Source organism: Coregonus clupeaformis, chromosome 30 (assembly GCF_020615455.1).
Source record: "Coregonus clupeaformis isolate EN_2021a chromosome 30, ASM2061545v1, whole genome shotgun sequence".
Taxonomy (NCBI): Eukaryota; Metazoa; Chordata; class Actinopteri; order Salmoniformes; family Salmonidae; genus Coregonus; species Coregonus clupeaformis.
The window spans coordinates 36360604-36648961 of NC_059221.1; the positions used below are offsets into that span (position 1 = coordinate 36360604).

General features: G+C 44.9%; 3 protein-coding genes across 4 annotated transcripts in view; 2 read left to right on the forward strand and 1 right to left on the reverse strand.

Moving 5' to 3' along the window:
* The first annotated feature begins 8314 nt into the window (after positions 1-8314).
* On the forward strand, positions 8315-40988 carry LOC121546524. The gene is made up of 8 exons (XM_041857778.1): positions 8315-8494; positions 9634-9691; positions 10063-10150; positions 10272-10663; positions 10862-11038; positions 11143-11310; positions 17318-17449; positions 40244-40988. The coding sequence occupies exons 1-8, from the start codon at positions 8379-8381 to the stop codon at positions 40841-40843; spliced, it is 1731 nt and encodes a 576-aa protein (XP_041713712.1). The 5' UTR covers positions 8315-8378; the 3' UTR covers positions 40844-40988.
* A 25821-nt stretch (positions 40989-66809) lies between these two features.
* LOC121545322 (zinc finger protein 704) lies at positions 66810-166674 on the forward strand. 2 transcript variants are annotated; one of them, XM_041855739.2, is made up of 9 exons: positions 66810-67300; positions 72986-73218; positions 147970-148064; positions 151616-151860; positions 160508-160608; positions 161687-161972; positions 163810-163932; positions 164849-164976; positions 165089-166674. In XM_041855739.2, exons 1-9 carry the CDS (start codon positions 67010-67012, stop codon positions 165198-165200), a joined length of 1614 nt encoding a protein of 537 aa, XP_041711673.1. In that variant the 5' UTR covers positions 66810-67009; the 3' UTR covers positions 165201-166674. The 2 variants fall into 2 exon arrangements, with proteins under 2 accessions (XP_041711673.1, XP_041711674.1); XM_041855740.2 differs by lacking the exon at positions 163810-163932 and having other exon boundaries at positions 66812-67300.
* A 10891-nt stretch (positions 166675-177565) lies between these two features.
* Positions 177566-288358, reverse strand: part of LOC121545321 (zinc finger and BTB domain-containing protein 46) — a 113137-nt gene continuing 2344 nt past the window's right edge. Inside the window, exons 2-6 of the mRNA XM_041855738.2 lie at positions 255500-255725; positions 254403-255237; positions 206775-207059; positions 180104-180279; positions 177566-178203 (exon numbers count right to left, since the gene is read on the reverse strand). Of these exons, the coding sequence (XP_041711672.1) occupies positions 177769-178203; positions 180104-180279; positions 206775-207059; positions 254403-255237; positions 255500-255688 (1920 nt within the window). The 5' untranslated portion in view covers positions 255689-255725 and the 3' untranslated portion in view covers positions 177566-177768. The remainder of the gene's footprint in view (positions 178204-180103; positions 180280-206774; positions 207060-254402; positions 255238-255499; positions 255726-288358) is intronic.

Below are 288358 nucleotides of genomic sequence, written 5' to 3' on the forward strand. Positions count from 1 at the left end.
GGTCACATCACTTTCACTGACTGTGTGTGTGAGTGTATGGGTTTGTGTGCGTGCGTATATTTGCTGAAAACAGTGTAAGTTATCAACATGAAACAGGCAAGCGGATTGTCCAGCTTTGCGTGGGTTTTAACTTCATTGGGGAAATAGGGCAATACTGCTACAACACCCTGGCCAAGGAGTATCAGGATTACCATACAGATGAAGTTTGGCTTTTTCACCAGAAATAGAGCTTTACAGAAGATGTGTGTAGTGTAGTGTGTGTGTAGTGTGTGTGTGTGCGTGCGTGTGTATCATAAATAAGTGATTGATTAAATGTGTTAGACTTGTCAGGATGTACACTACCGTTCAAAAGTTTGGGGTCACTTAGAAATGTCCTTGTTTTCGAAAGAAAAGCAATTTTTTTGTCCATTAAAATAACATCAAATTGATCAGAAATACAGTGTAGACATTGTTAATGTTGTAAATGGCTATTGTAGCTGGAAACGGCAGATTTTTAATGGAATATTTACATAGGCGTACAGAGGCCCATTATCAGCAACCATCAGTCCTGTGTTCCAATGGCACGTTGTGTTTGCTAATCCAAATGTATCATTTTAAAAGGCTAATTGATCATTAGAAAACCCTTTTGCAATTATGTTAGCACAGCTGAAAACTGTTGTGCTGATTAAAGAAGCAATAAAACTGGCCTTCTTGAGACTAGTTGAGTATCTGGAGCATCAGCAATTGTGGGTTCGATTACAGGCTCAAAATGGCCAGAAACAAATAACTTTCTTCTGAAACTCGTCAGTCTATTCTTGTTCTGAGAAATGAAGGCTATTCCATGCGAGAAATTGCCAAGAAACTGAAGATCTCGTACAACGCTGTGTACTACTCCCTTCACAGAACAGCGCAAACTGGCTCTAACCAGAATAGAAAGAGGAGTGGGAGCACAACTGAGCAAGAGGACAAATACATTAGAGTGTCTAGTTTGAGAAGCAGATGCCTCACAGGTCCTCAACTGGCAGCTTCATTAAATAGTACCCGCAAAACACCACTCTCAACGTCAACAGTGAAGAGGCGACTCCGGGATGCTGACCTTTTAGGCAGAGTTGCAAAGAAAAAGCCAAGATTGGAAAAAAGGGTTATGGACAGACAAATAAAAGTTTGAGGTGTTCAGATCACAAAGAAGAACATTTGTGAGATGCAGACCAAATGAAAAGATGCTGGAGGAGTTCTTGATGCCATCTGTCAAGCATGGTGGAGGCAATGTGATGGTCTGGGGGTGCTTTGGTGGTGGTAAAGTGGGAGATTTGTACAGGGTAAAAGGGATCTTGAAGAAGGAAGGCTATCACGCCATGCCATACCCTGTGGACGGCACTTGATTGGAGCCAATTTCCTTCTACAACAGGACAATGACCCAAATCACAGCTCCAAACAATGCAATAACTATTTAGGGAAGATATTCTGTTTATAATGGAGTGGCCAGCACAGGCACCGGATCTCAACCCTATTGAGCTGTTGTGGGAGCAGCTTGACCGTATGGTACGTAAGAAGTGCCCATCAAGCCAATCCAACTTGTGGGAGGTGCTTCAGGAAGCATGGGGTGAAATCTCTTCAGATTACCTCAACAAATTGACAACTAGAATGCCAAAGGTCTGCAGGGCTGTAATTGCTGCAAATGGAGGATTCTTTGACGAAAGCAAAGTTTGAAGGACACAATTATTATTTCTATGAAAAATAATTATTTCTAACCTTGTCAATGACTACATTTCCTATTCATTTTGCTATATTTCCTATTCAAACTCATTTCATGTATGTTTTCATGGAAAACAAGGACATTTCTAAGTGACCCCAAACTTTTGAACGGTAGTGTAGGCCACTACATCAACACATTTCAAAGCAATCACTCTACTTATTATTGAGAAAGAAAACAAACATATTGTGCCAGCAAATGAAACAAAGCACACTGATGGCCAGAAATATTTGTTTTGTGGTATCAACTGGACAATAAGACTATTTGGGGATTCATCTTGTGTATTTTGTTAAACTTATACGAGAAATTCACTCACTACATGAGAATACAATGACTAGTATGAGAAAACATTCAGTAACATGGATGAAATCCTACACGTATCTGTGGGATGGTAGCTGGCTTAATGTATGTGCTTTGGATTATGAAGAGAGGGAGTGTAGTGTAGGTGAAAAGATGTCATCTCCTGTCCATCAATTATTTTTTTGGCATTCTAGCTATACAGTGAGGGAAAAAAGTATTTGATCCCCTGCTGATTTTTTACGTGTCACGTTCGTTGTGTAAAGGATCGGACCAAGGTGCAGCGTGGTATACGTACATAGTAGTTTATTTAATAAACACCGACAAAATAACAAAATCCAACAGAACGTGAAGTTCAAGAGGCTAAACATCAAACAGAAACAAGATCCCACAACATAGGTAGGCAAAATGGCTGCCTAAGTATGATCCCAATCAGAGACAACGATCAACAGCTGCCTCTGATTGGGAACCACACCCGGCCAACATAGAAATACACAATCGCAACCTCCCCGTTGCACACCCGGTCCGGTCTAGACCCCGGCGCAACGCTTCCCCTCTCAGTCCTCCCACGATGCACCAAGCCCTGTCCAGACCCTGGTGTGGGAGCCCTCGACCCTGGAGAGGGGCCGACATCTGGTTCTGGCTCGGCAGTCTTCCCGCGATTCACCAAGCCCTGTCTGGACCCTGGTGTGGGAGACCCCAACCCTGGAGAGGGGTTGACGTCTGGCTCCGGCTCAACCCTAGTGGAGCAGATGACTCCGGCATGGGGGAAGAGCAGATAACCGGAGCTGGACTAGACACCGGTGGAGCGGACTGCTCCAGCACAGGAGTGGAGCCACTGACCGGAGCTGGACTAGGCACCGGTGGAGCGGACTGCTCTGGCACTGGAGTGGAGCAGATAACCGGAGCTGGACTAGGCACTGGTGGAGCGGACTGCTCTGGCACTGGAGTGGAGCAGCTGACCGGAGCTGAACTTGGCACCGGTGGAGTGGACTGCTCTGGCACTGGAGTGGAGCAGCTGACCGGAGCTGGACTAGGCACCGGTGGAGCGGACTGCTCTGGCACTGGAGTGGAGCAGAGGACCCTCGCTGGAGGTCAGGTGCGTGGCGCTGGAACGGGCCGTACCGGACTGGGGACACGCACAACGGGTTTGGTGCGAGGAGCAGGAACGGGCCATACCGGACTGGATACACGCATCACTGGTTTGGTGCGAGGAGCAGGAACGGGCCGTACCGGACTCGAGACACGCACCACTGCTTTGGTGCGAGGAGCAGGAACGGGCCTTACCAGGCTGGAGACACGCATCACTGGTTTGGTGCGAGGAGAAGGAATGGGCCATACCGAACTGGATACACGCACCACTGGTTTGGTGCGAGGAGCAGGAACGGGCCGTACCGGACTGGAGACACGCACCACTGGTCTGGTGCGAGGAGCAGGCATGGGCCGCACCGGACTGGAGACACGCACCACTGGTTTGGTGAGAGGAGCAGGCACGGAGCGCACCGGGCTGGAGACACGCACCACTGGTTTGGTGCGAGGAGCAGGCACGGGCCGTACCGGTCTGTGAAGGCGCACTGGCGGCACAGTGCGTAAAGCCGGCACATAGCCTGGTGCCTGCACGGTCACACGCTCCTCAAAGCGAGTGTGGGGATTTGGCTCTGCTAAACCTGGCTCCGCCAGCCTCTGCTCTATGGCCCGAACTCTCTGCTGCTGGAGGGTTAACTCCTCTCTCAGCTCCTCCTGTTGCCTGGCCAGCTCCTCTCTCCGTGCATCCACTGACTCCTTCTCCCTGTGGGCCTCCTGCAGCACCTCCCTCTGAAGGAGAGCTCCTGCTCCCTCTTCGCTATCAGCCCCCGTAAGGCGGTGGTCTCCTCTCTCAGAGTGCTGAGCTGCAGGTCTTGGAGGGCATCTATCATAGCGACTTCTTCTATCGCTATCTCCCTCTCCACAATCAGCCCTTCCAGGGCCTCCTGATGCGTCGCCAACCACCCCGTGTGCCCCCCCAAAAATTTTTCTTGGGGCTGTCTCTTGGGCTTCCTTCGTCGTCGCCGTTTATCCTTTCCTGCCTGGGCTTCTTCCTTCGCCCAGGGTCCCTTACCGCACAATATCTCCTCCCATGTCCAGAATGTCTTCCCCACCTGTGTCCAGCATGTTTGCTCCGCCTGGCCACGCTGCTTGGTCTGTTGGTGGTGGGATCTTCTGTCACGTTCGTTGTGTAAAGGATCGGACCAAGGTGCAGCGTGGTATGCGTACGTAGTCGTTTATTTAATAAACACAGACAAAATACCAAAATCCGATCAACAGCTGCCTCTGATTGGGAACCACACCCGGCCAACATAGAAATACACAATCGCAACCTCCCCGTTGCACACCCGGTCCGGTCTAGACCCCGGCGCAACGCTTCCCCTCTCAGTCCTCCCACGATGCACCAAGCCCTGTCCAGACCCTGGTGTGGGAGCCCTCGACCCTGGAGAGGGGCCGACATCTGGTTCTGGCTCGGCAGTCTTCCCGCGATTCACCAAGCCCTGTCTGGACCCTGGTGTGGGAGACCCCAACCCTGGAGAGGGGTTGACGTCTGGCTCCGGCTCAACCCTAGTGGAGCAGATGACTCCGGCATGGGGGAAGAGCAGATAACCGGAGCTGGACTAGACACCGGTGGAGCGGACTGCTCCAGCACAGGAGTGGAGCCACTGACTGGAGCTGGACTAGGCACCGGTGGAGCGGACTGCTCTGGCACTGGAGTGGAGCAGATAACCGGAGCTGGACTAGGCACTGGTGGAGCGGACTGCTCTGGCACTGGAGGGAGCAGCTGACCGGAGCTGAACTTGGCACCGGTGGAGTGGACTGCTCTGGCACTGGAGTGGAGCAGCTGACCGGAGCTGGACTAGGCACCGGTGGAGCGGACTGCTCTGGCACTGGAGTGGAGCAGAGGACCCTCGCTGGAGGTCAGGTGCGTGGCGCTTGGAACGGGCCGCACGACTGGGGACACGCACAACGGGTTTGGTGCGAGGAGCAGGAACGGGCCATACCGACTGGATACACGATCACTGGTTTGGTGCGAGGAGCAGGAACGGGCCGTACCGACTTCGAGACACGCACCACTGCTTTGGTGCGAGGAGCAGGAACGGGCCTTACCAGGCTGGAGACACGCATCACTGGTTTGGTGCGAGGAGAAGGAATGGGCCATACCGACTGGATACACGCACCACTGGTTTGGTGCGAGGAGCAGGAACGGGCCGCACCGACTGGAGACACGCACCACTGGTCTGGTGCGAGGAGCAGGCATGGGCCGCACCGGACTGGAGACACGCACCACTGGTTTGGTGAGAGGAGCAGGCACGGAGCGCACCGGGCTGGAGACACGCACCACTGGTTTGGTGCGAGGAGCAGGCACGGGCCGTCGGTCTGTGAAGGCGCACTGGCGGCACAGTGCGTAAAGCCGGCACATAGCCTGGTGCCTGCACGGTCACACGCTCCTCAAAGCGAGTGTGGGGATTTGGCTCTGCTAAACCTGGCTCCGCCAGCCTCTGCTCTATGGCCCGAACTCTCTGCTGCTGGAGGGTTAACTCCTCTCTCAGCTCCTCCTGTTGCCTGGCCAGCTCCTCTCTCCGTGCATCCACTGACTCCTTCTCCCTGTGGGCCTCCTGCAGCACCTCCCTCTGAAGGAGAGCTCCTGCTCCTCTTCGCTATCAGCCCCCGTAAGGCGGTGGTCTCCTCTCTCAGAGTGCTGAGCTGCAGGTCTTGGAGGGCATCTATCATAGCGACTTCTTCTATCGCTATCTCCCTCTCCACAATCAGCCCTTCCAGGGCCTCCTGATGCGTCGCCAACCACCCCGTGTGCCCCCCCAAAAAATTTTCTTGGGGCTGTCTCTTGGGCTTCCTTCGTCGTCGCCGTTTATCCTTTCCTGCCTGGGCTTCTTCCTTCGCCCAGGGTCCCTTACCGCACAATATCTCCTCCCATGTCCAGAATGTCTTCCCCACCTGTGTCCAGCATGTTTGCTCCGCCTGGCCACGCTGCTTGGTCTGTTGGTGGTGGGATCTTCTGTCACGTTCGTTGTGTAAAGGATCGGACCAAGGTGCAGCGTGGTATGCGTACGTAGTCGTTTATTTAATAAACACAGACAAAATACCAAAATCCAACAGAACGTGAAGTTCAAGAGGCTAAACATCAAACAGAAACAAGATCCCACAACATAGGTAGGCAAAATGGCTGCCTAAGTATGATCCCCAATCAGAGACAACGATCAACAGCTGCCTCTGATTGGGAACCACACCCGGCCAACATAGAAATACACAATCTAAAATTCACACCCTGACCAACCCAACTAGAGAAAACAGGGCTCTCAAGGTCAGGGCGTGACAGTACGTTTGCCCACTGACAAAGAAATTATCAGTCTATAATTTTAATGGTAAGTTTATTTGAACAGTGAGAGACAGAATAACAACAACAAAAATCCAGAAAAACGCATGTCAAAAATGTTATAAATTGATTTGCATTTTAATGAGGGAAATAAGTATTTGACCTCCTCTCAATCAGAAAGATTTCTGGTTTCCCAGGTGTCTTTATACAGGTAACGAGCTGAGATTAGGAGCACACTCTTAAAGGGAGTGCTCCTAATCTCAGCTTGTTACCTGTATAAAAGACACCTGTCCACAGAAGCAATCAATCAATCAGATTCCAAACTCTCCACCATGGCCAAGACCAAAGAGCTCTCAAGGCTGGAATGGGCTAGAAGACCATCGCCAAGCAGCTTGGTGAGAAGGTGACAACAGTTGGTGCGATTATTCGCAAATGGAAGAAACACAAAATAACTGTTAATCTCCCTCGGCCTGGGGCACCATGCAAGATTTCACCTCGTGGAGTTGCAATGAACATGAGAACGGTGAGGAATCAGCCCAGAACTACACGGGAGGATCTTGTCAATGATCTCAAGGCAGCTGGGACCATAGTCACCAAGAAAACAATTGGTAACACACTACGCCGTGAAGGACTGAAATCCTGCAGCGCCCGCAAGGTCCCCCTGCTCAAGAAAGCACATATACAGGCCCGTCTGAAGTTTGCAAATGAACATCTGAATGATTCAGAGGAGAACTGGGTGAAAGTGTTGTGGTCAGATGAGACCAAAATTGAGCTCTTTGGCATCAACTCAACTCACCGTGGAGGAGGAGGAATGCTGCCTATGACCCCAAGAACACCATCCCCACCGTCAAACATGGAGGTGGAAACATTATGCTTTGGGGGTGTTTTTCTGCTAAGGGGACAGGACAACTTCACCGCATCAAAGGGACGATTGTGGGGGCCATATACCTTCAAATATTGGGTGAGAACCTCCTTCCCTCAGCCAGGGCATTGAAAATGGGTCGTGGATAGGTATTCCAGCATGACAATGACCCAAAACACACGGCCAAGGCAACAAAGGAGTGGCTCAAGAAGGAGCACATTAAGGTCCTGGAGTGGCCTAGCCAGTCTCCAGACCTTAATCCCATAGAAAATCTGTGGAGGGAGCTGAAGGTTCGAGTTGCCAAACGTCAGCCTCGAAACCTTAATGACTTGGAGAAGATCTGCAAAGAGGAGTGGAACAAAATCCCTCCTGAGATGTGTGCAAACCTGGTGGCCAACTACAAGAAACGTCTGACCTCTGTGATTGCCAACAAAGGTTTTGCCACCAAGTACTAAGTCATGTTTTGCAGAGGTGTCAAATACTTATTTCCTCATTAAAATGCAAATCAATATATAACATTTTTTGACATGCGTTTTCTGGATTTTTTTGTTGTTATTCTGTCTCTCACTGTTCAAATAAACCTACCATTAAAATTATAGACTGATCATTTCTTTGTCAGTGGGCAAACGTACAAAATCAGCAGGGGATCAAATACTTTTTTCCCTCACTGTATGTAGAGTACAACGCATCATGTTTCTCCGTTTTCTATTTGTGCTATGTGCACTTGTGGTAGCGAGCCCAAAATAGAAACCGGAATCACAGACAGATGCTCAAGCTCAAGCACACATACCCCTCTGCTCACCTAGCTCTTTGCAACACTCTCTCTGTTTCCGTTCACCACTGTAGATACATTATCTGTCTCATCCTCTGAAACTCTCTTACTCTGTCACATATTTCCAGTGTTGTAATCTTATCACATTTTCAAAAACCTCCTCATATCAAAAACACATACTTTATTTAAGAGGAAATATATGAGGCCTGTCAAAAATAAAAATGGTGAAAACAAAGTAGATCCTAAACATATTTGTTCTTTCTTTTCCCAACCCCTCCTCTGCAGGTTTTCCTGAGCACCCTCTGTCTGTGTGAGTGTGTCTGAGTGTGTGTGTGTGTTTCTGAGTGTGTGTGTTATGGCCTCTGTGACGGACGAGCCATACCGTAAGATGCTATTGCTAGGAGCCATCGCCGCGGCGTCAGCCTTCGTGGTCACCATCTTCGTCGTTGTGGTCTGTGTCGGCTGTCAGAGGTGAGAGGTCACAGCCGACACATTTGACATACCTGACATATTTCTCTCTCTCTCTCTCTCTCACTTTCTCCCAATAGCTTTTTCTCTCTCTCTCTTATCCTTCTCTCTACCTCTTCCTAATCTCCCCTTTTGTTTATGTCTCCCTCCCTCCTTTCTCATTTCTTCCCTTGCCCCATTTTATTTCCCTCTCTCTTTTCCTTAATTTCCCCCCTGCCCCATCTCACGCTCTGTCTGTCCCTCCTCCCTCCTTTTCCTCCTTCTCACCCATCCCACCCTCTGCCCCCGTCCTGAGAAGAGAGTGTGTGATGAATGTTAATGGCGTGTATTGTCAGATCAGATTAAATGTTCTTCCTAGGACGGTAGAGAGGGTAGGGCACATCCACAGTCTAGGGAACAGGGCTCCCTCTCAATAGACTATAGCAATGGAACACGCTGTGGGTTACAGATCAGGATTCTCACTAGACAAAAGCGATGGAACACAGTACGCTGTGGTTCTTACAGAACCCTCAGGGGACTAATCAGAGTCAACCCTCAGTGGCTTTGTTGCCAGGGGATTTGCACTGTGACCAGACATAGAGATGTACTGTAGCTCAATGTAAAGCTTAATGTTAAGGAATCTGTAAATGTAACAACAACAAAAAATACATTGATGTTGCGACAAACTGTATGGAAAAAAGGCTCCTCTTTACTCTTTTAAGTTTGGTAAACCATTACTTTGTCTTGTGCCGAATTCCTGCCTCCAATGTGTTGTTATGGTGTGACAGTCCTGTGGGATGTGGATGCTTAGACACCTTCCCATGGCTCCCAGGGGTAGACAGAGCTGAGAGGTGTCTAGAGAGGGGTGATATGTCGTGGGCTGAAGAGAGAGACCCCTGAGTCCCTGGGGCATCTCAATGGTACTAAGTGGACTCTGTACGTGTGTACTGTAGGTGCACATGTGCATCTCCTCTCCTTCATCTTCACTGAACTGAAATCAACAGTCCCCCATGGTTACACAACGTTCCCAAAGCACCCATAGTGACGTGTGGAAATGTGATCAACCATGGAGGAATGTTTACTTCTCAGCTCTGAGTGAAACTCAGCAGAGACAGGGTTAATAATAACATAGTAGTAATCACTGTTACTTCATGTGTCCGAAGGAAAAACAAGACCAAGCATCCTCCGGCCAATGGAGAGAAGGGCACCTCAGTAGACATGGTGAGTTATTTTCATTTCCCCTTCTCTTTTCCTTACCCCTCCTAGATACTCATTTCATTGTATGTTTTATGTTGTGTATTTCAGACCTAGCATCCATTGCGCCCCATCCACAATCCCTTCACCGTTATTTGTTATCGACCCTCGCAATAAATTGCTTTCCTACTTCCTGTCACATGACTTTGAGTGCTCACTCCACCACCCAGCATAAAAGTTAAAATATCTTTCACCCACATTTTTTGCAGAAGGTGGGAACCAAACAACAGGCATATCAAACACATCTAGAACCACCCGTCTCTATGTACCTCTGTTATCTCTCTCTCTCTCTCTCTCTCTCTCTCTCTCTCTCTCTCTCTCTCTCTCTCTCTGTGCAGGGTGCTCTCCGTCAGCCCAAGAACAGCTCCATGAGTAAATCTGACACCAGGCTGCATGAGATCAACCGCCTGCCCTGCAACGGCAACAGTGAGTAACAATACTAACAACCAGCGGCCAATAATATGAAAACTAGCGGTACATAGCGGAGATGGAAACTATGTAACAATGACCCGATAGTAAAGGTCCCCCTCCTTCTCACTCGCTCTAGGTGGGGGTAAGAACCGTCCAGCCAGTATGGATCTTCTCCTCCTCCACAGCCGTCGCTCCACATCTGACCTCCGGCCCCCCCTGGTCCGCCTACTCCCCCAGATCCCCACCAGCCCAGTGGGGGAAGGAGACCCCGAGGGGGGAGACATTCGGGGGGGAGGAGGAGACGGGGTCAGAGACCACACCTACACTGAGGTGGGAATCCGGAACTCACCCGTCCGTTGCCTTGATGATGGGCTGTATGAGGTTGTAGGGGTTCGAGAGGCGGATACGGTGCTTCCCGCTCCCCCTCCCACGTCGGCCAACACCCCGGCAACACTGAGGGCCTCACAGAGCCCCAATGGGACCCACACCAATGTGGTACACAACGGGAACGGGAATGGAAATGGGAATGTGCGTATTTATGCTATGAAAACTACACAATAGAAGTGTTGACATAAAGTCATCATCGGAGACACTTGACATTGTGAATGCCTGCCTGTAAAAATGACTGTCAGTTTTGCTATTTAGCTTTTCTTTGGTTGGTCCAGTGGAATGACCAGGACCTTTCACCTCTGTGTGTTTGTGTGTGTATCTGTATGTATCTGACAGGGGAAGGGCAGAGGAGCTGTTAATGGCAGTAGCACTCTTGGTAGAGGAGGAGGGAAGGGGCCCAACGGTGCTAACGGTGTTAACGGATCTAGCGGCTCGCTCCTGTCCTCCCTTCCCTCCCTGTCCATCCAGGACCCAGTAATGGCAGAATACGCCTCCATCCGGAAGGTCAAGAAGGTAAACAGTGTTTTTACAACTGCTTTCCAATGGAGCTCTGGAACAACATTATATGAATTTGATATGAATTTGTACTCATTTCTAATTAAATAAAATGTATTAAGGTGAACAAGGCAATGAAGAACGAGATAGGGAACACAGAGTCAGATGACCAATCAAGTGTCCAATCAAGTGTGGGAGAGTCACCCTCTGCCCCACCCGCTCTGCTGTCCTGCAGCCAGGAGTTTCCACGGAAACAGCTGGAGCCATTCCACCTGCACGTCTTCCCGAAGGTACATCCCCTGTAGGGCACTTATGGACAGAGATTCAGTATATATGGTGTAATTCTTCACCAGCTTGTGCAGATGCTGAATGGCAGCGATATTACCTGTCAATTCCACCATTTAACCACCAGAGGGAACTATGTCCTACAGATTGTTCTTCTTTCTTCTCTGTACCCAGTGTTTAAGCTCAGAGGGAGAGTATAATGTTTACTGTTAATTTTTGATTGTTTATTTCACTTTTGTTTGTTATTTATTTCACTTCCTTTGGCAATGTAAACATACAGTATGTTTTCCATGCCAATAAAACCCTAACGCTCCAGGTTGAAGTTGCCCCTAACCACAAGTTTAGGATCAGATCACCCTAACCCCAATCCTAATCTTAACCATTGGGAGGAAAAATGTGAAACTGGCCTTAGATCAGCGTGTAAGGAGCAGTTCCGGCCTGATCTTAATCACTATTTCCAGCCACATGGGCACAGCCTCTAATGGCCTTATCTCTCAACATTACTAAAAGTCAGATCTTCACAGATTATGTCTAAAGGGAAAGAAGCTAAATTGATAAAGGGATGACAAACTCTTCATCTTTCATTCTTTAGTTGTTAGACTATGTCCCACAAACATGATTCAATCTCATTGTTAAGTGTGCCCCGGGCCTGATATCATTCTCTACCCAGATAAGCCTGTTGGAAATAGTGTTTATAAACAGTCAAGGCCAATTTGGGGGCTGCACTGAAGGAGGGAAATGGAGGGACAATGATTGGTTAAAGATCAAACTTTCTTGGCAGACCTACCTGTTTTTTCTTACTGTGTGTGTGTGTGTGTATGTGTGTGCATGCGTGAGTGTGTGTGTGTGTGTGTGTGTGTGTTCATGCATGCATGCGTGAATGTGTGAATGAACAGGGTGAATGTAATTTGCTCCGTCACAGGTTTGGAGAGATTGACAGAACTGTGAACACCATGTTATTTGAGCAGTGGGTCTGTGTTGTTGTAATATGCTCTACTTATTGTCCCCCACGACGAAATTAGGGAGGGGAGTGTGGATCTGTCTCCATCCATCCGTCAGTTCGTACGTTAGTCTCACACGATATCTCAGACAGCACTGGACGGATTTTTACGAAACTTGGGTGAATGATGTGTCTTGCCATAGAGAGCCGGTATTTACAAAATTACACTTGTTGGCCCAAGGTGGCGGGGGCTATGGTAATTAACTGAAATGTGTTAGTCACACGTGATATCTCAATTGGCCCAAGGTGGCGGGGGCACCGCATCATTCGTGGGGGACGACATGTTTACTGTTGCCTTGTTTTCTACTGTATTTATGTGTTAGTATGTACACTGTATATCAATAGAATGTTTAATAAGAAGTGTGTGTGGAATGTGAGCATGTGTACAGTATCTGTGTGAATGAATCAAAATCTAATTTTATTTGTCACATGCACCCAATACAATGGGTGTAGACTTTACTGTGAAATGCTTGCTTACGAGCCCTTCCCAATGATGCAGAGTAAAACAATTATAATAAGAATAAACATTTTAACACAAGAGGAATAAAATACACAAGAATGGAGCTAAATACAGGGAGTACCAGTACCAGGTCAATGTGCAGAGGTACTTGAGGTAGATATGTACATGAAGGCAGGGTAAAGTGACTAGGCATCAGGATAGATAACAATAAGAATCAAATGAAGAACAGTGTAGCACAAGCAAATGATGAGTGTAAAAGTGTGTTGTAGTGGACAGTGCATTCGGAAAGTATTCAGACCGCTTCCCTTTTCCACATTTTGTTATGTTACAGTCTTGTTCTAAAATGTATTAAATAAAAAAATGTCCTCATTCATCTACACACACTACCCCATAATGACAAAGAGAAAACAGGTTTTTAGAAATGTGTGCAAATGTGTAAAAAAAAAAAAAAAAACATAAATACTTTATTTACATAAGTATTCAGACCCTTTGCTATGAGACTCGAAATTGAGCTCAGGTGCATCCTGTTTCCATTGATCATCCTTGAGATGTTTCTACAACTTGACTGGAGTCCACCTGTGGTAAATTCAATTGATTGGACATTTAATTTTTTTATTTAACTAGGCAAGCCAGTTAAGAACAAATTCTTATGTACAATGACAGCCTACACCGGCCAAACCCAGACGACGCTGGGCCAATTGGGCGCTGCCCTATGGGACTCCCAATTACGGCCGGTTGTGATACAGCCTGGAATCGAACCAGGGGTCTGTAGTGACGCCTCAAGCACTGAGATGCAGTGCCTTAGACCGCTGCGCCACTCGGGAGCCCACTTGGGAGGACATGATTTGGAAAGGTGACCAGGAACCCAATGGTCACTCTGACAGAGCTCCAGAGTTCCTCTGTGGAGATGGGAGAACCTTCCAGAAGGACAACCATCTCTGCAGCACTCCACCAATTAGGCCTTTATGGTAGAGTGGCCAGACGGAAGCCATTCCTCAGTAAAAGGCACATGACAGCCAGTTTGCCAAAAGGCACCTAAAGGACTCTCAGACCATGAGAAACAAGATTCTCTGGTCAGATGAAACCAAGATTGAACTCTTTGGCCTGAATGCCAAGCGTCACTTCTGGAGGAAACCTGGCATCATCCCTACGGTGAAGCATGGTGTGGCAGCATCATGCTGTGGTGATGTTTTTCAGCTGCAGGGACTGGGAGACTAGTCAGGATCGAGGGAAAGAGGAATGGAGCAAAGTACAGAGATCCTTGATGAAAACCTGCTCCAGAGCGCTCAGGACCTCAGACTGGGGCAAAGGTTCACCTTCCAACAGGACAACGACCCTAAGCACACAGCCAAGACAATGCAGGAGTGGCTTCGGGACAAGTCTCTGAATGTCCTTGAGTGGCCCAGCCAGAGCCCGGACTTGAACCTGATCGAACATCTCTGGAGAGACCTGAAAATAGCTGTGCAGCGATGCTCCCCATCCAACCCGACAAGGCTTGAGAGGATCTGCAGAGAAGAATGGGAGAAACTTCCCAAATACAGGTGTGCCAAGCTTGTAGCATCATACCCAAGAAGACTCAAGGCTGTAATCGCTGCCAAAGGTGCTTCAACTGTAAAGGGTCTGAATACTTATGTAAATTTGATATTTTAGTTTAAATGTTTTATAAATTTTTTTGCTTTGTCATTATGGGGTATTGTGTGTAGATTGATGAGGGAAAAAACTATTTAATTCATTTTAGAATAAGGCTGTAACGTAACAAAATGTGGAAAAAGTCAAGGGGTCTGAATACTTTCCAAATGCACTGTATGTGAATGTGTGTGGGTTTTGTGTTTCAGTGTAGTGTGTGTGAGTTGGTACACTACATTACCTTCCACAAACTGTTGCCACAAAGTTGGAAGCACAGAATCGTCTAGAATGTCATTGTATGCTGTAGCGTTAAGATTTCCCTATTACGAACCATGAAAACAGCCCCAGACCATTATTCCTCCTCCACCAAACTTTACAGTTGGCACTATGCATTCGGGCAGGTAGCGTTCTCCTGGCATCCGCCAAACCCAGATTCATCTGTCGGACTGCCAGATGGTGAAGCGTGATTCATCACTCCAGAGAACGCGTTTCCAATGCTCCAGAGACCAATGGCAGCGAGCTTTAGACCACTCCGGTCGACGCTTGGCGTTGCGCATGGTGATTTTAGGCATATGTGTGGCTGCTAGGCCATGGAAACCCATTTCATGAATCTCCCAACGAACAGTTCTTGTGCTGACGTTGCTTCCAGAGGCAGTTTGGAACTTGGTAGTGAGTGTTGCAACCGAGGACAGACGGTTTTTACGCGCTACACACTTCAGCACATGGCAGTCCCGTTATGTGAGCTCGTGTGGCCTACCACTTCGCGGCTGAGCCGTTGTTGCTCCTAGACGTTTCCACTTCACAATAACAGCACTTACAGTTGACGGGGCAGCTCTAGCAGGGCAGAAATTTGACGAACTGACTTGTTGGAAAGGTGGCATCCTATGACGGTGCCACATTGAAAGTCACTAAGCTCATCAGTAAGGCCATTCTACTGCCAATGTTTGTCTATGGAGATTGCATGGCTGTGTGCTTGATTTTATACACCTGTCAGCAACGGGTGTGGCTGAAATAGCCAAATCCACTCATTTGAAGGGGTGTCCACATACCTTTGTATATATAGTGTATATAGTGTGTATATAGAATAAAACTATATAAAAAATAAATACAACTGTGTGTACATATTATGTGTCATCTCACTCTCTCTAGTATGTCCTTGAGAGAGAGCTTGTTTTTGTCTATTTAGTGTGTGTGTGTTTTAGAGAAAGCCAGTGAGCGTGCTCTCTTGTTTGTGGTCATGTTTATGCCTGTGTACTATGTGTGGATGTGCTCCATAGCGTGTGTGTGTGTGTGTGTGTGTTTGTGAGTGTGTGTTGTGTGTGTTTGTTTGAGAGTGTGTGTTGTGTGTGTGTGTGTGTTTGTGAGCCTGCGACCCAGCCCTTCTCCTGCTTTGTGGAGCACATGTTGTGTGACTGGCCAGCGAAGCAGAGGGGCCGATTATGCAAGAGCCTGCCTGGCTGCCAAGTCGTGTGTATTCTTGTGCATGCAATCGTTTTTAGAATATAAATTAAACCTGCAACTATGAGATTGTATTAACAAGCACAATTGACAAACTTTTCAGGAACTTGAATTGTGTTTACTAATGTTGCTGATTAAAACATTCATGGTGATTCTTTCAGCTAAATAAAGATGTCCCTTTTTTATTACCATCACTTGAGACTGAGAAACCTCTGACTGATCGGCCAAGAGTTAAAAAATATCCACTGTTGAAGAAGAAAATCTGATTTGATGGCAGCATCTGATTGTGGTTATGATTGATGTCTGGACAGCTGTGTGGGCTGTCTTCTGAGACACACACACACACACACACACACACAGACACACACACACAGACACACACATACAAACACACACACACACACACACACACACACATACACAGACACACACACACACACACACACACACACACAGACACACACGCAAACACACGTGGGCAGCATCTTTGATCTGGGGGCCATGGGTATATGAAACACACAATTCATAAATCATCTCAATTTCCTCAAACATTTTGCTCTCTCTCTATCTGACTCTTTTGTTGTGATCAGTTATATTTATATGAAAAATGCCAACCAGAAGGACCAGAGACGGAGTAGTATGGTGGAGGGGAGACTTAAAGTAAACCTGATGGCATAGTCAAGTTGCATAGAGATTGTATGCTGTAAATGGGGAGACATTTGCTAGTACTCTAAATGTCCACTTACAAATGTGTGAACAGAGATGATTTGATGCCAGAACATAATTTAATTCATATGCACAACCCAAACCATTTCAACAACCATGTCATTCCTCTTTACAAACACAGTCCCTCACCGTTCTCCTATAAGACCAGTGGTGGGACGGATGTGTGTAGACAGTCACATGAGATCCACCTGTTTGTGGACTAAAACACACAAACACAAACACTCCTCCCACTCCTTGCAGTTCAGTGTGGACTGTGTTTACCTGTCCGACAAGCGTACCACTTCCTACTCCCACAAGCCTCTGGATAAACATTTACAAGAGAACACACACACACTCAGTGTTTGTTTTACATGGGCGTCCTGTTTCGTCTGTCCATGTATCTGCAGGCCGGACATAAAGCTGAGGTTACCTACCAGAGATAATCTACTGCGTGTGTGTTATTATGCTTGTCTCTGTGTATGCAAAACGTCTGTCTCTTTGAGTTATTTTGCTGGGATTTATACCGGATGTTGTTAATTACAAAGCCTATACTCAACTATAAAGGAGTTGGTCAAAGCCATAACCGATCTGGGCCCTGGGCCCATATTCAAAAAGCGTCTCAAGAGTACGAGTGCTGATCTAGGATCAGGTCCATATAATCATGTTCATTATGATCTGCCGTTTAGGCTCTAATAGTGAATATGGGCCTTGGCGACAAGGCTGCCAGCTGAGCCCTCACCTCTGTTCTTTGTGTGTCCACCAGGAGACGGTGTTCATGGGGAATGGGGAACAGTACATCTGGAAGCCCCCTGAGGACAGTGACATCATCACCCTGCACCCAGCGCCTGCACCCCCGGGGGAGAATGGACAGGGATACACACCTACAGCCATGGAGGTTAGGGATGTGACTGTGTGTGTGTGTGTGTGTGTGGGTGTGTGTGTGTGTGTGTGTCAGGGAGAGAATTGTGTGTGTGCATTGATTAGGTAATATACAGTGAGGGAAAAAAGTATTTGATCCCCTGCTGATTTTGTACGTTTGCCCACTGACAAAGAAATTATCAGTCTATAATTTTAATGGTAGGTTTATTTGAACAGTGAGAGACAGAATAACAAACAAAAAATCCAGAAAAACGCATGTCAAAAATGTTATAAATTGATTTGCATTTTAATGAGGGAAATAAGTATTTGACCCATCTGCAAAACATGACTTAGTACTTGGTGGCAAAACCCTTGTTGGCAATCACAGAGGTCAGACGTTTCTTGTAGTTGGCCACCAGGTTTGCACACATCTCAGGAGGAATTTTGTCCCTCTCTTCTCCAAGTCATTAAGGTTTCGAGGCTGACGTTTGGCAACTCGAACCTTCAGCTCCCTCTCTTCTATGGGATTAAGGTCTGGAGACTGGCTAGGCCACTCCAGGACCTTAATGTCCTTCTTCTTGAGCCACTCCTTTGTTGCCTTGGCCGTGTGTTTTGGGTCATTGTCATGCTGGAATACCCATCCACGACCCATTTCCAATGCCCTGACTGAGGGAAGGGTACAGATTTGACGGTATATGGCCCCCACAATCATCCCTTTGATGCGGTGAAGTTGTCCTGTCCCCTTAGCAGAAAAACACCCCCAAAGCATAATATTTCCACCTCCGTGTTTGACGGTGGGGATGGTGTTCTTGGGGTCATAGGCAGCATTCCTCCTCCTCCAAACACGGCGAGTTGAGTTGATGCCAAAGAGCTCCATTTTGGTCTCATCTGACCACAACACTTTCACCCAGTTCTCCTCTGGATCATTCAGATGTTCATTGGCAAACTTCAGACGGCATGTATATGTGCTTTCTTGAGCAGGGGGACCTAGCGGGCGCTGCAGGATTTCAGTCCTTCATGGCGTAGTGTGTTACCAATAGTTTTCTTGGTGACTATGGTCCCAGCTGCCTTGAGATCATTGACAAGATCCTCCTGTGTAGTTCTGGGCTGATTCCTCACCGTTCTCATGATCATTGCAACTCCACGAGGTGAGATCTTGCATGGAGCCCCAGGCCGAGGGAGATTGACAGTTCTTTTGTGTTTCTTCCATTTGCGAATAATCGCACCAACTGTTGTCACCTTCTCACCAAGCTGCTTGGCGATGGTCTTGTAGCCCATTCCAGCCTTTTGTAGGTCTACAATCTTGTCCCTGACATCCTTGGAGAGCTCTTTGGTCTTGGCCATGGTGGAGAGTTTGGAATCTGATTGATTGCTTCTGTGGACAGGTCTTTTATACAGGTAACAAGCTGAGATTAGGAGCACTCCCTTTAAGAGTGTGCTCCTAATCTCAGCTCGTTACCTGTATAAAAGACACCTGGGAGCCAGAAATCTTTCTGATTGAGAGGAGGTCAAATACTTATTTCCCTCATTAAAATGCAAATCAATTTATAACATTTTTGACATGCGTTTTTCTGGATGTTTTTTTTGTTATTCTGTCTCTCACTGTTCAAATATACCTGCCATTAAAATTATAGACTGATCATTTCTTTGTCAGTGGGCAAACGTACAAAATCAGCAGGGGATCAAATACTTTTTTCCCTCACTGTATGGTTTGTGTACAGCAAATGTGTGTTAGCTTCAGACCTGGGGTCAAATACTATTTCAGGTATTTCAATTACTTTTCCGAATAAATTTCAAAACATGTATTCAGATAACCTTTCTTTGAAAAAAAACAAGTTGTTGAATATTGGAATGTATTTGGAAACACTAAAATACACTAAGTAAAATACACTCCCATGCATTTCAATCAAACTTTATGTATGTAGCACATTGCTTACAGAGGATGCATTTCAAAGTGCTGAAACAAATAAAAGAATAAAGGCAAGGAAGATAAAAACACTTGAATGCACAGAGATACCGTGACGAGATCCTGAGGCCCATTGTGAGGCCCATTTTTTTAAGGTGTCTGTGACAAACAGATGCATATCTGTATTCCCAGTCATGTGAAATCCATAGATTAGGGCCTAATTAATTTATTTCAATTGACTGATTTCCTTACATGAACTGTAACTCAGTAAAATCTTTAAAATTGTTGCATGTTGTGTGTATACTTTTGTTCAGTATAGTTAGTGTCACGCCCTGACTTATGGAACTACGACTGTCTCCGTCCTTTACACTCCGCGCCCCGTCCTCCTCCAGTGAGGACTCCTCCTTGAGCCCCCACGAGTGCAGTGGTCGGGGCTTCTCTCTGTCGATCCCCGACCACCCTTTTAGCCCCCCCCCAAAAAAAAATATTGGGGCAGTCTCTCCTTCTCCACCCTGATCCCTTTCAGGGCCTCCATCTGCTTGGCCAGATCCTCTCTTATCTCCCTCCAAGTCCATACTCTCTGCTCCTCCTGGGCACGCTGCTTGGTCCATTGGTGGTGGGATCTTCTGTCACGGTCGTTGAAGAACGGGTCAGACCAAGGCGCAGCGTGAAATGCATACATGTTTATTATTATAAACTAAACACACGAACAAAACAACGTAACGTGAAGTGAAGTCCTCATGCTAAACACACAATACAAGCCTATACACGGATCAAGATCCCACAACTAATGATTGCAAACAGGCTACTTAAGTATGATCCCCAATCAGAGACAACGAGCGACAGCTGCCTCTGATTGGGAATCACACCCGGCCAAACATAGAAACACAATACCTAGAATGTAAACATAGAAATAATAACATAGATCTCCACACCCTGACTCAACATACAAGAGTTCCATAAGTCAGGGCGTGACACTAACTATACTGAACAAAAGTATACACACAACATGCAACAATTTTAAAGATTTTACTGAGTTACAGTTCATGTAAGGAAATCAGTCAATTGAAATAAATTAATTAGGCCCTAATCTATGGATTTCACATGACTGGGAATACAGATATGCATCTGTTTGTCACAGACACCTTAAAAAAATGGGCCTCACAATGGGCCTCAGGATCTCGTCACGGTATCTCTGTGCATTCAAATTGCCATCGATAAAATGCAATTGTGTTTGTTGCTTATGCTTGCCCATACCATAACCCCACCACAACCATGGGGCACTCTGTTCACAGCGTTGACATCAGCACAAGGTGCACCTGTGTAATGATCATGCTGTTTAATCAGCTTCTTGATATGCCACACAAGTCATATGGATAGATTATCTTGGCAAAGGAGAAATGCTCACTAACAGGGATGTAAACAAATGTGTGCACAAAATATGAGAGAAATAATATTTTTGTGCATATGGAACATTTCTGTGATCTTTTATTTCAGCTCATGAAACATGGGGCCAACACATTACATATTGAGTTTATATTTTTGTTCAGTGTAAAAGCACCTTAAGATCTGTCTTAAGGTCTTTCTTAAAAATGCCTACAGTTTCTGAGGCCCTCAGATTCTCTGGCAGGCTGTTCCAAAGGCCAAGACGATAGTGACTGACCAAACGTTTTGGCCTTTGGAACCACTAAAAGACCAGAGGGACACACACACACAATATCTGAGAGACCGACCGGGCACATATCTTAAAAGCATGTCAGACATGTATTCGGGTGTAAGGCCACGTAGTGCTTAAAAAATCAATAAAGCAATTTTAAAATCAACTCTAAAACTAACAGGCAACCAATGCAGGGACTTTAAAATAGGTGTTATGTGTGCTCTCCCCCTAGTCTTGGTTAGCACATGTGCTGCTGCATTTAGAATTAATTGAAGCTGGCCAGGTATTTGAAAATAGCATTTGAAATAAGTATTTGAATTTTTTAAATTTTTAATATCCATTAAAATACTCAAAGAAAAGTACTTGTTTTGGAATATGTATTTTAAAGTACTCAAATACACAGACAAAAAGTATTTAAATAACAAATACTCAAATACACATGTATTTGAAACCAGGTCTGGTTAGCTTTATGTGTGAATTGTGGCAGAGGGGGTCATGTTTACTAAGAGAGCTCTCCTCTTTGATTGGCTGTGCCGTCATAACACAGACAACCTTTAACATCCATGTCTTCCTGAGTCAAACTGGGTCAGGGGCCTGGTCTCTGGTTAAACTGCAGGGTCGGGTTACAGCCATGTGGAACCCCAATGTGGGGGTCGACCCATAACCCATAACCTCTACACCCTGACCCTTAGCTCTAACACATCAGTCAAACTATAGGACCAAGTGACACCCCATTCCTCATGTAGTGCAGTACTTTTGGCTCGGTTCCAGACCAGAAGTGATTGGAATGATTGACATGAGGAATTATGGGATACTTTAGAGGGTCTCTTGGAATGAGACAGTCAGGAGTCAGGAGGGTAAAGCAACCCCTCCCTCCCCATCTCTCTCTCTCTCTCTCTCTCTCTCAATTCAATTCAATTCAATTTCAATTCAAAGGGCTTTGAATTGACATGGGAAACGTATGTTTACATTGCCAAAGCAAGTGAAATAGATCAAACAAAAGTGAAATAAACAATCAAAAATGAGCAGTAAACATTACACTCACAAAAGTTTCAAAGGAATAGAGACATTTCAAATGTCATATTATGGCCATATACAGTGTTGTAACGATGTGCAAATAGTTAAAGTACAAAAGGGAAAATAAATAAAAATAAATATGGGTTGTATTTACAATGGTGTTTGTTCTTCACTAGTTGCCCTTTTCTTGTGGCAACCGGTCACAAATCTTGCTGCTGTGATGGCACACTGTGGTATTTCACCGAATAGATATGGAAGTTTATCAAAATTGGATTTGTTTTCGAATTCTTTGTGGCTCTGTGTAATCTGAGGGAAATATGTGTCTCTGATATAGTCATACATTTGGCAGGTCGTTAGGAAGTGCAGCTCAGTTTCCACCTCATTTTACATTTTAGTCATTTAGCAGACGCTCTTATCCAGAGCGACTTACAGTTAGTGAGTGCATACATTTTCATACTGGCCCCCCATGGGAATCGAACCCACAACCCTGGCGTTGCAAGCGCCATGCTCTACCAACTGAGCTACACGGGGAGTGTGCACATAGCCTGTCTTCTCTTGAGAGCCATGTCTGCCTGTGGTGGCCTCTCTCAATAGCAAGGCTATGCTCACTGAGTCTGTACATAGTCAAAGCTTTCCTTAATTTTGGGTCAGTCACAGTGGTCAGCTATTCTGCCACTGTGTACTCTCTATTTAGGGCCAAATAGCATTCTAGTTTGCTCTGTTTTTTTGTTAATTCTTTCCAATGTGTCAAGTAATTCTCTTTTTATTTTCTCATGATTTGGTTCTCTCTCTCTCTTTCTCTCTCTTTCTCTCTCTCTTCTCTCTCTCTCTCTCTCTCTCTCTCTCTCTCTCTCTTATGGAAGTTTAGAACTCTTACATTTATAATACTACAGAAAACCTTCCCCAGGTTACCGTTCACACAAATGCCTCTGGAATTGTTAGGATAACATTTGTTTCCGTTCTTAAAGATCTGGGTTATGAGTCCTTTGTTCCAGATGTCAGGGAAATAACCTACACTCAGTATCAAATTAAACCATTTTAATATAGCCAATTTAAAGGTTTCACTAGTGAATTTGAGCATCTCATTTAGGATACCATCAGATCCTCATGCTTTTTTGTTATAGAAGTTTGGTAATTCCAATAATTGGGAAGTCCAACGGATTTAGATTTTCCTTTATAGCTTTTTCCAATCCATTCAACTTCTCATGAATGTGGCATTGTTCTGCATTTGCATACATTTTGTTTTAAAATGGGTTGTCCATATATCACCAAATTATTATTATTATTTTCCCCCAATTTTGCCAGAAGTTGTTTGTGTTTATGAACTCCTCAATTAGTATCAGTTGCTTGCTGTTATACTGGGCTTTTTTGGTTCTGAGTGTATGTTTATAGAGTTTTAAAGTATCACAGTAATGAAGGTGTAATTCACCATTATTTGGGTCTTTGTGCTTTCGGTTTGATAGTGTTCTGAGTTTTTACCTGATATTTTTACAATCTGTATAAAACCAGTTGTCATCTGTATTTTATTTTTATTTTATTTTTTTATAAATCAATTTCAGTTGTGCTTCCTTTGCTGTTTGCCTGAATATATTGTTGATGTTTTTTACTGCTAGATTGATGCCTTCTTTACTGTAAGTGTATGTGGTATCCAGAAAGTTATCTATATAAATATATCTAATATAGTTTTAGGTTTTCTGGTTGCTTTCTGGTATTCTTCAGTGCTGTTTTGGGCCCATCTGTATGAATTTCTGATGTTGTACAGCTTACTGGGCTGTGAATGTGTCTCTCTCTCTCCACACACACCGCATCGAATGTTGATTTGCCGTTCGTCTGCCGTTCGTCTGCCGTTCGTCTGCCGTTTGTCTGCCGTTCGTTCGCCGTGGTGTGTTTTAGGGATCACCCACTACATTTAGAATCGGTTTGCACAAGGTTTGCAAATTGCGGCTGGCACTCTGTTCAGAGGTCATATGTAATCTCGGCCAGCAAACGCTGCCGGTGTGTCCGTGCCTTAAGGGAGTGACCAGTGGTCTGGGGATTGTTAGTTTGTGTTTACTGTTTTAGCTTCAGGGTGGGGTGCAGGATTAAACTCGGAGGGCCACGTTCTTCTGATGTTCACCTAAATAGACATGTTCTCACTTGACTTAAACCCTTTTTCTGAATGGGTAGCATAGGTCATCTACAAATGTCCCCCAGGGGACTCCGTATTGGGTGTTTTTCCATTTATTTCCAGATCGTTTTCATTTCCTTCCTTTAGGTTTCCACATATATAGACTTTATTGACATTTTATATCCGCTTGCCTCTGTTAAACTGAATGTAACAGGAAGACACTGAGTCATCCTCTGTCCATACATAGAGTACAGGATGTTATGAGAAAAGTGCAGCAGGAGCAAGCTGCTTATGACCAAGCTGTAGTTTAGCTCCAGAGTCAGGAAGAAGCAGCTGATGAGCTGGTTAACTCTTAGTCTCAGGGTATAAGACAGGTTTGAGCCACTGGCTCCTTTTGCTGTGTGGCTGTGAGCAGAGTTTAAGGGGTTAAGTCTCTGCTGTTTGCCCTCATGAGTTAAACTCCTCATGTAGAATGTAGAGGGATCAGACTACTGCACAATGCAATATGCAGGCTCTCTCTCTTTTTCTCTCTCTTTCTCTCCCGCTTTCTCCCTCAATCACTAAGTATTTCACGCTCTGTCTCGTACTGTTTGTCTCAGTCTTTCCCTTTCTCTCCTCTTCCCCCTTAATCCCTCTTTCATTGTAATTTTTTTCTTATGTAGATTTTAATATATTAGCTATAAAATCATCTATGAAACAAAATACATAGTTATTAATCCCTCTTTCTCTTTATAATAGTCTTGTTCTCTTTTTCGGACTTCTCTCTGTCGTTCAGACACGCCCTAGTATACCCTGGAGTGTGTCAGTTGAATCTCCACCACTACCCTCCACTCCTCCTTCTCCTCCTCCTCCATCCCTCTCTCGCTCCTCCACTCCTCTACTTGCCTTTGGTAGGCACTGGCCTGCTCTCAACCAATCAGATCTCCCAAACCGGGACTTACCCACTAACATACATAATGCACACAAAACATTCTGAAACTCACTACTTATTTTCTGATATCCACAAAATAACAGAAATACGATATTTATTAAGATATCTCAAAATGAGTTTTGGTGCCAAGTTAATAATTCTGTCACACACAGAGCACAAATACGAACAGTATCTTAGAGGAGACGAGGAGGATAAAAAAAGAAAAAAAATTAAATACCGTACAGGCTTCCTCAACAACTAAAGTTCTGAAACCCCCATCATCTTGTGACTTCCTTCCTCTGCTGAAAACTGCTGCATAGCGCACACACAGGCGCATGCACACATTCACACACACATGCATGCACGCACACACACACACACACACACATACACACACACACACACAAATACACACACAGGCACACCCACACAAACATACACACACACAGAATGACTGCATAGAGCCCACACACAGCGCATGGTAGGGTCTTTGTTTATCAAAAGAGATCACCACAGATTTGTGGGGGCAGGATACAGTTGAAGTCGGAAGTTCAAATACACCTTATCCAAATACATTTAAACTCAGTTTTTCACAATTTCTGACATTTAATCCTAGTAAAAATTCCCTGTCTTAGGTCAGTTAGGATCACCACTTTATTTTACGAATGTGAAATGTCAGAATAATAATAGAGAGAATTATTTATTTCAGCTTTTATTTCTTTCATCACATGCCCAGTGGGTCAGAAGTTTACATACACTCAATTAGTATTTGGTAGCATTGCCTTTAAATTGTTTAACTTGGGTCAAATGTTTCGGGTAGCCTTCCACAAGCTTCCCACAATAAGTTAGGTGAATTTTGGCCCATTCCTCCTGACAGAGATGGTGTAACTGAGTCAGATTTGTAGGCCTCCTTGCTCGCACACGCTTTTTCAGTTCTGCCCACACATTTTCTATAGGATTGAGGTCAGGGCTTTGTGATGGCCACTTCAGTACCTTGACTTTGTTGTCCTTAAGCCATTTTGCCACAACTTTGGAAGTATGCTTGGGGTCATTGTCCATTTGGAAGACCCATTTGCGACCAAGCTTTAACTTCCTGACTGATGTCTTGAGATGTTGCTTCAATATATCCACATCATTTTCCTTCCTCATGATGCCATCTATTTTGTGAAGTGCACCAGTCCCTCCTGCAGCAAAGCACCCCCACAGCATGATGCTGCCACCCGTGCTTCACGGTTGGGATGGTGTTCTTCAGCTTGCAAGCCACCCCCTTTTTCCTCCAAACATAACGATGGTCATTATGGCCAAACAGTTCTATTTTTGTTTCATCAGACCAGAGGACATTTCTCCAAAAAGTACGATCTTCGTCCCCATGTGCAGTTGCAAACCATAGTCTGGCTTTTTTATGGCGGTTTTGGAGCAGTGGCGTCTTCCTTGCTGAGCGGCCTTTCAGGTTATGTCGATATAGGACTTGTTTTACTGTGGATATAGACACTTTTTTACCAGTTTCCTCCAGCATCTTCACAAGTTCCTTTGCTGTTGTTCTGGGATTGATTTGCACTTTTCGCACCAAAGTACGTTCATCTCTAGGAGACAGAACGCATCTCCTTCCTGAGCGGTATGACGGCTGCATGGTCCCATGGTGTTTATACTTGCATACTATTGTTTGTACAGATGAATGTGGTACCTTCAGGCATTTGGAGATTTTGATTTTCCCATGATGTCAAGCAAAGTTTGAAGGTAGGCCTTGAAATACATCCACAGGTACACCTTCAATTGACTCAAATGATGTCAATTAGCCTATCAGAAGCTTCTAAAGCCATGACATCATTTTCTGGAATTTTCCAAGCTGTTTAAAGGCACAGTCAACTTAGTGTATGTAAACTTCTGACCCACTGGAATTGTGATACAGTGAATTATAAGTGAAATAATCTGTCTGTAAACAATTGTTGGAAAAATTACTTGTGTCATGCACAAAGTAGATGTCCTAACCGACTTGCCAAAACTATAGTTTGTTAACGAGAAATTTGTGGAGTGGTTGAAAAACGAGTTTTAATTACTCCAACCTAAGTGTATGTAAACTTCCGACTTCAACTGTATATAAATATTAGGATGAACAATGTCGGAGTGGCATTGACAAAATACAGTTGAATAGAATGCAGTATATACATATGAGATGAGTAAAGCAGTATGTAAGCATTATTAAAGTGACTAGTGTTCCATTATTAAAGTGTGTATATATGTATATAGGGCAGCAGCCTCTAAGGTGCAGGGTTGAGTAGCTGGGTGGTAGTTGGCTAGTCTGATGGCCTTGAGATAGAAGCTGTTTTTCAGTTTCTCGGTCCCAGCTTTGATGCACCTCTACTGACCTCGCCTTCTGGATGAAAGTGGGGTGAACAGGCCGTGGCTCGGGTGGTTGATGTCCTTGATGATCTTTTTGGCCTTCCTGTGACATCGGGTGCTGTAGGTGTCCTGGAGGGCAGGCAGTGTGCCCCTGGTGATGCGTTGGGCAGATCGTACCACCCTCTGGAGAGCCCTGTGGTTGCGGTTAGTGCAGTTGCCATACCAGGCGGTGATACAGCCCGACAGGATGCTCTCAATTGTGCATCTGTAGAGGTTTCTGAGGGTCTTAGGGGCGAAGCCAAATTTCTTCAGCCTCCTGAGGTTGAAGAGGCACTGTTGCGCCTTCTTCACCACACTGTCTGTGTGGGTGGACCATTTCAGATTGTCAGTGATGTGTGATGAACTTGAAGCTTTCCACCTTGTCCACTGTGGTCCCGTCGATGTTTCCTGATGTCCATGATCAGCTCCTTCATTTTGTTGACGTTGAGAGAGAGGTTGTTTTCCTGGCCCCACTCTGCCAGAGCCCTCACCTCCTCCATGTAGGCTGTCTCGTCATTATTGGTAATCAGGCCTACTACTGTTGTGTCGTCTGCAAACTTGATGATTGAGTTGGAGGTGTGCGTGGCCACACAGTCATGGGCGAACAACGAGTACAGGAGGGGGCTGAGCACGCATCCTTGTGGGGCCCCTGTGTTGAGGATCAGCGAAGTGGAGGTGTTGTTTCCTAACTTCACCACCTGGGGGCGGCCCGTCAGGAAGTCCAGGACCCAGTTGCACAGGGCGGGGTTCAGACCAAGGGCCCCAAGCTTAATGATGAGCATGGAGGGTACTATGGTGTTGAAGGCTGAGCTATAGTCAATGAACAGCATTCTGACGTAGGTATTCCTCTTGTCCAGATGGGATAGGGCATTGTGCAGTGCGGTGGCGATTGCATCGTCTGTGGATCTATTGGGGCGGTAAGAAAATTGTAGTGGATCTAGTGTGTCAGGTAAGGTAGAGGTGATATGATACTTAACTAGCCTCACAAAGCACTTCATGATGATAGAAGTGAGTGCTACGGGGCGATAGTCATTTAGTTCAGTTACCTTTGCTTTCTTGGGTACAGTAACAATGGTGGACATCTTGAAGCAAGTGTCCGTAAACACTCCAGCCAGCTGGTCTGCGCATGCTCTGAGGATGTGGCTAGGGATGCCGTCTGGGCCGGCAGCCTTGCGAGGGTTAACACGCTTAAATGTCTTACTCACGTCGGCCACGGAGAACGAGAGCCCACAGTCCTTGGGAGCGGGCCGCATCGGTGGCACTGTTATCCTCAAAGCGGGCGAAGAAGGTGTTTAGCTTGTCTAGGAGCAAGACGTCGGTGTCCGCGACGTGGCTGGTTTTCCCTTTGTAATCCGTGATTGTCTGTAGATCCTGCCACATATGTCTTGTGTCTGAGCCGTTGAATTGCGACTCCACTTTGTCTCTGTACTGATGTTTTGCCTGTTTGATTGTCTTACGGAGGGAATAACTACACTGTTTGTATTCGACTGCATTCCCAATCACCTTGCCATGGTTAAATGTGGTGGTTCGCGCTTTCAGTTTTGCGCGGTTTCTGCCATCTATCCACGGTTTCTGGTTTGGGTAGGTTTTAATAGTCACCGTGGGAACAACATCCCCTATACACTTCCTGATGGACTCAGTCACTGTGTCTGTGTAAGCGTCAATGTTATTCGCAGAGGCTACCCGGAACATATCCCAGTCCGCGTGATCAAACAATCTTGAAGCATGGATTCCGATTGGTCAGACCAGCGTTGAATAGACCTTAGCATGGGTACTTCCTGTTTGAGTTTCTGCCTATAGGAAGGGAGGAGCAAAATGGAGTCGGGATCTGATTTGCGGATAGGGCCTAGCAGGCATCTCGAAAAGGCGAGTAGCAGTGATCTAGTGTTTTCCCTAAGCGAGTACTACAGTCAATGTGTTGATAGAACTTCAGTAGCGTTTTCCTCAAATTTTCTTTGTTAAAATCTCCAGCTTCAATAAATGCAACCTCTGGATATGTGGTTTCCAGTTTGCATAAAATGCAGTGTAGTTCCTTGAGGACTGTCGTGGTATCGGCTTGAGGGGAAATATACACGGCTGTGACTATAACCGAAGAGAATTATCTTGGGAGGTAATACGGTCGGCATCTGATTGTGAGGCATTCTAGGTCGGGTGAACAAAAGGACTTGAGTTTCTGTATATTATCACAATCACACCATGAGTAGTTAATCATGAAGCATACACCTACGCCTTTCTTCTTCCCGGAGAGTTCTTTATTCCTGTCTGCGCGATGAACTGAGAACCCAGCTTGCTGTATGAACAGGGACAGTATTTCCAGAGAGAGCCATGATTCCGTAAAACAGAGTATGTTACAGTCCCTGATGTCTCTCTGGAAGGAGATCCTCGCTCTGAGCTCGTCTACTTTATTGTCCAGAGACTGAACATTAGCAATATACTCGGAAGTGGTGGATGGTGTGCCCACCTCCTGAGTCGGACTAGAAGTCCACTCCGAATACCTCTTCTCCACCGGCGGCGACTTGGAGCAGCCTCTGGGATAAGTTAAATTGCCCTGGGGGGTACGAACAAAGGATTCAATTCGGGAAAGTCATATTCCTGGTCGTAATGCTGGTGAGTTACTGCCTCTATGATATCCAAACGTTATTTCCGGCTGTATGTAATAACACAAAAAAACGTTCTGGGCTAGTAATGTAAGAAATAACACACAAAAACACTAAATACTGCAAAGTTGCTTAGGAGCTAGAAGCAGAGCTGCCGTCTGTTGGCGCCATCTTGTGGTGTATTTAAGAATGATGGAGGCCACTGTGTTCTTCGGGACCTTCAATGCTGCAGAAAGTTTGTGATACCCTTCCCCAGATCTCAAATCAAATCAAATAGTTTTTGCCACATGCGCCGAATACAACAGGGGTAGACCTTACAGTGAAATGCTTACTTACATGCCCATAATCAACAATGCAGTTTATAAGAACATTTAAAAAAAAAGTTAAATAAAAAATAGCAAATAATTCAAAAGCAGCAGTAAAATAAAATAACAGTAGGGAGGCTATATACAGGGGTACCAGTACAGAGTCAATGTGCGGGGGCACCGGTTAGTCGAGGTAATTGAGGTAATATGATATCTCCATCTCTTTCTCATGCAAATGACAGGGATTTGGGCCTTGTCGGGTGTCTGTAGAATATCCTTCGCGTCCGACTCGTTGAAGAAAAAATCTTAGCTATTTTTGGTCATAAGAGACGGTGCCAGAAACATTATGTACAAAATACAACACAATCCTGTCTCGGTGCTCTACGGACAATTCCTTCGACCTCATGACTTGGTTTTTGCTCTGACATGCACTGTCCACTGTGGGACCTTATATAGACAGGTGTGTGCCTTTCCAAATAATGTCCAGTCAATTGAATTTACCACAGGTGGACTCCAATCAAGTTGTAGAAACATCTCAAGGATGATCAATGGAAACAGGGTGCACCCTACCATTGTGTCGCTGAGTTGTCATAATGCTTCAGCAAATGTACATTATCCTAGGTGCGTTAGAAGACACAATGTAAGTAACCTAATTTATGTCCCTCTTACTGCCCTGATTGCCTCTGCTGATCCTATAGCTATTGTATGCAGTAATCATATGCCTATGAACCAGAGTAATACTGTTAGCACTGAGGTGGTGTGCCCTAGCAGGAAGTCCACTGTGTGCAGCTCACCCTGCACTAATAAAAATAACTTGAGCATGTCTACCTCTGCCAAGCTTCCCAGGAAAGTGTTAAAAATAGCCCACGTTAACATATGTAGCTTAAGAAACAAGGTTCATGAAATTAATAGTTTGCTAGTAACAGATGACATTCATATTCTGACAATCTCTGAAACTCACTTAGATAATACCTTTGATGATACAGTGGTAGCAATACATGGTTATAAGATCTACAGAAAGACAGAAATGCCAAAGGTGGAGGTGTGGCAACTTATATTCAAAACCACATTCCTGTAAAACTTAGAGAGGATCTCATGTTAAATACTGTTGAAGTAATATGGCTACAGCTTCATCTGCCTCACCTTCATCTGCTATAGACCACAAAGTGCTAACAGTCAGTATCTGGATAACGTGTGAAATGCTTGATAATGTATGTGATATCAATAGAGAGGTATATTTTCTGGGTGATTTAAATATTGACTGGCTCTCATCAGGCTGCCCACTCAAGAGAAAGCTTCAAACTGTAACTAGTGCCTGCAACCTGGTTCAGGTTATCAATCAACCTACCTGGGTAGTTACAAACAGCACAGGAATGAAATCATCAACATGTATTGATCATATCATTACTAATGCTGCAGAAATTTGTTTGAAAGCAGTATCAAAATCGGATGTGGTGACTACGGTATAGTAGCCATATCTAGGAAAACCAAAGTTCCAAAGGCTGTGGACCTAATATAGTGTATAAGAGGTCATACAATACGTTTTGTAGGGATTCCTATGTTTTTGATGTAAAGAATATATGTTGGTCTGTGGTGTGTAATGACGAGCAACCAGACGCTACACTTGACACATTTATGAAATTGCTTATCCCAGTTACTAATAAGCATGCACCCATTAAGAAAATGATTGTAAAAACTGTTAAATCCCTGTGGATTGATGAGGAATTGAAAAATGGTATGGTTGAAAGGGATGAGGCAAAAGAGATGGCAAATAAGTCTGGCTGTACAACCGATTGGCAAACGTACTGCAAATTGAGAAATCATGTGACTAAACTGAATAAAAAGATTAAGAAACTACACTATGAAAATGACATAAAGAATGACAGTAAAAAGCTTTGGAGCACCTTAAATGAAACTTTGGGCAAAAAGGCTAACTCCGCTCCATCATTCATTGAATCAGATGGCTCATTCATCACATTCCCACTGATATTGGCAACTACTTTAATTATTTTTTAATTGGCAAGATTAGCAAACTTAGGCACGACATGCTAGCAACAAACACTGACACTACACATCCAAGTATATCTGACCAAATTATGAAAGACAAGCATTGTAATTTTGAATTCTGTAAAGTAAGTGTGGAAGAGGTGAAAAAAATTATTGTTGTCTATCAACAATGACAAGCCACCGGGGTCTGACAACTTGGAAGGAAAATTACTGAGGATAATAGCGGACAATATTGCCACTCCTATTTGCCATATCTTCAATTTAAGCCTCCTAGAAAGTGTGTGCCCTCAGGCCTGGAGGGAAGCAAAAGTTATTCCCCTACCTAAGAATAGTAAAGCGCCCTTTACTGGCTCAAATAGCCGACCAATCAGCCTGTTACCAACCCTTAGTAAACTTTTTGGGAAAATGTTGTTTGACCAGATACAATGCTATTTTACAGTAAACAAATTGACAACAGACTTTCAGCTCACTTATAGGGAAGGACATTCAACAAGCACTTACACAAATGACTGATGATTGGCTGAGAGAAATTGATGATAAAATATTGTGGGGGCTGTTTTGTTAGACTTCAGTGCAGCTTTTTACATTATCAATCAGAGTATGCTGCTGGATAAAAGTACGTGTCATGGCTTTACACCCCTGCTATATTGTGGATAAAGAGTTACCTGTCTAACAGAACACAGAGGGTGTTCTTTAATGGAAGCCTCTCCAACAAAATCCAGGTAGAATCAGGAATTCCTCACGGCAGCTGTCTAGGCCCCTTACCTTTTTCAATCTTTACTAACGGCATGCCACTGGCTTTGAGTAACACTATACACGTCAGTTACTACAGCGACTGAAATGACTGCAACACTTAACAAAGAGCTGCAGTTAGTTTCAGAATGGGTTAGTCCTAAATATATATCTATGTATGCGGATGACTCTACACTATACACGTCAGCTACCACAGCGACTGAAATGACAGCAACATTTAACAAAGAGCTGCAGTTAGTTTCAGAATGGGTGTCAAGGAATAAGTTAGTCCTAAATATTTCAAAAACTAAAAGCATTGTATTTAGGACAAATCATTCACTAAACCCTAAACCTCAACTAAATATTGTAATGAATCATGTGGAAATTGAGCAAGTTGAGGAGACTAAACTACCAATGTGTAAGTCGCTCTGGATAAGAGCATCTGCTAAATGACTTAAATGTAAATGTACATGTAAACTGCTTGGAGTAACCCTGGATTGTAAACTGTCATGGTCAAAATATATTGATACAACAGTAGCTAGGATGGGGAGAAGTCTGTCTAATAAAGCGCTGCTCTGCATTCTTAACAGCACTATCAACAAGGCAGATCCTACAGGCCCTAGTTTTGTCGCACCTAGACTACTGTTCAGTCGTGTGGTCAAGTGCCACAAAGAGGGACTTAGGAAAATTGCAATTGGCTCAGAACAGGGCAGCACGGCTGGCCCTTTCATGTACACAGAGAGCTAACATTAATAATATGCATGTCAATCTCTCCTGGCTCAAAGTGGAAGAGAGATTGACTTCATCACTACTTGTATTTGTGAGAGGTATTGACATGTTGAATGCATACCCCACAAGACATGCCACCAGAGGTCTCTTCACAGTCCCCAAGTCCAGAACAGACTATGGGAGGCGCACAGTACTACATAGAGCCATGACTACATGGAACTCTATTCCACATCAAGTAACTCATGCAAGCAGTAAAATGTGATTTAAAAAACAGATAGAAATACACCTTATGGAACAGTGGGGACTGTGAAGCAACACAAACATAGACACATGCATACAAACACACGATAGCATACGCACTATACACACACGTACACATGGATTTTGTGTTATAGATATGTGGTAGTAGAGTAGGGGCCTGAGGGAACACACTTAATATGTTGTGAAATCTGTTTTGAATGTATTGTAATGTTTTTTAAATATATACAGTGGGGAGAACAAGTATTTGATACACTGCCGATTTTGCAGGTTTTCCTACTTACAAAGCATGTAGAGGTCTGTAATTTTTATCATAGGTACACTTCAACTGTGAGAGACGGAATCTAAAACAAAAATCCAGAAAATCACATTGTATGATTTTTAAGTAATTAATTTGCATTTTATTGCATGACATAAGTATTTGATACATCAGAAAAGCAGAACTTAATATTTGGTACAAAAACCTTTGTTTGCAATTACAGAGATCATACGTTTCCTGTAGGTCTTGACCAGGTTTGCACAGGGATTTTGGCCCACTCCTCCATACAGACCTTCTCCAGATCCTTCAGGTTTCGGGGCTGTCGCTGGGCAATACGGACTTTCATCTCCCTCCAAAGATTTTCTATTGGGTTCAGGTCTGGAGACTGGCTAGGCCACTCCAGGACCTTGAGATGCTTCTTACGGAGCCACTCCTTAGTTGCCCTGGCTGTGTGTTTCGGGTCGTTGTCATGCTGGAAGACCCAGCCACGACCCATCTTCAATACTCTTACTGAGGGAAGGAGGTTGTTGGCCAAGATCTCGCGATACATGGCCCCATCCATCCTCCCCTCAATACGGTGCAGTCGTCCTGTCCCCTTTGCAGAAAACCATCCCCAAAGAATGATGTTTCCACCTCCATGCTTCACGGTTGGGATGGTGTTCTTGGGGTTGTACTCATCCTTCTTCTTCCTCCAAACACGGCGAGTGGCGTTTAGACCAAAAAGCTCTATTTTTGTCTCATCACACCACATTACCTTCTCCCATTCCTCCTCTGGATCATCCAGATGGTCATTGGCAAACTTCAGATGGGCCTGGACATGCACTGGCTTGAGCAGGGGGACCTTGCATGCGCTGCAGGATTTTAATCCTTGACGGCGTAGTGTGTTACTAATGGTTTTCTTTGAGACTGTGGTCCCAGCTCTCTTCAGGTCATTGACCAGGTCCTGCCGTGTAGTTCTGGCTGATCCCTCACCTTCCTCATGATCATTGATGCCCCAACGAGGTGAGATCTTGCATGGAGCCCCAGACCGAGGGTGATTGACCGTCATCTTGAACTTCTTCCATTTTCTAATAATTGCGCCAACAGTTGTTGCCTTCTCACCAAGCTGCTTGCCTATTGTCCTGTAGCCCATCCCAGCCTTGTGCAGGTCTACAATTTTATCCCTGATGTCCTTACACAGCTCTCTGGTCTTGGCCATTGTGGAGAGGTTGGAGTCTGTTTGATTGAGTGTGTGGACAGGTGTCTTTTATACAGGTAACGAGTTCAAACAGGTGCAGTTAATACAGGTAATGAGTGGAGAACAGGAGGGCTTCTTAAAGAAAAACTAACAGGTCTGTGAGAGCCGGAATTCTTACTGGTTGGTAGGTGATCAAATACTTATGTCATGCAATAAAATGCAAATTAATTACTTAAAAATCATACAATGTGATTTTCTGGATTTTTGTTTTAGATTCCGCCTCTCACAGTTGAAGTGTACCTATGATAAAAATTACAGACCTCTACATGCTTTGTAAGTAGGAAAACTTGCAAAATCGGCAGGGTATCAAATACTTGTTCTCCCCACTGTAACTGCCCAGGAATGGGGATCCATAATAAATACAAATACAAATGTCTGATCTAAATTTAAAGTCTCATAGCAAAGGGTCTGAATACTTATGTAAATAAGGTATTTCTGTTCTTTATTTTTAAAACATTTGCAAAAATTTATAAAAACCTGTTTTTGCTTTGTCATTATGGGGTATTGTGTGTAGATTGATGAGGGGAAAATATAATATCATCCGTTTTCGAATAAGGCTGTAACGTAACAAAATGTGTAAAAAGTGAAGGGGTCTGAATACTTTCCCGAATGCACTGTACTCTGTAGACAGGCCCGTAAAAATTTTTTTAAACTGTATGAAAATCCCTTGGGGTCTGAGAGAGATAGAGAAAGAGAGAGATATGGACAACGATAGGTAAAGAGAGAGAGAGAGCTGTTTGCTCAGCAAGCGTTTCTCAGGAGCAGTAGAGCAGAGGTGCCAGTCTGGGTGTGAACATGGAAGACACCCATGACCGTGTCCCAAAATCATTTGGGACACCTCTCTCCTAATAGAACTATGACACAGACATGTCATGGAGGTCACAATGTCAGTTAAATGAAATGCCTCTGCAAGGTTCTACACATGCCATTCGGTTGTGAGTAGTAAACGTTAAAGACTTAAGAGCTCCAGCAGTTACACACACTCACTCACACACTCACTCACTCACTCACTCACTCACTCACTCACTCACTCACTCACTCACTCACTCACTCACTCACTCACACACTCACACACACACTCACACAGCTCTAGCAGTGCACACAAACACACACAGATAAACACTAACACGCACATGGTCCATTCATACATACAGTGCCTTGCAAAAGTATTCACCCCTTGGCGTTTTTCCTATTTTGTTGCATTACAACCTGTAATTTAAATGGATTTTATTTGGATTTCATGTAATGGACATACACAAAATAGTCTAAATTGTTTAAGTGAAATTATAAAAAATAACTTGTTTAAAGAAAATCAAAAAAATTAATAACTGAAAAGTGGTGTGTGCATATGTATTCACCCCCTTTGCTATGAAGCCCCTAAATAAGATCTGGTGCTACCAACTACCTTCAGAAGTCACATAATTAGTTAAATAAAGTCCACCTGTGTGCAATCTAAGTGTCACATGATCTCAGTATATATACACCTGTTCTGAAAGGCCCCAGAGTCTGCAACACCACTAAGCAAGGGGCACCACCAAGCAAACGGCACCATGAAGACCAAGGAGCTCTCCAGACAGGTCAGGGACAAAGTTGTGGAGAAGTACAGATTAGGGTTGGGTTATAAAAAAATATCTGAAACTTTTAACATCCCACGGAGCACCATTAAACCCATTATTATGAATATGGCACCACAACAAACCTGCCAAGAGAGGGCTGCCCACCAAAACTCACGGACCAGGCAAGGAGGGCATTAACCAGAGAGGCAACAAAGAGACCAAAGATAACACTGAAGGAGCTGCAAAGCACCACAGCGGAGATTGGAGTATCTGTCCATAGGACCACTTTAAGCCGTACACTCCACAGAGCTAGGTTTTACGGAAGAGTGGCCAGAAAGAAGCCATTGCTTAAAGAAAAAAATAAGCAAACACGTTTGGTGTTCGCCAAAATGCACGTGAGAGACTCCCCAAACATATGGAAGAAGGTAATCTGGTCAGATGAGACTAAAATTGAGCTTTTTGGCTATCAAGGAAAACGCTATGTCTGGCGCAAACCCAACACCTCTCATCACCCTGAGAACACCATCCCCACAGTGAAGCATGGTGGTGGCAGCATCATGCTGTGGGGATGTTTTTCATCGGCAGGGACTGGGAAACTGGTCATAATTGAAGGAATGATGGATGGCGCCAAATACAGTGAAATTCTTGAGGGAAACCTGTTTCAGTCTTCCAGAGATTTGAGACAGGGATGGATGTTCACCTTCCAGCAGGACAATGACCCTAAGCATACTGCTAAAGCAAGACTTGAGTGGTTTAAGGGGAAACATTTAAATGTCTTGGAATGGCCTAGTCAAAGCCCAGACCTCAATCCAATTGAGAATCTGTGGTATGACTTAAAGATTGCTGTACACCAGCGGAACCCATCCAACTTGAAGGAGGGGGGTTAATACTTGCCAAAGGGGGTGAGTACTTTCGCAAGCCACTGTACCATGTGAAAGCATTATTTACACAATTATTCTGTAATGAATAACCAATGTAACTCATTGAGAATAATGTTTTAGTGTTTTGGCTGGCATCCAGATCCCTGACACACACCATTCTATTTCCTCCACTACTTGTCCAGGCTGACTGTGGTGAAATGTAACTGGTTTATCCTGTGGTTAGGTAACTCTACCACTCAACCCAGCCACAGCACACAGCAAGCTGATAACACAGTTTACTCTGGCTTATCCTGCCTGGGCAAAATGGGTCAGGTTACTGCACTGTACAAGTAGTGTCAACATACACACACACAGGCCTTGCATACTTTATGTGCAGGCTGACACACAGACAGACAGTCTGCACACAGTTATACAGTCATGAGGGCAATAAAAACCTCACCATATCATCAAAGGCACCAGGCTGTACGTTTCATATACCACCCTGTAGAATAAAAGTGTTGAATTGAGCATACAGTGCATTCAGAAAGTATTCAGACCTCTTTACTTTTTCCACATTTTTGTTACATTACAGCCTTATTCTAAAATGGATTAAGTACATTTCTTTCCTCATCAATCTACACACAATACCCCATAATGACAAAGCAAAAACAGGTTTTTAGAAATGTTTGCAAATGTGTAAAAACAACAAAAACAGAAATACCTTATTTACATATGTATTCAAACCCTTTGCTATGAGACTAGAAATTGAGCTCTGGTGCATCCTGTTTCCATTGATCATCCTTGAGATGTTTCTACAACTTGATTGGAGTCCACCTGTGGTAAAATTCAATTGATTGGACATAATTTGGAAAGGCACACACCTGTCTATATAAGGTCTCACAGTTGACAGTGCATGTCAGAGCTAAAACCAAGCCATGACGTCAAAGGAATTGTCCGTAGAGCTCCGAGACAGGATTGTATCAAGGCACAGATCTGGGGAAGGGTACCAAAACATTTATGTAGCATTGAAGGTCCCCAAGAACACAGTGGCCTCCATCATTCTTAAATGGAAGAAGTTTGGAACCACCAAGACTCTTCCTAGAGCTGGCCACTCGGCCAAACTGAGCAATCGGGGGAGAAGGGCCTTGGTCTGGGAGGTGACCAAGAACCCCATGGTCACTCTGACAGAGCTCCAGAGTTCCTCTGTGGAGATGGGAGAACCTTTCAGAAGGACAACCATCTCAGCAGCACTCCACCAATCAGGCCTTTATGGTAGAGTGGCAAACGGAAGCCACTGGAGTTTGCCAAAAGGCACCTAAAGGACTCTCAGACCATGAAAAATGTGATTCTCTGGTCTGATGAAACCAAGACTGAACTCTTTGGCCTGAATGCCAAGCGTCACGTCTGGAGGAAACCTGGCACCATCCCTACAGTGAAGCATGGTGGTGGCAGCATCATGCTGTGGGGATGTTTTGCAGAGGCAGGGACTGGGAGACTAGTCAGGAACGAGGGAAAGATGAACGGAGCAAAGTACAGAGAGATCCTTGATGAAAACCTTCTACGGAGAGCTCAGGACCTCAGACTGGGGTGAAAGTTCACCTTCCAACAGGACAAGGACCCTAAGCACACAGCCAAGACAACGCAGGAGTGGCTTTGGGACAAGTCTCTGAATGTCTTTGAGTGGCCCAGCCAGAGCCCGGACTTGAACCCGATCGAACATCTCTGGATACACCTGAAAATAGCTGTGCAGCGACGCTCTCCATCCAACCTGACAGAGCTTGAGAGAAGCTGCAGAGAAGAATGGGAGAAACTCCCCAAAAACAGGTGTACCAAGCTTGTAGCGTCATACCCAAGGAGACTCGAGGCTGCCAAAGGTGCTTCAACGAAGTACTGAGTAAAGGATCTGAATACTTATGTAAATGTATATTAACGTTTTATGTATTTTTTTAATACAAAAAAATTGCTTTGTCATTATGGGGTATTGTGTGTAGATTGAGGAAAATAACAATTTAATCAATTTTAGAATAAGGCTGTAACGTAACAAAATGTAGAGCGGTCTGAATACTTTCCGAATGCACTGTATGTATAATAAAAAATACAATTTAGGGCAATAAATTACTAAACTTCTTTAGTAAATCATTGTGGTCAATCATATTGTCCTTTATTTCCATGTGCTGTAAGTGAGACTGTATAAACTGTGTTATAGCATTCTCCCCGTTGAACAAGTCTTGTGTAAGATGTTTGTAACCACAATTTCAACAGTTGTACTCATTGTGATAGCTAAGTGTTTCTCCCTCTCTCTGTCTCATCTTCAGATCGCAGACACGTACTCCACCGTGTGTAAACCACAGAAGAAGAAACCTTCCCCGTACAACAGTGGAGCCAATACCCTCCCCCGCAACCACTGCTCTGGGGAGAAGAATGGAGGAGGTAGGGGAGGAGGAGCAGGAGGGAATGAGGGAGGGAACAGGGCGTGGGGTGGTCCCGGTGAAGGGGCGAGAGGTGGCGGTCGGGGGATCCAGGGTGGCCAGGCCAGATCCCACGAGGAGCCCTGCTACGAGCCCGTCGGTGACAGGTCCTGGCCCGGCTGCGTGGTGGCCGAGTCAGACCCGGCGTATGCCACTATCGACTCCCACCGGAAACGTGAGTGGGCAGGAACCAATAACGGTGCGCTGGGGGCGAACGCAACACTGAAGCCCAGGAAGAAGCCTCCTCAGCAGGGAGCGTCGTCTCCAGAGGCCCCGTGCCCCCAGGGACCTCCAGCATGCCCCCCGGCCCCTCCGTCCAGGGCCTTGCCTGGGGGGGAGAACTTCTATGAGACCATCAGCGATGTGAAACAGGGGGCCAACAGCGCCAGCACCACCACCATCTTCACCTTCAACGACGGGATGGAGATGTACGTCACTGGCCTGTAGCTGAGAGATACTGGCTCACACACAGACACACACTGGGCTGGGTTCGGACCTGTTTGGGTTCTTCTGACCCTGTCTACACCTGATATACCCTATGAAAGTGACTGGAAGCAATGTACATAAAGCCCCACAGTGGCGGTGTCGTAATACACATAAAACCTAGCAGTCAAACAGGGAAATGGTTCCAATCGTTTTTCCACCATTAATTTTTCCCATAGGGGATTTTAGAAACACTTAAAATAAGGTCTGTGTTTCGTGTAGGCTTACCCTGGTGTGACGTGTAAATGTAAATCTCAATATATTTGTCTCTATTTACTCTCAGATTCGAAAATGCTAATTAGCGTCAAAGTAGACATCATGCAAAACTACAAATCCATGCAAACTCCTGCAAAACTATAAATCCATGCAAGCTCCTGCACATCATCTCTAGCTGACACCTTTGCTAACAGGTATTGTGTCAATTTAAAACTTGCACGAGACAGTTCACAGAATTGTCCATTTAAAGCAATTTAGCCAATTTATTAATTACTACATTTAGCTAACATTAGATAGTACATTTTGTAGTTCTTAATGATAGCCAGATTAGCAGCTAATTAGCATTTCATTTTTGGGGGTAAATACAAATGAATATATTGGTAAAAGTCACCTTGTCCTAAAGAGATTTACACGCTTATCAAAACGTCACGGCAGGGTAAGCCTACATGAAACACAGCCCTTGTTTTAAGGGTTTCTAAAATCCACTATGGGAAAAATGAATGGTGGAAAAACGATTGGAACCATTTCCCTGTTTGACCGCTAGGTTTTATGGGTATTATGACTCATACTGTGGTACTCTATAGCAAGGTTTCCCAAACTCGTTCCTGGGGCCCCCCTGGGTGCACGTTTTGGTTTTTGCCCTAGCGTACACAACTGATTCAAATAACCAACTCATCATCAAGCTTTGATTATTTGAATCAGCTGTGTAGTGCTACGGCAAAAAACAAAACTCACACCTGGGGGGGGGGGGGGGGGGGGCAGGACTGACTTTGGGAAACCCTGCTCTATAGCAACAAGACCTAGTGGTGAAATCAAGCAGCAAATGTCACTATCATGGTATAATACAATGTCTCCTGTGATTGGATTATGGCCATATCCAGTGACAGAAGACCACATTTGGTGGTGGATGCATTCTAACACCAGGTTTAAACAGTGTCTCAGACCTAACCAGTGGTGGAAATGGACTTGGTTCACTGACTTGGGAAACCCAGATAGGGGATTCTAGGCCAGTTAAATCGTCGATAGGAACCAAGTTTCAGGGGTTACATTTGACTTTTAAGTCATTTAGCAGATGCACTTGTACAGAGCAGAGCAACTTACAGCAGTGAGTGCATATATTTTCATACTGGTCCCCCGTGGGAATCAAACTCACAACCTAGGCATTGCAAACGCCATGCTCTACCAACTGAGCCACACAGGACAACACAAGGGGTTCCCCCTCATTTCCACCACTGGACCCAACAGAACCAGAAGTACCCTACATCTCTGAGCTTTACCACAGAGCCAGTCTGGCTGACCCAGTTTGGATTGCACCCTCTCAGCCAGACTCAAACAGGCCCAACCAGACCAGACTGAGCATCATGTTATGAACTGAATGACAGTGCCACTATTCACCTTACCTTACCATTTGTGTGACATTTTACATATATATTTATTTTTGTACAAATATAGTACCCTTAATAAAGCATGGCTTGTGTACAGAGCAACACACAACCCCCCAAAATAACATGATAACACACAATCACAGATACACGTGCACACACACACACTGTACTCAAACATTGTTGTGCATGAAAACTCACACATTCTCACAAAGATGACAGAGGGAAGAAGTGTGTAGACTCCAGGATGGCTTCACACTCCAAGTTCCAACCCCCTAATGACATTACCGATGGCGTCACTGGTGGCATAACTGAAAAGGGTACTGCTTGACTATATTACTGATATTAATCAGTTTAAATCAAAGCCTCAGAGACTCATGGAAGGACTAAACACAAGCACACACACATACACAAACCTTCTTGTGCTGGGACTTATGTAATAGAAGCAGATGGGAGTCTGGGAGATTGGCTGTGCTTAGCTCTCCCTAAGCAAACATATCAAACAGGTTCTCTCTCTGTTGCCGGGCCGGGCAGATATGTTTTGACTTTGAGCGACAAATCTGACATGTAGCCTAGGTCTATACGTGTACGTTAACATACTCTGACCTGGAGGAGGCGCTCTTGGCTCCAACCCAACACTCTCCTGTACACTCTTTACTCCTTGGGGTTCAAGGTAGAAGTTGCCCCTAACCACAGATCTACAGACATACATACCATGAAGATCTCTTGTAACTGTAAGGGTCTTTGGATGAAAGCATTATGGTACGTTATGGTAGCAATCATTCACTATAAATCTGAAATACATAAATCAGAGTTATATGCAGGGAGATCTTGACCAACTTAATGACTCTGATATTCATCTTGTAGAGTTTTATTGAGCTCAGCCGGTTGATGGGTAAAATGGCCGCCGTTGTTCTTGTTGTCAGGGGTGACACAATTCAAGCGAAGTGGTGGTCCGCCTCAGGTTGCCTCACACTGTCAATTACATCCATAACCACTGAGCTTTGACCACAGTGACTGACCACAGAGCAGCAACTGACATACTTATAGGGATAGCTCAACCCGACACCTAAGTCTTCCCTTTTCACATCGTAAAAGTGGTCTAATGTCGAGTTGAATCCATATAACACAGTAAAAGAGAAATTGGCAGGACTTAGTCTCAAATGAATGGGGATGATTGGCACAATCTAAGTAGATTTTTGGGGTGAGCTGTCCCAAAGAGTGCTGATTTGGCTATACTTTAGTCAGATTTAATTTATTGTAGATTGTTATTCAAGTTCTTTGTTTTCAAAACTCCTGGAGCTTAAAATAATGTTATTTGCATGGCAAAACACACACACACACACTCTCTTGGCAGAGATACACAGGGCAAAGCCAACAGGTCAGGGACACAGCGTGGGCTGGGTAGATTCTTCTCTGAAGGAGAAAGGCAACCGATTTCACAATCTCTACCCAGGACCTTTAATCAGCCTATCCCTGAGAGACAGATAGAAAGAAGGAAAGAAAGAAAGAAAGTAAAACATCTGTATTAACTAGGGATGCTTCAGCATTGGCAGTTAATTTGTAATTTCTATTGGGCGTTGGTAACATTTAATTTTATGGCCAAGGTAATGGAGTCTTGGAGAGTTGCAGGGCTATTGGCGGTTTCGTGCAGTTAGTGCAATGAAGGGCGTTTGTGTAGCAGGGCCCTGATTCGCTTCACTGGCTGATGTCAATGCCAGGACTCTACTGTTGCACTCTGGGTCTGTCTGGCTGTCGGTTGGAACAGCCATGGAGGGGTTGGAATCCAAATAAAATAAAGTGTTGGGCATAAAATTACCAGTGAGTGTCTTTTGGAAGCCCCAACCCCCCCCTCTCTAGCCTGTGCTGAAAGTTTTCTTCTATTGTGAACAAGCTCTGTCCCATGTAGCTCTTGGGGGAAATGTGATGTAGGAACTTAGAAAGAAAAATAGTGACATTAGGGGTTTAATAAAGGGGCGTTTTCAAGTCAAAAGGTAAAGAGAGAGAGGTATATGAGGGATGAATAACAGCAGTATGTATTAGGCCCTCTAACGTTAGGAGAGTGTGTGGAAAATGGAGTTCTATAAGGGGAAAACGTTATGCTATCGTGTATAGGTTTACTATGAAATACATCTTATGAAATGCACTCTGTATTTTCTTAATGCACTGTTTATGTTGCGTTTTATTTTTACCTATTGTGTTTAAATAGCTTATGCCACTGCCATGAAGATGTTACTTGTACTTTGTTTAATGCTGTTGGTGCAATTTTCCTGCTTGAAACATAATGCATGTTTTTTACCAAATGAAAATGAAAAAAGAAAATATTGTGGTACCTTATTTATTTCCTGATGTTTGTTTTTTGTTTTCCTGTTTTGTCATGGGAGAAAAAGTAACATTCGAGAGAGAGAGAGAGAGAGAGAGAGAGAGAGAGAGAGAGAGAGAGAGAGAGAGAGAGAGAGAGAGAGAGAGAGAGAGAGAGAGAGAGAGAGAGAGAGAGAGAGAGAGAGAGAGAGAGAGAGAGAGAGACTCCTCTCTCCATACACCAAATTATGAGGAGCCGGGAGGTTGCTAGTAGGAGGGAGGAAGCACACTCGGCTTCTACTCCCTATATTATCCTCCCTCTCTTATCTCCCCTCTCTTTTCCCTCTCTTCTCTCCTCTCCTCTCTGTGCTGGTGGAGATGGGCCTTTGATGTTGCTTCTTCTGAGGGACCCAGGGAGAGATATGGGGGTGGAGGGGAATAGGGGCTGCCTGGGGGTCATGCTGACCCTGCATGCTTTCAACGTCAATAGTGCAGTTTTATTGGTGTGTGTGATATGACCAATGACTAACAGCTGAAATGATTTAAGCAGCTTTGGGAACAGATATTTAGTCATCTAGCACTGCCACTGCTAGTCTCCTGAGGAAATTCACTAAGTTTTCATTAAACCCGTTCAGCACAGACTAAATCGACAAAGACATGGCCGGACCAGGACCAAATAAAAGCTAAACAGTACTTTAAAATATATTTAGTAAATGCATATATTGGCAAATAATGTATTGTGCATCAATTTATTTAATTTTGCCTCTCAGTTTAGCACAAACATAACTGACAAAGACACGCTCACATAAATAGCATACATTTTGAGGCAAATGGTATAATGTGAAATATTGTTTTGATGTTATACAGAACTATTTCAGTTGTTATTGGTTTTATGCTGAAAGACTTGATGTTAGTATAAATATTGATGGTCATCACAAATGTTGTGGTTTTTACGTTGGAGCAAAGATAAGCTAGCCTACTTTTCAAGAATCGCAGAGGTTCAATTCTCGATGGCTGACGCGCTTGTTCAATCTATCTTGTGAATTGAAATAATGAGAAATCAAGTTGATTTTGGTTGTTTTCTATGTAGCAGATAGAACGTCACAATGACGTCACATTGATGGTGATGCGTGTAGTGTAGTGTTATCCCCTAAATACTTTCAAATAATTGGTTTATGGGCCTGTGAAGGCCCAATGGCTTGTGAGTGGCAGCTCTGTGGATATGTTGTATTTTGGTTTTAAGATGACACAGGTTTTAACGTGGAAAAAAATATATCAGAACATAATGTGAAAATGTGCAAAAGATTGTAAATGTTTTATAATCATTCATAAAATATCAAAGTCTGAAGTTTTTACTTTTGTAATAAAGTAGCACCTTAAAACGTGTCTGTGTGTGCATGACCAAGTTGTCTTTAAATATGTTTTATATTTGTTCTTTTTTTACCTCAAATAGGCATTTTCTGGGTTGGTCGTCTACAACAAAGGGAACGCTGCCTGCAGCTAAACGTGGTCCGAGTCAGGCATGTTAGCCTAATGCTGCTTTCATAACCAAGTGGCATGGCCGGCCCTAGCTTGTTGAGACCCAAAGCAAGATTTGGTTTGGGGGCCCACCACCTCACAGGTAAAACATTTTGTGGTCTCCCTCTTGACGGCGGAGAGAACAAATTGAAGTCTTACATTTAATTTCCTGTAATTCTACACATTTTGCCATGGGGCATAGGGAAAATGTTGTGGTTTTAAAGCACATTTTGTGCAAGTCTACACAAAATAATAATTTGGTTGGAGCCCCCCTAGCGACCGCTTATGTCGAGGGCCGGCCCTGCTAAGTGGGAAGGTGGTACTTACATTTTAGTTATTTAGCAGACGCTCTTATCCAGAGCAACTTACAGGCGCAATTAGGGTTAAGTGCCTTGCTCAAGGGCACATCGACAGATTTTTCACCTTGTCGGCTCGGGGATTAGAACCAGCAACCTTTCGGTTACTGGCACAACACTCTTACCCACTAAGCTACTTACCATTTGTGAAGTTATAAATACCAGTTGGATGCATTCAAGTGCTTTAAACTCGTTGAGAAACACAGATTGGCTAATGGCAAACAAGCTGCGTCAACCATATCTAAAAGTACAGCTATCATGCTTGTAAACACATTAAAGTGTTCAAAAACCATAATAATAGATATATTTTTATAAATAATGTTTTGTTGCATTTAACTGCAGAAAATGCTGTTATAGAGTTAATTCACTTAGTAGGGTACGTCAGAGGTCAGCATGTGGGAGAAGTCGGCGCTCAGGGATGATAGACGACTTTTCCACTAGTAATCACCAGTTGGAGGGCGTTCAACCTTCCCACTTGGTTATGAATGCAACATAAGCAAAGTGAAAAATGTATGCACTCACTAACTGTAAGTCGCTCTGGATAAGAGCGTCTGCTAAATGACTAAAATGTAAAAAATGTAAGTGGGAGGAGTGGAGTTTTGAAAAAGCTAAGGCTACCTGGTCCATGTAACGCTTATCAGTCTTATGATCTAATACACTCATTCAAATTGAATAATATAATATTTTAATTTCTCATTTTTCTACCCTTTAAAATGTAGATTTATATATAGTTTTTCAAAGTTTTTATATATAGTTGAAATTATGGTGTGGCTGGGAAAACCAAGTCATTTCAAAGTCTGATTGGCGATGCCTAGGCTACACTATACACTATAAAGTAGTAAATGAATGTGGTCCTTGGAGGCGAAATCACACACACACCAGAGCAGACAGGACAGCGGGTAAAGGCAAGTGCTGTGAGTCACGGACTGTGGTCCTTTGCAGGCAAGGTTTGGCACGCCTATAACAGGCGTTACTGTGCACGCGCGCATACACACACACACACACACACACACACATACACGCACACACACACCAAGGTTCCCTCTCGCAACTTTAGCAATGTCAGAGTCCAGAATATAAATATATATATAGAAATATCAGAACGAGCAATGTCAGAGTCCAGAATATATATACAGTGCAATCGAAAAGTATTCAGACCCCTTGACTTTTTCCACATTTTGTTACCTTACAGCCTTATTCTAAAATGAATTAAATAATTTTTCTTCTTCATCAATCTACACACAATTCCCCATAATGACAAAGCAAAAACGGGTTTTTAGAAATGTTTGCAAATTTAGTAAAAATAGAAAACAAAATATTACATTTACATTAGTATTCAGACCATTTATTCAGTACTTTGCTGAAGCACCTTTGGCAGCGATTACCCTACGGTGAAGCATGTTGGTGGCAGCATCATTCTGTGGCAATGTTTTTCAGTAGCAGGGACTGAGAGTCTAGTCAGGATCGAGGGAAAGATGAACGGAGCAAAGTACAGAGATCCTTGATGAAAACCTGCTCCAGAGCGCTCAGGACCTCAGACTGGGGCGACGGTTCACCTTCTAACAGGACAACGCAGGACTGGCTTCGGGACAAGTCTGTGAATGCCCATGAGGGGCACAGCCAGAGCCCGGACATGAACCCAATCAAAAATCTCTGGTCGAGACCTGAAAATAGTTGTGCAGCAACGCTCCCCATCCAACCTGACAGAGCTTGAGAGGATCTGCAGAGAACAATGGGAGAAACTCCCCAAATACAGGTGTGCCAAGCTTGTAGCTTCATACCCAAGAAGACTTGAGGCTGTAATCGCTGCCAAAGGTGCTTCAACAAGGTACTGAGTAAAGGGTCTGAATACTTATGTAAATGTAATATTTACGTTTGTTAATTTTAATACATTTGCAACATTTTCTCAAAAACAGTTTTTGCTTTGACATTATGGGTTATTGTGCGTACATTGATGAGGGAACAAAAACAATTTATTCCATTTTAGAATAAGACTGTAACGTAACAACATGTGGAAAAAGTCAATACTTTCCGAATGCACTGTACACAGGGCAGCAGTCTCTCAAATTCAGGGTAGTGTACCTAGTAGTAGCCGGCTAGTAACAGTGACTAAGTTCAGGGGTATTATCATGGTGCTTTATGACTAACAGAAGTATTTCTCCCCTTATGGCAACTATCCTTCTAATGACTGTAGTAAGCCTATGTGAGCACATCAAATTTAAATGAATTATCTTGGGATCCTTGAGACCGGGGGCTATGTGTGTGTTTGAGTCCCATGTCGAGCAGCCCTCTAAACTTGCTACAACACCGCTATTTTGCGGCCCATGATTAACCTACAGTGGCCCAATAGATTGAATACCCTAACTGGTCATAGTAGGTTACAGTGGTTAAGTGAAAGTACATTAGACGATGGCCTGTCGGTAATATAGGCATGTAGGCCTATCCAACGGCTGCGGGATGAGTAAAGGAGGGATCTTTACGCAAACGTGTCTGTGGGAGTCCTGTGCAAAGCAGCTAATCTTAGGAAAACTATTTTCTATTATTCAATTTGAACGAGTGAAATTGAAACTTGGTTCTCTGATAATATGAGTGAGATGTATCTCATTGGGATCCACTCTGCGAATCACTACTCGGGGAAGAACCAATCACACAGCGTCTGTCGGAGACAGAGCCCCTCCCTTCTTTATAAGGCGCGACTCGGCCGTCCTCTGGTCATTCTCGAGCATGCCTCTCTTCCTTGTGCTCTTGCGAGCAGGGAAATCAGTGCCAACACTTTTTTTTATACTTGATTCTATGTATCACATTGGGATATGGCCACACTCTCCGAAGCCAGTTTAGTTCCAACATTAGCATCCCTCAGAGGATCCTGAAATTGAGAACAGTATGTGCCAACGAAAGTGACATCCAGTAGGTAGAACCTCATAACTGTATGAGGGGAGGCCCAACATGCCGCATCGCAAATCTCTTGTAAGGAGATGCCCAAGACGTAGCCATACCTCTGGTAGAGTGAGCCCTCAGGCCTTCCAGGGGATGTAAACCCTTTCTGTTTCGTTAGCACGGAGTGGAATATGTTCCGGGATTCATCAGATGGCATTGAGGAGTTTACCACTTCAGTCACCGGCTTCATTAATAAGAGCATCAACGACGTCCCCACAGTGACCATTCATACATATCCTAACCAGAAGCCATGGATTAGAGGCAACATCCGCACTGAGCTAAAGGCTAGAGCTGACGCTTTCAAGGAGAGGGACACAAATCCGGAAGCTTAAAAGAAACCCTGATATGCCCTCTGACGAACCATCAAACAGGCAAAGCGTCAATACAGGACTAAGATTGAATCCTACTACACCGGCTCTGATGCTCGTCCGATGTGTCAGGGCTTGCAAAGTATCACGGATTACAAAGGGAAACCCAGCTGCGAGTTGCCCAGTGATGCAAGCCTACCAGATGAGCTAAATGCCTTCTATGCTTGCGTCGAGGCAAGCAACACTGAACCATGCATGAGAGCACCAGCTGTGTGATCTCGCTCTCCATAGCCGATGTGAATAAGACCTTAAAACAGGTTAACGTTCATATGCGGCAGGTAGCTTAGTGGTTAAGAGCGTTGTGCCAGTAACCGAAAGGTTGCTGGTTCTAATCCCCGAGCCGACTAGGTGAAAAATCTGCTGATGTGCCCTTGAGCAAGGCACTTAACCCTAATTGCTCATGTAAGTTGCTCTGGATAAGAGCGTCTGCTAAATGACTAAAATGTAAAATATGGCTGCAGGCCCAGATGGATTATCAGGATGCATACTCAGAGCATGTGCTGACCAGCTAGCAAGTTTCTTCACTGACATTTTCAACCTCTCCCTTGTTCTCATTTCACGTCACTTCCCGTTGAACACTTCCTGTTGAACGCAGAAAGAGGGAGAGCTCGGTTTGTTGTTTTGGAAAGTTTGTTGTTTTGATAGTGTATTGGAAAGTTTTTTAGTAGCTAGCTAACTTTTTATTTTGGATCCTGCAACGCATTTGGCATCAGTTGCTGGGACTGCTACTCTCTTCCCAGTGATCCTGCCGACCAAGGCCGGGTCTGAGGAGTTATTTGGCGTAGCAGCTAGCCTAGCTGCTAGCTGCCTATCAAGTTAGCTGGGTTTTTTGAGGGCTTGAATGCAGCCCGCGACGCGGTTAACCATTGTGGCGGACTGCGGATTATCCCGGGTTTGTGGCTGTCTAGATCCCTGCTGTTTGTTGTGTTCAATCTTCCCTGTGACCTGCCCTGTCTGGAACTGTGAGGAGTAACAGTGTAACCTACGTTGCTACCATGACAAAGACCAAAGCCGGCGGGAGTACCGTTGAGGACAGTGGTGTCTCTCTATCACAGGTGAAGTATCTTGTAAATGAACAAAAAGAGTTCTACAAGCAGTTGTTACAACAACAAGAAAATAGATTCAAGTGTTTTGTCCAAATACTTGTCTATTCAACTAATAAAATAATGGACAACCTGACCAGCGATGTCCAGGACCTGAAGAACAGTTTGCAGTTCTCCCAGGGTCAGCTCGATGAGGTGAAACAGGAGAACCGCAAGATGACAGCAATCTATAAGTCATTGAGAGAGGACATCAATTCTGTGTGTGAATCCATGATAACAATGATGGATAAATCAGTCTCGAGGACAATCAAGGTGGAACAACATGGTTGTGGGGGAAATGCAGAATCTCCACATGAGACCTGGACGGAGTCTGAGGACAAAGTAAGTGATATGATCTCTGAGAAATTGAAGATGGACCACCAGAAGATTGACCCATCACCGGCCCAGGTGACAGGCCCAGTCCGATAGTGGTCAAGTTCCTGAGGTCAAAGGACAAGGTAGCTGTTCTGGAAAGAGCCAAGAACTTGAGAGGAATGTATATCTTCCTCAACGAGGACTATCCTGAAGCTGTGCGCCAGAAGAGGAAAGAACTTATCCCAGCCATGAAAGCTGCCAGAGCGCGTGGGGACATTACTTACATCCGCTATGACAGGTTCATTGTCCACCCTCCCTCTCAGAAGCCTGGAAGGGATGAGAGAGCCAAGCCTATGGGTTCGTAGCTTCAACCCCGCAGCACACACACACACACACCAATTGATTAATGGACTGCTGAATGTATATTTTTTTCTCTTGCTTTGTTTGCTCTTTTCCATATTATGTCTATCTCTGATAAGCTACCTAGGAAAGGGCTGAAAATAGCCCATATTAATATAGCCTTAGAAATAACGTTCATCAAATCAATAACTTGCTAACATCAGATAACATTCATATAGTAGCCATTCCTGACTCTCACTTAGATAATTAATTTGATGATACAGCAGTAGCAATACAAGGATATAACATCTATAGAAGAGACAGAAATACTTATGGGGGAGGTGTTGTTGTATATATTCAGAGCCATATCCCTGAAATGCTTAGAGACGATATTATGTCAAATGTTATTGAAGTGTTGTGGTTGCAGGTTCACTTGGCACATTTAAGCCTTTTCTTTTGGGGTGTTGCTATAGGCCAACAAGTGCTAATAGTCAGTATCTAAATAATATGTGTGAAATGCATGATAGTGTATGTGATGTAAACAGAGAGGTCTACTTTCTTCGGGACCTGAATATTCACTGGTTTTCATCAAGCTGTCCACTCAAGAGGAAGCTTCTCACTGTAACCAGTGCCTGTAATCTGGTTCAGGTTATTAATCAACCTACCAGAGTGTTTACAAACACTACAGGAACAAGTCATCCACATTAATCGATCACATTTTTACTAATACTGTTGAACTTTGTTCTAAAGGTGTGTCCGTACCCATTGGATGCAGTGATCACAATATTGTGGCAATATCCAGGAAAGCCAAAGTTACAAAAGCTAAAATAGTGTATAAGAGATCATACAAAAGATTTTGCTGTGACTCTTATGTGGATGATGTTAAAAATATTTGTTGGTCTGGTGTGATTAATAAGGAGCGGCCAGATGCTGCACTTGATGAATTTATTAAATTGCTTCTTCGAATTGATGATAAACATGCACCTGTTAGGAAACTGACTGATAGAACTGTTAAGGCTCCATGGATTGATGAGGAATTTAAAAACTGTATGGTTGAAAGAGATGGGTCAAAAGGAGTGGCTAATAAGTCTGGCTGCACATCTGACTGGCTGATTTACTGCAAATTGAGAAATTATGTGACTAAACTCAACAACAAAAAAGAAGAAACTGTATTATGAAGCCAAGATCAATGATATAAAGAATGATGGAAAAAAAACTTTGGAGTACTTTAAATAAAATTATGGGCAGAAAGACAAATTTAACTCCATCTTTTATCGAATCAGATGGCTTATTCATCACAAAACCATTTGATGTTGGCAATTATTTAAATGATTACATCATTGGCAAAGTGGGCAGCAAGGAAGAAGCCACTGCTCCAAAACCGATATAAAAAAGCCAGACTACGGTTTGCAACTGCACATGGAGACAAAGATCTGTCACGCCCTGACCTTAGAGATCACCTGTATTCTCTGTTTGGTTAGGTCAGGGTGTGGTTTGGATAGAATCTAGTGTATTCTATTTCTATCTTGGCCGGGTGTGGTTCCCAATCAAAGGCAGCTGTCCATCGTTGTCTCTGATTGGAGGAGGAGACTGTGGAGGAGCTGTCAGGCTCCTGACTGTGGAGGAGGAGTAGGCCGCTATTATAGAGGCCCTCCAAGACATGCAGCTCAGCACTCTGAGAGAGGAGATAACTACCTTAAGGGGGCTGTTAGCTAAGAGAGAGCAGGAGAGCTCCCTTCAGAGGGAGGCGCTGCAGGAGGCCCACAGGGAGAAGGAGTCAGTGGATGCACGGAGAGAGGAGCTGGCCAGACAACAGGAGGAGCTGAGAGAGGAGTTAACCCTACAGCAAAATAGAACGCAGTCCTTAGAGCAGAGGCTGGCGGAGACAGGTTTCAGAGTAGAGCCAACTCCCCGCATTCGCGTTAAGGAGCGTGGGACCATACAGGCACCCTGTTATGCTGTGATATGCACTGTATCTCCAGTGCGCATTCACAGCCCGGTGTGCTTGGTGCCCGCGCCCCGTTCAGCCAGGACGGGTTGTGCCTGCTCCTCGCACCAAACCAGTGGTGCGTGTCTCCAGTCCGGTACGGCCCATTCCTGCTCCTCGCACCAAACCAGTGGTGCGTGTCTCCAGTCCTGTACGGCCCGTACCTGCTCCTCGCACCAAACCAGTGGTGCGTGTCGCCAGTCCTGTACAGAGCCACCAGTGATGATCCATGGCACGAAGCCTCCAGTGATGATCCATGGCCCGAAGAGTCCAGCTCCGGTCAGCTACTCCACTCCAGAGCCAGAGCAGTCCACTCCACCGGTGCCTAGTCCAGCTCTGGTCTGCTGCTCCACTCCTGTGCCAGAGCAGTCCGCTCCACCGGTGCCTAGTCCAGCTCCGGTCAGCCGCTCTACTCCAGTGCCAGAGCAGTCCGCTCCACCGGTGCCTAGTCCAGCTCCGGTCAGCTGCTTCACTCCAGTGCCAGAGCAGTCCACTTCACCGGTGCCCAGTCCGGGTCCGGTCATCTACTCTTCCCCCATGCCGGAGCCATCCGCTCCACCGGGGTCCGAGCCGGAGCCAGACGTCAACCCCTCTCCAGGGTCGGGGGCTCCTACACCAGGGTCCAGACAGGACTTGGTGCATCGCGGGAGGACTGCTGGGCCGGGACCAGACGTCAGCCCCTCTCCAGGGTGGAGGGCTCCCACACCAGGGTCCAGACAGGGCTTGGTGCATCGTGGGAGGACTGAGAAGGGGAGCATCGCGCCGGGGTCCAGACCGGACCGGGCGTGCAATGGGGAGGCAGGATGGGAGAGGAGTTTACTGCCTCAGTCACGTCTGAAAGCCAGAGCCGCCACCGAGGCTGGAAGCCCACCCGGACCCTCCCCTAATGAGTCTGGTTTTTGTGGCCGGAGTCCGCACCTTTGGGGGGGGGGGGGTACTGTCACACCCTGACCTTAGAGATCACCTGTATTCTCTGTTTGGATAGGTCAGGGTGTGATTTGGATATAATCTAGTTTATTCTGTTTCTATGTTGGCCGGGTGTGGTTACCAATCAGAGGCCATCGTTGTCTCTGATTGGGGATCATACTTAGGCAGCCATTTTGCCTACCTTTAGTTGTGGGATCTTGTTTCTGTTTCTTGTTGCTGTTAGCCTATAGAACTTCACATTCAGTTGCTTTTGTTATTTTGTCAAGTGTTTATTTAATAAATTAAACATGTACGCATACCACGCTGCACCTTGGTCCAATCCTTTATACAACGAACGTGACAAGATCATACATTTTGGAGAAATGTCCTCTGGTCTGATGAAACAAACATAGAACTGTTTGGCCATAATGACCATCATTATGTTTGGAGGAAAAAGGGGGGTGCCTTGCAAGCCGAAGAACACCATCCCAACCGTGAAGCACGGGGGTGGCAGCATCATGCTGTGGGGGTGCTTTGCTGCAGGAGGGACTGGTGCACTTCACAAAATAGATGGCATCATGAGGAAGGAAAATTATGTGGATATATTGAAGCAACATCTCAAGACATCAGTCAGGAAGTTAAAGCTTGGTCGCAAATGGGTCTTCCAAATGGACAATGACCCCAAGCATACTTCCAAAGTTGTGGCAAAATGGCTTAAGGACAACAAAGTCAAGGTATTGGAGTGGCCATCACAAAGCCCTGACCTCAATCCTATAGAAAATGTGTGGGCAGAACTGAAAAAGCGTGTGCGAGCATGGAGGCCTACAATCCTGACTCAGTTACACCAGCTCTGTCAGGAGGAATGGGCCAAAATTCACCCAACTTATTGTTGGAAGCTTGTGGAAGGCTACCCGAAACGTTTGACCCAAGTTAAACAATTTAAAGACAATGCTACCAAATACTAATTGAGTGTATGTAAACTTCTGACCCACTGGGAATGTGATGAAAGAAATCAAAGCTGAAATAAATAATTCTCTCTACTATTATTCTGACATTTCACATTCTTAAAATAAAGTGGGGATCCTAACTGACCTAAAACCAGGGAATTTTTACTAGGATTAAATGTCAGGAATTGTGAAAAACTGAGTTTAAATGTATTTGGCTAAGGTGTATGTAAACTTCCGACTTTAACTGTAGATTCAATGGTTGTAAAGATGGGGAGAGGTCTGTCCGTAATAAAGAGATACTCTTTTTTTTTGACACCACATTCCAAAAAGCAAGTCCTGCAGGCTCTAGTTTTGTCTTTACTTGATTATTGTCCAGTCGTGTGGTCGAGTGCTGCAAGGAAAGACCTAGTTAAGCTGCAGCTGGCCCAGAACAGAGCGGCACGTCCTGCTCTTCATTGTAATCAGAGGGCTGATACACACTACCAGTCAAAAGTTTGGACACACGTACTCATTCAATGGTTTTTATTTATTTTAAAAAAAAAATTACATTGTAAAATAATAGTGAAGACATCAAAACTATGAAATAACACATATGGAATCATGTAGTAACCAAAAAAGTGTTAAACAAATCAAAATATATTTTATATTTGGAATTCTTCAAATAGCCACCGTTTGCCTTGATGTCAGCTTTGCACACTCTTGGCATCTCTCAACCAGCTTCATGAGGTAGTCACCTGGAATGCATTTCAATTAACAGGTGTGCCTTGTTAAAAGTTCATTTGTGTAATTTATTTTCTTCTTAATGTGTTTGAGCCAATCAGTTGTGTTGTGACAAGGTGGGGGGGGGGTCAGTCAATACTGAACATTTCAAGAACTTTGAAAGTGTCTTCAAGTGCAGTCGCAAAAACCATCAAGCGCTATGATGAAACTGGCTCTCATGAGGACCGCCACAAGAATGGAAGACCCAGAATTACTTCTGCTGCAGAGGATAAGTTCATTTGAGTTACCAGCCTCAGAAATTGCAGCCCAAATAAATGCTTCACAGAGTTCAAGTAACAGACACATCTCAACATCAACTGTTCAGAGGGGACTGTGTGAATCAGGCCTTCATGGTCGAATTGCTGCAAAGAAACCACTACTAAAGGACACCAATAAGAAGAAGAGACTTGCTTGGGCCAAGAAACACAAGCAATGGACATTAGACCGGTGGAAATGTGTCCTTTGGTCTGGAGTCCAAATTTGAGATTTTTGGCTCCAACCGCCGTGTCTTTGTGAGATGCGGTGTGGGTGAACGGATGATCTCCGCATGTGTTGTTCCCACCGTAAAGCATGGAGGAGGAGGTGTTATGGTGTGGGGGTGCTTTGCTGGTGCCACTGTCTGTGATTTATTTAGAATTCAAGGCACACTTAACCAGCATGGCTACCACAGCATTATGCAGCGATACGCCATCCCATCTGGTTTGGGCTTAGTGGGACTATCATTTGTTTTTCAACAGGACAATGACCCAACACACCTCCAGGCTGTGTAAGAAGGAGAAGGAGAGTGATGGAGTGCTGCATCAGATGACCTGGCATCCACAATCCCCCGACCTCAACCCAATTGAGATGGTTTGGGATGAGTCGGACAGCAGAGTGAAGGAAAAGCAGCCAACAAGTGCTCAACAAATGTGGGTACTCCTTCAAGACTGTTGGAAAAGCATTCCAGGTGAAGCTGGTTGAGAGAATGCCAAGAGTGTGCAAAGCTGTCTTCAAGGCAAAGGGTGGCTATTTGAAGAATCTCAAATATTTGTTTAACACTTTTTTGGTTACTACATTATTCCATATGTGTTATTTCATAGTTTTGATGTCTTCACTATTATTCTACAATGTAGAAAATAGTAAAAATAAAGAAAAACCCTTGAACGAGTAGGTGTGTCCAAACTTTCGACTGGTACTGTAAATACTATGCATGCCAGTCTCTCTTGGCTAAGAGTTGAGGAGAGACTCACTGCATCACTTCTTATTTTTATAAGAAACATTAATGTGTTGAAAATCTCAAATAGTTTGCTTAGTCAACTTACACACAGCTCTAACATACACACTTACACTACCAGATATGCCACCAGGCGTCTTTTCACAGTCCCCAAATCCAGAACAAATTCAAGAAAGTGTACAGTATTTATATAGAGCCATTATTGGATGGAACTCCGTTCCATCTCATATTGCGCAAATGAACAGCAAACCTGGTTTAAAAAAAAAAAAAGATAAAGCAACACCTCACGGCACAACACCTCTCCCCTATTTGACCTAGATAGTTTGTGTGTATGTATTGGTATTGATATGTAGGCTACGTGTGCCTCATTGGTGTAGTTCTGTCCTTGAGCTGTTCTTTTCTATTAATGTTCTGTATTATGTCATGTTTCATGTTTTGTGTGGACCCCAGGAAGGGTAGCTGCTGTTTTTGCAACAACTAATGGGGATCCTAATTAAATACCAAATACCAAATACTCCCTGACCAAGTCTGTAATACCCACATGTTTCAAGCAGAATCACCATAGTCCCCGTGCCCAAGAACGCCAAGGTAACCTGTCTAAATGACTATCGGCCCAGAGCACTCACATCTGTAGCCATGAAATGCTTTGAAAGGCTGGTCATGGCTCACATCAACACCATCATCCCAGACACCCTGGACCCACTCCAATTCACATACCGCCCCAACAGATCCACATATGATGCAATCTCTATTGCACTCCACACTGCCCTTTCCCACCTGGACAAAAGGAACACCTATATGAGAATGCTGTTCATTGACTACAGCTCAGCGTTCAACACCATAGTGCCCTCCAAGCTCATCACTAAGCTAAGGACCCTGGGATTTAACACCTCCCTCTGCAAATGGATGCTGGACATTCTGACGGGCCGCCCCCAGGTGGTGACGGTAGGCAACAACACATGCTCCACACTGACCCTCAACACGAGGGCCCCTCAGGGGTGCGTGCTTAGCCCCCTTCTGTACTCCCTGTTCACTCACGACTGTGTGGCCGCACACGGCTCCAACACCATCATTATGTTTGCTGACGACATAACAGTGGTAGGCCTGATCACCGACGACAATGAGACAGCCTACAGGGAGGAGGTCAGAGACCTGGCAGTGTGGTGCCAGGACAACAACCTCTCCTTCAACGTGAGCAAGACAAAGGAACTGATCGTGGACTACAGGAAACGGCGGGCCGAGCACGCCACCATTCACATCTACAGGACTGTAGTGGAGACGGTCGAGAGCTTCAAGTTCCTTGGTGTCCATATCACTGAGGACCTGTCATGGTCCAAACACACCAACACAGTTGTGAAGAGAGCACAACAACGCCTGTTCCCCCTCAGGAGGCTGAAAAGATTTGGGCATGGGCCCTCAGATCATCAAAAAGTTCTACAGCTGCACCATTGAGAGCATCTTGACTGGCTGCATTACTGCTTGGTATGGCAACTGTTCGGCATCCGACCGCAAGGCGCTACAGAGGGTAGTGCATACGGCCCAATACATCACTGGGGCCGAGCTCCCTGTCATCCAGGACCTCTATACCAGGTGGTATCAGAGGAAGGCCCTAAAAATTGTCAAAGACTCCAGCCACCCAAGTCACATTCTATTCTCTCGGCAAGCGGTACCAGAGCGCCAAGTCTGGGACCAAAAGGCTCCAGAATGGCTTCTACCCCAAAGCAATAACACTGCTGAAAAGTTAATTAAACAGCTTCCCGGATTTCTGCTTTTTACCCCTACCTACATGTACACAGTACTTCAATCAATCACCTAACAAAATATACATGTATATTATCACGTTTCAGGAGAAGACCCAGATGCAGACAGTGTCGAAGTAACAAAAGTTTATACAAAAACAGGGGGCAGGCAAACGACAGGTCAAGGGCAGGCAGAGGTCAATAATCCAGGGTGGTCTGACAAGGTACAGAACGGCAGGCAGGCTCAGGGCCAGGGCAGGCAGAATGGTCAAAACAGGGAAAACTAGAAAACAGGAACTTGAAAAAGACAGGAGCAAGGGGAAAATGCTGGAGACAAAGGGCTGTGAGACATTGGTTTGATCTTAGACACATGAAAAGTGGGATGTATACGGAGGGTACGGGGCAACAGAAGACGAACAGCAGAGGGGCTAATTATCTTGGAGATGGGGACTCCACCCGGAGGGGCAGATCTCAGGTGGACAGCCATACTTTCTGCTCGAGACGATACCGGGGAGCCGGGGTCCGGTGGCGGTCCGCTTGTCGTTGAAACCTGGAGGTGGTCTTGAGAAGAGCCGACCGGGTTCTCCTCCAGGTACGACGACAGCGGCAGACAAACATCTTGGCCGAGGGTATGCCGACCTCTTCCTCTTGCTCCTGGAAGAGTGGGGGCTGATAACCCAGGGAACACTCAAAGGGCGAAAGACCCGTGGCAGAGCAGGGAAGGGTGTTGCGGGCGTATTAGACCCACACTAGTTGCTTGCTCCAGGTGGTGGGTTGGCGGAGACCAGGCAGCGCAGAGTCATCTCCAGGTCTTGGTTGGCTCGCTCCGACTGGCCATTGGACTGAGAGGGGAAACCGGAGGACAGGCTGGCCGACGACCCAATAAGTGTGCAGAACGCCATCCAGAACCGGGACGAGAACTGAGGATCCCGGATCCGGGAGACGTGCTGCACCATGAGCTGGGCCGTCTCTTTGGCGGAGGGTAGCTTGGGGAGAGGAATGAAGTGGGCGGCTTTGAAAAACCAGTCCACAACTGTCAGGATGGCGGTGTTGCCATCAGACGGGGGAAAACCCTTGACAGTCCATGGATATGTGAGACCAGGGACGGTGAGGAACAGGCAGAGGTTGGAGGAGACCAGCCAGATCGTGCAGGTGGCGACGAACGCGTAGACGTCAGGAACCATGGTAGGCCACCAAAAGCGTTGTCGCACAAAGGCCAGGGTCCGACGGGAGCCCGGGTGGCAGGCAAGCCTGGAGGAGTGGGCCCACTCCAGGACCAAGGAGCGGACAGCGTCAGGAACAAACATCCGTTTATCTGGGGCCTCCCCGGGGTTCAGCTGGGAATGCAGCGCCTCCCGGACCCTATGACCCAACTGAGTACTATCGCCAAGCACGAGGTGTGAAGGATGGTCTCGGATTCACGGGATGTAGCCGCGGGGCTATATCTGGCTTGACATTCTTGGATCCCGGTCGGTATTAAAGGGAGAAGTTGAACCAGGTGAAAAGCAGGGCCCACCTAGCTTGCCTGGAATTGAGACGCTGGGGGTTGTGTTGCTGGAGCCAAGATAAACCCAATACCACAGGAACCTGAGGAGACTTAATTAGCAGGAATTAAATAATCTCGCTGTGGTTTCCTGATACTCGTAGGTTGATGGGGGTGGTATTGTGGGTGACCCGGCCTATAGAGCGCCCGTCCAGCGCTCTAACGTCCATGGGAATGGAGAGGGGCTGAGTGGGGATGCCCAGCTCGGACGCCAGGGTAGCGTCCATAAAGCTCTCATCGGCCCCAGAGTCGATGAGTACCCGGAAAGATTTCGACTGGTTACCCAACAGCAAGATGGCATGAAAGGGGGTGCGAGTAAAGGGAGAGTTATCCGTATGGCCCACCAGAGTACTCGCTCCTACCGGTGAGCCTGGTCTTTTAGTGGACAGGTGGACACAAAATGACCAGTAGTCCCGCAATACAGGCAACTCTTCGTGTGAAACCTGTATTGCCGTTCGGCTGGAGACAGCCTAGCTCTGCCTAGGTGCATCGGCTCGGGAAGAGGTGAATCGGCAGACTTCGGAGACTCTCGGGGGAACTCAGGTAGCCTTGTGTTCTCTCGGCAACGCAGTCGTCGGGGACTTCCGGGATGCCTCGGAGGCGAGGTGGAATCCTTCCTCTCCTTCCTTCATTCCCGTAGTCGCCCATTGATCCGAATGGTCAAGGCGATGAGTGAGTCCAGATCCGTTGGTAGTTCCCGGGCTGCAAGCTCATCCTTTACTTCCTCCGATACTCCATGCAGGAACGTGTCGAACAGCGCTTCCGGGTTCCAGGCACACTCAGCTGCCAACGTGCGGAAATCCACTGCATAGTCTGCCACACTGCGGGATTCTTGCCGAAGCTGGAGTAATTTCCGGGCAGCCTCTCTCCCGGACAATGGAGCATTGAAAATCTTCTTTACCTTTTGCATGAACTCCTCCAGACTGAAGCATACGGCCAACTGTTGTTCCCACACTGCCATAGCCCAGGCGAGAGCCCTCCCGGACATCAGCGTGATGAGGTACGCTATCTTAGAGTGGTCCGAGGTGAAGGAGGAGGGCTGCAGCTCGATGATGAGCGATAACTGAGCGAGAAATGCCAGACAGGTTCCCAACTCTCCAGCGAAGCGTTCCGGGGGAGGTAAGCGGGGTTCTCGGAAACCCGGAGTGACCGGGGAGGCCGCGCTGCTAACAGCTGGGTTACTGAGGGGCTGGGAGGTGACCATCGTGGTAGGCTGCCTAACAGACAACCCGCGGAATTGCTCCAGCAATGTGTTAAACGCTCAGGCATGGCGTTCGGTGAATGTCTGGAACCCTTCCATGAGACTACGAAGCAACTCTGCATGCCTTCCAATGGTGGCTCCTTGGGAGGAGATGGCATTGCGGACCTGGTCCGAGTCTGCTGGGTCAGTCATGGCCAGTTTGTACTATCACATTTCAGAAGACCCATATGCAGACAGTTTCGAAGTAACAAAAGTTTATACAAAAACGGGGCAGGTAAACGACAGGTCAAGGGCAGGCAGAGGTCAACAGTATATATTACCTCAGTCAATCACCCCAACTACCTCTTACCCCAGTGCACTGACTTGGTACCGGTACTCCTTGTTATTGTTATTTTATTGTGTTATTTTGTTGTGTTACTATTTTATTTTGATCTATTTGTTAATTTTCTTACCTATTAACTGCATTGTTGGGAAAGGGCTTGTAAGTAAGTATTTCACAGTAAAGTCTACACTTTACTCAGTGCATGTGACAAATAAAATTTGATTTGATTTATTATAAGACAATATAATAGCCTCCACTATCCAATGGGATAGTTGTTGACGAGAGAGAGGCCTACCCTTGCAGGGAGACGCCCAGGAAATGAAGAGTTGGTCACTCTTGTGTAAAACACTCATTCTAGCCAAGTAGATGCGCAATGCGCGTACTGGACATAAATGGTGGAGAAGCTCTTCTTCCACAGCGGGTGGAAAGCGATAAGATCTAGGCATAAAGGCAGGGTTATGCAACAAGGTTACCTTGGATAACCCCGGGGCAAACTGTAGGCACGATTCTTGGGCTGACAGTGCGTGCAGCTTACTCGCTTTGCGGAGGTAAGGGCAACTAGTAAAGCAGTTTTGAAGGAGAGATAATTCATCTCCAGGCTTTCCAGTGGCTCAAAAGGCTGCTTTAAAATAGCCTCAAGCACAATAGACAGGTACGAAGACAGGGCTAAAGGCTTGGAGACTGAGTGTAAGCGACGCGCTCCCTTCATGAAATGACATAAGAGGGTGTTTCCCTACTGTATTATTGTCAAAGCCTATAGAACCCCATAGTGGAGGTGTCATAATACCCAGCGGTCAAACATATCAATATATTCGGCTCTATTTACTCTCAGATTTGAAAATGCTAATTAGCATCAAAGTAGACATCATGCAAAACTACAAGCTCCTGCAAGTCATCTCTAGCTGATACCTTTGCTAATAGGTATTGTGTCAATTTAAAACGTGCACAAGACAGTTCACAGAATTGTCCATTTAAAGAAATGTAGCTTATTTATTCATTACTACATTTAGCTAATATTAGATACCTGTAGTTTATCCAGAGATTCTTACCTTTCCCTTTATTCGGCAGTCTCATCCAGAGAAGCCTACACGAAACACAGCCCTTATTTTAAGGGTTTCGAAAATCCCCTATGGAAAAAAATGAATGATGGAAAGGTGATTGGAACCATTTCCCTTTTTGACCTCTAGGTTTTATGGGTATTATGACTCATACTGTGGTACTCTGTATGGCAGGCCGAGATAGCAGCTAAATATGGATAAAGCCTTCCTTCTGTCCAAAAGGTCCTGCAAGAAACATAACACCTCAGAAACTGTAATGAGTGATTTGAAGGACTCAGGCACAGGAGGGTAAATCACAGAATACAGAGTTTATTCCAGAATACAGAGTTATGCAGAATAGCGTCAAACAGTCCAGTGCACAAAACAGGCGCACTGGAACAAAACAGGCACACTGGGAAAAATATACCCCGGCAATACAAAATACACGGCGCTCAACCGAGCTACTCTCCTCACGTGAAACAATCACCCACAAGGACAAGGGGGCAGAGGGAACACTTATACAAGTACTAATGAGGGGATATGAACCAGGTGTGTGTAATAGACAAGACAAAACAAATGGAATGATGAGATGAGATGTGGCTAGTGGCTAGAAGGCCGGTGACGAAGAACGCCGAAGTCTGCCCGAACAAGGAGAGGAGGCAGCTTCGGAGGAAGTCATGACAGATACAGAGCATTGGTAAGGAATAATCTGTTTTCGGTCACACCACTTCTCAAAAACACACAACTTGTTTCCATACAGTGAGCATGTAGAAGTGGCCCTGGCACTCTGGAAAGTCTCAATTACTCTGAGTGGCAAGCCTGTCGCATTCAGATTCATCCTCTCATGTAGGTTGAACTAAACGAGAGAAGGGAGCTAGCAATACTACCGTCTGGGCAGGTAGGAAGGCTAGTATGGTTAGCTGGCTTTGTAGCTAGCTAGCCAGGTTAGGGCTAATAGACTAGCTAGTTAGCACAATGCTAGCTGGAGAAAGTGTGTGCTTTCTTTGTCTCTCGACGAACAAAGCGTGCCTTTCGACAGACAAACTGTGAAGCTAGGACGGTCAGTATAGTCAACACGGCACGAGGGGACGTGGTTTGAGCTAAATGAGAGAGGAGAGATAGCAATTCTACTTTTCCAGGTAGAAAAGCTAGTTTGCGGCCAGCTAGCCAAGTCTCAGTAGCTAGCCTTGTGACTCTAGCTCCCACCGGAGACTTTGTGAGCAGAAAAAGCAAAACACAAAGGACAAAGCAAAAACATTCCTTTCGGTCAGTTGGTCAACACAAAGGACGAGAGAGGTCTTGCGTTCAGCAGTGTTAACCCTGTGGTTCACCTGAGAACAGGTAGCCCTTTCCTGCAGTCAAATGACCTAGTGGCCTCGCGTGGAATGTTATTCATATTTTTCATAATTTCATAATTAATACACATTATTATTATTTTTAAACACAGAAAATCTGGTGTTTCTATGTCAAACAGTTGTGTTATAATTCAGTCTTCTGTGATGTATATAAAGTGTAATATTGGGATGCAAACTCAAAATGTAATACATTTCAACTCTATATCTGACATGGTACAAGTGTCTTCTTTTTTAAAAGCCCATAACCATGTGTGTGTGGTTTATACTTTTGTTTCAAAGTAGATTTGTTTAAGACTACCAAGAAACACTCTGTGACCCTGATTTATCGCACTGCAGTAAAAGGTTATTAAGTAGGAAGACCGGGATTAAATCGTGATGAGGAGAGCTTCAAAAGAGTTGTGGTCTTCGCAAGGAAGAGAGGGGAGAATGACCAGAGGACAGGCGAGTGGCGCCTTATAAAGAGGGGAGGGGCTCACCTCATTTGCAACTCAACCTGTTGTCTCCGACAGACACTGTGTGATTGGTTCTTCCCCGAGTAGTGATTCCCAGAGTGAATCTCAATGTGATACATCGAAATTAGTATTTGAAAGAGAACTGTAATAGTGTATTAGATCATTAGATTGATAAGCGTTACATGGACCCTATTTGAAGTAAACATTAAAAGTAGGGGAGACCAGGGCAAAGTAACACTTTCAGTCTTTTGCTTGTTCATGAAAAGATCATTTGAGTTAGATTAATACTATTTTTATACAAACAACATACATATGTCAGCTACCATTACACACTGTAACTATGTTTCTAGGACATACCAGTCGTTTAACGCCGTAGGCGGGATTAATTGTAACAGGCTGTGGGGTTAAATGTAACAGTGTCTTCAATGGTAAAAATGAGGGGTAATTGAAAAAATGTATGATTTGAAACTGATATCTGGATGAAAATACACTAAATTGACAAAAAATATTTTCATTTAATGTTTTAGGCATGTCATATTGACCAAAAACTAAGTACCCAAAAATATACTTTTAGCATTTGAAAGTATGACCTTAGTTGTACTGGCAAACTTGATGTAAAGAAGTGACATTTTATATCATTATGTGAATGTGATTAAATACCATACCATATAACATACCATGGACTTTTAGGTAAGGGGTTAATTGTAACAAATGTTACAATAATTATTGTCATCAACTATACCAATCAAAAGACCACTTCTTACTGATATAAATTATATATGATTAGATACATGTGGAATGTCCCACATGTCAATAAAACAAAAAAGAATGTATAGATTTATGCAAAAATTCCTAGGCATGTATAGACACTAACCAAGCGTTAGCACATTGAATAACAGCTTTCTAGGTGGTTTTTAATTTGAGTTATTTAGTTTTTACATTAGTGCCCCATGTTACTTTGTGCCCCGGTCTCCACTGTAGGCCTAGGCTATATGATTATCACTGATCTCCCCAATAGGCCTAGGCTGTATGATTATCTTGCTGCAAGATAAATGCAATTGTTACATTGTAATAACATTGTAATAAGACTGCAACATTGTAGCAGCTTCAAGTCAGGAAACCATGTAGCAGGCCTAACCGAACGTTCAACAACAGTCGTTGTAACCACGACCACTATGTCTTCTGAAACGCTGATAAAATGGCATCTCCGGAAACACTGATAAAATGTCATAGGCAAACGGATATGGTAAAAAAAAACAAATGGCATGGTAAAAATGGTAGTTGCACAAACATATCAATTTATTAATGTTGTGCTTTGGAATATTCTGTAGCCTGAAGAAGTTAGGCTAAATGCATAGGCTACACTCTGCACAGACATAGGCCTACTGCTTCGACTTTAGCTGTGCATAGGTCTAGGCCTAGGCTACTTGTTGTTTTCATTTCTCCCTTTTCACCGGCCGGTCGGCAAAATGGAGCGACACACCCCCACAATCTTCGCACACATTAAGTGAGTGACACAGTCCAAACTACCCATTGGCTTCTGGCTTGCGATGGCCGCCGACCAATAGCAGTGAATTGAAGGCGGTACCCTGTGAATCTCGCCTGGCTGCACGAGCAGGGGAGTGGGGGCGTGGCATTTTTGGGAGGAAAAAAAGCTAAACAATCTTTAATCTTTCCAACTGACTGTGTCGGCTTTTTTGAGTTGTCTCGGTTGGTGGAGAAGTCCAAACCTTAGAATAGCGGTAACACACGGGGATCCACTCAAGACAATCCTGAATGTATTTTACTCTAGATTTCTGGACTAAAAGGTATAGAAAGCGGGTAATCTTTCTTTAGTCACCACTCCGGTCCTACGATGAATTCGAAACGTCTGCTTGACATGTCTCCGGCTGAAATACTGGTCGGGGGCGCTTCGAAACAAGCCGGTATTGACCAGCATGCAGAGGGTTCCAAGGGAAGAGAAATGAGTGTCACCGCCACTGACAGCGGTGTCATTCTGGCGTGCAAGAGCGGGCCCGCAACAGGAGCAGTTTTCTACACATTCGTGCTAGACGATGGCTCTTTGAGAGAATGTACAAACCAGGACATCATCCTCAATGGGAATGACCTGTCGTCAAGGAGAGAAAAATACCCGCACCTGAATATAGTAGGTGCTATTACACTGTTATATCCATTGCATGCTGGACTTTATATTTGTTTATTTGCAGCGAGTTGGTTAGATAAAAAAATAGGTGTAATATGTTATTAATCTCCCCCCTATTCAATTTTGTATCAATCGAGTTTTCACATGAGCAAAATTTTTGCCTAAAAGCCTACTGTTGCATGCACTGGGGAAACAAACAACATAACCAGCCGCTCTGACTTTTCTGATGATATGAATCGGTTACTTTTTAAAGTGAAAATATAGGTCAGGCAGGCTTTGCGACAAACCCAAGTTAATTATAGCCTAAATGCAACTAGTATGTATGACGAATATAATCTGTTAAAATGGCGGCTCATTGCATGTTCAAAGTTTAAAGGAAAAAGGGCTGTGACTCCAAACTAATTCCCCCTCCCCCATAGCGACCGGTTTGCCTGCCAGAATTTCAGCAGGGAGGTATCGAGAGCAATGATTCAGAAATACACTAGATGACTTGTTGGGGGCGCTGTGTTGAATCCACCGTGCCTCCATCTTAGCACTCCCCAACATTTCAGTCGTTTAGCAGATGCTCTTATCCAGAGTGCATACATTTTCATACCCCACTATTGTAACAAATATTTTGGAAGATATAGAATTGCATTTATTAATGTCTACATTAGTTTTTGCCATATTTATTCTTTTACAGAAACCTTAATGTGTATATAAAAAAATATATAAAAACATTTTCCTTAAAGTATCATTTTTAGATCTTACGAATGTTACTGTCCCCTCTATAACCCCAGCCCGAAAATACCTCTACATTTTCTTCTTGAAACGTTTAATTGCAATAATATAGAATGCCATTCATTCCTATGGAGGACTGCTCCTACTGGGGAATGGCAATATTGCCGACCCTTCAAAGCCTCTTAATGACCAATACATATCATTAGCAATCCAGGGTTTATATACATCATTGACGAAGACCCTGCTTTGAGGGGAAGAAAAACAAGTGTTGCTTAAGAAAAAATAAATACAAAATCTATGCATGTCAGATATGTTGTATTGTCCCAAGACATTCACACACACAAATATAGTTTAAATTAGAGTGGACAATGTCCTACCAGTGAATGTCTAGTTTATGTTATATGCCTAAATATTTGGTTTAGTTTCCCTGGCACTGTTTCCACATGCTAACATTTTAGTGTTTGTGGCACAAATCCCATTCAAGTCATGGGACTGATATTATAATTTTTCTTGTTACTTTTTTGAGCTTCACAATCAATTTGAGATACTTTTAGATGATTTGGACATGATTAAGTCAGCCAAATTACCGCGGTCACTGTTATAATAATTTCATATAAGCATTTCACTGTACTGTTTTACACATGCTGTATCCTGTGCATCATAGGTGAAATTGCCACGGGGGATGGGGGGACATGTCCCTCCCAATATTCCGTACAGGTCGATTCTTCCCCCCCAATAGGCTAATATCTTTCAAATCGAAAAAATATACAGTACCAGTCAAAAGTTTGGACACACCTACTCATTCAAGGGTTTTTCTTTATTTTTACTATTTTCTACATTGTAGCATAATAGTGAAGACATCAAAACTATGAAATAACACATATGGAATCATGTTGTAACCAAAAAAGTGTTAAACAAATCAAAATATATTTTAGATTCTTCAAAGTAGCGACCCTTTGCATTGATGACAGCTTTGCACAGTCTTGGCATTATCCATAATAATCTCATCATAGAGACTAGCCTACCAGCACAGCTTCTCGCACTGTATCTGCGAGCTGTTGGTTAGAGTGCACGTGCCAAGACCAGAGTAGGCACATTTTCTATTTAACGCAACAGTTTTTGTGACAAAACTATTGGTAGAGTTGAAAATGTGATGGAAACGCATTGAACTTGAGATTTTTATTCGGTACATGAAAACTTAAGTGAGTACATTTTTATCCCCAAACAAGTCAGTTGTGTGGAAACACATCACTAGTGGGAAGATGTGCACATTGTCTTTATGCAGATTTTTGAATATTCGCATGAAAATCTGTCGCCAATTGGATGGAAACCTAGTTATTATGAGTGAAATAGTTTCCCTTCCAAAATATTTTAAATAAGTATGTTAAAAAGCAGCTTTTCTGTGTTGGAATAAATGCGGTAAAGAGGTCAGTGGAACACAGACCATAGGGGATAGAAGAAGGATGCTGGAGTGGCGCACATTCAACAAATCCGATCTAACAAAGTGGATATTCGTAAAATCCGTCATGATTGATGTATTGTAACAGACCCACAATGTGGTTACTAAAGTCTGATTGAAATATATTTGACTATTTTCACTGCATAACATTTAGAAGTAGTCCATTTTCAGGTTGTGAAGAAGTGACTGGACTTCTAAATGCTAACTCCCGTTTGTATATCTGGTAACATAGCTAGCATAGAGAAATTGGTGGTGGTATTCAAAGTAAATTTTTACTGTAATCCAGTTGATTGGTGACAATGACATGAACATGTATTGGGGTTGACATCCATACAAGCAATATAAGATTTTTACCTCAACATAGTGTAAAATAGTGCAAATGTTCTCTCATCCTCATGGCAAGATGTGAAGAATAGTATGAGATGAGCTATAAAACAGCACATTTCTCTCTCTACCCCATGGCAAAATGTTTAGAATTCCAGGATATTAGCTTTAAAACTTCCCCCCCAAAAATCAGACTCATTACAAAATGTGTAAAATAGCATTATAAAACTGCAAATTTTTATCTCTGCCCCATGACAAAATGTGTTGAAATGCAGAAAGTTAGTGGTGGTTGGGAGGCCTTCCACTTATACTGTGTTTTTAAAATACCCCTCCATATACCCCTCAAGAGAGGCATGATAAGTCAAACTGTGTACATTTACATTTACATTTTAGTCATTTAGCAGACGCTCTTATCCAGAGCGACTTACAGTTAGTGAATACATATATATATTTTTTTATACTGGCCCCCCGTGGGAATCGAACCCACAACCCTGGCGTTGCAAACACCATGCTCTATCAACTGAGCTACATCCCTGCCGGCCATTCCCTCCCCTACCCTGGACAACGCTGGGCCAATTGTGCGCCGCCCATGAGTCTCCCGGTCGCGGCCGGCTGCGACAGAGCCTGGATTCGAACCAGGATCTCTAGTGGCACAGTTAGCACTGCGATGCAATGCCTTAGACCACTGCGCCACTCAGGAGTGTAGAATTGCAGTTAATGCAGAGTACCCCTCGGACAGCCCGTCTACTGTCCCCCCTAATATCTACACCCCTTGCCGTGCATTTGACTATAAAACTAAAAAAATCTTTGAATAAAAAAAAATTCTGACCTATACAGTGAGGGAAAAAAGTATTTGATCCCCTGCTGATTTTGTACATTTGCCCACTGACAAATAAATTATTAGTCTATAATTTTAATGGTAGGTTTATTTGAACAGTGAGAGACAGAATAACAACAAAAAGATCCAGAAAAACGCATGTCAAAAATGTTATAAATTGATTAGCATTTTAATGAGGGAAATAAGTATTTGACCCCCTCTCAATTAGAAAGATTTCTGGCTCCCAGGTGTCTTTTATACAGGTAATGAGCTGAGATTAGGAGCACTCTCTTAAAGGGAGTGCTCCTAATCTCAGCTTGTTACCTGTATAAAAGACACCTGTCCACAGAAGCAATCAATCAATCAGATTCCAAACTCTCCACCATGGCCAAGAACAAAGAGCTCTCCAAGGATGTCAGGGACAAGATTGTAGACCTACACAAGGCTGGAATGGGCTACAAGACCATCGCCAAGCAGCTTGGTGAGAAGGTGACAACAGTTGGTGCGATTATTCGCAAATGGAAAAAACACAAAATAACTGTCAATCTCCCTCGGCTTGGGGCTCCATGCAAGATCTCACTTCGTGGAGTTGCAATGATCATGAGAACAGTGAGGAAGCCCAGAACTACACGGGAGGATCTTGTCAATGATCTCAAGGCAGCTGGGACCATAGTCACCAAGAAAACAATTGGTAACACACTATGCCGTGAAGGACTGAAATCCTGCAGCGCCCGCAAGATCCCCCTGCTCAAGAAAGCACATATACAGGGAAGTCTGAAGTTTGCCAATGAACATCTGAATGATTCAGAGGAGAACTGGGTGAAAGTGTTGTGGTCAGATGAGACCAAAATGGAGCTCTTTGGCATCAACTCAACTCGCCGTGTTTGGAGGAGGAGGAATGCTGCCTATGACCCCAAGAACACCATCCCCAACGTCAAACATGGAGGTGGAAACATTATGCTTTGGGGGTGTTTTTCTGCTAAGGGGACAGGACAACTTCACCGCATCAAAGGGACGATGGACGGGGCCATGTACCGTCAAATCTTGGGTGAGAACCTCCTTCCCTCAGCCAGGGCATTGAAAATGGGTTGTGGAAGGGTATTCCAGCATGACAATGACCCAAAACACATGGCCAAGGCAACAAAGGAGTGGCTCAAGAAGAAGCACATTAAGGTCCTGGAGTGGCCTAGATGTCCCAAGGATCCCGGATAGCACACACCAAGATCCTACCCCTCCTGCCACTCACAACAACAAAGATGAAAGATCACTTCTTCCTCTCTGACAACAAGCGGTTTCAAATCACGATTTGCATTTGAGGTTTGGTCCAACAGAATCGGTCATACGGACACTGAAACTCATTGAGACATTATTTTACTGTAATAGACGGGAACCTAACTTTTCTAACAATACCCTTTTTATGTCTCAATTCCTCAAATTGCGCGAAGAGCAGACCCTATTCAAACTTGAGTATCAATGAACATTGATTCTGCAAAATGAATGCTCAGTTTCTGTCGCGAGCGGGTACCGCTAGAAGCATTTTAGCCACAGACTGTTATACTAGCTGTGTAGTCTGTGTTTTATAAATGTGCAATGAGCATAAAACACAATTATATAAGGAATTAACAGCTCATTCTCAATCTGAGAAATTAAGGTAGGCCACTTGATTTCAACATCTGAACAAAGTGGACAGGCTAGCATGCTTTTTAACAGTTGGAGACGGTCAGAAGGGTGTGTTCATAACAATTCAACTGTTCTACCTCGTTAGCTAGCAAATAGATCCAAGTTGACTTTAATTATAAAGATTAGCTGGCTACTCACTAGCACGTGGGCTTGTGCTTGAGAGATTGTTTATGAGACCTGTGTTCATTTTATATAATGCCTGCTGCAAGACGTTGGTCATTATTAGTGAATGCTACAAGAAGTTGGTCATTATTAGTGAATGCTACAAGAAGTTGGTCATTATTAGTGAATGCTACAAGACGTTGGTCATTATTAGTGAATGCTACAAGACGTTGGTCATTATTTATTTATTTACTTTTGCTCAGAAAACTTGGGGGGGCAAATAAAATCACCCGCGGCCGCCAGTTGGGGAACCCTAATTTAAACAGTAGGCTATAGATTCTAGTTGTCAGTGCCTCCTAATGGTTGGACAGATTTAGTGAAACTGACACAGCTTCTATTTTTTGGGACATAAAATCACCAACCAACGTCCCTTTCCCAAAAGTGTACCAAAATAAAGTGTGGACTATGTAATTAACCTTCTATTATCTATTTTTACTACAAGCCTTGGAAGCAAAAAGCACCAATATAACAGTTCTGAGACTGCAACCATTTCTCTGCTGTGTGTGAATTGTTCTTTATCCTTCAGATGGGTTGTGGTGGCGAGGCAGATGAGAGGAACAGCGGTCTAACTGGGGTCCTTACTAACGGCAGTCCCACTCACTGCCTGATCCTGAACGAGCAGAAGCCGGACAGACACATGCACTCGAAAGCGAGGACCCCGCTGGTGCCCGGTGGTTGCCAGGAAACAAACAGACATCAAGTTCCACCTGAGGAAAGAAACCCCCACCCCTCCTCCCACATACCTGTCCCCCGATGCAGGTAGGGACCACATGGCTATTAACATAGTAGTGTTGTCACGATACCAGAATTCTGACTTCGATACCGATACCAGGTTTAGTATCACAATACTCAATACCATCATGATACTTAATACCAAAACGATACCAAAAATGATACCACAAAAAAAGTCACAAAATGGCACTTGATCCAGACAGATAAACTCAGCTACTACTCTGTTCAATCGTTGGGCATCTTTGAGTTCAATATAACGAACGTTACATTTGAAAACATTTGTAATTGTTTTTGAGACAGCCATGTATGTATGCATTAATTGAATCAATTACCAATCTAACTACAAAACAACATAATGGTAATAATGTATTTGAATGGTACATCAATTGATAAACTGGGTAAATCAAGATGTAGCCTAGGTCTATACACAATACAGGTAAATGCATATTATTCAATAGGAGTGTGTGCATTCATTTAGTTATTGAGCTTGTTTTAGCTGATTTCATGGGGCTACAGATGACAAACAATCCCTTCCATTTAAGACTTATTTTATTGGAAACTGCTAAGAGAACATATTGTATTATTTTATTGTACTTATTAACAACATTTGCATGGAAGAAGCAATCTCTTCTTTTCGAAAAATTTGCACTGTCTCTAAGAAATGAGACGTAATTTGCTTCATTTGTAAGGCAGAATGTGGCTGTGGAATCTGAGTTTGTGGCTTTGGAATCTAGTGGAAACCAGACGGGAGGCAAAGGTAGACGAAGAAATGAATGAGGTTTTGGTGGCATGGGAGACAAAGTGAATTAATAACGTTTTTGGTGCCAGTCAGCTTTGAAATCAGCATATTTTGTGTTATGGTTTGCATATTATCACAAACAAAGTACCAAAATAGTGAATTCAGCTGTAAGCTAGCAAGGAAAGTTAACCTACAATTAAATCTGGAAGCTACCAGTTTCATCTTGCATTGTAAAAGTGTTCTAGCCTATATTGACGTTGTTTTGTGAACAGTAATGAACAGTTTCAACATTTCTACATGCCGTGTTGCATTATTCAGGTGTGTAAACTTCTGTGCAGCATGAGTGGGGACTGGGGAGCTAATGCAACTCACACAGCTCTAGCAATTAATGAGTAGGTGGAGCAGGTACTTTGCTCTTTGCGCTATAAAGGGACTATGCTGACACAGACTTGATCCTCTCAATCACGTAAGACACATTTGACAGAAGTACCGAACGTAACAAAAATTCTAGGACCGAAATGTACATATTTTTTTGTATCGAAAAGGTACAGAAGTTTCGGTATACCGTGCAACACTATAACATAGTTATTACCAAGTACTACATGGATAACAATATGGTTATTACCTGTGGCATGGTTGCTGCTTCACCCAGAGTTGGGTCAATGCCAGTCCTGGTCCAGATGAAATGGGGCATAGAATGGGGGATAGAATTTCTGAAATTGAAAATAGCTCTAAGAATTGGGTGTTTCCACCTCAAATCCAAACCCAATTTCTGAATAAACTGGAGTTGAAATGGAATTGACTCTAACCTTGTGGTGGTTCAAACTATCCCGTGGTTTGGGCATAAATGTCGTGGGGAGGCTTGGTCAGATGACCGCTGTTGGATTATTAGAAAGCATTCCAGTGTTCCAGAATCAGAATAGTTCTGGAAAATTCTCAAGACGTAAAATAAATTTCTCAGAGGGTTGAAGTTTTAGAATAAGGTCAAGATTGCCCAATCATGTGAGTGAGAATGGAAGATATGATGGTCATGTTGCTGTTGACTGATAAACCTAAACAAATACTGCTCTCACTGATAGTGAGACCAATAGCTTATGAACCAATCACTATATTAATCCATGCACAAATCAATGTACATGATATCAATTACCTGTATCACTGCCTTGCTCACCATGGCCAACCACACTAAATGTGGTCTTTACCTTAACATTGAGATCCAAGCAGTTCACTCATTCAATGCTACAAAAAATTACCCATGTTTCACTTTGTTGAGCGTGTGATCTTTCATACTAGAGGATATTGTGTTCATAAAGATTGGTTCCTTGGATCTGAAGCATCTGTCATGGATTGGACATAAAAGGTTATGGAATTATCGACTCCCTCAGACCCCCACCCCCCTTATAAACTGAAAGTCAGTATAATGTCCAGGTGAAATTGACTACTGCGACATAATCCATGTCTCAGATTCAGATAAAAGGGTTTACTTTTAATTTTTATAATATCTATTTTCTCAGTTTCAACCTGGTATCAGTAAGCCAGGCATGCGCTCTGAGTGGCTAGACAGACCAGTGTGTGTATGTTGATATGTTTTTCTCTCAGTAGTTTGTACTGTTGTGTGTGACTCAGTGGCTAGCAGAGCGAGAGGGGCTCAAGGCTGTTTTCTCTGTTGCTGTGACACACACACACACACACACACACACACAGCGGTCCAAACACAGGCAGCAGTCAGAGAGAGAGCTGTGTCTGTCCAGGGACATGACCCGTCAGCGCTCTGATAGATAACACTATTACATAACAGATGAGGTCTGGGAAGGACGCTTTTTAAGAGCCTTTTTATTCAAAATGTTTTATAGATAGGTTGGAGCAGCTGTCTATGTGGGGGAGGGGTGCTCTCTCTCTCTATGTGTGTGTCTTCATAGTAAGTGTAGGGCATTGGCCTGGTTTCTCCTCTTCCACCTCCCCTACCAGCTGTCACACTTGGGTTTTTCTGTTAGGGCAGTGTGTCGAGCACAGTTGTGTAAAAGTGTTCAGTTCAGTTCATGGTTGTATCACTGGGTTACTGTGTCCTGCAAACAAGCCCAAACAAGCCTCTCTGCACAGAGGAAAGGAAGGACTCAGGAGGTGCACACACACACACACAGACAGACAGACTAACACAGCTGATAAAAATAAGTAAAGAACGTGTGAATGAACAAAAATAAGTCCAGTGGAACGGTTGGGGCAGATCTTTGGCTGGTTCGTTGTGAAATGCTTTGTTTTCTTATCTCTGGTCGTGCAGTTATTGACTCTGATGTAGTTGTTTAAGTGAATGGAAATAGTGTCCCTTGTACTCCTGAGTGGCGCAGTGGTCTAAGGCACTGCATCGCAGTGCTAACTGTGCCACTAGAGATCCTGGTTCGAATCCAGGCTCTGTCGCCGCCGGCCGCGACCGGGAGACTCATGGGGTGGTGCACAATTGGCCCAGCGTCGTCCAGGGTAGGGGAGGGAATGGCCGGCAGGGATGTAGCTCAGTTGATAGAGCATGGCGTTTGCAACGCCAGGGTTGTGGGTTCGATTCCCACGGGGGGCCAGTATAAAAAAAAAATGTATTCACTAACTGTAAGTCGCTCTGGATAAGAGCGTCTGCTAAATGACTAAAATGTAAATATGTGAATGTAGTTTATTTATGTCAACGCTGTGACATATTGCCACTAGGGCCGTGACGGTCATGGAATTTTAGATGGCAGTTATTGGTCTTCCAAAATACGCACATTTTCTCCTCTCCTCCACCCCGACTGCGTGTGCTGCTGCTGCAGGAAGGGGGGCATTTCCTAGGCAACCAAAGACTCATTTGCTACAACACCTTGTTTTTTTTCAGCAAGAAGCAACAAAGTTTCATCATGTTGTGAAGAGTCCATGTTACCATGGAAATGGACTCAACCGCACTAATGCTCGGCCATCCCATCTTAAATCAGTTGTTCGTTCTACAAAAAAATAATACAAATAATAATAGTACAACAACGGTTATGACGGTTATTTATTTTCATGACAGTTTATCCATAATCGTCGGTGGTAATCAGAAGCATGGTGGTTATGGAGGCAGGATGAAGCACATGTTACACACAAAGTTGTTACTTTCGCCACTAGGGGATAGTCAGACAATTTCCGGGGGTCTATTTAGCAAGCTTGCCCTCCCGAAGTTGTTGACTTGTGCTAGAATCTTGTTTTTTACATTTTACAGCGTAACCCTATTATTAGCCATGATTAGGGCCTTGGCTCTTCCCTGACCTTGTGACCTGACTAGGGGGGAAAAAACTACCCAGCCCTGAGAGAGAGAGAGAGAGAGACAGACCAATGATCCCTCTAAGCTGTGTGCGTGCAGTTCCTGGTGCAGTAACATACAGAAAGATTGCCAGCCCACGCAGAGACACACAAGATTGAACTTCACTAAAATGTTTCCTTGTGTGATGCGTGATTTGAAGGAGTCAGGCGCAGGAGGGTAAATCACAGTACACAGAGTTTATTCTGTAATCCAGCGTAACCAGTCTAGTGCGCAAAACAGGCGCACTGGAACAAACATGCACACTGGGAAAATACCCCAGCAAAACAAAATACTTAGCTCAACCGAGCTACTAATCCTCACAATGAACAATCACCCACAAGGACAAGGGTGGCAGAGGGGACACTTAAACACGTACTAATGAGGGGAATATGAACCAGGTGTGTGTAATTGACAAGACAAGACAAATGGAATGATGAGATATGGAGCGGCAGTGGCTAGAAGGCCAGTGACGACGAACGCCGAAGCCTGCCCGAACAAGGAGGGGAGGCAGCTTCGGAGGAAGTCGTGACACCTTGCTTTAAACACAGAAACATTTCTCTCTACTGTGGAAATTGGCATTAATCCCTTTCAAAGCAACAAACCAAACCAAATCCAACTTCAAGACAGAGTTGGTGATTTTGTTGTAGGCTGGGGTGAAAGTAGATTTAATTTCATACCGTTACGGGACACCCAAGTGCGAGCACGCATTTTTTTTTATACTTAAAAAATTGACAAACAGATCAATAAAAACAATGTTGTCTAATCCATATAATCGGCCTACGAAAAGGGGAGACACAAATACAATATGACGTCCTGTCACGTTCGTCTAATGACGGGTCAGACCAAGGCGCAGCGTGATATACGTACATGTTTATTTACACTGAATAAACACACGACTAAACAACAAACAAACGTGAAGTCCTAAGGTTGTACATACAACGAACCTTACCCGGAACAAGATCCCACAACCCACTAGTGCCAATAGGCTGCCTAAGTATGATCCCCAATCAGAGACAACGAGCTACAGCTGCCTCTGATTGGGAACCACACCGGCCAACATAGATCTACACATACTAGATCGAAACATAGAAAACACACAACAAAGAATATACACACCCTGACTCAACATTTAAGCGTCCCCTGAGTCAGGGCGTGACACGTCCATCTAACCTGGAGGAGGAAATGATTGTCCCAAAACAAACAAAAGTGGCACTGACCCAATGATAAAGACATTGAATATGCATACTCACCGGGGATATGGCCGATGTTCTCCGCTGGGGCCAATAAAATAGGCTACTGTTCGCTCAATTAAGTTAAGAATTTTGATAACTAAAAGATAGATTGGGGTCTTTTCATTGTCATCTCTTTACAGCAATAGCCATTTGCTTTCCAAACAGTTTTTCCACAATTTGTATCTTTAAATATTGCGATATGCCTGGCTAGGTCTCTCTGCTTTGAAATGAAATTCTGCGATTGTCAGCGTGCCTTGGTCTCGGCCACTCATCTCCGCCTTGACAAAATGTAAGTGTTCTCCTCAAACCACAACGCAATTTGGAGCGTATACCACCCAGTTTCCAGTCAATTCGCAAATGTTTAATGCGGCTGACATGCAGTGAAGTTAAATAATGGTGTAATAGCCTATAGTTTTTTGGGCATGTTGGATTCATTGTGATAGGTTCACATTTTACCGGACAATACCACCTTACTTTCACTCCTGGGCTTAGGAGCGCATCTTTCCATCACCTGCAGTTGGAGAGTAGTCTAGATGCACATTTGAGATCACAGAGCAGAGCCACTTGTAGCCGCGTGTGCACATTTGTTGATATTATTTGCTAGTTAGTGAGTTACTAGGCCAGTTATAGCAAATTTTGGTTAGCAATGCGGGAGTGATTTGCTTCCTACAAGGTCACAAAATGTGATATCTAACTGTATTTGAAAAGCGAGTCCGGTAAAGAGCTTTTTTTGTCTTAAAGGGGAACAACAGCACATTTTGGACATTCTCTGACTCAGTGTTGCACCTCAGGGAGAGCGAGCTTTATCACAAGGTTATACGCCCCTCCCCCTGCTGCAGCGCTACTATGAGCTAAATACACAGTGCCTTCGGAAAGGATTCAAACCCCTTGACTTTTTCCACATTTTGTTACATTACGGCCTTATTCTAAAATTGATTAAATAGTTTTTTCCCCTCATCAATCTACACACAATACCCCATAATGACAAAGCAAAAACTGGTTTTTAGAAATTTTTGCAAATGTATTAAAAATGACATTTACATAAGTACTCAGACCCTTTACTCAGTACTTTGTTGAGGCAAGTTTGTCAGCGATTATAGCATCGAGTCTTCTTGGGTATGATGCTACAAGCTTGGCACACCTGTATTTGGGGAGTTTCAACCATTGTTCTCTGCAGATCCTCTCAAGCGCTGTCAGATTGGATGGGGAGCGTTGCTCCACAGCTATTTTCAGGTCTCTCCAGAGATGTTTGATCGGGTTCAAGTCTGGGCTCTGGCTGGGCCACTCAAGGACATTCAGAGACTTGTCCCGAAGCCAATACTGTGTTGTCTTGGCTGTGTGCTTAGGGTCATTGTCCTGTTGGAAGGTGAACCTTCGCCCCAGTCTGAGGTCCTGAGCGCTCTGGAGCAGGTTTTCATCAAGGATCTCTCTGTATTTTGCTCCATTCATCTTTGCCTCGATCCTGACTAGTCTCCCAGTCCCTGCCGCTGAAAAACATCCCCACAGCATGATGCTGCCACCACCATGCTTCACCGTAGGGATGGTGCCAGGTTTCGTCCAGACGTGACACTTGGCATTCAGGCCAAAGAGTTCAATCTTGGTTTCATCAGACCAGAGAATCTTGTTTCTCATGGTCTGAGTCTTTAGGTGCCTTTTGGCAAACTCCAAGCGGGCTGTCATGTGCCTTTTACTGAGGAGTGGCTTCCGTCTGGCCACTCTACCATAAAGGCCTGAGGTGAGTACTCAAACAGTGAAATAATTTTAAATGCCCTAGTAGCGTCTTACATGCCTACTGGAGAGACCGTTTGCATCAGTGTAAATGATAGACAACAGTGGATCGATGTGAATATTTTATAGTCAATTCATTGACATCGACCATTATGTTACTATCAGTATAGTCTAGCGTGACTACTATCATTATAACTACTATCATTATAACTGTCCCTCGTCTGTTCATAGAAATAAATCCTGTTTTATATCAATGCATCTACCTATCAGGCAGTGGAGTCCACTCTCTGACATCCCGTCCATTGTGAGCTATCAAGTTTTGATTTCCAGCGAGGGGAAACAATACTTGATAGTTTTTTTTCTCTCTCTCTCTCATTGATCCACGCAATATAAGTTTGAATAATTGTCACTTTTTGGCCCAAGTGGGGGTGCTGCGTCATTCGTGGGGGATGACATGTTTACTGTTGCCTTGTTTTGTGTCTGTCTCTAAAGTCTCTGTGTCTGTTTAATTTTTTTGGTCTTATTGCTGTTGCTTATAAACTTGTTTCAGTATGAAGTGATCTAAACTATTAGTTATGTGAAAGGTTCACAACAGAAGAAAGAACAAGAAGGACAGAAAGAGCGTTGTTTGGCTGATATAGAAATATATTTCCTTGTGTAAATAAAACTAAATGAAATCCATGGAAGACGAGGCCTTCGGACACACTCAACACCCCCCTCTGGCAATGGCCATTCACTCAATATCGCCCTAGAGAATGGGAACTTTCTCTCTCTCTCTCTCTCTCTCTCTCTCTCTCTCTCTCTCTCTCTCTCTCTCTCTCTCTCTCTCTCTCTCTCTCTCTCTCTCTCTCTCTCTCTCTCTCTCTCTCTCTCTCTCTCTCTCTCTCTCTCTCTCTCTCTCTCTCTCTCTCGTAAGTCATGGCAGTCCCCTGATGATGACAGGCGGTGAGATTCAGCCGGCAAAAGACCAGATGTCAGGGAGTCAACAGAGCTGTCTGACTAACACTTATAACACTGCACACCAAAGAGCTGTATGTGATTTAACACTCCAATATCAACTATTTCTGAACAGCGTTGGTTGGAGTTTTCACTTGATAACGGCTTGACAAAGTTGGTTTGTGTTTCCACTAGTTTCCCAGTGCAACGCTTAGCTGGTCGTCCCATTTTACAGTGATATGTGTCTCCTGTGTAGTTTTGCACAAAGCAGAGTCAGTTTCCCCTGACCTTTGACCGCTCCCCTCCCCACTAACTCCACCCTCCAGGTCACAGACCACAGCTGACTGGTGGCTCGACTGGTTTCACACAGGTGCTGATTTCAATATCCTGTCACAGCACTTTTCACAGTGCACACACGCACAAACACACACACACACACACACACACACACACACACACACACATATATACATACACACAGAGGAGGCATCCGTCTTTTGCAGTGAAGTGTGCTCTGTATGGGTGAAGGTCAAAGGAACAGCCCCCCTGCCTGCCCTCCGTCTCAGTCTGGATCTCAATGAGACTGGAAGGTGGTGAACCCTCAAACCCCGTCCCCCAACCCTCTCTCTCCCCCAACCTTCTCTCTCCCCCAACCTTCTCTCTCCCCCAACCTTCTCTCTCCCCCAACCTTCTCTCTCCCCCAACCCTCTCTCTCCCCCAACCTTCTCTCTCCCCCAACCTTCTCTCTCCCCAACCTTCTCTCTCCCCGAAACCCTCTCTCTCCCCCAACCCTCTCTCTCCCCCAACCCTCTCTCTCCCCGAACCCTCTCTCTCCCCGAACCCTCTCTCTCCCCCAACCCTCTCTCTCCCCTCCAACCCTCTGCCCCTAGTCCTATACACAGGCCCTATGATTACCCTCTGTAAGGTGTGTGTTCGTAAAGGGTTAACTCTCCTACTCAAACACCAATAGGTCCAAGGTCATTCTAGATTAATGGCAACAGGGGAGAGGGGGTGGTGTAGCCCAGCCTGCTAGCACTCTGCATCTCGCATGTCTAGCATTTCAACTCCAGTATCTGGGCTATGTGTAACCTAACGTAGCCTGAACAGCGTTTCTTTCTTTCTGGACCTGACTAGAAGAAAAAAAACAGTTGGGGGAGGTTCTCTTCTGTACTGTTGATCCATTCCAGTAAATGTGGAGGAGGAGTTAAGATGGAGTATAGCCTTTTTAACGTCCAAAAGCGGGGAGTCGCGACACAGGCTCTCTTTCCATTTCCCCTGAAAACCAGATGCATCCGGTTTGTGCCGTATCCACAGAGGGTGGGCTATGTGTAAACTGGACCCTTTCTAACCAGATTTTGCACCATGACAGAGGCAGGCTACATCTCCCCTGGTCTGTCTGACTCATCAGCCCTGTCCTGCTCCATACAATCCAATAAAAGCAAGTGTGGTTACTTGTTGGTGTGTCATTGGTGGTTACAGGTTTTCTTTCTCTGCTATTAGATTGCATCACTGTGGTTGACCCTGAATCATTCTTTGATTTCATCAAAAGCCAATATAAACATGGTGAAAGGGTGTGTGTGTGTGTGTGTGTTATGCTTCGATGACACATGAATCATCTGTTGGTTTGAGCTGAAGATGAGAAGTGTAATCAGTTTCATAACAGGGGAGTGAGTGAGTGGGAGGAATGCTTTGTGGATGCATACAGTGGGATGATCCTCTGTTGCAACCAGAAAGTAAACAGCTCAGCATTTATTCCTGCTTATTAGCTAGGGCTGGGTGAAATGGCATGAATATCATATCACTGTATTTTTTAAATATTTGATGTTTCTGAATAAACTTCTAAATATGCTTTATCGGTAATGCATGGCAACAAATGAATTGTAAGTGGTGTTAATCTCCATTCTGATTGCTGTTCAACCAAACGTCAACTAAAAATATTAGGAGGACAAAACTGACAGTGAAGTAGTCCTATTTGTAGAACATTGCATAGTAATCAAAATCCTCTTTTGTAGCCTCACTCTGGTACTCAACCAATGGTTTCTATTTGCATAGTTATTTTTTCAATTCCAGCATTAACTTCCAGCATTTTCACAAATTTCTTTATTTTCTTACAAACTGTGTCACATTTATTTTGTCTTAGTATGCCTCTATTTCGTTTAAAAGAAAATGTCCTTTGTGAGAATAATCATTTCCCTCTTCGACTGTATATTTTCTGCTTCAATTGCAGTTCTTACTTTCACCACTAGGGGTAGTCCGCTGATTTACTGGGGTCTATTTGGCAACTTGCCCTCCCGAAGTTGTTGACTTGTTGTGCTAGAAAGTTACCTAGCAGTTCTCAGCTGTTAGCAGTTTCTTACTGGCGATGAAAATGGATGATTGCCATAGTTTTTTTGAGTCATTACTGAATTATTTAATGTAACATTAAAACATTAAAATTCCGTTGTTGAAGGTGAAATAAAAATCCAAACCGGTCCGTGAATGTATACCGGTATATCGTTTTTTACGGTTTACCGCCCAGCTCTATTATTAGCCATGATTCCCTGACTTTATGACCTGACCAGCAAGAAAACTACCCAGCCTTGATAGAGAGAAGGATAGAAAGACAACGTAAAACACAAACAGACCCCACAGAGCCACAGGACAGCAATACAATTAGACCCAATCAAATCATGAGAAAACAAAAGGATCATTACTTGACACATTGGAAAGAACTTACCAAAGAACTAAGCAAACTGGAATGCTATTTGGCCCTAAACAGAGATTACACAGTGTCAGAATACCTGAATACCGCTTTAGGCAGTCCTGGCTCTCGAGAGAAGACCGGCTATGTGCCCACTGCCCATAAAATGAGGTGGAAACTGAGCTGCACTTCCTAACCTCCTGCCAAATGTATGACCATATTAGAGATACATATTTCCCTCAGATTACACAGACCCACAAAGAATTTGATAACAAATCCAATTTTGATAAACTCCCATATCTATTAGGTGAAATACCCCAGTGTGCCATCACAGCAGCAAGATGTGTGACCTGTTGCCACAAGGAAAGAACAAACACCACTGTAAATACAACCCATGTTTATTTCCCTTTTGTACTTTAACTATTTACACATTGTTACAACACTGTACATAGCCATAATATGACACTTGAAATGTCTCTATTCTTTTGAAACCTTTTTGAGTGTAATGTTTACTGTTAATTTCTGATTGTTTATTTCACTTTTTTAAAATAATTTATTCCACTTGCTTTGGCAATGTAAACATGTTTCCCATGCCAATTAGGCTCATTGAATTGAGAGAGCGCGACATAGGGAGCGAGTTAGAGAGCGAGTTAGAGAGCGAGTTAGGGAGCGAGTTAGGGAGCGAGTTAGAGAGGGAGCGAGAGAGCGAGCGAGTTAGAGCGAGCGAGTTAGAGAGCGAGTTAGAGAGCGAGTTAGAGAGCGAGCGAGTTAGAGAGGGAGATGGAGAGCGAGCGAGTTGGAGAGCGAGCGAGTTAGAGAGGGAGTTGGAGAGCGAGCGAGTTAGAGAGGGAGTTGGAGAGCGAGCGAGTTAGAGAGGGAGTTGGAGAGCGAGGGAGTTGGAGAGGGAGTTGGAGAGGGAGTTGGAGAGGGAGTTGGAGAGGGAGTTGGAGAGGGAGTTGGAGAGGGAGTGAGTTAGAGAGGGAGCGAGTTAGAGAGGGAGCGAGTTAGAGAGGGAGCGAGTTAGAGAGGGAGCGAGTTAGAGAGGGAGCGAGTTAGAGAGGGAGCGAGTTAGAGAGGGAGTTGGAGAGCGAGCGAGTTAGAGAGGGAGTTGGAGAGGGAGTTGGAGAGGGAGTTGGAGAGGGAGTTGGAGAGGGAGTTGGAGAGGGAGTTGGAGAGGAGAGGAAGAGCAGAGAGGTTAGAGCAGAGAGGGAGCACTAGAGAGAGATTGTGAGAAGCGACCAGAGAACACCAGAGAGCGTGAGCACAGAGAAGCGAAGCGGAGAGCGAGCCAAGAGCAGAATTGTTTGAGCAGAAATTGAAGAGCCGCAGTTAAGCGAGCTGAAGCTAGAGAGAGAGGAGAGCGACGAAGTTAGGAGAGGGAGTGGAGAGCGAGCGTAGAGGAGCTGAGGAGATAAGAGAGGAGGGAGAGGGAGTTGAGAGGGAGCGAGAGGGAGTTGAGAGGAGGAGGGAGTTGGAGGGAGTTGGAGAGGGTAGAGGGAGGAGTTGGAGAGGGAGATAGAGAGATTAGGAGCAGGAGTAGAGAAGCAGGAGAGGAGTTAGAGAGCGGAGTTAGTAGAGCCGAGATGCAGTATAGAGCGAGCAGAGAGGCGCCGTTTGGTTAGAGAGAGAGAGGATCACAGGAGAGCAGAAGCGAGCCAGAGAATGCAAAGAGAGAAGGAAGAGTTGAAGGAGAGACATAGGGGAGAGTGAGTGGAGAGCATGTGACGAAATATAGAAGTTGAAAAGAAGAGGAGAGAGGGAGCGAGGAGGAGGTGGAGAGGAGTAGAGAGGAGATAAGAGGATGGAGTAGAGAGGAGACTAGTTAGAGAGGATGGAGAGGAAAAGAGAGGGAGCTGAGAGAGGGCTGAGAGAGGGAGCTGAGAGGAGCTGGAGAGGGAGCTGGAGAGGGAGTTAGAGAGGGAATTGGGAGTGCAAGAGGGAAAAAAAGAGAAAGGAGAGAAATAAGAGAGGAGTGATTGAGAGAAGCCAGAGAAGAAAGTAGAGTGTTAGCCACGGAGAGGAGAGATATTCAGAGAGCAGCTAGAGAGCAAGAGGAGGTGTGCCAGAGAGGAGCGGGGGCGACGAAAGTATACGACCGGAGAGAGAGCTAAGATTTGGTTGTCGCCAGAGAGTTAAATTCTGAAAAGGGATAAGGATGTTGAGAGGAGATGAAGGAAGAGAAGAGAGGAGAATAGAGAGGGATGGACAGAGAGGGAGCGAGTTAGAGTACAGAGAGATAGTAGAGAAAGAGAGAGTGAGTTAGAGCTGGACTAGAGACGAAAGTGAGAGAGAGGGAGCTGAGAGCGCGAAATGTTAGAGAGGGAGCTGGAGGAAAGGGAGTTGAGAGGGAGCGAGTGAAGAGGGAGTTGGGAGGGATTAGAGGAGGAGAGTTGAGAGGGAGTTGAGAGGGAGAGAGAGAGGGAGAAGAGAGGGAGAGAGAGAGTTAGTAGAGAGGGAGCCGAGCTAGAGAGGGAGCGAGTTAGAGAGGGAGCCAAGAGAGAGGGAGCTGGAGAGGAGGTAGAGAGGGAGCTGGAGAGTTGACCGAGTAGAGAGGGAGTGGAAAGGAGTGAGAGGGGGGAGGAGTGGAGAGGAGGAGAGAGATTGTTAAGAGAAAGATGAGTTGAGAGGAAAAGAAGAAAGAAGTTGATTAAAGTGGGAGCAAAAAACAGTGAGGAGAGGAGTGAGGAGGAGTGGATGGAAGGAGTGAGAGATGAGAGGAGGGTTAGAGGAGAGTAGCTAGAGAGGAGTTAGAGACAGCTGAAATAGAGATTTGAGCCAGTTATAGGAGCCTAGCCAGAGAGTTGTTTGACAGAGAGGAGCTAGAGCGTGTTTGGTGCCAGAGACGAGCCAGAGATTTGCCAGAGAGCCTGTTTGTGCCAGGAGATTTGTGCCAGGAGACGAGCTTGTGCCAGAGAGCCTAAGTTTGTGCTTAGAGACGAGCTAGAGAGCCAAATGAATAGAGCTTATTTTTCAGATGGTATTTGTTACAAGATCTGTTTCAGCCATATATCTGCCTGTTTATTTCAGCAGTATATACCTGCTCAGCAGATATTGCATATCTGCCTAAGGAGCAGAGATTTGTGTTACATATCTGTTTGCATATTTCCAGCCAGAGATGGTTTACATTTTGTTTGATTGGTTTCAGACATTTTTGCTTTTTCACAGGATATTCTGAAAATGTTTCATATTGTTCGCGTCATGATATTGTTGCTTCACATATTCGCTCGCGCCGCGACATTTACCTGCCGCACATTTTAATCGTTTCGACATTTTAGGATATTCGCCCAGCCAGAGACATCGATTATTCGCTCTTTGCATATTTTTGTGATATTGCTGTGGGAATTTGTGATATTATATGGATGAGGTGGAGCTGAGAGGGAGCTGAGAGGAGCTGGAGAGGGAGGAGTTAGAGAGGAGCGAGCTAGGAGAGGGAGCGAGTTAGAGAGGAGCGAGCTAGAGAGGGAGCTGGAGAGCCAGCCAGCTAGAGAGGAGTTGGAGAGCGAGCTTAGAGAGGGAGCTGGAGAGGGAGCTGGAGAGGAGCTGAGAGGAGCAGAGAGGGAGTTGTTAGACATATTTCACAGAGTGCATGTGCCAGAGAGTGACAGCCAGGAGTATTTGTTTGTTTGAGCCAGGCTGATGAGCTGCTTAGCTTGAGATATATTGTATTTGTTTGTTATATGGTTTGTGCCAGGAGGTTTGTACAGAGATTTAAATAGAGTATTTGTGCCAGAGATTTCCACCAGCCAGAGGCATTCTGAAAACAGCCAGAGATGGAGCCGACATTTGTTTGCGCCAGAGAGTTTGAGCTTCGGAGCATATTTGGTGCCAGGACGCAGCCAGGTATTTCAGCCAGAGAGGTTTGATATCGTGCAGCCAGTATTTGCCACAGGAGTATTTCAGCAGATATTTCAGCCAGATATTCTGTTTAAAAGCTGTATATCTGTTTCAGCCAGAGAGTGACATTTCTATATTCTGTTTGAGCCGGGAGATTTTGTCGTTGTGATGGCTTGATATTCAGCACGAGTTAGAGAGGGAGCTGGAGAGCTAGTGGTGCCAGGAGAGAGGAGCTGGGAGAGTTTGAGCGAGCTAGAGAGGGTTTGTGCCAGGAGGGAGCGAGCTAGAGAGGAGTGGAGCCAGAGAGGGAGCGAGTTAGAGGAGCCAGTTAGAGAGGGAGTTTATTAGAGCGAGCCAGAGAGCCAGCCAGAGAGCGAGCGAGCTAGAGAGCTTGAAATGAATAGAGAGTAGCTTGTTAGAGAGCGAGCTAAAAGTAGAGGAGGAGCTGGAGAGTTTGAGCTTAGTTAGGAGAGGAGCTGAGAGGTTTGTGGTTAGAGAGGGAGTTGGAGAGCGCAGGGTTGAGAGGAGTTGGAGAGGGATTGGAGAGGAGCTGGAGAGGAGCTGAGAGGGAGCGAGAGGGAGTGAGTTAGAGAGGGAGTTTAGTTAGAGAGGAGCAGTTAGAGAGGGAGTTTGTTAGAGAGTGATTTGTGTTAGAGAGGGAAATGAAGCTAGAGAGGGAGCCTAGTAGTTAGAGAGGAGCTGGAGAGCCAGCTTAGCTAGAGAGGAGCTGAGATTTGTTTGTTATAGAGGGAGCTGGAAAGGAGCTGGAGAGGAGCTGGAGAGGAGCTGGAGAGGAGCTAGAGGGAGATAGTAGAGAGGAGCCAGATAGAGAGTGGATTTGTTAGAGAGGAGCCAGTTAGAGATTGTCTGCCTACATGGTTTGCGCCAAGATATTTGAGCCGCCCATATATGCTCTGCAGCCAGATATTTCCAGCCAGGAGCATGCCTGCGCAGCAGAGTGATCTGAGCCAGCCAGATATTGTTTAGCAGAGAGGAGCCGGACATATCGTTTGTTGCATATCTGCGCCGATGCTATTTGCCTGTTGCAGACATCGTTTGCGCCAGAAGGAGTCTGCTCGCGCCGATATCGAGCAGTTAGAGAGGGAGCTGGAGAGCGAGGGAGTTGGAGAGCGAGCGAGTTAGAGAGGAGTTGGAGAGGGAGTTGGAGAGGAGGTTGGAGGAGCTGAGAGGATGAAAAGTAGAGAGAGAGGGAGTTAGAGAGGAGTTAGAGAGCTATTTTGTTAGAGCAGCTTAGTTATAGAGCGAGAGTTAGAGATTTGAGTTTGAGTTGTAGAGGGTATGATTGTTTCAGCCAGATATTGTTGCATATTGTTTCAAACAGATACCTGCGCCAGGAGCATACCTGCTTGCATATTGTTTGTTGCATATCTGCCGCATATTTGCCCAGCCAGAGCATGGCTTCATATTTGGTAGCCATATATTCAATGTTACATATTCGTCAAACAGAGCATTCGTTGCATATTTGTTAACTAGAGATGGAGCCAGGAGAGCCAGGCCAGCTAGAGAGCGCAAGCTTGTGCCAGGAGAGCCAGAGCGCCTTGTTTGTGCCAGATGGAGCTAGGAGAGGGAGCCAGAGATTTGTTTGAGCCAGAGAGCCAGCCAGCCAGAGAGCCACAGAGATGGTTTGTGCCAGAGATGGTTTGTGCCAGGAGTGAGCCAGCCAGAGAGGAGCTGAGAGCGAGCGAGCTAGAGAGGAGGTTGGAGAGCCGAGCGAGTTAGAGAGGGATGAGAGCGCAGAGGAGTTGAGAGGGAGTTGGAGAGGAGCTGAGAGGAGTTGGAGAGGAGCTGGAGAGGAGTGAGTTAGGAGAGGAGCTATTAGAGAGGGAGCTAGTTGAGAGAGGGAGCGAAGAGAGAGGAGCTGAGAGCTGAGCTTGCATGAGAGGAGTTGAGATTTGGTGCTGGTTAGAGAGGAGTTGGAGAGGAGCTGGGAGGGAGCTGGAGAGGAGCCAGAGAGGATGAAGCAGAGAGGGAGCCATAGAGATGGGAACAGCTAGAGCCACAGAAGGATAAATGAGAAATGATGGCCAGAGAGGACCAGCCAGAGAGAGAGCAGAGCTTGTTTGTTAGAGAGCCGAGCTAGAGACGGCCAGAGATTTGTGCTGAGATATTTGTGCCAGAGAACAGGAGGGACGGGAGAGAGATTTGGCCAGAGACCCAGCCGATATTTGCTCAGCCAGAGAGCCCAGCCGAGAATGTGCAAGGCTCTGTTTCCACAGAGGAGCCGATGTTTGGCAGCCAGAGACCCGTTTCAGCTAGGAGAGCGAGCGAGCTGGAGATGTTGTTAGAGAGGAGTTGGAGATGAGCGAGTTAGAGGAGCTGGAGAGCCGAAATGAAAGTTAGAGAGGAGCTGAGAGGGAGTTGGAGAGGGAGCTGGAGAGGAGATTGAGAGGAGCTGAGGAGGAGCTGGAGAGGAGCCGAAGCAGAGGGAGTCCAGTTAGAGAGGGAGCAGTTAGAGAGGGAGCACAGAGAGCCTGAGCCAGTATATTTGAGCCTATATTTGCGAGCCAGAGAGCCAATGCAGCTAGAGAGAGACCCCAGGTATTTGAATGTTAGAGATTTCAGGCCAGGAGAATCACAGAGACCACAGGTTTGCTGAAGCCAGAGATTTGAGCCAGCCAGAGACATTTTTATATTTGTTTTTGCCAGAGAATGCCGGGAGTTATTTCCAGCTAAAAGCCAGAGAACCAGGCCAGCTAGAGGGAGCTGAGAGAGCAGATGAGAGGGTGTTTAAATAGAGAGCTAGGCTGCCGGAGAGCGAGCGAGTTAAGAGAGGAGTTAAGAGGGGAGGAGCTTAGGATGAGAGGGAGCTGAGAGGGAGCTGAGAGGGAGCTGAGAGGAGCTGAGAGGAACAGAGAGAGAGGAGTGAGCTAGGAGAGGAGCGAGCTAGAGAGTGTGTATTTGGTGCCAGAGAGTGATTTGTGCTAGAGAGGGAGCGCAAGCCAGGAGAGCCTGTTGTTAGAGAGCCATGAAAGAGAGACACGAGCCAGAGTTTGTTTGTGCCAGAGACGCAGTTTGACAGAGATTGAAATGAGCCAGAGACTTGAGTCAAGTTTGAGGAGATTTGAGCCAGCTCGCATATAATTTGCATATTCGTTGAAATTTCGGCACATTCCGGATATTTAGATATTTTTATCGTTTCATATCGCGTAGCATATCTGCTCCGCCGCATATCTGCGCGGATATTTTACTACCAGCATATTGTTTGGATTATCTGCTCGTTTGCATATCTGTTTCATATTCGTTGCGCCGCATATTCGCATGAAACAGATGTCGACGAGATGGAGAGGAGGAGCCAGGAGAGGAGAGTTATTTGAGTACAGATTGCCTGAGCCAGGAGAGTTTGTCTTGCTTGCATATTTGCTTGCCAGAGCACTGGCTTGCTTCAGAGATCTGCTCTGTGCCAGAGAGACAGACATCTGCTCATGGGAGATGGCTTTAGACATTTCTGTTTCAGCCAGAGACCTGTTTGCCTGCAGGAGTTTCAGCCAGAGTTGTTTGCATATTCAGCCAGAGGATGGTTAGATATTTGTCAGTATATTATTCACATACTCGTGGTCATATATTCGCTCAGCCAGGATATTCGCTGTTATATAGATATTTGCACAGGAGATGAACTGTTGCAGAGTACTCGCGCCAGATTTTGTCTGTTGCATATTCTTACCTAGCTTGTATATTCGCCTGTTACATTGTTTAGTATAATTTGTTATGCTAGAGAGGAGTTAGAGCGAGCGAGTTAGAGAGCGAGTGCTAGAGAGCTTGTTGAAATAGAGAGTTTGTTAGAGAGTTTGTGTGCTAGAGAGCCTGAGCTTAGCTAGAGAGCGAGTAAGAATTAGAGGGAGTTAGAGAGGGAGCTGAGTTATATATTTGAGGAGTTATATTTTTGCTTGTGCCAGAGAGCGAGCCAACAGAGAGTTGTTTAGTTAGAGAGAGGAGCTAGAGAGCCGAGTTTGAGCTAGAGACGAGCGAGCCAGAGAGCGCAGCCAGAGAGCCACAGAGATTTGTGCCAGAGAGGACAGAGAGGAGCCAGGAGGAGCCAGGAGATGGAGCCAGAGAGCCTGTTTGAAGTATATTTGTTTGAGCTGAGAGCCTGAAACAGCTAGAGAGCCGTTTGCTTATATAGTTTGTGCCAGAGAGGAGCCAGCCAGATGGTTTGTGCCAGAGATTTTTATTTAGCTAGAGAGGAGCTGGAGAGCCAAGTTAGAGGGAGCTGAGAGCGAGCTTAAAGTAGAGGAGGGAGCTGAGAGCAGCTTGAAATAGAGAGCCACAGAGAGCGAGCGAGCTGAGAGAGGGCTAGGAGAGGGAGCCAGTTATAGAGCGAGTTGTTAGGAGAGCCGAGCTGTTGCAGATAACCCAGCCAGAGAGCCAGCCAGGCTAGAGAGAGCAGGAGAGCCAGGCCAGCAGAGATGGAGCTGGAGAGGGAGCTGGAGAGGAGCTGGAGAGGAGCAGAGAGTTGGCTTCACAGAGATTTATTTCCAGCCAGATATTTCAGCCAGAGAGTGTATTTGCACAGATATATCTGTTTGCATATTTGCCCAGCCAGATATCTGTTTCAGCCAGACATTCTGCTCAGTTTATATAAGATATCATATTGTTTGAGCCAGATATTTCGAAAACAGATATCTGCTTGCATATTCTAAGTTTTATATTTCGCCAGATGAGCCCAGTTAGAGAGCCAGCTGAAAGCAGAGAGCCTGTTTGTGCCAGAGAGTGAGCCAGAGAGCTGAAACAGCCAGAGCCCAGCCGGGAGAGCCTACTTGAAGCCAGAGTATTTGAAATGATATTTGTTTGGCTGATATTTTGTTTGTGCAGAGAGGTTTGAGTATTTGAAACAGCCAGAGATTTGTTGCTTGAGATATTTGTCGCTTGGGAAGATTTGAGTTTAGCTAGAGAGGAGCTGGAGATTTGTTTGTTAGAAGAGTGGAGCTGACATTTGTTATGCTAGAGAGGGAGCTGGAGAGGGAGTTGATGAGGAGCTGGAGAGGAGCTGAGAGGGAGTTGAGAGGGAGCTGAGAGGACAGAAGGAGAGGGATGAGTTAGAGGATGAAATAGAGAGGGAGTTTGAAGTAGATATTTGCTTAGAGAGCTAAGGGAGCTAGTATCTGCCGCAGCCAGGAGAGCATATAACTTATTCGCTCGTTACATATCGTATAGCGGTCTGCTCTGCCGAGATATCAATCGCGCCGGCATATTGTAGTTTAGATATTGTTTAGCCAGAGATGGTTTATATTCGCTCGCCATACGCCCGATATACCGTCGCTTCATATTCGTACCAGCCAGACATGATCAAGATGTTATTGTTATTGCATATTGTAGTCAGAGGAGCTTGAGCGAGTTGGAGAGCGAGCGAAATATAGAGAGCCGAGCTGGCTGGAGAGCGAGCGAGTTAGAGAGGGTTGGAGAGCGAGCGCAGTTAGAGAGGAGTTTGGAGAGGGACAGAGAGGAGTTGAGAGGAGCTGGAGAGGGAGCTGAGAGGAAAGCTGAGAGGGAGTGATAGAGGAGGAGTGAGTTAGAGAGGGAAGCTTAGTTAGAGAGGATGCGTAGATATTGGCCATTGCGGTTTTTGCGCCGTATTGAATGTGGGGCCGTTTAGCCAGAGAGCCTGCTCGCGCCGCATATTGCTGTTGGATATTGTTGCGCAGATATTAAGATATTTTGTTGCATATTGTTTGGAGCCACATATTCGTTTGCGCCATACTGTTATTTGTCGTTGCGAGATGATGGCCTGGCTGCATATGCCCAGCCAGCCAGGAGAGTCTGCTCTGTAACAGAGATGTGGCTTATTTCTGCTTGTTGTGCATATTCAGCCAGGAGAGCCAGCATATTCTGTTTATATCCAGCCTGTGCCAGAGCCTAAGCTGCATATTCTGCTAGCTTAGACATTCTGCTTGTTTGCATATTTACCTAGAGAGTGAGCAGAGAGGAGTAGAGATGTATTTAGCCACATTTGTTTCCAGCCAGGAGATGACAGCCAGGAGATTGTGTTTGGCCAGAGAGCCTGAGCTGCAGCCAGATGGTTTGCTCAGCCAGAGAGAGGCTTGCATATTTGTCAGCTGAGAGACAGAGCATTTGTGCACAGAGGTTTGTTTAGCCAGTATATCTGCTCGCATGGTTTGCACAGAGATCTAAGCTCGCATGCCTGCTTATTTATTGAGATATTGTGAGATTTGGCTTACAGAGTGAGCAGGATTCAATGAAACAGGAGACTGTTTGTTAGAGGTATTTGTTAGAGATGATTTGTGCCAGAGACAGGAGCCAGAGGCCAGATGGATGCTGCTTGTGATATTGTTTCAGCCAGGATATTTGCTAGCATATATCTGTTGCATGCCTAAGTTTCAGCCAGAGATGGTTGCATTTTGTTGAGCAGATATTATGTCATATTCGCCTGCTCGCATATTCCGTAGCATATTCAGCCGTATCGCGTATATATATTCTCGTCATAAGTGTTTGCGAATATTATATATTGTACATATCTGCTGCGCCATTATCTGCTCAGCCGGTATCTGCTATGCCGCATATTGCCTGCCGCACATATCGCATATTCGTGTTAGACGATTTATTTCGCATATCTAAGCGCGCTTAGAGAGTTCAGCCGAGCTAGAGACCCAGCCAGAGCCTAATAGATATTTGTGCAGAGAGTGGACAGAGAGGGATAGAGGAGGGTTTGTAGTTTGTTTGTGCCAGGAGGAGCCTGTTTGCCAGAGATGCCTGTTTGTTAGAGAGCCAGCTTAAACAGAGATATTTGAGCCAGAGATGGATGCACAGAGATATTCTGTTAGAGAGGAGCGCATAGAGATATTTGTTAGAGAGGAGCGGAGAGCCTGTTTGTGCCAGAGAGGAGCTGAGTAGTTTGCGCTTGTTAGAGAGTGGTTGAGCAGGGAGCTGAGAGGAGCTGGAGAGGTATTGAGATGATGAGTGAGAGCATGCAGCTAGAGAGGTTTGAGCTAGAGATGGTTTGTTAGAGAGAGTCGAAGCAGGAGGAGCTGGAGAGCGAAATGAGTTAGAGAGGAGCTGAGAGTTGTTTGTGCTAGAGAGGAGCTGGGAGAGGAATCTGGAGAGGGAGCTGAGAGGAGCTGTAGAGGAGCCAGAGAGGAGCAGCTAGAGTGGAGTTTGAGTTAGAGACTGGTATTTGTTTGTTTGGTATATTTGTTTATGGTTTGTTTGTGCCAGGAGACGAGCAGCAGGAGATATGTCATATTCGCCTGCTTGCGTATTATTCGCCGCATATTGCCATATTGTTAGATGATTCGTTACATATTGTTCAAGTCACATATTTTTGTCGCATTATTCCGCCCGCTTCTTCGCATATTCGTGGTCGTGCTTGCATATTGTTAGTCACATACATTTGCCTGTTTCATATTTGTCGCATATTCACCGTTGCATATTCGCCTGCCGGCAAGTATGTTTGTTTGTTGGAGAGCGAGGAGTTAGAGAGGGAGCTGGAGGATTGAGCGAGTTAGAGAGGAGCTGGAGGAGCCATTGTTAGAGAGGAGCTGAGAGGGAGCTGAGGGAGTGGAGAGGAGTGAGAGGGAGCTGGAGAGGGAGCAGGGAGCTAGAGGAGGAGTTTGAGTTAGAGAGGGAGCTGAGCACAGAGATTTATTTGTGCCAGAGATATTTGTTGTAGAGAGGAGCCAGCCAGAGCCGAAACAGAGATCAATGAGATATTTGAAACAGCCAGAGGAGTTTGCTTCCAGCTAGAGAGACCTAGAGCAGCCAGAAAGAGAGTTTGTTTGAGTTAGAGATTTGTTAGAGAGCCAGTTAGAGAGCCAGTTTAATATTTGCCAGCTAGAGAGCCTGTTTGTGCCAGAGATTGTTTGCACAGAGCATATTTATATTCGTTTGCCGCATACGCCGGTGTTATCTAAGTCGGCGCCGAGATATTCCGTTTCAGCCAGAGCAAAGGTGGTGTTTGCTGCTTCGCGATATGATATTCGCCTAGCAGAGATGGTGATACTCGTTTGCCAACAGAGAGGGATGGTTAGAGAGGAGGAGAGGGAGCTGGGAGAGGAGAGGGAGGAGGAGGGCTTAGCTAGGAGAGGAGAAGAGGACAGTAAACAGAGGAGAGCGAGCTTAATAGATAGAAAACAGACGTGAAGCCAGAGAGAACTCAGGTTTGAGCCTCCAGTATATATTCAGCCAGACCACAGACAATGTTTGAAACAGATATTGTTTTCAGCCAGAGCAGATATACAGAGATTTATCGGGACACGCGATATGGCGATATCTTCGGTTCATAATCTGCTCTGTTGCATAAATGAGTTGAGAGTTGAGCCAGAGAGCCGAGCTTGTGCCAGAGAGCGAGCACTGGAGAGAGAGAGGTGAGGAGGAGTTGGAGAGCAAAGAGCTAGAGAGGGAGTTGGAGAGGAGCTGAGAGGGAGTTGGAGAGGGAGTGACAGAGAGGGAGGAGTTAGAGAGGAGTGAGTTAGAGAGAGCAGCTGAGAGTGTGGTTTGCTTACATAATGCTCATATTCGCTGTTTGCGCCAGCATATTGCTGCACAGATATTGTTTGTTTGCATATTCGGCGTTAGCATATCTGCTCGTTTGGTCTACATTTTTTACCAGATATTTATTTCACATATTTCAGACATGGTCACCGCATACTCCGCTGTGCATGGCCTGTTCGCCGGCATATTGTTGTTACATATTCGCCCAGCCGATGGTCATATTCGTTTGCCGCGCGCCTGCGCCGGCATATTGTGCATATTCGCCCGTTTGCATATCTGCCAGCATATTCGCTAAGTTGGTATTGTTTGCCGCATACTCCACCTAAGAGACGGTTTGCATATTTGGTAGATATTTGCCTGTCATTATTCTGTTTGCCGGCATATTTATTTGCACAGATATTCGCTGTAGCATATCTGTTTAACAGGAGGAGACTGCCCAGCCAGATGACAGATATTCTGTTTAGCCAGAGACAGGAGCCAGTAGACACCTGCCTGCCAGACATCTGCCTGCTTCAGAGCAGCCTGTTCGTGACATTCCAGCCAGAGCATTCAAACAGATACCCAGCCAGAGATGAGCCAGAGACATTTTCAGATATTTATTGAGATGGACAGACAAGCCGAATAGCTAGAGCCGAGCTGAGTTAGAGAGGTGATGGCTAGAGAGGATGAAGCAGAGTGGATGAAAGTAGAGGAGGGAGCGAGTTAGAGAGGATGATAGAGAGGAGCGAGCGAGCTGTTTGTTAGAGAGGAGCAGAGAGGCTGGAGGGAGTGGGAGAGGGAGCTGAGAGGAGCTGAGAGGAGCTGGAGAGGGTTGTTGATATTGAGTTGTATATTTATTTTAAGTTTATGGTTTGTTGGTATATATTTGTGCAGAGATGGTTTGGCCAGAGAGTGGACGTTTATATTTGTCGGTTATTTGTTTACAGAGCTGCCTGCTTGCATATTTGTTTGTGCCAGAGCATATATCCTGTATTTGTTTGCCAGATGCTTTCAGCCATATGGTTTCCAAGTTGGGTATATTCTGTGCCAGAGAGCTGTTTAGCCAGGAGCCGCAGCCGAGCCAGAGAGAGAGCCAGGTTTGAGCCACAGAGAGGAGCAGAGAGCCAGCCAGCCAGATATTTCAGCTAGAGAGCCAGCCAGAGTATTTCAGCAGCCATGGTTTGCGCCAGAGATTTAGCCACAGAGAGTGGTTTAGAGATGGAGCCAGAGAGGACAGATATTTTGTACTAGCCAGGAGACTCTGTTTGAAACAGAGATTTCAGTTTTGCCAGGAGGAGCCAAGCCAGAGAGTGGTTTGTTACATGGTTTGTGCCAGAGGACGGCCATAAGATTTAGCTGCTCAGATATTTCTGCAAGCCAGAGTGCCCGTTGTAGAGATATTTGATTTCGTGTTATTTAGATAGACATGAGGTTTGTTGTATATTTGTTTGTTGGCATTTGCTTAGATAATGCTTTAGACATTTGCCAGACATGTGTCTGCATTATTATTTTATGTATGAGTTAGTGCAAACGATATATCGTTGTTGCATGATTTATTATTAATATATCAACAGTTGAGATGTATTTATTTGTTTGTTATGAGATATTGCATTTGCTTTGTTTACATAATTTTACTTAACACATTTGTCAGATAGTTCAGAAACATGATCAGCGCTGTTTATATATCAACCAGAGATGGTTTATATTTATATATTAGTATCGTGTTTGGAACACAGAACGTCATATGCTTCCAAGCCGCAGATATAATAATGTTAAGACATCGTTACATATTCAGCCGGTATAGATATCGACACAACAAACAAGAGAGAGTGTTGGTTTTATATTGTCGTTATGATGGTTTCCACATTTTTTTATGGTGATGATGGTCGGTATGGCTTCGGTGATATTGTTTATACTTTTCATGTAATGTTTGCAGATATCAAACAGAGATATTGTTTATATATAATGTTAGATATGGTTTTAGGTTGCCTGTTTGAGATAGGGATGGTATCATGGTCTTCGCTCGCCGATATATCATATGCATCGGAGATGGTGAGATGATTTGGTATATGAACATGGATATCGCCGAGAGCGCACTTGAGCCAGAGTGGTTAGTAAAGATGACGCCTGAGATTTAATTATGTTTCGGTGACAATGTTACAGTATACTTATCGTTGCTGTTATTTGGTGCCAGAGTATCGCGCCATGATATTTAACAGATATGTATATTGTTTGCACAGAGACCCGTTTGCCGCAGAGATGGTTTATTGTTTGCCTGCCGGCATATATTCAGCCTGCATATTGCTCAGCACATATTCCGTGGATATTCTTGCCTGGCGCCTGCATAATTCTGCTCGGTTTGCACATGGCTCGCATATTGTTGTTTAGCATATTCTGCCTGCTTTAGCATATCTGCCTGTCGAGACATCACCAGCCAAGAGGGAGCTTTAGAGTGAAAGCAGTTAGAGAGGAGCTGGAGAGCTGGTTGTGCTAGAGAGGAGCTGGAGAGGGAGTTGGAGAGGAGCTGGAGAGGGAAAGGAGGAGGAGCTGGAGAGGAGTGAGCGAGGAGCAAAGGTTGTAGGAGCCAGGGGGGTAGAGGAGCCAGCCAGAGAGCCAGCTTATATATGTTTGACAGAGAGCCAGCTGAAAGAGACAGACCCCAGAGCCAGTAGAGAGCCAGTTAGAGACGAAGCAGAGGACGAAATAGAGAGCCACAGAAGAGACGAGACGACTAGCAGAGAGTTTGCACACAGAGAGGGACAATTTTGTTTGCACACAGAGATTTGAGCGCAGTTAGAGAGGGAGCCGAGAGCCTAGCTGTGCCAGAGAGCCAGCTTGTGCCAGAGATGCAGCGAGCCGGGAGAGCCGAATGACTAGAGGAGGAGCTGAGATTTGAGCTTGAGCTAGAGAGGGAGCTGAGAGCCAGCTTGGTGCTAGAGAGGAGCTGTAGAGGAGCTGGAGAGGGAGCTGGAGAGGATGAGAGAGTTGGAGAGGAGTTGGAGAGGGAGTGAGCTAGAGAGGAGTGAGCTAGAGATGGTTTGTTAGAGAGGAGCCTGTGCTAGGAGATAATTTTGAAACAGAGAGGGACGAGCTAGGAGAGCCTGTTTGTGCCAGACCCGTTTCAGCCAGAGATTTGCCTGTTTGCACATTCAAACAGCTTGGCATATTGTTTAAGCCGCATATTCGCTATTTATTTATTATTTTTCCGCATATTTGCATATTTTTGGTTTGTGACATGGTCGAGAGACTTATTTGAGATGGTCAGCCACATATTCGCTGTAGTATATTTGCCCAGCCAGACATTTGCCTGTTTGCATATTTGCCCAGCTTCAGAGATGGCTCATTCTGCCTTGTTTGCATATTGCCAGCATATATCGTTTGCATATTCGTTCTGTCTGGATATTCAGCTCAGATATTCGCTCTGTGAGATATCTGCTGCTTCGCATATTCGTTCGTTTCAGCATATTCCAATTCCATATTTTTACTGTACATGCACGTTGCGTCATACATTCGTTAAGTAGATATTTATTCGGCATATTCGTGTCATATAATTGCCCACAGAGAGAGAGGCCAGAGAGCCTGTTTAGCCAGAGGATGGATTAGAGAGCTGAAATGCAGCTAGGAGAGCCTATTTAGCCAGAGTATTTGCACAGAGAGCTGTTTATTTGCCAGAGCCAGCCAGAGAGGAGTTGAGAGGAGCAGAGAGGAGCAGAGGAGGGAGTTAGAGATTTGAAACACAGAGAGCCTAATGAAACATATTTGTTTAGCTGTGAGGAGGAGTTTTGTTAGAGAGCAGCTTGTTAGAGAGGAGACATTTGGTGCCAGAGGGAGCAGCTAGAGAGCCCAGCCAGCCAGAGAGCCCAGCAAGTTTAGGAGAGGTTTGTTAGATATTTGTTTGTTAGAGTGGAGAGTTAGAGAGTTTGAGCCAGCCAGGAGAGGAGCCAGAGAGGAGCTGAGGAGTGGGAGCTGGAGAGGAGCTAAGAGTGATGGAGAGGAGCTGAGATATTCTAGTTAGAGAATTGTCTGTTTCGGCATATTTTTACCTGCCGCATATTGTCTGTCAGAGATGGTATTTGCTCATTTTGCCTACATATCTGTCTGGCATATTCGCCTGTCGTGGCATATCTGTTTGGGTATATTCGTCATATATCTGAGCCTCGCATATCTAAACAGACATCTTGAGCCAGAGAGCCCTGTCAGATATTGTTCTGTTGCATATTCGCCCAGTCATATATTTGTCTGTTTATTTGGTCTTATTATGTGTAGATATTGTGAATATTCGCCATTCGGCATATTGTGTAGATGCATTTCGGCATCGTTGCGCCACATATTGCTGCCGCATATGGTTCGGTTGCTGAAACAGATGATATGTATATTCGTCGCACAGATATTTTTATTTCGCATATCTGCCTGCGCCGCATATTCGCTCGCGCCCATATCTGCCTGCTTCGGCGGGCTTCAGAGGACAGAGATGGTAGACATGGAGCAGACATTTGACAGAGGAGTGAGCCAGATATTTATCAGCCAGATATTTGCTTGTTATAATGCTTGTGCCAGAGACACAGCCAGGAGACACTGAGCCAGATGAGGTTTTTGTATTTGCTTGTGCCAGAGATCCCAGCCAGAGACACTGTTGGTATTGTTTGCTTTGGCATATTCTTGCACTAGAGAGTTTGAATGAAATAGAGAGCCCAGCGATTTAGAGAGGAGCAGAGAGGGAGTTAGAGAGGGAGTTAGAGAGGGAGTTAGAGAGGAGCCTAGTGCTATAGAGTTTGTTTGTGCTAGAGAGCGAAATGTTAGAGACGAAATGTGAATAGAGAGAGAGCTAGAGAGGGAGCAGAGAGGGATAGAGAGGGAGCCAGAGAGCCAGCGTGCCAGAGAGAGGGTTTGTTAGAGAGGGTTTGAAGTTAGTAGGAGGGAGCGAGCCAGAGAGGGAGCCGGCCAGAGGGATTGAGCAGATTTGCGCCAGCTAGAGAGCTGAGCTTGGCTAGAGAGCTGAGCTGAGCTAGAGAGCCAATTTGTGTTAGGAGAGCCTAATAAGCCAGGGAGAATGAAAGATAGAGATTTGTTAGCTAGATATTTGTTGAGTTAGAGATGGGAGCTGGAGAGGGAGCTGGAGAGGAGTGGAGAGGAGCGGAGAGCTGGGAGAGGGAGTGAGTTAGAGAGGGGGGAGGAGTTAGAGAGGGAGCTGTTGAGAGCCTGAGCGAGAGAGCCGAGTTTGGTGATATTGCTTGTTAGAGAGCGCAGCGAGTTAGAGAGAGACTTAGAGTTGAGCTTGTATAGAGAGATGGAAGTAGAGAGCCAGTTAGAGAGCTTGAAATAGAGAGCCATGATAGAGAGCCGCAGCTTGAATAGATATTGCTGCCTGGCATATTCCGTTGTCGATATTTTTAACGACGCCCGCACCCGTGATATCGCTCGATTGGCTCCGTCGCTTGGCATATTCCTGCCTGCTCGCATACCGATCGATATCGTTGCTAGATATCTGCCTGTTTCGCATATTCGCCTGCTCTGCTATTCGCTCAGCCATATTTTTATCGATATTGTTCGCGCTTAGATATTTATTTCCAATATTTATTTCACATATTTGTCAGCATATTTACTTGTCAGACATTACTTATTTCGCATTTATTCGTCAAGAGATGCATTGTTTCGCACATTGTCCATATCTGCCTGTCATATTATCTTTTTCCGTCGCATATCTGCCCGCCGCATATCTGCCCGTTTCGCGGCTATTCGCCCGCCAGAGGAGCCTGTTTGTTAGAGAGCCAGAGTGGAGCAGAGAGGAGCTAGAGTGAGGACAGAGATGGTTTGAGCCAGAGAGCCAATGCAGCTAGACATTTGTTTGTGCCAGATGGTTTGTTTGTACAGAGACAAAATATTGTATATTTTTATTATTTGTTTGGTGTCAGAGAGCTCTGAAAGCCAGGATATTTGAAATAGAGAGCCGAAACAGCCAGAGATTTTTAGCCAGATATTGTGTCATATATTTGCCCAGCCAGGATATTACCCAGCATGCGAGCCAGAGAGCCAGAGACACCTGTCATTATTCTGCCCGCCGATATTATTCAGCCATATTATTCGTTTGCCGCATATCTTTGTTCGCGTTTGCATATTCGCCGTCACACATTTTATTTCAGATACCTGCCCGCGCTTCAGAGATGGCTTGCATATTCGCCTGAGCCAGTATATTTCAGCCTGTGCCAGAGAGCCAAACAGAGACCCAGCCAGGTTTGTTTGCACATTTTTCCACAGAGAGGAGCCAGAGGCGTGACAGAGATGGAGCCAGAGGATGGTTGATATTTGAAACAGCCAGAGGAGCCCATTGTGCCAGAGATGGTTTGAGCTCAGAGATGGACGCTTGAGAGGATTTATTTGCTTGCATATTTGTTTGTTAGAGATGTAGATTTGAGTCAATTTGTTTGAAATGCAGCCAGGAGACGCAGCCTGCAGCCAGAGAGCCTGAGCTTGTGCTAGAGAGCCAGTTAGCTAGGGAGAGGAGCCAGCAGAGAGAGCAGCTAGAGAGCTGAGCGAATAGAGAGGGAGCTAGAGAGGAGCTGGAGAGGAGTTGGAGAGGAGCTGAGAGGGAGCTGGAGAGGAGCTGGAGAGGGAGACAGGAGGAGGAGCCAGCAGAGAGGAGCTTGTGCCAGAGAGGGTTTGCACTAGAGAGGGAGCGAAATAGAGAGGAGCCAGAAGTTAGAGAGCCTGAGCTAGGAGAGAGAGAGCGAGCGATAGGGAGGAGCGAAAGAAAATAGAGAGAGACCTATAGAGCCATTAGACTAGGAGGAGTTTGAAGTTAGAGGAGCGAAAGCAGAGAGTTGTTTTGCAGTAGAGAGTTAGCGCAGGGCTAGAGAGAGAAAGCTAGGAGATTGTGTTGTGTTAGAGAGGAGTGTAGAGGAGCCTTGTGCCAGAGATATTTGTGCCATTAGAGAGCGAAATGAGAGCCAGTTAGAGAGCGAAAACAGAGAGCCAGCTAGGAGAGGGAGTTAGAGGAGGAGCTAGAGGAGGGAACAGGAGAGAGCGTTAATGGTCAGAGAGCCATTTGAAGAGAGAGGTTACAGATAGCCAGAGACATGTTTGTGTGCATTTTTATTCGGATTATTGTTTGCATATGGGTATTTGAGCCGCACATGGCCTGCCGCATATCTGCCTGGCCAGACATTCGCCGGTGGTGTGCGCCATGCATTATTCGTTTGCACAGATATTCGCTTCGATTCATGATTCGTTTGCCGTGTTGGCATATCTGCCGAGCCTGCGGATAACACTGCAATATTGCCCAGCCAGATGATCAGCCATACATTCCGCCTGTCAGATATCTGCCTGTGCATGCAGTTAATCTGCGCCTGCACAGACAATCTGCCTGCTTCAGAGCATATTTCAGACATTTCGCCCAGCCAGACAGAGCCAGACATTGTTCAGCCAGATATTGAAAATGGTAGTTAGAGAGCGAGCTAGAGAGAGTTGAAGTTAGAGGAGTTTGTTAGTTAGAGAGCTTGTTAGAGAGGGGAGTTGAGAGGAGTTAGAGAGAGGGAGTTAGAGAGTTTGAGCTGAGTTAGAGACGAGCGAAATAGAGAGCGAAAGAGATTAGGAGAGGAGCGAAGAGGGAGGAAGGAGGGAGTAGTTAGAGAGGGAGTGGAGAGCCAGTTTGTGCTAGGAGAGGAGCTGAGGAGCGAGCTTAGTTAGAGAGGGAGCTGAGAGAGCGCAGGAGTTGGAGGAGGAGCTGGAGAGGGAGCTGGAGAGGGAGTGAGCTAGAGAGGAGCCGCAGTTGTGAGAGGAGCGAGTTAGAGAGGGAGCAGTTAGGAGAGGGAGAAGAGAGGATGTTGTTAGAGAGGGAGTTGAGAGTGAGTTGAGAGGGAGTTGAGAGCGAGTTATTAGAGAGGAGTGAGAGGAGTGAGATAGAGCCGAGGAGGAGCTGGAGAGAGCTAGAGAGATTTTTCAGTTAGAGAGGATAATTTGTTAGGAGAGGGAGTTTGAAAGCAGATATTGTTTGAGAGAGCCGCAGTTGTGCTAGAGATTGAGAGAAGTTGTTTAAATAGTTAGAGACTGTGTACAGATTTGAGCTGATATTTTGGTGGCCAGAGAAGCTCGCCTGTTTCATTGTCTGCTCAAGTATATTTGTATTCATATTGGTCTGCCCGTTGCATATTCAGTGACATTCGCCGCATATCTGTGATATTCGTTCCCGTCAATATTATTCGCCCGCGCTTCATTTACCTCGACATCTTCGCCCGTGCCGCATATTCGCCTGCGCCGCATGGTCTGCCCGTTTCTATTATCCGTACCACAGAGATGAGCCTCCGGTTATTGTTTAGCCAGAGGGAGGGGATATTGTGAGCAGATGATGATGATGATCGATATGTGTGGAGATTTGTGAGAGGAGCCGGGAGAGTGCATGAGCCAGAGATATTTCAGCCAGCATATTTTTTTATTTCAGCCAGGAGATGTATTCTGTTTTGCATATTTGCTCAAGTATTCTGTTTGTTTGCTGGCCAGAGAGCCTAATTTGTGCAGGAGAGAGACCTAGAGCCAGTTGACAGAGGATTTGTGCCAGATATCAGTCAGGAGACCCAGCCAGGAGAGCCTATGCCAGAGATTTGGAAATGGCCAGAGAGCCTGTTTGTGCCAGAGAGGAGCCAGATGATTTGAGTTTGTGCCAGGAGAGTTTGTTGAAATAGAGAGGACAGAGATTTGAAATGAAAGCTGTATTATTTCAATGAGCCAGGATATTTGCTTGCTTGGAGAGCGAGCGAGTTAGAGAGGGAGTTGAGAGCGAAAATGTTAGAGAGGGAGCTGGAGATGAACAGTTAGAGAGGGGGAGCTGGAGAGGAGTTGGAGAGGGAGTTGAGAGGAGCTGGAGAGGGAGTTGAGAGAGTTGAGAGGGAGGAGCAGAGAAGGAGTGAGTTAGAGAGGGATGAGTTAGAGAGGGAGCAGAAGCTAGAGAGGAGCCAGTCAGAGAGGAGCCAGGCCAGGAGCTGAGGCGCGGAGCTAGAGATGCCGCAGCGAGTTAGAGAGCAGCGAGCGAGCTAGAGAGCCGAGCAGCTAGGGGAGAGCTAAATGAGTTAGGAGAGCAGAGGGAGCATAGAGAGGGAGCAGGAGGAGGAGCAGAGAGGAGTTAGAGGAGGACTGAGAGGACGAAAGAGCAGAGCAGTTAGAGAGTTGGGTTGTAGAGAGCAAGTTTGAGCCAGAGAGGACATGATTGTTTCAGCCAGGAGACGAGCCAGAGAGCCCAGCCAGAGAGCCCAGTTTGTGCCAGGGAGCATTTGTTGTATAGTTTGTCAGCCAGAGATGCGCCACAGATATTTTACCTAGAGATGAAGCTCAGAGATGAAAGGAAATCTAGATGTTTGTGCCAGAGAGTGATTGAGTTGCATATTCTGCTCTGTCGGCATATTCGCCTGCTTCGCATGGCCCGTTAGCGAGCCAGCATATATATTTCATATGCTCAGTCAGATGGCTTTGCATATTCGTCGCTGCATATTCGTTTGCCAGAACATGCTGGCATATTCAGTCATAATTCGCTCGCATATTCCAGCCAGAGCATGGCTTCAGAGAATGGTCGGTGAATATTTTTATTGCACAATTTTTATTGAAGTTAGAGAGGGAGTTAGAGAGCGAGCGAGTTAGAGAGCGAGCGAGTTGGAGAGCGAGCGAGTTAGAGAGGGAATGAGTTAGGAGATAGCTTGAGTTAGAGAGGAAGCAAGTTAGAGAGGGAGCTAAAGTGAGAGGGAGCAGTTAGAGAGCGAGTGAATAGAGAGCTTGAAGCAGTTAGAGAGGAGCGAGTTAGGAGAGGAGCAGAGAGCTGTGAGTTGCTTAGAGAGGGAGTTGGAGAGGGAGTTGGAGAGGGAGTTGGAGAGGGAGCTGAGAGGAGCTGAGAGGGAGCTGAGAGGGAGCCAGTTAGGAGAGGGAGCGAGTTAGAGAGGAGGTTTAGTTAGAGAGGAGCCGCAGTTAGAGAGGAGCGAGCAGAGAGCGAGCGAGAGAGCCACGCAGAGAGCGAGCTTAAATAGAGAGTCAAAGTAGCATATTCGTAGCCAGACATCTGCCGCATATTCGTTTCTCGCATATTCGGGTGCGCATATTGGTTCGCGCCGCATATTCCGCCTGCCGCATATTCGCCTGCACGGCACATTTACCTGCATCTGCTCGCCGCATACCCGCACCGAATAATCACTGCCGCATATTCGCCTGCTTCACATATTTATTTCCCGATATTCACGCCTGTTTGCCTTCCGTTCGTCATCGAGTTCTGCTCTGCTTCAGAGAGGAGCTGGAGAGCTATGACGAGCCAGAGCAGGAGCCAGAGAGTGTTTGTTAGAAGCAGAGAGCCAGCGAGCCAGAGAGCCAGAGGATAGAGGAGGAGCCAGGAGGAGGGAGCTAGAGGAGGAGCCAGAGGTGATGTTGTGCGCAGGTTTGTTGTGCCAGAGGGTTTGTTTCTGTGCAGAGAGCCTGTTTGTGCCAGAATGGCTGGCCAGAGAGGAGCCAGATTTGTTTGTGCCAGAGAGCCCAGCTAGAGAGCCCAACAGCTAGAGAGCCTAGTTAGAGAGCCTACGAACAGAGATTTGTTACCTAGAGAGGAGCAGAGAGGAGCTAGAGGAGGACAGAGATATTTGTTACAGATTTGCGCCAGCTATATATTTTAAGTTTGTGTATATATTTTGCCTGTTGCATATTTTAATGCAGCAGATATACCTGCGCCAGAGACAGATGGAGTTGCATATTTTTGGTTGCATATATTTTCGTATATTTGTTTGCGCCAGAGATTTATTTGCACAGAGAGTGTATTTGCCAGAGAGTATTTGTTGTGATATTTATTTGGCACAGAGATGATTTGAAACAGATATTTGCTCTGTTGCATATTAGCCTGTGGGATATTTGCAGCAGATATTTGTTTCAGCCAGAGGAGCCCGTTTGAGCCAGAGACTGTTTGAGCCAGTATATACCTGTTGAGAGCCAGAGTATTTGTTTGTTACAGAGATTTATTTCGGAGAGGAGCCGAGAGGAGCCGGGAGATGGGTTTATAAGGATGGAGTTAGAGAGGAGCGAGCTAGAGGAGGGAGCCAGGTTAGAGGGAGCCAGCTAGAGAGGTGGTTTGAAGATATTTGTTTATATATTTATTTGTTTGAGTTAGCTAGAGAGCGCAGATTATATAGTGAGAGACCCAGAGCTTGAAAGTAGTTATATATTTGAGTTATATATTTGTAGCTAGACATTCTGCACAGAGTTAGCTCAGCATATTCGTATACATATTCAGCCAGAAAATGCTCCAGCCAGACATACCTGGTTTCCAGCCAGGAAGATGGCTTGCATATCTGTTTGAGCCGAAAGAAGACCCAAACAGCCCATATTTTCGGGAATGGTATGCCCAGCCAGAGTTATCTGCTCGTGAGATTGAGTTAGAGAGGGAGTTAGAGAGGGAGTTAGAGAGGGAGTTAGAGAGCGAGCGAGTTAGAGAGCGAGCGAGTTAGAGAGCGAGCGAGTTAGAGAGCGAGCGAGTTAGAGAGCGAGCGAGTTAGAGAGGGAGCGAGTTAGAGAGGGAGCGAGTTAGAGAGGGAGTTGGAGAGGGAGTTGGAGAGGGAGTTGGAGAGGGAGTTGGAGAGGGAGTTGAGAGGGAGCGGGAGGAGGAGAGTTAGAGAGGAAGGAAGATAGAGAGGGATGAGAGTTAGAGAGGAGGAGTTAGAGAGGGAGCAGTTAGAGAGAAAGGAGGGTCGAGATAGAGAGCGAGAGAGAGAGAGGTATGCAGAGAGCGAGAGAGTTAGTGAGAGACTTAGAGAGAAGTGAGTTAGAGAGTTTGAGTTAGAGAGCGAGATAGAGAGCGAAAGTTAGAGAACGAGTTAGAGAGCGTAGCGAGTTAGAGAGCTGGAGATGAGTTAGAGAGAGAGTTAGGAGAGCTCGAGCTTGTGCACTAGAGAGGGGAGTAGAGAGAAGATAGTTAGAGAGCGAGCTGAGAGTAGAGAGTTTGAACTAGAGAGCCGAGCTAGAGGAAAGACGAGCCAGAGGAGCGGAAGTTAGGAGAGGGAGCAGAGAGGCAGAGTTGAGAGAGAGGCGAGTAAAGAGACACAAGATGAATTGCTGTAGATGTTTTGGATATGAAAATTCCAGAGAGAAGGTTCGGAGCAGAGAAGGTTAGCAGAGAGAGACGAAGGGCGACATATTGGGCCATTGAACAAATTATATGGGTGAAGGGGAAGTGAGGTCATGTTTGAAAAGTTCGAGTATTCGTCAGAGGAGCAACTGCGGCACGAGAGAGCAGAATAAGAAAGAGAGAGCAGAGAGGCAGTAGAGAGGGAGTTAGAGAGCGAAGAATAGAGAGAGGAGAAGCAGGAAGAAGGAAGAGAGAGAGGGAGTTAGAGAGGGAGTTAGAGAGGGAGTTAGAGAGGGAGTTAGAGAGGGAGTTAGAGAGCGAGCGAGTTAGAGAGCGAGCGAGTTAGAGAGGGAGCGAGTTAGAGAGGGAGCGAGTTAGAGAGGGAGCGAGTTAGAGAGGGAGCGAGTTAGAGAGCGAGCGAGTTAGAGAGGGAGTTGGGTGTGGAGCCAGCGACAGCAAGGGTTCAAACTGTAGAACCCAGTTCCTACGTTTGAATATAAAAATGGATTTTATCAAACAAAACTATGCTACATTTTATCTCTGGGACCCTTAGGATGACAAATCAGAGCAAGATTACTGAATGTAAGTACATTACCTTCAGAGGTCAATGTATCAAACCAGTTGCTGTGATACGTTTTTGTTGTTGTGCACTCTCCTCAAACGATAGCATGGTATTGTTTAACTGTAATATCTACTGTAAATTGGACAGTTCAGTTAGATTAACAAGAATATAAGCTTTCTGCCCATATAAGACATGTCTAGGTCCTGGAAAGTTTGCTGTTACTTACAACAGTCATGCTAATCACATTAGCGCACGTTAGCTCAACCGTCCTGTATACGGGACACCGATCCCATAGAGGTTAATGCCAGTGGCAGGTTATTGGTAAAAATAGAAAAGAGTAAAGGGCCTAGAGAGCTGCCTTGCGGTACACCACACTTTACATGTTTGACATTAGGGAAGCTTCCATTAAAGAAAACCCTTTGAGTTCTATTAGATTGATTGCTCTGAATCCACAATATGGCAGAGGTTGAAAAGCCATAACACATACACTACCAGTCAAAAGTTTGGACACACCTACTCATGCAAGGGTTTTTCTTTATTTGTACAATTTTTTACATTGTAGAATAATTGTGAAGACATCAAAACTATGAAATAACACATTGAATCATGTAGTAACCAAAAAAGTGTTAAGCAAAAATATATTTTATATTTTAGATTCTTCAAATAGCCACCCTTTGCCTTGATGACAGCTTTGCACACTCTTGGCATTCTCTCAACCAGCTTCATGAGGTAGTCACCTGGAAATCATTTCAATTAACAGGGGTGCCTTCTTTTAACCCTTTACATTTTATCGACACTCTTATCCAGAGCCACTTACAGTAGCAATTAGGATTAATTTCCTTGCTCAAGGGTACATTGACAAATGTTTCACCTTGTCGGTTCGGGGATTCAAACCAGCAACCTTTCGGTTACTGGCCCAACAGGCTCTTAACCACTAGGCTAACTGCTGCACACAAACTATTGCTTGCTCTAGTGGTTACCCTCAATAGCTCAGGGAACCTGGGCAGCTGGAACAGGCATTTCATTTGTCTGAAAAGACCCGGCGGACCAGGAGATCTGTGGCTAAATCGAGTGTGCCTACTGCGCTGGCCAATTGGATAGCACAAATCACTGTGCCTACAGAGCTTCCACGACCCCGTACACAGCAAAGTTTGATACTAGCCTACATAAGACTGAATAACTTTTAAAACCATGACCAAAGAGACTGCAATGAATGAGTAGCCAAGTGTATCAATAGCCCTGCATTTGTATTATTATTAACGTCGTGTCTATTTTAATATTGAAGAATATTTCACTTTTTCTGGTCATAGGAGCAACATGAATTTGTGCATGAGGCTGATGCGGTGCGACTTGAGTTTCTCCATCAGGTGGAAGGGTGTCCCCTCTCTATGGTCAGTCTCACCGGAGGAAAGGAAGGAGAGAACAGGAAACATGAGAGGCGGACCCCCTGCTGCTCTCTCCCTCCCTCCGCTGAGACATGTGTTCAAAATAACTGGCAACTCGGAAATCTCCAACTTCCGACTTCAGTGCATTCAAGACAACTGGAAACACGGACTTGGAAAAATAGTTTTGAACGGTCATCCAACTGGGAAGTCGGTAACTCGGGCATCTTTCTAGATAGAGCTCCGACTTTCCTACCTGAAGATCCCATTTTACAGGGTTGTGCCTCCTGTGTAGTTTTGCACAAAGCAGTATCAGTTTCCCCTGACCTTTGACCTCTCCCTTCCCCACTATCCCTTCCCCCTCCCTCCAGGTCACAGACCACAGCTGATTGGGGAACTGGTTGGATTGGCTCGACTGGTTTCACCCTGCCACAGCATTTTTCACAGTAAACACTCCCACGTACGCATGCACACGCATGCAGTCGCACTCACACACAGCAGCATGCCACCCTGCATCCCACTGCTGGTTTGCCTCTGAAGTTAAGCAGGGTTTGTCCTGTTTGATCCCTGGATGAGAGACCAGATGCTGCTGGAAGTGGTGTTGGAAGGCCAGTAGGAGGCACTCTTTCCTCTTGTCTAAAAAAAAATATTGTATCCCAAAGCCCCAGGGCAGTGATTGGGGACATTGCCCTGTGTAGGGTGCCCTCAAGTGGACGGGACGTTAAATGGGTGTCCTGACTCTCTGTGGTCACTAAAGATCCCATGATACTTATCGTAAGAGTAGGGGTGTTAACCCAGGTGTCCTGGGAAAATTTCCAATCTGGCCCTCATACCATCATGGCCACCTACCTAATCATCCCCAGCCTTCCAATTGGCTCCTTCAAAATACCCAATGCTTGTATTCTGGCCTTCATTTAGTCAGAGTGAATCATTGATTGACAGTGTTGACTCTCCCCCTCCACTGATTAGTGACAGAATTACTCATCCACTGGCTTTCACTGATTGGTTACACCCACGAGAGCCACAATCTGATTGGATTAGTAAAAACATTATGCTAATCCAATCATGACGGTTACTTAATTAACATTAGTCTGTTATAAGGGAATCATGTACTGGCGCTATACAGTATGGATCTCTGTATAGTCTCTCTCTCTCGTTCTCCCCACAACTCCTCCTATAAGGGAACATAGTGAAGCTACATTTAACATGTAGATGTCAAGATGTATCTTCTTCTCTCACCCCCCGTTAAGCAACATTTGCTGAGGAATTTACTAGCACTACTACTTTCCTAGTCTATTTCAAAGATATCGCTAAAAATGTTTTTGACATTGAGAGAGAGGGGCAATTTTTAAAAATATATTTTAGCTTGTTATACATCCTATACTGTGTTTACTCAGCCATTATCTTGGCTTCTGTGGATTGAGTGAGAGAGCGAGAGATCGAGAGAGATCGAGAGAGAGGGAGAGAAAGGGAGGGTTCTGACCACAGAATGTAAAGGTAAAAAAAGGGGTTTAAGTATTTTAGGAGCTGAGGGGGTCATTCTGTGGGCTCACTCCTGCCAAGTTAACATGGAGCTTTCCGGCAGGAGGGTCACAACGTTGTGGTGCTTAAGCTCAGCTCCGCTGGTGTGTTCCAGTATCAACGCGCCAGAGCAAGTCACAAAGACCTCAGTGTGTGTGACTGTCAGTCAGGCAGAGAGAGAGGACTGAGCTATCCTATCAATGCCCTGTCAACCTCTCACTACTCTACATGCATAGCACCATGGCAATACTTGAACATGAAACTGCCCCTAGATGTCTTTAGATGTTGTACACATGAAATGTATCTCCATTTTGTGTGACTCAAGACAACATTTTCCATGTAGGCATGCGCAGGCTAGCCTAAAAGGAGAAATATCACAGCTGGATAGGGGAAACCGCTAAAGTCACTCAAAATGGAATATAACGTTGTGGATAAAGTTAGGAATTACACAATTTCATGTGTACAACAACTGAAGACCTGCATCACTATACTGAGAGTGTTGCCGTTTCTAAAAGGACGTATTTGGGGTGTTTTTATTTGTGATCAAATCTTTATTCATTTCGTTATAGGCACAATACACAAATTAATCTAACTTCATAGTTCGATCTGCCACTCAACAAGAAGAAGATTATATATTTTTAAAGTACACAAATACAAAGCATTGATCACCATGATCATAACACAGAGCCAAAAATACAATAAATGTATTATGTAAAGGGGAAGAAAATACAAAATAAGTGAGCCTCCACCCCGAACCTCCCACCCACCCCAACCATCCAACATCTCTCCATCCAACTACCCACCTCCCGCCACCCCCACCTGGAAACCATGTTTTCCACCCCTTCCCACCCTCCCCTAGCAACTAGGGTTGCTTGTCAGTCACATAACACCATTCCCCGTGGGCCTGAAAGCAAAGGAAGTAAAACATATGAAAGTAGGGACATACAGTGCATTTAGAACATATTCACACCCCTTGACTTTTTACACATTTTGTTACGATACAGACTTGTTCTAAAATTGATAAAATAAAATAAAAATCCTCATCAATCTACACACAACACCCCATAATGACAAAGCGAAAACAGATTTTCAGACCCTTTGCTATGAGACTCAAAATTGAGCTCAGGTGCATCCTGTTTCCATTTATCATCCTTGAGATGTTTCAACTTGATTGTACAACTTGATTGGAGTCCACCTGTGGTCAATTAAATTGATTGGACATGATTTGGAAAGGCACACACCTGTCTATATACGGTCCCACAGTTGACAGTGCATGTCAGAGCAAAAACCAAGCCATGAGGTCGAAGGAATTGTCCGTAGAGCTCCGAGACAGGATTGTGTTGAGGCACAAACTGAGCAATCGGGGGAGAAGGGCCTTGGTCAGGGAGGTGACCTAGAACCCGATAGTCACTCTGACAGAGCTCCAGAGTTCCTCTGTGGAGATGGGAGAACCTTCCAGAAGGATAACCATCTCTGCAGAAGGAAGCCATTCCTCAGTAAAAAGCACATGACAGCCCGCTTGGAGTTTGCCAAAAGGCACCTAAAGGACTCTCAGACCATGAGAAACAAGATTATCTGGTCTGATGAAACCAAGATTGAACTCTTTGGCCTGAATGCCAAGCGTCACGTCTGGAGGAAACCTGGCACCATCCCTACGGTGGTGGCAGCATGATGTGGGGATGTTTTTCAGCAGCAGGGACTGGGAGACTAGTCAGGATTGAGGGAAAGATGAACGGAGCAAAGTACAGAGAGATCCTTGATGAAAACCTGCTCAGGAGCGCTCAGGACCTCAGACTGGGGCGAAGGTTCACCTTCCAACAGGACAGCAACCCTAAGCACACAGCCAAGACAATGCAGGGTGGCTTCGGGACAAGTCTCTGAATGTCCTTGAGTGGCCCAGCCAGAGCCCGGACTTGAACCCGATCAAACATCTGTGGAGAGACCTGAAAATAGCTGTGCAGCGACGCTCCCCATCCAACCTGACAGTGCTTGAGAGGATCTGCAGAGAAGAATGGGAGAAACTCCCCAAATACAGGGGTGCCAAGCTTGTAGCGTCATACCCAAGAAGACTTGAGGCTGTAATCGCTGCCAAAGATGCTTCAATAAAGTACTGAGTAAAGGGGACAGGTGTGTGCCTTTCCAAATCATGTCCAATCAATTGAATTGACCACAGGTGGACTCCAATCAAGTTGTAGAAACATCTGAAGAATGATCAACGGAAACAGGATGCACCTGAGCTCAATTTCGAGTGTCATAGCAAAGGGTCTGAATACTTATGGAAATAAGGTATTTCTGTTTTTTTTCACTTGGTCAATATGGGGTATTGTGTGTAGATTGATGAGGAAAACCATTAATTTAATCAATTTTAGAATAAGGCTGTATCGTAATTTCTTTTTGAAAAAGTCAAGGGGTCTGAATACTTTCCGAATGCACTGTATGTATATATAGTTTGTATGGTTGGGCTTTATAGATTGTTTATTTGTAGATTATTCTTTACAGAGTCAAATGTATTTGTCCAGGCCTGTCGATAATTCTGTTATAACTTCTAATAGTAACTGTATCCACTGGTGAATTGGGAGAGAGTGAGGTGATTGCCATCTAAGAGCCAAGATAATTTTTGCGGCAGTGCTGCCTGCCAGCAGTAATTGTCTCTGATTTATTACATTTTAGTCATTTAGCAGACGCTCTTATCCAGAGCGACTTACAGTTAGTGAGTGCATACATTTTTCATATTATTGAGAGATTCAAGGAGCTATCATCATTAAGTAACATAGTAGATGCAAAGCATTGAATATTTACATTCATGTACTTTTAAATGAATTTTGTAACTTTGTCCCAGAAGCATTTAACTGCACATCATATGAAGCGATGTGCCTACCTGATTTAGGGGACACTGAATATTTTGGGTGTTTTTGTAGCTTTTGTTCATGTTTAATCTAAGCCCTGGCACTGCAGAACGAGCATGAGGAAGTGTATCCCTGGTTGGGGTAAGTTTCTCAAAACCAAGTGAAATCTCAAAAAAAGTGTCTGGACTCTTCTATAACATGACATTTACATCTAAAATAAAAATATATAAAAAAATTCAGTTAAGGAAGAGACATCCATAAGAAAAAAACACGAACTGGAAAACAGTATGTTCAAGTTTGTCCACTGTTCACGTTCACTGTGTTCTGCTCTCCAAAAAGTATTTGGTAACACTTGATTTGAAACAACTTCATATTATGTGTTATATTGCCTTATAAACATAAGCATTCAATGTGTGTGTGTGTGTGCGTGCGTGTGTGTGCTTGCGTGTGCGTGTGTGCCTGTGTGGTGTGTGTGTGCGTGCGTTAGTGCTGAGTGATTAGTGCTTTTTGTGGTCTATTCGATTATTTAATTTCGGTTTCGACATTTTGGGTTGAACGCTGTAACAACACAGAATAAAACAATTAATACAATTCCCATGTTGGTAGTGACTGCTCATTACTGCTTATCACTTATTTACCATCATTTATTCACATTACTTTACTTTAATAAAATATTTCAGTTGTTGGGTATTACATTTGTTTTATTTGATGACTTTATTATTTCATTCCAAGTCATCATCTCATCTCTATAGAGCTGCTGCCTATGCTGTCTGACAAAATCACTATTTTAGTAGTTCTTCAAGTATATAATGCATACTTTTATGACTGCTAAATACCAACTATCAATCACTTAGATCATGTATTTTCATACCTCGCAAAGCAACAGCTGCTCTCTATATCCCCTCACGATCGCGCATTCTTCTGCCTCTTCCGTAGCAGGCATAAAATAAACATAGACCGGACAAGTAGATGCGCAATGGATTATGGTCATTGTAGTTAATTACCATGTTTTATGCAAGTAGATGCGCAATGGATTATGGTCATTGTAGTTAATTACCATGTTTTATGCCCTAAACTATGTTGAATATTATTGACCTGTTGGAAACTACAACTCCCTACTACATCGCGCAGTTCATGCTGCATCTGTTTTATCTCTAGAGAAACTGTGCAATGTGCGCATTGAGCTCACAGAAAAAACCCTAACGAAATTGAATTCAAATAATTGAACCGACATAGGTCAATGAATTGTTTAAAAAAATGAAAAATAACCGAAATGTCTGTGAATCGCTCAGCACTAGTGTGTGTGCAGCTATGGAGCAGTTGGTGTTTTCCTTCTTTACAGGCAGGTTACCAGCTGACACTTTCTCTGGTTTCACTTCAGTTTGTGATAGAGGTCTGATTTACTGGGCCTCTGTGTTATCCCCTCTTCAGTTTGTGATAGAGGTCTGATTTACTGGGCCTCTGTGTTAACCCCTCTTCAGTTTGTGATAGAGGTCTGATTTACTGGGCCTCTGTGTTATCCCCTCTTCAGTTTGTGATAGAGGTCTGATTTACTGGGCCTCTGTGTTATCCCCTCTTCAGTTTGTGATAGAGGTCTGATTTACTGGGCCTCTGTGTTATCCCCTCTTCAGTTTGTGATAGAGGTCTGATTTACTGGGCCTCTGTGTTATCCCCTCTTCAGTTTGTGATAGAGGTCTGATTTACTGGGCCTCTGTGTTATCCCCTCTTCAGTTTGTGATAGAGGTCTGATTTACTGGGCCTCTGTGTTATCCCCTCTCTATGTTCCTTAGATTTACAGCACAACATCAGCTCTAACGCTCTTATCAAACTATAGTTCAGGGCCATAGTGTGTGTCTGTGTGTGTGGTATGATTTTAATGTGTGCATGTCATAGATATTTATAATCCTTTTTCTATGGTGCACGTGCGCTGAGATGTGACTGTGGAGAGGGCTGTGGTTTCATCCTCCATCTCTGAAGGCTTACCACCTCATTAACACACAGATGAAACCTGTGTGTGTGTCCAAACATGCTTCCCAAAAGAACTTAGAGTATGTATGAGCACACGTTTCATCAGCTTGGCTAGAACACACACATTAGCAGTCAGACGTATGTGTGTGTATATCTATGCCAGTGTCACGCCCTCTCTGAATGAGGAGAGCACTCATGTTGATATCCATGTTGTTTCGACTGTTTTGTTTTGGTAGTATTTTTTAAATCAGCTGCTGATGTTTCTTTTTATTTATTTTTTCGATGCTGTAATCACTAATTTAAATCTGTGGCGGTTTCTGAATCGTGTGTGTGTGTGTGTTGAGAGGGTTTAGAGTCTCAGTGAAGGGTCTTGGCTCCGAGGAGGGCGTCAGTAGAAAGGGCTGTCTGTGGGACAGAGTGACTCTTCAGAGACACAGGACTGTCTTTATTTCAGTCCCTCTTATCCCCCTTTCACTCAAACTGTTCGCTCTCTGACTCACTCTTTCTCGCCCTCTCTCTCTCTCTCCCCTTCTCTCTCTCTCTGTCTCTCTGTCTCTCTCTCTCTCTCCCCTTCTCTCTCTCTCTCTGTCTCTCTCTCTTCCTCCCCTTCTCTCTCTCCCCTTCTCTCTCTCCCCTTCTCTCTCCCCTTCTCTCTCTCTCTCTGTCTCTCTGTCTCTCTCTCCCCTTCTCTCTGTCTCTGTCTCTCTCTCTCTCCCCCCTTCTCTCTCTCTCTCTGTCTCTCTGTCTCTCTCTCTCTGTCTCTCTCTCTCCCCTTCTCTCTCTGTCGCGCTCTCTCTGTCTCGCGCTCTCTCTGTCTGTCTCTCTCCCCTTCTCTCTCTCTCTCTTCCCTTCTCTCTCTCTCTGTCTCTCTGTCTCTCTCTCTCTGTCTCTCTCTCTCTCTCGCTCTCTCTCTACTGATGGCCTGTTTGTTTGATTGGTTCAGCTGTTTCACGTCACATGTTTTCATCACTATTTATTTCTGCTGTGTGTTTACACCATGGGGCTCTATGCTGGAACCTACTAATACACACACACACTCGTACACTCCGCACACACACACACACACACACACACACACACACACACACACACACACACACACACACACACACACACACACACACACACACACTGGCTCATGCCCTGGTAGTCTGTGTGTTGTTGCGAGAGAGAGAGAGACTCACATGTAAAAAATACTACAGTTTATTATAGAATAGTATAATACTTACTATAGGTTGTTATCAATAAAACGTCACGAAACGGTGCAGACCGTTCAATTTGACTGCTGCGGGGCAAGGAGACCCCCCAGCTCTGCTAAAACCATTGACAACTGCATGCCATTTTCAACGGTTGGTTAAATAAATGTTATAACTATTTGTCTTTAATATCATCCCCTCTTGAAGAGCATAGTCAGAACTACACATTTGACATGTAGCTAGCTAGCTAAGCCAACAACAAGTGTCATTTAGCTAGCTTCATCAGAGATTAGGCTTTTTGAAAGAGCTTGACATCGGCAAGTCCTCGCCCTGGTAAAGTTGTCAGTCGGAATACTGACATCACCACTATAGATGGCAAGAACCTGTTCTCAACTGGCTTACCTGGTTAAATAAAGGTGAAATAAAAAAAAAAAAAAGCAAATCTAGCCATCTAGTTTATCCCCTGAAAGTTAGCTTGTTAACTAGCCATATTGACGTGATCCGTTATTAGCTAACTAGCCAATTTGACGTGGTCCATCGATCAATGTAGCCTATCATGTCTTTCAGCCGCAATTGTGATTGAACACTTAAAAACAATGTTCCATCAATCAATCACATTTTTATTTGTCACATGCGCCGAATACAGCAGGTGTAGACCTTACCGTGAAATGCTTACTTACAAGGCCTTAACCAACAATACAGTTTTAAGAATTAAGATTTGTTTCTAAACTAAATAACCTAAAGTTAAAAAAAATCAAAAAGCAACAATAAAATAACAATAACGAGGCTATATACAGGGGGTACCGGCAGTGCTTAATTTGAGCCGGATCGTGCCGGAACAGGATCCGGCACCTCTCAGATTTGACTTTGTTTGTTCCGGCACCTATTTGCCTGAATCGGGTACCTCTCGCGGCATGATTTATTAATTGTTTCACTGTTCTCACTGTAGACATTCTAATGAAAGCGATCAGTGTTAAATCAAGTTGCCTCCTCGTTATTTCTCCCGCCCCCCAGAAAGACCATCATGTAAAAGCGCGGTGATCCTTCTGTGTAATCATGCTATCCTGCCACACTGATTCCAGACTTGCTATCTTATTTGTACATAGAGGTTATGGGGAGGGACAGTGGGGTATGTAACCGATCTTGACACAGGTCTTGGTAGTGGTGGTCAGCTAGTGGCCTAGGCTAGTCGTCTCACTACTGAATTTGAATCATGGGAAAGCCAAATAAAAAATGGATAAGAAAAAGCAATCGGGTTTGAAGACATTTTTCAAGTTCAAAGATCCTGAGAAAGATGGTGAATGGAACCCAGAATGAGCCAGAGAACTGTCAGTGCCGGAGGAGAGGAGTGAGGGGCAAACTGTTCCTGATAGTGATGCCTTAGCTAGCAGCGCTGCTATTAATCCCACCAGTTCAGCATCTCCACCGGCACCTCCACTAGCTGGTAGCCCTACTAGCGAGTCAGACTCAGCTGGAGAGGGAGACGGGGAGCTGGGGTGGAGGGGGGCAGTGCATCCATTGACGAAGTGCTCGGAGCAGGTGTAATTTGCAGTTCAAGAACAAGCAAACGTATAACCCCTGGCTTGTCATGCAGAATTCAAAGTTGGACTGTACAACATGAAAAAAGGTAGGGAGCTTGGGTCTAGAAACGACTGGAGGGATTAAACTAGCAAAAGAGTGGGTGGAATGTACAGTAAGTTAACATCCTATGTATCAGATCAAAAAAAAAAAAGCCTTGTAGACAAAGCTAAAGAGGACACCCAGGTTATAGTTAACACTCAAAATGAAAAACTGAAATACCTTATTTACATAAGTATTCAGACCCTTCGCTATGAGAATCGAAATTGAGCTCAGGTGCATCCTGTTTCCATTGATCATCCTTGAGATGTTTCTACAACTTGATTGGAGTCCACCTGTGGTAAATTAAATTGATTGGACATGATTTGGAAAGGCACACACCTGTCTAGATAAGGTCCCACAGTTGACAGTTGTCGTGACGTGACTTTAACATCTCTAATTAAGTAACTATGTTTAATTGTTACCCGATTTAAATTAATAATGTAACAATTAACTCATTAGGATTTGGGGCACCACGACAGCAGTTCTTAAAGAGTTACCATCTCCCGAAAAAACTCTTTACCGATCACATCTATAAACAGTCAACTTATTAATCATAACCTCGTATCATCATTCTGAACGTCGTAACCTCCTTGCATCTACAAAAACCTGAGCCTTAATTATGATTCAGTACTACACAAATTGGTTTAATTATTTATTTACTAGACAATTAAATGGGAACACAGGATAAACATACACACTATGCACCGGTTATTGACTGGAGAAAACAGGTCCCTAGTGGAATGACAACAACATGGCTTGTTAAAGAAGAGAGGAAGAGGGAGAGAGCGGGACAGAGACACTTAACCTTGACACATTGAGAAACTACTCCCACCTACAGTAATTACATACTTGGCACATGACCCGCCGCCCGCTTAGAGTAAGAAATCATGAATGTATTCACGTGAAATGTCTTAGTTCCTCTGGGATCTCTCGGTGAACCGTGCCGCCCTGGAAAGGGAGTTGGGCCTTATCGTGGCACGCTTGTAAGGCACGCTTCCAACAAGTCTTCTACTGTTGTTCTCTTCTTCGTAGTTGTCTGGTCTCCGATGACTTGTCATGTAGTCCTGAACATAACTACAGAATTGATTTTCCTTCCCGTCGCTCTGGAAGTTGGTTCTTTTGAAGATAGACTAGCCAGCCGTATCGATGGTTCCCCAGTGGGGTGATGAGCGTAGCGTAACAGGATAGCTTGAGCAGAGTAATAGGATGGTTCTACTTAAATTCGCTTTCGAAGATCCTTTACTTAGGACAGCTAACCAGCCGTACCAGTGATCGTCCGGGAGCGGAGTTTATTATCTCCTCCTCATGTTGAGATTCAAAGTTCCAACCATTTTAAATGTGTAGCTGCAGCTTTCATGTTTTCTGGTCTGATATGTTCATTCTTAACCCATCCTATTATACACTCTGTTGGAAAGGGGGTAGTTCCGTCAGCTGACACGCTCTCTGACCTCACTCAGGGGCGTGACTTGTCACTGTGCAAAGTTTATATAAAACAATGATCTCTTATGGCTCCTAAAATCACATCCCTCTCTTAACAAAAATACTTTCATCATTTTTCATATTACATGCACAACGCATCGTATGGAAATATAGGGGGTATACTTTCCAAGTTACAGTATTTCCTTTATAACATTTTTATCACAAAATAACAGAATGACCTTAGTGTCCAATAAATCACCTCTGACCATTCCCCACGTTCTACGTTAGGAATATTATTCCAGTATTCGCTTTTGAACGTGTTAAAGTTTAAGCGCGAAAAGGTATCGTTGAAACAAAGACATTCCTTTGGGGGATCTTGAGAGGGAGAGCCCAGGCCTTCTCCCTTGATTTAAGACAGGGCATGAGCTGTTAATCCCCCTCTACGGGTGAAAGGGGGTCTGATTGAAGTTATTCATTGCAAACCTGATCTGACCTATTTGGATTCTCGTGGACAGTCAAGACACAGTGCTTGTCAGAGCAAAAACCAAGCCATGAGATCGAAGGAATTGTCCGTAGAGCTACGAAAGAGGATTGTGTCGAGGCACAGATCTGGGGAAGGGTACCAAAAAATTTCTGCAGCATTGAAGGTCCCCAAGAACACAGTGGCCTCCATCATTCTTACATGGAAGATGTTTGGAACCACCAAGACTCTTCCTAGAGCTGGCCGCCTGGCCAAACTGAGCAATTGGGGTAGAATGACCTCTTTAAGGAATACCTGGAATAGTATAACAGTAATCCTTCTACCCCCACCCCCCCATACATTTTTTTTAAAAAGGTGGTTGTCCCACTGGCTATCCTAAGTTAAATGCACCAATTTGTAAGTTGCTCTGCATAAGAGTGTCTGCTAAATGACTTAAATGTAAATGTCAGGGAGGTTACCAAGAAACACTCTGACAGAGCTCCAGAGTTCCTCTGTGGAGATGGGAGAAACTTCCAGAAGGATAACCATCTCTGCAGCACTCCACCAATCAGGCCTTTATGGTAGAGTGGGCCAGACGGAAGCCACTTCTCAGTAAAAGGCATGACAACCCGCTTGGAGTTTGCCAAAGGGCACCTAAAGGACTCTCAGACCATGAGAAACAAGATTCTCTGGTCTGATGAAACCAAGATTGAACTCTTTGGCCTGAATGCCAAGCGTCACGTCTGGAGGAAAACTGGCACCATCCCTAAGGTGAAGCATGGTGGTGGCAGCATCATGCTGTGGGGATGTTTTTCAGTGGCAGGGACTGGGAGACTAGTCAGGATCAAGGGAAAGATGAACGGAGCAAAGTACAGAGAGATCCTTGATGAAAACCTGCACCAGAGCATTCAGGACCTCAGACTGGGGCAAAGGTTCACCTTCCAACAGGACAATGACCCTAAGCACACAGCCAATACAAATCAGGAGTGGCTTCGAGACAAGTCTCTGAATGTCCTTGAGTGGCCCAGCCAGAGCCCGGACTTGAACCCGATCGAACATCTCTGGAGAGACCTGAAAATAGCTGTGCAGAGCTTGAGAGGATCTGCAGAGAAGAATGGGAGAAACTCCCCAAATACAGGTGTGCCAAGCTTGTAGTGTCATACCCAAGAAGACTCAAGGCTGTAATCGCTGCCAAAGGTGCTTCAACAAAGTACTGAGTAAAGGGTCTGAATACCTATGTATATGGGATATTTCCGTTTTTTATTTTGAATACATTAGCAAATATTTCTAAAAATCTGTTTTGGCTTTGTCATTATGGGGTTTTGTGTGTAGATTGATGAGGGGGAAAAAACAATTTAATCAATTTTGGAATAAGGCTGTAACAAAATGTGTATGAAATGTGGGTCTTGTAAGCCCCACAGCTGAATATGTGTGCATATGCATATGACGGGTGTTCTGCAGTGTCGTCTAATGTTGCTGTACATTGATGTCTAGAAAATTAGGCTATAAGAAATTGGGACTTGTGTAAGCCCCGCAGCTATACTCAAGTATGTGGGCATACTGCAGTGACGTCTAAAATGCTTAGAATGAATCAGCACCTTGGAGAGTGCTGTCCGTTTCACCACCATAGATAGTAGGCTACTTGGCTGTTTACTCTGTCTGCTGCGCTGAAACATTGTGTTTGACACTTTTTTCTCAATGTGTTCCGGACGGTACCTCAGAGGCCCCCGGATAACCCCCCTCACGCTCACTATGTGTTCCAGTACCTCCCGATTTACAAATTAAGCACTGGGTACCGGTACCGAGTCAATGTGCGGGGGTACAGGTTAGTCGAGGTAATTGGGGTAATACAGTGAGGGAAAAAAGTATTTGATCCCCTGCTGATTTATACGTTTGTCCACTGACAAAGACATGATCAGTCTATAATTTTAATGGTAGGTTTATTTGAACAGTGAGAGACAGAATAACAACAAAAAAATGCAGAAAATCGCATGTCAAAAATGTTATAAATTGATTTGCATTTTAATGAGGGAAATAAGTATTTGATCCCCTCTCAATCAGAAAGATTTCTGGCTCCCAGGTGTCTTTTATACAGGTAACGAGCTGAGATTAGGAGCACACTTTTAAAGGGAGTGCTCCTAATCTCAGTTTGTTACCTGTATAAAAGACACCTGTCCACAGAAGCAATCAATCAATCAGATTCCAAACTCTCCACCATGGCCAAGACCAAAGAGCTCTCCAAGGATGTCAGGGACAAGATTGTTGACCTACACAAGGCTGGAATGGGCCACAAGACCATCGCCAAGCAGCTTGGTGAGAAGGTGACAACAGTTGGTGTGATTATTCGCAAATGGAAGAAACACAAAATAACTGTCAATCTCCCTCGGCCTGGGGCTCCATGCAAGATCTCACCTCGTGGAGTTGCAATGATCATGAACGGTGAGGAATCAGCCCAGAACTACACGGGAGGATCTTGTCAATGATCTCAAGGCAGCTGGGACCATAGTCACCAAGAAAACAATTGGTAACACACTACGCTGTGAAGGACTGAAATCCTGCAGCGCCCACAAGGTCCCCCTGCTCAAGAAAGCACATATACAGGGCCGTCTGAAGTTTGCCAATGAACATCTGAATGATTCAGAGAAGAACTGGGTGAAAGTGTTGTGCTCAGATGAGACCAAAATCGCGCTCTTTGGCATCAACTCAACTCGCCATGTTTGGAGGAGGAGGAATGCTGCCTATGACCCCAAGAACACCATCCCCACCGTCAAACATGGAGGTGGAAACATTATGCTCTGGGGGTGTTTTTCTGCTAAGGGGACAGGACAACTTCACCGCATCAAAGGGACGATGGACGGGGCCATGTACCATGAAATCTTGGGTGAGAACCTCCTTCCCTCAGCCAGGGCATTGAAAATGGGTCGTGGATGGGTATTCCAGCATGACAATGACCCAAAACACACGGCCAAGGCAACAAAGGAGTGGCTCAAGAATAAGCACATTAAGGTCCTGGAGTGGCCTAGCCAGTCTCCAGACCTTAATCCCATAGAAAATCTGTGGAAGTAGCTGAAGGTTCGAGTTGCCAAACGTCAGCCTCAAAACCTTAATGACTTGGAGAAGATCTGCAAAGAGGAGTGGAACAAAATCCCTCCTGAGATGTGTGCAAACCTGGTGGCCAACTACAAGAAACGTCTGATCTCTGTGATTGCCAATAAGGGTTTTGCCACCAAGTACTAAGTCATGTTTTGCAGAGGGGTCAAATACTTATTTCCCTCATTAAAATGCAAATCAATTTATAACATTTTTGACATGCGTTTTTCTGGATTTTTTTGTTGTTATTCTGTCTCTCACTGTTCAAATAAACCTACCATTAAAATTATAGACTGATCATGTCTTTGTCAGTGGGCAAACGTACAAAATCAGCAGGCGATCAAGTACTTTTTTCCCTCACTGTATGTACATGTAGGTAAAGGTAAAGTGAGTATGCATAGATAAGCAGCAGCGTAATAAAGGGGAGGGGGGTCAATGCAAATAGTCCGGGTATAGCCATTTGATTAGCTGTTCAGCAGTTTTATAGCTTGGGGGTAGAAGCTGTTAAGAAGTCTTTTGGACCTAGACTTGGCGCTCTGGTACCGCTTGCCGTGCGGTAGCAGAGAGAACAGTCTATGAATAGGGTGGCTGGAGTCTTTGGCAATTTTTAGGGCCTTCCTCTAATACCGCCTGGTATAGAGGTCCTGTATGGCAGGAAGCTTGGCCCAAATGATGTACTGGGCCGTACGCACTACCTTCTGTAGCGCCTTGCGGTCGGAGGCCGAGCAGTTGCCATACCAGGCGGTGATGCAACCAGTCAGCTGTATAACTTTTTGAGGATCTGAGGACCCATGCCAAATCTTTTCAGTCTCCTGAGGGGGAATTGGCGTTGTTGTGCCCTCTTCACGACTGTCTTGGTGTGTTTGGACCATGCTAGTTTGTTGCTGATGTGGACACCAAGGAACTTGAAGCTCTCAACCTACTCCACTACAGCCCTGTCAATGAGAATGGGGGCGTGCTCGGCCCTCCTTTTCCTGTAGTCCACGATCATCTCCTTTATCTTGCTCACGTTGAGGGAGAGATTGTTGTCCTGGCACCACACTGCCAGGTCTCTGATCTCCTCCCTATAGGCTGTCTCATCGTTGTCGGCGATCAGGCCTACCACCGTTGTGTCGTCAGCAAATGTAATGATGGTGTTGGAGTCCCTGGCCACACAGTCATGGGTGAACAGGGAGTATAGGAGGGGACAAGCATGCACCCCTGAGGGGCCCCCGTGTTAAGGATCATGTGTTGTTGCCTACCCTTACCACCTGGGGGCGGCCCGTCAGGAAGTATAGGATCCAGTTGCAGAGGGAGGTGTTTAGTCCCAGGGTCCTTAGCTTAGTGATGAGCTTTGAGGGCACTATTGTGTTGAACGCTGAGCTGGAGTCAATGCATATCATTCTCAAGTCGGTGTTCCTTTTGTCCAGGTGGGAAAGGGCAGGTTGGAGTGCAATAGAGATTGCGTCATCTGTGATTCTGTTGGGGCGGTATGCAAATTGGAGTGTGTTTATAGTTTCTGGGATGATGGTGTTGATGTGAGCCATGACCAGCCTTTCAAAGCAATTCAATGCTACAGACGTGAGTGCTACGGGTCGGTAGTCATTTAGGCAGGTTACCTTGGTGTTCTTGGGCACAGGGACTATGGTGGTCTGCTTGAAACAGGTAGGTATTACAGACTCGGTCAGGGACAGGTTGATAGCTTCGAAAAATGTGACCAAACTGCTCGATTCGGTCTTATGTAGCGAAATTTGAAATGGTGTTTTTTTTACATTGGATAAAGGTAGAGGCTTAGAGCTAGAAAATGGTATATCACACACTACAGTTGAGGAACAATGGGAAAGTAATTCTGCTTTGAAAGTTGATAAACTTGTAACCTCACGTTTGAGAATATTGCCCTTGATTGTTTTGGTACACCTACTGGAGAGCTCTTCTTTGTCTACACCCATTCAGCATCGTTCACACGCTCTTAAGCTTTAGCCCCACCATCTCTTTAAGGATTCACATGTGAGGCCATGTACTGGTTTATACTACGGGTGTGTTCATGAATTTAATCTGGAGTGCCAGAGTGTGCTCTGGGTGTTCGTAAACTCAGAGCGTTGTCAGATGATCAGTTCGTAAATTCAGAGTGTTTTGCTTTCGGAGCGTTCAGAGCGAACACTGGACGCTCTGGCCGAGGAGTAGGGTTGATCCGAGCATTCTGACCTAACAACCGCAGTCAAGCACCCAAGCTAACTGGCTAATGTTCGCTAGCTTGCTAGCTACTTCCAGACACAAATGAGAGAACAGCTCACTCTGACCATTGTACTTGCCCTAGCAAAGCTTGTTAGGCTGTTTTTTTTATGTTATCCAGAGCGTTGGTGACTGCAACTGTGCTGCTGGCAACAATTGAATTACGCCAACGTTTACTGACACCGGCCATATTCAATGGATGTTGAGCGTTCGTAAATTTGTCAGTTATTCTGCACTCTGGCACACTCAGACGAGAGTGCTCTGAAGTGAGAGTAGATAGTCAGAGCAAATTTACCAGCTACGTCTATCAACAGTTGTTGCATTGACATCATGAACATTCTATTGAAATGGTTACTTGCATAGTGGAGTCTTTTGTTTAGACATGTAGCTAGCTAGCTAAACAATTAACCATAATCCCAACTCATAACGTTACTACCCTGCATTAGTCTACAGGTAGCTAACCAACCAGGTTCAATGTTAGCTAGCTAACATTAGGCTATAACTAGCAATGCAAATGGCTCTTAGATACGAATAATATTACTACACAGATCATACACGTAACGTTAGCTAGCGAGCCAGCCAGCTAACGTTAGCTCGCTAGCTAACAGTACATTTTAACTTGAAATGAAAATGACTTTCTGGCAAAATTAGAAACGTGTAATATCTGAAAATTTAGCTAGCTAGACTATCTTACCCATATACATGGATGGACACTTCTCACTCTCTGTCACAGATTCCATGGTTGCCCTTAGTTTGAAGATGTAATCCGGAGACAGGTGTTTTATACAACAGCCTTCTGTGTGTTCTCTTTTCGACTCCATCTGCATATTTGCAATCAAATGCCATAATTTTCTCCATCTCCTTAGCTATCATACTCTAATTCCACTGATTTCAAAACTCAGTCCTCCAGAAAGTGGAGATCAACACTTATGCAGTTCTACTACGTGATATCTTTCAAAAAAGCTGCATTAGAAAGGATTACCTACACATCAAATCACATTTAATTGGTCATATACACGTGTTTAGCAGATGTTATTGCGGGTGTAGTGACATGCTTGTGCTTCTAGCTCAGACAGTGCAGTAATATCTAACAAGTAATATCTAACAATTTCACAACATATATCCAATACACACAAATCTAAGTAAGGAATTAATTAAGAATATATATATATATGGACATGCAATGTTAGAGCGGCATGGACTAAGATACAATAGAGTAGTATAGAATACAGTATATACATATGAGATGAGTAATGCAAGATATGTAAACATTATTAAAGTGGCTAGTGTTCCATTTCTTTAAAGTGGCCAGTGATTTCTAGTCTATGTCTATACGCAGCAGCCTCTAATGTGCTAGTGATGGCTGTTTAACAGTCTGATAGCCGTGAGATAGAAGCTGTTTTTCAGTCTCAGTCCCAGCTTTGATGCACCTGTACTGACCTCGCCTTCTGGATGATAGCGGGGTGAACAGGCAGTGGATCGTGTGGTTGATGTCCTTGATGATATTTTGGGCCTTCCTGTGACATCGGGTGCTGTAGGTGTCCTGGAGGGCAGGTAGTTTGCCCCCGGTAATGCATTGGGCAGACCGCACCACCCTCTGGAGAGCCCTGCGGTTGTGGGCGGTGCAGTTGCTATACCAGGCAGTGATACAGCCAGACAGGATGCTGTCAATTGTGCATCTGTAAAAGTTTGTGAGGGTTTTAGGTGCCAAGCCAAATTTCTTTAGCCTCCTAAGGTTGAAGAGGCTCTGTTGCGCCTTCTTCACCACACTGTTATGATGGCGCGGAGGGGATGGCTGCCGTTTTATGGACTCTTAACCAACCGTGCTATTTTGTGTGTTTTTTGGCATTGTTTGTAACTTATTTTGTACATAATGTTGCTGCTACCATCTCATATGACCGAAAAGAGCTTCTGGACATCAGAACAATGATTGCTCACCTTGAACTGGACAAAGAATTGTTCTTTAATGAGTCGGACGAGATGGATTTGCTCCAGACACCCGACAGGGCCCTCATCCCCGTCATACACAGTAGAAAGAAAAATCTGACCATAACTCTATCCTCCTGATTCCTGCTTATAAGCAAAAACTAAAGCAGGAAGCACCAGTGACTCGGTTAATAAAAAAGTGGTCAGATGACGCAGATGCTAAGCTACAGGACTGTTTTGCTAGCACAGACTGGAACATGTTCCGGGATTCTTCAGATGGCATTGAGGAGTACTCCACATCAGTCACTGGCTTCATCAATAAGTGCATCGATGACATCGTCCCCACAGTGACTGTACGTACATACCCCAACCAGAAGCCATGGATTACAGGCAACATCCGCACTGAGCTAAAGGGTAGAGCTGCCGCTTTCAAGGAGCGGGACTCTAACCCAGACGCTTATAAGAAATCCCGCTATGCCCTCCGACGAACCATCAAACAGGCAAAGAGTCAATACAAGACTAAGATTGAATCGTACTACACCGGCTCTGACGCTCGTCAGATGTGGCAGGGCTTGAAAACTATTAGACTACAAAGGGAAGCACATGCGCGAGCTGCCCAGTGACGCAAGACTTCCAGATGAGCTAAACCATTTCTATGCTCGCTTCGAGGCAAGCAACACTGAAGCATGCATGAGAGCACCAGCTGTTCCGGATGACTATGTGATCACGCTCTCCGTAGCCAATGTGAGTAAGACTTTTAAGCAGGTCAACATTCACAAGGCCGCAGGGCCAGACGGATTACCAGGATGTGTACTCCGAGCATGCGCTGTCAACTGGCAAGTGTCTTCACTGACATGTGTGAGAATACTATTCATTGACTACAGCTCAGCGTTGAACACCATAGTGCCCTCAAAGCTCATCACTAAGCTAAGGACCCTGGGACTAAACACCTCCCTCTGCAACTGGATCCTGTACTTCCTGACGGGCCACCCCCAGGTGGTAAGGGTAGGTAACAACACATCCGCCATACTGATCCTCAACACGGGGGCCCCTCAGGGGTGCGTGCTCAGTCCCCTCCTGTACTCCCTGTTCACTCATGACTGCATGGCCAGGCACGACTCCAACACTATCATTAAGTTTGCCGATGACACAACAGTGGTAGGCCTGATCACCGACAATGACGAGACAGCCTGTAGGGAGGAGGTCAGAGACCTGGCCGTGTGGTGCCAGGACAACAACCTCTCCCTCAATGTGATCAAGACAAAGGGGATGATTGTAGACTACAGGAAAAAGAAGAGGACCGAGCATGCCCCCATTCTTATCGACGGGGCTGTAGTGGAGCTGGTTGAGAGCTTCAAGTTCCTTGGTATCCACATCAGCAACAAACTAACATGGTCCAAGCACACCAAGACAGTTGTGAAGAGGGCATGACAAAACCTATTCCCCATAAGGAGACTGAAAAGATTTGGCATGGGTCCTCAGATCCTCAAAAGGTTCTACAGCTTCACCATCAATAGCATCCTGACTGGTTGCATAACTACCTGGTATGGCAACTGCTCGGCCTCCGACCGCAAGGCACTACAGAGGGTAGTGCGCATGGCCCAGTACATCACTGAGGCCAAGCTTCCTGCCATCCAGGACCTCTGTACCAGGCGGTGTCAGAGGAAAGCCCTAAAAATTGCCAAAGACTCCAGCCACTCTAATCATAGAATGTTCTCTCTGCTACCGCACGGTAAGTGGTACCGGAGCGCCAAGTCTAGGTCCAAGAGGCTTCTAAACAGCTTCTACCCCTAGGCCATAAGACTCCTGAACATCTAATCAAATGACTACCCAGACTATTTGCATTGCCCCCCCCATCCCTTACGCTGCTGCTACTCTGTTTATTATCTATGCATAGTCACTTTAATAACTACCTACATGTACATATTATCTCAATTACCTCGACTAACTCCCTGTAGAGCCTCGCTATTGTTATTTCTACTGCTGCTCTTTAATTATTTGTTACTTTTGCATATTTTAATTTAATTTTAATTTGTTTATTTATAATTATTATATATATATATATATATATATATATATATATCTTTTTTGGTATTCTTTCTTAAAACTGCATTGTTGGTTAAGTTCTTGTAAGTAAGCATTTCACTGTAAGGTCTACACCTGTTGTATTCAGCACATGTGACAAATAACGTTTGATTTGATTTGATTTTGTCTGTGTGGGTGGTCCATTTCATTTTGTCAGTGATGTGTACGCCAAGGAACATACTGACCAGCTCATGTTATAGACAGACCAAATCCGAACTCATCTCTCGGCATGTCCAGCCCACTCATTATCTCAGCCAATCATGGCTAGCGGGAAGGTTGCTGTCTTTTTCCGTGGCTAAACCAACTAGGCTCATAACTAGGCATCTTAATTGATGACATGCAGAATGAGCTGTGTTGATGAAATTGCATCTCCATCATTTTGTTTTGGTTTCCCAACACCCAGAGCACAAAAAACACAAATTATTCATCAGGCCTTTGAAATGACAGACACCAAGTCTCTCTCAAGGCTCTGATGGTTTTGGTTATGTACAGTGGGGAAAAAAAGTATTTAGTCAGCCACCAATTGTGCAAGTTCTCCCACTTAAAAAGATGAGAGAGGCCTGTAATTTTCATCATAGGTACACGTCAACTATGACAGACAAAATGAGAGAAAAAAAATCCAGAAAATCACATTGTAGGATTTTTTATGAATTTATTTGCAAATTATGGTGGAAACTAAGTATTTGGTCACCTACAAACAAGCAAAGTATCTGGCTCTCACAGACCTGTAACTTCTTCTTTAAGAGGCTCCTCTGTCCTCCACTTGTTACCTGTATTAATGGCACCTGTTTGAACTTGTTATCAGTATAAAAGACACCTGTCCACAACCTCAAACAGTCACACTCCAAACTCCACTATGGCCAAGACCAAAGAGCTGTCAAAGGACACCAGAAACAAAATTGTAGACCTGCACCAGGCTGGGAAGACTGAATCTGCAATAGGTAAGCAGCTTGGTTTGAAGAAATCAACTGTGGGAGCAATTATTAGGAAATGGAAGACGTACAAGACCACTGATAATCTCCCTCGATCTGGGGCTCCACGCAAGATCTCACCCCGTGGGGTCAAAATGATCACAAGAACGGTGAGCAAAAATCCCAGAACCACACGGGGGGACCTATTGAATGACCTGCAAAGAGCTGGGACCAAAGTAACAAAGCCTACCATCAGTAACACACTACGCCGCCAGGGACTCAAATCCTGCAGTGCCAGACGTGTCCCCCTGCTTAAGCCAGTACATGTCCAGGCCCGTCTGAAGTTTGCTAGAGTGCATTTGGATGATCCAGAAGAGGATTGGGAGAATGTCATATGGTCAGATGAAACCAAAATATAACTTTTTGGTAAAAACTCAACTCGTCGTGTTTGGAGGACAAAGAATGCTGAGTTGCATCCAAAGAACACCATACCTACTGTGAAGCATGGGGGTGGAAACATCATGCTTTGGGGCTGTTTTTCGGCAAAGGGACCAGGACGACTGATCTGTGTAAAGGAAAGAATGAATGGGGCCATGTATCGTGAGATTTTGAGTGAAAACCTCCTTCCATCAGCAAGGGCATTGAAGATGAAACGTGGCTGGGTCTTTCAGCATGACAATGATCCCAAACACACCGCCCGGGCAACGAAGGAGTGGCTTCTTAAGAAGCATTTCAAGGTCCTGGAGTGGCCTAGCCAGTCTCCAGATCTCAACCCCATAGAAAATCTTTGGAGGGAGTTGAAAGTCTGTGTTGCCCAGCGACAGCCCCAAAACATCACTACTCTAGAGGAGATCTGCATGGAGGAATGGGCCAAAATACCAGCAACAGTGTGTGAAAACCTTGTGAAGACTTACAGAAAACGTTTGACCTGTGTCATTGCCAACAAAGGGTATATAACAAAGTATTGAGAAACTTTTGTTATTGACCAAATACTTATTTTCCACCATAATTTGCAAATAAATTCATTAAAAATCCTACAATGTGATTTTCTGGAAAAAAAATTCTCATTTTGTCTGTCATAGTTGACGTGTACCTATGATGAAAATTACAGGCCTCTCTCAACTTTTTAAGTGGGAGAACTTGCACAATTGGTGGCTGACTAAATACTTTTTTCCCCCACTGTAGATAGATTTGAATATGATTTGATTTAATGTCTGAGGCAGATGCTTTTCAAGCAGAGTAGAACAACTGTTCCTGCCTGGTGGAGATTTGTTGCCTGTTGCATTGACACATGACTTGCTAAATATGGCTAAAAAATATGGAACTGACAACATCCACCACAAAAAGGAAGCAGTGATATTTTATGTACACATTGTGTGTGTGTGTGTACAGTGTGTGTCCTACCGTGTACGTATGTGTGGACACCGTATGTGTGGACACTTTCCTGTCTAATTTTCCAGAAAACCAAAATTAAGGTCACCATTCAAACAAAGGTCCTGTGGTCACATAACAACATTGCTGTTATTGGTGCAGAGAGGTATTACCATAGCTACAGGTTAACCTTGATGGCAGTGTGACAGTGGGGCAGTAAACCAGCTGTTGGCCAGACGACCACACACAAACTGTTCGTGAAACTGCATAGGGATACACACAATATTACTGTTGGTGGAAAAAATCGATACAGTTACATAGTTGGCTGTACCTGCACCAAAACTCCAGTATTGTTCCTTCATAGCTTCTTCTCCATCTTCTTTTTAAATAGAGAGCCAATTTGTTTTCAGCACTTTTATTTCTCATGGCTCTCTCTTGTCCCTCTGCAGAAGACATATGTTGAGCAATATGTTTGGAACATTGGAACGCAAAAAAATCACAGCATCGAATCACAATACATATACAGGGCATTCGGAAAGTATTCAGACCTCTTCCCTTTTCTGCAGCATTGAAGGTCCCCAAGAACACAGTGGCCTCCATTCTTAAATGGAAGAAGTTTGGAACTACCAAGACTCTTCCTAGAGCTGGCCGCACGGCCAAACTGAGCAATCGAGGGAGAAGGGCCTTGGTCAGGGAAGTGACCAAGAACCCGATGGTCACTCTGACAGAGCTCCATAGTTGTGGAGATGGGAGAACCTTCCAGAAGGACAACCATCTCTGCAGCACTCCACCAATCAGGCCTTTATGGTAGAGTGGCCAGACGGACGCCACTCCTCAGTAAAAGGCACATGACAGCCCACTTGGAGTTTGCCAAAGGGCACCTAAAGGACTCTCAGACCATGAGAAACAAGATCCTCTGGTCTGATGAAACCAAGATTGAACTCCTTGGCCTGAATGCCAAGCGTCACGTCTGCAGGAAACCTGGCACCATCCCTACGGTGAAGCATGGTGGTGGTAGCATCATGCTGTGGGGATGTTTTTAAGCGGCAGGGACTGGGAGACTAGTCAAGATTGAGGGAAAGATGAACGGAGCGAAGTACAGAGAGATCCTTGATGAAAACCTGATCCAGAGCGCGCAGGACATCAGACTGGGGCGAAGGTTCACCTTCCAACAGGACAACGACCCTAAGCACACAGCCAAGACAAATCAGGAGTGGCTTCGGGACAAGTCTCTGAATGTCCTTGAGTGGCCCAGCCAGAGCCCGGACTTGAACCCAATCGAACATCTCTGAAGAGACATGAAAATAGCTGTGCAGCGACGCTCCCCATCCAACCAGACAGAGCTTGAGAGGATCTGCAAAGAAGAATGGGAGAAACTCCCCAAATACAGGTGTGCCAAGCTTGTAGTGTCATACCCAAGAAGACGCGAGGCTGTAATCGCTGCCATGAAATGAAATGTATGTCCTGAATACAAAGTGTTATGTTTGGGGCAAATCCAACACAGCACATCACTGAGTACCACTCTTCATATTTTCAATTATGGTGGTGGCTGCATCATGTTATGTGTATGATTGTCATCGGCAAGGGAGTTTTTTTATGATAAAAATAAACGGAATTGATCTAAGCACAGGCAAAATCCTAGAGGAAAACCTGGTTCAGTCTTCTTTCCAACAGACACTGGGAGACAATTTCACCTTTCAGCAGGACAATTACCTAAAACACAAGGCCAAATATACACTGGAGTTGCTTACCAAGACAACATTGAATGTTCCTGAGTGGCCTAGTTACAGTTTTGACTTAAATCAGCTTGAAAATCTATGGCAAGGCATGGATTTTCCTCTGGTCTAAGGCACTGCATAGCAGTGCTATCTGTGCCACTAGAGATCCTGGTTCGAATCCAGGCTCTGTCGCAGCCGGCCGCGACCGGGAGACTCATGGGCGGCGCACAATTGGCCCAGCGTCGTCCAGGGTAGGGGAGGGAATGGCCGGCAGGGATGTAGCTCAGTTGATAGAGCATGGCGTTTGCAACGCCAGGGTTGTGGGTTCGATTTCCATGGGGGGCCAGTATAAAAAAAAAAATGTATTCATTAACTGTAAGTCGCTCTGGATAAGAGCGTCTGCTAAATGACTAAAATGTAAATGTAAACCAAGATTGGAAAAATTATCAAAAGGAAAAAAAGAATAATGTGCAAATATTGTACTATCCAAGTGTGCAACGCTCTTATAGACTTAGCTCTTACAGATTTACCCAGAAAGACTCACAGCTGTAATCGCTGCAAAATGTGATTCTAACATGTATTGACTCAGGGGGGTGAATACTTTCCAAATGCACTTTCCGAATGCATCCAGATAAAGGATTTCTTCTTTTTTTTTAAACAAATGTTAGTTTTTCTTCCACTTTGACATTATAGAGTATTTTGTGTAGATTGTTGACAGAAAATGACAAATCCATTTTAATCCCACTTTGTATAGAGAGAGAGAGAGAGAGAGAGAGAGAGAGAGAGAGAGAGAGAGAGAGAGAGAGAGAGAGAGAGAGAGAGAGAGAGAGAGAGAGAGAGAGAGAGAGAGAGAGAGAGAGAGAGAGAGAGAGAGAGAGAGAGAGAGAGAGAGAGAGAGAGAGAGAGAGAGAGAGAGAGAGAGAGAGAGAGAGAGAGAGAGAGAGAGAGAGAGAGAGAGAGAGAGAGAGGAGAGAGAGAGAGAGAGAGAGAGAGAGAGAGAGAGAGAGAGAGAGAGAGAGAGAGAGAGAGAGAGAGAGAGAGAGAGAGAGAGAGAGAGAGAGAGAGAGAGAGAGAGAGAGAGAGAGAGAGAGAGAGAGAGAGAGAGAGAGAGAGAGAGAGAGACTCCGTGCCACACACAGGCCCCTGCGCCTCCTCCCCCGCACCCTTCTGCTATCCCGAGTAGCGCGAGCAACTCTCCAATTTAAAAGATGTATTTCAACTATCCCCCCCCCCCCCAAAAAAAAACATATTATTTGAATAATGAAATCATTTAAAATGATGCTTCACCCCATCCCTATGGTTCACATTAAAGACCACAGCTCTGTGTCACTATACACAGTTCTGCGTAGGCTAACTACTTTCTCTATGTACCGTACAATACTTGTATAACAGTAGAAGCATGTGAAAAGAGATTGTAGTATTGCAATGTGTATAAACAAGATGTTCTGATTCTATGCATGTAACAGTTGTCTGAGAGAGATAGATTTATTCTGTAGAGAGGGGAGTGGGAGAAGGAAATAGATAGAGAAACGTATAGAGACAAGAGGAAGATATGAATGTAAACTGCTGTAAAAAAGGGGGAAATGGAGAGGAGGTGGGAGGGAGGGAGAGAGGAGGCAGGGGCCATTACATAACATGGCAGAGGAAAGCCAAGATGGGGATATTATAGAGGGGGGAGGCCAGGGGTTACTATTATTAGGGGAAGTGGAGTGGACAGCAGGCTGTTGGGACAGGGGAGAGAGGAGGACAGAGAGCGAGAGAGACTGCTGATAGCTACAGTTCAGAGGAGTAACCCTCCTTTCATACCAGCCTGTCCCTCTACAGGGAGCTGGACTAATATCAAAACTAGCCAGGTCGCTCAAGATTCACTTCGAAATTGGACGTCCATCCATGTCCCGAGGATGTCGGGACATGCCTTCGAACCCCACCACTAGGGGCAACAGTGAGTGCTATTACCATCAAGTAGGCTTGGGTTTTTCAAGGTGGTGTGGGGGGGGAAACTGGACATGGAACATATGTTTTATAAATTCATAAATAAAAGGCTCTGCCCAAGGGAAGGTTTGCCTCAACCTTGGCAATGTTCTTATGCATGTGTGTGTATTCTCTATGGAAAAGGGGATATGGTTCAACCCCCTTCCTCACCCAGCCAAGGTCAGTCTGAGCAAGAGGCAACAACCCTGCCAAGTGAGGATACACACACACACACACAAACTGCTTGATTCTTCTTCTGACTGTTGTTTTCCGGTCTTCAGCACTGAATCCAGTATTTTCCCTCTGTCTTCCCATAAATGATGGGGTTCCATGTTAATTAAAATAACAAAAATAGGACAGCACTCCTATAATAAACTTAAATTAACATATTTGTATTGCCGCAAGAACGTTTCGGGTATGAGCCCTTCTTTTCAGCGTGCATAGGAGAACGATTTAAGTCAGGAGGCTGAAGAAATTCAGCTTGGCCCCTAAGACCCTCACAAACCTCTACAGATGCACCATTGAGAGCTTCCTGTCGGGCTGTATCACCGCCTGGTACAGTAATTGCACCGTCCGCAAGCGTAGGGCTCTCCAGAGGGTGGTGCGGTCACCCCAACGCATCACTGGGGGCACACTGCCTGCCCTCCAGGACATCTACAGCACCTGGTTTCAAGGAAGACCAAGAAGATCATCAAGGACCTGAGCCACGGCCTGTTCATCCATCTAGAAGGCGGAGTACAGGTGCATCAAATCTGGGACCTAGAAACTGGAAAAATAGCTTCTATCTCCAGGCCATCAGACTGTAACATAGTCACCAGTACCCGGCCCTGAACCTTAGTCAGTGGTGGAAAAAGTACCCAATTGTCATACTTGAGTAAAAGTAAAGATACCTTAATAGAAAATGACTCCAGTAAAATACTTGAGTAAATGTAATTGCAAAAATTTACTTAACTATCAAAAGTAAAAGTATAAATAATTTCAAATTGCTTATATTCAGCAAACCAGACGGCACAAATGTCTAGTTTTTAATTTTTATTCACGTATAGCCAGTGGCACACTCCAAAACTTCTACATCATTTTCAAACAAAGCATTTGTATTTAGTGAGTCCGCCAGATCAGAGGCAGTAGGGATGGCCAGGGATGTTCTCTTGACAAGTGCGGGAATTTGACCATTTTCCTGTCCTGCTAAGCATTCAAAATGTAACAAGTACTTTTGGGTGTCAGGAAAAATGTATAGAGTAAAAAGTACATTATTTTCTTTAGGAATGTAGTCAAGTAAAAGTTGTGAAAAATATAAATAGTACTTAAGTAGTACTTTAAAGTATTTTTACACCACAAGTACTTTACACCACTGACCTTAGTCACTGTTACTAGGCGGCTATCACACGGTACCCTACCCTGCACCTTAGATGCTGCTGCCCTATGTACATTGTCATTGAACACTGGTCAATTTAATAATGTTTACATACTGTTTTACCCACTTCATACAGTATGTATACTGATTGTACAAAACATTAGGAACACCTACTATTTCCGTGACAGACTGACTAGGTGAATCCAGGTGAAAGCTATGATCCCTGATTGATGACACCTGTTAAATCCACTTCAATCAGTGTAGATGAAGGGGAGGAGACAGATTAAATAAGGATTTCTAAGCCTCAAGACAATTGAGACATGGATTGTTTATGTTTGCCATTCAGAGGGTGAATGGGCAAGACAAAATATTTAAGTGCCTTTGAAAGGGGTATGGTAGTAGGTGCCAGGCGCACCGGTTTGAGTGTGTCAAGAACTGCAGCCAACTTGACACAACTGTGGGAAGTAATGGGGGGTGCAACTCAATATTAGGAAGGTGTTCCTAAGGTTTTGTATATTCTGTATTCTAGTCAAGGCTGTACACACCTTTCCTATTAATATACTGTCCAAAATGTCTGTTCACACCATTATATATATATTTATATTCCGGACTCTTGACATTGCTCTTTCTGATTTTTCTTAATTTATTTCGATTGTTTTGTATTTGTGTGTATTGTTTTGTATTCTTTGGTTTTGCTGGCACTGTTGCGACTAATAAATCAGATTTTGATTTGATTTAAGTTAATGTAAGGTGGAGTCAAATACATTGAAAGATAAACAATGTTAATTACCCACATGGTGGAGTGGACGGAGAGATAGACCCGGCTGGATGGATGATAGATGGATGCTATTTATAAAACCTATTTATCTTAGTGTAATTGTTTTCATGGAGCATCATTGACCCAGTGTCCATGTAACTTTGTAAACCCACTGTCTCTCTGTGGTGTTAGCTAGCTTCCTTATGGATAGGCCATGGAAAGAAAGGCTAAGTTACTAAATCAACACTCTGGTGAACTTCTGGTAAGAGCGCCTTGGTTTCCTGGATGATACACACCCACGCACACATGTTAATTTAATAGGATCTCTATGGGACCACGCCCCTTTGGCAGCATGACAGTCGATAGGCCAGCTAAAGTAAAGAAGCCAGGTGCAGCCAGTTACACGCACACACACACACACTTCTGGTGAAATTATGGTGGACAGAGATGTTGGGCATGGGATAGGCTGTTGAGGCTAATTTTAGCACGCTAGATAAACAAAGAGATCTGCTGATTTTGCTATTTTTGGGGCTGGTGAGATACTCTTCCCTCTTCTCTGTCATTAACATGCGTGCATGCGTGGGTGGGTGTGTATCATCCAGGAAACCAAGGAGCTCTTACCAGAAGTTCACCAGAGTGTTGATTTAGTAACTTAGTCCTGGTAGAGCACTGCGCTTGTAACGCCAAGGTAGTGTGTTCGATCCCCGGGACCACCCATACACAAAAAAAATATGTATGCACGCATGACTGTAAGTCGCTTTGGATAAAAGCGTCTGCTAAAATGGCATATTATTATTATTATTATTATTATTATTATTATAAAATGATATAAACTACAGTGAGGGAAAAAAGTATTTGATCCCCTGCTGATTTTGTACGTTTGCCCACTGACAAAGAAAAGATCAGTCTATAATTTTAATGGTAGGTTTATTTGAACAGTGAGAGACAGAATAACAACAACAAAAATCCAGAAAAACGCATGTCAAAAATGTTATAAATTGATTTGGATTTTAATGAGGGAAATAAGTATTTGACCCCTCTGCAAAACATGACTTAGTACTTGGTGGCAAAACCCTTGTTGGCAATCACAGATGTTAGACATTTCTTGTAGTTGGCCACCAGGTTTGCACACATCTCAGGAGGGATTTTGTCCCACTCCTCTTTGCAAATCTTCTCCAAGTTATTAAGGTTTCGAGGCTGACGTTTGGCAACTCGAACCTTCAGCTCCCTCCACAGATTTTCTATGGGATTAAGTTCTGGAGACTAGCTAGGCCACTCCAGGACCTTAATGTGCTTCTTCTTGAGCCACTCCTTTGTTGCCTTGGCCGTGTGTTTAGGGTCATTGTCATGCTCGAATACCCATCCACGACCCATTTTCAATGCCCTGGCTGAGGGAAGGAGGTTCTCACCCAAGATTTGACGGTACATGGCCCCGTCCATCGTCCCTCTGATGCGGTGAAGTTGTCCTGTCCCCTTAGCAGAAAAACACCCCCAAAGCATAATGTTTCCACCTCCATGTTTGACAGTGGGGATGGTGTTATTGTGGTCATAGGCAGCATTCCTCCTCCTCCAAACACGGCGAGTTGAGTTGATGCCAAAGAGCTCCATTTTGGTCTCATCTGACCACAACACTTTCACCCAGTTCTCCTCTGAATCATTCAGATGTTCATTGGCAAACTTCAGACGGGCATGTATATGTGTTTTCTTGAGCAGGGGGACCTTGCGGGCGCTGCAGGATTTCAGTCCTTCACGGCGTAGTGTGTTACCAATTGTTTTCTTGGTGACTATGGTCCCAGCTGCCTTGAGATCATTGACAATATCCTCCCGTGTAGTTCTGGGTTGATTCCTCACCGTTCTCATGATCATTGCAACTCCACGAGGTGAGATCTTGCATGGAGCCGCAGGCCGAGGGAGATTGACAGTTATTTTGTGTTTCTTCCATTTGCGAATAATCGCACCAACTGTTGTCACCTTCTCACCAAGCTGCTTGGCGATGGTCTTGTAGCCCATTCCAGCCTTGTGTAGGTCTACAATCTTGTCCCTGACATCCTTGGAGAGCTCTTTGGTCTTGGCCATGGTGGAGAGTTTGGAATCTGATTGATTGATTGCTTCTGTGGACTGGTGTATTTTATACAGGTAACAAACTGAGATTAGGAGCACTCCCTTTAAGAGTGTGCTCCTAATCTCAGCTCGTTACCTGTATAAAAGACACCTGGGAGCCAGAAATCTTTCTGATTGAGAGGGGGTCAAATACTTATTTCCCTCATTAAAATGCAAATCAATTTATAACATTATTGACATGCGTTTTTCTGAATTTTGTTGTTGTTATTCTGTCTCTCACTGTTCAAATAAACCTACCATTCAAATGATAGACTGATCATTTCTTTGTCAGTGGGCAAACGTACAAAATCAGCAGGGGATCAAATACTTTTTTCCTTCACTGTATATGCCATGGCTGTCTCAGTCACCAGATCTCAACCCAATTGAACACTTATGAGAGATTATGGAGCAGCGCCTGAGACAGCGTTTTCCACCACCATCAACAAAACACCAAATTATGGAATTTCTCTTGGAAGAATGGAGTCACATCCATCCAATAGAGTTCCAGACACTTGTAGAATCTATGCCAAGGTGCATTGAAGCTGTTCTGGCTGGTGGTGGCCCAACGCCACTTTATGTTGGTGTTTCATTTATTTTGGCAGTTACCTGTACATTTATATGGCTCCATCCATATGGCTTCATGTTTCAATCCCATGAATGTTCATCATATGAAACAGATTATATATACAAAAACCCAAGTGCATACAGCACATACTGTACATATTGGCTATTATAAACCGGGTAGTTTGAGTCCTGGATGCTGATTGGCTGAAAGACGTGGTATATCATACAATATACCACAGTATGATGCAAAAAATACTTGTTTACTGTTCTAATTACGTTGGTAACCAATTTATAATAGCAATAAGGCACCTCGGGGGTTGTGGATAAGAACAGCCATTAGCCGTAGTATATTGGCCAAATACCACACCCCCTTGGGCCTTATTGCTTAAGTATAGGATGGATGGACCTATGCCTTGAAATCATTTTCAACCTTTTCTTTCTCAGTAGTTTTATATGAATGTGATTGTATGTGTGTCCATGTGTGTATAAATATGTGTGTTTATTTTCTGTGTGGGTTGGTTTTATTGCTAGGCTGTTAGCCATGTTCTGTTGTCTTATGTAAACATTGATATAAGGTTATCTGGTGAACAACAGTAGATTGACCATAGAGGGAGGTAAACTCAAGGGTAGAGAAGTAAGTTACACACAAACACACACTCATATACACACACAAACACACACACCTGATGAGGCTCTGGTTCAGCACTGTGACTAGAGATCTCTGTCGGGAAACGCGGAGGAGCGGAAACTCTTCATGTCAGCAAATCAGGAGGGGCGTGTGTGTGTGTGTGTGTGTCACGGCCAGAGGGAATGGTCCAGTCCACTGCCAGTATGTACGCTTCCTATGCTGTCCGAACTTGTGAAACATAGATTGGTCCAGATTTGGTCCGGCCAGGGCGGACTGACCAAATTTCAACGTCCATTGGATGGATGTCCATTGTCTGTATGAAAAATGTATGCACTCATTAACTGTAAGTCGCTCTGGATAAAAGCGTCTGCTAAATGACGTAAATGTAAATGTCTGTCGGTGCTCAGTGGGTGAGGATGCTTGTTACAGTAAATGGGAAGAGGGTAGGTGGTAGGTGTCAGTAAGAGCTGGGAGAGGGGACATTAACTGGAGAGAGAGAGGAGAGAGAGAGAGAGAGAGAGAGAGAGAGGAGAGAGCGAGTGAGAGGGACAGATTGTCCAGACTGTTTTCACAGTCTTGCTTTGAATACCTGACAGAAAAAGATTAAGAGTTATGAGCTTAGTATAATAGTAGCCTATGCCAGTGGAAGGGAGGACAGTAGCAGGTGACCCAACTGTGGTTTGTGACAACTATGATTTCCCCTTTTAGCCAATTCAATTGCAGTAATTCCGTTACTGATCTGGTAACAGAATTACGAGTTTTAATCACTTAATTATTCATAAACAAACTTGATATCAGTAAAAACACTAGAACTAATTGGTAGGTCTACCTTTACTTGTTAATTCTGTGAACGTTCATTATCCTTCCTCCTCATGAGGGAGAGAAATTAGAAAATATACTATATATCCTGACGTCTATAAAATCGAGCACACAGCCATGCAATCTCCATAGACAAACATTGGCAGTAGAATGGCCTTACTGAAGAGCTCAGTGACTTTCAACGTGGCACCGTTATAGGATGCCACCTTTCCAACAAGTCAGTTCATCAAAGTTCTGCCCTGCTAGAGCTGCCCCGGTCAACTGTAAGTGCTGTTAAGTGAAGTGGAAACATCTAGGAGCATCAACTCCTCAGCCGCGAAGTGTTAGGCCACACAAGCCCACAGAATGGGACCACCGAGTGCTGAAGCGAGTAGCTCGTAAAAATCGTCTTTCCTCGGTTCTAACACTCACTACCGAGTTCCAAACTGCCTCTGGAAGCAACGTCAGCACAAGAACGGTTCTTCGGGAGCGTCATTGAAATGGGTTTCCATGGCCGAGCAGCCGCACACAAGCCTAAGATCACTATGCACAATGCCAAGCGTCGGCTGGAGTGTTGTAAAGCTCGCCGCCATTGGACTCTGGAGCAGTGGAAATGCGCTCTCTGGAGTGATGAATCACGCTTCACCATCTGGCAGTCCGACAAATGAATCTGGGTTTGGCGGATGCCAGGAGAACACTACCTGCCCGAATACATAGTGCCAACTGTAAAGCTTGGTGGAGGAGGAATAATGGTCTGGGACTGTTTTTCATGGTTCGGGCTAGGCCCCTTAGTTCCAGTGAAGGGAAATCTTAATGCTACAGCATACAATTACATTCTATACGATTCTGTGCTTCCAACTTTGTGGCAACAGTTTGGGGAAGGCCCTTTCCTGTTTCAGCATGACAATGACCCCGTGCACAAAGCGAGGTCCATACAGAAATTATTTGTCGAGATCGGTGTGGAAGAACTTGACTGGCCTGCATAGAGCCCTGACCTCAACCCCATCGAACACCTTTGAAGTGAATTGGAAAGCCAACTGCGAGACAGGCCTAATCGGCCAACATCAGTGCCCAACCTCACTAATGCTCACTAAGTCCCCGCAGCAAAGTTCCAACATTTAGTGAGTGGAGGCTGTTATAGCAGCAAAGGGGGGACCAACTTCATATCAATGCTCATGATTTTGGAATGATATGTTAGACGAGCAGGTGTCCACATACTTTTGGTCATGTAGTGTATCTTGTAGATATGTGGGTTTTTGGTAACGGAATTACAAGGCACAAGGCAATGTTTCTTAAATTTACAGAAGGCAAATAATTTCTCCCAAACTAATTATAAGTGTTTATTTGTTGGCAGGGGTCTTTACTTCAACATGATTGTGTTTTGATGTATTTCTAATACCCTCTAAGACATTTCCTGGTTGACCCTTTTCCATCTGACCAGAAATCAAAGTCTTTACTTATTCCACATTTTTAGGATGAAAAATGGTTGAGAATGTATATTTACATTTACGTCATTTAGCAGACGCTCTTATCCAGAGCGACTTACAAATTGGTGCATTCAACTTATGATAGCCAGTGGGACAACCACTTTTTTTTTGTGGGGGGGAGGGGGGAAAAAGTATTTGATCCCCTGCTGATTTTGTACGTTTGCCCACTGACAAAGAAGTGATCAGTCTATAATTATAATGGTAGGTTTATTTGAACAATGAGAGACAGAATAACAACAACAAAATCCAGAAAAACGCATGTTATAAATTGATTTGCATTTTAATGAGGGAAATAAGTATTTGACCCCCTCTCAATCAGAAAGATTTCTGGCTCCCAGGTGTCTTTTATACAGGTAACGAGCTGAGATTAGGAGCACACTCTTAAAGGGCGTGCACCTAATCTCAGTTTGTTACCTGTATAAAAGACACCTGTCCACAGAAGCAATCAATCAATCAGATTCCAAACTCTCCACTATGGCCAAGACCAAAGAGCTCTCCAAGGATGTCAGGGACAAGATTGTAGACCTACACAAGGCTGGAATGGGCTACAAGACCATCGCCAAGCAGCTTGGTGAGAAGGTGACAACAGTTGGTGCGATTATTCGCAAATGGAAGAAACACAAAATAACTGTCAATCTCCCTCGGCTTGGGGCTCCATGCAAGATCTCACCTTGTGGAGTTGCAATGATCATGAGAACCGTGAGGAATCAACCCAGAACTACACGGGAGGATCTTGTCAATGATCTCAAGGCAGCTGGGATCATAGTCACCAAGAAAACAATTGGTAACACACTACGCCGTGAAGGACTGAAATCCTGCAGCGCCGGCAAGGTCCCCCTGCTCAAGAAAGCACATATACAGGCCCGTCTGAAGTTTGCCAATGAACATCTGAATGATTCAGAGGAGAACTGGGTGAAAGTGTTGTGGTCAGATGAGACCAAAATCGAGCTCTTTGGCATCAACTCAACCCGTGTTTGGAGGAGGAGGAATGTTGCCTATGACCCCAAGAACACCATCCCCACCGTCAAACATGGAGGTGGAAACATTATGCTTTGGGGGTGTTTTTCTGCTAAGGGGACAGGACAACTTCACCGCATCAAAGGAACGATGGACGGGGCCATGTACCGTCAAATCTTGGGTGAGAACCTCCTTCCCTCAGCCAGGGCATTGAAAATGGGTCGTGGATGGGTATTCCAGCATGACAATGACCCAAAACACTCGGCCAAGGCAACAAAGGAGTGGCTCAAGAAGGAGCACATTAAGGTCCTGGAGTGGCCTAGCCAGTCTCCAGACCTTAATCCCATATAAAATCTGTGGAGGGAGCTGAAGGTTCGAATTGTCAAACGTCAGCTTCGAAAACCTTAATGACTTGGAGAAGATCTGCAAAGAGGAGTGGGACAAAATCCCTCCTGAGATGTGTGCAAACCTGGTGGCCAACTACAAGAAACGTCTGACCTCTGTGATTGCCAACAAGGGTTTTGCCACCAAGTACTAAGTCATGTTTTGCAGAGGGGTCAAATACTTATTTCCCTCATTAAAATGCAAATCAATTTATAACATTTTTGACATGCGTTTTTATGGATTTTTTTGTTGTTATTCTGTCTCTCACTGTTCAAATAAACCTACCATTAAAATTATAGACTGATCATGTCTTTGTCAGTGGGCAAACGTACAAAATCAGCAGGGGATCAAATACTTTTTTCCCTCACTGTATATGCCTTCATTAAAAAAAAAATATAGACTCTTAGCTTTAATTTGAAACCCAATTTGACATGCTCCTATGAACTTCACATGTTGGTGCTCATGTGTCCTTTTAGATGGAAATGCCCACATACTACCCAGCAGGCACAGACTAAAGAGGGGGTCAGAGAATACAAAGCGGGTAGTTGGCAGCACAATGTGTGTGTGTATGTGTGCTGTGTGTGTGTGTGTGTGTGTGTGTGTATGTGATTGTGTTTGTCCTTCTCTAGAATGTATTCCTGATGTTTTCCCTCAACGTCAGAGGATCCACAGACACACTTGGATAGAGATAAGCAGATTAGACCCATTCCATGCATGCATGCACACACACATACACAGTCTTGTTTTTTAGATGTTAAGCTTGGCTAACCATGAGGTCAGTCTGTGCAAGTGAAAACAGTGATATGTAAAGTCTCTGATGCCCTCTGCTCTTCTCTGTGTTATTGTTTTAGTCTGTGTGTTATAAAGACAGATTGCTTCATATTTGATGCATTCCTTTCAGATCTGTCTGCACCCCATCCAGCACTGTTTCTCTCTCAAGTTTGGAAGTTGACCCAGCTAGAAGAGAAACGCAGGAGACATTTTGGTTGTGTGTTTACTTACGGCAGAAGTTTTGGTCTGTGTGTGCGTTTGTGAGTGTGTGTGTGTGGTGGAGCTATGCCAGGGCTTAGGGCTTGGCTGAGAGCGCTCCTCAAACCAGTTTACTCTGGTTGTGTAGGGGAGCAGTCTGGAGGCGGACCTCTTAAAGCTGCAGACCAGACCGTCTGTCTTTTTGTTGTTGTTATTGTGAGCTTCTTTGTATTTCAGTGTGGTGGTTGTAGGTGTGGATTTTTGTGCTTCACCATTTCTTTGTGTGACAGAACTTTTTATGTTTTAGATGAGAGAGAGGTCAGAGAGCAGTGGTGCATAGGGAGAGAGGATCTGGGTCTTTACAACACAATGACACAGATTATTGCAGGCTCTTTATGTTTTTTATTAGATTACCCTCTCTCAAAAACTACCCTGTTCAGTTAGTGTGTAGAGTTCTACATGCCAGTGGGCAGTATAAATACAGGGTTGAGCTGAAGGCTCAGCAAGGAGTGTGCTGGGCACAGAGAGGTTATAACAACACTGCCAACTGTCTCTCTCTCTCTCGCTCTCTCTCTCTGGTCTCTCTTTCTCTCTCTCTCTCTCTCTGGTCTCTCTTTCTCTCTCTTTCTCTCTCTTTCTCTCTCTCTCTCTCTGGTCTCTCTGTCTCTCTCTCTCTCTCTCTCTGGTCTCTCTCTCTCTCTCTGTCCCCATCTCTTATCCTCTTGCTCTTTCACTTTACTTCCTTTTTTAAAGCAGCTGACTGCTGTAGCGGAATATATGCCTTACACATAGCCAGCTTCCCCCTATCATATGATCATATCATCCTTATTCTCTCAGGGAGCTAGAGAAGCTTTTGCTGTGACCCATCTCAGGTGTTTGGAATTTCCCTCTGAACCAATAGCAATGAACCATGAATAAACAAAACCGAATCTTCTCGCCAGTGTCTTTAGCCTTCACCCACCCCCTGTTGGAAACACTGCTAGACTAATGTGACAGTGCTCTGCAAAAGGAGTGTTCTGGTTATCTGAACATTATCCGAACGTTATCCGAATGTCGGTCTGGTCAGCATTCTGTGCTAAGGGGGAATTTCAGCATTCACAGGGGACGGGATAACAGTATTTATTATTGTACTGGAATTTTCCATTCCATGCTATAAAACAGTTTGTTGTTCTGTCTAAAGAAAGCATGGCTGGTATATTTCAGAGTTGGGATTGGGGTAGGGTTGGGCTTTTTCCTGGTTTCCAGGTTTGGCTATGGCAGACACATGATTGGTCGGTTTGGCTGCGGCAGACTCAGTGGATGGGTGGTCTGCAATGGCGAACACAGCAATTGGTCAGTCTGCAGTGGGGAAATCTAACTCTAAGGACATTATAGTGGACAATGAGCCAGTTTGCTATGCTAGTATGCTTATATATATATTGTAGAATGACTGATACAGGTCCACCGGTTTGATACAGAAACCTTCCACTTGTTATGCAGGTTGGTGTGTTTCTAGCATCTCCATCGGTTTTGTGTCCATACTGTGTAACCCTGTATCTGGTGTGTGTTGCAGGAAACCCTCAGGTCATGCTGATAAGGAGGTAATGGCTGCCACTGTCCTGACATCACTGTCCACCTCCCCACTGGTCCTCACCCAGACATCCTCAGGTAAGACCCCCCCCCCACACACACACACACACATTCACATCTTTGTTTTACTATCCTTGTGGGGACCAAACAATTGATTCCCATTCAAAATCATATTTTCCCTAACCTTAACCCTAACTAAACCCTAAACCCCTAAACCTAACCTCTCACCCTTATTGTAACCCTAAACCTAACCCCTAAGCCTAAAATCGCCTTTTTCCTTGTGGGGACAGGCGAAATCGGCCCATGTGTCAGAATTGTCCATGTTTTAATTCTGGACCCCACTCATCACTGTGCCAACGTCAATAGACGGTCAGAGTCCGGACTTCTATTTTTAACCTTAAAGGGGAAATCCACTAAAAAACGATATTTTTGTATTTTTTTCATTAGTCCACTGTTGATACAGTCCCAAAAGTTTTCAAGATATTGGATAGTATTTTGCAGCTTGACACTTTGCTTCTTGGAAGCCCAATATTTTATAAACTTAAAATAGCAACAGTGGGCTAATGAAAAAAATACCAAAATATAGTTTTTGAGTTGATTTTCTCTTTAACTTAATCATGCAAGTGTTTTTCTTTTGCTGTTGTTTTTTACCATCCCATCCCCCTCATTGCAGAGCAGCTTTATTTGATTTTATGCTAATTTTTATTACGGTTTTCTTTTTAATCAGGCAACACGGCAACTCCTGGGAGTGCCATTAAGCTGATTGCTCTTTCTTTTATAGAGAAAAGGAGAGGGATAGAGGGATGAGAAAAAGTTTGGGGAGAGGACACTTGTTTATCGCTTTTACCAGGAATTCCCCACTTTTTGTCATCACCCTCTATTAATAAATGACTAAAGCTGACCTCTATACTAGGGTTTGTCAACTCAGACCCAGATGACTGGGTTATACAGATTATAAAAGACCTTGCTCACACTTAATATATTAATTTCATTTAGGCATTAACAGCTGTACTGCTCGCCAGGAGGAATAAGGCTGTTTCCAGGAGACCCCAGGCCTAACCAGGAGGGCTGGCAACCCTACTGTACCTCTAAATCAACATCCATTTCCCCCTATTGTTCATTATTGTTCTGATCACTCTGAGGTGAGGAGATGAGGGCTGGTAACTAGCCACTGTACTGAAACACACATTAGGGTCATGTGTGGCTGTGTCAGTGTGCCTTTGGAAAAGGACTCCCTATGTAAGCCTGGCCGGGATCCATTGTGGTCAAAACCTAGCCATTAACATTGTGGGGGTTTTCTTCCCCATTCCCTAAATCTACAGTATACTGTATTTAACCACTCTTGTCCCCATCTCCACAGTTTATATCCGTTAATGATTCAAATGGGTTAATCCACAACATACAGTGCATTCGGAAACTATTCAGACCCCTTTACTTTTACCACATTTTGTTACGTTACAGCTTTATTCTAAAATGGATTTAAAAATTAATCATTCTCATCAATCTATACACAATACCCCATAATGACAAAGCAAAAACTTTTCTTTTTTTTTGCAAATTTAAAACAGAAATATAACAAATTAAAAACAGAAATACCTTATTTACATAAGTATTCAGACCCTTTGCTATGAGACTCGAAATTGAGTTCAGGTGCATCCTGTTTCCGTTGATCATCCTTGAGATGTTTCTACAACTTGATTGGAGTCCACCTGTGGTAAATTCAATTTGTTCGGACATGATTTGGAAAGGCACACACCTGTCTAAATATGGTCCCACAGTTGACAGTGCATGTCAGAGCAAAAACCAAGCCATGTGGTCGAAGGAATTCAAATCAAATTTGATTTGTCACATGCGCCGATTACAACAGGTGTAGACCTTACAGTGAAATGCTTACTTGTCCGTAGAGCTCCGAGACAGGATTGTGTCAAGGCACAGATCTGGGGAAGGGTACCAAACAATTTCTGCAGTATTGAATGTCCCCAAGAACACAGTGGCCTCCATCATTCTTACATGGAAGAAGTTTGGAACCACCAAGACTCTTCCTAAAGGTGGCCGTCCGGCCAAACTGAGCAATCGGGGGAGAAGGGCCTTGGTCAAGGAGGTAACCAAGAACCCGATGGTCACTCTGACAGAGCTCCAGAGTTCCTCTGTGGAGATGGGAGAACCTTCCAGAAGAACAACCATCTCTGCAGCACTCCACCAATCAGGCCTTTATGGTAGAGTGGCCAGACGGACGCCACTCCTCAGTAAAAGGCACATGACAGCCCACTTGGAGTTTGCCAAAAGGCACCTAAAGGACTCTCAGACCATGAGAAACAAGATTCTATGGTCTGATGAAACCAAGATTGAACTCTTTGGACTGAATGCCAAGCGTCACGTCTGGAGGAAACCTGGTACAATCCCTATGGTGACGCATGGTGGTGGCAGCATCATGCTGTGGGGATGTTTTTCAGCGGCAGGGACTGGGAGACTAGTCAGGATCGAGGGACAGATGAACAGAGCAAAGTACAGAGAGATCCTTGATGAAAACCTGCTCCAGAGCGCTCATGACCTCAGACTGGGGCGAAGGTTCACTTTCCAACAAGACAACGACCCTAAGCACACAGCCAAGACAACGCAGGAGTGGCTTCGGGACAAGTCTCTGAATGTCCTTGAGTGGCCCAGCCAGATCCCGGACTTGAACCCGATCGAACATCTCTGGAGAGACCTGAAAATAGCTGTGCAGCGATGCTCCCCATCCAACCTGACAGAGCTTGAGAGGATCTACAGAGAAGAATGGGAGAAACTCCCCAAATTCAGGTGTGCCAAGCTTGTAGCGACATACCCAAGAAGACTCGAGGCTGTAATCACTGCCAAAGGTGCTTCAACAAAGTACTGAGTAAAGGGTCTGAATGCTTATGTAAATGTGATATTTCCAGGGGGGTTTTATATACATTTACATTTACATATACATTTGAACAATTTCTAAACACCTGTTTTTGGTTTGTCATTATGGGGTATTGTGTGTAGATTGATGAGGGGGAAAAGACAATTTAATCAATACCTGTAACCTAACAAAATGTGGAAAAAGTCAAGGGTCTGAATACTTTCCGAATGCACTGTCTTCGGTGATGGGGTGTATACTGTACAGTATGTGGGGAGAGAGGGCAAAGATGCATACATTTTTCATGATAAATCAGAAATGTCATCAAACTCTATTCATACAGTACATGATTCAAATGTACCTGTTTTCCCTCCAATATCTTATTTTCTTTCCCCTGGTTTCATTGTTGTGCTGTTGTGCTTAACCCTCAATCTCTTTGCGGGATAAGAGGTTAGTCTTCCCTAAGACAACATGTAGAACTCCTATGACTGTATTCTCTGTAGGATCCTCCTCATCTACACTAGCCTCCATGGACCAGTCAGTTATTGATTCATATGAGTTAATATAATCTCCAACACACACCTCATCCTGGGAGGCTCTACCTCTTATTTTTCATTATGTTTCACCACAAGGCAATGAAAAACACATTTTGTGACATGGTGTTTAGAGTAATAAGCAAAGATAAGTGAATTAAAGCTATATTCTCAGATTGGCTGCCTCCTTGGCTATGATAGCGTGGTACTGACCGGCACTCCGCTGTCTCCAGCTGCAGTTCCGGAGCCGGCCAGCAGGGGGTGGAAGGAGGTGCTGTCGACCAGCTACAGCAGCTCCACCAGTGGCAACTGGAGCTGGGACGCCAGCGACCAATCAGTGCCCTCCACGCCGTCCCCGCCCCTCTCCAACGATGCCAGCCAGAGCTTCCTGCTCCCCTCCCAGGGCGATGACGTCATCGAGGACATCACAGAGAGCACTCACTTTCCGTTTGAGGACCCCATACACCGGAAGCGAAAGGTATATCCCGGGGTCAGGGGTCAGGGTCAGGGGGTTGCTACTGAACATCTTTCCATACTCATCTCCTAATCTCCAAGGAGTTCATAGATAACAGCTTTTTTTATTTATCCAGTCCAGTTCTTGTGACTCTCCAGATGAGAACAATATTTGTAGCCACAGCCAACCCTAAGCTGCGACCCAGTAGGAATTGTCCATTGGCCAACAGTGGCTCCCATGGATTTAGGAACCCCTGCCCTAGTGTGTAGTGTTCCTAACTCAGAGTAGTGTCTGGGGCCTCTGAAACCCCTCTGCAAAAGCAACAACAACATGATTTAGGATCCTGTGACACTAGTTTGGCCCTGAGAAAAGGCCTGTCAATCTTTAACGTGTGTGATGGAGTGTGTTCTCACTCTCTGTTTCCTTCTTGCTCTCCTTTTTCTTCCCTTGTATTTTCATGCGGTGGAAACAGTCCATGATGTAAATGTGGTTTCAGTATCAAGAAGAGCCATTAGCCCCCTCACCCACCTCTGAGATGAAGAGGGGAGTTAGGAGGGGGAAAGGGGAGGAGGTGTGTAAAAAGAGAGTTTAGAGAGGGAGGAGGGGGTGTAAAAAGAGATTTAGAATGGGGGAAGAGGGGGAGTAAAAGAGTTTTGGGATGGGGGAGGAAAGGAGGAGGGAAGGAGTAAAAGGAGGGAATATGAGGCTTCAGCTGTAGGTAGCTGAGAGGGGGAGAAGAATATCTCATAACTCCACTGTGACAGATATAGGAGTGGAAACTAGAGTGGCTCAGATATAGGAGTAGGGACTGGAGGGGTTCATATATAGGAATGGAGACTGGAGGGGGCTCATACAGTGAGGGAAAAAAGTACAGAGGTCAGACGTTTCTTGTAGTTGGCCACCAGGTTTGCATACATCTCAGAAGGGATTTTGTCCCACTCCTCTTTGCAGATCTTCTCCAAGTCATTAAGGTTTCGAGGCGGACATTTGGCAACTGGAACCTTCAGCTCCCTCCACAGATTTTCTATGGGATTAAGGTCTGGAGACTGGCTAGGCCACTCCAGGACCTTAATGTGCTTCTTCTTGAGCCACTCCTTTGTTGCCTTGGCCGTGTGTTTTGGGTCATTGTCATGCTGGAATACCCATCCACGACCCATTTTCAATGCCCTGGCTGAGGGAAGGAGGTTCTCAGCCAAGTTTTGACGGTATATGGCCCCGTCCATCGTCCCTTTGATGCGGTGAAGTTGTCCTGTCCCCTTAGCAGAAAAACACCCCCAAAGCATAATGTTTCCACCTCCATGTTTGACGGTGGGGATGGTGTTCTTGGGGTCATAGGCAGCATTCCTCCTCCTCCAAAAACGGCGAGTTGAGTTGATGGCAAAGAGCTCGATTTTGCTCTCATCTGACCACAACACTTTCACCCAGTTCTCCTCTGAATCATTCAGATGTTCATTGGCAAACTTCAGACGGGCCTGTATATGTGCTTTCTTGAGCAGGGGGACCTTGCGGGCGCTGCAGGATTTCAGTCCTTCACGGCGTAGTGTGTTACCAATTGTTTTCTTGGTGACTATGGTCCCAGCTGCCTTGAGATCATTGACAAGATCCTCCCGTGTAGTTCTGGGCTGACTCCTCACCGTTCTCATGATCATTGCAACTCCACGAGGTGAGATCTTGCATGGAGCCCCAGGCCGAGGGAGATTGACAGTTATTTTGTGTTTCTTCCATTTGTGAATAATCGCACCAACTGTTGTCACCTTCTCACCAAGCTGTTTGGCGATGGTCTTTTAGCACATTCCAGCCTTGTGTAGGTCTACAATCTTGTCCCTGACATCCTTGGAGAGCTCTTTGGTCTTGGCCATGGTGGAGAGTTTGGAATCTGATTGATTGATTGCTTCTGTGGACAGGTGTCTTTTATACAGGTAACAAGCTGAGATTAGGATCACTCCCTTTAAGAGTGTGCTCCTAATCTCAGCTCGTTACCTGTATAAAAGACACCTGGGAGCCAGAAATCTTTCTTATTGAGAGGGGGTCAAATACTTATTTCCCTCATTAAAATGCAAATCAATTTATACAATTTTTGACATGCATTTTTCTGGATTTTTTGTTTGTTATTCTGTCTCTCACTGTTCAAATAAACCTACCATTAAAATTATAGACTGATCATGTCTTTGTCAGTGGGCAAACGTACAAAATCAGCAGGGGATCAAATACTTTTTTCCCTCACTGTATATAGGAGTGCAGACTGGAGGAGCTCAGATATAGGGGTGGAGATTGGAGGTGTTCAGATATAGGAGTGGAGACTGGAGGGGCTCAGATATAGGAGTGGAGACTGGAGGGGCTCAGATATAGGAGTGGAGACTAGAGGGGCTCAGATATAGGAGTGGAGACTGGAGGGGCTCAGATATAGTAGAGACTGGAGGGGCTCAGATATAGGAGTGGAGACTGGAGGGGCTCATATATAATATACGGATAATATAGAGCTGGCTGGGTTTTCCGTGCATCGGCAGGACAGAACAGCTACGTCCAGTAAGACGAGGGGTGGGGGTGTGTGTCTATTTGTCAATAACAACTGGTGTGCGATGTCTAATATTAAGGTAGTCTCGAGGTATTGCTCGCCTGAGGTAGAGTACCTCATGATAAGCTGTAGACCACACTATCTACCAAGAGAGTTTTCATCTATATTTTTCCTAGCCGTCTATTTACCACCACAAACCGATGCTGGCGCTAAGACCGCACTCAACGAGCTGTATAAGGCCATAAGCAAACAAGAAAATGCTCATCCAGAAGCGGCGCTCCTAGTGGCCGCGGATGCTACGCTACAGGATTGTTTTGCTAGCGCAGACTGGAATATGTTCCGGAATTCATCCAATGGCATTGAGGAGTATACCTAGCACGACTCCAACACCATCATTAAGTTTGCTGACGACACAAAGGTGGTAGGCCTGATCACCGACAACAGCCTATAGGGAGGAGGTCAGAGACCTTGCAGTGTGGTGCCAGGACAACAACCTCTCCCTCAATGTGAGCAAGTCAAAGGAGATGATCGTGGACTACAGGAAAAGGAGGGACGAACACGCCCCCATTCACATTGTCGGGGCTGTAGTGGAGCGGGTCGAGAGTTTCAAGTTCCTTGGTGTCCACATCACCAACAAACTATCATGGTCCAAACACACCAAGAAAGTTGTGAAGAGGGCACGACAATGCCTTTTCCCCCTCAGGAGACTGGAAAGATTTGTCGTGGGTCCCCAGATCCTCAAAAAGTTATACAGCTGCACCATCGAGAGCATCCTGACCAGTTGGATCACCGCCTGGTATGGCAACTGCTCGACATCTGACCGCAAGGCGCTACAGAGGGACTGCTGAACAATTAATCAAATGGCCATCCGGTATATTTGCATTGACCCCCCTTTGTTTTTACAGTGCTGCTACTCGCTGTTTATTGTCTATGCACAGTCACTTTACCCCTACCTACATGTGCAAATTACCTCGACTAACCTGTAGCCCCGCACATTGACCCTATATATAGCCTCATTATTGTTATTTTATTGTCTTACTTTTTTAACATTTGATTTGATGTAGGAGTGTGTGGATCCAACTCCAGAGGTAACAGAGACCATGTTGGCTGAAACACAAGGTCGTACAGCATGCAGCAGGCCAGGCCATAGAAATACAATATCCTGACAGGAAACAAAGAAAAAAGTCATGGTGAATGAAGTTATTCTAGATGGGACTGCACTCATTGACTAGCATCTCCAGAATAGGACAAACACGTTGTAGCCTACCCATTATTAAGCACTTGAACCAAATTATGATTAAACTTTGTTACAGGACCGAAGGATTGTGCTCATTTGTCAAGTCATCCGTTAAATGAAATGTCTTCTTTTAATGTTTGACATTTGTTCTTCAGCCTCGCTTGTAAAGATGTGACATAACATTTCACAGTGCTAGACAAACTGTAAAAATTCCATGAACTGTACACAAGGACTTGGGTGGCCATCTCAACAAGACTTTAACTGACATGCATATGTGGTTATTAATGAATAGCTGGCTATATATAAAGTCGTTACAGTTTAGATGACTTGTGTATAAACCTGCCCTGGGTAAACTTAACAGGCAGTTTACTGTGGTGGTTCAGTGTAGTTGGCCATGACCAGGGGCCTAGCTAAGTCCTGACTGGCAGACCGCTGCAGCCTGGGTAGTCCCGTAGCGGCAGGGCATTTGACTGTGTTGAGTCGTGTACTACAGAAGTAGGATCTTAATTTGAGCCAGTTTGCTACAGCAGGAATATAATCCTGCAGCAACAGGAAATGTGAATTATTATGTTAATTAAAAATTAATGGACATTTTTGTAGTGGTTGATATATTTTTCAAAAGGGAAAATCAAGTCTGAAATTTCAAAGTGGAAATTACAAACTTCAGAAGCCTTTTTAGACCTCAAATACACTACAAGTTTAACATTTCTTGCATTACAGGAAAGTTCTCCTGCAACAGGGTGATCAAATGAAGATCCTACATGTATCTGACTGTGTAGAGGAGTCATAGGGAATGTGTTAATCACTACAGTGTTACTGTAATAGTGTTACAATGGAAGGAAAACACTTTTGGCATTAAAGGATTTGTCAATGTTTGTTGAGACGCTGCAGATTTTCCGTTATGAAACACTGAAAAATATTCCTATGTTTCCCAGTGCCATTAGAGGTGTTGTGTATAATGGATTGTGTGGATTGCATAAGAATAGAGACTGTATAAAGGGTTCAATTCAATTGATCAGCCGCCAATAAGCCTGTTCTATAGTTTGTCTTTTAAAGTCTCTCTCTCCCTCCTCTCCCTCCTTTTTCTCTCACTCACTCACTCACTCTCTCCCTCCCTGTCTGGAAGCTGTTAAAAGGTAGAGAACCTACGCCCACTGCCTGTCATTACTACTGATGCAGGTCCCAACACATCTCTCCCTCCACTGCCAACATCAGAGATCTGCACGCTGCCTGGGAAAATATGAGTCTGAAAAACACAGCTCTGTCTATGTCCTTAGTCTGCATGTTTTAAAATACCTATTTTGAGATTTGTCTTTTTCAGATTTGAAGAGGTTAAAAGCTTCCTAAATACTAGCTTTTATTGTTGAGAGGTTGAAACTGTGTGGGTCAAAGGACAAAGTAGAGATTGTGAGCATATTCAATTAGGGTCACTGGCCAAAGGCACTGTTTTTTGGAGAGAGAGAGAGAGAGAGAGAGAGAGAGAGAGAGAGAGAGAGAGAGAGAGAGAGAGAGAGAGAGAGAGAGAGAGAGAGAGAGAGAGAGAGAGAGAGAGAGAGAGAGAGAGAGAGAGAGAGAGAGAGAGAGAGAGAGAGAGAGAGAGAGAGAGAGAGAGAGAGAGAGAGAGAGAGAGAGAGAGAGAGAGAGAGAGAGAGAGAGAGAGAGAGAGAGAGAGAGAGAGAGAGAGAGAGAGAGAGAGAGAGAGAGAGAGAGAGAGAGAGAGAGAGAGAGAGAGAGAGAGAGAGATGATATGTTTAAAAATATACATCTATATCAATGTGTCTGATCAGGAATCTAGGTACAATTCATGAGTCCAATTGTCTTTTTCCTTTTCTTTTTATTACCTCACTCTCTATGTGTATCCTTCCGGTGTGTGAGTGGATCACAGCTTCTGCTAAGAGATCTAAACCTTTTTGACACAGGTGGTAGTGCACTCTCCCCGTAACCACAGGGTTGTTGATTCAAGCCCCACTCTTGGTTTTCCCCCTCAATCACTACCAGCCCTGGGTATTTGAGTATTTGTTATTTAAAAAAAGAAGACGAGTAGGCGGCCAGTACGATGCAATACATTTTTGTGAACTATTAACAAAATGTATACTGAACAAAAATATAAACGCAACATGTAAAGTGTTGGTCCCATGTTTCATGAGCTGAAATAAAAGATCCCAGAATGTTCCATATGCTCAAAAAGCTTATTTCTCTCAAATGTTGTGCAACATTTTTTTACATTCCTGTTAGTGAGCATTTTATCCTTTGTTTACATTTACATCATTTAGCAGACGCTCTTATCCAGAGCGACTTACAAATTGGTGCATTCAACTTATGATAGCCAGTGGGACAACAACTTTTTTTTCTTTTTTTTAATGGGGGGTGGGGAAAGAAGGATTACTTTTACACTATTCCAGGTATTCCTTAAAGAGGTAGGGTTTCAAGTGTCTCCGGAAGGTTGGCGTCGTGGGGAAGCTTGTTCCACCATTGGGGTGCCAGAGCAGCGAATAGCTTTGACTGGGCTGAGCGGGAACTGTGCTTCCGTAGAGGTAGGGGAGCTAGCAGGCTAGAGGTGGATGAACGTAGTGCCCTCGTTTGGGTGTAGGGTCTGATCAGAGCCTGAAGGTAAGGAGGTGCCGTTCCCCTCACAGCTTCGTAGGCAAGCACCATGGTCTTGTAGTAGATGCGAGCCTCAACTGGAAGCCAGTGGAGTGTGCGGAGGAGCGGGGTGACATGAGAGAACTTGGGAAGGTTGAACACCAGACAGGCTGCAGCGTTCTGGATAAGTTGTAGGGGTTTAATGGCACAGGCAGGGAGCCCAGCCAACAGCAAGTTGCAGTAATCCAGATTGGAGATGACAAGTGCCTGGATTAGGACCTGTGCCGCTTTCTGTGTAAGGTAGGGTCGTAATCTGCGAATGTTGTAGAGCATGAACTTGCAGGATCGGGTCACCGCTTTGATGTTAGCGGAGAACGACAGGGTGTTGTCCAGGGTCACGCCAAGGTTCTTTGCACTCTGGGAGGAGGAGGACACAATGGAGTTGTCAACTGTGATGGCGAGATCATGGAGCGGGCAGTCCTTCCCCGGGAGGAAGAGCAGCTCCGTCTTGCCGAGGTTCAGCTTGAGGTGGTGATCCGACATCCACACTGATATGTCTGCCAGAGATGCGATTCGCCACCTGGTTATCAGAAGGGGGAAAGGAGAAAATTAATTGTGTGTGGTCTGCGTAGCAATGATAGGAGAGACCATGTGAGGATATGACAGAGCCAAGTGACTTGGTGTATAGAGAGAATAAGAGAGGGCCTAGAACTGAGCCCTGGGGGACACCAGTGGTGAGAGCACATGGTGCGGAGACAGATTCTCGCCACGCCACCTGGTAGATCCAAGAGTGAGCAGCGCCGCTCGGCTGCCCGGATTCCACAGTAAGAACATCATACCAAAGGTCAAGCGGTGGTGGTGGTGGTGTGATGGTTTGGGGATGCTTTGCTGCCTCAGGACCTGGACGACTTGCCTTAATAGAAGGAACCATGAATTCTGCTCTGTATCAGAGAATTCTACAGGAGAATGTCAGACCATCCGTCTGTGAGCTGAAGCTGAAGCGCAGCTGGGTCATGCAGCAAGACAATGATCCAAAACACATAATCAAGTCTACATGAAAATTGCTAAAAAGCAACAAATTGGAAGTTTTGGAATGGCCTAGTCAAAGTCCAGACCTAATCCCAATTGAGATATTGTGGCAGGACTTGAAACGAACAGTTCATGCTTGAAAACCCACACGTAACTGAGTTAAAGCAGTTCTGCGTGGAAGAGTGGGCCAAAATTCTTCCACAGCGACGTGAGAGACTGATCAACAACTACAGGAAGCATTTGGTTGGAGTCATTGCAGCTAAAGGTGGCACAACCAGTTATTGAGTGTGGGGGCAATTACTTTTTCACACAGGGGAATTGGGTGTTGCATAACTTTGTTTATGAAATAAATATGTAATTGTTGTGTTATTTGTTCACTTATGTTCCCTTTATCTAATATTAGGTTTTGGTTGAAGATCTGATAACATTCAGTACGTAGTGTGTTACCAATTGTTTTCTTGGTGACTATGGTCCCAGCTGCCTTGAGATCATTGACAAGATCCTCCCGTGTAGTTCTGGGCTGATTCCTCACCGTTCTCATGATCATTGCAACTCCACGAGGTGAGATCTTGCATGGAGCCCCAGGCCGAGGGAGATTGACAGTTCTTTTGTGTTTCTTCCATTTGCAAAGAATCGCACCAACTGTTGTCACCTTCTCACCAAGCTGCTTGGTGATGGTCTTGTAGCCCATTCCAGCCTTGTGTAGGTCTACAATCTTGTCCCTGACATCCTTGGAGAGCTCTTTGGTGTTGGCCATGGTGGAGAGTTTGGAATCTGATTGATTGATTGCTTCTGTGGACAGGTGTCTTTTATACAGGTAACAAGCTGAGATTAGGAGCACTCCCTTTATGAGTGTGCTCCTAATCTCAGCTCGTTACCTGTATAAAAGACACCTGGGAGCCAGAAATCTTTCTGATTGAGAGAGGGTCAAATACTTATTTCCCTCATTAAAATGCAAATCAATTTATAACATTTTTGACATGCGTTTTTCTGAATTTTTTTGCTGTTATTCTGTGTCTCACTGTTCAAATAAACCTACCATTACAATTATAGACTGATCATTTCCTTGTCAGTGGGCAAACGTACAAAATCAGCAGGGTGATCAAATACTTTTTTCCCTCACTGTAAGTGTATTTCCAAGTGTATTTCCAAATGCATTCCGATATTCAACTACTTGTTTTTTCAAATAAAATGTATCTGAATACTTGTTTTAAAATGTAATTGAAATACCTGAAATAGTATTTGAACTCAGGTCACTACAATAGCACTGACTCCACTGTTTTCTCTTATGTTGTGTTGTGTTTCAGAACTCCATGAAGGTGATGTTCAAGTGCTTGTGGAAGAACTGTGAAAAGGTCCTCAGCACCTCTTCAGGGATCCAGCGACACATCCGCACCGTCCACCTGGGGTAAGGCACTAATCAACCAATCACAGAGCCAAATACAGGTCAACTGCTGTAGATATCCAATCACAATTGTTGAATGGGTAATTGTTGTAACCAATCAATGCATTCAGATCACATGAGGACCAATAAGAGAGCAGATATTTATTATATAGAGCCATTATTGCATGGAACTCCCTTCCATTTCATATTGCTCAAATGAACAGCATACCTGGTTTCAAAAAACCGATAAAGCAACACCTCAGGGCACAACACCTCTCCCCTATTTGACCTAGATAGTTTGTGTGTGTGTATTGATATGTAGGCTACATATCTAAATTGATGTAGTTCTGTCCTTAAGCTGTTCTTGTCTATTAATGTTCTGTATTATGTCATGTTTCATGTTTTGTGTGGACCCCAGGAAGAGTAGCTGCTGCTTTCGCAACAGCTAATGGGGATCCTAATAAAATACCAAATACCAGATATAATACAGTTCACTCTATTAACTGAAGTTTTGTCAAAATATCTACTATCAGTGAGGAGCTAGTATTGTGGAGTATGTGCGACATTGGTAGCGCTGTCTCTCCATGGGCTCTCAGTGTTTGTTATAACTTCTTAATATGATTTGGTTTGTTAGTCTAGGATCCACTTACAAAGAGCAGGGTGGAGGAGGGAAGCATATCAACACATGAGGAGGTTTCGCTGGTGTGTTTTTATAGCTTCCTGTTGCTATCCTGCACTCTCTGTCAGTCATTAAAGGCTTTGACCAATCAAGTCCATAAGCTCAGTGGCTTTGAGGCCTGGGCATCACTGCCCTCTGCTGGTTAGAGAAGACTCAGCTCCTCATTTTAAAGCTTGTAGTGGCTTGGTATGAAGTAATAATAATAATAATATGCCATTTAGCAGACACTTTTATCCAAAGCGACTTACAGTCATGCGTGCATACATTCTTTTTGTGTATGGGTGGTCCTGGGGATCGAACCCACTACCTTGGCGTTACAAGCGCCATGCTCTACCAGCTGAGCTACAGAGGACCACAGTGATATAAGGCATTAAAAGCATTCATTATAAGCTGCTTCACGTATGTCACACTCCTGCGATGCAGGCGGAACTGCGACTCGGACTACAGCGACGGGGAGGAGGACTTCTACTACTCGGAGATCGAGATCAACATGGACAGCCTATCAGAGGGCTTGTCCAGCCTCACGCCCACCTCCCCCACCACCTCCGGCCCTCCCCCCATTTTCCCCCCTGTCTCTCTCACCGCCTGTCTCCCTCGCTCTGAGCCCTCCCACATCGCCATGAGGGGGACGCATGGCCACGCCCCCACCCTGCTCAGCCAATCAGCTCCCTCCACGCTCTGCCATATTCGCACTGACCACGCATACCAGGTAAGAACAGTCATGCACGTACATACACCTTATTCTCCAGCGGCTATGGTACTCTCTGATGCTATAAACTCTTAGAAAAAAGGTGCTATCTAGACCTTAAAAGGATTCTTCGGCTGTCCATGTAGGAGAACCCTTTTGGTTCCATGTAGAAACCTTTTGGTTCCAGGTAGAACCCTTTCCACAGAGGGTTCTACATGAAACCCAAAAGGGTTCTACCTGGCACCAAGGAGGGTTCTACTTGGAGCTGAAGAACCCTTTTGGAACCCAGAGAATGTCCAGGGATGGGTAAAATCACAAAATATAATTACAAAATACCAAAAAGATCAATGTATCAAAATAAACTACAAATTACTTGTATTTAGAAATGTATTTAATTAAAATACATGTATTTTAAAATACAGAAATAGGTTTGCAAGTAGCCGGCCTGAACAGCAACAACATTTTCAGTGACGGTTACAGAAATGTATTACTTGCTATGACTGTGATATGTTGTTGTTTATTTACCTTATTTGAATGCACTCTGTAAAGGCATCCGCATGCTTCCCATCGTGCATATTCTATGACGCAATTTTGTGACGTTTTTGTTCATTTTGGTCTTCGGCAAGGTTTTTTTTGTCAGTAGCCAAAGTCTACGCCCCTTTGTCAGTGATTGGTCAACAGTAGGGATTCTTCAATGAAGTGTTTGTTGTCAATCAACGAGAGATGAATCGTATTCATGAAAAAAAATTCACTTGAGAAATACTGAAACAAACATCTTAGTTAGATGTCAAATGTAGCAACTAAGAGCAGCAAAAACGTCCAAATTAATGACAGATTTCTTGAGTTATTTTAGATTAATTCTGACTATTTTGAGGAAATGTATACTGGCTACAGCATCTCAAGATAGACAAACAGTACTATTGCCTATTGTTTCTCATTTTTCAAGCGAACACTCGTTCGGTTCGCCTAGCCGCCAACCGAACCGAAGCATGCGGAACACTTAAGTCACTCTGGATAAGAGTGTCTGCTAAATGACCTAAATGTATATGTGAAAATTAACATACCAAAATGAACTACAAAGCACACTGGGTATTATTATTGGCCTTTTTTGGGATGCAGAGCTCATTAGAATACTCAGCATGCTTTGCAATTGTTCATTTTTACATATACATTTATATTTAGTTAATTTAGCACACGCTCTTAACACACCATAGCGCCATTAGACTTCTGAAAGGGGGCCACAAAATGGTGAACCGCTATAGCAAATGGTATAGAAAAGTATTTAGTATTTTGAAAATACAAATGACAGATTATGAAAGTATCTTGTTACAAAATACATTGGAGTGTAGTTTAGCCCAGTGTAATACAAATTACAAAATACTCAGAAGTAATTGAAATACATGTAACAGATACAATACTGCCCATCTCTGAGACTGACATGTAGCTGTCATCTACTTCCTGACAGGTAATGTTATGGTTCCCCTGGTCTGTACACAGGCTTAATGCTACATGGCAGATGAATAGGTTCCTATAGATGAGGTAGTCTCCTCTCTTTTACTCCATCTTCTCTCTGTATAGTATCTATCTCCCTTTTCTTTCTGCATCATTCTTTGTCGCTCAACCTCCCTCTACCTCCACTCATTCACCCCTTCTCTCACCTCCTCCTTCTCTCTCCCCTACCTCTCTCTATCTCCCCCATCCCCCCTCTCTCTCTCTCTCTCTCTCTCGTCTCTCTCTCTCTCTCTCTCTCTCTCTCTCTCTCTCTCTCTCTCTCTCTTTCTCTTTCTCTTTCTCTTTCTCTTTCTCCTTCCTCCTCTTCTCTCTGTCGCTCACTGTGGTGCGGTGCTATGTTTTCCAGGCCACTGCTCCTTTGAGTATTCCTGTGTGTTCGGAGCAGGCTGGTGGGAATGATGGGATTGGGAATTGGGATGGGATCAGTGTGTCCTGGCAGTCCCCTCCTGTCATTTTTAAAGGCTTACCGGTGAGCAGGCTGCTTTCTCTCCTTCTGTCTTCATCCTCACGTTCTCTCTCTATTTCATCACTCCCCACATCTCTTCTACCTCTCTCACTCTGTTGCTCTTCCACTTCTCATATTTCTCACCCTCTCATATCTCCCTCTTCGCCCCACCCCATCTCTCTCTCCCCCATCGCTCATCTCTCTACTCCCTCTCCCTCGCTCCCCCCACCCCCAAACCTTTTTTTCAATTTCTCTCTCCCCCACTCCTGTCAGGCTAGCTGCCTCCTTTCTTCTACCTCTGTCTCTACCCCATAGCCCTTCTATCTAGACATGTTGCCTTTAGGGCTGAACTAGGATCAGGTCCTCTTGTTGTCTTCTATCTAGACATGTTGCCTTTAGGAGCTGAACTAGGATCAGTTCCTCTTGTTGTCTTCTATCTAGACATGTTGCCTTTAGAGCTGAACTAGGATCAGTTCCTCTTGTTGTCTTCTATCTAGACATGTTGCCTTTAGAGCTGAACTAGGATCAGTTCCTCTTGTTGTCTTCTATCTAGACATGTTGCCTTTAGAGCTGAACTAGGATCAGGTCCTCTTGTTGTCTTCTATCTAGACATGTTGTCTTCAGGGCTGAACTAGGATCAGTTCCTCTTGTTGTCTTCTATCTAGACATGTTGCCTTTAGGAGCTGAACTAGGATCAGTTCCTCTTGTTGTCTTCTATCTAGACATGTTGCCTTTAGAGCTGAACTAGGATCAGTTCCTCTTGTTGTCTTCTATCTAGACATGTTGTCTTCAGGGCTGAACTAGGATCAGCCTCTCCTGCCAGTGTGAATATTTTTTTCTGGTCAGGAAAATCTCAGGGCACTAGGTGAAAGCTGCTATGATTGCTGCTATGCTATGATTGATTGGTAGAATGCCCTTTGACCTGTGCTTGCCCCTGCAGGGCCCTTTGACTCACACCCGCACAGTGAGCTTCGGGGAGAAGAGACAGCCTGCCCTTCACACACACACCACCATCAGCAAGACACCCGCCTCTACAGCCCCCCTGGCCAAATCAGCACCAGGAACCAGGTACACAGATTGTGTGTGTGTGTGTGTGGACCCTTCCTTTGTGAGTGTATTTATCAACTTCATGGGAGTGTAGTGTGAAGTCTAACTGTGTGTCATATCTTTGATTGCCAAGGAAACCCCGCGGAGAGGCCAAAAAGTGCCGGAAGGTGTACGGCATGGAGAAGAGGGACATGTGGTGCACAGCCTGCCGTTGGAAAAAAGCCTGTCAGCGATTCAATGATTGAACCCCACTACATCACTGGGATGGACTCTTCCTCTGCCAGCGCTTCACTGAGGTGGTCTTCCACTGAGGAGATGTGGGGGTTTCTCCGTGATGAAGCTGCTTAGAGCACGCACTGCTTCCTCCTGACCAGCAGGGGGCTCTCTGCTTGCTTCTCTTAGTCCTCAGACAGCTAAACACACGAAACACACAAAAAAAATAGAGAAAAAAGTATATGGCTTTGGAAGCATTGTTTTTATTTCTAAGGATGATACTTTTTAGGTAATCCAAAAAACTATTATTCAAAACGTGATTCAGAACCTTTTCGATTTGTTTTGTACTTTCTAATTTTGCAATTTTGTAGGGCAGTGGTTGAAGATTTCAGATAAGCTTTTTGGTATTGTGTACTCTCAACATGTTGTTCTTTACTGGTCCGAGTATCATGGAAGCTACTGTGTTTGAGTCTACAAGATCCTGACACCACTCTCATCAGCGTCTTTCAAATCACCTCTGTTGACGTTTTAGAACTAAAACCAGATTAACTTCGTGGCGTTTATTTGAATGGATCGTTTTCAAATCTCAACGGTCACTCTATTGAAATGGGCAGTATGTCTACCAAAGGAAAACAGGATCAGAATCTCTCTAAATTCACTCAGAATGTCACTTTTATTAAGACACAAGTTTGTTATTCATATAACACATCGCATGCTCTTATGGGAATTCAACTCAACAATCCCCATCTCTTTGTTTGGGAAGTTAATAGTGCATAGCTACACATCATAAGCTTCCTGCTTTTTCCATCTGCTGGCACCAAATGTTACACTTTCAACCTTCAAATTGTTCAACATACATGTACAGTTTATATTTTCCCTTTCTTCCTATACCTCTACACAGATATGCACCTTTCAGAAACAACACATCTTTCAACAGACCACATGTAAACTTTGTAACCACACTGTTCACTCTCATTTCTCACATTTAACAGTTTAACAGTTTTCAGTGATTAGTTGCCAAGGCAACTAGTAGTTGCGAAGTGCAATCACCAGGGTTTGGACAGTCTGGTCTTGCTTTGATTAATCAGCTCTATTGTTGATTACAGTTATCAACAACACCATCAAACCCTCCTGTAGCATAGCTGGCTACTCAGAGTTCTGGAATCCATTTTCTGTGTACGTTCATAGAAAAATATTATCTAATTCTAGTTCTCTGTGGGTAATCTACCTAGTCCTACTCAACCGGGACTCCCAGTTACTGCTCTTAACTGGTATCTATCTAAGGGTGTTGAAATGTAAATCTTTTTCTCAGAGGGATTATTTGCGTCCCATGAATTGTACCTAGATTCCTGATCAGACACATTGATATAGATGTATATTTTTAAACAGATAATTTGTTTTACTTTAGCTACTTTTATTTTTTTGTTGCCAGCTCTTTTAATGTAGTTTCTGCTGCCCCCCCCCCTCTCTCTCTCTCTCACTCTCTCACTCTGCTCCCAACTCTCTCTCTCTCTCTCTCTCTCTCTCTCTCTCTCTCTCTCTCTCTCTCTCTCTCTCTCTCTCTCTCTCTCTCTCTCTCTCTCTCTCTCTCTCTCTCTCTCTCTCTCTCTCTCTCTCTCTCTCTCTCTCTCTCTCTCTCTCTCTCTCTCTCTCTCTCTCTCTCTCTCACCTCCCAATACTGAATACCAGCCATACCCCAAGTTACAACAGCAGGACACACACATGCATGGTGCTTGTCCTCTCTTTCCTTAGGTTACCTTCATCCTATTCTATGACAATGGCCACAGTCTATGACTTTCCGTTCTTTGGCCATGTGACAAATCTGTTGTCATAGTGACACCTGCGTTCTCAGCTGTTGGCAGTCACAAATTCTAATTGAGGTGACATCAGTAGAAGGCCATTCTAAGACAGCTGGGAATGACTGTCATTTGTTGTTATTTGGGTACAACAAACTTAATTTTAGCATGCCCTGTCAGTCTTTTCCTTGATAACCATGACCAACAGATATGGTCCTGCTCATTGGCTGGTAACCTTGTCCATCAGGCGTTATGTCCAGTAGTGTCTGAGAGAAGCTGGTTCTTACAGTAAGTAGCTCACTGGTCAGACTGGAGAGTAGCCCGGTATTTCATGATCAGAAACTTCACTAAGTGCCATTGAAAATAACATTATGAGGAAAAAGGATTTACCTAAATAAATTGCACTAACTTGCATTGCACAAAGACTTGCTTTTATACATGGATTTTATACACACAGATTTTGAAGTGAAATTGAATTTGAGGTTGTTTTATTTTGGATCGTCACTGCCTTGGTGTCAAAATGGGGTTTCAGGGATGGGGCTTCTACACCTCTTGGGTCCCCCCATAAGAACTTTTTGAACTGGTATGTTTAGCTCTCTCTCTGTGTGTGTGGTGTACTCAGCCCAATGGTGCCGACAATATTGTCTGGAATAGTGTGGTACTGCATAGTACAGCTGTACTTTGTGAGTCTGGGTTTCCCCTAGACTTTTCTATTGTGGTGGTGCACCAAGAAGGCGGTCTGCCCTAACTTGGTAATATATGGGGAAACACTGGTCCAGAGTTAGTCCTTCGTCAGTCAATGGTTGCTTGTTGTCTTCTTAAGAACAGATAAGTCATGGTGTTTCAACACCATGGGCTTTCCTTACGTAGCATACTCATACACTGCTTTCACAAGAATTTAGTTTAGTCTTCCTTTGCCTAAAAGGTGCTTGCCTTTTTTAGACTTTATTGAGATGAGGTAGTGTACAGAGAATAGGTTTTATTTCTGGACTGACTCTTATTTTGGACTCCTATCTGATTCTGGTTTGGTTTTAGGTTAGCACTTAAACACACCCCCTCAGCTCTCTCTCCACCCCCAACCAAAGCACCTGACACTTCTCCACCAATCGAAACACCAATCGTGTGTTTGGTCCTACTGGCAGCAGATTGGCCATTCATACGTTAGAGTTATTTTCAGACCAATCAAGTCTGTCATTCTCAGTCACACCCCTATGCCTGCCACAAAACCCACCTTTGGTATTTAATTGCACTAAAGTGGCCTTATGGGTCACTGGCCAGGGCTAATGTAAGGGGAACACTCTTTATCCACTTGCTACTACCTGCATTGACAAACTGGATTAATCAAAGGAAAGTCTCACCCACAGTAAGTTGACATGGGATAGGGTAGGGTCAGGTGGGTTTGAGTGACAACTGGCATCCCCATGGCTGTTTTTAGGAGATCTGAGGTTTTGGAAAGTAGAGAGAGGGCTGAATTCTGATTGGGTGTGTTTGGGGAACTGGGACTTTGTGATAGGTGGAGAAAGAGGAAGTGGGACAAGCAGTGACGATTATTAGAGATGGATTTGTAATTTCAGGGCTTTCCTGTACATATGCAACGTAAAGACAACCCTGATGCTTTTTTCATATATTGTTGTTTGTTGTTGTATTTCTGTTAAACAAAAATTTAACTTTCTAAGGTAGAATTGCGCAGCTTTTTTGTGTGCATATTTTTTTAAAGGCAATCGAGAAGCTATAGTGAATATAACATGTGCATACCCATATATTGCAGGTTAAGGGAAAAGGGGCGAAAAAACGTAGATGAATGTAAAACCTACAAAAAGAAAAGCTTGTTTTTTTCTTTCTTGTTGTAATGCTGGCTAGTTTCTACTGCCTGTAGAGAACTGTTAGTGAACTCTGACAGAATGACGGCACAAACAGCACAAACTGTCATTCTGTTACCAAATGTTGCATCTGCACTGTTCTTCAAGTAAATGTGTTTTGGTAAAATGTTCAGTGGAAATTGTTCAAATTAGTCATTGTGCATAGAGTTGTATGGTTTGTTTAACTTTGCAATCATTTGTCTTGTTTGACACATTTTAAAGTGAAAAATCTTAGTCTCAGCATAATTCTGTTACCGTGGAATTGCCCTTAACCTTCTTACATTGTGCAATGAGATGCTTTAATTCTAACAAGAACTAACTTGACCTTTTGGTGACCTTTCTGTGAGCCACCTCGTGTGATCTATTATGAATGCATTTATTGGCATGTAGACCTTTATTTAGGTTGTTATAAGGAGTCATGAGCTGTTATGAATGCTTATAGCAGGCCATGTACTGCACTCTTCCCACTTTAATGCATATATTGAATGTGTTTATAAAGGTGTTATGCATTTGTTAAGGTGGTCATAACCCACTGGACACAAACTGGTTGAATCAATGTTGTTTCCATGTCATTTCAACAAAAACATTGAATGTGATGACTTTTGAATCAACATGGAAAACTGATTGGATTTGTAAAATGTAAGGGAATTGCGTCAATTTTTTCACCCAACTTTTAACCTAGATCCAATATCATGGTGAAATGTTTTGTTGAATTCACGTTAGTTGACAACTCAACCAAATGAAAATCAAAACTAGACGTTTAAATGACATCTGTACCCAGTTGGAAGGAACCGTGAGCTGTTGTGAATGCTTATGGCAAGTCTTATAATACACTATGGAGAGATCGACTGTGCTATGAATGCAGTCATACTGCATTGTACACAGCCATTTCAGAAAATGTGCTACCTACCTTTTCTGTCTCCCTGCCAAATAAGTATTTATCAGAATACATGTTGTCATTGTCTTTTGTGGGAATGATGTAATGTTGGGTAGGATAACCTTTGGTATGCAATGAGGAAGTGTGTTATGAAATAAGTTTTAACTTTGGGGATTCGGTGTCCTGTCCTGCACATTCCAACAGACCGCTTGCCTTGGTGTCTGTTTGTCCCTTCCATTTACATTTTTTTCATTTTACATACGCTTTTATCCAGAGCGACTAGGGTTAAGTGCCTTGCTCAAGGCCACATCGGCAGATTTTTCACTTAGTCGGCTCGGGGATTCAAACCAGCGACCTTTCAGTTACTGGCCCAACACTCTTAACCGCTAGGCTACCTGCCACCAGGTTGTACCTATACATTTCCCTCTCACTACTTCAGTGACTCTCTTCCTCTCTATCTCCCAATCTATTTCTCTCAATTTTTTTTTATTTTTCCTGTCTCTCTCGCTCTTTTAAACTATCAGAATTGACTGTAGTCCCCCCAAAGGCAATACCCAGTATATTAAGCTAACCGAGCCCTTGAAATGTGCAGAAAAAAAGCCTTTATACCCTAATATGTTCTGTGATTCTATCCTTTGTTTGCCTTTTGAATGTCCATGTTGATGAGTCCAGCCCAGCAGCTCAGCAGCAGCAAAGCCAATGGATCTCCATTCAAATCAAATGTAACACATCGTCATCGCCATGGCAGCTCCAATCAACTCTGTGCTTTTTCTTCTATCGTGCTCTGAAACAACACCAGTTTGATCTGTTTGTCTTTCTGTCACTCTTTTACCTCTTATCTGTTTTTCTTTCTTTCTTTTTTTAACTGTCTGACTGTTTTTCTCCTGCTGTGCTGTCAGAGCATTATGGGTGGCTGGAGTGAAACTGACTTTATTTTTGTTGCTTTATTATCTTGTTCATATTGATTGATTGATTGATTGATTGATGTTCTCATTATGTCTGGTGCAGAAGAGTGTTTTATTGCTCATGTCTGTCTGTGACATGTGCTCGAGTGGATGGGTGACTTGATGTCATGGTGATGATGTGATGTAAATGTGATTGAGAGAAAATAAATGCGAATGGATTGGAATATGTATTCTCATGCTTTCTCTCTCTTCTCTGTGTGTGTCTGTGTGTGTGTGTGTGTGTGTGTGTCTGTCTGTCTGTGTGTGCGTGTGTCACACGTTTCCGCTAGGTAAAGATCTATGATCAGCTTCCCCTCCCCCAATTCTAAACTTGACCATCAGTGGGGAAATTTCTAAACTGACCGAAGATCAGCATATAGGGGCAACTTCACCCTACACCTTCATAGTTGTAAAGCCTACAGCCCTCATTTGGAGAACAGGGGTATTACAGCACTGAGGTAGAACTCATACAGTTGAGGTTGACAAGAACACAACATTTACAACACACACAAATTATTTTCAGCAGCAATTTCAAAATTTATTGAGACTGATTGGTTTTGCAAATAATAGTCAAGCTAATTCCACTAAACATTAAGTTAGAAAGAGGCCTGGGTTAGCCCTTTAGGCTAGCCCTCACAACAGGACAGTAGGGAAGTTCATGTTTGGCTATAAAAACGCTCAAGTTATCAGTACTATCATATACAGACCTGCCCACTTTAATCCTCCCAAACAGAGCAAGGGGTTTGATTATTCAACACATCTTTGTTACAAACACAGGTTTATGATAATCAATATAAAGTCAGTATCATATTGAACAATATTCCCAACAAAGAACTGTCAAGTTTCAAGTGTCTCACTTTACAAACGAAAGACACCTTGCCAAATGTGAGAGAAAATAAATAATATATAATAGTAATATAAATGTATATATATATGAAGGTATACACACATCACTCTTAGTAAAGAACAGAATCTAAAATAAAATGTAAGAATTTTGAAATATAGTATAATTTAGATATAACCATATCTATGGCTTTGTGATTTGCACATGTGAATCAAGCTATACAGGCTAAATCAGGATTGCAATTTTGTACACATCTAAGAGCAGAATACCCATATTAATCTGCTGAAAAACAAACAGTTTTGCATGGTGTGAAATGAACCAGTTTTGTGCAGACGCCAGAGACAGAGCTTTGGTATGACAAATGGACAAAGGCGTGCAGGTAAGACCATGGAATCAGGGCACAATGGGTTAATAGACACAGTCAGGAACAGAACCTACTGTATACTGTAACACAGTAACATAGGTGCTCAAAAACATAGAGCTGATTTGTCTCTCAGAAAAACAGTATTTTCTCAACTTTTTGCACCTGTGATATAGATAAAATATATTTTAAAAATCTCTATCCATCAGATTTCTGTATCTCCCTATCTCTTGAAACACCCACACCCACACATCTAGAATGTATCGAGGCACATTGTTGAGGGGATTGGATGGCAAATGTTTCCTGAATTACAACTCAAGACAAGGAAGAAGAAGACATGCAGGCAGGCAGGCACGCAGACAGTTCTTGATAATGATAAGAGTAAAGAAGTTGGTAAAAACATCTCAGTGGTCACAGGAGTCTGGAGTGGAAAAGCACTGGATGGATGTCAGAGAAATAGCACTGCTACTGCAGTCCTTCCAAATACACGGCAGCTCTTGACAATCCCTACATATTCAGCCTTTAACATTCAAAATATCCACACAACGTCATTCATTTTCTTTCTGAAACCTTCAAGAGATTAGAAATTGCTGATAGACAATAAATTACACTACTTAAATAAAGCTTGCCACCACACATGGAGAAGGCATCACGAATCAGTGAAATCAAACACACACCCGAGGGGTGTTCGGTAGATACAGTGTTTAGCATTGGGATGAGGGAATTGAAGTGTGGCAGATTGTAATGTTTGCAACCAACTGTGGCTACGCAACTATAATTGCCAGAGGCACCACTGTGGCCCACCCTGTCCCTTTCCCTCATAGCATTCAGGTACAGGTTGATGTTTATTGTAATGAATCTTGCCCTGGAGGCGATTTCCGCTAGATGGGCCAACTGCAAAGTCAAAATTGGCTACTGTAAAAATTCATGAAAACAGAAACTAGCTTTTTGGTCTTAATTTAAAGTTAGGGTTAGGCATTATGTTTAGTAATGTGGTTAATATTAGGTTTAATGTTAGGGTTAGGTTTAAGATCAGATTTCATGACTTTGTGGCTGTGCCAGCTAGTGACCACTCTGCAGAGCTGCCTCCAGGGCAAGATTCTCTGACAATAAATGCCAACCTGCCATTCAGGCACCCTACCCCAAAACATGTCTTGTAGGTCTGGAAGAATCTTGCCCTCTGTTAGGCCAGGTTGACATTTTCCCTATACATTATTTACCCATACCTAATCATTTCAGACCTACAAAAAGTGCATAGGGGTCCGGGCCAGGGGTTGATTTGGAATTGGGCCTATGTTTAGGATATACAGTAGAACACAACTTTGGAAACCAGGGCACCAAGGGCAATAAAGAAAAGAGGGGTTAAAGATGCGATATTCAGCAGGTCACAAGGCCCTTCATATACAATGATACTGTATATTTACAACATGTGCACTTTGAAAACTGTAAAAATTAAAAAGATTTGGAAAAAAAACAGAACCAAATAAACAACATCCAAACTACAACACAATTATTAGACCACAATAAATTGAAATATGTGCACCTGCACACGCACCGTTGAAACAAAAGCACTTGATACAACGTATTTGATTATTTTTGGTATGATGTTAATTAATTAGTGTATGTTAGTAATATAGACACTTGTGCCATACCATACATACGTTTCAATCCATATCTAAGGCCTAGATTCAGTCAGATCAAGCATTAACAGGCGATAGCCGACACCCGCATAGTTGGAGCTGTCAAATCGGTGAGCAGCTGCTCTTGATCATTGTCATGAATACACACCCATCCCACTCACGTTACAAGTTCAGAACGAGAAAGCGTAAGCTATATAGAAATAATGACGCTCAAATTCAAAATCATTAAATTAAATCATGAGGATTTCTATCAGCCTAATCGAGGTGTAGATTACATCTCACATTCCAGTGTTCAAACTTCTAAACAGGACTGCATGAGATTTCTCTTTAATGTGACTCCATGCAGTCAATGGCAATGTCCGCTTTAGGTATAATGCCAGGAGCTGCTTGTAGATTTAACAGCTCTAACGAAGTTCCACCTCCGACACGTCAAAACAACCGCTATGCTGATGTCGGCTAAAGTGGATCTGATTGAATAGAGCCCTAAGAATAAATTAGCGCCTCCAATTTTTTCTTATTTCTCAGTAAAAACCAAATACAACAGAAAAGCAGAGACTGGCATGATAGAACTGTTAAGAAAAGCCTTATAGCTGTCCACAAGCTTTTCTTCTCATACAAGATATCAAATATAAAAAAGAAACACACAATAAAGCTTAGCATCCAGCACTTAATAATCATAATCATAATAATAATAACATAATATCATACTTCTGATCATCATAATAAGACATGTGATCTGCCTTACCATTTTTTTCTAATATCTTGTCACGAACATGGAAATAATCTTAAGAAAATCAACACACATCTCACACGCTTGCACACACACACTAACACACACGTCCACATACACACACACACACATATACTGTGACTACAGAAGGCGTTTGACAGAGTGGAGGGAATGTCTTTATAGTATAATAATTCCACTACAAAAATGTCTGTTAATAAATAACTTTTTCAAACGAAATAAAGCGTCATAAAAGCACTCACCAGAACAGGCCACTCTCTGGGTGGACTCTCAAGCCGAAGCCGGACTTATTTTACAAACTGAAATAAACATTATCACCAAAAAGAAAGATGAACCATTCATTAAGGTTCACTAAGATGTAAAAGTGTGCATATTCTGTATTTATGGTGAAATATAAAAATTATAATAAAACAACAAAGGTTTTGAAGAAAGTCTGCTTATAAACACGACCGCTGCACAGAGATATAACATGAGATGGAAGGTAATAGAGATGGAATGTAAGCCATGTAGAATAGGTCCATAGTGTGCTTGTGTTGGCATGAGTTTTGACCCGTCATCATTGTGTATGTAATATGTCTCTCTCGGTCATTCTGAGAGGAAATATCTGAAGTAAAGATTTACATCTAAGTCATTAAGCAGACACCCTTATCCAGAGTGACTTACAGGAGCAATTAGGGTTAAGTGCCTTGCTCAAGGGCACGTTGACAGATTATTCACCTAGTCGGCTCAGAGATTCAAACCAGCAACCTTTCGGTTACTGGCCCAACGCTCTTAACCGCTAGGTTACCTGCCGATCTGTGTTAGAATTAAGAACACTTACATCTGGATTGATCGGTTATGTCCCTGCATAGCGTTCAATCTCACGCTCTTCTCCTCTGTCTCTCTCACACTTTCTTTCTCTCTCATATATCTCTCTCATATGTCTCTTTCCTTCTCTCTCGCCAAGTCTCTCTCTTGCTCAATATACTATAATTATTGTGGCTTGTTTGTATGTACATTTGCGCAACCATAATTCTCATCACAGCTCAACAGAAACGCATGGTAAACTTAAGTGGCGAAAGAACCCATTGAAAGGCATAGGCAGTGGAGGCTGGTGGGAGGAGCTATAGGAGGACGGGCTCATTGTAATGGCTGGAATGGAATAAATGGAACGGTATCAAACACATCATAGATATGGAAACCACATGTTTGATTCCGTTCCATTAATTCCATTCCAGCCATTACAATGATCCTGTCCTCCTATGGCTCCTCCCACCAGCCTCCACTGGGCATAGGCTATTATAATCAGCAAACTTTGCACAAGTATTATAATATCCATATATTTATATATCATAACAGTCATGAGGACATACAGTATATCCTTAAAGGTAGGTGCGGTCACCGAGTTGTGTAGGTAAAATCAGATTAAAAATGTAAACCACGGGTTGAGGGCATTGACAGGAGTCTAGTTGACATTAAAGTGCAAGTCTGTGGCAGTTTCACTCTGCAGGAGACAATGGGCCAACCGCTGCCTGACGGATGCAACATTACAATAGATCAAATACTGTCTCAAACATGAATAGAGACTGTCCTCAAATGAATAGAGACAGTTCCCAAATGAATAGAAACGGCCCCCAAATGAATAGAGACTGTCCCCCAAATAAATAGAGACTTTCCCCCAAATGAATAGAGACTGTCCCCCAAATGAATAGAGACTGTCCCCCAAATGAATGAATACTGTCCCCCAAATGAATAAAGACTGTCCCCAAAATGAATAGAGACTGTCCCCAAAATGAATAGAGAATGTACCCAAATGAATAGAGACAGTTCCCAAATGAACAGAGAATGTTCCCAAATGAACAGAGACTGTTCCCAAATTAATAGAGACTGTTCCCAAATGAATAGAGACTGTCCCCCAAATAAATAGAGACTGTTCCCAAATTAATAGAGACCCCAAATGAAAATAGACTGTCCCCCAAATTAATTGAGACTATCCCCCAAATGAATGAATACTGTCCCTCAAATGAATAAATATTGTCCCCAAATGAATAGAGAATGTCCCCAAAAGGAATAGTGACTGTGTCCCATATAAATAGACTGTCCACAAAATGAATTAAGACTGTCCCCCAAATAAATAGAGACTGTCCCCAAAATGATTAGACTGTCCCCATAATAAGTAGAGACTGTCCCCATGTGTAGACACTGTCCCCATAATGAGTAGAGACTGTCCCCAGGTGTAGAGACTGTCCCCAGGTATAGACACTGTCCCCATAATGAGTAGAGACTGTCCCCAGGTATAGACACTGTCCCCATAATGAGTAGAGACTGTCCCCAGGTATAGACACTGTCCCCATAATGAGTAGAGACTGTCCCCAGGTATAGACACTGTCCCCATAATGAGTAGAGACTGTCCCCAGGTATAGACACTGTCCCCATAATGAGTAGAGACTGTCCCCAGGTGTAGAGACTGTCCACAGGTATAGACACTGTCCCCATAATGAGTAGAGACTGTCCCCAGGTATAGAGAATGTCCCCATAATGAGTAGAGACTGTCCCCAGGTGTAGACACTGTCCCCATAATGTGTAGAGACTGTCCCCAGGTGTAGAGACTGTCCCCATAATGAGTAGACTGTCCCCAGGTATAGAGACTGTCCCCATAATGAGTAGAGAATGTCCCCAGGTGTAGAGACTGTCCCCAGGTATAGACACTGTCCCCATAATGAGTAGAGACTGTCCCCAGGTGTAGACACTGTCCCCATAATGAGTAGACTGTCCCCAGGTATAGAGACTGTCCCCATAATGAGTAGAGTAGTCCCCAGGTGTAGAGACTGTCCCCAAAGTAGAGACTGTCCCCAGGTGTAGGGACTGTCCCCAGGTGTAGAGACTGTCCCCAAAGTAGAGACTGTCCCCAAATAGGACTGCATGGCAACAAGACACCACCTTGGTGTTTTCCCAAACTGTTAACAATCCGTCATATCCATAGCAACTGTGACCACAAACAGTCATGGTTCAAAATCAGCTAAGACGTCCTCATTGGTCCCAGTGTGATGGAGGTGAACATCTAAACCAATGGACAGACTCTGGTCTGGTCCTCATCAGAAACAAACAAACCAACAAAACCAACAAAACATAATTTTTTCTCTCAATTGCTCTCTTTCCGCCATGGCAGTCATATCATCAGCACAGGGCTCAGCTTGTGTGTGTATGTGTGGTGTGTGTGTGTGTATGTGTGGTGTGTGTGTGTGTGTATGTGTGGTGCGTGTGTCTGTATGTGTGGTGTGTGTGTGTGTATGTGTGGTGTGTGTGTATGTGTGGTGTGTGTGTGTATGTGTGGTGCGTGTGTGTGTATGTGTGGTGTGTGTGTGTGTATGTGTGGTGTGTGTGTATGTGTGTATGTGTGGTGTGTGTGTGTGTATGGCATCTGTCAAATGTTTAGATAATTGTCGCGTATCGCCCACATACCCCACTTAGAGGAAGGCCCATGTACACATGGGTAAAGAGAGCTGTGTCTGCCCAAGATCCACAATAGATCCTAAATGATCCCATAGGATCCTAAGAGATCCAGCTGAAATCCTTCTCTCCCCCGTTGTGCTGCTCCCCCTCTGGCGCAGAGGAGTCGCTCTCCTCCTTGTCATTATCCATCGCTCCGTCCCCCTCCGTCATCATCCCTGAGTCATCCTTCCACTTTCCTCCCTCCTCATCCCCCTCTCCCATCATCTCTCCATCCCCTTCCGTCATCATCTCTTCCTCCCCCTCTCCGTCGCCTTCGCACTCCACCTGGTCGTCGTGGAAACGGTGGTCGCCGGGATACAGCTCGTCCTCGGGGGACATGTCTCCGCCTGCTTCCCCGTTGTGGTCCATGCCCCGCCCAGAACAGTCAACACAGACACCATGGCGACGAGAGCCATGTTTGATTCCGACGCTGGCTGCCGACATGAAGACCCGGCTGCAGACCTTACACACATACTTCTTATCTTTACTGTGGACCTGGAGGAGAGATACACACATATCAGCACAGATGTTGGCCGAAGACTCTCTAGACGGCATTCTCTGGCATTGCAATATCATGAGAACTCAAAGCTAAGCCCAGTCATATTCCTTAATTAACCCTCCCCCCTCTTCCCCTCTCGTCTCTTCCTGACTCCTGCTGGGCTGGCCTGTAGTCTGATAGTGGATGTTTCTCTGCTCTCTGAACTCCTCTCCCCAGAGCACAGCACAGAACAGCAGCTGAGTGCTAGTACATCCTGCTCTGCTCTAGCTTTCATCTGCCTCTAACCACAGATATTAATTTCTGTGGCCTCTCCAGATTGTGTGTGTGTGTGTGTGTGTGTGTGTGTGTGTGTGTGTGTGTGTGTGTGTGTGTGTGTGTGTGTGTGTGTGTGTGTGTGTGTGTGTGTGTGCAATAGGGAAGAGACGGAGCAGGAAAAAGGGGGAGCAGGGCTAGAATGTTACTTTTAGATTTATGTTCATATATCCAGTCCTTTAAAGGGATACTGCAAGATTCTGGCAATTAAGCAGTTTCGCGAGCCTGGAAGTCTACAGGTACTTTAGCGTTTGCTACTGTACCTGTAGACTTCCAGTCCTTGTGCTAACGCTAGCTAGCATTGGCTCGCGAAACTACCTCTAACTTCCTTCACACTGCACGCACAGACATACAAATTGTATCCACTAGTTAATCTGACTGGGTAAGTAGAAAACATCTTAAATGCCAAAATCTTGATTCTTGAATCTTGATTCTGTGAACAAAGAAGGTGAAGGGGCTAGCATTTTCCCCCCACATGCGTAAAGTTAGTATTAAGAGAGGATGAACTGATCCTAGACCTGGGCCTAACGGCGCTTCCTTAATTACTGCAGTGGGCTAAATCAGGGTCACACAGAGTGTTTCTTGGTAGTCAAACAAATCTACACTGAACAAAAATATAAATGTAAAGTGTTCGTCCCATGTTTCATGAGCTGAAACAAATTTGTTTACATCCCTGTTAGTGAGCATTTCTCCTTAGCCAAGATAATCCATCCACCTGACAGGTATGGGATATCAAGAAGCTGATTAAACAGAATGAGCATTACACAGGTGCACCTTGTGCTGGGGACAATAAAAAGCCACTTTAAAATCTGCAGTTTTGTCAAACAACACAATGCCACAGATGTCTCAAGTTTTGAGGGAGCGTGCAATTGTTATGCTGACTGCAGGAATGTCCACCAGAGCTGTTGTCAGAGAATTGGATGTTCATTTCTCTACCATAAACTGCCTCCAACGTCGTTTTAGAGAATTTGGCAGTACGTTTAACCGGTCTCACAACCGCAGACCACGTGTAACCACGCCTGCCCAGGACCTCCACATCCGGCTTCTTCACCTGCGGGATCGTCTGAGGGGGGGTGGTGCTGAGTCATGTGAAATCCATAGATTAGGGCCTAATGAATTTATTTCAATTTACTAATTTCCTTATATGAACGGTAACTCAGTAAAATCTTTTAAATTGTTGCATGTTGCGTTTATATTTTTTCGTTCAGTATACTTTGAAACAAAAGTATACACCTCACACACATGGTTATTGGCTTTAAAAAATAAGACACCTGTACCATGTCAGATATAGAGTTGAAATGTATTCAATTTTGAGTTTACATCCCAATATTACACTTTATATCCATCACAGAAGACTGAAATATAATAAAACTGTTTGACATAGTAACACCGGATTTTCTGCGTTTAAAAAAAAATCATGTTTATTAATTATGAAATTATGAAAAATATGAATAATATTCCACACATGAGGCCACTAGGTCATTTGACTCCAGGAAAGGTGCTATAGCGAACAGCATGGCAAGTGTGTGACTCAGCTCACTGCTGCATTCCGGTGGCAACTGTCTGCTACTGCACTGTACTCACCAGTGTGTGTCTCTTCATGTGCTCTCTCCTGGTGAACTTCTTGCCACAGATCTCACAGGGGTAGGGCCTCTCGCCCGTGTGGGAGCGCATGTGCCTCTTCAGGATGCACTGGTGCATGGCAGAGAAACTACAGTAGGGGCACTTAAACTTCTTACGGATCACTGTGAAGTCATTCACTGTGAAGAGAGAGAGAGAGAGAGAGAGAGAGAGAGAGAGAGAGAGAGAGAGAGAGAGAGAGAGAGAAAGGGGAGAGAGCGAGAAAGGGGAGAGAGAGAGAGAGAGAGAGAGAGAGAGAGAGAGAAAGGAGAGAGAGAGAGAGAGAGAGAGAGAGAGAGAGAGAGAGAGAGAATAGTTTGCATCTATTCAGCATTAAAAGTTAAACCACAGTTAAGGCAATGTGACTTGGCAGAGTAGTTTATTTAAAAGGTTTAAAACTTCTACATTAACCAGACACTCTTATCCAGAGTGACTTACAGTTAGTGAGTGCATACATTTTCACACTGTCCCCCGTGGGAAACGAACCCATAACCTTGGCGTTGCAAGCGCCATGCTCTACCAACTGAGCTACAGGGGACTACATCAGTTAGATGTGCAATTTGAGTGACAGGTTAAATTGATCAAAGCTTTATAAGATTACAGAGATCAAAATTCAAAAGTGGAACATTGTTTCAAGGTCGGGCAGACAGTGAGGCTTATATTAACCCACGCTGTACCAAACTAAATGCTAGGCTGGAAGTAAGTGGAAATAATGTGCGAGTGTAGATGAATACAAGAGATGATTCGTACAGTAACATGAACATGATATTCTTATGGAGACGCAATGATCATTTTCAGATGGAACTGTTAGCAGGCATAGTGTGCCTGTGATGGCCAATACAGCACGGCTTGGAACGCTGCTTGTCCAATCAGCATCCAGGATCCAAACAACCAGTTTTATAAGATACAATATCAGTACTTGTTGCATTTACAACTTGTCTAAGTCCTCTTATCAACTGATTTCAGCCAGTGTATGGCTGTGGATTGACTGCATTGTTTGAATGGAATGTTGGCCTATTGGCAGTTAATTAGACACATTTATGGAATCATTCATCTAAAACTGGCTGGCTAGCTAGCTAACAAACATACAGTGCAGACAAATTCTTCAAATTCATTATTTTACACAATATATTATCACAGCAGTGGCAAACCATGGTTGACCAACTCCCTGATCAAAATGGCTGACCTTTATCCCATCATAAGAAGGTTCATGTCCATTCTAGTATTCTAATTCCTAATTCTATGGTATTACCAACTCCGATGCCCACCTAAATGTCAGTCAAACTTAGAGTTTCCCTAGCAACTAGTCTGTCTAAATAGGAAGGTATGAATAAACTACAAACTCAAGACATTATCAACAACAACAACCAGGAACAAATCAACAATATCCTGTTTACTCCCTGTAGAAGAGGTTTCTCTTTATTCAGGATCTAGTTTATTGGATCACACAAAGAACATATCTCAGGTAGAGAGAGAGAGAGAGAGAGAGAGGAAAAGAGGTAGAGATATTACATTAGACACAGTAAGGCTTGGCTAAAGTCCTACAATAGATCTACATATCCACATTACATAATAGATCAACTCAGGATGAATTAGGTGGGGATCAATACACACGTGAGGTCAGATAAAAAATTAGGAAGAGCTAAATACGTACAAAGGTGAAGTCAGGTAAAAGGGGGAGAGAGGATAGAGAGAGATTACAACACAGCAGGGCTTGGATAATTAAGCAATAAGACCCGAGGGGGTGTGGTATATGGCCAATATCCCACGGTTAAGGGCTGTTCTTATGCACAACGCAATGCGGAGTGCCTGGATACAGCCCTTAGCCGTGGTATATTGGCCATATACCACAAAACCGAGGTGCCTTCAAATCAAATCAAATCTAATTGTATTTGCCACATGCGCCGAATACAACAGGTGTAGACATTACAGTGAAATGCTTACTTACAAGCCCATAACCAACAATGTTATGCAAATAGTCCGGGAAGCCATGATTAGCTGTTCAGGAGTCTTATGGCTTGGGGGTAGAAGCTGTTAAGAACCCTTTTGGACCTAGACTTGGCGCTCCGGTACAGCTTGCCGTGCGGTAGCAGAGAGAACAGACTAGGGTGGCTGAAGTATTTGATAATTTTTAGGGCCTTCCTCTGACACCGCCTGGTATAGAGGTCCTGGATGGCAGGAAGCTTGGCCCCAGTGATGTACTGGGCCGTACGCACTACCCTCTGTAGTGCCTTGCGGTCGGAGGTCGAGCAGTTGCCATACCAGGCGGTGATGCAACCAGTCAGGATGCTCTCGATGGTGCAGCTGTATAACTTTTTGAGGATCTGTGGACCCATGCCAAATCTTTTCATTCTCCTGAGGGGGAATATGCTTTGTCGTGCCCTCTTCACGAATTGTCTTGGTGTGTTTGGACCATGATAGTTTGTTGGTGATGTGGACACCAAGGAACTTGAAGCTCTCAACCTGTTCCACTACAGCCCTGTCGATGAGAATGGGGGCGTGCTCAGTCCTCTTTTTTTCCCTGTAGTCCACAATCATCTCCTTTGTCTTGAGCACGTTGAGGGAGAGGTTGTTATCCTGGCACCACACGGCCAGGTCTCTGACCTCCTCCCTGTCTCATCGTTGTCGGTGATCAGGCCTATCACTGTTCTGTCGTCGGCGAACTTAATGATGGTGTTGGAGTCGTGCCTGGCCATGCAGTCATGGGTGAACAGGGAGTACAGGAGGAGACTGAGCACGCACCCCTGAGGGGCCCCCATGTTGAGGATCAGCATGGCAAATGTGTTGTCACCTTATTGCTATTGTAACGACCCTGGGTTTATAAGCGTGGATATCGACTCTGCCACGCGAGCATGCACAGTCGATGGGGCGCTGGACTTCGGCTAGAAAGTTGAGGGTTCGAGACCTGCTCCCTGCCTGTTTCATTACATTGGTGTCAGAAGTGATCGCACCTTGCATCCACGAATGTGCGTGTGCTTGGCCGGTGAGCGCGTTCCTGTAAGATGTTGAGTTGTGAGCTAGCGCGGGGACGCGCACTTTGAAAGGAGGGAGTTGTGTAACAACTCTGGGTTTATAAGCGTGGATATCGACTCTGCCACGTGAGCATGCTTTTGGGGCACAGTCGATGGCGCGCTGGACTTCGGGCTAGAAGGTTGAGGGATCGAGACCTGCTCCCTGCCTGTTTCATTACACTATTATAAACTGGTTACCAACGTTATTAGAACAGTAAAAATAAATGTTTTGTCATACCCATAGTATACGGTCTGATATACCACAGCTATCAGCCAATCAGCATTCAGGGCTTAAACCACCCAGTTTATAAAGGGGTTAATAAACTGGGTGGTTCGAGCCCTGAATGCTGATTGGCTGACAGAACATGACAAAACATTTATTCTTGTATGTTCTATTTTTGAGCTGCTTTTGAAAACAAAAGTCGAATTGAAAACATTATTGGCATTGCTGAATTTGATTTTCATAATATCAAGCTAGGATGAGGGTTTGGTTAGCTTTATTTATTTATTATTATAAGCTAGCAAGTATGTTTGTTTGGTTACCATGGCAACTTCTGTAGCTGTCTAGCTAGCTAGTAAACTTGCTAGCTACTTTAGTGGATGTTGTCCCATTTCTACTGGCACATTAATAAATTTATAGCGGCAAATATGTTAATTTATAGCCCAGGTATAAAGGGGATAATCAACTCAGGGCTCTATGCGTTCTCTTGAAAATAATGCACGGAAGGTTAGTTCCACTCCGCTAAAACCACACCTTCCACATCGTGCATTATTTTCCAGTGAACGCATAACCCCTCGTTGATTATCCTTACATGATAGCTCTACATCGCCACATTATATACAGTAAGAGGTAAACCACAGGAGGAGTCAGGTACTAATGAGATCAACACATGTCGAGGACTTGCTGGATATTTACAGAGGTGAAGTCAGGCAAAAGGGGGACAGGACACACACATAGGGTTGCCATATTGAAAGATCCTGGAACCCTACACACACATAGTATAAACAGGGCAGTAAAACCACACTGCTGTTATTCAGCTTTTACAGCCTCCACTAAGCCCATTAGATCAAAGTCTGGACTCCACGAAAGGCTAAGTTGATGCTCAAGCAGACGTGTGTGCGTGCGTGTGTGTCTTATCCGGATTTTGACTATATGTAGCAGGGCAAGAAGCTTAATATATTGGTTGAGAAGAACACCCAATCAACATGACACACAGGCTGTTTACCTGACATAAACGGAATGTGGATTAGAAAGAATGGAGAGTATGAACACAACGCCTCATCCAGCCTCACACTGTTATGCCTGACTTCGTTGGGAAACATGGGCGTAACTCAAAGTTTCATACAGATCCTGCATATGTGTCAATGGGAAATTTGCACAAAATGTCCTCAAGTCATAAGACCCAGATTGATTGTTCAACCTGACTCACTCTGCCAATGTGGAATCATGGTAGGGGGAATTAAAGTAAGAACATAGTCTATATCTACAACCAAAATAATGATTTTTACATACTCATACAATATGCACATATATACACTGCTCAAAAAAATAAAGGGAACACTTAAACAACACAATGTAACTCCAAGTCAATCACACTTCTGTGAAATCAAACTGTCCACTTAGGAAGCAACACTGATTGACAATAAATGTCACATGCTGTTGTGCAAATGGAATAGACTACAGGTGGAAATTATAGGCAATTAGCAAGGCACCCCCAATAAAGGAGTGGTTCTGCAGGTGGTGACCATGCTTCCTGGCTGATGTTTTGGTCACTTTTGAATGCTGGCGGTGCTTTCACTCTAGTGGTAGCATGAGACGGAGTCTACAACCCACACAAGTGGCTCAGGTAGTGCAGCTCATCCAGGATAGCACATCAATGCGAGCTGTGGCAAGAAGGTTTGCTGTGTCTGTCAGCGTAGTGTCCAGAGCATGGAGGCGCTACCAGGAGACAGGCCAGTACATCAGGAGACGTGGAGGAGGCCGTAGGAGGGCAACAACCCAGCAGCAGGACCGCTACCTACGCCTTTGTGCAAGGAGGAGCAGGAGGAGCACTGCCAGAGCCCTGCAAAATGACCTCCAGCAGGCCACAAATGTGCATGTGTCTGCTCAAACGGTCAGAAACAGACTCCAAGAGGGTGGTATGAGGGCCCGACGTCCACAGGTGGGGGTTATGCTTACAGCCCAACACCGTGCAGGACGTTTGGCATTTGCCAGAGAACACCAAGATTGGCAAATTCGCCACTGGCGCCCTGTGCTCTTCACAGATGAAAGCAGGTTCACACTGAGCACATATGACAGACGTGACAGAGTCTGGAGACGCCGTGGAGCACGTTCTGCTGCCTGCAACATCCTCCAGCATGACCAGTTTGGCAGTGGGTCAGTCATGGTGTGGGGTGGCATTTCTTTGGGGGGCCGCACAGCCCTCCATGTGCTCGCCAGAGGTAGCCTGACTGCCATTAGGTACCGAGATGAGATCCTCAGACCCCTTGTGAGACCATATGCTGGTGCGGTTGGCCCTGGGTTCCTCATAATGCAAGACAATGCTAGACCTCATGTGGCTGGAGTATGTCAGCAGTTCCTGCAAGAGGAAGGCATTGATGCTATGGACTGGCCCACCCGTTCCCCAGACCTGAATCCAATTGAGCACATCTGGGACATCATGTCTCACTCCATCCACCAACGCCACGTTGCACCACAGACTGTCCAGGAGTTGGCGGATGCTTTAGTCCAGGTCTGGGAGGAGATCCCTCAGGAGACCATCCGCCACCTCATCAGGAGCATGCCCAGGCGTTGTAGGGGAGGTCATACAGGCACGTGGAGGCCACACACACTACTGAGCCTCATTTTGACTTGTTTTAAGGACATTACATCAAAGTTGGATCAGTCTGTAGTGTGGTTTTCCACTTTAATTTTGAGTGTGACTCCAAATCCAGACCTCCATGGGTTGATAAATGTGATTTCCATTGATCATTTTTGTGTGATTTTGTTGTCAGCACATTCAACTATGTAAAGAAAAAAGTATTTAATACGATTATTTCATTCATTCAGATCTAGGATGTGTTATTTTAGTGTTCCCTTTATTTTTTTGAGCAGTGTATTACGTACCTGGTTAGACAATTTAGGAAAGGAAAAAGTATGTGTATAAAATGCATGACTTTATATAGTATGTGTGTACAGTATATTTCTACATTACTACAGCACACAAACACAACAACAAAATAATCAACCTCCCAATGGGTTTTCGTTCACAGTTTATTGATTACAGAATACAAACTACCCTAGAAATTGCGTCAAACTTTACACAAATACATATTGATATATGATATTTGGAATTAAAAGATAAAAAAACACAGTCTAAAATGCACTGTATTTTTGCCCTAAGAATTTACTAAAGAAAATCCCAATATTGCAACCGAAATCCGCCTCATTGGCTCTTTATAAAAATGGATAATAGCATCTGGCTCCTAACCAGTCTGGTTCCACATGAGAGGAGCCTAGCCTGCTTTCCTGTTTTGACCATAGGCCAGAACAGTCATTCTCTCTGAGGCCAGCTCAGGGACGAGTTCCTTAAACAAGATGACAAGTTCCACTTAACATGTTGGTCTATTCTCATACCTGGTTATGTGGAAAACACCAAAATGACATACGGGGCACGTCTCAAATGACACCCCAGAGCACACTACTTTTGACAAGTCATAATGGTTATGGCATTGAATTAGGAATTAGAATACTTTAATAATTGAATAGGATCTCTATAGGCTGAAGCCCCTAAGGTTCCATGGAAGGGGCCTCTTCCCTTTGACTAATATTCACAGTATGGGCACAAACAGGACACACATTGACCTGGACTGACAAACACAGCTTTAGATTGTCATTGCCCTTTGGGGTTTGACACCCGGCTTGCTGTTTGATTGAATGAGTGGTTGGTTGATTGGTTAATTGGTTGATGCACTTCCATAAAATTAGGACATGACAGCTAATTTCCCTATGCAACTGTACTACTGTCACATCAAACAGAAAGAAAATACACTTTCTCCCTCAGAATGAGGAAGTGGAGGGGGGCTATTTTAGGAGTCCTAGCTCTCAGAGAGTAGCGTTTGTGGCGAGACAGCATTTTCGTCAGACCACTCAAACACTGTGACACGTTTGTCCTTAAGGACTGCCAGACAGAGTGAGAGAGAGAGAGCTTTGTGGTTCTATAATTCAGTTACTGAAATAGCATCAATCCAACAACCAAATTATACATGCAAAACGCCTTCAACGCACCTTGTTTTCATGCAGTAACAAGCAGGAGGAAGACAAGCAGTCTATAAGGAATTCAATTTAATATACAGTAAGTGATAGGTTTGTCCTAGTTCTCAGTCCCACCCTGCCATCCACAACTATTACTCCCTGTCTGTCTTCTATCTCCCTCCCCAATCGTCTGTCTCTCTGTCTCTCTGTCTCTCTGTCTCTCTCTCTGTCTCTCTCTCTCCACTCCTCTTTCCACCTATCCCTCTCCAATCCCCCCCCTTCCTCTCCAATCCTCCCCCTTCCTCTCCAATCCTCCCCCTTCCTCTCCAATCCTCCCCCTTCCTCCCGGACTTTCCACTCGTTCCTATGACATCAGAGAGGTCATGGCCCTCCTCTGCCCAATTCCTCTTATGTTAGTGTTATCTGGGATGCTTGGGATGTCCTTACCATAACCCTAACTTTAACCCTTACCGTAACCATTTTACATTTCAACTTCAATAGGGTAACGTCTGAGTTGGACGTCCCAAGGATCCCAGGTAACAATGACCCTTCCTCTTTACTTGAGGGGTCGTAGGTCAGTCAGGGCTGGAGCTGAGAAGAGCCAATTACTATTCTCCTTCAGCTGGGTTTATGGAGGGGGTTAGGAGGATTGGGGTCAGCGCACAGAGAGAAAGGGACTTGAAACAACTCTAACCCTAACCCCACCCCAACCCCCCGCCAGTGTGTCTCTATTGTTTTAAGTGGCTTGGTACTCCTTTCATCTCCACTGATCTAAAAACAACACAGGTCAACACAGGACGGATGTAGGAAAACATGTAAAATGCCCTTCACAGACACCTGCTTTCACCAGTCAACTTATTTCATATCAAAGCAGATAAAGGAGAGGAACACCTTGTGCCAAAACATAGAGCGATACCTTTCCTCAAATCCAACTAGGCATACTTCAGTGCAAGACAATTTGGGTGAACATTACCCCCTAAGGGCTGTTGTATGTGTCACATTTGAAGTTATTGTAGGCCTGCTCTGAATGTATGACGGCCCTCTGTTTTTACATCTGAGATGTGTTGTCTCAATGAGACTTCCTGATTTGAATAAAAGTTAAAAACAGATTATTGTAGCATTGTTTCAGACTGGATAGGGTTATGGCACTCTGCTACCAGAGCCAACCTCTGATGTTAGTGTACTGTATCAACGCTGACAGTGAATGTGTAGTACATAGGATTACCTGCAGGAGGTGCTGATGTGTGGTGGCTAGGGGTCAGTTTATGAGCAGTTTTAGTTGGACGTAAAGAGTAGGAGATACACATCTCCCCGCCTAATATGGAGAAGAGAGCTTCAGCTGAGCCCTGACTGGTGACACAAAGGGAGACAGGGGGCTTGGGGATAGAATAAACACCCCAAGCACCAAAGTAGAAGAAAAAAGGTTCCGCTATACACTCCACTAAGGTCCGTTTTGTGCTTTCCCCCCTAATGGTTACGATGAGGATTTAACAAAGGTAAGCTGATTCTAGACCTGATTCTACCTAGAGCTATTTTCAACAACAGCACCAACAATGCGATATGAGCACCCCTGATCATTCAATCAATGCACTCCATAAACAAGTGACAGCTGTACAGAATGACAAACAGACAGACAAACAGACACATATTATTGATACATAATAAAACAAAGCTGGAACTCAGGTGAGCCGTTACAGTACATGTTCACTGGTCACTTTGCATAGCAATTGTGGTTTTTAAAAAGATGCCTAAAGGCTTCTCAGAAATATAGGCCGCCGCCTACTGTACAGTATTTACAAAAGTATGTGGACACCCCTTGAAATTAGTGGATTCGCTATTTCAGCCACACCCGTTGCTGACAGGAGCACACAGCCATGCAATCTCCACTGACAAACATTGGCAGTAGAATGGCCTTACTGAAGAGCTCAGTGACTTTCAATGTGGCACCGTCATAGGATGCCACCTTTCCAACAAGTCAGTTCGTCAAATTTCTGCCCTGCTAGAGTTGCCCCGGTCAACTGTAAGCACTGTTATTGTGAAGTGGAAACATCTAGGAGCAAAAACGGCTCAGCCGCGATGTGGTAGGCCACACAAGCTCACAGAACGGGGCCGCCGAGTGCTGAAGCACGTAGTGCGTAAAAATCATCTGTCCTCGGTTGCGACACTCACTATCATGTTCCAAACTGCCTCTGGAAGCACAAGAACTGTTCGTCGGGAGCTTCATCAAATGGGTTTCCATGGCCGAGCAGCCGTACACAAGCCTAAGATCACCATGTGCAATGCCAAGCGTCGGCTGGAGTGATGTAAAGCTCGCCGCCATTGGACTCTGGAGCAGTGGAAACATGTTCTCTGGAGTGATGAATCACACGTCACCATCTGGCAGTCCGACGGTTACAGAACGCTACCTGCCCGAATGCATAGTGCCAACTGTAAAGTTTGGTGGATTAGGAATAATGTTCTGGGGATATTTTTCATGGTTCGGACTAGGCCCCTTAGCTCCAGTGAAGGGAAATCTTAATGCTACAGCATACAATGACATTCTATACGATTATGTGTTTCCAACTTTGTAGCAACAGTTTGGGGAAGGCCTTTCCTGTTTCAGCATGACAATGCCCCCGTGCACAAAGCGAGGTCCAAACAGAAATGGTTTGTCGAGATCGGTGTGGAAGAACTTGACTGGCCTGCACAGAGCTCTGACCTCAATCCCATCACCCAACATCAGTGCCTGACCTCACTAATGCTCTTGTGGCTGAATGGAAGTCCCCGCAGCAATAAACCAACATCTAGTGGAAAGCCTTCCCAGAAGAGTGGAGGCTGTTATAGCAGCAAAGGGGGACCAACTCCATATTAATGCCCATGATTTTGGAATGAGACGTTCGACGAGCAGGTGTCCACATACTTTTGGTCATGTAGTGTACTTTTTATGAAAGATCAGTCTTTAATCTTATAAATGTACAAATACTTACAAATATTACACAGGTTGTAGAAAATATATTAGTGCTCTTACATATAACCCCTATCGGTCCCGCTCAGATCTACTCTCGTCCAATGGGAAGAGAGATACAGGTTTAGGGAGGAAGTGATCCTCTTCAGTGCAATGAGACCACAGGTCATTCATCGACATGGGTATAGTGTCTTTGTGTGTGTGTTTGTGTGTGCGTGTGTCTGTGTGTGGTTGTGTGTGTGTATGTGTGTCTACTATTTATATCTCTGTATGCCTTCATGCTCAATCGACCACGTTCACATGGTGATGATGATTATTATGGTTGCTATGGGCGTCTACCTGTGCAAGCCCCACAGTTTCTCGGTAACCCCACCCTGCCCCACCCCCATGCCGACCCCTCTCCCTGACCCTACCCCTACCCCCACCTGGCAGCACACCTTGACGTGCGTTGCCAGGTTCTTCTGGGTACTGAATGCCTTGGCACAGGCCGGGCAAGAGTGGTCTCTCTCTCTGGAGTGTACGGAGGAGAGGTGTCTGTGTAGATCAGTTCGGTCTCTGAAGTGTTTCAGACAGTAGGTGCACTGCATCAGCTTCCTCTTGAAGTGGATGGTCTTCTCATGCCGGTCTGCATTGGACTTGAGCGTGAAGGTGGCTGGACACTGGGAGCAGAGGTACCGTGCTGGGAAAGGCTCAGCCACCGGGGGGCAATAGAGAGACTGGGAGTGAATGGGGCCCAGAGAGAAGGCCTGAGTCTTGTTGTGGTGGTGGTTGTGGTGGTGGTCGGCTAGGGGGTCTTGCAGGTCAGGCCAGTCCAGGGAGAGGGCCATGAGGGACAGGGTGTGGCGGTACTCGTGCTCCCTGAGCTGCTCCAGGCTGCTGAACAACCGTTTGCACAGGGAGCAGGCCAGCTCCTGTGGCCAAGCAGGCCCCGACAAGGTCCCCTTCCCCCTACCTTCTGACACCTCCACCCTGGACACACCATGCCTCCCCTCAGCCATCTGATCCCCTTCCATGGGAAATTGACCACACTCCAGAACTGAGAGAGAGGTGAGCAGGGAAAGGAGAGAGAGGGAGGAGGAGGGGAGAATTAGATAGATAGGGGGAAGAGAGGAGGGAGCAGGAGGGAAAAGAGGAGGAGAGAGACAGAGAGAAAGAGGTGAGAGAGAGAGTAAAGAAAGAGTGTGGGAAGGAAAGAGAACGAGATAAAGAGGTGAGAACCGTCACCACTTATGTAGTGTATCAGAAAAAGAATTCCTAGCTATACAGAGACAGTGGTGAAATATGGTCTCAGGACTTTATAATGTATATGCTATCTAAAATTACCCCCCTCTAGGCACCATACATACCTGTTTTGTATCCCTGCTTAGAATCCTCTTCATCCTGCAACACAGGATACACAGTTAACACACACAAACACCCTGGCTCTACAATGTACTGTATGGAAGAATATTCTTTGGGCATGCAGGCAAGGTAAGGCAAGCTGTGAACTCACACAGAAAGAGAGAGACACACACACACACACACACACACACACACATACAACATTCACACATAGTTGACTAAACAAAAGGCACGTAAAGAAGAAAACTGTTAAAGAGAGAAAAAGTCAGAAAGCAAAGAAATGGTTAATGGATTAACAACTCAAATAAACAAACAAATAATTACAAACAGAGATGAAAAAGAGATCAATGTTTGGGTGTGGTCCTTCTGCCGATCTAAGGGCTGTGTGGTCAGGGCTGTAGTGTGTGTGTGGTCAGGGCTGTAGTGTGTGGTCAGGGCTGTAGTGTGTGTGGTCAGGGCTGTAGTGTGTGGTCAGGGCTGTAGTGTGTGTGGTCAGGGCTGTAGTGTGTGGTCAGGGCTGTAGTGTGTATGTGGTCAGGGCTGTAGTGTGTTGTGGTCAGGGCTGTAGTGTGTATGTGGTCAGGGCTGTAGTGTGTATGTGGTCAGGGCTGTAGTGTGTGGTCAGGGCTGTAGTGTGTGGTCAGGGCTGTAGTGTGTGGTCAGGGCTGTAGTGTGTGGTCAGGGCTGTAGTGTGTGGTCAGGGCTATAGTGTGTGGTCAGGGCTGTAGTGTGTGGTCAGGGCTGTAGTGTGTGGTCAGGGCTATAGTGTGTGGTCAGGGCTGTAGTGTGTGTGGTCAGGGCTGTAGTGTGTGTGTGGTCAGGGCTGTAGTGTGTGTGTGGTCAGGGCTGTAGTGTGTGGTCAGGGCTGTAGTGTGTGTGTGGTCAGGGCTGTAGTGTGTGTGGTCAGGGCTGTAGTGTGTGGTCAGGGCTGTAGTGTGTGGTCAGGGCTGTAGTGTGTGGTCAGGGCTGTAGTGTGTGTGGTCAGGGCTGTAGTGTGTGGTCAGGGCTGTAGTGTGTGGTCAGGGCTGTAGTGTGTGGTCAGGGCTGTAGTGTGTGTGTGGTCAGGGCTGTAGTGTGTGGTCAGGGCTGTAGTGTGTGGTCAGGGCTGTAGTGTGTGGTCAGGGCTGTAGTGTGTGTGGTCAGGGCTGTAATGTGTGGTCAGGGCTGTAGTGTGTGGTCAGGGCTGTAGTGTGGTCAGGGCTGTAGTGTGTGGTCAGGGCTGTAGTGTGTGGTCAGGGCTGTAGTGTGTGGTCAGGGCTGTAGTGTGTGTGGTCAGGGCTGTAGTGTGTGGTCAGGGCTGTAGTGTGTGGTCAGGGCTGTAGTGTGGTCAGGGCTGTAGTGTGTGGTCAGGGCTGTAGTGTGTGGTCAGGGCTGTAGTGTGTGGTCAGGGCTGTAGTGTGTATGTGGTCAGGGCTGTAGTGTGTGTGTGGTCAGGGCTGTAATGTGTGGTCAGGGGCTGTAGTGTGTGTGGTCAGGGCTGTAGTGTGTGTGGTCAGGGCTGTAGTGTGTATGTGGTCAGGGCTGTAGTGTGTGTGTGGTCAGGGCTGTAATGTGTGGTCAGGGCTGTAATGTGTGGTCAGGGCTGTAATGTGTGGTCAGGGCTGTAGTGTGTATGTGGTCAGGGCTGTAGTGTGTGGTCAGGGCTGTAGTGTGTGGTCAGGGCTGTAGTGTGTGGTCAGGGCTGTAGTGTGTGGTCAGGGCTGTAGTGTGTGGTCAGGGCTGTAGTGTGTGGTCAGGGCTGTAGTGTGTGGTCAGGGCTGTAGTGTGTGGTCAGGGCTGTAGTGTGTGGTCAGGGCTGTAATGTGTGGTCAGGGCTGTAGTGTGTATGTGGTCAGGGCTGTAGTGTGTGGTCAGGGCTGTAGTGTGTGGTCAGGGCTGTAGTGTGTGGTCAGGGCTGTAGTGTGTGGTCAGGGCTGTAGTGTCAGTGTGGAATTGCAACACAATCACCCTTTACTCCTTTTACTGTAACATAACAGGTGGAGAGAGAGAGAGAACGAGAGAGAGGTAGAAAGAGACGGGGGGTTGAGGGCGATGACAATAGGTTATTAAATATTTATTTGTATCTCTGGATAGAGGGTTACAGATTCACTTTTGTTTGTTCAACGACCCCTCTCTATGTGTGTGTGTGTGTGTTCATCCCCAAACTAAAGCCTACCCTTCCTCCACCTACACTAACCCTCCCCCCTCCCTCCTTTAAGAACAGAACACCATGGTCTGGGCAAACAGATGGCTTGTCCACAGAGATAAGGAGGCTTGTAGGGAGGGAGGTCCACTGAAACCAATTGCAGCTCCTACACACACACACACACACACACACACACAAGCATACACACCCATGCCCATTCACCCACCCTCACACACACACACAGTGGCAGAATGGAGAAGGCCCTTTCCTGGCCCTCTTATTGTCTAGCGATATTGATTATATTCAGTCCTGAAACCTTTCTGTTATGTAAAGCATCTATAGGACCACATTGTCTAACGAGACAACTAATATTACATCTACTATCACTACTAACTACTTACCATCAACTCTGAGCTAGGTGTATGCAATCTAGGTTCTAGATGTACTGTATGGGCTTTTGTTAAGATATTGTGCAAAGGAAAAATCATAGAATTAAAAGGTAATAAAATCATGAAGAAACATCAAGAGGAAAAGAGAAAGGAACACATGAAAGACAAAACAAAGACACATGGCCAACGTGAAGCAGGACAGACAGACAGGTTGGACAGACAGGTTGGACAGACAGGCTGGACAGACAGGCTGGACAGACAGGTTGGACAGACAGGTTGGACGGACAAATAGATATCACCTGTAATAACACAGGTAACAAGAACAGGAAACACAATAGATTCCACACAGTTAGCTAGAATAGGGTGAACAAACACACACAACACTAGAGGGGTTGTGGAGGGTGATATGACCCCCAGGGGTATACAACCCCCCACCAACGCCACCCCTACTGCCGGGGTATACACCAGAAGGAGTAGGATGAAGTTGCCCCTGGACACTGATTTCAGGTCAGGTTTACATTCCTCCTCCTCATTTTTAAGGTTATAATCTAGTGAGGATAAACTGATCCTAGATCAGTGTCTGAAGGGCCAACTTCCACCCGGGGTGAACATGGATGTTTCTGCTTACCTCTGGTGGGGGCTCAGAGGGCTCAGGACCCTCAGGGTTCTCTTCTACATTCATAGCCAGCTCCTCTGAGTGTGAGTGGAGCACTGCGAGGGGTCCCCCAGCCTGCAATCCAGGGGCCATCAGGGGCCCGGCCTCAGAGGGCTGCAGGGGGAGTGTGGGCGGACGGAGGAAGGATGGCGGGGGTGGTGGAAGAGGAGGTGAGAGGAGAAGTGGAAGAGGAGAGGAGGAGGAGAAGGAAGCAGCCCCTTGTTTGCTATCAAATGTGGCCCCTGTTGTGGCCCCTGGTCGGAGTGTTGGGCTTCGGAGGTGCTGCTGCTGGTGGTGGAGGTGGTGGTGGTGGTGGTGGTGGTGGAGGCCTGAGGAGCACAGGAAACGAGGCTCACCCACCCACTCAGGACAAACTGCAACCATCTGTCTGCGTCCACACAACAGCAGCACAGAGAGAAAGGGGGCAAGGGGGCACACTGAGGCAAACGCAGCGCCACAGCCAACCCAGCGCAGAGCAGAGCAAATGAGAGGAGGAGGAAAGAACAAAAAGACTAGCTCTCCTCTCCTCTCCTCCGCCAGCCAGGAGAAAAGGTTTAGGGGTTGGTACTCTCGTTTCTCTCTCATTTTTCGTTCATCCTCTCCTTCTCCTTCCACCTACGTGCGCGCAGAGAGGACGGATGTGTGTGTGTGTGTGCGTGTGTGTGTGTGTGTGTGATGTTTGAGAAGACGAATGAGGATCTTGTGTTGTTGAGTATAAAATACTGAATTAGAGCAGCTGTCTATGAGAGCATCCATTTTAGGGAGAGAGCTGTAGCGAAGGTTGGTCTAATCAGGAAAACACCCTGCTCACTCAACTAGCTCTCACAGTCTCACATCATCCATGTTTCTCAAACGGAACATTTAGAAGTTGTTCCAAACGTAAGATTTCAAAGTGTTTAAAGTTAAGTTTAGGCATTATCTCCACATTTTTAAGGTTAGGGTTAAGTTTAGGCATTAACTCCGAAATCTTGTGGTCCTCTGTAGCTCAACTGGTAGAGCATGGTGCTTGTAATGCCAGGGTAGTGGGTTCGATCCCCGGGACCACCCATACGTAAAAATGTATGCACACATGACTGTAAGTCGCTTTGGATAAAAGCGTCTGCTAAATGGCATATTATTATTAAGGTTAGGCATTAACTCTGAATGGTTAAAATAATGGTTAAGGTTTGGGATAAGCTTAAAAGAAAAACTCAAAAACAACTATCTATTGCTGGATTAGAACATGCAAATGTTGGCACCGAAGGCAGATGCTTACCCATCCGCCATGCATGTCCACAACACCCTAGCAAAACCAAAACCTACTTGAAGGTAATAGCGCTCACTGATGCCCCTAGTGGCCGGTTTCCACATGGATGGACGTTGAATACTGGCTTGTATCACGGGTTACCTGGCTGGCTCACTACCATACAGTATATGAGAGTGTAGCAGACAACTGAATAACACATTGGACATGTATTGTTGAGTCCTTGGAATACCATATCACTCAACCACATATTCATACATATACTGTAGGTGTATCCAAGGTAACACTTCCATAGAGATCCTGGGTGCAATGTAAAAGAAAGTGTTTATGTGTAGTGTCAAGGAGCTTTACACTGAATGTGCAGAACACTGTTAATATTTGTGTGGTGTGTTGGGATGGGAAATAGGGAGTAGAGTGTATAAGAAATGTTTATTTCCAAAACGCTATATCCACCAATTTTTCACATTTGTGTTTTTCCACCAGAAATTATTTATTATGGGTACCTTCATGTGTGTGTAAAATATTACTGTTCTCAGATTTTTTATTCATAGATTTTAGGTGTATTAAATGTGTTTATCTTGCAAAACGCTATATCCATTGTTTAGCTAGGAATGTCCGTATCCTGTATATTTGACTGTGATACGTGGTTGGTTCACCTAGCTATCTTAAGATGAATTAACTGTAAGTCACTCTTGATAAGAGCATCTGCTAAATGAATAAATGTAAATGTAAATGTTTTACATATAGATCTCATACTACTTGATTTATTATTATTTTTTTTATTATATATTTATGTCACAAATGTATCATTTGTACAGTTCTGTACAAATGATACATGCACTTATTTGGAATATTTGACTGTGTAAAACCTAGCAGTACTACTTATTTCTCTGAGAGAGAGGCAGATATACAGAATAAAAAAATAAAAAAATGTGTCTCTGTAATGAAACCATCAAGTGACAGATTTCAAACAAATACATGTCATGATTAGATAGGGAAAAACACACCAATCTCTTTCATAAGTTCTTTAAACAATAAAAAGCTAATTTACCAACATTTCTGAAAATGGATATATAGAGTTTTGGAAAGAAACTCTTCATTTGGTGTTTGTTTATAAATGTGTTGCTGTGTGTGTATGTGTGTGTGTAGATGTATGTGGGGGCAGTTTTTCAGGGAATGTCTCTAGAGTTATGCAGTGGGTTAGACATCCCTTCCACTCTTTTCCTCTCCTCAGCAGACACAATCTCAAAACCATGAGGCTCCACCATGGACGGATTCCTGGAATGTTCAACTACCGCACCCTCCACTCCCACTTACTGTAGACACACACACACACACACACACACACACACACACACACTCTCTCCATTTCCGCCCTACCCCAGGCATTGTCAGTAGGGGAGGAGAAAAGTGGGGTGAAATGGTAGGAGGAAGGGATGGGAGAGCGAGAGAGAGAAGTGAGAGAGAGAGAGAGAGAGAGAGAGAGAGAGAGAGAGAGAAAGAGAGAGAGAGAGAGAGAGAGAGCGAGAGTGCGAGAGAGCGAGAGAGCGCGAGAGAGCACGAGAGAGCGCGAGAGAGACAGAGAGAGACAGAGAGAGAGAGAGAGAGAGAGAGAGAGAGAGAGAGAGAGAGAGAGAGAGAGAGAGAGAGAGAGACAGGGTTAAAATTAATATGGTGTAATTGCAGACCACAATTCGGGGCGTTTCTTGATGTGTCCCTGATATCAGGAAACGCTCATTGATACCTACCATTGGTCAGTTCTGGTGTTATGAGACTGATGGTTTCTCGACACAGATTATTTGTTTACATAGCAGGTTAAGATAACTAACGCGACAGGTTAGGTGAATTAGCATGGCAGGTTAGGTGAATTAGCGTGGCAGGTTAGGAGACTGAGGTTAAGGTTAGGAAAAGGGTTAGGGTTAGGCTTAGCTACAATGCTACAGTTGTCAACAACTGCTGTCCCTGGCGCAAAAGATACGGCCACGGACCAATGGCGAGCAGTAGTGGGTGTAACTTGATATCAAGAAACACCCGATATCAGAAAGCGCCACTAATTGCGGTGTGCAATTACACCCTTCTCGTTAAAATACATGTGTATTTAAGTATTTGTATTTAAAATAAAAAAATCATAGTAATTTGTTTATATTTATATTTATTTTCAAATATGTATCTGAAATGTATCTGAAAGTAATTGAAATACAGTAAATAGTATTTGAACCCAGGTCTGAAGTAGATGGGTTGAAGAACAAGAGTGGTTGACTGGGGCAAGGGTGAAGGGTCAAGGGGTAGAAAAGGGACACAAAGGCAGCAAACGTGGGCCTCTAACTACTAATTCCTAATTCCTAATTCCCAGAAAATATCCAACGTTTCCCCCCACAATACAGTCAAGTACATCACAAAGGATTAGCTAGAAGGGTTTGATATGGGACATATACTGTACAGTGCAGTGCACTATCATTGTAACTAGATAGTAGGACAGTATTATGTAATTACTGTGTTACCATGTGCTTTCTAGATAAATATGAGGTGTGTATGGGGATTGTAAAATAAACAACACTGGTACGTAAAACTGCTAAGTAAGGTGATATAATTAGAGAATTAACAGACAGGATTTCCGTTTTTTCCAGAAGGTGAATTATACATTGTAAAGGGGTTACCGTGATTTTGACAGCATCTTACAAGCTGCTCGGTGGCAAGTAAAATTCTGTATTTCATATTACAGTACACCTACTGTAATATAAATACGGTATCAAAGCAACTGCTGTGTAATGACATACAGTACAATACCGTAAAATGTACTGTATTATACTGTAAAAAAGTAAATGCTACCATAATTAAATTTGTTGAGGGGAGGGGTTTGTATTTCACTGTATTTAACTGTAATTACAAGGGATTGGTGAAAGCAGGTTGGCTTCTAGGTAAAGTGTTGACAAACATTACAGCATATTAATGAACATTTGGTGTTTTATATTACTTGCACTTCTAGAGGCCTTAACAAAGGCTTCCAAACTGGCAGTGACTACAGTATTTTACTGTTGATAATACAAAAAAGTATGTTTATTTTACAGTTTTCTATTACAGTGTAGAATTAGATGGGCATGGTGTTCGTGTGTGCATGTGAACAAGGTCCGGCTAAGCTGCCCTTCAGCTGTCAAGAGGTTAAAGGGCAAAGGGGTGCTTAAGTCAGCACTCTTAGGAAGGATGTCAAGTCAACATGTATCCCTGCTTAAGTGATCACCAGACAAGGAGGGTTAAAACAGAAACAACTCAAAGGGTTAAGTTTAGGTATTAATTCTGAGTGATTAAGGTTAGGGCTATGGTTTGGGGAAAGCTTAAAACCAAGTAATTAAAAACAAAACGCTGTTTCCATCAACTATCATCAAGTATTCTCACAGTAGCTGGGGGCGGAAGAAACGCACACCTGTTTAGGTGCGGCGCTGGCCAGCGGAGTAGAACACTTGAAAAAGAAAAGGAGAGCTGCACACTCTAGGAGCTCAGATGCAATCATTTAATACCAACGTTTCAACAGCCAAGCTGTCTTCGTCAAGGTATAATGACAAACACTGCGGGTCACTAGTTTATATAGAGTTTGAAAGGACACACACAGGTGTCTATAATCATGGCTGGCTGTGCCTTGATTTCATTGGTCGATTTACAGATATAAATAGAACATGTAAACAAAGCATGAATGGATTACGTACGATCATAGATACCATTTGGTTACATAGGCCTACAAACATTATTTACAATGGATAGCAAAAACACCATAATCACAAGAATTGCTTCAGATCAAACTCTACGTTGAGACTGAAGGGAGCAAGGGTCTTTAAATTAAAGATCCAGGCGGCCTCTCGTTTTAACAATAAATTGTCAAGGTCACCCCCTCTCCAAGGGAGGGTGATGTGTTCGATGCCGATATAGCAAAGGGACGAAATAGAATGGTACGTCGAGTTTTTGCACTTAATTGTGCTACAATGCTCAGAGATTCTTACTTTTTTTTACCCACATCATTTTTAACACAAGGACAAGTTATAAGATAAATAACTGCCTTTGATTGGGATCTGTTTCCCTGTTTGGGGGGTGTTTGAAGGGTCTACATTTGTAAGTACCATTGCTGTCACGTTCGTTTACAGACGGGACGGACCAAGGCGCAGCGTGATATGCGTACATGTTTATTAAAATGAATAAACACAACGACAAAACAACAAACTAAACGTGAAGTCCAAGGTACAACAAACAACATACCTCACACGGAACAAGATTCCACAACCCACTAGTGCCAATAGGCTACCTAAGTATGGTCCCCAATCAGAGACAACGAGCGACAGCTGCCTCTGATTGGGAACCACACCGGCCAACATAGATCTAGACGATCTAGATCTAAACTTAGAAAATACAACATACCACACAGAAAATACACACCCTGACTCAACAAATACGAATCCCCAGAGTCAGGGCGTGACAGTACCCCCCCCCCAAAGGTGCGGACTCCGACCGCACAACATCAACATAACAGGGTAGGGGCCGGGTGGGCATTCCGCCTCGGAGGCGGATCCGGCTCAGGGCGTGACGACCACTTACTCTCCGCCTCCCTGTTGCGCCCCTGGTCAGGTCTGGACCTCGGCGCGCTGCTTCCCCTCTCCTTCCTCCCACGAAGTACCAAGCCCTGTCTGGACCCTGGTGTGGGAGACCCCGAACCTGGAGAGGGGCTGACGTCTGGGTCTGGACTGGAGCCGCTGACCGGAGCTGGACCGGGCACCGGTGGAGCGGACTACACAGGCTCCGGACTGGAGCCGCTGACCGGAGCTGGACTAGGCACCGGTGGAGCGGACTACTCTGGCTCCGGAGTGGGGCCGCTGACCGGATCTGGACTGGACCCCGGTGGAGCGGACTGCTCTGGCTCCGGAGTGGAGCAGCTGACCGGAGCTGGATCAGGCACCGGTGGAGCGGACTGCTCTGGCTCCGGAGTGGAGCCGCTGACCGGAGCTGGACTGGACCCCGGTGAAGCGGATTGCTCTGGCTCCGGAGTGGAGCAGCTGACCGGAGCTGAACTGGACACCGGTGGAGCGGACTGCTCTGGCTCCGGAGTGGAGCAGCTGACCACAGGCTTGGTGCGAGGAGCAGGAACAGGCCGGACCGGGCTGGCGACGCGCACCACTGGCTTGGTGCGGGGAGCAGGAACGGGCCGTACCGGACTGGCGACGCGCACCACTGGCCTGGTGCGAGGGGCAGGAACGAGGGGCAGGAACGGGTCGGGCCGTACTGGGAACACGCACCACTGGCTTAGTGCGGGAAGCAGGAATGGGTCAGGCCGTACTGGGAACACGCACCACTGGCTTAGTGCGGGAAGCAGGAACGGGCCAGACCGGACTGGCGACACGCACCACTTACTTGGTGCGAGGAGCGGGACTGGGTTCCTTTATTAACCCCCCCGCTCCTTCTGCTGCCTAACCAGCTCCTCTCGCCGTGCCTCTACACTTTCCTTCTCCCTTATAGCCTCCTGTAGCGCCTCCCTCTGACCGAATAACTCCTGCTCCCTCTGAACCAATAGCCCCTGTAACATGGTGGCCTCCTCTCCTAACCTGCAGATCCGCCCTGTCGCGGCCTCCTGCTACCTCGTCGTCCACACCGTGTGCCCCCCAATTTTTTTTCTTGGGGTTGCCTCTCGGGTCTCCGTCGTCGGCACTGTTGGCGCCGTTTCTCCTCTCCTACCTGGGCATCCTCCTTCATCGCCTTCCGGTAACGGACGGCCTCCTCCTCCATAATTCTCCCCCAACCGAGGAGGACATCTACTAATGTAACCTCCTGTTTAATTCCCGGCGTTTGCTCCTGAACACACTGCTTGGTCCTCGTTTGGTGGGATCTTCTGTCACGCTCGTTGATGAACGGGTCAGACCAAGGCGCAGCGTGATATGCATACAAACAACAAACTAAACGAAACGAAACGTGAAGTCCAAGGTACAACAAACAACATACCTCACACGGAACAAGATCCCACAACCCACTAGTGCCAATAGGCTACCTAAGTATGGTCCCCAATCAGAGACAACGAGCGACAGCTGCCTCTGATTGGGAACCACACCGGCCAACATAGATCTAGACGATCTAGATCTAAACTTAGAAAATACAACATACCACACAGAAAATACACACCCTGACTCAACAAATACGAGTCCCCAGAGTCAGGGCGTGACAATTGCATTGAGCGCAGCCATTACACTTGTAATTTCCATCTGATAGAGGCACAAGGAGACATTGTGCGGGGGTATTTTGGGGTGGTAAATCAGAGTTTACCAATTGATCTATGAGAGTACGACCAAGGGAGGGTCCGAAATCACATTACCGATACTGCCATCGGATCTTAGAATGTTTGTGAACGATTCCCCTTAATTTGTTCAGAGCACTTTGAATAGCGCATCGTAAGAACGCAAGAATCCTTCTTTTTGCGAGACAGTCCTTGAAAGAGATCATGTCTCGATTTGTTTCGGATTGTCTCAATGGCAGTATTGATCATTTTTGAACCCCCTTTCCTTTTTCTTTGCATCACAGCCATGGTTCTGTCAAAATCTGATAGTTTTTTGCAAATTCTTTTGATTCGACAGAATTGGCTGTAGGGCAAACTGTTTTTCAAGGGAAGTAGGTGACAGCTATCGGCCCTCAACAAACTGTTATGATCAGTGGTTTCCTGTAAATATTAGTGTATAGAACATGATCCTCACACAAAATCAAAAGATCAAGGAAACTGATTTGACGTGTGTCAGATTGCATAGTAAATCTCAGGTGCTCAGAACAGGAGTTAAGAAAAGCATGGAACGCCTGGAGCTGTTTTGCATCACCCTCCATAAGACGAAAATATCATCAATGTACCGTTTCCAAATAATAATATTAGGTTAAAACATTTTTTGGGTTGAGAGGATTGACTGTTTCTCCATGTAACCTACATACAAATTAGCAAAGTTAGGAGCCATAGGGGATCCCATAGCAGTACCCTTCATCTGGGTAAAGAAATTGTTATGAAACATGAAATAGTAATGTGTGAGTACCATTTCAGCCAATGTTCTAATGCAGGGTAGTTCATTTGGGTCACGTTACAAAATAAATTGTTCCATGCCTTAAATACCACCCTCGTGTGGAATATTAGTGTATAACGACTCAACATCAAAAGTAACTAACAAAGTATTCTCAGGAAGAGGATCAAGAGATTCAATGATAGAGATCATACTGCTGGTGTCCTTTGCTAACATTAGCTAGCTAGCTAATGACGATACACCATAGTAGTGGGTCCACAAAATCAAGAAATTGTACTGAACTCATGACAAAATCCTGTTTTGAAATTGTAGTGGCTATTGTTGTTTTGTTTGTTTTTTGCTTAGTGACATTATGAATAGCATCTTTTTGGCTTTTAACTCTGATTTAACTAGCTATATATCTAATCCGGTTTCTGCAAGTCCCAAATTCCCGCGAGATACTGCAAGAATTTGCGCACTCAGAGATACAGAGCCTCAGAAATAAAAGATCCCCTCACGGATTAGGTGCCACGCCCTTTCCCAAAAGTTTTTTTCAGGACATTCGGGTGCCACGGTCCTGATAATGTAGGAAAACAAGTACACACACACAGGCCAGACCCAGTTGTGATAATGGGAGCAATGGCTGGTGAAATGGGGCAGGTGACCTCACCCTACTTCTCTGTTCGATGAATCAATACTTTCCCAAGGATTTAAATATCTATGCTTTGAAGTTAAAGAGGTGGAGAGGTGGGGAGAAGGAGACAGGGAGGGGTGTTATGGAGAGGTGGGGAGAAAGAGACAGGGAGGGGTGTTATGGAGAGGTGGGGAGAAGGAGACAGGGAGGGGTGTTATGGAGAGGTGGGGAGAAGAGAGGGAAGGGGAGAGCAGGCTGAAGGAATGAGAGAGGGAGGAATGAAGAGGAGACTGTAACAGAGGGAAGGGGTGAAGAAGGGGCTGTAGGAGGAACAGAAGAAGGAGGGGTGAAGGAGAGCTGGGGGGAGGTATAGAGGGTGGGATATACGGAGGGGAGAAAGCAGCAATCCGTCAAACTCACTAGGCTTGTCCTTCCCTCAGTGCTCTGAAGAACAGATTGTTTGTTTATTTTCATCTCTCTTTAAAAGAGAGAGTGAAAACCTCAGCGGAGGGGTTGGTTGGATATCCAGAAAGGCATCTCTCAAAACCACCCTATTGTGCGGTGCTTTCAGGCTGCGTTTGGCCAACCAAACACTTTCCCTAGGGTTCACAATGCGCTGACACTCAAAAGAAAGAGGTATACATTAAGATATGTCTAAATGTATCATAAATTACTAGGCACATAAAACATATTTCAGAAGGCTGATATGGTACTGATAAAATTCTTTGAATTCTACTCATATCATAACTCAAGGATCTGTGTTTAGTATGTGTGTGTGTGTGTGTGTATATGCATGCACTCACGTGTGTGTGTGTATATGCATGCGCTCACGTGTGTGTGTGTGTGTGTGTATATGGATGCGCTCACGTGTGTGTGTGTGTGTGTGTACATGCATGCGCTCACGTGTGTGTGCGCGTGTGTGTGTGCGTGTGCTCGCGTACGTGTGTGTGAGGTCCTTCCATAGGGGCAGGTCAGATCAGAGGCATTGTGTCTGCTGTGACAGCGCCTCAATCTTTTCATTTAAAGCCAACAGAGGGTTTGTGTGTGTGTCTGTGCGTGTGTGTGTGTGTGTGCGTGTGTGTGTGTAGGGGTCCACTCAGTCAAAGCCCCAGTCTCCAGCCCTATTGTATCATAGCAGGGCTAAGCTAAAAGGGCATGACAAGGTTTAGAGTTGGACTCTTTCTCTGTCTCTCTCAAACACAGACACAACTCAGCACTAAGAAGACAATTACCAGCCAAAGAAAGCAAAGAGAAATTAAACACACACACATGTACAAACACACACACATGCACACACCCTCACATACACACACACAAACATACAAACACACACACAAACACACACTGGGATATACATTATATATACAAAAGTATGTAGACACCCCTTCAAATTAGTGGATTCGGCTATTTCAGCCACACCCGTTGCTGAAAGGTGTGTAAAATCGAGCACACAGCCATGCAATCTCCATAGGAAAAACATTGGCAGTAGAATGGCCTTACTGTCCCGAGAACGGGACCGCCGAGTGCTGAAGCGCGTAGAGCGTAAAAATGGTCTGTCCTCGGTTGTAACACTCACTACCGAGTTCCAAACTGCCTCTGGAAGCAACGTCAGCACAAGAACTGTTCGTCGGGAGCTTCATGAAATGGTTTTCCATGGCCGAGCAGCCGCACACAAGCCTAAGATCACCATGTGCAATGCCAAGCAGCATCGGCTGGAGTGGTGTAAAGCTCGCCGCAATTGGACTCTGGAGTAGTGGAAACGCGTTCTCTGGAGTGATGAATCATGCTTCATCATCTGGCAGTCAGACGGACTAATCTGGGTTTGGCGGATGCCAGGAGAATGCTACCTGCCCAAATGCATAGTGCCAACTGTAAGGTTTGGTGGAGGAGGAATAATGTTCTGGGGCTGTTTTTCATGGTTCAGGCTAGGTCCCTTAGCTCCAGTGAAGGGAAATCTTAACGCTATAGCATACAATGAAATCCTAGACGATTCTGTGCTTCCAACATTGTGGCAACAGTTTGGGGAAGCCCCTTTCCTGTTTCAGCATGACAATGCCCCTGTGCACAAAGCGAGTTCCATACAGAAATGGTTTGTGGAGATCACCGTGGAAGATCTTGACTGGCCTGCACAGAGCCCTGACCTCAACCCCATCGAACACCTTTGGGGTGAATTGGAACGCTGACTGCGAGTCAGGCCTAATCGCCCAACATCAGTGCCCGACCTCACTAATGCTCTTGTGGCTGAATGGAAGCAAGTCCCCGCAGCAATGTTCCATCATCTAGTGGAAAGCCTTCCCAGAAGAGTGGAGGCTGTTACAGCAGCAAAGGGGGGACCAACTCCATATTAATGCCCATGATTTTGGAATGAGATGTTCAACAAGCAGGTGTCCACATACTTTTGGTCATGTAGTGTATATTCCAATGGTCCAAAATAACTTGACGGAGAGGGGCAGTAAGTGGAACATTTAAGTTGATGATTTAAAAGCTTTTATCATACCAATGGCTAGCATCCTGATATATTTACACCAAGATAGAGGTCAGGGGAAGGCCATACTCAAGGCCTCACACACACACCCTCACACACCCTCACGCACCCTCACGCACCCTCACGCACCCTCACGCACCCATGCACAATACATAATTCAATCACTCATACACACAGATGAACATGGCTAAACCCTGTTGTAGGAAACCACACACACACACTGACACACACACTTCGGCAAAGAAATCCAGGAAACATTTTCTCACACACCCGGGAGCCATCCCAGCACAATGTTCTCTCACTGAGTCACAACTGAGTAATCCTCGCTTGCACCATCACACAGACCTGTTACATACTGAACACACACACACTAGACATGCACTAGACACGCACACATGTACGCATGAATACACACACCAAAACTAAATTCACAAAAGCCAACGAGAGAATTCTGATTCTATAGCAGTGGTATTGTGTGACACTCAAACAGCAGTTATAGAGTGGAGTGTGGTGTGTGTGTGTGTGTGTGTGTTTTTGTGTGTGTAATATACTATAACAGTAACTTACGTGACAGGGAGTGTCCTCCTTTGGGCATGAATTCAAACAGTACAGGGTTATCGTCTCCCAGCATCTCAGCCCGTAGCGACAGCAGGCTGTTTTTACTCATCAACGCTGCCCTCAGGTTGGCTACCGAAGGTGTAGTCCCGCCCCCGGTCCCACCTCCTGCCTCATCTGATTTGCTGGCACCCAGGAAGTTGGCCTCGCCCGTTGCCAGAGCTTCTTCCTGTTTAAGGAAGAAGTCGAGACGCTCTCCGCGACTGTCTGAGCTGTTGGGCTCTGTCACATCTGCACCTGGAGACAGAGAGAGAGAGAGAGAGAGAGAGGAATCATTCAGTAATTGGTTGATTGAGTTTGATTGATTGATCTTTGTTAGTCATGTTGAAAGGCACCAAATGACACTTTACACATATGACAACATAAACCATGTAAGATATCAAACCATTGACACATTTTAAAAATGAGTACACAAAAGCACTTTACCATAGTATAGTGTACAGTTTTTGCTTTGTCATTATGGGGTATTGTGTGTAGATTGATGAGGGAAAACAACTACAGTGCTATGAAAAAGTATTTGCCCCCTTTCTAATTTTCTCTACTTTTGCATATTTGTGATACTGAATGTTATCAGATCTTCAACCAAAACCTAATATTAGATAAAGTGAACAAATAACACAACAATTACATATTTATTTCATTTATTTCATAAACAAAGTTATGCAACACCCAATTCCCCTGTGTGAAAAACTAATTGCCCCCTTACACTCAATAACTGGTTGTGCCACCTTTAGCTGCAATGACTCCAGGCATAATGGGACACATCTCGTCCAAAAAGTTGACTCAAGTTTGCCAAAAAGCACCTGGATGATCATCAAGACTCTTGGAAGAACGTTCTATGGACAGATGGTTCCAGTAATGCCTGGCGAAAACCAAACTCTGCATTCCACAGTAAGAACATCATACCAAAGGTCAAGCATGGTGGTGGTGGTGTGATGGTTTGGGGATGCTTTGCTGCCTCAGGACCTGGACAACTTGCCTTAATAGAAGGGACCATGAATTCTGCTCTGTATCAGAGAATTCTACAGGAGAATGTCAGACCATCCGTCTGTGAGCTGAAGCTGAAGCGCAGCTGGGTCATGCAGCAAGACTATGATCCAAAACACACAATCAAGTCTACATGAAAATTGCTAAAAAGCAACAAATTGGAAGTTTTGGAATGGCCTAGTCAAAGTCCAGACCTAATCCCAATTGAGATGTTGTGGCAGGACTTGAAACGAGCAGTTCATGCTTGAAAACCCACACGTCACTGAGTTAAAGCAGTTCTGCATGGAAGACTGGGACAAAATTCCTCCACAGCGACGTGAGAGACTGATCAAGAACTACAGGAAGCATTTGGTTGGAGTCATTGCAGCTAAAGGTGGCACAAACAGTTATTGAATGTAAGGGGGCAATTACCTTTTCACACAGGGGAATTGGGTGTTGCATAACTTTGTTTATGAAATAAATGAAATAAATATGTAATTGTTGTGTTATTTGTCCACTTATGTTCCCTTTATCTAATATTAGGTTTTGGTTGAAGATCTGATAACATTCAGTATCACAAATATGCAAAAGTAGAGAAAATTAGAAAGGGGGCAAATACTTTTTCATAGCACTGTATTTAATCCATTATGGAATAACTTCTTTCGACATGCCCACTACTCCAAGACCAGTCCGGATGGGCTGCCTGGCCGTTGATAACATTAATTTTGTCTTGACTGCTTAAATCATCCATGGAAAACCTCTCCTTTAAACACCCCATCCCTAACTCATCCTGTTTGTAAAATGTACAACCATTTGTGTTTTCCACCAAACACACTTGTGTCTGCACGCACACACATCCCCCCAAATTACTACAAAGGACAGGATGCTGTTGACAGATAAATCAGTACTGTCTCATCTGAAATCATTGAAACACATAGCAAGAGAGAGAAAGATGGAGTAAAGGAACGAGAGAGAGTCTATAAAATAAAGACAGATGGTCAAACAGAGACAGACAGTTAGAGAGCTGGAGTACAAAAGAGAAAGAGAGAGAGACAGAGAGCTTACTGTGAATTTTTTTATTGTTTAATTCACTTTTGTTTATCATGTATTTCACTTGCTTTTGCAATGTAAACATATGTTTCCCATGCCAATAAAGCCCCAGAAATGGAAATTGAGTCATGGTGCACATGAGAGAGAGAGACAGAGAGAGAGATGGAGTGCACAAGAAAAAAATATATATGTAGAGAAAGAGAGAGAGAGAGTGAGAGCGAGAGAGAGAGAGAGAGAGGGGGAGAGAGAGAGAGAGAGAGAGAGAGAGAGAGAGAGAGAGAGAGAGAGAGAGAGAGAGAGAGAGAGAGAGAGCGGGAGAGAGGAGTCTATCCAGGGTATAAAGGTTTGTTTAGACTGCAGTGACAGCCCAGTGACAGAGTAAAGTAGAGAGTGTTGTGAACAGCTGTCAGCAGCAGACACACACTGCCACACTCGCCTCTGTAGATCTACATGTCTGTCACACACAACTTCTGACAGCACTACTGACGGACTCACACACACGCACACACGCATACACGCACACACTCACACACACACACACATGCACACACAACTCAACACTCCCTGGGGGTTTGTAGGACACTGGCTTGCATACTGTGTGTAAGTGGGGTTGAGTGTGTGTGTGTGTGTGTGTGTGTGTGTTTGCTTGCATGCGTGCATGCGTGTGAGTGTGTGTTAGAGCTAATACAACTTGCATTCTATACACCACACACACATCCTATCACTGGCCTGTGATGCATACACCTCTAGTATATTACACAGTGTGAGAGGTCTGGGCAGGTGTTATTATAGATGTGAAAGGTGGCAGGACAGAGAGACAGAAAAGAGAAAAAGAGAAAGAGTAAAAAAGGAGAGAGAAAGAAGACAGAGAGAGGGAGAAGACAGAGAGAGAGGGAGAAGACAGAGAGAGAGGGAGAAGACAGAGAGAGGGAGAAGGCAGAGGGAGAAGGCAGAGAGAGGGAGAAGGCAGAGAGAGGGAGAAGACAGAGGGATAAGGCAGAGAGAGGGAGAAGGCAGAGAGAGGGAGAAGGCAGAGAGAGGGAGAAGGCAGAGAGGGGGAGAAGACAGAGGGAGAAGGCAGAGAGAGGGAGAAGGCAGAGAGAGGGAGAAGGCAGAGAGAGGGAGAAGGCAGAGAGAAGAAGGGAGAGAGGGGGAGAAGGCAGAGATAGGGAGAAGGCAGAGAGAGGGAGAAGGCAGAGAGAGGGAGAAGGCAGAGAGAGGGAGAAGACAGAGAGAGGGAGAAGACAGAGAGAGGGAGAAGTCAGAGAGAGGAAGAAGGCAGAGAGAGGGAGAAGGCAGAGAGAGGGAGAAGGCAGAGAGAGGGAGAAGGCAGAGAGAGGGAGAAGGCAGAGAGAGGGAGAAGGCAGAGAGAGGGAGAAGGCAGAGAGAGGGAGAAGACAGAGAGAGGGAGAAGGCAGAGAGAGGGAGAAGGCAGAGAGAGGGAGAAGGCAGAGAGAGGGAGAAGGCAGAGAGAGGGAGAAGGCAGAGAGAGGGAGAAGGCAGAGAGAGGGAGAAGGCAGAGAGAAGGAGAAGGCAGAGAGAGGGAGAAGGCAGAGAGAGGGAGAAGGCAGAGAGAGGGAGAAGGCAGAGAGAGGGAGAAGGCAGAGAGGGGGAGAAGGCAGAGAGAGGGAGAAGGCAGAGAGGGAGAAGGCAGAGAGAGGGGAGAAAGCAGAGAGAGGGAGAAGGCAGAGAAAGGGAGAAGGCAGAGAGAGGGAGAAGGCAGAGAGAGGGAGAAGACAGGGAGAGGGAGAAGACAGAGAGAGGGAGAAGGCAGAGAGAAGGAGAAGGCAGAGAGAAGGAGAAGGCAGAGAAGGAGAAGGCAGAGAAGGAGAAGGCAGAGAGAGGGAGAAGGCAGAGAGAGGGAGAAGGCAGAGAGAGGGGAGAAGACAGAGAGAGGGAGAAGTCAGAGAGAGGAAGAAGGCAGAGAGAGGGAGAAGGCAGAGAGAGGGAGAAGGCAGAGAGAGGGAGAAGGCAGAGAGAGGGAGAAGGCAGAGAGAGGGAGAAGGCAGAGAGAAGGAGAAGGCAGAGAGAGGGAAGAGGCAGAGAGAGGGAGAAGGCAGAGAGAGGGAGAAGGCAGAGAGAGGGAGAAGGCAGAGAGAGGGAGAAGGCAGAGAGAGGGAGAAGGCAGAGAGAGGGAGAAGGCAGAGAGAAGGAGAAGCAGAGGGTAAGAGTACGACTTGTTTCATTGTCCTCGGGTATTCTCAATATGCGGTGTGTTGGTTGCCACGGCGTTGTTGCCATGTTCTGTTGCAGTGGTGAAAGTCAAGGTGAGAGAGGGGCTGTGAGACTGTAGCGTTCCTCTCCTCTGGCTGAATACTGATGGGCTTGAGTCACCAATGTGGGGGTGGGTGTATGTCGAAGCGAGGGGGGTCTGTCTGAGAGACTTTTTGGGGTCAAGGTGTACGTGACAAAGTAACTAGAGGTATGTGGGGAGGGATCGTCTGGTCTGTAATAAGTGGCCTGGATTGCCACGTCTTTAAATCAATAATTTGATTGACACATACAGTACGTACTGAAGGACTGAACAATGGATTCATGGATTTGCTATGCATGATTTACTCACTGGCACCTCACACAAAGACAGACAGACAGAGAGAGAGAGAGAGAGAGAGAGAGAGAGAGAGAGAGAGAGAGAGAGAGAGAGAGAGAGAGAGAGAGAGAGAGAGAGAGAGAGAGAGAGAGAGAGAGAGAGAGAGCGAGAGAGAGAGAGAGAGAGAGAGAGAGAGAGAGAGAGAGAGAGAGAGAGAGAGAGAGAGAGAGAGAGAGAGAAGAGAGAAAGAACAATACAAGATAGTCTTTTCACTGTAAAAGGCTAAAGGAAAAGCTAGTTAAGAAGAAAGAGAGGGGGGCAGTTGAATAGGAGGCAGAGAACACACACACACACACACACACAGTTAATTAAGGTGGGGGAGTAGGGCTTGGCTTAGGGGGCACAGGGTGGAGGTATTCATTAGAGCCCTGCCCCCTCCTCCGCCAGTGGGCAGCTGAGCAGGCACAGGAGTCAAATCAATAAAATAGATCTGTTGTTTGTGCTCTGTGGTGTGTGTGTGTGTGTGTGTGTGTGTGTGTGTGTGTGTGTGTGTGTGTGTGTGTGTGTGTGTGTGAGAGAGAGAAGAGAGAGAGAGAGAGAGAGAAAGAAAGAGGGAAGGGAGGGAGGAGAAGTGGAGGAGAGGAAAGAGACAGAGACCTCTGACCCCCATCTCCTTTCACTCATCTGCTCATTGGACGAGTGAATGACCCTTGACCTGTTTACCCAGCATCCCCTCTACCAGCGGGGCTACAGATGGAACATGTCCACACTTCTAGGATGAGTCCTGCAATAATCACACTTTAGCCAAACTCAACCCTCCTAATATATTGTCTATCCTCTGTTAGATATGATCACATGCATTACAGGAGTCATGCCATGCTAGAGTATGTCATATCAGTGTATGGTTTTAGTGCACACTATGGTATTAGTGGACATTATGGCATTAGTGGACATTATGGTATTAGTGGACATTATGGTATTAGTGGACATTATGGTATTAGTGGACACTATGGTATTAGTGGACACTATGGTATTAGTGGACATTATGGTATTAGTAGACTCTATGGTATTAGTGCACATTATGGTATTAGTGGACTTTATGGTATTAGTGGACACTATGGTATTAGTGGACATTATGGTATTAATGGACACTATGGTATTAGTGGATATTATGGTATTAGTGGACACTATGGTATTAGTGGACATTATGGTATTAGTGGACGCTATGGTATTAGTGGACACTATGGTATTAGTGGACACTATGGTATTAGTGGACATTATGGTATTAGTGGACTCTATGGTATTAGTGGACTTTATGGTATTAGTGGACTTTATGGTATTAGTGGACACTATGGTATTAGTGGACACTATGGTATTAGTGGACACTATGGTATTAATGGACATTATGGTATTAGTGGACTTTATGGTATTAGTGGACACTATGGTATTAATGGACACTATGGTATTAGTGGACGTTATGGTATTAGTGGACACTATGGTATTAGTGGACATTATGGTATTAGTGGACACTATGGTATTACTGGACACTATGGTATTACTGGACACTATGGTATTTATTAGTGGACACTATTGTATTAGTGGACACTATGGTATTAGTGGACTCTATGGTATTAGTGGACTTTATGGTATTAGTGGACACTATGGTATTAGTGGACACTATGGTATTAGTGGACTCTATGGTATTAGTGGACATTATGGTATTAGTGGACTTTATGGTATTAGTGGACACTATGGTATTAGTGGACATTATGGTATTAGTGGACGTTATGGTATTAGTGGACACTATGGTATTAGTGGACACTATGGTATTAGTGGACATTATGGTATTAGTGGACTCTATGGTATTAGTGGACTTTATGGTATTAGTGGACTTTATGGTATTAGTGGACACTATGGTATTAGTGGACACTATGGTATTAGTGGACACTATGGTATTAGTAGACATTATGGTATTAGTGGACTTTATGGTATTAGTGGACACTATGGTATTAATGGACACTATGGTATTAGTGGACACTATGGTATTAGTGGACGTTATGGTATTAGTGGACACTATGGTATTAGTGGACATTATGGTATTAGTGGACACTATGGTATTACTGGACACTATGGTATTAGTGGACACTATGGTATTTATTAGTGGACACTATGGTATTAGTGGACACTATGGTATTAGTGGACTCTATGGTATTAGTGGACTTTATGGTATTAGTGGACACTATGGTATTAGTGGACACTATGGTATTAGTGGACTCTATGGTATTAGTGGACATTATGGTATTAGTGGACTTTATGGTATTAGTGGACACTATGGTATTAGTGGACATTATGGTATTAGTGGACGTTATGGTATTAGTGGACACTATGGTATTAGTGGACACTATGGTATTAGTGGACATTATGGTATTAGTGGACTCTATGGTATTAGTGGACTTTATGGTATTAGTGGACTTTATGGTATTAGTGGACACTATGGTATTAGTGGACACTATGGTATTAGTGGACACTATGGTATTAATAGACATTATGGTATTAGTGGACTTTATGGTATTAGTGGACACTATGGTATTAATGGACACTATGGTATTAGTGGACGTTATGGTATTAGTGGACACTATGGTATTAGTGGACATTATGGTATTAGTGGACACTATGGTATTACTGGACACTATGGTATTACTGGACACTATGGTATTTATTAGTGGACACTATTGTATTAGTGGACACTATGGTATTAGTGGACTCTATGGTATTAGTGGACTTTATGGTATTAGTGGACACTATGGTATTAGTGGACACTATGGTATTAGTGGACACTATGGTATTAGTGGACATTATGGTATTAGTGGACTTTATGGTATTAGTGGACACTATGGTATTAATGGACACTATGGTATTAGTGGACGTTATGGTATTAGTGGACATTATGGTATTAGTGGACACTATGGTATTACTGGACACTATGGTATTAGTGGACACTATGGTAGTATACAAGAATGTGAAATGTACGAACTATAGTTTAAAAAAACATCCATCTATACAACATGATATGAACAGTAACAGCATCATAAAGGGATTAATCAAAAAGGATCTGTTCATTATCAAGTCTATACCATTAGGTATGTAAAGACCATCAACATGCTCCAATATACAACATAATCGTCATACCATCAGTCTTTCATCCCACTATGTAATCTTTATGGACATGTGTTACTGGAGCGTTATCCTCAGTCCTGACAGATATAATCACTTAAGAGATCATGACCCATCTCAAAGCTAATCCTCTATAAGTTGATCTCATAATGCTCTGTGATGTTACATAGTGGAGTGGGTTATGAGAAAGCGCATACATATTAAAATGTTTTAATTTTAGTAATTTAGCCGAAGCTCTTATCCAGCGACTCACAGTTAGTGCATTCATCTTAAGATAGCTAGCCTCATATCACAGTCGTACTAAGTACATTTTTCCTCAATTACCTATAAGCAAGGTCAGAGCTAGTAAGCGTAAAAAAAGTCAAGTGTGAGTGATAGTTCACGAAAGTCGCTGCTTTGGGGGGGTTTGGGGGCGGGGTGAGAAAGTGGTGCGGGGGGGGGCTGTGGGATTATTTAAAATACTCTTTCAAAAGGTAGGGTTATCAAAGATGTGTGTATCAAAGATGTGTTTCAACTATGTTGTGATACATTACTATGTTTCGTTGTTCATGGTTTTACACATAAAAACAGACAGGTTTTAGTTCATTTTTCCCCCACTCATTTTATTTCAAAGGACAGTAGTCTGCATACACAGTGCAGCGTTTTCATTTTTCTCTTCATAAAGGGTCCGAATAATTTAGATTTCTGCTTTCTGAAGAGATTCTCAGTTTAATTTGGTTGCCATGGTAGCCGGGCACCCTTGGCTTCAACATTTATGCTAAATAAAACAGCCTTTTTAAGAGAAGACACAAATAGGAGGAATGGTGGTGCTAGCTTTGTGTGTGTGTGTGTGATATGTAGATTGAGTAGCTGCTTGGGTGGGAAGATGTGACAGAATATGATCGCATTCAAATAAGTGAGTTTGTCTTTATCATACAGTATATCCTGTGAGCGATAGAGAGAGAGAGAGAGAGAGAGAGAGAGAGAGAGAGAGAGAGAGAGAGAGAGAGAGAGAGAGAGAGAGAGAGAGAGAGAGAGAGAGAGAGAGAGAGAGAGAGAGAGAGAGACAGAGAGAGAGAGACAGAGAGAGAGAGACAGAGAGAGAGAGACAGAGAGAGAGAGAGAGAGAGAGAGAGAGAGAGAGAGAGAGAGAGAGAGAGAGAGAGAGAGAGAGAGAGAGAGAGAGAGAGAGAGAGAGAGAGAGAGAGAGAGAGAGAAAGAGAGAGAGAGAAAGAGAGAAAGAGAGACAGAGAGACAGAGACAAATAATATGTCTTCCATGGAGAGTTACAGCTAATGAACAGTAGATCCAGCTTTATGTGTTGTGGTTTCAGCCTGAACAGTATATTGACCAGAGTGTGTGTGTGTTTTATGAGGGGAGTGTGATCTTTGTGTGTGTGTTTTATGAGGGGAGTGTGTTCTTAGTGTGTGTGTTTCACCACAGTAAAAAGGGAGGGGAGAGTGAAGGCCTGAAAAGGGAGGAACGGTCAGCTGACCCCATGTAACCTGCTGACCCCATGTAACCTCTGACCTCTGTTCTGCAGCTGAGGGATGGATGGAGTGTGTGTGGACTCTCCCTTCAGGAAACCCAACACTCTCTTTTGTGTCACAGAGTTCCCGGGATGTCAATGGCCAGTGTCTATTCTCTAGAAATATCAGGTTTTACACACACACACACACACACACATTACAACTTCACCGTAGGTGGAACGCATAGGATACTACGGATATCCTTCCATATTTTATTTTTATTTTTTATTTTTTATTATCTTCCATCACACACAAACACACCCATGCGCCAGAGAGGGAAGCCGGATGGAAAAGTGTGCTTATTTTATCTAATTCTGGACACAGGAAGTGTGTATAGGTGAGTTGGAGTAGGCAGTTTCCCACTAACACATACTGTACTATGTTTTATCCCCAAATGGTTCAGGTATGGGGATCGTCCAAGTCTTCCTCCGACAGCTTCTCCATCCCACTGTGACAGAATCAGGGTCACTGTCAGTTAGAATGGCCACGTCACTGCTTATGTCTCATACAGCAGTGCTGCTAGCATGCCTGGGTGTCTTAGCACTTTGTCCTCACACTCATATCCAGTCAGAGCTAGGCCAGCCTGGGGATAGGACAAGTAGAGGGATCACCAACACATTCACAGCCCACACAATAGATTTCACAAGGACAATGTTGTCACAAATTCCAAACATGCAGCCATGTGTGAGATGTATGCGTGAATATGTGTGTATACAGTATGTGTGTATGTGTGTGTGTGTGTGTGTGTGTATAGGTGTGTGTACATATGTGTGGTATGTGTGAGTCGGCGAGTGGACATAGAGGGAGGTGAGGTTGAACTTGCTTCCTCAGCACGCCAGAGTTTGAGAGGGTAAAAAGTAATTTCAGTAGAAAGGGGGAGTGATCCACTAAAACAGCTCAAGAATTCAGAGGCAATTTAAAAAGCAGTGTGGGAGAGGGGAATGAAAAGGATGCTGGGTAAAAAAAAGGAGGGAGGATGGAAAGTAAAAGAGGTTATTCTCTCTCTCTCTTTTCTCCCTCTCTCTCCCTCTGTTGTTTTTAGGGACTAGCTGGGCCACAACCTCCAAGGAGATAGGGAGGGAGGGAGGGAGGGTAGGAATAAATCAAACAGAGCCTGAAGAGGTGGGAGGGAGGGAGGGAGGGAGGGAGGGAGGAAGGAAGGAAGGGAGGGAGGGAGGAGATGAGGGTAGAGAAAAGATGGTGGTGATGAGGGTAGTGCTGGGGGGTGAGTGAGTGAGCGTGGGTGGATGGGTTGAGGGGGTAGTCATTGTGTGTGTTTGGGAAGGAGGGGTGGAGAGGTGTATGATTGAGTGTTGGAAGATGAAAAAAGGGGGAGAGGTTGAAGGTGGAGAGATGAGAGGTGAATGCGGGGTTAGTGAGTGTGGGAGGGGGTAAGTTTGGAATGAGGAGAGGTGAGGGAGTATATGTGTGACTAAGTGAGTGATTAAGGTGAGTGTGGATTGGGGTAGGTGTAGAGGGAGAGGAGGGAGGGAGGGGAGAGGAGGAGAGTGGGTAGGTTTGGAGGATTACAGGGCTCAGGGTAATCTCAAATGAAATTGTATTTGTACATGCTTTGTAAACAACAGATGTAGACTAGCAGTGAAATGCCTACTTACGGACCATTCCCAAAAATGCAGAGAGAAAGAAAATAGAGAAATAATAGAAAAGTCATAACACGTAATAATAAAAATAATAATAAATACACAATGAGTAACAATAACTTGGCTATATACACGGGGTACCAGTACCGAGTCGATGTGCAGGGGTATGAGGTAATTGAGGGAAAAAACATGTATGTACATATAACTAGGAATACAGATAATAAACAGTAGCGGCAGCCTATGTGATGAGTCAACAAATACAGATAGTCCGGGTAGCTATTTAGTTAACTATTTAACGAACTATTTAGCAGCCTTATGGCTTGGGGGTGGAAGCTGTTCAGGGTCCTGTTGGTTCCAGACTTGGTGCATCGGTACCGCTTGCCGTGCGGTAGCAGAGAGAACAGTCTATGACTTGGGTGGCTGGAGTCTTTGACACCGCGTGGTATAGAGATCCTGGAAGGGCAGGAAGCTCGGCCCCAGTGATGTTCTGGGCCGTATGCACTACCCTCTCTAGTGCCTTGCGGTCGGATGCCAAGCAGTTGTCATACCAAGTGTTGATGCAGCCAGTCAAGATGCTCTCAATGGTGCACCTGTAAAACTCTTTGAGGATCTGAGTGCCCATGCCAAATCTGTTCAGTCTCCAGAGGGGAAGAGGGGTTGTCGTGCCCTCTTCACAATTGTGTGTGGACTATGATAAATCAATAGTGATGTGGACACCAAGGAACTTGAAGCTCTAGACCAGCTCGATGTGAATGGGTGCGTGCTCGGCCCTCCGTTTCCTGTAGTCCACGATCAGCTCCTTTGTCTTGTTGACGTTGAGGGAAAGGTTGTTGTCCTGGCACCACACTGCCAAGTCTCTGACTTCCTCCCTATAGGCTGTCTCATTGTCGTCGGTGATCAGGCCTACCACCGTGGTGTCGTCAGCAAACTTAATGATGGTGTTGGAGTCATTTGCGGCCACGCAGTCGTGGGTGAAGAGGGAGTACAGGAGGGGACTAAGCACGCACCCCTGAGGAGGCCCCGTGTTGAGGGTTAGCATGGCGGATGTGTTGTTGCCTACCCTCATCACCTGGAGGCGGCCCGTCAGGAAGTCCAGGATCCAGTTGCAGATGGAGGTGTTTAGTCCCAGGGTCCTTAGCTTAGTGATGAGTTTGGAGTGCACTATGGTGTTGAACACTGAGTTGTAATCAATGAACAGCATTCTCACATAAATGTACCTCTTGTCCAGGTGGGAGAGGGCAGTGTGGAGTGCAATAGAGATTGCGTCATCTGTAGATCTGTTGGGGCGGTATGTGAATTGGAGTGGGTCCAGGCTTTCAAAGCATTTCATGGCTACATATATAAGTGCTACGGGGCAATAGTCATTTAGACAGGTTACCTTAGCGTTCTTGGGCACAGGGACTATGGTGGTTTGCTTGAAACAGGTAGGTATTACAGACTGGGTCAGGGAGAGGTTGAAAATGTCAGCGAAGACACTTGCCAGCTGGTCAGCACATGCTCTGAGTATGTGTCTTGGTAATCCGTCTGGCCCTGCGGCCTTGTGAATGTTACTCACATCGGCTACGGAGAGAGTGAACGCACAGTTGTCCGGAACAGCTGGTGCTCTCATGCATGGTTCAGTGCTGCTTGCCTCGAAGTGAGTTTGAAGGCATTTAGCTCGTCTGGTAGGCTTGCATCACTGTGCAGCTTCTGGCTGGGTTTCCCTTTGTAATCTGTGATAGTTTGCAAGCCCTGCCAAATCCGACAAGCGTCAGAGCCGACGTAGTAGGATTAGTCCCGTATTGACGCTTTGCCTGTTTGATGGCTCGTCGGAGGTCGTAGCGGGATTTCTTATAAGCGTCCGGATTATTGTCCCGCTCCTTGAAATCGGCAGCTCTAGCCTTTAGCTCAGTGCGGATGTTGCCTGTAATCCATGGCTTCTGGTTGGGATATGTACGTACGGTCACTGTTGGGACGTCGTCGTTGATGCACTTGTTAATGAGACTGGTGACTGATGTGGTAAACTCCTCAATACCATCGGATGAATCCCAGAACATATTCCAGTCTGTGCTAGTGAAACAGTCCTGTAGTTTAGCATCCACTTCATCGGACCACTTCCATATTGCGCTGGTACTACCTGTTTGAGTTTTTGCTTGTAAGCAGCTATCAGGAGGATAGAGTTATGGTCAGATTTGCCAAATGGAGGGCGAGGAGAGCTTTGTATGCGTTTCTGTGTGTGGAGTAAAGGTGGTCTAGAGTTTTGTCTCTTCTAGTTGTACAGGTGACAAGCTCTCGAATAGACCTTGTCCAGTTGGTTCTCTAGGGATTTTACATTCGCCACTAGAACGAAGGGTAGAGGCAGATTATTTATACGGCAACGTCGTTTCGTCAGGGTGCCTGCACGTCGGCCGGTCTTACTCCGTCTTTTCCTTTTCCGAGTCTCGGGGATTAGGGCCTTGTCCGGGTCGAGCAGTATGTCCTGCACCGCCGACTCATTGAAGTAGAAATCTTCATCCAAATCGACGTTAGTGGTGATGTCCAGAAGCTCTTTTCGTTAATAGGAAACGATGGCAGAAACATTACGTACAAAACAAGTTAAGATCAGAGCAAAAAAACACACCATTCTCACCTGGGCAGCGCCATTCTCACCAATCTGGGGAGTTAATGCAGCTTAGCGGAAGAGGACTGAGCAGAGTGGGTGGGAGGGAGAGACGGGGAGAGAGAGATAGAGATGGAGAGAGTGAAAGAGGGAGACAGTAAGGGGAATGCGAGAGAGGGTTGAAAGAGAAAAGAAAGGGAGGGAGGAAAGGGTGGAATAGAATAAAATCAAGAGGAAAAGGAGGATGAAGGGAAAGAAGGAGAGCAGAGGAGTGAGGGATAGGGGAAGGGTTAATGAGAGTTGGAGGGAGAGCAGAATAGGAGAAGGTAGAGAGAGTGAGTGAGAATAAGAGGGCGTGATAACGATAGCATAAGGGAGAGGGGGATAGGGGAAGGAGGGTGAGAGAGAGAGGGCGGGATAGGGGAGAGTAGGAGCAAGGGACATGGGGGAGCGAGTGAGTGAGTGAGTAGGAGGTAAGGGAGAGATGAAGCGGGGGAGAGGCTGCATGGGGAAAGAGGAATGTAGGGTGGGGAAGGGAAGCAGACACACACAGCTTTGTGCTAAAAGCAGAGAGAGAGAATGAGAGAAAGAGAGCTGGAGAGAATAAGAGGTGAGTGAGAGAGGGAGAAAGGGAGAGAGAGTGGCGCCTTCAGTTTACAGCCAGGAACACTACCACAGCCACGTCAGCCTGTTGCGCACAGACACACCGACACACTCACTGAAAGACCGTTAGACCCTTTCGTACTGACAGAGAAACACATGGACACACTCACTGAAAGACCGTTAGATCCTGTAGTACTGACAGACAGACACATGGACACACTCACTGAAAGACCATTAGACCCTGTTGTACTGACAGAGAAACACACGGACACACTCACTGAAAGACCATTAGACCCTGTTGTACTGACAGAGAAACACACGGACACACTCACTGAAAGACCATTAGACCCTGTTGTACTGACAGAGAGACACACGGAAACACTCACTGAAAGACCATTAGACCCTGTCATACTGACAGACAGACACATGGACACCGTCACTGAAAGACCATTAGACCCTGTTGTACTGACAGAGAGACACACGGAAACACTCACTGAAAGACCATTAGACCCTGTTGTACTGACAGACAGACACATGGACACCGTCACTGAAAGGCCATTAGACCCTGTTGTACTGACAGACAGACACATGGACACCGTCACTGAAAGACCATTAGACCCTGTTGTACTGACAGACAGACACATGGACACCGTCACTGAAAGGCCATTAGACCCTGTTGTACTGACAGACAGACACATGGACATCGTCACTGAAAGGCCATTAGACCCTGTAGTACTGACAGACAGACACATGGACACCCTCACTGAAAGACTGTTAGACCCTGTCGTACTATTGAGAAACTGACTACTGTGAAAACTCATCAGGACTACTGGAGGATGTCATGAGTCCTGTGACAGACAGACAGTTCCGTGTCTATCTCCCAGGTCTGCCTACAGGTGGTATGGGTGTCATATACGCATTGGAGAAGTGTGACAGCTTCTCAGAGGGGAGTGACTGAATAAGTGTTGTACATCAGTAGATGTTCAGTGGATCACGTCACATAGTATCTCCGTCCGCAGATATCTAGTCTCCTAACATTAGTACTGCTGCTGCCTCACTCACAACTAGTCTGCCTGCCTGTGTGCCTCATGTAGCCATGGAAACATTTCCTCTAACAATGGCGCGAGTTGACCTAGAAGACTACTCAGCATGGCAGTATACAGAGGAAGACAGAGAGGAGGAGGGAGAGAAGGGGGGAGAGCACAGAGAGAGATAGAGATAGAGAGACAGGATAGGCAGATGGGTAGAGATTGAGTTGTTGTTAAGTGTTTAAGGTCGCTAGGGGCCAAACGGGGGTATAACTACTACGTCCTGGCCAATACCTATTTGTGTGTGTACTTGTGTATTGTAAAATCAGGCCAAGCTACAGTAGGGCTAGCTTAGCATTAGCTTAGCATTAGCTTAGCATTAGCTTAGCATTCACTTAGCATTAGCGGATCAGTGGAGATGTAGGTGTTCGGCGATAAGGTGAGTAAAACCAGGGGACTATGACAGATCTGTGATTTAACCGCATCACCTGACCTGGACCCTGACCAGTCCCTGACCAGACCCTGACCAGCCCCTGACCAGTCCCTGACCAGCCCCTGACCCTGACCAACCCCTGACCCAGACCAGCCCCTGACCAGTCCCTGACCAGCCCCTGACCCTGACCAACCCCTGACCCAGACCAGCCCCTGACCAGTCCCTGACCAGCCCCTGACCAGCCCTTGACCAGTCCCTGACCAGCCCTTGACCAGACCCTGACCAGGGAGCCATATGAGGATACACTCTAATCTCATATTTTAGGGATGTAACGATTCACCGATATGCATCGGTCCCCGGTTCAAGTGTTTAAGATACAGTATCAGTCCGTGGGGTCCAAACCGATCCAAATGTAGCATGCCTCGGTCCAATAATCGATTGAAAGGTTATGATTCGCTCGTTCACATTTTTTGTTGTTGCTGATATTACTTTCTTTCTACATTACAAAAATGTATAATATTTTTTGACAATTGATGTGTCATCTCCTTCAGTGTCGAACTAAGCGTGTAACTGTGCCAAGAGTGTGCAAAGCTGTCATCAAGGCAAAGGGTGACTTCTTTGAAGATTCTCAAATATAAAATATATTTTGATTTGTTTAACACTTTTTTGGTTACTACATGATTCCATATGTGTTATTTCATAGTTTGGATGTCTTCACTATTATTCTACAATGTAGAAAATAGTAAAAAAATAAAGAAAAACCCTGGAATGAGTAGGTGTGTCCAAACTTTTGTACTGTACATCATTTACACACACACACACACACACACACACACACACACACACACACACACACACACACACACACACACACACACACACACACACACACACACACACACACACACACACACACACACACACACACACACACACACACACAAACACACACAGGAGCTCCATCATCAGCAGATTTGAATTTAGAATGGAAAATGAATATGTTTATGCAACAAATGCTAGTGCATCGAATCGTATCGCATCGAATCGCATCGATTCATTCCTCTAATCAAACCGAATTGTTCCAAACTACAACGTACTGTTCCTGTATCGTATCGGAGCCCATGTATCTAGATACGTATCGAATCGCCTTAAAAGGGAAAGATGCACTTCCCTATCATCTTACCATATAAACTTACAGTAACACTTTACATGAAGCCTCTTCTTCTGTCTAAAGTCCCTAGCCACAAATAGACAACTTCTTATGTAGTGTATAAAACCTTTAGTAGATTTATTAGTAGCATACACTTAGAAAAAATACAGAAAATCTGAACAAGAATTTCCTACATATAAACACTTCCTTATCTGTGGTTTACAACACCTGAATACAAAGATGTATTCATGATAAATAGAGAGAGGGATATAGAGAATGATAGAGGGAGATATAGAGAGAGTAAAAAGAGAAAGCATAGAGGGAGAATAGAAAGAGGGATGGGGCGAGAGATAGGGAGAGGGAGAGATAGAGGGAGAGATAGAGGGAGAGATAGAGGGAGAGATAGAGGTAGAGATATAGAGGGAGAGATAGAGGGAGAGATATAGAGAGGGATAGAGGAAGAGATAGGGAGAGGGAGAGAGGGAGAGATAGAGAGAGGGATACAGTTGAAGTCGGAAGTTTACGTACACCTTAGCCAAATACATTTCAACTCAGTTTTTCACAATTCCTGACATTTAATCCTAGTAAAGATTCCCTGTCTTAAGTCAGTTAGGATCACCACTTTATTTTAAGAATGTGAAATGTCAGATTCCTAGTGGGTCAGAAGTTTACATACACTCAATTAGTATTTGGTAGCACTGCCTTTAAATTGTTTAACTTGGGTCAAACGTTTTGGGTAGCCTTCCACAAGCTTCCCACAATAAATTGGGTGAATTTTGGCCCATTCCTCCTGACAGAGCTGGTGTAACTGAATCAAGTTTGTAGGCCTCCTTGCTCGCACACACTTTTTCAGCTCTGCCTACTTTTTATAAGAATGAGGTCAGGGCTTTGTGATGGCCACTCCAATACCTTGACTTTGTTGTCCTTAAGCCATTTTGGCACAGCTTTGGAAGTATGCTTGGGGTCATTGTCCATTTGGAAGACCCATTGCTTCAATATATCCACATAATTTTCCTTCCTCATGATGCCATCTATTTTGTGAAGTGCACCAGTCCCTCCTGCAGCAAAGCACCCCCACAGCATGATGCTGCCACCCCCGTGCTTCACGGTTGGGATGTTGTTCTTCGGCTTTCAAGCTACCCCCTTTTTCCTCCAAACATAACGATGGTCATTATGGCCAAACAGTTCTATATTTGTTTCATCAGACCAGAGGACATTTCTCCAAAAAATACGATCTTTGTCCCCATGTGCAGTTGCAAACCGTAGTCTGGCTTTTTTATGGCGGTTTTGGAGAAGTGGCTTCTTCCTTGCTGAGCGGCCTTTCAGGTTATGTCGATATAGGACTCGTTTTACTGTGGATATAGATACTTTTGTACCTGTTTCCTCCAGCATCTTCACAACGTCCTTTGCTGTTGTTCTGGGATTGATTTGCACTTTTCGCACCAAAGTACGTTCATCTCTAGGAGACAGAACGCGTCTCCTTCCTGAGCGGTATGACGGCTGCGTGGTCCCATGGTGTTTATACTTGCGTACTATTGTTTGTACAGATGAACGTGGTACCTTCAGGCGTTTGGAAATTGCTCCCAAGGATGAACCAGACTTGTGGAGGTCTATAATTTTTTTTCTGAAGTCTTGGCTGATTTCTTTGGATTTTCCCATGATATCAAGTAAAGAGGCACTGAGTTTGAAGGTAGGCCTTGAAATACATCCACAGGTACACCTACAATTGACTCAAATGATGTCAATTAGCCTATCAGAAGCTTCTAAAGCCATGACATAATTTTCTGGAATTTTCCAAGCTGTTTAAAGGCACCATCAACTTAGCGTATGTAAACTTCTGACCCACTGGAATTGTGATACAGTGAACTATAAGTGAAATAATCTGTTTGTAAACAATTGTTGGACTTGTGTCATGCACAAAGTAGATGTCCTAACCGACTTGCCAAAACTATAGTTTGTTAACAAGAAATTTGTGGAGTGGTTGAAAAACGACTTCAACTGTATATAGAGGGATAGAGGGAGAGATAGAGGGGAGGATAGAGGGAGCGATAGAGAGAGGGCTAGATGGATAGAGAAAGGGATGGGAGCTGCTCCTCTGCTCTTATACCCTCCTGCCAGATCAGAGTGAGACCATTGAGATTAATTGCTTATGATCAAATCCACAGACGCTGTGCAGTCTCCCACTCCCTCTCCCCCAGGACCCAGTGGACAGAACGTATCACAGGCTCCCGCGCTTATTCAAGGCTACAAACGTGTCATTCATTTCCTGTTTCCCCTGAGAGGGGGAGAGAGCTAAGGCACTGAACGGTGCAAGGGGTCGGTCGCACACGCACACACACACACACACACACACACACACACACACACAGAGCAAGAGAGTTTGTCCTGTCCTCTCCTGTTCCTTCTATCCTCCTTCCATCATCCCCCCTCCCTCCCTCTCTGTCTGTCTGTCTCTCTCTCTCGCTCTCTCTCTCTCTCTCTCGTTCTTATTAAAGGGCCATTAGAGAGAAGGACAGCATAAGCCCACAAGATACCACCTTAACCCCTAGATTACACCCCAGAGAGGGAGAGAGAGAGAAAAAGAGAGAGGGACAGGGAGAGAGAGAGAGAGTGAGAGAAAGAGAGACAGAAAGAGCGAGAGAGACAGAGAGATATATAGAGAGAAAGAGAGACAGAGAGAGAGAGAGAGAGAGAGAGAGAGAGAGAGAGAGAGAGAGAGAGAGAGAGAGAGAGAGAGAGAGAGAGAGAGAGAGAGAGAGAGAGAGAGAGAGAGAGAGAGAGAGAGAGAGAGCGAGAGAGAGAGAGAGAGGAAAAGAGAAGGCCGGATAGAAAGACAAAGAAATATGACTAAAAGAGATGAAAGGGAAATAGAAAGAGAAAGGGTTAAAAGAGAGATAAAGTGAGGTATAGAAAGGGAAAGGGTTGAAAGAGAGATAAAGTGAGGTATAGAAAGGGAAAGGACAGTGAAGGGAAAGAGTGAAGGAGCTGATTGTCAGAGAGAAAGTGAGAGTAGGAGGGATAGTGAAAGAGGAGAGTGAGATAGATGACTAAACACACGTCTCTCAGTGATAAATCAGGCTGAATGGAGGGAGGAGTAGAGGGGAGATGGAAGAATATAGGCAGTATGCTAGAAGAAAGAAAATAGGTTAGAGAGAGGAAGAAAGAGAAAGAGGTACAAAAGAGAGGAAGAAAGGGAGAGGTACAAAATAATGATTACAAGAGGGAAGGGAAACTAAGGGGAGAATAAGAGAGTACTAGATGGGGAGAGAGAGAACAAGAGAGCTAGAGAGAGATATAGATAGAGAGAATGAGAGAGAATGAGAGAGAGAGACAGAGAGAAATAAAGAGAATGAGAAAGAGGTAGAGAGAGGTTGAGAGAAATAAAGAGAATGAGAGAGAATGAGAGAGAGGTAGAGGTAGAGAGCGATAGAGAGAAATAATTAGAATGAGAGATGTAGAGAGAGATAGAGAGAGGTAGCGAGAGATAGAGAGAGATAGAGATAGATAGAGTTAGAGAGGTAGTGGTAGAGATACATAGAAAGAGGTAGAGAGAGATAGAGGTAGAGAGATAGAGGGAGGTAGAGAGAGGTAGAGAGAGATAGAGATAGAAAGAGGTACAGAGAGAGAGTTAGAGAGAATGAGAGAGAATGAGAGAGAGAGAGAAATAATTAGAATGAGAGAGGTAGAGAGAGGTTGAGAGAAATAAAGAGAATGAGAGAGGTAGAGAGAGGTAGAGAGAGGTAGAGAGAGATAGAGAGCGATAGAGAGAAATAATTAGAATGAGAGAGAATGAGAGAGAGGTAGAGAGAGGTAGAGAGAGGTAGCGAGAGATAGAGAGAAATAATTAGAATGAGAGAGAATGAGAGATGGTAGAGACAGGTAGAGAGGTAGAGAGAGAGAGAGGTAGAAAGAGGGGGAGAGAGGTCGAGAGAGGTAGAGAGAGATAGAGAGAGGTAGAGAGAGGTAGAAATAGTTATAGATAGATGTAGAGAGAGATAGAGAGGTAGAGAGAGAGAGAGGTAGAGAGAGGTATAAATAGTTATAGATAGATGTAGAGAGAGAGAGAGAGAGAGAGAGAGAGAGAGAGAGAGAGAGAGAGAGAGAGAGAGAGAGAGAGAGAGAGAGACAGCTGCAAGATTTGTGACCTGTTGCCACAAGAAAAGGGCAACCAGTGAAGAACAAACACCATTGTAAATACAACCCATATTTATGTTTATTTATTTTCCCATTTGTACTTTAACAATTTGCACATTGTTACAACACTGTATATATACATAATATGACATTTGAAATGTCTTTATTCTTTTGAAACTTCTGAGTGTAATGTTTACTGTTAATATTTATTGTTTATTTCACTTTTGTTTACTATCTACTTCACTTGCTTTGGCAATGTTAACACACGTTTCCCATGCCAATAAAGCCCTTAAATTGAAATTGAATTGAGCGAGAGAGAGAGAGAGAGAGAGAGAGAGAGAGAGAGAGAGAGAGAGAGAGAGAGAGAGAGAGAGAGAGAGAGAGAGAGAGAGAGAGAGAGAGAGAGAGAGAGAGCTCAAAGACATTGCTCCTGCATTTTTAACAAAAATATAGATTTAGAGTTAGATAAAGTAGGATTTTTTTTTTTTTTTGGCAGGGACATATACAGGATGCTACCCTCCACAACATAACCTTCTTTCCAAACCAAAACTCCAAACCTACAATCTGATTTTGGACGGAATTACCTGGAAAGCTTTCTACTACCAAGGATTACTATTCTCAAACTATACAGCAAATGCTCTGGCAATCAAACAGAAACCTGAAAACACCATCCAACCTGGAACTGAGTGAGTAATGTTTAGTATGAAGCTATTTTTCACTTTCAAAAACCAAGAAGAAAAATACATTACAATGATATATTTTATTTTATAAGGACTGAATGCTAAGGCTACCAAGCTTAAACTTGCTTGTACAAAGAGATACAATTTCAATTAGCACTGACGTGTGCAGGAGAAGCTCTCCCTTGAGAAAGATACCCCTACCCCGAGCGGGTCAGACCAGACCTCTTCATTAAATAACCCCACAGAGCAACCCCAAGCAGAAAGTCAACTTCCCAGCACAGAGTACTACTCCCTCATTGAAATGAAGGATACATTCACCCAGCTGGAGGTAAGGCAGGTGGAGCTGGAACAGCAGGTGAACACACTCCAGTCAGCACAGACCCAGACAACAGTCCAGGACAACAACACCCCCTTAACTAGACCTGGAGAGCTGCAGGTAGAGAGAGACATGTCTGCACTCTGGACTGTGGTGAGACAACATCAACAGGAGAAAGAGCAGGAGCAGGAGAAGAACAGAGCACTAGAGGAGAGGATCAGAGTGCTGGAGGAGAAGGTGAGAACGATGACGGGTGACATAGAACAACCCATTAGAGAGCTGGCCACCCCCGCAGAGAAGCCAGCAGAACAGCCCACCTCAGATCCTGGCCAAAGTCTCGACACCGCAGCAGAACAGTACACCCTAGACCCTGACCATAGCCTCGACATCACACCCAGACAAACAAATGAAGAACCCCAAGCCCTGGGGAACCCAACCCCTCTGAGCAACCCCCCAGTCAGCCACCCTGATAGCCCTCATGATGACCCCCCCACACCCACTGAGGACATACACAAGCCACAGATTGTAATCCTTATGGACTCAAATGGGAAATACATACAAGAAAATAAACTTTTTCCAAAACACACAGTGTCTAAACTCTGGTGTCCAAACACCCAGCGCGTCCTAGACCTTCTGTCTGAGGACCGACTAGGATCACCCAGCCACATAATAATACACACAGGCACAAACGACCTGAGACCAGAGCAGGAAAGGGTGGCCACATCACTCAAGGGAGTGATAGAAAAAGCTTCTTCTACTTTCCCCAACGCACAAGTGGTTATCTCAACCCTGTTACCACGAAAAGACTTCCACCCTGCTACCATACAGCGGGTAAACGCAAGTATTTCCTGTGACTGTGCATCAAAACCAAATGTCTACCTGGCCCACCACTCCACCCTGGACGTGAACAGCCTTTATGACCGGGTCCACCTATACAAGGCAGCAGTGCCCACCTTCGCCCGGACCCTAAATGATATCGCCCTCAACCGCAGACCCAACACCTCACACAGGAGCAACAGATCAACAGACACCCCGCCCAGACCAGCGAGACACTCTCCCAGACCTGCGGGACCCCCCCCAGGACCTACACATAGAGGACCCCCACAGAGAGGACCTACATCCAGACCACAGCACCATCAACCACATCTACACCCCCCACCCCCACCAATAACTCCCCCCAAGTCAACCATGCCCACACCCCATTTAGGCCCCCTCAGATCAGACCTATGCCCCTCCTACCCACCCCAAGCCCCCCACTCCCACAAAGAGGGCCTCAACATGAAAGTCACACATACGCCCAGGCCGTGAGCAGGCAAACAGGCCCAACACCCACTCTTACACTAGCCCAAGCCAATGGCATGTACCAGATGCTCAGCAGGCTCTGCTCACAATTACCGGCCTGAGGCCAAACCACACAACCAACAACATTAGACACTTTATGGAACACAAAGCCTTCACTATTTCATCCTGGAATATCCAAGGCCTGAGGTCATCTGCCTTTGGCCTAAAGAGCAGGAATCTGGACTTCACCAAAGAAATCGGAAATACAGACATTGTCATCCTACAAGAAACATGGTATAGAGGAGACGGACCCACTGGTTGCCCTCTAGGTTACAGAGAGCTGGTAGTCCCATCCACCAAACTACCAGGTGTGAAACAGGGAAGGGACTCAGGGGGTATGCTAATTTGGTATAGAGCAGATCTAACTCACTCTATTAAATTAATCAAAACAGGAACATTTTACATTTGGTTAGAAATTCAAAAGGAAATTATCTCAACTGAGAAAAATGTCCTCCTGTGTGCTACCTATATCCCCCCACTAGAATCCCCATACTTTAATGAAGACAGTTTCTCCATCCTGGAGGGGGAAATCAATCATTTCCAGACCCAGGGACATGTACTAGTCTGTGGCGACCTAAATGCCAGAACTGGACAAGAACCTGACACCCTCAGCACACAGGGGGACAAACACCTACCTGGAGGTGACAGCATATGCCCCCCTAGGCACAACTACGACAACATAACCAACAAAAACGGGTCACGACTCCTGCAGCTCTGTCGCACACTGGGTATGTACATAGTCAATGGTAGGCTTCGAGGGGACTCCTATGGTAGGTACACCTATAGCTCATCTCTTGGCAGTAGTACGGTAGACTACTTTATTACTGACCTCAACCCAGAGTCTCTCAGAGCGTTCACAGTCAGCACACTGACACCCCTATCAAACCACAGCAAAATCACAGTCTACTTGAACAGAGCAATACTCAATCATGAGGCATCAAAGCCAAAGGAACTGAATAATATTAAGAAATGCTATAGATGGAAGGAAAGTAGTGTTGAAACCTACCAAAAAACTATTAGGAAACAACAAATTAAATCCATTCTAGACAACTTCCTGGACAAAACGTTCCACTGTAATAGTGAAGGTGTAAACTTGGCAGTAGAAAACCTAAACAGTATATTTGACCTCTCAGCTTCCCTATCAAATCTAAAAATATCTAACAGAAAACCAAAGAAAAGTAATAACAGTGATAAATGGTTTGATGAAGAATGCAAAAACCTAAGAAAGAAATTGAGAAACCTATCCAACCAAAAACATAGAGACCCAGAAAACCTGAGCCTACGCCTTCACTATGGTGAATCACTAAAACAATACAGAAATACACTACGGAAAAAGAAGGAACAGCATGTCAGAAATCAGCTCAATGTAATTGAAGAATCCATAGACTCTAACCACTTCTGGGAAAATTGGAAAACACTAAACAAACAACAACACGAAGAGCTATCTATCCAAAACGGAGATGTATGGGTAAACCACTTCTCCAATCTTTTTGGCCCTATAACAGAGAACAAACAGCAAAAAAATATACATGATCAAATGCAAATCTTAGAATCAACTATTAAAGACTACCAGAACCCACTGGATTCTCCAATTACATTGAATTAACTACAGGACAAAATACAAACCCTCCAACCCAAAAGGTCCTGTGGTGTTGATGGTATCCTCAATGAAATGATAAAATATACAGACCACAAATTTCAATTAGCTATACTTAAACTCTTTAACATCTTCCTTAGCTCTGGCATCTTCCCCAATATTTGGATCCAAGGACTGATCACCCCAATCCACAAAAGTGGAGACAAATTTGACCCCAATAACTACCGTGGGATATGCGTCAACAGCAACCTTGGGAAAATCCTCTGCATTATCATTAACAGCAGACTAGTTCATTTCCTCTGTGAAAACAATGTACTGAGCAAATGTCAAATTGGCTTTTTACCAAATTACCGTACGACAGACCATGTATTCACCCTGCACACCCTAATTGACAAACAAACAAACCAAAACAAAGTCAAAGTCTTCTCATGCTTTGTTGATTTCAAAAAAGCTTTTGACTCAATTTGGCATGAGGGTCTGCTATACAAATTGATGGAAAGTGGGGTGGGGGGAAAAACATACGACATTATAAAATCCATGTACACAAACAACAAGTGTGCGGTTAAAATTGACCTGACAGTAAATCTCAGTAAGACAAAAAGAATGGTGTTCCAAAAAAGGTCCAGTTGCCAGGACCACAAATACAAATTCCACCTAGACACCGTTGCCCTAGAGCACACAAAAAACTATCCATACCTCGGCCTAAACATCAGTGCCACAGGTAACTTCCACAAAGCTGTGAACGATCTGAGAGACAACGCAAGAAGGGCCTTCTATGCCATCAAAAGGAACATAAAATTTGACATACCAATTAGGATCTGGCTAAAAATACTTGAATCAGTTATAGAGCCCATTGCCCTTTATGGTTCTGAGGTCTGGGGTCTGCTCACCAACCAAGAATTCACAAAATGGGACAAACACCAAATTGAGACTCTGCATGCAGAATTCTGCAAAAACATCCTCCGTGTACAACGTAAAACACCAAATAATGCATGCAGAGCAGAATTAGGACAATACCCGCTAATTATCAAAATCCAGAAAAGAGCCGTTAAATTCTATAACCACTTAAAAGGAAGCGATTCCCAAACCTTCCATAACAAAGCCATCACCTACAGAGAGATGAACTTGGAGAAGAGTCCCCTAAGTAAGCTTGTCCTGGGGCTCTGTTCACAAACACAAACAGACCCCACACAGACCCAGGAACAACAACAACAACAACACAATTAGACCCAACCAAATCATGAGAAAACAAAAAGAGAATTACTTGACACATTGGAAAGAACAAACAAAAAACAGAGCAAACTAGAATGCTATTTGGCCCTAAACAGAGAGTACACAGTGGCAGAATACCTGACCACTGTGACTGACCCAAACTTAAGGAAAGCTTTGACTATGTACAGACTCAGTGAGCATAGGTTTGCTATTGAGAAAGGCCGCCGTAGGCAGACCTGGCTCTCAAGAGAAGACAGGCTATGTGCACACTGCCCACAAAATGAGGTGGAAACTGAGCTGCACTTCCTAACCTCCTGCCAAATGTATGACCATATTAGAGACATATATTTCCTCAGATTACACAGATCCACAAAGAATTAGAAAACAAACCCAATTTTGATAAACTCCCTTATCTACTGGGTGAAAAACCACAGTGTGCCATCACAGCTGCAAGATTTGTGACCTGTTGCCACAAGAAAAGGGCAACCAGTGAAGAACAAACACCATGGTAAATACAACCCATATTTATGTTTATTTATTTTCCCATTTGTACTTTAACTATTTGCACATTGTTACAACACTGTATATATACATAATATGACATTTGAAAATGTCTTTATTCTTTTGAAACTTCTGAGTGTAATGTTTACTGTTAATATTTATTGTATTATTTCACTTTTGTTTACTATCTACTTCACTTGCTTTGGCAATGTTAACACACGTTTCCCATGCCAATAAAGCCCTTAAATTGAATTGAATTGAAATTGAAATTGAATTGAGAGGTAGAAAGAGTTATAGATAGTTGTAGAGAGAGATAGAGAGGTAGAGAGAGAGAGAGAGAGAGAGAGAGAGAGGTAGAGAGCGATACAGACCCACAAATTGAAATTGAATTGATAGAGAGAGGTAGAGAGAGGTAGAGAGAGGTAGAGAGAGGTAGAGAGAGGTAGAGAGAGATAGAGGTAGAGAGAGATAGAGAGGGATAGAAAGAGGTAGAGAGAGAGGGGGTAGAGAGAGGTAGAGAGAGATAGAGAGAGGTAGAGAGCGGTAGAAAGAGGTATATAGAGATAGAAAGAGATAAAAAGAGGTACAAATTGAAATGCTGATTCCTCAAACTGACACAGGAATGTAGAGCGGGTGTGTGTGTGTGCCAGACAGGAATCCCTAACCCCCACATACACTGGCTCCGCTTACCAGGACCGGGGGAGAGAGGGATGAGGTGGAAGAGAGGAATGAGGGGGGAGAGAGGGATGAGGGGGGAGAGAGAGGGGAGAGAGGGATGAGGGGGGAGAGAGGGGGGATGAGAGGGAGAGAGGGGAAGAGAGAGGGATGAGGGGGAGAGAGGGGGAGAGAGGGATGAGGGGGAGAGAGGGGTATGGGGGGGAGAGACGGGGGAGAGAGGGATGAGGGGGAGAGAGGGGATGAGAGGGAGCGAGGGGAAGAGAGGGATGCGGGGGAGAGAGGGGGAGAGAGGGGGAGAGAGAGGGATGAGGGGGAGAGAAGGGGAGAGAGGGGGAGAGAGAGGGATGAGGGGGAGAGAGGGGGAGAGAGGGGGAGAGAGGGGAAGAGAAAGGGATGAGGGGGAGAGAGGGAAGAGAGGGATGAGGGGGAGAGAGGGGGGAGAGAGGGATGAGGGGGAGAGGGGAGAGAGGGATGAGGGGGAGAGAGTGATGAGGGGGAGAGAGGGGTGAGAGGAGAGGGGGAGAGAGGGATGAGGTAGAGCGAGGGATGAGGGGGAGAGAGGGGTAGAGAGGGGTGAGAGGGAGTAGGGGGGAGAGAGGGGGAGAGAGGTTTCAGGGGGAGAGAGGGGGTGTAGGTGTTCCGCACTATCACATCCCTCTCTGCCTTCATATCTCCCCTGTCTCCCCTCCACCTAATCAACACACTCACACATACACACACACACACACACACACACACACACACACACCACCAAACCTTGAGCGTGGATGCGTTCGAGGTCAAGGGAACTCGGGGAAGGCCAAACAGCCAAACAGTCTAACTGCTACACTGGGGAGGCAACAAAGAATAACACAGCCAGCCAGCCTCTGACCATCACATACACACTCACACTCACACACACACACACACAATCACACACACACACACACAACACAACACATAACACACACAACACACACAGACCCAACCACCACCCCACGTGAAAACACTCAACACAAAAACACATATTTTGTTCTCATTCTCATTGGCCAAGTCTTCAGTTCTTAATAACACTTATTTGTCTTATTTAAAAAAAGGGACGAGGCTGTTGTCACAAGGGAAGGACAGAGAGGGGATGAGCAAGGGAGGGAAGGGTTGAAGGAGGGAGGCGTGGAATGGGTGAGAGAGGGGGAGGAACGGGGGATGGAAGGATGAAGCAGGAACCCTCCCACAACTGTGTGTGTGTGTGTGTGTGTGTGTGTGTGTGTGTTGTGACTGGGCCAAGCTGACACACCCACAAGCCAGCAGACCTGCACATCCTGTTAGGGCCTACATTTGTCCAAACACCACCTCCCCCTCTCCTCACCCCTCCTCACCCCCAACTCTCACTCCCCCTCCCCCATACCAGTCAGACGGGTAAAGGACTGTGTGTGTGAGGCGGGGGGAGCTCAGTACAGTAAATAGAAGTGAACAAGCCTCTAAAATAAACAGAAGGAAAACAGAAACAAAAGAGAGATGGAGAGAGAAGGAGAGTGAGAAGGAGAGAGAAGGAGAGAGGAGAGAGGAGAAGAGAGAGAAAGAGAGAAGGAGAGAGAGAAGGGGAGAGAGAAGGAGAGAGAGAAGGAGAGAGAAGGAGAGAGGAGAGAGAGAAGGAGAGGGCTTCTCCTCTCTCTCTCTCTCTCTCTCTCTCTCTCTTGGGACCAATGAGATGGTTGGGTGGTGTTTGTTATAGTTTCCCCCACTGAGAGAAGGAGGGAGGGAAAGAAAGAGGGAGGGAGATTACGAAAACAGAAGATAAACCATTTCACCACGTAGCACTTAAAAGCCACATTCAGACACACATAGACAAACACAGACACATAAAAACACACTTATTTCACTGAGTTCTGCTACAAACACACACACACACACACACACACACACACACACACACACACACACACACACACACACACACACACACACACACACACACACACACACACACACACACACACACACACTCTACTCCACACTACAGTCCTTCCCCTCCTTCTCAACACACATCCATTTTACTAAATCAGTCAATCTTCTCTCTATATCTATCTATATGTGTGTGTGTGTGTGTGTTTGTGATACTGTAAATGTTCAACCACATCAGCCCCCTGTGCCAACAGGACATCCTGTCAGGAGGCCTTCTGGGTAACTCTTTAGATCTCAGCGATCAATGTGCACAGAATGTGTGTGTGCGCGGGCACGTGTGTGTGTGTGTGTGTGTGTGTGTGTGTGTGTGTGTGTGTGTGTGTGTGGGCTGTGGTTATCTGGGGAGCACAGGTCCTGCCCAGGTGCAGGGTGGGGTGGATAATCTTTAACCCCCAAACTCCCTCTCTCCTCTCTCCTCCACCCTCCCATAATACTCTCCTCACCCCTATCCTCCACCTTCCTCTCTCCTCCCCTCCTCCTCTCCTCTCCCTCCCTCTCAGTTGTGTTCCATTGGCAGTCTGTTGAGAGGTGGGGGGTGCTGACGTTTTGGAAAAAGTAATGGTCAGGCCTGGGGAGGAGGTGTCTTCCTGTCCACCAGGATTGTATGGAGCCAGAGGGTTATAAATAGATCAGGTGTCACTATGTGAAACACACAGAGAAAGGAAAGGAGGGGAGGGGAGGAGGAGGAGGGAGGGGAACAGAGGAAGGGAGAGAAAGGGTAGAGAGGAGGGGAGGAAGAGGGGGACAGATGGGAGGGGAGGAAGAGAGGAGGGGGTGGAGGGGGACCAGATTTCTGCATTATAGATGATAACAAACATGATCAAATAGATAACAGCGCAAAGGGTATGGGAGTGTGTGTGTGTGTGTGTGGAGTAGGTGTAGGGGGTTTCAGCTGGTGTACTGTCCATAATGTCCAACAGGATGTGAGGTCATAGAACAAAATATGGAGGGTGGGCGGTGAGAAGTAGTGGTTACCACGGTGATAATAGAACAGCGGGCTACTGAAAGAGAGAGACAGGAGGCAGAAGAGAGTGAGTGAACGAGAGAGAGAAAGAGAGAGAGGAGGGGAAAGAACAGTATAACAGTCTTCCGTCATGACTACCAACAGGACAAATAACCACTCAGCCCCATTCAGTGCCAACACAAAACTGAGGGATGGGGGGAAGTGGAGGGAGGTGGGGTTACAGGGGCACAAAAAGTCAACAGGGTGGAAGGGAAAAGGCTGAGGGGGGAGATGAAGAGAGGAGAGAGATTGAGGGAGAAAAAAGAGAGGCAGAGAGGAAAAGAGAGAGGCAGAGAGGAAAAGAGAGAGACAGAGAGGAAAAGAGAGAGACAGGGAGGAAAAGAGAGAGAGAGAGGAAAGAGAGAAACAGAGAGGAAAAGAGAGAGACAGAGAGGAAAAGAGAGAGACAGAGAGGAAAGACAGAGAGGAAAAGAGAGAGGCAGAGAGGAAAAGAGAGAGGCAGAGGAAAAGAAAGAGACAGAGAGGAAAAGAGAGAGACAGAGAGGAAAAGAGAGACAGAGACGAAAAGAGAGAGGGAGAGAGGAAAAGAGAGACAGAGAGGCAGAGAGGAAAAGAGAGAGACAGAGAGGAAAAGAGAGAGGCAGAGAGGAAAAGAGAGAGGCAGAGACGAAAAGAGAGAGGCAGAGAGGAAAAGAGAGAGACAGAGAAGTAAAGAGAGAGACCGAGAGGAAAAGAGAGAGACAGAGAGGAAAAGAGAGACAGAGAGGAAAAGAGAGAGGCAGAGAGGAAAAGAGAGAGACAGAGAGGAAAGAGAGAGAAAGAGAGAGGCAGAGAGAGGAAAAGAGAGACAGAGAGGAAAAGAGAGACAGAGAGGAAAAGAGAGAGACAGAGAGGAAAAGAGCGAGAGCAGAGAGGAAAAGAGAGAGACAGAGAGGAAAAAGAGAGAGACAGAGAGGAAAAAAGAGAGACAGAGAGGAAAAGAGAGAGGCAGAGAGGAAAAGAGAGCGACAGAGAGGAAAAGAGAGAGGAGGAGGAAAAGAGAGAGACAGAGAGGAAAAGAGAGAAAGAGAGAAGCAGAGAGGAAAAGAGAGAGATAGAGAGGAAAAGAGAGAGACAGAGAGGAAAAGAGAGAGACAGAGAGGAAAAGAGAGAGACAGAGAGGAAAAGAGAGAGACAGAGAGGAAAAGACAGAAACAGAGAGGAAAATAGCGAGACAGAGAGGAAAAGAGAGCGAGAGAGGAAAAGAGAGAGACAGAGAGGAAAAGAGAGACAGAGAGGAAAAGAGAAGGAGAGAGGAGAGAGGAAAAGAGGAGACAGAGAGGAAAAGAGAGAGACCGAGAGGAAAAGAGAGAAGAGAGAGGAAAAGAGAGAGGCAGAGAGGAAAAGAGAGAGACAGAGAGGAAAAGAGAGAGACAGAGAGGAAAAGAGAGACAGGGGAAAAGAGAGAGACAGAGAAGAAAAGAGAGAGACAGAGAGGAAAGAGAGAGACAGAGAGGAAAAGAGAGAGAGAGAGAGAGAGAGAGGAAAAGAGAGAAACAGAGAGGAAAAGAGGAGACAGAGAGGAAAAAGGGAGAGAAAAGAGAGAGGAGAGAGGAAAAGAGAGAGAGGGTAGGAAAAGGGAGAAGAGAGGAAAAGACAGAAACTAGAGAGGAAAAGAGCGAGACAGAGAGGAAAATAGAGCGAGAGAGGAAAAGAGAGAGGCAGAGAGGAAAAGAGAGCGAGAGAGGAAAAGAGAGAGACAGTGAGGAAAAGAGAGAGACAGAGAGGAAAAGACAGAAATAGAGAGGAAAAGAGCGAGACAGAGAGGTAAAGAGAGAGACAGAGAGGAAAAGAGAGCGAGAGAGGAAAAGAGAGCGAGAGAGGAAAAGAGAGCGACAGAGAGGAAAAGAGAGAAGCAGAGAGGAAAAGAGAGGCAGAGAGGAAAAGAGAGAGACAAAGAGGAAAAGAGAGGACTGAGGAAAAGAGAGAGACACAGAGGAAAAGAGAGAGAGACAGAGAGGAAAGAGAGACAGAGAGGAAAAGAGAGAGATCCAAGAGGAAAAGAGAGAGACAGAGAGAGGAAAAAGAGAGGCAGAGAGGGAAAAGAGAGAGACAGAGAGGAAAAAGAGGGAAAGAGAGAGGAGAGAGGAAAAGAGAGAGACAGAGAGGAAAAGAGAGAGACAGAGAGGAAAAGAGAGAGACAGAGAGGGAAAGAGAGAGAGAGAGGAAAAGAGAGACGCAGAGAGGAAAAGAGAGAGGCAGAGAGGAAAAGAGAGAGGCAGAGAGGAAAAGAGAGCGACAGAGAGGAAAAGAGAGAGGCAGAGAGGAAAAGAGAGAGGCAGAGAGGAAAAGAGAGAGACAGAGAGGAAAACAGAGACAGAGAGGAAAAGAGAGACAGAGAGGAAAAGAGAGAGACAGAGAGGAGAAGAGAGAGACAGAGAGGAAAAGAGAGAAAGAGAGAGGCAGAGAGGAAAAGAGAGAGACAGAGAGGAAAAGAGAGACAGAGAGGAAAAGAGAGAGACAGAGTGGAGAAGAGAGAGACAGAGAGGAAAAGAGAGAAAGAGAGCGAGAGAGGAAAAAAGAGCGAGAGAGGAAAAGAGAGAGACCGAGAAGAAAATAGAGAGACAGAGAGGAAAAGAGAGAGGCAGAGAGGAAAGAGAGAGACAGAGAGGAAAAAGAGAGAGACCGAGAAGAAAATAGAGAGACAGAGAGGAAAAGAGAGAGACAGAGAGGAAAAGAGAGAGACAGAGAGGAAAAGAGAGACAGAGGAAAAGAGAGAGACAGAGAAGAAAAGAGAGAAACAGAGAGGAAAAGAGAGAGACACAGGAAAGAGAGAGAGACAGAGAGGAAAAGAGAGAAACAGAGGAAAAGATAGAAACAGAGAGGAAAAGAGCGAGACAGAGAGGAAAAGAGAGCGAGAGAGGAAAAGAGAGAGACAGTGAGGAAAAGAGAGAGACAGAGAGGAAAAGACAGAAACAGAGAGGAAAAGAGCGAGACAGAGAGGTAAAGAGAGAGACAGAGAGGAAAAGAGAGCGAGAGAGGAAAAGAGAGCGAGAGAGGAAAAGAGAGCGACAGAGAGGAAAAAGAGAGAAGCAGAGAGGAAAAGAGAGGCAGAGAGGAAAAGAGAGAGACAAAGAGGAAAAGAGAGCGACTGAGAGGAAAAAGAGAGAGTCACAGAGGAAAAGAGAGAGAGACGGAGAGGGAAAAGAGAGAAACGGAGAGGAAAAGAGCGAGACAGAAACAGAGAGGGAAAAGAGAGAGACAGAGAGGAAAAAGAGAGAGACAGAGAGGAAAAAGAGAGCGAAGAGAGGAAAAGAGAGCGACAGAGAGGAAAAGAGAGAGGCAGAGAGGAAAAGAGAGAGACAGAGAGGAAAAGAGAGACAGAGAGGAAAAGAGAGACAGAGACGAAAAGAGAGAGGGAGAGAGGAAAAGAGAGACAGAGAGGCAGAGAGGAAAAGAGAGAGACAGAGAGGAAAAGAGAGAGGCAGAGAGGAAAAGAGAGAGGCAGAGACGAAAAGAGAGAGGCAGAGAGGAAAAGAGAGAGACAGAGAAGTAAAGAGAGAGACCGAGAGGAAAAGAGAGAGACAGAGAGGAAAAGAGAGACAGAGAGGAAAAGAGAGAGGCAGAGAGGAAAAGAGAGAGACAGAGAGGAAAAGAGAGAAAGAGAGAGGCAGAGAGGAAAAGAGAGACAGAGAGGAAAAGAGAGACAGAGAGGAAAAGAGAGAGACAGAGAGGAAAAGAGCGAGACAGAGAGGAAAAGAGAGAGACAGAGAGGAAAAGAGAGAGACAGAGAGGAAAAAAGAGAGACAGAGAGGAAAAGAGAGAGGCAGAGAGGAAAAGAGAGCGACAGAGAGGAAAAGAGAGAGGCAGCGAGGAAAAGAGAGAGACAGAGAGGAAAAGAGAGAAAGAGAGAAGCAGAGAGGAAAAGAGAGAGATAGAGAGGAAAAGAGAGAGACAGAGAGGAAAAGAGAGAGACAGAGAGGAAAAGAGAGAGACAGAGAGGAAAAGAGAGAGACAGAGAGGAAAAGACAGAAACAGAGAGGAAAATAGCGAGACAGAGAGGAAAAGAGAGCGAGAGAGGAAAAAAGAGCGAGAGAGGAAAAGAGAGCGACAGAGAAGAAAAAGAGAGAGACCGAGAAGAAAATAGAGAGACAAAGAGGAAAAGAGAGAGACAGAGAGGAAAAGAGAGAGACAGAGAGGAAAAGAGAGAGACCGAGAGGAAAAGAGAGAGACAGAGAGGAAAAGAGAGAGACAGAGAGGAAAAGAGAGAGACAGAGAGGAAAAGAGAGACAGAGAGGAAAAGAGTGAAGGAGAGAGGCAGAGAGGAAAAGAGCGAGACAGAGAGGAAAAGACAGAGACCGAGAGGAAAAGAGCGAGACAGAGAGGAAAATAGAGCGAGAGAGGAAAAGAGAGAGGCAGAGAGGAAAAGAGAGCGAGAGAGGAAAAGAGAGAGACAGTGAGGAAAAGAGAGAGACAGAGAGGAAAAGACAGAAATAGAGAGGAAAAGAGCGAGACAGAGAGGTAAAGAGAGAGACAGAGAGGAAAAGAGAGCGAGAGAGGAAAAGAGAGCGAGAGAGGAAAAGAGAGCGACAGAGAGGAAAAGAGAGAAGCAGAGAGGAAAAGAGAGGCAGAGAGGAAAAGAGAGAGACAAAGAGGAAAAGAGAGCGACTGAGGAAAAGAGAGAGACACAGAGGAAAAGAGAGAGACAGAGAGGAAAAGAGAGACAGAGAGGAAAAGAGAGAGACCAAGAGGAAAAGAGAGAGACAGAGAGGAAAAGAGAGGCAGAGAGGAAAAGAGAGAGACAGAGAGGAAAAGAGGGAAAGAGAGAGGCAGAGAGGAAAAGAGAGAGACAGAGAGGAAAAGAGAGAGACAGAGAGGAAAAGAGAGAGACAGAGAGGGAAAGAGAGAGAGAGAGGAAAAGAGAGACGCAGAGAGGAAAAGAGAGAGGCAGAGAGGAAAAGAGAGAGGCAGAGAGGAAAAGAGAGCGACAGAGAGGAAAAGAGAGAGGCAGAGAGGAAAAGAGAGAGGCAGAGAGGAAAAGAGAGAGACAGAGAGAGGAAAACAGAGACAGAGAGGAAAAGAGAGACAGAGAGGAAAAGAGAGAGACAGAGAGGAGAAGAGAGAGACAGAGAGGAAAAGAGAGAAAGAGAGAGGCAGAGAGGAAAAGAGAGAGACAGAGAGGAAAAGAGAGACAGAGAGGAAAAGAGAGAGACAGAGTGGAGAAGAGAGAGACAGAGAGGAAAAGAGAGAAAGAGAGCGAAGAGAGGAAAAAAAGAGCGAGAGAGGAAAAGAGAGCGACAGAGAAGAAAAAGAGAGGCAGAGAGGAAAAGAGAGAGGGCAGAGAGGAAAAGAGAGAGACAGAGAGGAAAAGAGAGAGACGAGGAAGAAAATAGAGAGACAGAGAGAGGAAAAGAGAGAGACAGAGAGGAAAAGAGAGAGACAGAGAGGAAAAGAGAGACAGAGGAAAAGAGAGAGACAGAGAAGAAAAGAGAGAAACAGAGAGGAAAAGAGAGAGACACAGGAAAAGAGAGAGACAGAGAGGAAAAGAGCGAGACAGAGAGGAAAAGAGAGCGAGAGAGGAAAAGAGAGAGACAGTGAGGAAAAGAGAGAGACAGAGAGGAAAAGACAGAAACAGAGAGGAAAAGAGCGAGACAGAGAGGTAAAGAGAGAGACAGAGAGGAAAAGAGAGCGAGAGAGGAAAAGAGAGCGAGAGAGGAAAAGAGAGCGACAGAGAGGAAAAGAGAGAAGCAGAGAGGAAAAGAGAGGCAGAGAGGAAAAGAGAGAGACAAAGAGGAAAAGAGAGCGACTGAGAGGAAAAGAGAGAGTCACAGAGGAAAAGAGAGAGAGACGGAGAGGAAAAGAGAGAAACGGAGAGGAAAAGAGCGAGACAGAAACAGAGAGGAAAAGAGCGAGACAGAGAGGAAAAGAGAGAGACAGAGAGGAAAAGAGAGCGAGAGAGGAAAAGAGAGCGACAGAGAGGAAAAGAGAGAGGCAGAGAGGAAAAGAGAGAGACAGAGAGGAAAAGAGAGACAGAGAGGAAAAGAGAGACAGAGAGGAAAAGAGAGCGACAGAGAGGAAAAAGAGAGAGACAGAGAGGAAAAGAGAGAGGCAGAGAGGAAAAGAGAGAGGCAGAGAGGAAAAAGAGAGAGACAGAGAGGAGAAGAGAGAGACAGAGAGGAAAAGAGGGAAAGAGAGAGGCAGAGAGGAAAAGAGAGAGACAGAGAGGAAAAGAGAGAGACAGAGAGGAAAAGAGAGAGACAGAGAGGGAAAGAGAGAGAGAGAGGAAAAGAGAGACGAGAGAGGAAAAGAGAGAGGCAGAGAGGAAAAGAGAGAGGCAGAGAGGAAAGAGAGCGACAGAGAGGAAAAGAGAGAGGCAGAGAGGGAAAGAGAGGCAGAGAGGAAAAGAGAGAGACAGAGAGGAAAACAGAGACAGAGAGGAAAAGAGAGACAGAGAGGAAAAGAGAGAGACAGAGAGGAAAAGAGAGAGACAGAGAGGAAAAGAGAGAGGCAGAGAGGAAAAGAGAGAGACAGAGAGGAAAAGAGAGACAGAGAGGAAAAGAGAGAGACAGAGTGGAGAAGAGAGAGACAGAGAGGAAAAGAGAGAAAGAGAGCGAGAGAGGAAAAAAGAGCGAGAGAGGAAAAGAGAGCGACAGAGAAGAAAAAGAGAGGCAGAGAGGAAAAGAGAGAGGCAGAGAGGAAAAGAGAGAGACAGAGAGGAAAAGAGAGAGACCGAGAAGAAAATAGAGAGACAGAGAGGAAAAGAGAGAGACAGAGAGGAAAAGAGAGAGACAGAGAGGAAAAGAGAGACAGAGGAAAAGAGAGAGACAGAGAAGAAAAGAGAGAAACAGAGAGGAAAAGAGAGAGACACAGGAAAAGAGAGAGACAGAGAGGAAAAGAGAGAAACAGAGAGGAAAAGATAGAAACAGAGAGGAAAAGAGCGAGACAGAGAGGAAAAGAGAGCGAGAGAGGAAAAGAGAGAGACAGTGAGGAAAAGAGAGAGACAGAGAGGAAAAGACAGAAACAGAGAGGAAAAGAGCGAGACAGAGAGGTAAAGAGAGAGACAGAGAGGAAAAAGAGAGCGAGAGAGGAAAAGAGAGCGAGAGAGGAAAAGAGAGCGACAGAGAGGAAAAGAGAGAAGCAGAGAGGAAAAGAGAGGCAGAGAGGAAAAGAGAGAGACAAAGAGGAAAAGAGAGCGACTGAGGAAAAGAGAGAGACACAGAGGAAAAGAGAGAGACAGAGAGGAAAAGAGAGACAGAGAGGAAAAGAGAGAGACCAAGAGGAAAAGAGAGAGACAGAGAGGAAAAGAGAGGCAGAGAGGAAAAGAGAGAGACAGAGAGGAAAAGAGGGAAAGAGAGAGGCAGAGAGGAAAAGAGAGAGACAGAGAGGAAAAGAGAGAGACAGAGAGGAAAAGAGAGAGACAGAGAGGGAAAGAGAGAGAGAGAGAGAAAAGAGAGACGAGAGAGGAAAAGAGAGAGAGAGAGGGAGAGGACAGAGAGAAAGGGAGAGGCAGAGAGAAAGAGAGAGACAGAGAGGAAAAGAGAGAGACAGAGAGGGAAAAGAGAGACAGAGAGGAAAAGAGAGAGACAGAGAGGAGAAGAGAGAGACAGAGAGGAAAAGAGAGAAAGAGAGAGGCAGAGAGGAAAAAGAGAGAGACAGAGAGAAAAGAGAGACAGAGAGGAAAAGAGAGAGAAAGAGGAGAGAGAGAGAGAGACAGAGAGGAAAAAGAGAGAAAGAGAGCGAGAGAGGAAAAAAAGAGCGAGAGAGGGAAAAGAGAGCGACAGAGAAGAAAAAGAGAGGCAGAGAGGAAAAGAGAGAGGCAGAGAGGAAAAGAGAGAGACAGAGAGGAAAAGAGAGAGACCGAGAAGAAAATAGAGAGACAGAGAGGAAAAGAGAGAGACAGAGAGGAAAAGAGAGAGACAGAGAGGAAAAGAGAGACAGAGGAAAAGAGAGAGACAGAGAAGAAAAGAGAGAAACAGAGAGGAAAAGAGAGAGACACAGGAAAAGAGAGAGACAGAGAGGAAAAGAGAGAAACAGAGAGGAAAAGATAGAAACAGAGAGGAAAAGAGCGAGACAGAGAGGAAAAGAGAGCGAGAGAGGAAAAGAGAGAGACAGTGAGGAAAAGAGAGAGACAGAGAGGAAAAGACAGAAACAGAGAGGAAAAGAGCGAGACAGAGAGGTAAAGAGAGAGACAGAGAGGAAAAGAGAGCGAGAGAGGAAAAGAGAGCGAGAGAGGAAAAGAGAGCGACAGAGAGGAAAAAGAGAGAAGCAGAGAGGAAAAAGAGAGGCAGAGAGGAAAAGAGAGAGACAAAGAGGAAAAAGAGAGCGACTGAGAGGAAAAGAGAGAGTCACAGAGGAAAAGAGAGAGAGACGGAGAGGAAAAGAGAGAAACGGAGAGGAAAAGAGCGAGACAGAAACAGAGAGGAAAAGAGCGAGACAGAGAGGAAAAGAGAGAGACAGAGAGGAAAAGAGAGCGAGAGAGGAAAAGAGAGCGACAGAGAGGAAAAGAGAGAGGCAGAGAGGAAAAGAGAGAGACAGAGAGGAAAAGAGAGACAGAGAGGAAAAGAGAGACAGAGAGGAAAAGAGAGAGACAGAGAGGAAAAGAGAGAGACAGAGAGGAAAAGAGAGAGGCAGAGAGGAAAAGAGAGAGGCAGAGAGGAAAAGAGAGAGACAGAGAGGAGAAGAGAGAGACAGAGAGGAAAAGAGAGAAAGAGAGAGGCAGAGAGGAAAAGAGTGAGACAGAGAGGAAAAGAGAGAGACAGAGAGGAAAAGAGAGCGAGAGAGGAAAAGAGAGAGGCAGAGGAAAAGAGAGGCAGAGAGAAAAAGAGAGAGGCAGAGAAGAAAAGAGAGAGACAGAGGAAAAGAGAGAGAGTGGCGCAGTGGTCTAAGGCACTGCATCGCAGTGCTAGCTGTGCCACTAGAGATCCTGGTTCGAATCCAGGCTCTGTTGTAGCCGGCCGCGACCGGGAGACCCATGAGGCGGCGCACAATTGGCCCAGCGTCGTCCAGGGTAGGGGAGGGAATGGCCAGCAGGGATTTAGCTCAGTTGGTAGAGCATGGTGTTTGCAACGCCAGGGTTGTGGGTTCGATTCCCACGGGGGGGGCAAGTTTGAAAAATATAAAATAATGTATGCACTAACTGTAAGTCGCTCTGGATAAGAGCGTCTGCTAAATGACTAAAATGTAAATGTGAAAGACAGGAAAAAAGAGAGGCAGAGAGGAAAAGAGCGAAAGAGAGAGGAATAGAGAGAGAGAGGAAAAGAGAGCGACAGAGAAGAAAAAGAGTGAGAGAAGGCTAGAAAATAATAGTTTACAGAACAACTGTGAGAAACTAGATTAATGAAGGAGAAAGAGAGAGAAAGAGACTTCAACATCACCCAGGCATAACCCAGTACCTGTCAAGCAGTGAGTTGTGAAGAGCGGGGTTCAAAATTAAGAAATATGACATCTATTTAAGTTTTTATTGGAGAGGGAGTGAATTAGGTGCAAGAAGAGAAATATTAAAGTAGATTATTAAACTGGGACAAAGAGGACGGAGAGAAAAGCAGAGAGGTGCAAGAGGGGTGAGGGGGTTGAAATCTGTTCACAATGTTTTAAATATTAAACCTATTTCAAGTTTAATGAAGTGCAAATACTATACTATGGGGAGAGTCTTAACTGGAGTACGGAGCGGAAGGGGGTGAAAGGGGGAGCTGATTCATTATTTCAGACGTTCACCTTTAGACTGTGGAGACTTGGGAAGAAGGAAGGAAGGAAAGAAAAGAGAACAAGATAAAAAACACACTTGTCAGAGTGATGAAAGAATAAAGTCATGCAGGCCCAAACACACTTGTCAGAGTGATGAAAGTATAAAGTCATACAGGCCCAAACACACTTGTCAGAGTGATGAAAGAATAAAGTCATACAGGCCCAAACACACTTGTCAGAGTGATGAAGGTATAAAGTCATACAGGCCCAAACACACTTGTCAGAGTGATGTGGTTATAAAGTCATACAGGCCCAAACACGCTTGTCAGAGTGATGTGGTTATAAAGTCATACAGGCCCAAACACACTTGTCAGAGTGATGAAGGTATAAAGTCATACAGGCCCAAACACACTTGTCAGAGTGATGAAGGTATAAAGTCATACAGGCCCAAACACGCTTGTCAGAGTGATGTGGTTATAAAGTCATACAGGCCCAAACACACTTGTCAGAGTGATGTGGGTATAAAGTCATGCAGGCCCAAACACGCTTGTCAGAGTGATGTGGTTATAAAGTCATTCAGGCCCAAACACACACAACTAAAAACAACCGACAAGCAGAATGACTGTTTGGTACTCGGCTAACAAAAATAAAGGGATTGTATGTAATGAAAATGATCTCCTAACATGGTTTCCAAGGTGACCAACACACTAGGCCTAGTCTAATAAAATACATATATGAGCAACATATAATCTGCATACAGATATAAAGAGCCTGACCTCATCTTGAATACATACAGTGGGGAAAAAAAGTATTTAGTCAGTCACCAATTGTGCAAGTTCTCCCACTTAAAAAGATGAGAGAGGCCTGTAATTTTCATCATAGGTACACGTCAACTATGACAGACAAAATGAGGTAAAAAAAATCCAGAAAATCACATTGTAGGATTTTTAATGAATTTATTAGCAAATTATGGTGGAAAATAAGTATTTGGTCAATAATAAAAGTTTCTCAATACTTTGTTATATACCCTTTGTTGGCAATGACACAGGTCAAACGTTTTCTGTAAGTCTTCACAAGGTTTTCAACACACTGTTGCTGGTATTTTGGCCCATTCCTCCATGCAGATCTCCTCTAGAGCAGTGATGTTTTAGGGCTGTCGCTGGGCAACACGGACTTTCAACTCCTTCCAAAGATTTTCTATGGGGTTGAGATCTGGAGACTGGCTAGGCCACTCCAGGACCTTGAAATGCTTCTTACGAAGCCACTCCTTCGTTGCCCGGCGGTGTGTTTGGGATCATTGTCATGCTGAAAGACCCAGCCACGTTTCATCTTCAATGCCCTTGCTGATGGAAGGAGGTTTTCACTCAAAATCTCACGATACATGGCCCCATTCATTCTTTCCTTTACACGGATCAGTTGTCCTGGTCCCTTTGCAGAAAAACAGCCCCAAAGCTGCTTCCAGTAGGTATGGTGTTCTTTGGATGCAACTCAGCATTCTTTGTCCTCCAAACACGCGAGTTGAGTTTTTACCAAAAAGTTCTATTTTGGTTTCATCTGACCATATGACATTCTCCCAATCCTCTTCTGGATCATCCAAATGCACTCTAGCAAACTTCAGACGGGCCTGGACATGTACTGGCTTAAGCAGGGGGACACGTCTTGCACTGCAGGATTTGAGTCCCTGGCGGCGTAGTGTGTTACTGATGGTAGGCTTTGTAACTTTGGTCCCAGCTCTCTGCAGGTCATTCACTAGGTCCCCCCGTGTGGTTCTGGGATTTTTGCTCACCGTTCTTGTGATCATTTTGACTCCCACGGGTGAGATCTTGCGTGGAGCCCCAGATCAAGGGAGATTATCAGTGGTCTTGTATGTCTTCCATTTCCTAATAATTGCTCCCACAGTTGATTTCTTCAAACCAAGCTGCTTACCTATTGCAGATTCAGTCTTCCCAGCCTGGTGCAGGTCTACAATTTTGTTTCTGGTGTCCTTTGACAGCTCTTTGGTCTTGGCCATAGTGGAGTTTGGAGTGTGACTGTTTGAGGTTGTGGACAGGTGTCTTTTATACTGATAACAAGTTCAAACAGGTGCCATTAATACAGGTAACGAGTGGAGGACAGAGGAGCCTCTTAAAGAAGAAGTTACAGGTCTGTGAGAGACAGAAATCTTGCTTGTTTGTAGGTGACCAAATACTTATTTTCCACCATAATTTGCAAATAAATTCATTAAAAATCCTACAATGTGATTTTCTGGAAAAAAAATTCTCAATTTGTCTGTCATAGTTGACGTGTACCTATGATGAAAATGACAGGCCTCTCTCATCTTTTTAAGTGGGAGAACTTGCACAATTGGTGGCTGACTAAATACTTTTTTCCCCCACTGTACTTTGTTTATACAGTATGTGGAAGGGCCCTTAAACAGCTTATGACTCAAAACAAGTGTGTGTGTGTGTACATGTGTGCCTGTGTGTGTGTGCCTGTGTGTGTGTGTGTGTGTGTGTGTGTGTGTGTGTGTGTGTGTGTGTGTGTGTGTGTGTGTGTGTGTGTGTACTGTGTGTACTGTGTGTATGCCTGTGTGTGTGGTTGTAGCTGTGGAGTAGATTGTGAAACCCCAGCAGAGAGCAGAGAGAGGAAGTTCAGCTCAGATAAAGAGGTGGGATTTCACACCCTCCTCAAACATTATGTATGTAATCGATGAGAGGGCTGGAGGGAAATAGAATGAACAACCCACGTGTGGCTTATCTCCCCACATCTACATGTACATGATCAGATGCTCTAAACAGTAGGTGTGTGTGTGTGTGTGTGTGTGTGTGTGTGTGTGTGTGTGTGTGTGTGTGTGTGTGTGTGTGTGTGTGTGTGTGTGTGTGTGTGTGTATGTGTGTATGTGTGTGTGTGTGTGTGTGTGTGTGTGTGTGTGTGTGTGTCTGTGTGTCTGTGTGTCTGTGTGTCTGTGAGTGCAGTGGTGTAAAATACTTAAGTGAAAATACTAGAAATGTTTTGTTGTATCTGTACTTTACTTTATTTTTGACAACTTTTACTTTTACTTCACTGAATTCCCCCCAAAAATGTACTTTTCACCATACATTTTCCCTGACACCCAAAAGTACACGTTACATTTTGAATGCTTAACAGGACAGGAAAATGGTCCAATTCACACACTTCTCAAGAGAAAATCCCTGGTTATCCCTACTGCCTCTGATCATGCTTAGTTTGTAAATGATGTCTGGGTGTTTGAGATAGCCCCTGGATATCTGTAAATATTTAAAACAATTTTAAATGGTGCTGTCTGGTTTGCTTAATATAAGGAATTTTAAATGATTTATACTTTTACTTTACATTTTTTATACTTATGTATAATTTAGCAATTACATTTAGCTTTTGATGCTTAAGTATATTTGAAACCAAATAGGTTTAGACTTTTACTCAAGTAGTATTTTACTAGGTGACTTTCACTTTTACTTGAGTCATTCTCTGTTAAGGTATCTTTACTTTTACTCAAGTATGACAATTGGGTACTTTTCCACCATGGTGTGTGTACACGTCACGCTGTCCATCTCCCAAAATCCCCCTAGCCAACCCAAAAGGTCACAATGTGGGTTTTTCACAGACAGAAAACCCCCTCAAAACTCACCAGTTGTTTTTTTATTAGGCCAAACAGCAACTGTGCAGCCCACAATATAATGCTAACAGGAAGAGAGAGCAATTAACACAGAAATAAGATATTTCCTAAGAACAATTACCTCACTGGATTCATATGAACTAATAGATGGTGTTATTTGGTACTGAATTGTAAAACAGAATTGTACGACTTATTTCGATTTATATATCTAAATACTGTGCCTATCAAATAAATAAATAAATACATTCCATGGAATATGGAATACAATTGTAATGTTGTCATACAAGTACATACCCTATTTGAATCATAATGATCTTACACTGAATACTGTAGAAAAGCGAACAAATACCTAACAAATCTATCCTTTATAATATAACGACATGTGTATTAAAACAAATGCACGCTACAGACGCGCACACACGCGGGCACACACACACACACACACACACACACACACACACACACACACACACACACACACACACACACACACATAAGTAAGTTCGCCGCTCACTGGCCTCGATAATGATATCAAGCTCACAGCAGATGTTTGCAATAGGGGTCCGATACCGATTCCGATTTTTTGGGGGAGAAAAACTACTGATACCAATATATCTTCCGATATACTGTTTTACAGCAGGGAAATGAAAATGTGTAATTGCCATCCAAAAGAGCAATTGCCCAACTATTCTTCAAATGTTGATTTCATACATTGTGACAATAATGACCCATCATGAGAATGGCCGCAAGTGTTCAGATTAGCATGAGATTCCCTTTTTTAATCCTATTTATTGAATATCGGTTATCGGTTGAATAAAAAACGATATTTTGGTATTTGTTTCATTAGTGCATTGTTGATATAGTCCCAAAATGTTTTGCATGTCAGCAAGTTTTCAAGATATGTACCTTTCAAAATACAGATGCGTTTTGCATAATATGTGCCAGAGTTCTGTATTTTGAAAGTTACATATCTTGAAAACTTGATTGCTGACATTCGAAACATTTTTGGGACTATTTCAACAATGGACTAATGAAACAAATACCAAAATATTGGTTTTGGGTGGAGTTTTCCTTTAACTCTATGTCTCTGATAGCATTTCTATTCCACTCAAACATCCACTCAGAGGAGTCATCTTAAAACAGCTCAGCCTGGGGTAGTGCTACTGTCTATGGAGATGCATTATTCAAAAGGAGGAGGGGAGAGAGAGACAGAGAAACAAATAGACACACAGACAGAGAGAGAGGGTGAGAAAGAGAGAGAGAGAGAGCGAGAGAGAGAGAGAGAGAGAGAGAGAGAGAGAGAGAGAGAGAGAGGGAGAGGGGGGAGAGAGAGAGAGGGAGAGAGAGTGAGAGAGAGAGCGAGAGAGAGAGAGAGAGGGGAGAGGGAGAGAGAGAAGAGGAGAGGGAGTGAGAGAGAGAGCGAGAGAGAGAGAGAGAGAGAGGGAGAGAGAGAGAGAGAGAGAGAGAGAGAGAGAGAGAGAGAGAGAGAGAGAGAGAGAGAGAGAGAGAGAGAGAGAGAGAGAGAGAGAGAGAGAGAGAGAGAGAGAGAGAGAGAGAAAGAGAGAGAGAGTGTTTAGGCATTATTCCATCAATAAGGAATGAAGCAATTAAGCTAATCTCAAAGTGGAGGTGCCCTTCTCCCTCTTATCCCTACCAGAGGACATCATAGAAACCAACGGGACAGGATGGTGTCCCCGCACACACACAGGCGCGCACACACACACACACACAAACAAACAACCCCAAACCCCATCCTCAAACACACAATCCTACCAATTGTACGCCCACTAAACCCACACTGCAAAAACCCCATGGTCAGACAACACAATATAAATACTCTCAATCCCCTGAAAGACAACACCCCATTACTGCACATAAGACTTCAACTAAACCAGTACTCTCACACACCTAAAGAACAGCTCTGCCAGGGGAAACAGCAATTCAGCTACTGACAGCCTGATCTACTGTACTGAAAACCTTTCAAAAAATGGGGCAGGCAAAATACCACTGATAGGTAAATGCCAGTGTTTGGCTGGACTAGTGCCAAACTCTGCCAAAATACATCACCAGCAACAAGAGACTTCCTGTTACCTTTAGTCAAGGCTGAGAGAACGTTTCATGGGTAATGCCAACCCCGTAAACCTACTCTGGTTCGGCCAAAACGTGTGTGCGTATGTGTGTTTGCTTTACTTGTCCGTTGTGCCTAAGATCTTGTGTCCCAGGCTTCAAGACAATTTAGTGTTAAGTAGGTAAACGAATATTAAGCCTATATCAGTCTGCCGTCCTCCACTTCTCCCTCCCTCCCTCTCTCTCAATCCCTTCTCCACCTCACCCCACTCTCCCTCCCCCCTCTCTCCTCCCTCTCTCTCCATCCCTTCTCCACCTCACCCCACTCTCCCTCCTCCCTCTCTCTCAATCCCTTCTCCACCTCACCCTACTCCCCCCTCTCTCTCCACCCTCTCTCTCAATCCCTTCTCCACCTCACCCCACTCTCCCTCCTCCCCTCTCCTCCCACTCTCTCTATCCCTTCTCCACCTCACCCCACTCTCCCTCCTCCTTCCCTCCCTCCCTCCCTCTCTCTCAATCCCTTCTCCACCTCACCCCACTCTCCCTCCTCCTTCCCTCCCTCCCTCCCTCTCTCTCAATCCCTTCTCCACCTCACCCCACTCTCCCTCCTCCCTCTCTCCTCTCTCTCTCTCAAACCCTTCTCCACCTCACCCCACTCTCCCTCCTCCCTCTCTCCTCCCTCTCTCTCAATCCCTTCTCCACCTCACCCCACTCTCCCTCCTCCCTCTCTCGCAATCCCTTCTCCACCTCACCCCACTCTCCCTCATCCTTCCCTCCCTCTCTCTCAACCCTTCTCCACCTCACCCCACTCTACCTCCTCCCTCTCTCCTCCCTCTCTCTCAATCCCTTCTCCACCTCACCCCACTCTCCCTCCTCCCTCCCTCCCTCTCAATCCCTTCTCCACCTCACCCCACTCTCCCTCCTCCTTCCTTCCCTCCCTCTCTCTCATCCCTTCTCCACCTCACCCCACTCTCCCTCCTTCCTCTCTCCTCCCACTGTCTCTATCCCTTCTCCACCTCACCCCACTCTCCCTCCTCCCTCCCTCCCTCTCAATCCCTTCTCCACCTCACCCCACTCTCCCTCCTCCTTCCTTCCCTCCCTCTCTCTCAATCCCTTCTCCACCTCACCCCACTCTCCCTCCTTCCTCTCTCCTCCCACTCTCTCAATCCCTTCTCCACCTCACCTCACTCTCCCTCCTCCCTCTCTCTCAATCCCTTCTCCACCTCACCCCACTCTCCCTCCTCCCTTTCTCCTCCCTCTCTCTCAATCCCTTCTCCACCTCACCCCACTCTCCCTCCTCCCTCCCTCTCTCTCAATCCCTTCTCCACCTCACCCCACTCTCCCTCCTTCCTCTATCCTCTCGCTCACCTCCTCCCTCCCCCGTCTACAATAATGCCTTGTCCATCAATCTTTCCCTTCTCTCCTCCCTCTCTCCTCCCTCTCTCCTCCCTCTCTCCTCTCTCTCTCCTCTCTCCACTTTATCTCCTTCCTTTCTCCTCCCTCTCTCCTCCCTCTCTCCTCCTTCTCTCCTCCCTCTCTACTCCTTCTCTCCTCCCTCTCTCCTCCTTCTCTCCTCCCTCTCTCCTCCTTCTCTCCTCCCTCTCTCCTCCTTCTCTCCTTCCTCTCTCCTCCCTCTCTCCTCCCTCTCTCCTCCTTCTCTCCTCACTCTCGCCTCCTTCTCTCCTCCCTCTCTCCTCTTTCTCTCCTCCTTCTCTCCTCCCTCTCTCCTTTCTCTCCTCCCTCGCCTTCTCTCTCCCTACTCCTCCCCCTGTCTTTCTTCTCTTCCTCTCTCCCCCTCTCATCATCTCTCTCCCGCCCACTCCTTTCGTCCTCTTCAGAGAGGTCCTTCCCTAAACCCCAGAGAGAGGGGGAGGAGTCTAGATGGTGAGGACGCGTTGATAATCCGTGCGCAGACCCGGGTCAATGCAATTATCCTGTTTTCTTTAGCTGCTACCATGCGTGTGCCCATTTCACAGCCAACTCCCTTAATGCACCCAGGATTAGCTTCCCCTCACTTTATAACCACTTAATGATCTACCTATCCACACACACACACACACATATACTGGGAAGAGGTTTGTTATTTAAGACAATGAATATGTACTGTCCAAATATGGAAATGTGCTTTTACCTTTCCAAATGATATAAAATAATAATGTTACCAAATATGTGTTAAGTAGATACAACCAAAGCATAGCACATGCTGCCCTCCCTTCTCCTGTACCCAGGAACCCAGGGTAAATGTCTCTTACCTGGGATGTCCTGTCCATTGCAGCTCCAACGCGTCACGCCCATCATGGGGGGCAGCGGAGAGCCCGGCCTGCTGTCTCTGTCCAGCTCGGTCTGCTGGGTAATATGTCTGACTGTGTCCTTGTTCTTCCTGTTCTTCCTCCTCCCCGACCCAGAGGGCTGCCACGCCCCTTCACCTCCTCCCCCCAACCCTCCTCCCCCCTGCTCCCCCTGTGCCCCTGCACCCACTCTGAGCCTCTCCTGGGGGAGAGAAGTGGAGGAGGGTGAGACTTGTTCTTCTTTGACAGTGACGGGGCGGTAGTCGTGTGGCCAGGCGGGCTGGGAGTCGTGGCCACCGTCCTCCTGGCTCTCATGGCTCTTGGGTGTCTCCTGGTCCTCTTTACCGTACGTACTGCCACTACCCTCGTGGCAGCTGGCGATGGCTGAGTCACCAGAGGAGTTGGCTGGGCTCGTACGCCTCCCCAGCCATGGCGAGGAGCTTCCTCCTGATATGATGGACGCCAGGGCTTCTGACGCCACCCCTCCTCTTTCTCCCCCTATACCTCCTCCACATATCCCAGCTGCCGCGGCAGCCCCCATCTCGAAGTCGGCCAGTTCGTCGGCCAGCTCGGAGCGGATACTGATGTCCAGCGCAGCCTTGATAAAGCCGTGGCAGGCCTGGACGATGTCTGTCATCTGTAGGTAGCTGGCAGCTGACATCACCTCAATTACATTTTTACTGGTCAGCGCCAGGTGGGCAGAGTACATGAAGTCCAGGATGGCTTTGAAGCCTGTCGCTGTGACGATGTCCAGGTGAGTGACGGTTGTTTGGTGGTGTGGCTCCGCCCCTTTCTTCACCTGAATGATGAATAATAATGGTATTAATGACTTACTGTATCCTTACTGTATATAGTGTTCTTCACAAACTCAAAAGTGCTTTAAATTGAATGAGGGTAATCAATTATTAAATCAACCAATCATCAATTAAGCCCCTATAGAGCAAGCAAAGGGGACAGCAGCACTAAGATGTGATCTGGGATTTAGGCCAACGTCCAGTCCTCCAGCACCAATGTACACAAACCTCTCCCCAGACCTGTGTATTCCCCTCCCCCACACCCACCTGGCAGTAGAGGGTCTTGAAGTAGCGCGAGGAGCCCAGGAGTACGTTCTTGTGGGCCTTGAAGATCTTCCCCTCCACGATGACACAGGCGTCACACAGGATGCCATGCTGCCGCTGCTCGTTGAGCTCCCGCAGGAGCTGCCGGTAGTGGGACGAGATCTCCATGTCCTCTTTCCTGTTGCTGTTCATTGGGTTAGCTGACTTGTAAGCCTCTCCTGGATACAGTCTGAGGGAGTGAGAGGGAAGGAGGGAGAGAGAGATTAGTGTTAATGTTTCATTGGGTTAGCTGACTGGGAGGGAGAATGGGAAGGAGGGAGGTTATGACAAACCAGTCCACAATCCAGTACAGTTTCCCAGCATGTTACAGTAGCACATTGACAGAGCTTGGGAGTATGAGATGAGCAATGCTGATCACCAATTCATAATTATTACTAATATTCCCAAAGCATAAAAAATGCCCCAAATTGCCTCGAAATACCAGATTCAAAGCAACACAAAATACCCCAACATCAGCTAGTGAAAATAAAGCTCTGACAACTAGTTCTGTATCTTCCCCTTAAGCAGTGGACCATGATAAATACTGTTTATTACAATAATGCTCCTGATGTACAAACAACAACATCAATAGAAAAACGATTTAAAAAAAGGCTGTGTTTGTGTGTGTGTGTGTGTGTGTGTGTGTGTGTGTGTGTGTGTGTGTGTGTGTGTGAGTGTGTGTGAGTGAGTGTGTGAGCACCCCAGTCCTGGTTTCTCTATGGGGTGAACAGGCTAAAGTAGGTCCACCATGGGGCTTCTTTCCATCCCATCACCCCACTAACTGACCTACAGTGATTACACACAACTCTTCAGGAAAAGTCTAAGCTAAATTGCTTTACAGTATATGTGCTGTATAGCATTTCATTCAGTTAATGCCCTTTGTTACTAGGAAATACCTCATTATGTGTATGGAAGACCTTCCTACTAGGGTGGTAATCAATAGGTAAAGATTAGATGAGAAGCCGATAGAGCCCTCTGTTCCCTTTGACTATTCACTGGTTAAAGACAGACGGAACACACAGGAGAGAGAGAAAGGAGGAGGGAGGGAGAGAGAGGAGAGAGAAAGAGGGAGGGAGAGAGAGAAGAGAGGGAGGGGAGGAGAGAGAGGAGAGAGGGAGGGGAGGAGAGAGAGGAGAGAGGGAGAGGAGAGGAGAGAGGAGAGAGGGAGGGGAGGAGAGAGGAGAGAGGAGAGAGGGAGGGGAGGAGAGAGAGGAGAGAGGGAGGGGAGGAGAGAGAGGAGAGAGGGAGGGGAGGAGAGAGAAGAGAGAGGGAGGGAGGAGAGAGAGAGGGGAGGAGAGAGAGGAGAGAGGGAGAGGAGGAGAGAGAGGAGAGAGGGAGGGGAGGAGAGAGAGGAGAGAGGGAGAGGGAGGAGAGAGAGGAGAGAGGGAGGGGAGGAGAGAGGAGAGAGGGAGGGGAGGAGAGAGAGGAGAGAGGGAGGGGAGGAGAGAGAGGAGAGAGGGAGGGGAGGAGAGAGAAGAGAGAGGGAGGGAGGAGAGAGAGAGGAGGGAGAGAGAGGAGAGAGGGAGAGGAGGAGAGAGAGGAGAGAGGGAGGGAGGGGAGGAGAGAGGAGAGAGTGAGGGGAGGAGAGAGAGGAGAGAGGGAGGGGAGGAGAGAGAGGAGAGAGGGAGGGGAGGAGAGAGAGGAGAGAGGGAGGGGAGGAGAGAGAGGAGAGTGGGAGGGGAGGAGAGGTTTGAAGAGAACAAAGGGAGTGCATTGCCATGCCGACGCACTTACAGACAGTGCGAACTGGTTAATGAAGAGTGACATACACACACACACACGAGAGACAAAGGCTCCCCTCAAAACATAAGACTAACATTTTGTTGGGTGATAAGTTAAGTGGTTTAGATTATAGGGAGTATAACCCAATCACACACAACAACATGCTGGAGATAGGGGTGGGGGAGTGTGTATGTGTGTGTGGAGGGGGGTTACAGTGATAGACATGTTAAATTACGCTTCAAATTGAAAGAAAACAGCTAAGTAAACTGCACTCGCAGACACACATGCCAACACACATGCCAACACAACACACAGGTCAACACACACACACACACACATACACACACACACTGTGCATTAGTCAGAGCATTAGCGTTTTCAACTCCTGCTGTCGTCTTGGTGAGGGCTGAATCGGCGGGACGCGGAGTGTTACCAAACGCAGCGCTGATTTGTTTTGGAAACGCCGCGGCTGTCAGCCCTCATTGGCTGTTGAGGGAGACGACAGCCGTGGTTGGCCGAGGTGACAGCAGCATTTGCTCGGGGCCGGCACACTTCAGGTCATGTTTGAGAAAGCTGTGCTCAACCTGATGGCTTGTAAGATCACATCAATCCTGTGTGTCTCCTATGTCCACTCAGACACACCTCTAGTCGACGAACACAGGCCGTAACTGAGTGACAAGCCTGTGTGTGTGTGTGTGTGTTAGGGGGGATGGGGGTTGGGCTGATTGACGGTGACAAGCAATGAAGTGGATTTCTCTCTCTAAACCGTCTAAAACGGTTCTGGATGTCTTCCAACTGACTGTTGCCTCACACACACAACTGCCTTTTAAGCAGGGTTTTTAGTTTGGTTTGGCATGTCAAAAAGTTTGTACTTCTTCATGTACTTCTTTCCACCCGAAATCACATTGGCTGCGGATAAACTTGCTTCAATGTAAAAATCACATTGGCTGAGGAGAAACTTGCTTCAATGTAAAAACCACATTGGCTGAGGAGAAACTTGCTTCAAACTAAAATCACATTGGCTGAGGAGAAACTTGCTTCAATGTAAAATCACATTGGCTGAGGAGAAATTTGTTTCAATTAAAAATCACATTGGCTGAGGAGAAACTTGCTTCTATGTAAAATCACATTGGCTGAGGAAAAACTTGCTTAATGTGAGGAAAAACTTGCTTCAATTGAAAATCTCATTGGCTGAGAAGAAACTTGCTTCAATGTAAAATGACATTGTCCCTCAGTCCGTCTAAAATCATGTTTTGACGTAGGCTAGTTTATTCTTCTCTCATTCACTTGTCAAAAATCTATGTGGCGTCTAACCTCCCTCGGGCTGATGGAGGCGTTGAAAGACCTCACCTCTCACCTCCCAACACAAAGCCCATGGCTTTTAAGGACACAATTACTCCCTTCATCCTTCCTCCTCTAATCCTCTCCTCCATCTCTTCCTCTCCTCCTTTCACCAAAGCTTTCTAGCATTATATCAAGCTGCATATAGGACTGGCCAATCAAATAAAAAACATAGCAATACCTTATTTACATAAGTATTCAGACCCTTTGCTATGAGACTCGAAATTGAGCTCAGGTACCTGTTTCCATTGATCATCCTTGAGATGATTCTACAACTTCATTGGTGTCCACCTGTAATAAATTCAATTGATTGGACATGATTTGGAAAGGCACACACCTGTCTATATAAGTTCCCACAGTTGACCGTGAATGTCAGAGCAAAAACCAAGCCATGAGGTCGAAGGAATTGTCCGTAGAGCTCCGAGACAGGATTGTGTCGAGGCACAGATCTGGGGAATGGTACCAAAAAATGTCTGCAGCATTGAAGGTCCCCAAGAACACAGTGGCCTCCATCATACTTAAATGGAAGAGCAATCAGGGGTGAAGGGCCTTGGTCAGGGAGGTGACCAAGAACCCGATGGTCACTCTGACAGAGCTCCAGAGTTCCTCTGTGGAGATGGGAGAACCTTCCAGAAGGACAACCATCTCTGCAGTACTCCACCAATCAGGCCTTTATGGTAGAGTGGCCAGACGGAAGCCACTCCTCAGTAAAAGAAACATGACAGCCCGCTTGGAGTTTGCCAAAAGGCACCCAAAGGACTCTCAGACCATGAGAAACAAGATTATGTGGTCTGATGAATGCCAAGCGTCACGTCTGGAGGAAACCTGGCACCATCCCTACGGTGAAGCATGGTAATGACAACATCATGCTGTGGGGATGTTTTTCAGCGGTAGGGACTGGGAGACTAGTCAGGATAGAGGGAAAGATGAACGTAGCAAAGTACAGAGAGACAAGTCTCTGAATGTCCTTGAGTGGCCCAGCCAGAGCCCGGACTTGAACCCGATCGAACATCTCTGGAGAGACCTGAAAATAGCTGTGCAACGACGCTCCCCATCCAACCAGACAGAGCTTGAGTGGATCTGCAGAGAAGAATGGGAGAGACTCCCAAAATACTGGTGTTCCAAGCTTGTAGCGTCATACCCAAAAAAGACTTGAGGCTGTAATAGCTGCCAAAGGTGCTTCAACAAAGCACCCCCCACCCCCAGCTCTGACATTGCTGATAGCTACTTTATTGAGGAAAAGTGTACTAACAATGATTGTGATATTATGTAGTTGTCCCACCTAGCTATCTTAAGATGAATGCACTAACTGTAAGTCACTCTGGATAAGAGTGTCTGCTAAATTACTCAAATGTAAAATGTAAAAATGTAGTTCAATAGAGATAAAGACCATGGATTTTCTAATGATGGTGCACACAGTTTTCATCATGTTTATAAAGTAGACTAACATTTAGTTGGGTGATTATAAGGAGTATAACGCAATCACACACAACAACATGATGGAGATAGGGGTGGGGGAGTGTGGGGGGGTTACAGCGACATGTTAAATTACGCTTCAAATTGAAAGAAAACAATGAGTGGCTGGAGGATAAAACAACATCTTGCCGAGAGAGAGAGAAGTAGGGAGATCAAGATCGAGATAGAAGGAACACTAATCAGATTTAGCGCTTCAGTAAGAAAACAGAGAGCGACCGAGAGAGAGTTTGGCAGAGAGAGAGAGAGACAGTACATTGAATGAACTACAGGAGAAAATACAAACCCTCCAACTCAAAAAGGCCTGTGGTGTTGATGGTATCCTAAATGAAATTATAAAATATATAGACCACAAATTCCAATTGGCTATACTTAAACTCTTTAACATCATCCTTAGCTCTGGCATCTTCCCCAATATCTGGAACCACGGACTGATCACCCCAATCCACAAAAGTGGAGACATATTTGATCCCAATAACTACAGAGGGCCATGTGTCAACAGCAACCTTGGGAAAATCCCCTGCATTATCATTAACAGCAGACTTTTTAGTCATTTTACATTTTAGCAGACACTCTTATCCAGAGCGACTTACAGTTAGTGCGTGCATACCTTTTTTAATTTCATACTGGTCCCCCGTGTGAAACGAACCCACAACCCTGGCATTGCAAACGCCATGCTCTACCAACTGAGCTACACGGGACCTGTACATTTCCTCAATGAAAACAATGTACTGAGCAAATGTCAAATTGGCTTTAACCAAATTACTGTACGACAGACAACATATTCACCCTGCACACCCTAATTGACAAACAAACAAACCAAAACAAAGGCAAAGTCTTCTCATTCTTGAGGGTCTGCTATATAAATTGATGGAAAGCGGTGTTGGGGTAAAAACATGACATTATGAAATCCATGTACACAAACAACAAGTGTGCGGTTAAAATGGGCAAAAAACACACACATTACTTTTCACAGGGCCGTGGGGTGAGACAGGGATGCCGCTTGAGCCCCACCCTCTTCAACATATATATCAACGAATTTGTGAGGGCACTAGAACAGTCTGCAGCACCCGGCCTCACCCTACTAGAATCTGAAGTCAAATGTCTACTGTTTGCTGGTGATCTGGTGCTTCTGTCCCCAACCAAGGAGGGCCTACAGCAGCACCTAGATCTTCTGCACAGATTCTGTCAGAGCTGGGCCCTGACAGTAAATCTCAGTAAGACAAAAATAATGGTGTTCCAAAAAAGCCAGGACTACAAATACAAATTTCATCTAGACACCGTTGCCCTAGAGCACACAAAAAACTGTACATAACTCAGCCTAAACATTAGTGCCACAGGTAAGTTCCACAAAGCTGTGAACGATCTGAGAGACAAGGCAAGAAGGGCCTTCTATGCAATCAAAAGGAACATCATATTTGACATACCAATTAGGATCTGGCTAAAAATACTTTAATCAGTTATAGAACCCATTGCCCTTTATGGTTGTGAGGTCTGGGGTCCGCTCACCAACCAAGAATTCACAAAATGGGACAAATATCAAATTGAGACTCTGCATGCAGAATTCTGCAAAAATATCCTCTGTGTACAACGTAAAACACCAAATAATGCATGGAGAGCAGAATTAGGCCGATACCCGCTAATGATAAAAATCCAGAAAAGAGACGATAAATTCTATAACCACTTAAAAGGAAGCGATTCCCAAACCTTCCATAACAAAGCCATCACCTACAGAGAGATGAACTTGGCGAAGAGTCCCCTAAGCAAGCTGGTCCTGGGGCTCTGTTCACAAACACAAACAGACCCCACAGAGCCCCAGGACAGCAACACAATTAGACCCAACCAAATCATGAGAAAACAAAAACATAATTGGAAAGAATTAACAAAAAAACAGAGCAAACTAGAATGCTATTTGGCCCTAAACAGAGAGTACACAGCGGCAGAATACCTGACCACTGCGACTGACCCAAAATTAAGGAAAGCTTTGACTATGTACAGTGAGCATAGCCTTGCTATTTAGAGAGCCCGCCGTACGCAGACCTGGCTCTCAAGAGAAGTGCACACTGCCCACAAAATAAGGTGGAAATTGAGCTGCACTTCCTAACCTCCTGTCAAATGTATGACCATATTAAAGACACATATTTCCCTCAGATTACACAGACCCAAAAAGATTTCGAAAACAAATCCAATTTTGATAAACTCCCGTATCTATTGGGTGAAATACTACAGTGTGCACGATTTGTGACCTGTTGCCACAAGAAAAGGGCAACCAGTGAAGAACAAACACCATTGTATTTTAACTATTTGCACATCGTTACAACAATGTATATAGGCGTAATATGACAATTGAAATGTCTCTATTCCTTTGGAACATTTGTGAGTGTAATGTTTACTGTTTAATTGCTTATTTCACTTTTGTTTATTATCTATTTCACTTGCTTTGGCAATGTAAACATATGTTTCCCATGCCAATAAAGCCCTTTGAATTGAATTGAGAGAGAGAAAGAGAGAGAGGGAGGCGGAGAATTTGCCTAATTAGCTGCTTTTTAGCCCCCCCGAATTTGGACCCCCCCTCCATAGGCCCTCTACTTGCCCCCTGTTGGCCCTCATATCTCCCTTCAACTCTCCCTGATCCCCCCAGGTTAACCTCTTACAAACCATTATACCCCCTTAACCCCTCTGAGTTCCATTAAGTAGCTGTAATTAATGTGAACCATTAAGAGAATATTGAGAATAGTACAGTCCATTGCAAAGGACTACTGCTGCTACCAAACAATCGTCCAACCAAGGGGAATGAGCAGAAGAGAAAAGTATTCAGCCTCTCTCGGAATACACAAATAATGAATTGGATTTATATGCAGTGAAAGTTAGGTAGGAAAGTTCTGCTTTGTTTTATATAGCATTACAGCCTTAATCCGGGTGCGATACACTTCAGTTTACATAGTCCTTGACTTCTCCTGAGAATACAACAGAGCTGAACCAGGTCGTCTTAGAGAACTAAAGAAAGTGTTTCTCAATCAATCTGCCTGGTGAAATAACACAAGTTGAATCACATAAAAAATAAACTGCTTTATGTAGAGAGAGAGGGGGGGGAGAGAGCGAGAGAAAGAGAGAGACAGAGAGACAGAGAGAGAGAGAGAGAGCAAGAGAGAGAGAGAGAGCGAGAGAGAGAGGAGAGAGAGAGAGAGAGAGAGAGAGAAGCGTGTGACTCATCTAAAGTAGTGATGGACAGACAAGGCCGCAGAATCTGTCATTCTTCAACACTAAAGCGCCTGACTGCTTTCTTTCACAGGGACATCGAATAGCAAACTAAAGTGAACTCCTTTCTTTTCTTTAGAGAAAAAAGAGAGAAATCTTCAGGAGACAGACTAATGGGGTTTGTGTGTGTGTGGTTGTGTGTGTGGGATGGGGGTCTTTTAATCATTTTGTGTCCCCTACACCATGTAGTGACAGTGTGTGTGTGAGTTTGTGTGTGTGTGTGTGTGTGTGTGTAAAAGTGTGGGAGAGAAAGAGAGAGAGGGACAGAGAGAGAGAAGGAGAGAGATACAAAGCACTCAGGGGCTCTCAGTAAAGCATGCCACCAGAGCTTTAAGTCCCTGTCACCCTTACAGAGCCCAAATCAGAAGTGACTACCATCCTCAAGCCACACACACACACACACACACACACACACACACACACACACACACACACACACACACACACACACACACACACATACTCACACACTACCGCTTCCCTGCACACACACCCAGCACACAGACACACACACACCAACAACCAATCACAACACACACATACAGTACCGTTCACACACCCCAACTATCCTCATCACATCACAACCCAGGTACTTTAGGTCCAAACCAGACAACTAAGGAGACGGGTGATGGAGAGAGGGAATGTGCTCCTTCCTTTCACTCCCTTTCTCTTCATTTTTTTTCTGTCGCTCTGGGCAAAGACAACATCTTGACCTGAGAGGAAGTAGATATGAGGGGAGAGGAGAGGCAGAGAGATGGAGAGACAAAGAAAGAGGGAGAGGGAGAGCGAGGGAGGAATTAGAGATATAGAGACAGAGACAGCGAGAGACGTAGAGAAAGAGAAATGAAGAGACAGATGAAGGGACAGAGTGAGAAAGAGGTAGAAAGAGAGAGAGGGAGACAGAGAGAGAGGGAGACAGAGAGAGAGGGAGTCAGAGAGAGAGGGAGTCAAAGACAGAGGTAGAAAGAGAGAGGGAGACAGAGAGAGAGGGAGACAGAGAGAGAGGGAGTCAAAGAGAGAGGTAGAAAGAGAGAAAGGGAGACAGAGAGAGGTAGAAAGAGAGAGAGGTAGAGAGAGAGGTAAAAAGAGAGCGAGGGGGGGAGACAGAGAGAGCCTCTAAGTCGTGCCTCCGTCAGTTTGACTCAGAGGCAGACAATATTTTTTAAACAGCTTTCTTTCCAGTCAACTGGGCATCAAGGCCATTATCCTGGGGTTAATCCCCAATCCTACAGAAAGGCCATTATCCTGGAGTTAATCCCCAATCCTACAGAGCTGCTCTGGCTCTGCGATGGGGTGGCAGCCCGTCAACTAAACAGTCACAGACTAAAATAACGCACACATACACACACACACACAGTAGAAACATACACACATGCACACACACAGGAAGAGAGGCACAGAAGGCTTGGCGACAGAAACAACAAAACTAATCCATAAACAATGAATAGATGTAGTGTTCTCTCTTGTGTTGGGTGTCAGTACTGTATGTCAGGCAACTTGTACATGGCTGTATGTACTCACTCCCACTCTATGTCAATGTCCCTTTGTCTGTCTGTCCCTCTCCCTGTCCCTTACCCTATTCCTGTCCCCTGTCCCCTGTCCCCTGTCCCCTGTACCAGTCCCCTGTCCCTGTCCCCGTCCCTACCTCTAACCCCATCCCCGTCCATATGTTTGATCCAAAGTTCTGGCTCTGGTCCTGGTAGCCCAGGACCTGAGAGGACAGTTTTACCATGGAGTGACAAAAGTGGAAGAAAGCGGATCCAGCAGCTTATCCAAGGCGTCTTAAAGTCTCCTCTCCACCTCTCCTCCAATCCCTCTCCATCTCTCTTCTAAAGCCTGGGCCACTCCCCAACTCCAAGGTGAAAGTGTTCACCACTTGGATCAGCTGGGATAAGCCGAGGGAAGGAAGGTGTGAGGAGGATAGGTGAAGGTGTTTGTGTAGAGGCGTCCATGTGTGTCAGTGTGTCTGTGTGTGTCCGTGTGCGTTTGTCTGTGCAAGTGTGTGCACGTACAGTGAGGGAAAAAAGTATTTGATCCCCTGCTGATTTTGTACGTTTGCCCACTGACAAAGACATGATCAGTCTATAATTTTAATGGTAGGTTTATTTGAACAGTGAGAGACAGAATAACAACAAAAAAATCCAGAAAAACGCATTTTAATGAGGGAAATAAGTATTTGACCCCTCTGCAAAACATGACTTAGTACTTGGTGGCAAAACCCTTGTTGGCAATCACAGAGGTCAGACGTTTCTTGTAGTTGGCCACCAGGTTTGCACACATCTCAGGAGGGATTTTGTTCCACTCCTCTTTGCAGATCTTCTCCAAGTCATTAAGGTTTCGAGGCTGACGTTTGGCAACTCGAACCTTCAGCACCCTCCACAGATTTTCTATGGGATTAAGGTCTGGAGACTGGCTAGGCCACTCCAGGACATTAATGTGCTTCTTCTTGAGCCACTCCTTTGTTGCCTTGGCCGTGTGTTTTGGGTCATTGTCATGCTGGAATACCCATCCACGACCCATTTTCAATGCCCTTGCTGAGGGAAGGAGGTTCTCACCCAAGATTTGACGGTACATGGCCCCGTCCATCGTCCCTTTGATGCGGTGAAGTTGTCCTGTCCCCTTAGCAGAAAAACACCCCCAAAGCATAATGTTTCCACCTCCATGTTTGACGGTGAGGATGGTGTTCTTGGGGTCATAGGCAGCATTCCTCCTCCTCCAAACACGGCGAGTTGAGTTGATGCCAAAGAGCTCGATTTTGGTCTCATCTGACCACAACACTTTCACCCAGTTCTCCTCTGAATCATTCAGATGTTCATTGGCAAACTTCAGACGGCCCTGTACATGTGCTTTCTTGAGCAGGGGGAACCTGCGGGCGCTGCAAGATTTCAGTCCTTCACGGCGTAGTGTGTTACCAATTCTTTTCTTGGGGACTATGGTCCCAGCTGCCTTGAGATCGTTAACAAGATCCTCCCGTGTAGTTCTGGGCTGATTCCTCACCGTTCTCATGATCATTGCAACTCCACGAGGTGAGATCTTGCATGGAGCCCCAGGCCGAGGGAGTTTGACAGTTATTTTGTGTTTCTTCCATTTGCGAATAATCGCACCAACTGTTGTCACCTTCTCACAAAGCTGCTTGGCGATGGTCTTGTAGCCCATTCCAGCCTTGTGTAGGTCTACAATCTTGGCCCTGACATCCTTGGAGAGCTCTTTGGTCTTGGCCATGGTGGAGAGTTTGGAATCTGATTGATTGATTGCTTCTGTGGACAGGTGTCTTTTATACAGGTAACAAACTGAGATTAGGAACACTCCCTTTAAGAGTGTGCTCCTAATCTCAGCTCGTTACCTGTATAAAAGACACCTGGGAGCCAAAAATCTTTCTGATTTCGAGGGGGTCAAATACTTATTTCCCTCATTAAAATGCAAATCGATTTATAACATTTTTGACATGCGTTTTTCTGGATTTTTTTTTTTTTTTTTGTTATTCTGTCTCTCACTGTTCAAATAAACCTACCATTAAAACTATAGACTGATCCTTTCTTTGTTAGTGGGCAAACGTACAAAATCAGCAGGGGATCAAATACTTTTTTCCCTCACTGTATGACATACGTCATATGTACCTGTATCTGTGTGTGTAGATGTTGAGGTATAGAGCAGTGTTTCCCAGCTCCAGTCCTCCAGTACCCCCAACAGCACACATTGTTGTTATAGCCCCGGACAAACTCACATGATTCATTTATTTTTTTTGAATCCCTTATTTTACCTGGTTGACCGAGAACACTATTTCATTTACAGCAACAACCTGCAGAATAGTTACAGGGTGGAGGGAGAATGAATGAGCCAATTGGAAGCTGGGGATGATTAGGTGGCCATGATGTTATGAGGGCCAGTGCACCGGGTTTAACACCCTTACTCTTACGATAAGTGTAATGGGATCTTTAGTGACCACAGAGAGTCAATTATGACTTGATGAGTAGTTGACTAGTTGAATCAGATGTGTGATAGAGAACATAGTGTGTACTGCACGTGAACATTGTACCACTAGGTGATGGATGTGTGCCAGATAGAGCTTACCTCACCTCCACTACTTACCTTGCCCAGTACCCTGCCTGTACCCTGGCTACGACAGTTATATCATTATAGCTAGCCAAAATACCCAGGGTTTGGTAGTAGCTAAGCTCTATGACCTGACCAGAGACCTGCTCAGGGGCAGACGTTAGCTCAGGGTGCTACAGTGCCAACTTTGTTTCGTTAACAGCGTCCGTACGTTGTTAGCTAAAGGCTAAGTTAGCTTAGCCATAGCTGATGGATAAAACTACTGTATGGTTACAGACATAATGAATAATGCACCAATACAGACTCACCGTCTGTTTTACCAATGTCCAGGGGACACAACCTCTTTTAGAACCATATTTTGGCTGTCAGTGTTCACTAAGGCTGAAAATGTTATAGTGTTAATACTACATATGTATCTGTACTGGAATATGAATTTGAGTTTGCAAGAAAGGAATTTCACTGTACTTGTGCATGTGACATTAAAACTTGAAACTTGAAACCTGTGAATGAAATATTCCCCCCTGTTAATGACTGCATGGTGTGTTTGATCACAGTGTGTGACCCTCTGATATATAGCATGGTTCCTCCTGGATATCTCTGTGAATCTAACAACCTATAAATTCACTGTTGGGGTGGCAGGTAGCCTAGTGGTTAAGAGTGTTGGGCCAGTAACCAAAGGTTGCTGGTTCAAATCTCCAAACTGACTATGTGAAAGTTGATGTGCCCTTGAGCAATGCACTTAACCCTAATTGCTCCTGTAAGTCACTCTGGATAAGAGAGTCTGCTAAATGTCATATTTTTGTCAGTGCCCCTTATTCAATAAGGGTCTCTCTCCCTCTACCTTCCTCTCTTTCTCTCTGTCCCTCTCTCATACTCCCTCTCCCTCTCTCTGCAGCATTTCTGGGATATTTAGTCTCTCCCAGGCCCCTCAGCCAGGCTTGGTTCCCCTGGTATCTCCCTCACGGACGACCCGGGGCTTAGCCTAAATTGTCAGACTATTAAAAGCTGTGAAATGCAAATAATGAAACATCTCATTACCTCTGTCGGAGAATCAGATGGAGGAATGAGGTGAGGGAGGGGAAGAGGAGGGAGGGGAAGGAGAATGGATCAAGGGAGGGAGGGAGTGAGGTTTAGGAACAGGGAAGAAGGGATGGACAGAGGCAGAGAGGCAGACAGGGGAGTGAAGGGTGGGGAGGTGAGGGTCAGGGAACAGATAACTAAACAGTGAGTCTATTGTTTGAGAAGAGTTGGCGTTAGGTAGAATAAAGCCGGGATTGGCCGCTTGAACAAACAGGGGCCCTGAGGAGCTCGGTGTGATGACTTGTCACTCAGATGTCAAAAGGTTTGTCTCAGGGATTACCTCATAAATTCTGTGGTTTTAGAGTGCTATGGTCATGTAAAAATTGACTCAAAAGTATATGATCAACTCTATAGTTGTAGCATATTAACCTGCATTTCAGTACAGTTGAATAAGATACCAAATGTACATATAAAAGACCCGCTTTCTAGAAATACAGAAAATACCAAAATACTGTACATGCAGTTCTTAAAATCTCCCCTTTCAAATCCTATCTGAACCTGATCCTCCTTGGGCCTTTCCAACTGTCACAAAGATGTGTTGTATTAACAATAGCCTGCAGTTCTCTGGAAAAAAGAAGTGTCTGGCCAACTGTAAGGAACTGAAATCCACCACATACAGCATGTATTTCACTGGTCCCACACTATGGGGACCCATTGGCTGACAGGAAATGAGGCAACAGGCCTTGGTTTAAACCATGAAGGAAACTCCCATCCCTCCCTGTTCTCCTCATGATATCTAGTCATCATCCTTCTCCATCTTCCCCTACGTCTCCTCCTCTAACTCTCCTCCCCCTTTCCTCGTCGTCCTCCTGTTTCTCTCAGAACAGAGAAGAGCCAGTCATGGTTTGAACAGCATCAAATGGCACAGTGGTGATACCGATGACTCCCTGGGGAACGACTCACCACTAAAATGTAACACCGTCCTTGAGCTCTCGCCATGTGTTTGTGTATATGTGTGTCCGTATCTCAGAGTATGTGTTTGTGATAGAGATTTAACACCTTCCTGTAACTCTCACTGTGAGGTGTGTCACAGCAAAACAGCTACCACTCAACACACGGGGATACGAGACGCTAAATGGCAGTACAGTACACCACTGTACACTAAACCACCGGACACTACACCATCGGACACTAAACCCCCGGACACTAAACCACCGTACACTAAACCACCCTACACTACACCACCGTACAGTACACCACCGTACACGCCACCACCGTACACTACACCACCGGACACGCCACCACCGTACACTAAACCACCGTACACTACACTACACCACCGGACACTATACCACTGTACACAACACCACCGGAGACTACACCACCGTACACTAAACCACCGGACACTACACCACTGGACACTACACCACCGGACACAACACCACCGTACGCAACACCACCGTACACAGATCAGAGTCAGCCCGTTCCCTAGCTGTCAAAACAAGCACCATCACACCATACAGTGCAGTGGCATTACAACTGGAATGAGTATGCCAGTGCATATTAATCAACAAATACATCTTATGATAGGAGTCATAGACACACAACAGTTATAGCTTCTTGTAGAGAAGGATGTCCTGTCGTGCTTTTATCAGCTAACAAATATAGCTGAAGTCAAGTATTTTATTTCAGTCACTGATCTGGACCGTACCGTAATAGAAGTTGAATGCTATAGTCTCAGTAGTTTCTCAACCTTTCACCACTCTGATACCACACAGTGAAAAGACCATGGGCACTAATCAATCTAACCAAAATACTAAGTCAAACATGTATAGTCCCGTAGTGGGAGGTTGGTTGGCGTGACTGTCGCTCGGTCCCACAGCAAACAGTGGCATCTTTTTCAAATCCACACTGGGCTGGGGCTTACAATGAGCTCACGCAACGAGAGGGAGGAAAAACCTACGGTTTTATATGTACTCACGAGTTCAACAGACACACCCTCCTTCCCCCCTCCACAAATACGAATACTGACTACCCTCCCACCCTGCCCTCTCAACTAATCCAATTTACAAACACGCACACACAAGCACAAAAAAACTTATTTTTACCACACAACAGACAAACGTACAAAAAAAGCTTACTTATAAACAACCTTATATAAAACAACAATTTGATATAAAACTTCACAAATGGCCAAATATAACAGCAGATGACTGTTGTCTATTTCAGATAAATGAGGGTGGTGGATCATTAAAGGAACAAATATAGTGTATATTAAGATCAATAAGTGTCTGAGATAGTGTATAATGATAGCGTATAATGAAGATCACTGGTTGTGACAGAGTCCTGGTTCATTAACCATATCAAACAGTAGACACAACACTGATCTGAGTTGCCAAGAGTTTCTGCACCTCTGTCCTTCAAGAGGTAGAATTTTTTTTGGAAAAGATAAAGGGAGAATGATCCAGAAGACAGGAGAAGCTAAATATAGTCTCACACACTTTGGAGTCAACGGAGAGACAGGAAAAGGGGGGGAAGAATGACAACAAGAGCGACAGAAAGAGGGAGAAAGAGAGAGAAAGAGAGAGAAAGGGGGTGGGGAGAATGACAACAAGAGCGACAGAAAGAGGGAGAAAGAGAGAGAAAGAGAGAAAGAGGGGGGGGGGAGAATGACAACAAGAGCGACAGAAAGAGGGAGAAAGAGAGAGAAAGAGAGAGAAAGGGGGTGGGGAGAATGACAACAAGAGCGACAGAAAGAGGGAGCGAGGAGAGGGAGTATATGTGAAAGAGAGAGCAAGAGCGAAAGAGAGAGTGAAAGAGGGAGAGCTTAATTGCTCTGAGAGACTTTACACCAGTGTTACCACAGCGATCGATTGCCAGCTTCAATTGGTTTCTGCTTCTGAAGGCTCTTAGTGCAAAGCATGAGTTGACTGCTACACTAAAACACAGTGAGAATCCGGACAAGTTTCTCTATGGAACTCTATGGCTTCGAGAATAGAATCCAGACAAGAATTCAGGCATTTAATAATAGTGTATCATGTGTTACATTACATTACAACAATTAACATAATACACAATGGTAAATGTGTACTAATCCTTTTTAAATAATTTCATCAAATTAATCGAAATCTATTCAACTAAACACCAAGTTTGTTATTGTAACCTACAAAATTGAATAGTGAAATAAAGTCAGAGGCCTCTCACTTAGAAAGTTTAGCTCTGTTTTTAATACATTTTAAACTTAATAATATTAGAATATATTTGTGGTTTTGTTTCAGAGGGCACATAGGGTAGCGTGGCCTTGCGCCAGCATGTCAAACATGATTGATGAGCTTAGAGTGTCTAACAGACAACCGCCTCACCTGTCTCTACTCTCCTCTCCTCTCCTGTCATCCCTCCTTTTCCTCCCCTCTCTCTCTCAGCGTGTGTTTACTGAACGCGGTTTGGCGTCTGATTGTCACCCGCTGACTAAAGTGAACGGGTGCCATGGCTAACGGCGTTTGGAACCGGTGTTGTTGTTCTTTCCGTATGGAGCGATGGAAAGAACAGCGGAGCTACACTTAGGTTCAGGACAGAGAGAGAGAACGAGAGAGAGAGAAAACGAGAGAGTACCATTCTGAAGTGCCGTTCACTAAGACAAAAGACCTAGTGTGCAGCTCCTGTGATCACGATCGCTGCCCGTCGCTAAGGACAACGCCCACCTCGGAAACCTAATTTTAAAGAAGTCACACATTCCCACATTGTGAAGCAGTGGCAGCAGGACCAGGTGTCTGTCCAACACACCAACCAACCAGCCAGCCAGCCCACACCCCCACCGATGACACACCACACCACACCACCACCACGCACAGCGGCAGAGAAGGAGAGGAGAGGAGAGAGAGAGAGAGAACGGGAGGGAAGAAGGGGTGAGAGAGAAATAAAAAAAACTGAGCAACATAAAACGCGTAAAATGGCCTGTTTCCAAATGTGTGTACCTGTAAGTCAGAATATATTTAATGATAAGAAGTAGAAGCTCAGTATTGAGAAGTCAGAATAAAAACAGAGCTTGACCAGTCTTGATTAGTCGGTTCTGGAAGGTCATGGATCTTTACACATGCTAATAGCCTCCAACACCTTGTCTATTGTACTCATATCATGCTCCAGTTCAGCTCAGCAGGCAACCTACACCAAACATTTATTTAAGAGGCCTATAACCTAGTTCATTCATTTAAAAAAACGTCTTAATAAGAATGATAGACGACAAAGTTCAAAGTTCTATACAGTCTATACAATCATCAATTAAAGGTCTAATATCAAATCAAACTTCAATTTAAACTTTATTTGAAGTGCATTTAAAATAGCAACACACTTAAAACAATACACTGAAAAAACAAGCATGTCAATAAAAGAGATCAAATGTTATCGAAGAACATAAAACAAAAAGGCATCATTGATTAAAGGCCAAACTAAAAAGGCAGGTTGACAAATGGGATTTTAACCCCTCACACATTTTCACAGTAGAATGCAAAGTTCCATATAAAAAAATTATAAAAAGACGTGGCTTGCGAAAGTATTCACCCCCCTTGGCATTTTTTGTTTTTTGGGGGGTTTGTATCATTTGATTTACACAACATGCCTACCACTTTCAATGCAAAATAAAAAAAAGTGAAACAAACAAGAAATAAGACAAAAAAACAGAAACATTGAGCATGCATATCTATTAACCCAATTACAGCTGCAAGTATTTTGGGGTATGTCTCTATAAGCTTGGCATATCTAGCCACTGAGATTTTTGCCCATTCTTCAAGGCAAAACTGTTTCAAGTTGGATGGGTTCTGCTGGTGTACAGCAATCTTTAAATCATACCAACAGATTCTCAATTGGATTGAGGTCTGGGCTTTGACTAGCCCATTCCAAGACATTTAAATGTTTCCCCTTAAACCACTTGAGTGTTGCTTCAGCAGTATGCCTAGGGTCATTGTCCTGCTGGAAGGTGAACCTCCATCCCAGTCTCAAATCTCTGGAAGATTGAAACAGATTTCCCTAAAGAATTTCCCTGTATTTAGCGCCATCCATCATTCCTTCAATTCTGACCAGTTTCCCAGTCCCTGCCGATGAAAAACATCCCCACAGCATGATGCTGCCACCACCATGCTTCACTGTGGGGATGGTGTTCTCGGGGTGATGAGGGGTGTTGGGTTTGCGCCAGACATAGCATTTTCCTTGATGGCCAAAAAGCTCAAATTTAGTCTCATCTGACCAGAGTACCTTCTTCCATATGTCTGGGGAGTCTCCCACATGCCTTTTGGCGAACACCAAACGTGTTTGCTTATTTTTTCTTTAAGCAATGGCTTTTTTCTGGCCAGTCTTCCGTAAAACCCAGCTCTGTGGAGTGTACGGCTTAAAGTGGTCCTATGGACAGATACTCCAATCTCCGCTGTCCAGAACTGCAGCTCCTTCAGGGTTATCTTGGGTGTCTTTGCTGCCTCTCTGATTAATGCCCTCCTTGCCTGATCCGTGTGTTTTGGTGGGCGGCCCTCTCTTGGCAGGTTTGTTGTGGTGCCATATTCTTTCAATTTTTTTATAATGGATTTAATGGTGCTCGTGGGATGAAAAATGTATGCACTCACTAACTGTAAGTCGCTCTGGATAAGAGTGTCTGCTAAATGACTGAAATTTAAAATTTTAAAATTGTCAAAGTTTCTGATATTTTTTTTATAACCCAACCCTGACCTGTTTGGAGAGCTCCTTGGTCTTCATGGTGCCACTTGCTTGGTGGTGCCCCTTGCTTAGTGGTGTTGCAGACTCTGGGGCCTTTCAGAACAGGTGTATATATACTGAGATCATGTGACAGATCATGTGACACATAGATTGCACACAGGTGGACTTTATTTAACTAATTATGTGACTTCTGAAGGTAATTGGTTGCACCAGATGTTATTTAGGGGCTTCATAGCAAAGGGGGTGAATACATATGCACGCACCACTTTTCCGTTATTTCTTTTTTAGAATTTCTTGAAACAAGTTATTTTTTTCATTCCATTTCCCCAATTTGGACTATTTTGTGCATGTCCATTACATGAAATCCAAATAAATTACAGGTTGTAATGCAACAAAATAGGAAAAACGCCAAAGGGGGATGAATACTTTTGCAAGGCACTGTAAAAAGTATGATACACTTTATAAAACAAACACAAACAATTATAAAATCATGAAATGTTTATAACCGCTACAATTTAAGAAATAAACAATAGCTTTGATCTCAAATTCCCAATGCTAGGCCCCTTGATTTCTCATAGTTTCACCTCCAAGTAGCCTGATGTCTAAAAAGCAGTCCTGCTTGAAACTGGTACTACCACAGTTACTGTCTCTGTAGTCCTGGCAAACTGCACTTTATACCGGCAATATGCACAGCGCTTCATAATTCTCTGAACTGGAATAAACTGTGCCTCTGATACAGATTACAATGCCTTGCCCCAAACCACAACAGGGGGCTTGAAAGGATTTTGATCCAGATTGTTTCAGGAAACAATTTACACAAGCCATTACATAAGAAATGCGTGTGTTTTCATGTTCTGGACCAACAAGCACAACACAAGAGAACAATTGTGTTACTATGCCTGGTGTTAGCTCTGCATCTGATTGAATGCGTGATAGACCCGTCTGTCTATCAATGCCAAACCACTTTGCAAGTACACATGATGAGCGAAAACCTCTACTTTGATCAGTGCTTACAACCTCTCCCAGCATGTCTACCTTATCATGTTGTTCTGTCAGCTGTACAATGGTGAGATCCTGTTTGGATTCATTCATGTGAAGACACTATAAAGATCACTCCTATCTTCAATGGCTATGACAAACAGCTGTTTATGGAGCAGGCAAATAATGTCTGAGATCACTGCAAATTCAACACTGGTCAGATCCTTATTGTCACTTGGTACCATAAGTACCTACATGTATGTCATCTCTCATGAACGGCTGCTAACAAGTTTCTCATATTATCAAAGTCAGTTGGCCAGACCATGCTCTTAACCTCTTGGGCAGTTAACCTTTCTCATTAACTGAAATTAGTGTCTGTGATTGTTGGCCTTCTGTTTACCTATGAAATAATTTGCTCGCTCAAATGGAAAGCAACAGAAACCATATACTGGACCATAGTCCAAAACGCATTTCTTCAAGTGGCTGTGGAGGTGCATATTTGGTGTGCAATACTGTTTTCCATACAACCTTGCAAAGCTCTCACAGAACTGTTGCAAGTGGCGATGAGCCTCTCCAACTCGCTCCTGATGAGATTTGAGCGAATAGTTGGCCTATGTCTGTAGGTGCTTTCAGTGCATCAATTTTAAGCTGAATATTTCTTAGTATTCCATCATCCAGCACACCAATATTCTTCCAGACTGTAAAAATGTGTTTTGCTGTCCCCGGTAAAACTACAGCCATGTCTATGGGCATGAAATATGGCTATTTAAATAGCTCAGAGAATCTGGCCCCAGTTTCAGTCTCTATTGTTTTCCTCTCTGTCTTGGTCTTCGCCTGTGTCCACATACAGTGGGGGAAAAAAGTATTTAGTCAGCCAACAATTGTGCAAGTTCTCCCACTTAAAAAGATGAGAGAGGCCTGTAATTTTCATCATATGTACACGTCAACTATGACAGACAAATTGAGAATTTTTTTTCCAGAAAATCACATTGTAGGATTTTTTATGAATTTATTTGCAAATTATGGTGGAAAATAAGTATTTGGTCACCTACAAACAAGCAAGATTTCTGGCTCTCACAGACCTGTAACTTCTTCTTTAAGAGGCTCCCCTGTCCTCCACTCGTTACCTGTATTAATGGCACCTGTTTGAACTTGTTATCAGTATAAAAGACACCTGTCCACAACCTCAAACAGTCACACTCCAAACTCCACTATGGCCAAGACCAAAGAGCTGTCAAAGGACACCAGAAACAAAATTGTAGACCTGCACCAGGCTGGGAAGACTGAATCTACAATAGGTAAGCAGCTTGGTTTGAAGAAATCAACTGTGGGAGCAATTATTAGGAAATGGAAGACATACAAGACCACTGATAATCTCCCTCGATCTGGGGCTCCACGCAAGATCTCACCCCGTGGGGTCAAACTGATCACAAGAACGGTGAGCAAAAATCCCAGAACCACACGGGGGGGACCTAGTGAATGACCTGCAGAGAGCTGGGACCAAAGTAACAAAGCCTACCATCAGTAACACACTACGCCGCCAGGGACTCAAATCCTGCAGTGCCAGACGTGTCCCCCTGCTTAAGCCAGTACATGTCCAGGCCCGTCTGAAGTTTGCTAGAGTGCATTTGGATGATCCAGAAGAGGATTGGGAGAATGTCATATGGTCAGATGAAACCAAAATATAACTTTTTGGTAAAAACTCAACTTGTCGTGTTTGGAGGACAAAGAATGCTGAGTTGCATCCAAAGAACACCATACCTACTGTGAAGCATGGGGGTGGAAACATCATGCTTTGGGGCTGTTTTTCTGCAAAGGGACCAGGACGACTGATCCGTGTAAAGGAAAGAATGAATGGGGCCATGTATCGTGAGATTTTGAGTGAAAACCTCCTTCCATCAGCAAGGGCATTGAAGATGAAACGTGGCTGGGTCTTTCAGCATGACAATGATCCCAAACACACCGCCCGGGCAACGAAGGAGTGGCTTCGTAAGAAGCATTTCAAGGTCCTGGAGTGGCCTAGCCAGTCTCCAGATCTCAACCCCATAGAAAATCTTTGGAGGGAGTTGAAAGTCCGTGTTGCCCAGCGACAGCCCCAAAACATCACTGCTCTAGAGGAGATCTGCATGGAGGAATGGGCCAAAATACCAGCAACAGTGTGTGAAAACCTTGGGGGGGGGGGGGCAATGGTCAAGTGTGAGTGTCAGGATAACTTAATGGCATGTCTCAGTCTGGACATATTGGCAGTCAGGATCTCTAGTCTCGACAGAGTGTGGTTAACACCCCATGGCTCCCCTTATCCAACAGCCAGTGTAGAAACAAGCTTTTGAGTTTTCAGAGATAAAACACCTAAGTTCTTCCGACTGGCATGGAAGTGGCTAGAGTCCTCAGAGGTGTAAGGTTAATTAGAAGTCTGAAACTAAGGTTTTTGGTGCAGTGATAAGAAGTGATAAGATGAAGGCACAACTACAGTGAGGGAAAAAAGTATTTGATCCCCTGCTGATTTTGTATGTTTGTCCACTGACAAAGACATGATCAGTCTATAATTTTAATGGTAGGTTTATTTGAACCGTGAGAGACAGAATAATAAAGTACAAAATCAGCAGGGGATCAAATACTTTTTTCCCTCACTGTATATCGAAAGGTGGCAAAACAGAGAGAGAGAGAGAGAGAGAGAGAGAGAGAGAGAGAGAGAGAGAGCGAGAGAGAGAGAGAGATATTCTGTAAAGATTCTGTCAGACCTGGGCCCTGACAGTAAATCTCAGTAAGACAAAAAATTATGGTGTTCCAAAAAAGGTCCAGTTGCCAGGACTACAAATACAAATTCCATCTAGACACCGTTGCCCTAGAGCACACAAAAAACAATACATACCTCGGCCTAAACATCAGCACCACAGGTAACTTCCACAAAGCTGTGAACGATCTGAGAGACAAGGCAAGAAGGGCCTTCTATGCCATCAAAAGGAACTTAAATTCGGCATACCAATTAGGATCTGGCCAAAAATACTTGAATCAGTTATAGAACCCATTGCCCTTTATGGTTGTGAGGTCTGGGGTCCGCTCACCAACCAAGAATTCACAAAATGGGACAAACACCAAATTGAGACTCTGCATGCAGAATTCTGCAAAAATCCCCAGTGTACAACGAAACACACCAAATTATGCATACAGAGCATACACTCTAATTATCAAAATCCAGAAAAGAGCCATTAAATTCTATAACCACTTAAAAGGAAGCGATTCCCAAACCTTCCATAACAAAGCCATCACCTACAGAGAGATGAACTTGGCGAAGAGTCCCCTAAGCAAGCTGGTCCTGGGGCTCTGTTCACAAACACAAACAGACCCCACAGAGCCCCAGGAAAACAACACATTTAGACCCAACCAAATCATGAGAAAACAAAAAGAGAATTACTGGACACATTGGAAAGAATTAACAAAAAAACAGAGCAAACTAGAATGCTATTTGGCCCTAAACAGAGAGTACACAGTGGCAGAATGCCTGACCACTGTGACTGACCCAAACATAATGAAAGCTTTGACAATGTACAGACTCAGTGAGCATAGCCTTGCTATTGAGAAAGGCCGCCGTAGGCAGACCTGGCTCTCAAGAGAAGACAGGCTATGTGAACACTGTGTCTCTAATGTATGACCATATTAGAGACACATATTTCCCTCAGATTACACAGATCCAAAAATAATTTGAAAACAAACCCAATTCTGATAAACTCCCATATCCACTGGGTGAAATACTACAGTGTGCCATCACAGCAGCAAGATTTGTGACCTGTTGCCACAAGAAAAGGGCAACCAGTGAAGAACAAACACCATTGTAAATACAACCCATATTTAAGTTTATTTATTTTCCCATTTGTACTTTAACTATTTGCACATTGTTACAACACTGTATATAGACATAATATGACATTTGAAATGTCTTTATTCTTTTGACACTTCTGAGTGTAATGTTTACTGTTCATTTGTATTGTTTATTTCACTTTTGTTTACGATCTACTTCACTTGCTTTGGCAATGTTAACATAAGTTTCCCATGCCAATAAAGCACTTAAATTGAAATTGAAATTGAATTGAGAGAGAGAGAGAAAGAACAGGATTAATGGAAAATAATAGAACTGACCCACTGGGCATACACATTGTTTCCACGCAATTTCAATGAAATTATGTTGAACCAACGTGGAATAGACGTTGAATTGACGTCTGTGCCCAGTGGGGAGTGAATATCGCTAACTCACACACTTCATTCATACAGCTCCAGCAAAACAAAACCCTAGTAACAATGGCACTTCCGTCTGTGTGCTGCTGAGCAGAGTTCTGTAGAAGCCCAGGGGTCACCCAGGGGTCACCACTAGAAAGAGGATGTGGACACTAGTCACTTCTGTTATAGGTGGGCCACACCTGGTTCTGTTCCCTAGGAGACAACGGAAGGAGTAGTGTAGATGTACACATCTCGTGTACTCCGAGCATGCGCTGACCAACTGGCAAGTGTCTTCACTGACATTTTCAACATGTCCCTGACTGAGTCTGTAATACCAACATGTTTCAAGCAGACCACCATAGTCCCTGTGCCCAAGAACACTAAGATAACCTGCCTAAATGACTACCGACCCGTAGCACTCACGTCTGTAGCCATGAAGTGCTTTGAAAGGCTGGTCATGGCTCACATCAACACCATTACCCCAGAAACCCTAGACCCACTCCAATTTGCATACCGCCCCAACAGATCCACAGATGATGCAATCTCTATTGCACTCTACACTTCCCTTTCCCACCTGGACAAGAGGAACACCTACGTGAGAATGCTATTCATTGACTACAGCTCAGCGTTCAACACCATAGTGCCCTCAAAGCTCATCACTAAGCTAAGGACCCTGGGACTAAACACCTCCCTCCGCAACTGGATCCTGGACTTCCTGACGGGCCGCCCCCAGGTGGTAAGGGTAGGTAACAACACATCTGCCACGCTGATCCTCAACACGGGGGCCCCTCAGGAATGCGTGCTCAGTCCCCTCCTGTACTCCCTGTTCACCCATGACTGCATGGCCAGGCACGACTCCAACACCATCATTAAGTTTGCCGACGACACAACAGTGGTATGCCTGATCACCGACAACGATGAGACAGCCTATAGGGAGGAGGTCAGAGACCTGGCCGTGTGGTGCCAGGATAACAACCTCTCCCTCAACGTGATCAAGACAAAGGAGATGATTGTGGACTACAGGAAAAAAAAGAGGACTGAGCACGCCCCCATTCTCATCGACAGGGCTGTAGTGGAACAGGTTGAGAGCTTCAAGTTCCTTGGTGTCCACATCACCAACAAACTATCATGGTCCAAACACACCAACAGAGTCGTGAAGAAGGCACGACAAAGGCTATTCCCCCTCAGGAGACTGAAAAGATTTGGCATGGGTCCTCAGATCCTCAAAAAGTAATATAGCTGCACCATCGAGAGCATCCTTACTGGTTGCATCACCGCCTGGTATGGCAACTGCTTGGCCTCCGACCGCAAGCCACTACAGAGTGTAGTGCGTATGGCCCAGTACATCACTGGGGCCATGCTTCCTGCCATCCAGGATCTCTATACCAGGCGGTGTCAGAGGAAGGCCCTAAAAATTATCAAAGACTCCAGCCACCCTAGTCATAGACTGTTCTCTTTGCTACCGCACGGCAAGTGGTACCGGATAGCCAAGTCTAGGTCCAAAAGGCTTCTTAACAGCTTCTACCCCCAAGCCATAAGACTCCTGAACAGCTAATCATGGCTACCCAGACTATTTGCATTGCATAATTTTAATTTCTTAACTGCATTGTTGGTTAATGGCTTGTAAGTAAGCATTTCACTGTAATGTTTACACCTGTTGTATTTGGCGCATGTGGCAAATAAAATGTTATTTTATTTTATTTGATCTCATAGTGTAGATGAGGCATGTTTAAAAAAAAATTATGGACATGTATTTCTTTCTTGTCTAAAATGTCATGTCTCAGGGCAGGTGAGGAAGACTAATGTTTGGGTGTTTGACAGAAGGGTTGTACGACCGTATCCACTGTTTGGTTACTTGTCGATGGTTGCGAGAAAGGGAGCAAGGGAAAGGGAACATTTTGAAAGGGAACAAGGGAAGGGTAAAAATTAGAAAGGGAACGAGGGAACGGTAAAAATTGAAAGGGAACGAGGGAAGGGTAAATATTAGAAAGGGAACGAGGGAAGGGTAAATATTAGAAAGGGAACGAGGGAAGGGTAAACATTAAACACGGAGTAGGGGAAGCCACAGGAGGCATCTGCCCACTCACAGCAATGGAGGAGGTGGAGGAGGAGAGGAGAGGGGGAGATATAGGGGGAGGGATGAAGGAGTTGTGGAGGAGAGGAGAGGTAGATGGAAAGAGAGGAGGAGGTGGAGCTGCAGGGGATGTGGAGAAGGAAATGAGGGGGAGGTATAAAGGAAGAGAGGGTGATGAGGAGGAAGAGGAGGAAGAGGAGAAACTGCAGAGAGGAGGAGGTGGAGAGGTATAAAGGTCACTTGGTTGGGTAGTCTTAGCTTGTCACTGAAAACACAAATCACACAAAATATAAATAACCATCTAATACACCAATGTTGTTTCAATCTGCTTCCCACCGAGTAGCGTGTACATCTAACTCAGGGATGGGCAACTTTGATGGGGGTGGGGGCCACAAAAAATCTGAACTCATCATGAGGGGCCGCAGTTGTGCCGTCACAGCCGCCAACCTGCTGAAAAAACTGCTGATGCACAACCATATTTCAAATTGCACCTTGTGTAGTCTACTATTCTAACTCGCAACAGTTAAGTTGAGACCCCGACTGAGTTGTGTTTTTGGGCCTTGGGTTTTTTTTGGGCGGGCCTTGGGTTTCCGAGGGCCTTCAAAATGGGGGCCGCGGGGCTGCATGGCCGCCAGTTGCCCATCCCTGATCTAACTGATATTCCACTAATACCAATATCCAGCTTTCCAACTATGAATATTTCATATCCTGATGGTACTTTTAAATGCACTACTAATTAACAAATCCAAGTTGATCTAGCTTAATTCAAATCAGGCCAATTAAAAAAGTGTCTCTGTCTACTGTGTATGTTAATGGCTGCTGAGTGGAATATTGTATGTTGAGCAGCAGGTAGAGAATGTTAAACAGGCCTTGTTAACAGCACTTTAGCACTTCCCCCTGAACTCTACCGCTGCTGAACACACCTCTCCATGGCCGCCTAATGCAGGACAGCATGCCAAACCATTAGAAACATAACACAAGGACATCTATGTCCATTACTGATGAAACACTGCTCTACGCTAGCTTCATAAAGTACAGTACCAAGGTCAGGGGTTAGAGACTCAACTAACTGTGCACAGAATCTAAAGAAGTTTAGGAGACACGGAAAAGTACGATTTTGACATGGCTTTTTTATGATAAAGGGAGAAGAATTAGGGAATGTGGCACAGGAGGTGGACGAAAATTATTGATAAAGATTTCATGGGTCGTCTTACTGTTTTCTGCCAGAAGTTACAGCTAGATGCAGCTCGATACAACAAGGTTTCAGTCATAATGGGATTTCTCAAGGTCTTTTGATAAAGAAGCAGAGCGTAGGCCTGTGCTGTATTAGAAGGAGAATTCTGGCTGTATTTTCTTCTTTAGTCAGATACAGCGTGGTTGGAATAAAAGGTGTCGGGACAGAATTTGTGTGGTATTGCAGGAGAGAGGAGAGGCGTTTTGTTAGACTCTTCCATCTTCCCTTTGTGTGTTTTTCTATGGATGAGTTTAGATTGAGACAGACTGCACTGACACAGACAGAATAAACTGTGCCGGGTAGAAAAACCCTTGACAGAATACAGAGAGTTAGAGCACTTGTGGCGTAGACGTCTGTTTCATCAATGTCGTCTCTCCCTTTATCTCTCTATCTCTCTGTTTGTCTTATTCTCTCTCTCTCTCTCTCTCTCTCTCTCTCTCTCTCTCTATCTCTCTCTCTCTCTCTCTCTCTCTGCTTTCTCTCTCTCTCTCTCTCTCTCTCTAGCTTTCTCTCTCTCTCTCTCTCTCTCTCTCTCTCTCTCTCTCTCTGTCTATCTCTGTCTCTCTCTCTCTCTCTCGCTTTCTCTCTCTCTCGCTTTCTCTCTCTCTCTCTCTCTCTCTCTCTCTCGTTTCTCTCTCTCTCTCTCTCTCTCTCTCTATCTCTCTCTCTCTCTCTCGCTTTCTCTCTCTCTCTCTCTCTCTCTCTCTCTCTCTCTCTCTCTCTCTCTCTCTCTCTCTCTCTCTCTCTCTCTCTCTCTCTCTCTCTCTCTCCCTCTCTCTCTCACTTACTGTCTCTCTTACCTGAGCTTTGATATGGAAATACCTCTCTTCCCAGACCCTGATTGGTAAGTGATGGTTTCTATGGATGGATTTGCTTACAGGCCCTCACGTTCTCACCAAAGACTCGTACTGCTCTAGACAGGGTGAAATACAACAAGCAACAACAGTGCATGTACTTACATAGATTATACAATATGCATGCATGTGTTTGGACTTTACACCTTGTAAACGTTATCCTTAACAATTGTTATACCATATGCTATATCTGTCTGATGGATGTTGGTCTGTTAAAGAATTTGTTACAAATAATTGACTAAAACATATTTTAAACGAATGAGTGAACAATACATGTTTTATTTGAGAGCAGATGCCCACTCTAAAGCACTAAGGCACAGCTTCGGGGGGAAGGAGGGAGAAGATTGGATGATTTCTCTCTGTTGTCTTTGATTAGCTTGTCTGCTAGTATCCTGGATCCGGAACTAGTGTGTGTGTGTGTAGTAGGGGTGCTTTGCATGTTAACAGTATTTAGGTTTTGTCTTGTGAATGAGGCTGGGAGAGTCAGGTTCACTTGAAAAAACACACCAGGCCTGAGCCCATAGAGTTATTCTGCCGGGAAGCAGAAAAAGAAGAAGCACACACACACACACACCCACACACAGCTGGGCACTCCTTTCAGGTGCATTTTTGTCCACCTGTCCCCCCAGGTCTACACACACATAAACACATTACATTTTAAAGGCCACCTGAACAGCCAGGTGAAACAGAGCAGAGTTGGGGGAGGAGCAGAGGGTCTGGTTAAATCCACCTGATGAACCACTAAGCTGGGGGGATGAGCGTGTCCAAAAGGAACTAGGGACTACAGCTGTAACACACACACACACACCTGGCCCCCGCACGCATTCACACACAAACCTACCCCCACCCCCATCTAAACACACAACCCCGGGGAAATTAGGAGTACCCGTATTCAGCTGTCTGCACAATGAGCTAAAGCAGGCTTAAGCTATTTGATGGGAACATGGTGTATTCAGACAGGGAAGGTTAAAAAGAGGCAAACAGCCATGACACTAATCAAACGTAAGAATGCTAATATTAACAGAAAGAGAGAGAGTTGTCAGTATCCCACAGAGACTTTATGTGTAAAATGAGATGAGTACATGGCATGCTAGCTAGTGTAAACGTCTCATTTTGGAGTATGTTAGCCAAACAGGTGTTCTCATTAACGAGTGTGCTCCTAAGAGATCAGGGCTGGAAAACTGCTAAAGAGAGAGTGAGAGAGAGAGAGAGAGAGAGAGAGAGAGAGAGAGAGAGAGAGAGAGAGAGAGAGAGAGAGAGAGAGAGAGAGAGAGAGAGAGAGAGAGAGAGAGAGAGAGAGAGAGAGAGAGAGAGAGAGAGAGAGAGAGAGAGAGAGAGAGAGAGAGAGAGAGAGAGAGAGAGAGAGAGAGAGAGAGAGAGAGAGAGAGAGCGAGAGAGAGAGAGAACGTGTTTCTTTTCAATGACTTATGCAGTGGTAGTTTAGAACAAAGCTACACAGAGAGCGGAACACACATACACACACAGTGCCGCGTAGATGAGGGAGCAGGTATACAGTAGGTCCCCTGGGTTTTAGCAGCTAAAGCCTTCTAACCTGTTACCACACAGTTCAGCCCACAACCCAGGACTAAAGCCTTCAGCCATGAGAACAGAGAACTCCACACACACTGAGCAGAGATGTGTAGTGTCAGCCTACAACCCCACTTCCCCCTCAGCCTCCCCCACTTACAGTGCCTTCGAAAAGTATTCAGACCCCTTGACTTTTTCCACATTTTGTTACATTACAGCCTTATTCTAAAATAGATTAAATAAATAAAAATCCTCAGCAATCTACACACAACACCCCATAATGACAAAACAAAAACATGTTTTTCAACATTTTTGCAAATGTATAGGAAAATAAAATAATAAAAACCTTATTTACGTAAGTATTCAGACACTTTGCTATGAGAATCAGAATTGAGCTCAGGTGCATCCTGTTTCCATTGATCATCCTTGAGCTGTTTCCAAAACTTGATTGGAGTCCACCTGTAGTAAACTCAATTGATTGGACATGATTTGGAAAGGCACACACCTGTCTATATAAGGTCCCACAGTTGACAGTGCATGTCAGAGCAAAAACCAAGCCATGAGGTCGAAGGAATTGTCCGTAGAGCTCCGAGACAGGATTGTGTCAAGGCACAGATCTGTGGAAGGGTACCAAAAAATGTCTACAGCATTGAAGGTCCCCAAGAACACAGTGGCCTCCATCATTCTTAAATTGAAGAAGTTTGGAACTACCGAGACTCTTCCTAGAGCTGGCCGCCCGGCCAAACTGAGCAATCAGGGGAGAAGGGCCTTGGTCTGGGAGGTGACTAGGAACCCGATGGTCACTCTGACAGAGCTCCATAGTTCCTCTGTGGAGATGGGAGAACCTTCCAAAATCAGGCCTTTATGGTAGAGTGGCCTAGCCACTCCTCAGTAAAAGGCACATGACAGCCTGCTTGGAGTTTGCCAAAAGGCACCTAAAGACTCTCAGACCATGAGAAACAAGATTCTCTGATCTGATGAAACCAAGATTAAACTCTTTGGCCTGAATGCCAAGCGCCATGTCTGGATGAAACCTTGCACCATCCCTACGGTGAAGCATGGTGGGGGCAGCATCATGCTGTGGGGGTGATTTCTAGCGCCTGTGACTGGGAGACTAGTCAGGATCGAGGCAAAGATGAATGGAGCAAAGTACAGAGAGATCCTTGATGAAAACCTGCTCCAGAGGGCTCAGGACCTCAGACTGGGGCGAAGGTTCACCTTCCAACAGGACAACAACCCTAAGCACACAGCCAATACAACGCAGGAGTGGCTTCGGGACAAGTCTCTGAATGTCCTTGAGTGGCCCTGGAGAGACCTGAAAATAGCTGTGCAGCAACGCTCCCCATCCAACCTAACAGAGATTGAGTGGATATGCAGAGAAGAATGGGAGAAACTCCCCAAATACAGGTGTGCCAAGCTTGTACTGTCATACACAAGAAGACTCGAGGCTGTAATTGCTGCCAAAGGTGCTTCAACAAATTAATAAACTAATACATTCGCAGAAAATTCTAAAAACCTGTTTTTGCTTTGTCATTATGGGGTATTGTTGTGTATAGGTTGATGAGGGGGAAAAAACAATTTCATCAATTTTAGAATAAGGCTGTAACCAATTTTATTTTGGGAAAAAGTCAAGGGGTCTGAATACTTTCCGAAGGCACTTTATCTCTTTTTCTCTCCCCCTGCCTCCCCCTCTCTCTGTCTGCCTCCCATCTCTCCCCCTCCCTTCTCAATTTCAATTTCAATTTAAGGGGCTTTATTGGCATGGGAAACATATGTTTACATTGCCAAAGCAAGTGAAATAGATAATAAACCCAAGTGAAATTAACAGTAAACATTACACTCACAAAAGTTCCAAAAGAATAAAGACAAATGTCATATTATGTGCAAATAGTTAAAGTACAAAAGGGAAAATAAATCAATATAAATATGGATTGTATTTACAATGGTGTTTGTTCTTCTTGCTGCTGTGATGGCACACTGTGCTATTTCACTCAATAGATATAGGAGTCTTTCCCTGCTACCCCATACCTTCAACACAAACACACACACACTCCCCCGTCCTCCAGCCCAGTGTTGACACAACACAGCCACACCTGGGGGGAAGTGAGCTCAGCAGAGTAGCCAGAGAACGGGGCCGCCCAGACCGCTCCCTATACGTCTTTGCTGGAGCTGGAACTAGGTCAGATACTGTATATACAGGTCTGGACATTCACCTCATAACATCTAGAAGCTTACAAACACAAACAGATTCAGGCATCAGCTGTTGAGACGATTAGCATTGAAGAAAGTACTAGTGGCAATTGGTTACGCTGACTCACTAGATGTTTTTAAAACAAGTTGGTAATATAAATAGAATGTAATTGTCTTGGCACAGTTGGTGCCAATATGGCAGAAATGTTGATTCTTAGTCTTATACTCGGATTCGCAAACGGTGTCCTTACGTCAACAGATCAGTACCTGAACCCCCAACCAGGTCAAAAACACTTAATGTCTTTGTCATGATGTGTCCTTACGTCAATAGATGTATTTTTTTTTGTTCATGATGACATCAGGACATTCAGGATATACATCATACTCTGGTGGGTTTCTGGTTGAAATTACATCCCATTAGCAGATTACAACCAGGCCCCTAAAATGTTCAACCAGTACACCTGACAATGTCACAAAAGACGTTTAAAGAATTATAGAGCTAGGGTAGTTTTTGCCACATAATTGAATAGAACAATATAATGAATACTATGTTAATTGTTAGTAATTCATTACTAGTCATTAAATAAACACACATACTGTACTCCTACAGGTATAGCTGCATAATTGAAGACTTCAGCAGGCTTATCAAATGATGCTCCGCCTCTCCATATTAGCTCACACCTGGGCAGATATTGAACCAGGTGAAGACGTCACTGTTAACGAGGGTTCCGTACTAGCTGCCGTGCTTGACACCTCCCAAATTAGGACCCTGTCCAGGTTTTGTTAGACTACTTTAACAATTTCATCCTGGCCTTGTTTTCCTTCCCCCTCTCTATCCTCGGACCATCTCTGCATTTTACCCCATTCAGTTGGCTAATAATGGAACCTGCCTATGACAGGCTATTGTTTTAACTTATACTGTGATAGAAATGACAGTCACAAGCTGTTATCTAATTAAAGTAGTCTGACACAAGTGTGTAAAAAAAATACAAATAATCTTATATTAAATTCACCCCCATCTTTGTGACCAAGGTGTTAAATGGTAGGCCTAATAATTGTTTATTTAGTAGGTATAACCACCATGGTTGATGTTTTTAATTATTTTGAACTTGAATTGAATCGCATTTATAATGGTTTATAACGCATGTATAGGTCTAAATGCTTAGGCTATAAATTCAAGTTAT

What these genes read in the sequence shown, in the direction of transcription:
- LOC121546524 (XM_041857778.1), top strand. Translation starts at nt 8,379, where the DNA reads ATGGCCTCTGTGACGGACGAGCCATACCGTAAGATGCTATTGCTAGGA. An exon ending in AGGGCACCTCAGTAGACATG is followed by an intron (nt 9,692 to 10,062) that starts GTGAGTTATTTT and finishes CTCTCTGTGCAG; the next exon opens with GGTGCTCTCCGTCAGCCCAA. An exon ending in CCATCCGGAAGGTCAAGAAG is followed by an intron (nt 11,039 to 11,142) that starts GTAAACAGTGTT and finishes AAATGTATTAAG; the next exon opens with GTGAACAAGGCAATGAAGAA.
- LOC121545322 (XM_041855739.2), top strand. Translation starts at nt 67,010, where the DNA reads ATGAATTCGAAACGTCTGCTTGACATGTCTCCGGCTGAAATACTGGTC. An exon ending in CCTCACCCAGACATCCTCAG is followed by an intron (nt 148,065 to 151,615) that starts GTAAGACCCCCC and finishes CGCTGTCTCCAG; the next exon opens with CTGCAGTTCCGGAGCCGGCC. An exon ending in AAATCAGCACCAGGAACCAG is followed by an intron (nt 164,977 to 165,088) that starts GTACACAGATTG and finishes TTGATTGCCAAG; the next exon opens with GAAACCCCGCGGAGAGGCCA.